General features: G+C 43.9%; 1 protein-coding gene, 2 long non-coding RNA genes and 1 other non-coding gene across 25 annotated transcripts; 1 reads left to right on the top strand and 3 right to left on the bottom strand.

Annotated features, from left to right (window-relative positions):
- Positions 1-49,901: 49,901 nt before the first annotated feature.
- LOC112664790 (uncharacterized) lies at positions 49,902-95,399 on the bottom strand. Of its 15 annotated transcripts, XR_007403223.1 has the most exons (10): positions 94,977-95,393; positions 91,202-91,260; positions 90,964-91,068; positions 87,196-87,351; positions 85,685-85,773; positions 83,216-83,368; positions 81,034-81,137; positions 58,573-58,712; positions 56,904-57,097; positions 56,427-56,566 (listed from the first exon to the last, which is right to left on the bottom strand). It is a non-coding gene; the product is annotated as an uncharacterized LOC112664790 (long non-coding RNA). The 15 variants fall into 15 exon arrangements; XR_007403225.1 differs by lacking the exon at positions 81,034-81,137; XR_007403226.1 differs by lacking the exon at positions 87,196-87,351.
- A 621-nt stretch (positions 95,400-96,020) lies between these two features.
- CYRIA (CYFIP related Rac1 interactor A) lies at positions 96,021-199,429 on the top strand. Of its 5 annotated transcripts, none has more exons than XM_025454612.3 (14): positions 96,021-96,120; positions 137,666-137,692; positions 139,380-139,532; positions 150,741-150,836; positions 169,959-170,038; positions 184,164-184,285; positions 185,561-185,666; positions 187,499-187,635; positions 188,107-188,184; positions 188,355-188,471; positions 188,562-188,641; positions 190,124-190,250; positions 193,992-194,062; positions 196,100-199,429. In XM_025454612.3, exons 5-14 carry the CDS (start codon positions 169,969-169,971, stop codon positions 196,161-196,163), a joined length of 972 nt encoding a protein of 323 aa, XP_025310397.1. In that variant the 5' UTR covers positions 96,021-96,120; positions 137,666-137,692; positions 139,380-139,532; positions 150,741-150,836; positions 169,959-169,968; the 3' UTR covers positions 196,164-199,429. The 5 variants fall into 5 exon arrangements, with proteins under 5 accessions (XP_025310397.1, XP_025310398.1, XP_048951621.1 ...); XM_025454613.3 differs by having other exon boundaries at positions 96,035-96,120; positions 139,383-139,532; XM_049095664.1 differs by lacking the exons at positions 137,666-137,692; positions 139,380-139,532 and having other exon boundaries at positions 96,055-96,120.
- On the bottom strand, positions 176,231-176,337 carry LOC112665164 (U6 spliceosomal RNA). The gene has a single exon (XR_003140256.1). It is a non-coding gene; the product is annotated as a U6 spliceosomal RNA (small nuclear RNA).
- A 57,764-nt stretch (positions 199,430-257,193) lies between the features above and the next one.
- LOC112664793 (uncharacterized) lies at positions 257,194-288,066 on the bottom strand. 4 transcript variants are annotated; one of them, XR_003139979.3, is made up of 7 exons: positions 287,784-288,066; positions 284,276-284,381; positions 278,545-278,663; positions 266,425-266,679; positions 262,902-263,995; positions 261,618-262,087; positions 257,196-261,048 (listed from the first exon to the last, which is right to left on the bottom strand). It is a non-coding gene; the product is annotated as an uncharacterized LOC112664793 (long non-coding RNA). The 4 variants fall into 4 exon arrangements; XR_003139978.3 differs by having other exon boundaries at positions 257,194-262,087; XR_003139977.2 differs by lacking the exons at positions 257,196-261,048; positions 261,618-262,087 and having other exon boundaries at positions 262,214-263,995.
- Between the last annotated feature and the right edge of the window lie 292 nt (positions 288,067-288,358).

Genomic DNA, 288,358 nt, shown 5'->3' with positions numbered 1-288,358 from the left:
AAGGAGTACAGTGTTTCAGGAAGCCCATGACCCTTGAGTTCTCAAATTCTGTCCCAGAGCTAGAGAAGGAAAAGGATAGACCAGGGCAAGGTGTGTGGGCGGGTAAGTGCTGCTTCCAGAAAGGAGGAGGTAAAAATCAACAGAAAGGGAATGCTTGCGAGATGCTGGAGGCAGGAAAGTCAAGAGTCACCACTAACTCTGAGATTTCTGAGTCAGCCACAGAATGGCAGTGGTGCCATTGACAAGACTGGCAAGTGAAACGGGAGCCCCATTTGGGATTTGTTAGGTTTGGGGTCTTTGTGCGACACACAGGAGGGACTGCGCATGCGACGCTGGACATTTAGACTAAAACTGTGGGAGCAAATTGGAGGCTGGGAAGGGAAATCATCAACGAGGGGCTGGGTACTAAAACCCTAGGTCCGATGAGATCACCAGGGAAGAATTTACCATAAACACAAGAGGGGGGAAATAGAGGATCTTTTATGTAGCAGAGGCGAAGAAAAGGGAGAGAAAGAACACAAAATCTAGCAGTTAATGGAATGGCATCACCATCCACACATCTGCCTAGAATCAGTCAGAATTTTATATCAAAGCCTGAGGGTTGAGGCCCCATGGGTGGAGGCCTGGAGGGAAGTGGTGACTGCATCATGATAATGATCCCCACCATTTTCAGAATCCCTTCTATTCTAATCGTGCACAGCAGCACGGTGCAATGATTAAGAACACTGACTTTGAAACCAAAACCCTGGGATTCAAATCCTGGCTGCACCTAATTAATGATCGCCTCTCAGACCAGTCACTGAAACCCTCTCAGGTTGCTTGTGTGTAAAGTGAAGATAAAAAAATAAATAAATAAAGTGGAGATAGCTTCTAGCTTGACGAGTTATGGCAGGGATTACTGGTGTGACTAAGTTAAGTCTTGAGAACTGCGCCTGATACAGAGTATTATGAAAGTAGCCATAAACTTAAATATTTATGGATAGATGCCCATAATTTATAGGTGGAAAGAAGAACATTGAAATGTTGTGTCATTTGATGAGTTTGGGTTAAAAAAAAAAAAAAAGAACAAATTATTGAGTACAGGACTGATGTTCTACTCAGGAGGTGTGGACAGGTAGAAGCTCTGGGAGAATCAGGACCCAAGCAGAGTGAGAGACTCAGTAATATGGGAAGGGATTGCACACTGCACACACCCCAACACCCTGCGGTGTGCAGGCTGGAGATGCCACGGCCCTCAGGCTGAAAGCACATGTCAAGGAGAAAGTGGGCTTGTAGCATCAACCAAAGCCTAGAGCCCGGGTCCTGATACCCCCAGAGGGTGGGGAGGAATTAGTCACAGGGCAGTTGGAGGTCCTGTGGCACAAGAGGCAGCAGGACTTGATCATGCTATAAAAGAAAGAAAGAGGATTCTAAAGATAATTCCACGTTCACTTGTGTTCTCTGCTTTCAGCTGCCTGGAGCACTGGGCTGCCCGTACTTTTCTATCCTGGGAAACTCCGAGAACACATTCCAAAATTTAATAATGTGTATGCTGGAGGGAGTGTATGGAAATGTAATGCCGAATGAAGGTAAGAATTGATACGTAATGTCAGTCAAAATTCCTGAGCACTGCTCCCTAGGACCCCATCACCTCTGTGAACACACAGGTGTGTGTGCCAGTGCTCATGGTGTGTGCACGCACATGCACACACACAGTCTTCCCTTCTTTTCCTTTTTCTTTTCTTTTTTCTCCTCATCTTCTTTTTAATTTGTGCACTGGTGCCACATGACCTGTAGGTCAGGCTCGCCTTCCTTAGGATGACATTCAAGACTTTTCATATCTGGCCCCACCTTCCTCTGCTCCCTCATTTCTCATGACTCTCTCGACGCTAACCTACAACTAAATGGACGGCTCCTCATTTTTTGAGCATGCTACAAATGCTTATAATTTTTACCCTTAGTAATTTGTTTTTTCAGTAAGTCTGAAGCAAATCAACTAATTTCTCAATCTCTGTTTCCTTTTTGATAAAAACTATCTTTAGCAGATTTGTAAGAAAAAATACTTTCAATATAGGTAAATTATTTTCTTTCAGTGCCAAGCACATTACAAGCACTTAAAAAACAGAAACAGTTGTTTTATTTTTATTATTTCTTCTGTTAGCAAAATTGTTGTTATTTATAAGAGATTTTGCGTATTATAAAGATTATGGAAATATAAAGAAATTAAAATGCCCCCAATTCCATCTTTGTGAAACACTCCATTTATTTCCTGGATCCGTGTATCTACAAATCTATGAGTTCATGCTATGTATAACTGTGTTTCCTGACTTTTCCACACAGCTTTATATCACAAACGTTTCCTTACATTCCTAAAATTTCCTAAAAATACATTTTGCAGCTACGTATTATTCTACTTCATGGATTTGTTTACTTGATCATCCCCAGTTCTTAGCTATGTGGGTTCTTTTGAAAATATCTCTTTATAAATTAAGCTATGATGCACATATTGCTAGAAAAAACTCTTCTGAACTTGGATTATTCCTTTAGGATGATCTATAGAAATTGAATTAGTGGATTAACACATATGAACATTGGAAAGCTCTTTACACATATTGAAAAAAAATTGCTTTTGGGGAAGTGAGACTGGTTTTACACCCACTGCCTACTCCTGATGGGCTTCAGTTTCCTCCTGACCACCTCTCCTCCAGCCCTGTGGCTCTGGGAACCAGTAACCAACAGCCGTGGGTTTTCCAGGGAGCAGACTGGCCTTTCTGGATGCCTGGACAATAATAGCACTGACTCAAATACTCCTGGGGTCTCCCACAGGAGACAGAGCAGGGACTGGACTCCAGTGCCCCCCAAACTTGACCACAAAATCCAGCATTCTTTGGCTACCTGCATAAGAAGAAAATAAAAGCTCAAGCTCTGTGCCTCTTGAGCAGCAGATCTTGCAGGAATGGGGAGGCGAGGTGCTTACTGAAAGGAGGGTGCTCACCACAAAGCCTGGCGAAGAACAGAGACCAATCCAGTCTGTGCCGAGGTGTGGACCCCACTGCTGTCATTTCACCCACTTTCCCCCTCATTACAATACTAAAAATCAGGCCCAGGGGTGGAGACTTTTTAACTTGTTAATTAGACATGTGATGCGTGATGAAGCATCTCCTTTTAGTGCACAGGCGCTAAGAAGTCCCTGCCTCTGCACCCTCAGACAGCACTCTTTTCCCACCTAAGTTTCTTTAAAAATTTTAAAAAACTTCCCCCTGATGTCTCCTTGGGGAGTCTGCCTGAGGAGGCTTCCTCTTCCTTGTGCTCCAGTACAAGCCCCAGTGAAGCCTTGCTTGTGCTTGTAAAGGTTGGCTCAGCCTTGTTTCTGGCACTCCTGGGTCCAAGGACCTGAGTCTGGGAACACACAGACGTGCCAGGAAACCTTTGTCTCCCACGATGAGACAGTGGAGCGCAGGCTCTCAGCCAGATCTCTTGGATCAAATGTCACATTGTCTCTGCACCACAGCCTCCCCATGTGTACAATGAAGAGAGCCATGGCACCCGTCATGGAGGGTTTGAGGAGAGGATTTTGAGAGCTACTCAACATACAGATGACTAGGACACCTGCATCTTTCCATTGCTCTGCTAATACTCCTGGAAACTGCCACAATGGAAGGACTTTCTAACAGCACGTCCCTGCCATGATAGCTGCAGCAGGAGAACAAGGTCATGAGCAAAGTAAAGGCCACAACCGATGAACACGACTCTGCCTGCAGCTGGGGGTGCAGCCTTGGAAGGGGAGTAAGCAGTGGAAGGTCTGTGGGGGGGGCGGGGGGGGGGGGGGCTTGTTCTCATGCTCTCTGTTCCATGAAGCCAAGCTTGGATTCTAAAATTAAACTCGTCTCCACTACCCCAAACTGCCATGTGCATTTGAGTGTCGCTTGCATTAAGGAACAGTTCTTCATCTGATCTCATTGCCATGGTTACACCTCCAAGAGCAAGAAATGTATGGCTCTGCTGCTTTTGTCAAGTCAGGCCTACTTTTCTGTGATTCAGGCCCAGGGTTGCCAAGTCGCTGCAGGCTAGTCTTGGGAGGGGCTCACTGAGGCAGCCGGGGAAGGACCAGAAAGCCCTTCTGCGGGAAGGTGGCACCTGGGCCCACGATGCAGACCAGTTTTCCAGCACAGTGGCTGACTCTGACTTGTCACGAGCCCTCCGATGTGAGAATTGGTTGGTGGTTTGGACAGACACAGGGTCAGTTAGTGCACACGGGTGGTGCTCCTGGCCATGTGAGTCCATCAGCCAGGTCCAGAAATCCGGGTCTGCCTAGGGCCGCAGCACCTGCCCAGAGTCCAGCAAGGAGACAGACACATAGACGAAATGCAAGAAGAAGACATGAAAGGGTTGGTTTTGGGGGCTCAGAAAGAGCTCTCTACCTGCAATCAGGGGAAGGGTGGATGTAAGCAAGTGTGCATGCTTCTTTCGTCCACACTCCACCCCCCACCCTATGGAGAGAGCTTGCCTTCCAGCACAGCTCAGAGAGGGGGCAGCAGAATGACTTCAGCTCAGGCAGCTGCAGACTTCTGCTGTGAACGGTCAGTGTCCATGTCATAGTCTTTGAAGGCCACGTACAATCTGTCACATAATGTGCTCCTTTTCCTCCCACAACACTTGGAAAATGTAAAAACCATCCTGACCTCACGGGCCACACATAAACAGGCCTTGTGCCAAGCTCCCCTCTAGCCTCTTGTTACTCAGGGGGACCTCTGAACCAGCAGCAGCCGCATCCCCTGATGGGCTCTTACAGATGCAGAAACCCGGACCTCTCGCCAGACCTACTGAAGCAGGATCTGCCTTCTTAACAAGATCCTAAATAACACTCTGGAAAAATCCCACATGAGTTGTTGAGAACAAGTGTTTCTCTATAATAGCAAAAAACACAGAAACCTGTAAGTATGGATGAAGTGCCCCTTTGGCAGGTCTCCTGTACCTTTGTTTGAGCATGCGTTACACTCAGCCTTGTAACAGTGTGTGTATGTGTGTGTGTGTGTGTGCACACGTGTGCCCCTCTAACTACATGGTGAACTACTGGAGGGCAGGGAACCAGAATTTGCTCACGTCTGAGTTCTTTTTCCCTTAGATTTCCATGTGGAGAGAAAGCACAGTGCAGAAGGGTTCTGTTTGCCTTACTGAGCAATTGCTTCCTACCACTTGCTGTGAATCTCCCTAAATCTTAGTTTCCTACTTTGTAAAATGGGGCTCGGAATCCCTTCTTTCCGGGGCCGTTGAAAGTATCCAACCATGTACAGAGAGGGTCCTCCTCTTGCCTAGGACCTAACTGGGCCTTTGTAAGCAGCAGCCCTTTAGGAGTGACAGGTCTCGCCAGCAAGCAGAGTCCTGAGGTCTGTGGCATCATCCTGGGAGGAGGACTCTAACATTAGGGGTTGAGGAGCAGCTGGGACCCTGAGACACCCCCAACACACAAGCACAAGCAAGATGTGGCCCTGCCACATCTCCTACATGATGGGTCAGCACTCCTTGACCTTGGAATAGAGCAACTGAACCTGTAGAGTGATGCTCTCAAGTCCTTCCCCACTGGGTAGGAATTTCAGGAACATAGCTCTCCAAGTACTCAGCGTGGATATGTCACACGATGGAACCAGGACCATTAATAATTACATGACAGTAGCAGGGCTCTAAAAACACCAAGAATCTGAGGTGCTAAGCACGGAGGCTGCTGGTGGTGACTTGTTGGGGATGAGCGCCATCTCCTGGAAACAATTAGAAACGCTTTAATAATTACCCCCAAATCCCGTCCTACACATACATGTAAGCCAGTGTTCCTTAAAGATGTTTCTTCAAAACTCCTATGGGGAGAGGGGGGGAAAGGTGAGTATCTAATCCTAATATATGATTAACTATTATTAAGGTTTATAAAGTATAACATCAGTAGCATATTATGCATTATGTATAAGTTATAGCAGCAATTCAATCAATCCATCCTTCAAACAATACCTATTGAATTTATTTTGGTCCTGCTATGTGCCAGGTAAGGTCCCAGGCATTTGGAAAACTCTCAAAAATAAAAAAAAAGATGAAAATACTTATCCTCGGACGCCTGGGTGTCTCAGCGGTTTAGCGCCTGCCTTCAGCCCAGGGTGTGATCCTGGGGACCCAAGATCAAGTCCCACATCAGGCTCCCTGCATGGAGCCTACTTCTCCCTCTGCCTGTGTCTCTGCCTCTCTCTCTCTCTCTCTCTGTGTGTGTGTGTGTGTCTCTCATGAATAAATAAATAAAATCTTAAAAAATACTTATCCTCAAGTGATCAGATAATAATCAATACACATAATTAGTGAGAAAATCATACAGTATGTTAGAAAATAGTAAGTGCTGAAGAAGTGGAGAAGAAAATGAGCAAATTGTGTGTAGGGGATTGAGTGGGGAGGGTATTTGGGGGAGGTTGAAAAGATGTTACTTAAATAGGATTTGTAAGTGAGAGAGGTGAGCATGTTGGTGTCTGAGTTTCTGGCACTGGGGTCAGAGGGAACAGCCAGAACAAAGGCCCGGGAGCAGGAGTGTCTGGCACATTTATGGAACAGAGGAAGCCTCTGACACTGGAGTGGAGTAAGACACGGGGAGTGGGAAGAGAGGAAATCAGAAGGAAACTCAGGGGTAGATTAGCATTGGGTCTTATGGGAAGATTCTGACTGATGTTTTAAAAGCATCCTTCTAGCCATGGAGAGGAGACTAGGACTGTGGACAGGGATCACGGACAACAGCAGAGCCTAATTAAGGGGCTATTCCATTTTTCCAAGTGAGAAATTAGAGTAGCTCAGCGCAAAGGGATCGTTGTGGCGATGGCCCTACAATAATATATATATATATATATATATATATATATATATATAGAGAGAGAGAGAGAGAGAGAGAGAGAGAACTGAAGCTGCCTCTTGTCTCAATATCTATCTATCATCTATAAATATATATTGAAGATTTTATTTATTTACTCATGAGAGACACACAGAGAGAGAGAGAGAGAGAGAGAGAGGCAGAGACACAGGCAAAGGGAGAAGCAGGCTCCATGCAGGGAACCTGATGTGGGACTCGATCCCAGGACCCCAGGATCATGCCCTGGGCCAAAGGCAGGCACTAAGCCGCTGAGCCACCCAGGGATCCCCTACCAGTATATTTTTTAATGAACAGATGAGATCAAACTATGTAATTAGAAGCTCTAGGATTTTCTTGCCATATGGTGAGACTGTGTCACATTGGAGATCATACACTTAGGAAAGGTAAGTTCTAGAGATCAGAGGCTGCAGAAGGATTTTACAAATCTGTACACTAAGTGTTACACAAGAAAGGGGTTTCGTGAAGAACGAGATTTGAGTGCTGATGACACAGGCTTGTTTCACAAGGACTTAAGCAAACAAACCTATACCACACGAAAGGCATTTAAGGTGTTGAATATATTGTGACCTAACCCTGAATTTCCCCTTGGAAAAATAATAATTCATAATTCAACATTCACTAATTCAGTATCGGCGGTGACTTTATAGAACATAGCTGTCCTGTAAGTAGTAACTGGCTGTATATTTTCTAAATGCAAATATGAATATGTTCATCCATTTATTAATGTTGTGATATGTTGATTGGAGAATGACCCTAATTTTTCTCTTCCTTTGCATTACATCTTTTCTTTCTTTTTTTTTTTTTTTGCATTACATCTTTTCAAACCCCTCCTTCTAGAGAGAGTCTATTTTGTTCCCTCTCTTTTAAAAAGATTTTATCTATTTATTTCTGAGAGACACAGAGAGAAGCAGAGACATAGACAGAGGGGGAAGCAAGTTCCTCATAGGGATCCCGATGTGGGATTCGGTCTCCGGACCCTGGGATCATGCCCCAAGCCAAAGGCAGATGCTTAACCACTGAGCCACCCAGGAGTCCCTATTTTCTTCCCTTTGACTCTGCCCTGGTCTTTGTCTTGCTCTGGTCAATAGAATGTTAGAGAAGAGATACAGCACCACTTCTGAGCTCAACCCTCAAGAGGGCAAACAGCTAGTATTCTCTTTCCCCACACATAACCCTGAGATCACCCTAAGAATGCATCTGTGAGACCGAGACAGTTGTTTAGGCCACCCTAGCCTGCCACCTGCTGTACGTGGGAGAGAGGAACTGCTAGCACATGCTCACCAAGATCCGCAGAACCATACCACTCCACCAATCTGTGGGGTCGTGAGCAATAATAAGTGGGTGTTATTTTAAGACTCTGCTCTTGGGATGGTTTGTTACACAGCACTACTGCGGCAATAGATTACTGGCACAGACGCTGAGAGACACTATTGGCTTTGCCTGATGTTTTGTCTGTGACATAACTTAAGGTGATGCCACAAGGAGACCAGAGGGTCTGAGACAAGAGGCAGCTTCAGTTCTCAAGTACTTTATGGGAACCACGTTTTTGTACTTGTCAGATCCGGCCTTCTGGAATCATTCCTCAAGCTCGGGCCTCTATTGTGGCTAAGCCCCCACCACATAACAGAGGTGGATCATGGTGGTTTCATCCTAATAAATGGACAACTAGCTTGTTTGTTTTGAGCAGCTAATGTTTGTGCATATAGTCCCACAGAAGTCTTATTGTTTAGACAAATAACGAACATGCTTCCTCGACAGTGAACACTTGTTCAATGGTCCATATGTGAGCAACCTCGGGGCACTTGCATTATTGACAGCAGTGAGTTGAAGGAGTCCAATTTTGTTGGATGTCATGATTTTAACTCATGCTTGTTTCCCTTCTGCCCAAAATCCTGCAAATACCCCAGTTTCATGATGTCATTTTAGTGAAATTAGATTTGAATATTTTCAAATTGTGTAATTCATTGTATTCAGCTTTAAGACAGACCACTAAATAGTGGATTCAAGCCACCAACAGGATACCTGGCAGTGCCAGTCGCACATCACACGTGGCCTCCTGGGATCTAAATATGATAGCTAATTAGATTCCCACACTTTTTTAAAAATTAAATTCTCTATTTGGCTAGGGTCAGGCAATTTACCTTTAGTCCACTAGTGAATTATTAATGTCTGGTTCCAAGTTAATATTCATGGAAAGACTTTAAGTACTATACAACTAAATATAATTAAGAGCTAAAATGTATTAAGTATATTTCCAAGCCGTGGTAATAAGGTGAGATGGTGATCGTGTGACCTTTTAATGACATCATAGAGTATTGTATAACAAGCCTGCCAGAGCCACCTTTCTGTATCAGGAACATAACTGTCTTTGACTCATTCACTGATCTTAACTGACCAGGGCTCTGACATCTTACAAAGTCAGATGTTAACCCACAGAAAATTGATAAAAATTGGGGCTTTGTATGTGTGCTTCTGAAGTCTATGACATTTAGAGGAGAAGGATGGGCACCAAGGGGCTGAAACATACAAAATTTGGAAAGCCAGGATGGAGAAGCAAGGGGTTCCCAAAGAGGAGGCATATCTGAGATGAGACAGAATCTGAAGGGTCTTCCTGAGGGTGTGAAATTCATGCACTGACTCCCTGTATTTCTCATTCCTTCATGGTTTCCAGGTCATACGGGGATCTCAAATCAGTATTGGATGAGTGCAATGTGTTGAGGGAAACACACAGAGAAGACAAGATCTAGGTGGGAGGAATCACAGAAATAAAGCTCCATATAAGCAACACTTTGCTCAACTAAGTGGATTCCAGGAGGGGCCATGTAGCAGAAGACCACAGCATGCATCAGCACCGTAGTTTCTCATCTGAGGAAATGGGAAGATTTTATTTCTATATTATTTCAAGCATACAGAAGGATTCATTAGGTTTCTTAAAGAAGCTACCAGGTGAAATAACTCCTAAAATAAGAAGTTGTAAGGTGTATTAGTTATCTACTGCTGCATAACAAATTACCCCCAAACTTAGAGGCTTAAAACAACACACATGCACCCTCTCACAGTCTGTGCGCTGTGAGTCTAGGCGTAGCCTAGCTGAGTCCTATGTTTCAGGGCCTTCCTTGATGCTGTGATCATGTTGTTAACTGTGGCTGCAATCTCATCTGAAAGTTCAACTGTGGAGGATCCGCATCCACGATCCCTTGTGTGCTGGCTGACAGGATTGGGCTTCTTGCGGAAGTTGGGGTAAAGACCTCAGTTCTTTGCTAGTTGCTGGATGGAGATTGCCCTCAGATCTTTGGCAGGTGGGATGCTGCCCTATGGCAGCTTATTTCATCACAGCAAGTAAGATGACAGGTGGGACAAAATGCCAGCAAGAGAACAGTTTAGCAAGACAAAGTCACAGTTGCATGTAGCACAAATCATAGAAATGACATTCCATCACTCACCTTATTCAGTTCTTCAGAAGCAGATCATGAGGTCCAGCCAACACCCAAGAGCAGGAATTACACAAAGGCAGATGCCGGGAGATGGTGAAAATTTGGGGCTTTTTCAAAGTCTGACTACCACAAAGAAAGGCTCTAGTGAGATGGACCCCCTCATATTCTTCTGATAAAATTGTAAATGTGCACAACTTTTTTAGAGACCTCCTTAGCAATATGTGTCCAGATAGCAAATGTGTATGCTATATGGTCCAAATATTCTAATACCAGGACTATTATAAAGAACTGGTTAAAAATGCACAGCAAAAAAATCTGAAGACAAAGATCTTCTTCTGATCCTATTTGGACAAATGAACATAAGAAGCCACATAAAGGAGTCCCATTTAGGTAAAACCATGGCATGTGTAAATCTGGGGATGTTCAGCAATAATTGAAAACAAACTTTATTCACTTAAACTTGTATTTTAGACACAATCACATGACAGAAAATACAGTCTTCCCCCAATCTCACTAATGGCCACATAATATTCCATTATATGGATCTTATAGAATTATTTAGCCCAAACTTGTGGAAGTAGTTCAGTTGTTTCCATCTTGCTTTTACAAATGTCCTTGTAAATAAGCTTGCTCACAGATTATAGTTTATGTGGAGAATAAATCCCTAAAGGTGGAATTGCTTAGGCAAAGAGTTTATATGCCTTTAATATTATTAAATGAAGTATGTGGTAACAATATTCACACACATGGACTTCATGCAGAGTGACAGGAAACATCTACTCATGATGGCAGCTTGAGACACTTGTCTCTTTCCCAACTACCTTCCCCACCCAGATTCCCACCAGGAAGAGACTAAAGGGAGACCATGCCAGAGGGCTCCAAAGACCACTGAGCAAACAAGAATCCCTCATGACATGTGGGTGTCTGCGTAAAGTGTAGGGGGACACCTTGTTGGTGCTTGGATATTCCTTAAGCCACGGAGTCTGCTGATCCACACTGGTGCTACCAGGCTTGGGCAAAGGCCAGACCCACAGAAAGATATAACCCTCCAGCCAGGAAGGGGCCATGACGGAGCATCACGTTCCCCTCAGCTCTCAAGTGAGAGGGGGCTTGGATGCTCTAGGATTCTGCTGCTTGCACAGAGGAAATGGGGAGGAGGTGAGGGCAGAGGTCAGCATCCTGCCTGTCCTGAGGAAGATGGGCCAGATAGGAATCGGATTGAGAATTCACACCAACCACTCCATGGTACCCCAGGTCCCATGCAAACCAGGCCCAAAACAACCGGTCTGCCCACTCCGTTTCCACATCTACCAGCAATGGCATCTGCTCCTGTGACAAACAGAAGACTGGAGATGCCTCCTCAGCCCCCACTAACAGGACAAAGCATATGGTATAAAGAGAGTCGGGGAGAGGGACAGAGTGGGTGGACCTGTCCCTCTTCTATGCTCTCACACACTTGTGTTTGCAATCAGTGCTTCTGGGAGGAAAAAAAAAAAAAAAAAAAAAAAAAGACTGGCATACTCATGATATTAAATAGGCAGGCCTCAGTAGGATAAAGGGTGATTATTTTTTCTCCCCACTGTCCCTTCCCTCTGCCTTCTGGGTTAGGGATTTTCTTGTCCCCTGCATGAAGAATCAGGCAAGTCACAAAGTTCTTCTTAGTCACACTCCTCAAAGGAGGTGTCCTGGGGGCACTTCCACACATAAGAACAGGCTCATCCTGATAATCAAAAAGACTCATCTAGAATATTAATGGAAGCCTCAAATTCTTACCCAAATTTGATATATCCTAGTGTCCTGTGCAGGTCTGACCCAAGTTTAAAAGACTTGATGGGGTGAAGAAGGGCACGACAGGCATATATATGTTTTGTCCTGCTCAGGGGGGTCAGGAGGCACCTACAGTTTGCACCTGTTTGTCACAAGAGCAGATACAGCTGGCGTGCATATACACACGTCTGTCTGCGTATATGTATGTATGTATAGCGTGTATACACACCTGTGTGTCTGTGTATGTATATATAAACTCTTCCAGCAATTCTGCCCACTACAGTTAGAAGTCATGGAAGGAAAAAAGAGGCAGGAAAGGTCCTACCAGGCTGGTACAGTCATGACCTGTGATTAAGCCCTCTCTTTTGGGGGAGTGTTTTTGTGGGTTTTGTAGGGATTCCCCTACTGAGGACATCTACCTGCTGTTCTCTTGAAATGGGAGACACCTCTCTTCCTGGACATGGTGTGGTCCATTTTGCTGGGTCACATGGCCCCCACGTCCACTTCTAGGCATTCCTCCAGACATAGCTCTTCCGAGGGTTCATACGGGTCCACTGGTCCTTGGGGGAAATTCACCCACTGGACCCAGGAGCAGCAGGAGAACAGATGGCTCCCAGGACAGTCTTGGCTTCCTCGATTCCACTGCTCCAGGCATAGCCTGTAATCTTGGCTATTAAATCTTTCAGACACGCTTCACACCCCAGTGCCATTTGCCCCTCAGACTCCAGGGAACACAAATAAAGCTCTCTGAGTAGACCCTGATGCCAAAGCCTCTCCCACTAAGATGTGGAAGGGTGCTCCTTCTTCTTTTCCTGGGACAAACAGGGAGGGGGGCATTGGTGGCATTCAAAACCCCCTCTGAGCATGCCCCACTCCAGTCTTCTTACAGTTGGAGGTTACAGACAGAGGTGGGTACCCTACTTCACAGAATCTGGCTCATGATCTCTGAGTGAGCCCCAAGCAGGTGATCTCACACCTGGCTCTACATGGGGAGGTTTTCTGTACCTCTTCTGCTGCTCTCAGCTTGGGGCTCTGCTAAAACTGACCAAGACCTGATTTTAGCCTCATGCTCACCATTAATACCTTCTTCACGACAGCTTGCAAGGAGGACTAGAGCTCTAGATTGGGAGTAAAATACCCTTGACCCTGTATGTCTTGTTATCCTATTATATTCCTTTAAAAGAATAATCAATGAACTATTTGTCTTTCAATAAAGCAAAGAAAAATAAGCTTTATTTTACAAGAGACAAGACTCTGGGTGTAACTATAATTCTTTAAATGTTTAAGTCAATTAAAACTGTCAAATTTTGTAAAGGTTGCTGTAAAATATTTTTTAAAATACAGGTAAGCTTGTATTTACTAGATAAAAGTAACATAAATTGCTAGAAAGAAAGGATCCAGGATGTTCTATCCCAAGTCATGAGTTGTTTTAACTCAATATTTTTGGATGCTAAGAAAATAATTTCATTTTGTATATTCCATAATGTAAATAGTTTATTTGCTCATTTTTATAATTATTAGAACTTTCTAAATGCTATTCAATACAATTTTCTTTTCTTTTACAACCATACAATCTGAGTTAAAAGATGCCCATGGCCTGAGGTAGGTCTCAGGCTACTACTACCACCCAAGGGACTCATCACAATATTCAGAGCAGAGTCAGTCACCCAAGATTGCTTTCATTTTGAAATGATTATGCTTGACAAGGTGGTGGCCTCTCCCAGTGGGCCTGAAGGCAGATGGCTACTCTCCTCTGCCATGACAGGGCGTTAGTGTACTTCCTGTGGAGCATCTAAGTGAACACCCTTAGGTCCTGTGTAGCTGCCCTGTGAACAAATCATGAACAAATTAACATCTGATTCAGACTCAGTGTTGACTCTTTCAACTGGGGGACATGTGTCACAAGATGCAGATCAGAGTTTTAGCCAGATTTCCTCTGAGCTATTCTCTTCAAAGCAGTGAGCAGGAAAAATTATATTAAATCTCTTCTGGGAAGGGATGTTTTTATACAAAGCTATTTACAGCCTCATTCTGAAAAGAAATGAGAACTTAAGTAATTTTCTGGAATGAGATTCTAATGATCTTTAACCAGGATTTTATTTTTTTTTCTTAAATTTAGTTTAATAATAGCTGACCATTTCAATTTTGCGGAAATTATGCCCACCAAAGTGGAACCATTCAATAGAGCTTTTAGAGACCTCTACCCTTGAAGCCAGTTCTTGAGATAAAAACATAAAGCTCATAATTGATGTGTCTAGAAACTGTTGTTAACAAGCTTTAACCTTTCCCTAAGGCTCTCTGAATCATGTTGATGCCATTTGCTTGGAACTCAGAACACAATGGGTGCCATTTTTTTACACCGAGGGAACCAACCACCATTTTGTTTAAGAAACACTGTCAGTTATTTAGTAATTGGGTAATAAAAGTAACAGAGAGTATGGAGGAGGCAAAGAGAAACGAAAGGTTAAGAAAAGGAAAGGGGAGAAGAAAATCGTTCCTGCTCATGGGAAATCCTGACAACTTTCTCACTGAGGCTCATCACCCTTTGTGTAGGTAGAGAATGGCAGGAATGGAGTGAGCCAGGAATAAAGGAATAAGAAATCAGAGGAGTCCTCACATCAAATCACAATGGGCTGCATGGACCACTGTGAGGACCGTGTGGGCTCTTACTGGGATCCCGTGGAGGAGAGATTGTGAAGATGCAAGATGGGAGGCAGGGAGGCCTATTAGGAGGCTGAGGCGGATGTAAACAATCCAGAGAAGAGATGGTGATGGTCAGACCAGAGGGACAGCCCTGGAGGCACTGAGAAGTGGCTGCCCCTTGTACTGTGATACTAGTGACACCAGCCTAGGTCATTTAAAACCAGTAGCTGCGTGGACATGTGCTGCTTGCTGAGAACAAGGCTAGAGCTATTCCGGAGTTCCAAGTTCACTTTATTGCCAGTGTAACAGTTGATGCTTTTAATCAACTAGCTGGGCGTAGTGGGCATAACGTTACCATAAGGATGTTGTGAAATGCCATGCTTACCCTTTGCTTTGGTTAGGTTTTTTTCATTTTGCTTTCACTTAAAAATTAAACATGGGTCTCTATTTCAGTAACTCCTCTGTCCCTGGTTCCCTGGTATAATGTTCAGCCTTTTCTAAATAAGGTTTCAAATCTGTCTTTGGAGTGACAATAAGAACAATAGCAACCACTACCACCAAACCGTGGACCCAGTGCTCCTCCAAGCAGTGAGGGACACCCCGGAGGTGGATGCCATTATTATTTTATTATACTTATCTCATCTGAGGAAGCTGGGGACATAGAGGTAACTTGTGTGAGGCCATAGATCCTCTCCTGAAGAACTGGAGATCAGAGCACTGGACTGCCATGCCCCGCTACCTCCCAACACAGCCTACCTTGTATTTCTACACTTGTAATGTTGAATGAGGACAAATTATAAATTGGAAAAAAATACAGATATATATATATATATATATATATATATATATATATATAGAACATAATATGGGAGAATTTGATAGACACAATTATAATGCGAATTTCAGTGTCCAATCTGTTTCTGAATGTTATGTCCATGGGAGGAGGGCAGGGCCCGAAGAAAGACAGCAGGTTCAGTTCTGTCTTTATGGTGTTATCACCTAGAGCAGAAAACTCACACCCGTGCACCCAAGAGTCCAGCCCCAGACGAGGAAGCTAAGCCTCATACGAACAGCAGATAGGGTAGGAATTCAGACACCTCCACGATCATTTAGGTCAATACATTTGCTTATGAGCACCACCAGCTGCCACTCACGCATGGTGCCATAGGGTTAAAATAAGAGTGAAATAGAGAAACTCAAAAGAACAACCCTGGATTTTAGAGTCAAGGAGACTTGTATGTGAATCCTGGATTCAACACTTGCTCCCTAGATCGCCTTCAGATTACCCCTTCTGCCCACCCATACCACGAAGATACCAACCCCCTGCCTCCTAGGCTTGTGGAGAAGTGTACAAGAGAGTCTTCTGTCAACTCAACTCCACCACCTGCCTCTTTCCTCTAAGGCTAAGAGCTGTGGATCCAGAATCACCTTCCCCACACAGTTCCACGTCAGAATTTCCATGAGAGGAACTCCCTTGGGATTTGGAGTGTGGAGGTGAAGCAGCAGCCACCTGCTGGAGACGCATGAAGATGAGACACAGTGGCTTCATAAATCTCTCCATGAACTCCCACTTTGGTCCTTAGACATGGTGGCTCCTCGGACTCCCCAGTAAGCACTGGTTTCCCCACCTGTCTTACTACTTCAGGCTGAAGTCATCCGTAACTGTTTCTGCCATCCTCTGCCTGTGGCTTTGTAGACCTCTCTCCCTCAGCTCCTCTGACTTTCGCAGAAGCCCTGATTCCTGTCAAGCTCACAGTGGTTCTCTGGTCCTGACTGAATTCAGGCTGAGGCACAAGGCTCAAATGAATTGATACACAGAATTGATAATACAGAAAGTTGGCTTCAAGAAATGGGTATAACCAAGTCCTTTGGTAGCTCAGAGCGATCGTGAAGAGGACATTTTAGGCAGTGATTTGTACCAATGATTTTCTTCATCCTTGAGTGTCAGAAGATTCAACCTACTTTTCAGAGTCCAAAGATACTAAGGGTCTGGAGAAAATGCAAGTGGGTTTGAGGCCTGGCTCCAGACCTTTCTTGCTATGTGGTTTTCACCGAGTTACTGAACCTCTCTATGCTTTTCTAGTTAGTACAGTTAGAATGATAATATTTGTTTTTGAGATTTTGAGAACATATGCATGGAACACTGTGTACAGACCTGGCATGTAGTTGGGATTCAATGAAGGTTGGTTACCTTCTCTCTACCACTTCCACAGTGAAATGAGGGGTGTGTTCATAGACCTGGGAGCCACTCAGGGGGGCTGGAGCATCAGGTGTGAAAGAGTGTGAAGAATAGCTCTGAGTCCAGGCCAGAGAGAGCTTTGATCACCCATCTCCATCTTTCTTCTGTGAACAATGAGGAGTCTTTGAAAAAGAGTCGCAAGTAGAGTTGACAACACTGTCCCATTTTTGTTCTGGGAAGATCCTTTTGGCAGCAGTATAGAAGATGGCCTATAGAGGACCAGGTCAAATATCTGGAAGGCAGGAGAGGTTTGAGGGGTCCTCAAATTAAGGAGGGGGCAATAGGGATAGACAGGAAGGAAGGAATTTGTTGGATACATAGGTGGTCTATCCACTGGATTTTGTGTCAATTACAAATACACGGAACCAAAAGTCTAAGGCATAGGTGGCATCTTCCAGAACAGAATTCAGGATGCAGGCTACTAGAAAGGGATTTATTTCCTATCTAAAAAGGCTGGAGATAGTGTATAGTGAAGCTATAGTGAGGCTGAAGCCTGGGCTGCAACCTGAGCTCGTTAGGTCATGTCCAACAACCAAGGAAATCACAGGAAGAGGAGAGGGAGCTCCATGGCATTGCACAATGTGGGATCAGAGATGAGCCCCCCCCCCCCCGCTATAATATTAGGCCCCTTGGCAGATCTCTGAGGCTACCATTACCATTTTGCAGATGGGTAGCCTGAGGCCCCGAAAGATGATGGGGCATTTTGTCTTACTCATCCATGTTGGCTAAAGGAATAATCGAATCAACAAATCATCCTTTCTCTTAATCCACACTTCTGCCAGCCTGGCCCTCTAACCTCAGTACCTTCAACCTCTGGCCGGAGTCCCTGCCTCCAGAACCTTCCCACTCAATGAGCAATGCTCACCACTGCCAGAGGCTCCGAAAGACGTTTAGTTCGAGAAAACACATGGGGGCCTTGTGGCCTCCACTATTACAGTTTACGCATATTGTTTATGGCGCCATTTCCAGGCAGTAGGTGCTCTTGTCCCCATTTGGCAGACAAGGAGGCAGAGGCAGAGACATTGACTACGTCACCTGAAGCCACTCTGCCGCTGAGGATGAGGAGTAGAGTCTTTGCACCTCGGCACTTTATTCCAGATCTGGCCTCCTTACCACTGCCTGCCTGCCTATGGGATGGGCTTTCTAGTAAAGGAGAAGGAGGCACAAATCATTCGTCAGCAGCGACATGAAGATGTCAGCACCAGGGCCCAGAAGACAGATGCTTCCTCCAGCCTGGTGGGTGAGGGAAGACGTTCTGCTGGAGAGGAGGAGGTACGAGGCAGGAGTGCTCAGGTAGAAAGCAGTTGGGAATCTTCCAAGACATCAATACGATTGTGACACTCCCTTGCTTAGACCTTCTAGTGACTTCCCAAGGCAAGCAGCATACACACCCAGCTCGCCTTCCAAATCTGGGCTCCTCTTACTTCCCTGATACCATCATCCTGCTCTCTTCCCCTTGTCCACTACTTTACCCCCTCCCTGGCCTTCTCTGCCCACTGGCCTGCCCATCTGATCCCAGACTCAGGGCCTTTGCACTTAACCCTTCTTATTACTCGGAATTCTCTTCCTTACTTCTCCTCCTCCTTTGCAGCTGGGGCCCCTCCAGAACAATCTTTCTCCATCACTCTAGCTAGTTGTTACCAAAGCTGCTCTTTATTTATCATCTTCAAAGTGCTTATTGGTACCTGAAATGATCTATCCATAATCTATCCATCTACCTGTCTCTGTGCCTTTCTCTGTCCATCTGTCCATCCGTCCATCTATCCCCTCCCTCCACTGGAATGGAAGCCCCCTGAGTGCAGGACTTCCTCCCATGTGTTCTGATGCTGGTGTCTAGGTCAAGCTCCTATAAAAGTCAGATGAATGGCCAGCTGCTGGTGGGGTTTCGGAATGGAGACAGCCAACTGCTCCAGGAGAACCTTCTAGAGGAAGGAAGACCAGAGTCAGAGCCAACTCATAGTTTGGAAAAGAGAAGGAGATTCATGCTGGAGGTTGCCCCTCCTTTTCCTCTAAAACAGCAATTCAAATGAAAAGTAGGACACCCCGATGAACTGTTCTAAAGTACAAGGTCGGAGGAATGTCAGACAAAGGGCCCAGAAACCTCGCTTCTTGTCCTGACTCTCCAAGTAGTTTATCCCAGGGCTTCCTTTCTCCGGACCCACCTTAGTTTGACTGTCCCAGGAGGGGGCAGGTGGGAGCCTGGTGGGTCCCAGCACCACCCTTCACTGGCAGACTCCAGATGACACACTGGTGACATCCTTGCCCAGGCACTGCCCACGTGAGAGGCCGGGCTGCTTATTCGAGACGCGGCCGGCCAGCGTAGGACAGGTGTCTCAATGACTGCAGGGTCCATTCTGAGCCTCCGGGAGGACGGCACAGCCTCCTGCCTGGGGGGCGCGGCTGGAGGGGAGCTGCGGCGACGGGGATGCGCGTAGTGGCTCCCTGCGGCCAGCAGGTGGCGCCGCCCCCCAAGGCACCGCGCCTCCCGGCCTCAAGGTCCTTTGAATGCCCTTGGAGCCCCACGACATGCAAAAAATAGCCAAGGCTGATGTTTAGTAAATATGTTCGGGTGCTGGTGGGGCTCCCAGGGGATGAGAAGGGATTGACACACACCCGGATACGGGAAACCGTGCAACTTGGAAAGCGGGCCGAGGAGAACAGCCATTCCCCTCGAGTTCTTGCAGCCAGTGTCAGCGGGGAGCTGGGCCCAGGGGTCCCCACATCTCCACCCTGAGCCCCCCGCCCCCGCCGTCACCCCATGTGGCCTCCTCCCACAGCCCTGAACTCAAGGCCACAGGGATGTTGCAATCTTCATTCTTGGAGAGAACACAAGACAGTTGTTTCTCTGACCCAGGGGCTGTGGCCTGTGGGGCCTGCAGCTGTCTCTCCAGGAGGCGAAGGCAGGCAGGGGCTAGGGAGAGGGCCGGCCGGGCCATCCCGTCTGAGATCTACTCTCATTCTCTGACAAATTCAACAAACATCCGCTGAGCCCTCAATCCGTGCCAGGCTCCCGAGGCAGAGCCGACCCTGCCTTCAGGAGCTCCTGCTAGAGCGGGCAGACCGATGTGCACAGGCACTGCAGGTGGCAGGACAGCCGGTCTGCAGAGGGGAGCGGGCTCCCTCTCATCCTGGTGGGGGCCCTGCTGTTAGGAAGGGCTCGTGGAGGAGGGGACCCATGAGCTGAGAAGTAAAGGAGGAGCCAGGACTGGGGTTCCAAGCAGAGGGAGCTGCAGAGGCAGAGGCATGGGGGTCATGGAAGCGAGCCTGGAGTTGGGGGGCTGTTTTGATATCGCCCGGCTTAGATTTTAGGCCAAGAGGTGGACAGGACAGTGGTGAGGAGGCGTCGGCAGAGGTAGGCAGCAAGGAGGACCTGGAGGGCTGTGTGGCCCGTCATGAGGAGAGCAGGACATGGTCGCCAGAGGGCTTTAGGCAGGAGAGAGGCCTGGCGACAATTCAGAAGAATGACCGTGGCCCTGGCCTGGTGCTGAGCTGAGCGGGAGGCCGCGCTGGGAAGGCCTGAGCCAGGCTGACAGATCAGAGCTTTGTAGCTGAAGCCCAGCGCAGGGCTGAGGCCAAGAGGACAGAAAGGAGGCCGAGGAGGGGGCGCCCCCGCAAGAGGAGCCTCTCTGCCTGCAGCGATGTCAGCCAGAGAAAAGAAGCCCCCTGGGTTGGTCAGATAGCATCCCTTTGATAAAGGCCCAGAGAAATCCTCCAGATGTCATTTATGTGTAAATCAGCCTGCATTTTCCCTGGCTAACAGCAGAGGATATTTGAAGATCTTGTCAGCCTCTCTCTTTGTTCCCGGATCTTCTCTGATGAAATCGTTCGGAAATCCCAAGTTTGATGTGACTCGGGAGGGTCCAAACCCCAGCTGATGTCGCTTTCCATTTCTCGGGTGTCGCTGGTCTCCTTGAAGCGTCAAAAACAAACAGATGAGCGGAAGCCAGAATCAAAAAGGCAGAAACGATGGGATCGTGAAGCAGCCTGGATCACGGATGGGGTGATCTTGTTCCCAGTTGTTTTTACTTACTGTTCACACCGATTCTCTGAGCTGCGCCCATCACCGCCCACGCTCGCCCCAGGGCCAGAGGCTGCTGGGACTCGGGGACACCAGCCAACAGCCCCTGGACACGGAGAAGGGCTCCTTCCGAAGCCCGTTGCTCTGCGTCTGCTGGATGCATCTGCTCCCTGAACTCTTTTCAAAACCACTGCATGGCTCAGGGCTGCTGGGCCGCCTGTGCGTCCCCCAGGGAAGGGAGAGCAAGTGTCCCACCCCCAGGCCGGCAGCTCCGGGGTGCGTGGCCACGTCCACGGCTCTGGAAGGGTCGAGCCCTGAGCCAGGCCCCTAACAAAGGGCTCCGTCCTTGGCAGGATCCCACCCGTGTCCATGGGCAACCCGCCACTGACGGAAGTCCCCAAAACACTGGGTGATGAGAAAAGGAAGATATCATCTCTGAAAGGCCTGATTCGGGAGCTCCTCTGAGATCCAGCAGGTCCCCCTGCCACATGCTACATGTCAGGCCTATTGCCCGATAGGCCCTGATTTACTGCCAACCAGCTATGCAAACTTCAACCAGTTACTTACATTCTTGAGCCTAAGGCATATTTTTTCCCCAGATCAAAGATGCGAGCGTTTGATGGATGGTCCGTAAGCTCCTTCTAGCTGTGGGAGGCTCGGATTCCCTCACAGTACTTGCACTGACTCATTGAGCAGAGAAGATTGGAAGCGGGAATCCATCAGCCCCTGCACAGGGGCTCACGCCCCAGGAGGGACAGAGCGATGAGGCTCTAAGTGGAAGAAGGCTGTAATGCAGAGGGACCAGGGACGGGGGACAGGGACTTACAGAAAAGGCAGTGAGTCCCTCTTCTGCGAAGGCTCAAAAATGCTCCTGGGAAGCGACGGGCTGCAGGCATCATCTGGGAGGATGAGGAGGGTCCTGATGGACCCCAGCGCAGACATGGCCCACGCGCAGGGCCAGGACACAGGCAGGAGCCGTGTCTTGGCAAACTGATGAGTGATTCACTCAAGCTCTGAGGATGGAAGGGCAGATGAGGTGGAAGTCGAGCCTGATGTTTAAGCCCAGAGTCCAGGTCAGGAAGGGCCTTGAATGCCTTGCTAGAAGTTTAGCATCAGCACCAGTTCTGCCAGAAACATGCAGAGGACAAGAAGCCCAGGCCCTACACGTGAGAGAACATCTCTGCATGTTGTAGGAAGCTCAGAGTGAAACTGAACTAAGGCTTTATTTCAGCTCAGAAATTCATTTTTATAAGATCGGCAGCCCTAGATCCAGGTTCAGTACTGACTCAGACCATCAGTGAGCTCCCAGGGTCCCATCCCAACAGTCCATTCCATTCCCTTCCAGGGAAACTGAGGGGCAGAGTAGTCTTGAGTCTGTACCAGGAGAGAGTTGACCAATGGTCATGTGGCTGGGTTTCAGAACTCTGGAGAAAGTTCCAGAAGGATCCAGGACTCCTTGATGCTCACCATGGCCAAAGGTTACCAGGGACTGAGACACTCGGGGTGGTAGCCACAGGTGGTCCAGAGGATGGGGACAGGAGACCAGAGCAGGAGGAAATGCCACGCAACTCTGGTGAACTGTTCCCAGGGAAAGACTAGGCTTGGTGAGTTATGCACCCTCTGCCATGTAACAGGGTGACTTCAAATGAGTCAGCCTTAGTTTCCCCCTCTGTGAAATGGGGCCAATACTATGTCTCTGCCTCTCTCTGTGTGTCTCTCATGAATAAATAAATAAAATCTAAAAAAAAAAAAAAGAAAAAGAAAAAGGGAAAGTGTTCAGTAAATGAATTTCTTTAATAGACAGTTGCCAGGTGTCTAAACATATGCCAGGCAGTGAACTAATTTTTAGGAAGGATCTGTGAGCAAGAAGCGCTCCCGTCTTCAAGGGGCATACAGTTGGGTGGGAAACCCAGGTAAGGTGCTGGCGGTTAGGGCACAGCACGGCAAGGGCTCTGGCAGGGGTGCCCCCAGGATAGCAGGTGCCACGCATGGGACACCTCGCCCCTGGGCTGGAAAGTCAGGGGGCATCGGGTTCCACCTTCCCCCCCTGCTCTCTTTGAAGAGCCCTCCCTGGCCACTCACGTGTAGGTCAGGAGCGACCCACGTGCCCAGGCGGGATGGTGAGGGAGATGGGACTGGGTGAGAGAGCTTGGTCCAGGCAGCTGGGAGCTGGCGATGGGTGGAGCACAAATTATGAGTGGGAAGAAGTAGAGGAAGGAAAAGCAACCTCAGATCGTGAAGAACCCGCACCCCACGTGAAGGAGGGTGGAGAGGCTCCGAAATAATGGTGTGTGATGGAAGGGATGCAGGTGGCACAGAGACGGAGAAATATTTGCTCTTTGTTTTTAATTTTTTTAAAGATTTACTTATTTATTTTGGAGAGAGTGTGAGCGAGCAGGGGGGAAGGGGCAGAGGCAGAGGGAGAAGCCGACTCCCCACTGAGCAGGGAGCTTGATGCGGGCTGGATCCCAGGACTCCGGAAATCATGACCTGAGCCCAAATTATGAGTTGAACACTCAACCAACTGAGCCACCAATATTTGCTCTTTAAATGCATTATTCCAGGCCAAGTGTGGAGCACAGTCAGCTGGAGGCAGGGAGATGAGATGCTGGCTCCTGTCCTAACCCACAGAAGATGGCTGGTAGTGATGACAGCGCAGGCTTTTGACCACTCACTGTGCTGAAAGCATTATTAAGCAGTTCGTATGCATTACTGATTTCAACCTCTCAGCAGCCTGTATCAGCACAATGATCAGCCCCAACTTAAAGGTGTGGGGAGGAACATCCTACAGTGTCAAATAAATTGTCAAAGGTAGCACAGGCCGGATCTCCAACTCCAGAACCCACACCGAGGCCCTCAAGCGCTGATCACTGCTCTACCCTGGGGCCAAGAACCACAGCAGTGGGGGTAGAACAAAGCAGTGAAGCGAGAAAAAGCCAAAAGAACCTGGGAGACTTGGTGGAGCCCTGACTGAGGAAGTCAGAAGCACACACAGCTTCCCGGCCCTTGAAGATTCTAGGCGCTGTGGTACCTACTGTATTAGTTTCCTGGGGCTGCTGTAACAAACCCTCACACAATTGGTGGCTTAAAATAGCAGAATTGTGTGATTGGGTGATGGACATGAAGGAGGGTACATGATGTGATGAACACTGCGTGTTATAGACAACTGATAAATTATTGAACACCACATCTGAGACTAATTATGTACTATATGTTAGCTAATTGAATTTAAACTTAAAAAGATAAAAAAAATAATTAGAAGAATTGTATTCTCTCAGTTCTGAAGGCCAGCAGTCCAAAATCACAGTGAAATCAGGGTTGATCTCTTCTGGAGTCTCTGAAGGAAACTGTCCCATGCTTCTCTCCTAGCCTTTTCTGACTCCCAGCAAGCCCTGGCATTCCTTCACTTGTAATTATATCCTTCCAATCTTTGCCTCCATCTTCATTTGGCCTTCTCCCCTTCTCTTCTCTTCTCTTATAAAGACACTTGTCGTTGGATCTAGAGTCCACCTAATAGAGGATGAGCTCATCTTGAGACCTTAACTATGTCTGCCAAATAAGGTACCATTCATAGGTCCAGATGGAATATCTTTTGGGAGAGTACCACTCAACCCACCAAGGTTAAGAATCATGCCCACCAAAGTTGTGAACAGAGAAGGAGGAAGATGTTGTAGGTAATCTCTCACAAGCTCCATTTTTCATATGCTGAGATTGGAGTGTTTTGAGATTTCTGAATATTGATATCTAAAAGGTGGTTAGATAAAAAAAAATCTAAAGCTCTGTGTCACATCAATGCTGGCACTCAAAAATATTCAGTAAGTGGGCAGAGGAGATGCACCCAGGGAATACATGTTGAGACAGAAGAGACAGGAGTTCATATAAGAGCCCAAGAAGAAGTGGCCCAAGGGCTTGAGACTGGCCTGCGGAGTCACAGAGAGGAAGAGAAGAGTGGAGGTAAGTGGGAGTGGGCTTGGTGATAAATGCTATGGGGCAGTCCAAGGAGGTCCCCAGAAGTGGCTCAAGGACTTAGCTTCACAGGACTGTTTGGGGCCCTTAGTGAGCACAGCTTAGAGGAGGGTAGGGGGTAAACTCCAGATGGCACAGACAACGTTTTCACCAAGTTTGATTGTGAATGGAAGGGAGAGATGAGGCTGTGTTCAGAGGTGGATACAAGACAGAAGACCGTGGAGGGAAAGGGACAGGTCTAGGGAGGGGAAGTATGGAAAGGCCAGTGACGGAGGAGATAATCAATGGGGTAAGGGAAAACTGAAAGAATCAGATCTGAGACATCACAGGAAGAACAGGGCATTTTTTTTTTTTTTTGGCTGTAGAGTGGAGGTTTTTAAAGGATAAGAATGACTGCAAGTAGTCTGTAGGTGTGAAGTCAGGAAGCAGAGGGAGATGGTACCCTGCACCACCTATTTTCTCTGTGAAGTGGAAGATAAGGTTATCTGCGGGGAAGGAGTGGGAAGTGGTGGGTAGGAAGTCTGAGAATCATCAAGAAGATTTTAAATAGCTACTATGGGAAACAAAGTTGACTTGGGAACAGAAGGATTTCTTGGCAGCATCAGGGTTGGAGACCATGAATGTTCTCTGGCAGCATTCTGCACAGTTGTGTGAATTTCCCCAGAGGTCCTAGTGAGGCGCAGAGATGGTTTCATTGGAGCAGAATTAGGGATATCCGGGAATATCCAAAAGAAAGATAGTGGGACAGAGACTAAAGGATGTCTATAGAGAAGGCTGAAGGAATGGGCCCTAAAACCCACCCTGAAGAAAGGAGGAGAGAAGGAAGGAAAGAAGGAAGGAAGGAAGGAAGGAAGGAAGGAAGGAAGGAAGGAAGGGAGGGAGGGAGGGAGGGAGGGAAAGAAGGAAGGAAGGAAGGAAGGAAGGAAGGAAGGAAGGAAGGAAGGAAGGAAGGAAAGGGAGGGAGGGAAGGGAGGAAGGGAGGGAGGGAGGAAGGAAGGAAGAAAATCCAGAATAGATCTGACAAGAGTAGAGGGTCAGCCACTGGTACACAAGGGTTACAGATGGGGCCAGAAATGAGCAGCCAAAACACAAGAGGCCATTAGCAAAGAATTATATGTTTAAACTTAACAATTGGAGGGACAGAAGCTCCAGAAGACGGAGGTATCTAAAAGTGATAAACTGGGGCCTCAAGAAAGATATATAATCTTACGTCAGGTTCCCTAGAAGCAGAGCCTGAGGCAGGGATTCTTGCGAAAGTGATTCATGGAGGGGTTGCTCTCAGGGGAAGAGAAGTGAGGAAAGCGACATAAAGCTGAGGAACAAAGCTAAGCAAGGATGTGATCTTGCCTGGAGGCTAGTTTCAGCTCTGGGGCACAGACTGTACCAACCAATTGGCTCCAACTTGAGGCAAGGGACTGGCCTTTTGTACTCCAGTGCCAGTCAGCTGTTGGTCACTGGCATAAGGTGGCCCCATCTGCTCGAGGGTGATCCTGCAGAGACAGGAGCAGCTGTGAGTGGCTGATGGCCCACATTTACGGCACCCAGGAGTTACTGTCATCTCAGTGTGAATACAAGTCTAGGAAAGGCACCTCCCAACCCTACATGCAGTGGTCTGGGGAGTATCAGCAGCTACCATGAAGTAGTGTCCTCAAGGATGATATTACAGGGTTCAACATTTCAGGTTATGGAATATTTGATGATGAGTCCAAAGGGGCAGGAGAAATTGTTTCCCACAGATCACTGGTTCTGTGAGAAAGGGATGAAGACTTGTAGGACAAGGAAGGTAGAATGTTGAGAAACACAGAGTAGGTGATGTGTCTGAGAAAGGCCAGGTGACCCAAGCAGGGACTCTAAGCTCAGATAAGGAACCGAGAGACAGAAGGGCCTGTGGGTTCAGCTGGTGTAAGGTCATGAGCCAGCCTGGTGGGAGAAGAGAACTGGGCCTCCTAGAACATACCAGCCTCATCTCAGTTTGGTCATACCCTCCTCATGAGCAGGGCAGCAAATCCATGAACTGGCTCCAGGACTACTATCCATGATTTCTCCTTCCCAAGCCCCTCTCTCGAACCTAACCCTCCTACCTGGACCTGCATTCATTTTCCTGCGTGGGAGACAGATCCTTTGGAGGGATGCCTCGATTGTTTGGCCCACAGAAAGAAAAGCAGCACCCCGTCTCCAGCTGACTGACTTTCCAGCTCATCTCGAAGGCTGAGCTCAGACAGGGCCTGTCCTCCGAGGTCAGTGTGGACAGCTGAAAAATGTGCATTCGGGTCTCCACAATCAGAGGAAGCAAGAATTTGGCCCAAGGATCCATCCCTCCGTGTACCAAATGACAAGAGTGTCATGAGGTCTGCCCATCCAGGGTGCTTTACACTCCTGGAATCCAGCCAGGCACGTGGGGAGGGACAGATGCGGGTCCGCTGCAGGTGTCTGAAGCCTGGTTATCATTTTTTTTCTTTTTTTCAATACGTGAACCTGTCTCTAGGATCTGTGAGTGAGCGACTTTCTTGACCATGACAGAGCTCCAGGTTTCCCAACTGGTGAGCTGAAGAACTGGCATTGTTCTTGGCCTTGGAGCACTAGGGTACTCTAGCATGTTTTGTAGAACACTAGGGTACTCTAGAATGTCTTGCAGAGCACTAGGCTACTCTAGCATGTCTTGCAGAGCACTAGGCTACTCTAGCATGTCTTGCAGAGCACTAGGCTACTCTAGCATGTCTTGTAGAGCACTAGGCTACTCGAACAAGTCTTGCAGAGCACTAGGCTACTCTAGCATGTCTTGCAGAGCACTAGGCTACTCTAGCATGTCTTGTAGAGCACTAGGCTACTCGAACAAGTCTTGCAGAGCACTAGGCTACTCTAGCATGTCTTGTGCTATTTGAAGCATACTAGGTGGCTTTGGACAAATCCCTTGCTCTCTATAAATACCATTTGCCTCGTCTACATGGTGGGGGACGCTACCACCAGCCTTCCAAGGCTTTGGCATCAGATCTTCCTAGCAGTGCACGTGTTCAGGTATTGTTCCTGCTCACGACTGGGACCCCAAGGGGATTGTCCCAGCCCCAGACATCTTTGTGTCACTAGCCCTGTGGCCAGAGGCAGGGTAGCCTGTGGTAGAAAAGGAGAACTCTTTCCCTCCACAGGCATGACTGAATTTGGTCTTCACTGGACTTTCCAATTCTGGGTCCAGATTGGCCTAGTCTCCAAGCAAAACGAGCTTGTGGGGACACCGCTACAATTACCCAGAGTACACCTCATGATCAGCCACCTGGGAATGTGCAGGATCTTTCTGGAAACTTCTTTCCCTTTAGAAGCAACCTTTGGACCTTTTGTGCAGAAATTGTTAGAGAGAGCTCATGGAAAGATAGAGATCCTCTTAGTTGCGTATCTTGCCCTCTCCTTTTGGTTTATTTGAGGCCAACAGATGACTGAGTGGACGAACAAATGGGAATTCTGTACTGGACATCATGGTGATAGGAGGCCTCTGTAGCTCCTCCGGCTCTGCACAATGTGGAGAAGCATGAAGAGAACCCCAGGAGAAGTACCTTCAGAATTGGTGAGCGATACCCCTGGTTCCTGGTTTGGGGCTGGCCTGGTGGCCCATCTGCCCTGAACTACCAGTACAGGCAGCTGCCTGACTCTCCCACAGGTGGGCCCACCTCGACACTGACTTCTAGTTCTGAGGCCCCAGAGAAGTGTCATGAATTCCTATGAATCTGAACCTAAGGTGGCAGGAGAGCCACAATCTCAGACCCATGAGTTGGGTGAGTCAGAGGCGACTGAACTAGCACTGTTTCGAGAGGGAGCTGGGAAGGACGTAGAAAACAACAAAACGTCAATTCCATCTCACACTCAGGAAGCGAAACCCTTTGCAGAGACTCCGCAGTGGGAGGGACTTCTCAGTTCTTCAAGACAATGATTGGGCCCTTGAAGTCCCAAAATAATCCCAGCCAGGATCTTAGTTTGCCAGAGCTGCCCTCACAAAGTAGCACAGACTGGGTAGCTTCGAAAAACAGAAGGTTTCACACAATTCTGAAGGCCAGAAGTCAGAGATGAAGCCCTCTGAGGGCTTGGTTTCTCCAGAGGCCTTTCTCCTTGGCTTGTCCACAGTCACCTTCCTGTGTCTTCACAGGGTTCTCTGTGTGTCTCTATCCTAATCTCTCCTTGTAAGGACCCCAGTCCTAGCGGATTAGGGCCTACCTCCCTATGACCTCATTTCACCTTAATTACCACTTTAAAGACCCTGTCTCCAAACACAGTCACATCCTGAAGTCTTGAGGATCAGGACTTCAACATAGACATTTCGGAGGGACACAACTCAGCCCATACCAGGCTTGAGCGAGCTGACACAGTAGGGTGCAAACAGGAAGCTACTTCATTCTTTCCCATCAATCCTCATTAAATGCTATCTATGGACACCCCTCCACCCCCTCCCACACCAGCCCTGGGCGAAGTCTCAGGCTGGTCCCTGCTCTTTCACTTGTCCTCAATAAATAAAATAAATGTGTCTATTTCAGTCTACAATGAAAACTCTTCCTTCTCCTCCCCACATTTCCAGAACCCACTCTCTTTCTCACCCTGCCCCCCACCTCATTCCGAGTCAGGTCCCCATTCCTGTGTTTCTGCAAATTTCAAAGGGTCATGAGCCAAGCTCTCAGAGCAGGTTCATCACGGCTCTCACCGGGGGTGCTAGGTGGTGGGTGGGCAGGGCACCCCACCCCTTTCACCCATGAGTTGCAAGCAATACCCAGAAAATTGAAACTCTCCAAAGAAATCTTCCCTGTACATTCTTCCATCTGCTTTTTGACTAAGGACTGAAAAACTAATTTTGCCATTTATTCCCTTGCCCTGTGTCATTGTTGGGCATGTATTCCACGGGTGTCAGCCTCTGGAGTCTCGGGAGAAAGTCTCAATTTAATACCCTATGAGATTTTTTTCCACATAATTTCAAAGTCAACAGCTGTCTTAGGGAATCTTAGAGATAGAAACCAAGTCCCTGGAAGAAGGGACTGGCCCTAGGGTGCCTGGGAGGGGTGAGTAACAGAACCAGGCTTACAGTCCCGATGGCACACCTCCCAGGTTGTGGTCTTCCCAATGCATCACAGTTACACTGGACCTGAATCAACACAGTTTCAGATCCGTGTTTTCCAAATTGAATAATGCATCGTTAAAAATACGTTGGATATGTTTTAAAAAATGCCTCCAACTCCGCATGTCACAGAAACCTTTTGTCTCCATTTCCCTAGGAATGCTATTGTCTAGAAGGGTCGGATTGCAAAGGGGAAAGAAGGGAATAAATCATTTTTGAGGTCAAGGAGAAGAGCTTGGCCTGACAACAAAAATCCATGCCTTCTGGTTTGTCCCCAGCTTTACAGGCCACTCCTGGGTTGAGAATAATGTGAGCTCTCTCTCCTCCCTCCCTCATTCCCCACACCTCCCCCAACAGGAGGATGTTTAAATTCTGGAAGTGGAGCTCCCATCTGCTCACGTCTTCTCCTATCACCATGGTTACTGGGCCCAGAGTGGTCTCTGTGGAGACAGAGGCAGAACAGTAACCAGGGACAACTCTACAGCAAAAGGCTATAAAAGTGAGCATCATTTTTTAACCCCCAGTTTAAGTTGGCATGCCCATACTCCTGCAATTTTGTTTTTTGAAGTGGCACGTCAGATTTTAAAGGCCTTTGATCCAAAACAAAAAATAAAATTTGATGTTTGGTAATACCCTACAACTCTATTAAAAATTCACTCTTCCAGCGGTGCTACCTCTGAACACAAGGGTGAGCGGTGTGGGTGGCGGGAGGGTGTTGGCCACATCTCAGCCCACCTCAGCTGAGGGGCCACCACCACTTTCCAGGGTGCAGGTGGGGGCAGGAAGCGGAGAGTGGTGGGGGTGAGTTCCTGAATCTAATGCAGAGGACAATGGGAAAAGCTGATGACACTTGTAATTCCTGACCCCTGGTGATTTGATTAGATCTCCCAGGATAGCCTCGATGACATTCAGGTTCTGTGCCCAGCTGTCTATTTTTTTCCAACCAGGTGGGATTTTTATTCACTGAGCTCCAGGCTCACTTGCTGTAGGGAGAGAGAATGCAGATGGCTGAAGTGGTTTGGGAAGACTTTCCATTTAGGGGGAAGGAAAATCAAAGGGGCTTAGCTTCCAGACTGAGCCTTTGCTCTCTGGAGCTTGCATGGCCCTCTCTCTTTCTGAAATGAGTGGGGCAACAAGGTCCTGGGTTAGAGCAGAGCATCTCAGTCTGGGTGCACTTGGCACCTTCCGCGAGTATGTCAACAGTGCCCATGTCCTGGCCTGATCCCCGGACATTTCATCAGGATCCCTGAGAGCAGAGCTCACTGGAGTTTTCAGAACTTCCCAGATGATATTAATCGGTGGCCAGGTTAAAGCCAGTGGCCCCGGGGTGCTTCAACATGCCTTCCATCAATGAGCTGTAACCGCTAGCAAAGGGGCAATGGCCGGGGTGGACACACACAGGTGAGGCCTCCTGGTCGGCCAGCAGCTCCACACCTCCAGCGTGGGCACGGCCAGGGCTCAGTGGGCCCAGAGGCACAGCTCTGTATTCAGCCTGCAGGACCATAAGCCAGCCGTATGGTCTTAAGAAAAGCCTTTTCCATCAATACTACAATTTGTTTGCATCTAAAATAAAGGGTGCGATATTTTGAAAGTGTTAAAATGCAGACTCTAGAGCCTATGTAACTAGATAGCTCTGTGACCTTGATGAAGTTACCTAACCTCTCAGGGCTTCCATGTCCTTACCCGCAAAATGGAAAGAGTAATAGTTTGCAGCTTGAAACACTGAAGACTTCACTGAGCTAATTCAGGTAGAATGATTGCCAGTGTCTCTTTAGGAAATACACGGTAGATGTTGGAACTTACTGCAAATCAGAGAGGTTGGATAGGTGATTTCTGAGGGCCTTTCTCGGTCACTGAGGCAGGGTCCTGAGGAACAGAGTGTGCCTGTGGCAGTGTGTGAGAGGGAGGAGAGAAACCTTCATGTGCAAGATAGTAAATGGGGTGCCCAGACTTTTGGGAGCAGGGGCTGGAGCTAAAGAGATATGGATGCACCATCAGACAGGGGAATAGGGAGAGGCCATGAGGGCAGGCCCTTAAATAACAGGATGCAGAATTTGAGCTCTCCACGCACACAAAGGACCCCAAACATTTCTCACTGGGGATTTCAACCGCAAACAAAATCTTGTAAGGAATCTGATTGTCTACAACCAATAAAAGTAGAGGTCCTTGATTCGCAGCTAGAATTCTAGGATGGGGCTGCTTCCTGGGCCTCCTCGTACCATGGCTGGCTCCGAGCAACCTTCCTGGTGCTCCAGGACTCTGTGGAGCACAGTTCGTAGCCACCACTATAAGGAACAGAGGTCTTGGGAAATGGGGACCAACTTTGTTTATTTTAACCGCCCCCTGCACTGTGCTACGTGCAGTCTGTAGCCACCAAGCCTCGATGTCCCTCTGAAGTCAGACACAGGATCTTGAACTTTGAACCTGAGCAATGAATGTGTTTTCAGGCTGATTTCATCACGTGCCCTATATCCCCTTGGAGCAGTTAAGAAGCTTACCTGAGTTTACTTATGATGGAGGGCAAAGGAGTATTATTTGAATACTGCGGTAATGATACTGGGTAACACCCAATCCCAACCATCTCATGGGCTTATTAAAACAGTTATGTCACATTCACAGTGGGCACATCCGCTGCAGCACTGTTGGCATCTGCCGGGTTTGGCCGAAGTCGGCTGGGATTGGTCGAGCTTCACCCTGACTGTGGGTTGGGTGTAGACCTGCTTCACGTGTCTGCAAATTCTGGGGCCAGCAGCTACCTGGGTGTTTTACTTCCTGTGATGAAATAGAGGGATAGAAGGAGCCTAGGGTAGCCTTGCCATGACTCTAAAGCTTCCAATCAAAACAGGTGCCTGTCACTTCCACCCACATCCATTCACCGGTGCTCGCCATATGGCCAAGGTCAAGGTCAGTGAGGCAGACAAGATTCCGCCCACAGGGAAGCCCTAGCAAGAGAAGGAGGGAAAGGAAAAGCAATCAGCAAACTGTCCCTAGCACAGGTGACGATGGTGGGAAAGCTAAGCAGACACAAACCCAGAAGCCTATCAACTCTTCTCATGCTCCAAGCCCATATTCTCTCTCCTGCAGCCGGCCTCCCTGGGCCACCCAATTGAAAGGCACCCCTGTCTCTCTGACTATCACTAGGCTTGGCTTAGCCGCCCCCCCCTTTAGCTATCTCCTGAGTTGGCTTGTAGGTGGATCCAACACTGGGTTTCCCTTGCTGCCATGCCCAGGTGGGCACATCACTGCTCAGTCAACATCCACTGCTTGCTCTACAGATGAAGGAAGGATCCAGGAAACCTCTGTGGCAGCTGAAGCAGGAGAAGTTCAGGGGTCGTCGCACTCTCTTTCTCAACCACCAAAAGCTGCCTTTAAGTGTGGTGACGTGATGGGAAAAACAAAGCCCTTGGCATCTGGATGCCTGGGTGGCTCAGTGGTTGAGCATCTGCCTTCAGCTTAGGTCCTGGGATCGAGTCCCACTCGGGCTCCCTGCAGAGACCCTGCTTCTCCCTCTGCTTGTGTCTCTGCCCACCCCCCCCATGTATGTGTCTTTCATAAATAAATAAATAAATAGATAAATAAATAAATAAATAAATAAATAAATAAATAAATAAAATCTTTACAAAAAAAGGCCTTGACATCTGGAGCCAATCAGGTTCAAATTATAGCTCTACCATCCACCAGCTCTGTGGCTTTGGACGAGTTGCTCTACCTCGCAATGCCTGTGATTTCTTATCTGTAAAATGGGAATAATAGTAATTACTTCGCAGGATGATTGTTGTTTTTCAAACACAGTACGTGGAATCGTGACTCAAGCCCATCAGACTTGCTGTCCTCTCTCCCTAAGCCACTGTCCCTGTTAACCTGTGTGGTTTGCTTCACCACTTCAGCCAGGTCTCTGCCCAAATGCCACCTGGTCGGAGACCATGCACTGCTATGACACACTACCTCCCTGCCCGGTTTGCTTCCCTGTTGTACTTACTGACACAACACTCCTTTGTTCATTTGCTTGTTTATATGCTTAATTATTGTCTATGCACCTTCCCAAACATGATGTGGACTCTGTGGAAAATTGGGACATTGTTGTTTTAACCATTTCAATAATCCTTGTATCTCCATTGCCCATTATGATGCCTGGAAGCCGTTGATTAGACATTTCTGGAATGAATGAACTCTAAGGATTGAATGAGATCATGTCTGTTAGAATGCTCCCACGGTGCCTGGCACACCATGCACACTCAATAAATGGCGGCAATGCACTCTTCTGGTCTATCCCAGCTCAGAGCCCAGCCTGGGTCTTTCTGCTCTGGGTCCAGGAGACGCAGCTAGCCAGAGGAGGGCACTGAGCCTCTGGGGCAGCCGCCTGCATGCAGACTTGGGCACACACTTAAGGAATTTTCAAGCAGTTAGCTCTCTTCCTCCATCCCTACAAACAGAAGGGCCTTGGTCTTGAGGGGGCCCAGAATATACTCCATCATCTTTATCTCCTTTGAGGGCCCTGGACACATCATCATCCAGATTTACCATGTGAATTACATGCATTCAGCTCATTCCTAAATGCCTTCCTCTGTGTAAAGCAGAAAAATCAAGCCGGAAAATTGAACTCTAATTAAACACATGCATGATTCCATTTGTTCAATTAGAAAAGCCCCTATAGTAGAATGCATTGACACGAACTGTAAGCCTGAAAGTATTTTATACCCCCCCCAAAAAAAAATCCCTTAGTGGTGACTCTGGCCCCTGTCGTATGACACTTAGAACCTCTGAAAAAGTAAGATAATTCTGTAAAAATGAAGGATTAAAGCACGGACAGTTCTGTAAATGGAACTTCAGTAAAATTTAAGTTTTAGAAGCCTGCTTCATGGATATTTTTCATATTTGGGGCACTTTGCCTAAAGTCAAGAAAGCGAGCCTCAAAGTTTCATGATTAAAAGTTCTATTGATTCAAGGTTAGCCGAGCTCCTGCATGCTGGGCGGTGGCCTGGATCCTGAAAAGACACCGAAACAGTGCCTGCCCTCAAGGACCCATCCTGCCGGTAGCCCCCAGCCATGTTCATAAATGAGGTCACCTACTACTGCCTTGCCACAGCCCAGAGGAGGGAAGAAGTGCGGTGGGCTTGAGATAGGGGGGAAGGTGGAGGAGGGGCGAGGAGGAGAATCTTCATGGGAGCCTCTTGAGCTGCACATCTTAGAGACAGCAGGTATTCAGCAAACAAGCCAAAGGGGAGGGGTGTGCTGGCAAAGGGCCCAGCACTCACAAAGGCAAGTGGGGGCCAAGGGGAGCAGGGAAACTTGGGTCAAGGCCTGACCATCCTCCTCAGCATGCTAGGGAAGGACGGGGGCTTCCACATGAGATCGTTCTCTCTCTGTCTCTGTGGAGGGCCACACCGAATATTACCACACGTGATATCACAGGAAAAACATTTTTTTAGCTTTATAATTTTTTTTTTACTAGAGTTTTGAGAGACGGTATGCATTGTGCAGCTTCTGCTCCTAAAAGTTCCTCTGTCAGGGGCTGTGCCTTTCGACCCTGTGGAATGTGAATGAAAGAGAGTCTGCAGACCTTTAAGACAATACCCTTCTAGTTTCTCCTGGGTGACCTTGCAGGTGCATAGACACACAGTCACATACAGATACACACACATATACACATGCACGACACACGCACATGCAGATACACACATACACACATATGAATGCATGTATACAAGCAGACACACACAGGTGCACATCAGACACACACAAATGCACACACAGACACACACACACATACAGGCACACAGACACACATATAAACACATACACACACAGATTCACACACCTCGCTTCCTCCCTAGTTCCATCTACGCACGTATTTCTCGATGTTTGCACTCTGCCATCTGTTCCTGCCGTTCTCATGGTGAAGTCCATCTAGGGTTCTAGACCGTTCATTCAGGACAAAGTTGGTGCTACTGACCTGACCCGGGGGATGTGTCACCCCCCGGACCGCGCTACCTCTCCAGCCCCGTCTCTGACCGCCCCTGTTCAGTACTTTCTGCTACAGCATCAGGCAGGTTCTGCTTCTGGTTCTCTGCACACATGCTCCCCCATTTCTTACCTCCTCACCTCTTTCCCCAAAGCCCTCGCTAGCCCTCTCTGCCTGGCTGGCTCCTGCTCAGCCTCAACACTCGGCTCAGGCTTCCCGTCTACCTGTCCTGCCCCAAGTTAGGAGACCCTGGGCTTCACTCAGCCTCGCTCCACCTGCTTCCCAGGCCCCTCTCGCCTCCCCCACAGCCAACTCTCCCTCTAGGCTTGGTGCCTGGGTGCCTTAACATTATTGTTAAGGACAGAAAAAAAGGTTTTAACTTCTCTGAAAATCAGAAGAAACACGGAACATAATGGTGATGAATGGGAAGTACTGAATCCAGCCCCTATTATATACATATTCATACCAATGCAGTCATAAAATACAATTTAAAAAAAAAAAGGTCTACAGGAGAAGGACCCATAAAAGCAAAAGTGCCAAAAGCCTTAGAAGCCCTAACACAGCCCTACCTCTCCCCCACCCACCCCTGCCCCTACCCCTCCCAAGGCTCTGGGTTCTTGAGACGCTGTTGGGCAACTTTGCTCCCCGCCACCCCGATTCTGTGTCAGCACCTGGATACAAGCTCACTCGGGTGATGAAGAAACTAGGACCCCTGGGTCAGGGGAGAGCAGAAGACTGCTGTCACTGGCCTGTGACAGAACAGGGCCATTGAGTCCTGGGAAATCAGTCTACGGGACCCCAACACTCTACTTTAAGAGCTGAGGGAGGGGAAGGGAGGACAATCTGAAATACTGGGGAGAATCTAAATAACAGCAGACACCCAGGCCTAGTTTGTTGCTGGGGCTGAGAATCAGTGAAACGGTTCTATATTGTCATCGTGCAGAAGAATGTTCTGACATTCCCTCGAAAGTAATCATGTGAGAATGCAGGATTCCTGAGGCAGTCCTCAAGACCAAAGGAGCTAGACAAGCTTCATAAACCCTCAGGAAGAATGAGCAGTGGATAATGTATTTCATTTGGTATGACTTCTGAAAGATTGGGCTCCTGGAATAATCATCACTGGTAATGAAAGTTCTCCTCATGTCTGTAGGCAAACTGCTTAATAACAGACTCAAAAGATGCACCTACATTATTTTTAGTGGGGGGCTGGGGATTCCGAATGCCTTACCGGAAACGATTTTTTTTGTCAGCTTCCAAAGTAGGAGATGAATGGTGGCCTATAATAAAGTCAGGAAATGAAAGTTTTCCATCACAGAATTCTGGCTTGGAAAGCTGGGAAGCCCCCGAGAGAGCACTGTGTGCCCTCCCCCAGGCAGGGAGTGGCTGGCCCCAGGTCTCCCAGAGAGGCACCCAGCAGCCATTGCAGGAGGATAAGAGAAGAAATCATGAAAATATTCAGTGATAGAGCTGAGAAGGAACCTCCCCATTTAAGCAGCAAAGTTGCATGTAGATGTCTCAGAGAGTGGGATGTCTTTTTTTTTTTTTGAAGGATGAATGCAAGATCTCCAGCTGAAGTGGACATCAGTGTATGCAAGCCCAGAGGCCCTCTGGAACAGGGACAATGGAAAAATACAAATCACCAGGTGTCGGAACCATGGGGACCATGTTAGTGTAGTTGAGAGAGAGAGGTAAGGCTGGAAAATGAGGAGGGGCTCCAGAGCCCGTTTGGAGCCTCGCTCACGCTCCTATGTCATGAGCAGGAAGGCATTTAGCAGACTTGGAATTTCCTCTCAGTGATGGCCCGAGATGTCATATTTTATGTGCATGACAGAGATGAGATTCATTCTAAGCGAGGCGCAAATATATCTTTATTCTGAAGAGCCTTGCAGTACTCTCTTGCTGGAAGATAGGAAGCAAACCTCAACTCAGAGGGAAGGGACAGGCCTCTTGAGGAGGAAGGGACTAACAATGTCTCAATAGACACAGTTTGTCAACATTTCAGCGAAAAGAAACATGAAACCTTTTCCCCCCACGGTGGAAAAATCATTATGATACTAAATTCTTTCGCTTGAGCTTTGCTTTCTGCCTTCCACTACAGCATCAAAAATTACCTGAAATTTCAGAGGGAGAAATCACAGCGAAAAGAGAAGGAAATTGCCAAGAACCACTCACAGTGAATGAGTGCCAGGGCAGTGATTAGAACTCAGGACTCCTAGAAGGCCCATGAACCTAGAAAACTAACGTCCAGAGATGCAGAGTGTGAACATGAGGGCCAATCCCCTCTCCACTGGGGTCTCGAACTGAGCTTCGATTCCATGCTCACTGGGGTCTGTCAGATGTGAAGTCTACCTTATAGGATAACTTCAGAGGAAGGCAGGGAACAGAGTCCACAGGGAATGGAGAATTGGGAGAGGGGTGGCATGGTTCAGAGTCTGAATGTCAAGCTCTTCAGGGGTTGGCAAGCAACAGACCTGAGATCACTGCACGGAATATGGTTGCCTGTGCCTCTGAAAGCCAACCTCCAGTTTGCCAGCTTTGCCAACCGAGGTTGGCTGTCACCTGACAGCTCAGTAATGGGTGAGTGCATTTCCCTGTCGAGTGCCCCCTCACTCTATCGGCAAGTGAAAATGCAACGCCCGTCTAGTTTTCTTTTAGACATTTTGTCCAGGAGCTATACTCACTTTGGTTCAAATGAAGGATGTCCTGAGCTAAATTTCCTTCCCCTATTTGGGCCATAGTTGGTCTCAGAACTATTCTGGCTTTGCTATTTATGGTTTATTTGTGTTACGAGAAAGGTGGCTACGTGTGTAAAGCAGATGCTCTTGTGATGTTTTAGAACAATGTTGTTGGATCATTCCGCCGTGGGTCCTCAGATTAAAAACCCTTCAGATAGAGTCTCCATGAACAGTAAAATCCTGGGAGGACAAGAAGGATGGAAGCAACCCCAAACAACTAGCAGAGCTGTGCATGCAGAAACAGCGGCCCCACAAGAAGCAAGCACACAGGAAACAGGCCCCTCTATTACCTCTACCACTGCAAGATCGTGATAGGAAAGAACCTGCTTCTGAAATTTAAGGAAAATGAACAAATCCTGGGTTTTTATGGAAAAATTACCCTGATGCTCAAAGACAACATTTGCAGCTTTCGTACTTACAGGGTGTGAAGCTCGCAGGAATCATGTGGTTTCTGTTTTTGTTGTTTTAGTTTCCCTGTTCCATATGGGAAAATGATCAAAACAGGATGGTGCATCCTGGAGTCTTACACTGGCCATTGTAATGGGAAGAGCATTTGAGATTGGGTAAATAGACAGGCTGCTTCATCCTGGGAATACCGTTACTGGGGCAGCCTCAAAATACATAAGATTTTCAGAGATGGCTGTGAATCTGGGCCTTTTCACACTCTTTCGTTTTATTAATTTAATTATTTGTATCATCTTGAAAATCAATTTAGTATTGAAACTATTCCCAAGAAGAATATGATATGCAAAGCATTTTTACTCCTAAAAAGTACAATCCACTCTCCTCTCCCTATTGGTAAAAATATTTTCCTATCTTCCCAGAACCCTGCCAATCTCCTGAGTTGAGCGCTCTCTTAAGATTCCTTTGTTATATCTCTTGTGCTTTTAAATTATTGAGCAGTATCGCCTTCTCCATAATATCCTTGTCCCAATTTTACTAATCACATGTGGTTACTCTGTTCCGCTCCCTGACTTCATACACATCCCTCAGTCTTTTTCTTGGACAAAATCTCTACCCTCTGGGTGTTCCTTGTCTCCAGTCCAGCAATCCTTTGTACGAATATTTTGGTTTTCTCGTAATTTATAGCCTTTCCTTGGCAATGTTGATATGAAACAACTCCACAACAAGCAAATCCTAGTATGCTTCTATTTCCCCAGAAAATAGCATGGCACATTCGATAACCTGTGTGAAGTTTTGCATTTCCCAAAGTCCAGCTAATGATTTTCATTGCCTTCTGACCTCTTGGAAATTTGGAGTTCACCCTAAATTATAGATAACTTTCCTTATGCCATTCGATGAGTTTGAAGAACTCTTGACTCCCAGCTATTGCCACACAGTGGTGCTAAGATCATGGGTATTTGATGAAGTATCTGTTGGGTATTTGACTAGAGCATTTAGACTCCATGTCCTCTGGTCGTGTCACACACACCCTGATATTAAACAATCCACTCTCTGGTCTGGGTTTTTGTTACTCATGGCTCCCTCCCCTCTCTTGCTGCCAACAACTCTATGTCTTCCAATCAGAACAAACGCCATCTGGGCATTTAAGTGTGCAAACACACACACACACACACACACACACACACACAAATACAGACATACACACCACCACCACCACCTTTGACCGTGCTGTTTGCCTTCTCAAGAATCAAGAAAAGCATTAGACAAATGACCAAGGCTCCTTGGTGCTCTTTCCTGCAATTAATTATTTTCCACCTTTTCTCTGCAATCAGGTGCTCTATTGAATTCAACCAATATTTTCTGGAGGCTGTACTGAGTATGGAGAATACAGATTTGAACAAGATACTGCCCCTGCCTTCTGGTTATCCACTGTCTGATAAAGGAGGCAATTGGGTTTTTTTTTATTTTTTTTTATTGGAGTTCAATTTGCCAACATTTAGCATAACACCCAGTGCTCATCCCACCATGTGCCCACTCAGTGCCCATCACCCAGTCACCCCAACCCCCCCACCCACTTCCCTTTCCACTACCACTTGTTGGCTTCCCAGAGTTAGGTGTCTCAAAGGAGGCAATTGTGTAAATAATTGAGAAAGCAACATGATCAACAAGAGAACTGAAATATTATATGACTTCTCTGAAGTCACAAAGCCAATGACTAAGGGAAGATGACTAGAATTCAGGTTTCTTGTGTTCTAGCCAGAGACTTTACCAGAAAGAAAAATATGCCTCGGTTCTCATTACGATAAAGCGAAGGATGACTTAGTGAATACATTTAATTACCCACATTTGTGAGGAGCTTTAAAATGTCTCAAGGAATAGACATGCAAGAAAGAATTGGCGGGTGGGAGGAAGAGGAAGAAAAAAACTATAAAAAAATACAACGATGTATTCTATTCTATTCTAGCATTCTATTTTAAGAAGACGGAAACCAAATAGTGTTTGCCAATCCATCTTGCTCCAAGCCTCTAAAGGTGGCTCGAAAGTCCTCTGGGTCAACATGACTTCTGGAAGCGAACTGGGAAATGTGAGCAGGGAGAGGGTAGACACTGAGCATCCCAGAAATAACAGCTCCTGTTGGAATTTCCAGTCTGGGAAAGTGGTGTCTTTCCATAAGAATCAGAAGAAGCAGGGATCAGACATTCAGCGTGGTGTCCCCCACTTGACCCTGGCAGAGAAATATCAGACAAATCCTAAAAGGCACAAGGGAATGAGAATTGATTGAAAACGATCGAATGTGATGAAGTGGAAAAAAAACAGAATTTCTAGTCAGAGTCTTAACTCCTCCACCTGCTAATGTGCAACCTCAGTCATGTCCCTTGTCTCTCAAGTACCTCAGCTTTCTTGTGCATGGCAGCAGAATAGCAATGCTTTCCCTGTTAACCTCCCAGGATGGCAGGGGAGTGAGGAGGATAAGAGAGTACGTGCTGACCACGGAATTTTGAAATGCTCCACACCACTGAGAAGTTCTTAAAAAACTATCACACCAAGCAAGAACTCATGTGTCGTAGAATCTGAACCTACAGAGCTGGGAAGACTGTTTTGTCTCACCATGGCTTTCACTCATTTGCTCGCTCAGCTGCTCTGTCATTCGATCTTAAGCCTTCACGGTGGATGGACCCCAAGCACCCTGCCAGCTATGGACTCCAGAGATGAGGGAACCATGGCACCTGCTCTCAAGGAGCTCCCAGTCGGGTGGGGGAGACCATCCCTCAGATAATCAAATACTGAATGAAAGGCAAGGAAAGAACGTTGAAGCAATTCCCTCAACTGTGTGAGGCGGGGTGATTGCTCCGATGAAGCAGAACTATAGCTGGGTCTTTTTCTTTTTAAAGATGTTATTTATTTATTCATGAGAGACACAGAGAGAGAGAGAGGCAGAGACACGGGCAGAGGGAGAAGCAGGCTCCATGCGGGGAGCCCGATGTGAGACTCGATCCCAGGACCCTGGGATCATGAACTGAACCAAAGGCAGTTGCTCAACCGCTGAGCCACCCAGGCGTCCCTATAGTTGGGTCTTGAAGGGTGTATAGAGTTGAGGTCAGGCTTAGGATTTGAGGGAGGGGCAGGGGACAATTAAGTTTTGGCAGAAGAATGAGCACATGGTGTGCTTGAACTGGGAGACTGTGAGGCCCCTTCTCTCCACTGTGGGGGAACAGCCTCTGGGGGAATCTACCAGAACCTCCTGGAAGGCTTTCTGCTCTCTCCACCTCCAATTCTGCCTCAAGCACTGAAAGATGTATGGTCTTCCATTCCCCCACTGGAATGGGAAGCATAGGAATTGACCTTCTATTATTGATTCAAAGGTACCATGCCTCTCAGGACATTAGGATGGCAAAATTATTGGGGGAGAAGAAATATCAAGTCTCCTAGCATAAGTGACCCTGGAGCTAAACACCTGTGAATGTGTTTCTGTACATTTGGCTGTATTTTTATCTACATACGAAGCTAAGTAGCACCAACAGCCCAAAAGAAAGAGGATGGAAACTCTCTGGTGATATGTCAAAAAGCCAAGCATCAGATTTCATACCTGGTTCTGAACACAGGCTTCTCAGGTGGCTTAGTTCCCTAACTTCAACGTCTTTATTCAGGGATAGACCTACAATTTCCATGTTGCATTATTGATGCTCTGAGAAGTCCGGGCAAAGGGTGGCTCAAGTAGTAAGTGTGTCTGAAACCAAGCTGTGTTCAAAGATCGGGGCTTCCAATCCTGTCTCTGACTGCTCCCACCTCCCTCCCTGCTTCAGACCTGTTCTCACACCACAACTCTGTGCCCCCTACACACGCACACACACCCCTATTCCTGTGGCTTTAACACGTCTTTACCTCTTTAGGTCAATCTCTCCTAACCCCGGCCGCCACCGCCACCCTTTTGCCAAGAGCCAAACCTTGAAGTCCTCATTACTGCATCCCTCTTTCTTGCTATCCCGTTCAATGTCCCATCGAACATGCATCTCATTTTCCTGTCCCCATCTCAAGCCTTGTTTTCCCAAAGGTCACAGTGGGACAGCATCCGCCCACCCTCTCCCAATCCACCTTCCACACAACTGCCACATTTCCCCTCCTCAGACACAAACAACTCCACGCCTCCCTGTTTCTTAAGAAGTGACTGGCTTCGTGTTGTCTGATGTCCAACCTCATTGGCTGGCATCCGGGTTCTCCTTGGCTTCACCCTGCCAACCCTCCATCTCACTCTACTCCAGCACATCCAGGAACACTCATCACAGTCTTCATCTCCTTCTATCTCATGCCTTGGTTATTTCCACTGTGGCTCTGTGCAATTGATACTGTACTCATTGAGGATGTCCTTCTCCCACTAGAAATACCATATCTTACTCTTCCTTCAAGACTCAGCGAGAGCTTCATGTCCTTGACACATGGCCCCAAATCATGGTGAACTCCCCCATGGTACAAGCTCCTGCTGCTTTGCCAAGTCACTGGAATAATTTCTTAGTTATTTCCTGTGCTTATATGTCAACTTATTAACAGGATAATAAATTTCTCAAGGACAGGAATCATAAATTCTAGGTGTGTCCCACTAGGCCTGGCACATAAAAGACATTTAGCAAATGCTTTTGAATCAAGGAATTTTTATGACAACCAATCTGAAATAGATTCAAAAGAACAAAACAAAAGAAAGAAAGCATAATTTATCCTATGATTAGATAATCCCACAATTAAAATAAGTTAGAAATGATGATTATTATTAATAGAATTATAGCAGATTAAAAAAATAGTAGGCTTTAAAGCTCATTATTGTGAATGCTGGAATCAAATCCTGGTCTCAGTGTCTGCTCTGGGGACAATCCAAGCTAAGACAACTCCAAAACCCATACTAATGAGTTTAGATTTTACCTGTAGATTGAGAAAACCAATGAAGTATTTTAAGTAAGGAAGTGGCGTGGTTCTCTCTCTCTCTCTCTCTCTCTCTCTCTCTCACACACACACACACAGACACACACACACAAACGCATATACAAATTATATAGATATATATGTTCATTAAAAAATAATAACTATCATGGAGATGGCTGGGAGGAAGAAGGATTGTAGAAGCAAATAAGAAGAAGAAGAAATCCCGATTAAGAATTTTTGGCCAAAGTCAGGGTAGGTTCAAGGTGGTCATGAAATAAAACACTAAGTTCCTGACCTCCTCTGGCGCCAGACTCTGTAGCTACAGCTGGTCAACTTTGCCTATTGGAAGTGATTTATATTTCCAAGGAGGTGCCCACCCACTTTACTGGAAGCTGTAATTGCAGATTACACCCATGTTTTCCAAGGAGAAAATGCCACCTCCCCACTGACTCATGTCCATTTATTGAATAACTTCTAATCCCAGGCAGAGCAAGACCTATTTGAGCATTTTTTCCCACTGTGCTCATCCCAAAACTGATCTTGGGCCTTTCATTGAGTGCGCCATTTGAAAAATCTTCATTTATTAGGAAGATCTGTTACCTGGTGGTAAAATAGTTTCTCCCCAGTCCTGGCTCTGCCTCTAACTACCCTTGTCTAAGCCTCAGTCTCCCCATCAGAAAGATGGGTATGAAATCCTCACAGAGCTACTGTGTAGATGAAAGGAGGTAGCTAGTTGTTCCAGATGCTCACTGTTGGCATGGTTTCAATTGACATGTGGCTCTCCACACCCTTAAATCTGCAATGAGTTAGTCAGACCTGGTAGGGATTTGTCTGCTAGAAAACACACTGGAGAGCTGAGGCCAAGCCTGCTTATCTCTGAATTCCCCACCACATCCACCTGGGGTCTAAAATGTGCCCATCCTCCTCCCCCTTGGATAAACAGGGAACAGAGGGCCTGAATAGAGGTTGAAGAAGCCTGATGCTGAGGCTGTGGCTGCATGGTGGGGTCCTGGGGACAAAAGAACAGAAGGGTGAGGTGTCCATATGCCAGAACCTGGTTCAGCTGGGCATCTCAGGAGAGCAGTGCATGTGTCCCTCCAGGGATGGGGGGCTGTGAGAGGCTGGGGACATTTCTGAAAGGTGTGCTAGCCCCTGCAATGAGCCTGACCAGTGCTAAGCTGGACAATTCTAAGGACAGAGCATGGAAAGAAGCATCACTGGCCTCTCCAGGACTTGTCAAGAGGCTGGGTTATATATATGAGAAAGCCAATAATCCCTTGGACTATGGGATGTCCAACAGGAAGTTCTGGGAGGGAAATGGACTGCCGGGGTAAAGGGCTTCTTCATAAAATGCTTACAGATGTCTCTGCCTCTCCTGCTCTCTCATGTTCCCAATGTCCTCTGCTCCAGGTTCTAGCTTCCATCCTGGTAGTTGTCATCTGGCACTATTCTTATCCCTCCTTGCTAGCTGTGAGCATCTGGTGCCATGACCGGAGCATCCACAGGCCTTTGCTCAGCCCAGGGTATGCTTATAATAGTTTGACACCCAGTGTTCTCTGTGTTGTTTACAATAACCCACAAGATTTGTTAGACAAATGTTCTCACGAGCTCCAACCTACAGCTGACACAGATGCACAAGGAAGTCTAAAAACCCCACCCAAGGTTACATGGGGGAGTTTGGCCTTGAACTCCTGATTCTACTTCCCACCAAGGAAGTTCAAGTTGTCTATAATTTCAGGACAAGATCAGATTAGGGCACAAGCAAGCACACTGGCTGCTATGCAAGCTCCAGGTGGTAAGCGAGGCAGCTGGATGCCCCTTGTCAGGAAAGCTGAGGAGGGCAACTCTCTCCAAGTGGGCGGAGGGAACTGTGACCTCGGAGCATCATGGTCTCTGACCTATGGGTTGCATGAGCTCAGAGCTGCCAGCTTAGTTTAGCTCATGGGAATCCTGAGTCTGAGATGCTCAGAAGGCAGCTCTGCATCCCTACAACTTGGTGACACTTCCCACTGCAGAGGGGTTTTATACCCAAAAAGTTTACGAGGCCCCTGTCTGTAGCCCCAGGACATCCCTGCAGGATGTGTACTAGGCACTCTTGGCACTGTCTGAAGTTGGGGACACCAGGGGGGCTGGGCTAAGTGACTTGTCTAGCAGGGAGTCAACGGCTTCTCAGGGCCCCCACCCTCCGCTCCAGAGAATTATCTTTTTAAAAAATTAAATAAAAATACACACACACACACACACACACACACACACCCATCCTCCCAGGAGTACACTTGGTGTGTGACAGACGGATTCTATTTCTGTTCCTAAGAGCACGTGGCATAGTCAGCAAGAACACGCAGAGAGGCAGCAGCCCCAGGAAGGCGGCCTGCTTAGCCTCTCCTGTGTTCAACTCATGGAGCAGGTTTTGGGGATGGGTTTGGAACCCCCCAGTTGCCAGTCATTTCTGATGAGCTGACACTTTACAAATGCTATTTCTTTCAGATTCTGGGAAGTTTGTGTCGCTACAGATATCATTAAGGCAAGCTCTGAGTGTGGGAATAAATGTGATTGGTGCTACAAACAGATCCACAGAGGGCAGAACTGAAAGGCACCTTTCAGTTAGAAGAGGACCAGGCGCCTGCCCAGGGACACACGGCGAGCGCAGCACGCAGCTGAGAAGCCCAGCCAGGCGCTGGCCGTGGCCGAGGCTCTTTCCCCAGGCCACAGCCACCTCTAAGTTTTCTTTGTGAAAGACAAGCAAGAGCCTCTGTCCAGGAATCAAAACCACGGTAGGCCACGTCCTCCCTTGATCCCTTCCTATGAGGTTTCTGACTGCAGACAAAAAAATTAAAGAACTCTCTAAAACAAAATCGTCTTTTATTTTCAAAGAACATGACACCTTCACGTTTGTCTTTTATAAATTATCATTGCTGTGGTCTTCCGCTTTTTCCTTATAACTTTCAAAGCATCTTTGTTTCTCTGTTCTTGTTTCTGGAAGCTCCGGCTTATTGATCTGTTCAGTGACGGAGACTATGGCTATGGCTCAGTCCTGGGGGTAGGGGGGTGACCCCAACGACTTTGGGTGCTGCCCCCTGTCACTGAGAACTCCCAGCACAGAGCATGGCTGAGACAAAGTTCTGTTTGTGGAAGTCCTAACCTGTTTCGGAAGCCCCATCTCAGACATCACCTGCTCTGGGAAGCAAGAGAGGTGATCCGTTGTACACACGAGCATCCGGATTGCATTTCTGAGCCAGGCCCTCCTACGGGTCCTGAGGACACACAGCATTGCCGTGAGCATAGGTGACACACAGCCTGTGGGCCCCCAGGGCCACGCTGCAGGCTGCCTGTGAAATCCTGTTCATACATTCTCGGCTTGACCTTCCCAAGGTCACAGGCCAGCCAGATGAGACAGTATTGAGGGGGGCAAAGTCCTAGCGCTGGTTTTGTTGGCGTTCCCAGCTTCCATAGCCTTCTCCGTGCGAGGCTCCCATGCCTCTCTCACTCCCTTCTGCCCCCTTCCAGCACATCCAGTTTCCAAAAAGGGCCTCGCCTCTGATCTGGGCCCCCAGATCGAAGGCCAGACACTGCACCCGCCTCCCATCTACCCCCCTACCGTGTTCTCTACATCTGAGCACTTTGAAAAATGTTGTCCTCTACTGAAGGGAAATTCTTGTATCATCCAGCAGGGTCCTCGTGGCAAAGCCAGGGTCTCTTCCTGGAGACCCTGAAACTGCCCAGGATGAAGCAATCTCCCTTCTCCTGTGGCCCATCAGCCTGGAAGGCGGCCTCAGAACGGCCAGATTCCAGACTTGCAGTCTAGACGGATCATTGGGCCTGACCCCCAACTGAAAAATGTGAAGTGTGAGCCGTGGGTAAGGAGGAACTCCTGGGGGAGGAGGGGCATTTCACACCAGGCCCTTTGCATGACCTCTGGAACACGGGAGAAATCTGAGCAGTGCTACAACTGTCTGGGGAGGGGTCATGCCCCATGGCCTAGTTAATCACGTTTCACAGAGTCTGAATTCAGGGGCTCAGAAACAGCCCCAGTGAACTCGCCGCTGCGTGACCGCTGACCCTCTGTGGAGAATGGAGCCACTGTTCCGGAACAGGCCTCGGCCTCTCGGCATCCGTCCTCTGAGTCCCTCACTGCCAAAGCAGTGGTCCACCCTCCCAGCTGGGGTCCTCCCCTGTGAGAGCTCCCAGCAGGGCTCAGGAGGCCCCAGAACCACCCAACCTGGAGACATCCTCCCATTGGGTGGAGTCTCTGCTCTTGCAAGTGTCATGACAGGTTCCCAAGGTCACAAGTTTGGGGCTCAGAGATGCCCTGAGCACAGAAAGACAGCAAAGCCAGGGCTCAGATGCCATCATTACAAGTCCAATTTTACATGACAGCCAAGGCAGCCAGGAAATACTGAGTCCCCTGCCTAAGAAACCAGCACAGACATGAGCCTTAGTAGATATTGGTGAGAAGCACACACGTGTGCACACACACACGCACACCAAGGCAACATCCTGAACGTGAGCCCAGGAGGAGGAGCAGCAGAGAAGCCGCAGTGTTTAAAGATCTGGGGTGCCCAAACATGTGCCAGGAGAGCTCACTGATAAGAGACCAGGGAAGTGTGCTGCAGAGAAAAGCCCATTTCACAATCCCTTCCTGACTATTCCGTGGTGTGTCACCCAGATTGCCCTAAAGGGCTGAGTCACTCATCACCCCAGCTGCTGGGAGCATTGGGAGCAGATGGCTCTCAGTTGAGTTCCTTTCTCTGAATCCCTGAATTTCACTTCCTTAAAATGAAACACTTTGCCCAAGGTCACACCCTTCCTAGAGGCAGCCAATGATGTCCAATGACTGGTCATTAACAGGGTACAAAGGGCCAGGTTCCCTTCTTCTATTTAAAACAACTCAGGGGACATCCCCACTCAGAGCTGAGGCTGCAACTATACTGCAGGGTGACTTCTCCCTCTGCCTAATCCGAATGCCTCCATCCCCTGCAGGTATCAACACTGAGAAGGCTCCTCCATGAGCTAGCTTTCTTTCTTTCTTTCTTTCTTTCTTTCTTTCTTTCTTTCTTTCTTAGATTTATTTATTTATTTATTTATTTATTTATTTATTTGAGAGATGAGGGTATATACTCCCTTACAATGGCACCGGCTAGTTCATGCCGCCCCGTCTGAGGAGCTGGCTGGGCCGGTGCACGCACTGGCCATACAGGCATGGACCCCCACCCAGTGGAAGAAAAATCCTCAACTAGACATGAGCCCCCCTTGCCTGGGTGGGAACAAGAAAACTTGGGGAACCCCCTGAGCCCCAAAGGAGGGAAGGCCAGGATTCTAATGGTTTGTCTGGGAATAAACTATGGGCTTTCTACCAAAGGAAAAAAAAATGACGGATATACCCCCTCATCTCGCAAATACATAAAGGAGAAGAAGGAGAGAGAGAGTCCCAAGCAGACTCCAGGCTGGGCACGGAGCCCAACGCAGGGCTGGATCCCAGGACCCTGAGATCATGAGCTGAGCCAAAACTGAGAGTTGGATGCTCAACCGGCTGAGCCACCCAGGCATCCTTCCCCAGAGAGCTTCCTGCACACTAATCTCAATTTCTCAGGCTGGTTCCTGGAGCATCCACCCCAGACACCAGGTGAAGCCCCGAGCTCACTGATGAGGCTACACCCAGAGAAGATGGAACCCTTTGCCCAGAGTAATTCCTAGTCTCTGGGGCAGGCTAGCATTCCAAACAGTAAGCATGCTCACGTCAGTAGACCTGGATTCAAGCCTTCCACTCTGGTTTTTCTTGCATCCTGCTTCTGGTGCCTCACTTTCTCCATCTTTAGAATAATTATCTTTTTAAAAAGATTTTATTTATTTCTGTAGTCGAGAGAGAAAGCACGAGCAAGGCAGGGGCAGAGGGAGAGGGAGAAGCAGACTCCCCACTGAGGGGAAAGCCCCACATTGACCTAGATGCCAGGCTTCTGGAACATGACCCCAGCCGAAGGCAGACACGTAACTGACTGAGCCACTCAGGCGCTCCTAGAATAGTTCAAATGACCCATCTCATGTGGGGCACGTGATGACCACACGAGAGTAACCACTGGTCCGAGTGCCTCGTGAGCTCTAAGGGGCTGTATGATGTGAGTGCTCCACAAGTGCACAAGGTAGACCAGGAGCCATTCCATCAGCCCGGAGACTTCTGGGAAAAGAAAGATCAGGGAACGCATTAGTCAGGATTCTCCAGAGAAACAGAATCAATAAAATATATACAGGCGTGGGTATTTATTATGAGAAATTGTTCCACAGGATCATGGAGCCTAAGAAGCCCCACAATCTGTCATCTGCAATTTGGAGACGCTGGGATGCTTTGGTATAATTGCAGTCCAAGTGCTGAGGCCTGAGAACCAGGGAACCAGGGCACCAGGGAACCAAGGGTATAATTCACAGTCCAAAGCAGGGGACTGATATTCCAGCTCCATCTGGCAGGTAGAAAGCAAGAGGGGTGAATTCTTCCTTCTTCTACCTTTTGTTCTGTTTTGTCCCTTGAGGGATTGGATGATTCCCACCCATACTGAGGAGGGCAATCTACTGAATCCGCCCATTGAAATGTTAATCTCATCCAAAAAACGTCTTCAAACACTGCCCCCTCCCAGAAATAATGTTTAATCTGGGCACCCCATGGTCCAGACAAGATGACACATAAAATTAACCATCACAGGGAGCCAGATTTTGGAAGATCTTGAAATGGGAGACCTGGGTGCCCATAACAATTTACCCCTGAGGGCCTTGGCCAGGGCATGTCTTCCTTCTGGAATGTTCTGCTCTCTTTTCTCCTGTCCAGAAAGAAATATGAATGCATCATCTCTTCCCAATGTACTAACTAAGGCAAGCGGAGATAAGGAACTTTCTTGCTGTCCCCCTAGAACACTCAAATATACTATTCTAACAATTGGGAGATACCAATCTTCCTAACCAAGGCCTTTAATTATCAACACTCAGTGTGAAGTGAGTTAGACTCCCCCTTAAGCCCCTGTAGACATCCCAGGGCCTACATTGTGGGGAATGAAAACTGAACCAGTTGGCCAGGGACATACCATCTCACACTGCCCTAGAAGAAGCATATCAGGTTGGTGGCACCGCTAAATGCAAAAGAGTAGGACCTGCAGAAAGGGTTATGGACATTTAAGGAATGGGAATAGGGAAGAAGACAGGAAGAGAAAGCCAGAACCCTCTACAATGTGATGTGTATGACCTTGGAGTCATTAAGGGCTTTTCACTGTAACCCAGAGGGGCCACCTCAGCAACCACGGGCAGATGATTCTGCAACAGCACTGGTCAAAGCACAGAATCGAAGCCAGCATTTCTCATCTCTTCCATGATTCTTCCATCAACTGAACCAGTGACCTCACAGAGTCAAAGTCTGGCTTGCTCATCTCCGAAGTGAATATTTTTCACTTGCATACTTGCCCACAAACCCTAGTCTATAAAGCCACATGCACAGATTGATGAACCTTGACATAAATGTATGCACACAGACTCATGTTCATTCTCTCTCTCTCTCTCTCTCTCTCACACACACACACACACACACACGGATACTTAACACTCAAATTTTTTCATCCTTATCCATGGTTTGTCTATGGTTTTATGATCGTATCTGTGACCCTAGGACCTGGTGAGTCATGATGACAATTTGACAACGTAACCATTGTCTATTTGACACTGTAATTACTCCTGTAATACCTCATTCCAGCACACAAAGGTTAAACAAGGTGGAAACCCATTGTTTTGCGTGTGACTACCGAAGACCATTGAAGACCATAGTAGTAGCCGTGAAAAATGAAGAAACTAGTGCTAAGCTAGCTCCAGTTCTTCGGACAGGACTGGGAAAGCCCGCAATTACTCAGGTTTTTTATTGCTCTACTTTTGGTGAAAAATGAGAATTTCTTGTTCTTCCACATAGATAAACTATTTCCACCTATGTTCATCTTTAAATTGACCAAGCAAACCAAGTATTAGCTACAGAAGGTGGAGGGGGCCAGTCTTCTGAGAGACCAGTCTCCTCTAACTCATTCCTACTATATGAAAGAAATGATGGCTCAATTTAGCACCAGCAATTTCATGTGCCAGGCAGCATGGCAGCCATGAGGGGAGGGTAGCAAACTGCAAAAGCATGCCCTCAAACTTATGTCCATCTTATCTCTCTAAAAATAACTTCCGAATATTAAATGTTATTTAATACTTACACCTTTAGAAGGGAGGAAAATTGTCAAATTAATGATTGCCTCCATTTCAGAGAAGACACACTGGCTCAGAGGTGGCAGGTAATGGCTTCCAGGTCGGAGGTCAGAAGAAGCATAAACACATTTTTAATTATCTGTTGAAATGTGAAACCTGAGCTCTTTACACAATAGACAGCTTCTTCTATATTTTAGACCATTTAGAACAGGAGTGACAGTTAAACATGACTTTAAAAAAAAAGTGAGCAAGAGAAATTAGTGCTCTAAAATAATTCCAGTTTGGGTCATACTGATTCATGCTGGTGATAGGAAATCAGAATCCTGCCGGGCGGGCAAAGGACTTGGAGGCCTCAGACACATGAATTGGTCACGTTGAATTCTATCATCCGATTCCGGGTATATCACTGGAGCTTCATTTGCATTAAATGAAAAGGAGTCCAAAAATACACACTGTTGCTAAGGTTACATCTTGTTGGATGCAAATGAAGATGTGTTTGTGCAGACCAGTTAAAAATATCTTGGCACTAGCTTATTTTCCCATTGGCATAAAGGGATTTATCGGGAGCCTATTGCGCTGAGAGGTTAAGTTTACCCTAGTCAGCATTAGGGGTCTGGAAAGCACATTATTTCTGAGTAATATTTCTGGAACTTGCAGGAACTACTCTTCTTTTATTAATTCAAGTCATACGTCTGGTTTCAGTAGGCTTTTTTTTTTTTTAATATAAGTATCACCTAATAACAGGACCTACTACTGCAAATCTAGGCATACTTCCCCATGCTCTGAAAGAGCTAACCACATTGATATTTTTTGAATCTGGGAGAAAATTGGGAACAAACAGTCCTAGGGATTGCAGTCCAGTGAGATAGGCCGAGAAGAAAAGCATCCTTCTCATCCTGCTGAGTCTTTTATGTACATTGTTTTACTTAATTCTCACAGTAACCTTGCCAATCAAAGGCTGTTATTTCTTTTTAAATTGGGGAAACTGAGGCCCAGGGACATTCTTCCACTCTGTAGTAGGTGGAGGGGCTGAGAGTTGAATTTAGAATTAACTGAATTCATGGTCTTCTCTCTATATTGTTCTGTCTTTATAACCAAAGCTAAATTATCAAAGAGGACTTTAAAATAGGACATACATATGAGCCCAGAAAAGCAGCTGAAGCTTTGACATTTTAAAAATAAAAGGCATTATTGAAAATCGAAGTGGCTTTGACTTTTTAACCCAAATTCATAGCTTTGCCTGAATGTGTCTCGGCTTTCTGTGTGTAGGGACAAATGCTTCTGCTTCCCCTCCACCTCTGGACATAGCGCACCCCCAAATCATTGTCTCACTCGTCATCAGCTCCAAAAATGTTAGAACCAGAAAGGGCCTCAGAAACCATCTCATGGTTTCTTGAAGCATGAAGTTCTGGTAAGGAGAGATTCCTAGGGAAGGCCATTCACCCACCTGCTTGAAATCCCAAATACAGATGGTAGCTCACATTTATTGAACACTTACTCAGTACTGTGTGGCTCTCTTCTAAATACTTTACATATTTTAATTCCGTACAGCAACCTTATGAGCCAGGTCTATTACCTCCATTTTACAAATGAGAAAAGTGACACATAGAAAGTTTAAGTAACTTGTCCAAATTCATGTCTCCTCTAAGCAGTGGAAATGGAATGAAATCCCATGTAATATGACTCAAAATACTGGGTTCTTCACCATTGACCTTTACTTCCTCAAAGTACCTCCTACTTCACAAAACAGCGCATGCCAGTGTGTTCTTAGGAGGGTATTGCCTGCATGGGGTGAGCTCTTGTTTGCTTTAGAATTCTGTGAGGTCTGGAATATTGGCCAGGCATGGGAAGAAGAAGCCAAAGGAGGGAAAAAAGAGAAGGATGAAAGAGGGTGACAGCTTAGAAAATCTTGGGTTCAAAAAGAATATGGGGCTGATGGTCAACTCTTTCTAGAGCTATGCTATGGGAAAGGGGACCAACCTAATCATCGCTTTAGTATATTGATCATATGTTAGAGGTCAGATGTGTGATGTGCACTATTCCTAAGCTTCACCACAATGCCGCAAAGTAAATGCCACTTGAAATATAAAAGTTAATGAAAAGTCATTTGAGTCTCATCTTCCCTCAAAACCGCCCGCCTTCCATTCTATTCCTCCCCAAACACCATTCTTTCTGGCTGCATCAATGGCATCCATCCATCCAGTCATCCAAAGCCAAAACCTATGCATGCCCCCTGGATTTCACTCTTTCCCTTCATCCCTATATATGAATTACTAGAAAGTCCTAAGGGTTTCATTCTTGAAATATATCTTGACTCCCCTCCTCTCCGTTTACCTTACTACCATCCTGGCCCAGACAATGACGAGAGGTTATCCGGATAAGTCCTAATCCCGTCATTGCTCTTCCACTCCTTACTTTTGTTTTTCAGAGAAAGTGGAATGATCCTTCTAAATGTAAATCGAGTAACATCTTTCCCTTAAAAAAAAGTTACAGTTGCTTCCAACTGACTTTCAAATAAAATCTACACTGAGTTTAGGATTTGTCTCTTGCCTTTCTCTGTAACATAATTTTGTACCACTTTCTGAGTCACCTGTCATTCTTCAGCCACACTTCTGTTTCTTCTTGGAGCACTCCAAAAGTGATTTTTAGTAGCTGTTCGTTCAGTCAGCAAAGCCTTCCCCTCTTCTTTTCACGTAGATGGTTTTTTCTTATCTCTTATGTCTCAAATGCTGAATGTCCCCTCCTCAGATAGGTCTGTCTGTGTCACCCAACCTAAAGGAATATTTTCTAAAACATTCTCTCATATTACTCTATTTCACTTATTTCATAATACTTATCAATATCTAAAACTATATTTTTATTTGTTTACTCTTTGTTATTGCGATGGACTGAATGTTTGTGTCTCCCCCTAAAGATCATATGTTGAAGTCCTCATCCCTAAGGTGATGTAATCTGCAGATGGGGCCTTTGGGAAGTGGTTAGATCTAATTGAGGTCATGAGGGTGGGGCCCTTGTGGTGGGATTAGTGCCATTATAAGAAAAAAAGAAAGACTCCAGAGTTGTTTCTCTCTCCAAGAGCAGGCACAGAGGACAGACCAGAAGAGTACACAGTATGAAGGTGGCCGTCTATGAGCTGGGCAGCAGACTCTCAGCAGACACCAACTATTGGCATCTTGATTTTGGTCTTCTGGCCTTCAAACTTTGAGAATATTAATTTCTTTTTTTTTTAAGATTTTTGTTTAAAGATTTATTTATTTATTTGAGAGGGAGAGAGAGATAGCCAGAGAGAGAGAGCACTTGCAGGAGAGAGGGAAAAGCAGACTCTCTGCTGAGCAGGGAGCCTGATGTGGGGCTCAATCCCAGGACCCTGGGATCATGACCTGAGCTGAGGGCAGATAAATAACCAACTGAGCCACCCAGGGATCCCCAAGAACATAAATTTCTATTGTTTAAGCCACCCAGTCTGTGTATTTTGTTCTAGCAGCCATAGCAAATGAAGCAAATAATATTAAAACATAAAATGAAAAAAACATAATTGCACAAAGCAATGTAAATGTCCTGTGAAGCATTGTTTTTGTAGTAGTGGACATTTGGAAATAGATTTAATTTTTATTGAAAAGAGAATTTTTAAAAAATAAATGGATACATCTATTCTAAAAATATATAGAATACCTATTTGTGCTAAGACAAAAAAAATCAACTTGTTAAATCAAAAAAAGCAAGTTACAGAACATTAAATATAAAACAACCACATTTATATTTTTTTTTAACATGAACACATCTGTATATGTATTTGTATGCAAATGCATAGCAGAAGTTCTGGAAGGATACCACAAACAGTTAACTGTGGTCACCTCTGGGGAATAGCAGGGATTGTGTACACTTATGGGTGTGTCCTGTCCTTTTCCTTTGAACTCTGTATATTTCTATGTTGTGGCAATGTTTGCATTGGCTATGCATCCCTGTACTTATAATACAGAAAAATGATTCCTCAATTAACTCGCCATATCTTAATTAACCCATAATGATAATGTCCTGCCTGTCCTGGCCCAGCCTACTCTCCCCAGCCCCACAGTACACTGTGATGCAGCCTCTAATACCCCTCAGCTATGTGGGAAGTGCAGCTGAGGCCTTGTAAGTCTTAGTATGAGTAAAAACGCTGAGACAGCAGAAACATGATGGAAATTTCATTAGTGAACTGCATTACCAGGACCAAGACTGTTAGGTTTGGAAACATCCACACTTCTGCCTGGGAACGTGGGGTGTAAGCTTCCTGCGGTGGCTTGGACAGTTGTTTCCATTCTGGATGCCTCTAAAGCCAAAGGAAAAAAAAAAAGAAAGAAAGAAAGAAAGAAAGAAAGATAGTCATGAAAATTAAATTATGCAAATATGAAAACAAATATTTACCAAGCACCTACTATGTGCCAGAACATACACTGGAAAATATGAAGTTGCAAGACCATTTAAGCTGATACAACCATGCACGAACAGTATTATTGTTCCCATCTTACAAAAGAAGAACTGGCTGGGAGAGTTTGCTTAAGTGGAATGATTCTGAGATTCCTTAATAAAGCACTGTTTTCTCTTAGGAGATGGAAGAAAAGAAAATGTACCCTCCCCTCCCCATCTTCCTGGATATTAATTGGTACCTTCTATGGTATGCGTTTTGTCTCTGGCCTGGGTGGTGAGGGGGGGCTTTAAGGCAGGATCAGTTCTTCCTTCCAGGGGAGGCTTCCTGAGGCATCTCTCCCTCTCACCACTCTCTGGCCCCATTCTCTTGGTGCTGATGCATAGGGGCAGTCAAGACGGAAATCCAGGATCCCCACCTGCCGGAGAATATCAGCTGGAGCAGGTGTCAGAAGCAGAAGTTTGCTTCAGATCAAGAAAGGAAGATGCTGGAATGAGGTATGAGGTCTGGGACAGTGGGGAACTATGAGGGAGCAGTCAGAAGGAGAAACTTGGGGCGGGGGCAGTTGGATGGCTCAGTTGGCTGAGCTTCCCACTCTTGATTTCAGCTTGGGTTGTGATTGAGCCCTGCGTCGGGCTCTGTGCTCAGCAGAATCTGCTTGAAATTTCTTTCTGTCTCTGCCTCTGCCCCTTCCCCTACTCATGCCCTCTCTCTCTTTCTCTCTCTCTAAAAAAAAAAAAAAAAGAAAAAAAGAAAGAAAAGAAAAAGAAAAAGAAAAAAGAAGTGGGAATGTTGGTATGTTAACTATATTCCTTATTTTCTGTATTTTTGATGCATCTGGAGACTCACTGACCAGGGAGAAGATAATCCTCGCAGGGCTAGCTAATTCCCTGAGACAGCAAAGGACTTGCCGGGGGTACACCTTTCCTGTACATGGCTCACAGATCCAGAGCCCACACTGCCAACCACCTCCTCTATCTGGCTCTTACACTCCTGGAGGTAATATTCCTCTGTCCTGCTCATCCCAAAGCCAGGTCTCAGAAAACAAGCGGCAGCCCCAGTGCTCAAGAGCCTAAAAATTACTCAGACAAGTCAAGGCTACATCTGTTTAGCCTACCCTATCTTGCTTTTCCTTCAGAAGCCACAATAAAGCCTATGTTTTCCCTCTTGTTCCTTCTGCTTCCTGACAATGATGCTTCCCCTGTGTGGCCCCGGTGGCCTGCCATGCCTCGTATTTCCAGGGAACTGTAAGTAAAAACTTCTTCCTTTGTGACAATCACTTCTGTGTCTATATGTCTTATCATATCGAGTTAAAAACCAATCCAGGGTCTGATCCAACAATGGCACTCATTATATGTAAGTGATGAATCACTGAATTCTACTCTAAAAACAAATATCGCACTGTACGTTAACTAAAATTTAAATAAAAATTAAAAACATAATAAAAACACAAATAAAAATAAACAGAAAAACCCAACTTTAAGGTAGGTTTTTAAATAGCTTATTAGGAGAGAAAATCAGTATCAAGATGCTGAAGACACTGGCTAGTATCTGCCACCCAGGACTGTGAAGACTAACCTGTGATGACCTCACCTTGCCAGAAAGCCATGCCATCTATCAGTCGGAGCTCTAGGACCCTCCTTCCCCTTTATCAAAACTGTCTTTCTGAGAAGTGTCTCTATGGGTCACTCATTGGTCTCTGATCTGCTGAACTGTTGTAGGCATGTTGAAAATTCTTGTCTTCTGGGAAAGAATATGGAACCTTTTGTGTGGAAACCCAGACAACCCACACCTCAAGGGCACAACCAATATCAACTCAAGACAGCAGTTGATTTCTTGCTGTCTCTTTGCACAGGGAGCGGGGGGCAAGGTTGGGCGGGGTGAGGTTGGGGTTCTTTCTCACCACTCACCATGTGATCCTTATTATGCATCCAAAGGAGGATCTATGTACTCAGAAGCACTCTTCTCTTGTTTCTTCCAGAGCAACCAAACTGGATGCTGATCTCTGCGATATGAAGTTCCTTCTCCTCTTCTCCTTCAGTTTCCCCATCTGTACCATGAGATTAATAAACAGGTTGGTCTCTAAGTCACGTCCAGTTTGAAGAGCACTTGATGCCCAGCTAACGCCTTTTGAGACAGGCTGAGGCTTGACTGTACCAGAGACCCAAGTTAGACCAGGAAGCTCTAATTTTATTGGACATGCCTGACTTTCTTAATGGTGCGTGACTGCTGGGCATTGTGCACACACATACATACATATATACATGAAGAAGAAAAAACCAGGTTTACTTATTGATGCCAATTCCTCCACACTAAAAGCCAATACTTCAGACTCTTGATAGCTTTTCCTGGATTGTAGGCCATCTGGATGGCTCCTCAAATCCTGATCCTTACCCATTAATTATAATAAGGCATTCATCTAACCCTAAGTAATGCAGGAAGCACACAAATACTCCACTGAGAACAAAGACCTAGGCCCAGGATATTCTAACAAATACAGGTGCAAAATGCATTTCAGAAGGAGGAGCTAAGTGAAGAAAAACTCTTTATTCCTTCACTTAAAGGAACTTTCTTAGAGCATTTGATTTTAAGTATCCAGAACCAAACAAAGTCACCATTAAATTCACTTCAAAGGCCTTTTCTATGAGCTCTAATGGGACTTAGGAAGGCACTGGTGGTCATGAATTTGCTTTTATTCCTTTTAATGCTGTGCATCTAATGTGCTAAATGCACTAAGTACCTAATAAGCTATAAATTGAATTGAGAACAACTTCATTATTTTGTTTGGGGAGTGAGAGCTATCCATCCATTAGTTAATTTGCCCATTTCAAAATAAATAATAAACATATTTTATAAATGGGAGAAATATATGTTTTTTAATAACATTTGTTAATTCCTGCTCCTGACATACAGGCAAGACAATGGGTTAATAATGAGCTCCATCACACTCCTCTGCTTCTCCCACCTTAAGAAAGTAAAAGGAGAGAATTCAAATGTTCACCAATGAATAAGAGTAATAATAAATCAAAGAAAATTCCTATGAGTGTTTGTAATATATCAAGAGCCAAGAGTTAATATATGTGGCAAAAATGAGGAGATATGGCCATGTATTTGGAGGGATCTAAAGCTGTTCACTGCCTGAAGCCCAGAGCTGTAGACTGAACCTAAGAATATCCCACCAAATGGATAGAAAGCAGGATGACCTAACCAAGGAGGAGATAGAGGCAGAGTTACCACAGAGAAATTAAAACTCTGAGGCTATAAAGGCACCATCATGTGGTCCTAATGGACACTTTTTAGCAGTTGTAAAACTCCTGAATTGAGAAAGAAAAATATGGCCTAGTTTCAGTTAATCCCATAGGTCTCCATATGACTGCCCCTACGAGTCAATTTACAATGGAACTCCCACAAAAAAGAATTCTACTGAGTATGAGAAACCATATGAAGAATTGCCATGTGATATTAGCAGCTGCAATGAAGAAGGGAATTTATCAAAGAAGATGGAATTTAAACCATCCAAAGAGACAAATTAAGGAAGGGAAAATATAAACAAATAGTATGGGGTGAAAACATAATGAGTGAATATCAAAAAGATAACACGCATTCTTAAAAAGAACAAGGAGGGGACTAAAATCAGAATGGGAGGGAAACTCAATAACTTTTAATTGATTAAACAGATCCAAGAAAGAGACTCCTCTAGAATGCAGAAACAACAGAACCTAAGAGAAACGGAAGCTAGAATATGAAATTATAGGATGCATCAAACAGGTGTTCAAAAGTATTGCCCATATTTGCTATCTTGAACAAACTGTGACCAGATTCTAATTTCAAGATTCTAATCACTTCATGTATTGGTCAGTATTACTTCTCTCTATTCTTCCCATCTTATTTTCTATAAATTATGAATTATCTGTTCCTTCCTTGATAGTTGGTAAAATATCTATCTTTAGCCAAATGAGTATGGGGAACATACAGAGTGGTTGGTGGTTGGGCATCTCAACTATAAATGAAAGTTATTTGATGGTAATCTTTTAAGGTTTTATTTTTCTTGTGAGGTTTTTTCTTTGAGATATAATAGACATGTAACATTGTATGTTTCAATACACAATGCTTCGGTATTTATATATACTATTGCAAAATGATCAGTACAGTAGTCTAATCAATTTTTTTGTGTGTGTGATAAAATTTTGAAGGTTTACTCTCAGCAACTTTCAAACATAGTGCAGTATTATTAACTATAGCCACCATATTGTATATTATATCCCCATGACTTATTTATTTTGTAACTGGAAGTTTTTACCATTTGACCCCATTTATTTCTTCTTGCATCAATTTTCATATTTATATTTTGCCTTTAAAATTTTATGTTTCAGTTATTGGAAAAAATTAAATCATTTTTAAATGTGCATTAGATAAAATCCAATACTCATTGATGGTATTTGTTAAATGTGAGAGAATACTTTAATCTGATAAAGGTATGCTACTAAAATACAATAACAAGCTTCACATTTGATACGTTTAAAATTGTGAGTTCCTGACCAATGCCTTTAGACAAGAAAAATAAATAAATGATAAAAGCTCTGAAATACATAAAAATTTTATTATTATTATTTTATTTATTATATTATTATTTTATTATTACTGAAGCTTATGCGATTTCGCAGATTAAAAAATCATCAAAAGAATCCAAATACAAACTAATAGAATTAGTAAACAATTTTAGCGAGGTAGGTCTCTAGCTAGATCAATAAACAAACATAGTTTCATTTACTAACAACAAAAGATTTGCAAATGAATTTAAAACTGAATTCCGTTATAAGAAGATAAAGAAAATATCAAACACCTAAGGATATCTCTAACAAAGGATATATAAACACTCCATATAAAAGTGTGCAAAACATTAGTGAAGAAAATAATAGGAGACATAAATGCAGGAATATAAGATACCATAGAATAGAAGACTCCATATTATGAAGATATCAATTATTTCTAGTTTTGTTTCAGAATTCATTGCAAATAAAATCATAATACCAGCCGATTAGTTTTTTTTTCATTTGCATTGATTGTTTCTTTCTGGGAAAATTAATAAACTGATAGTAAAATTAAAATGAAAAGCAAGGTTTTGATATGATAGTCATGAAGAACAAAATGAAATTGGAGTAATTGTACTCTCAGCTACCAAGATTTATTAGAAAACCATACTAATTAAGAGTGTATGGCATTAGTGTAAGGATAAAGAAATTAGTGAAGCATTTAGCAGATTCAGAAACAGATTCACATATATATATGGAGAATTTATTTATGACAAAATGGCTCTGCGCACAGCCATGGGGAAAGGATCTTTTCAATAATTTCTTTTTCTAGTTTAAGTAGACTTTCACATTGGAAATCATAAATCTTGACCCTTACTTTTTTCATATACATCATACAAAACCATCGGATTGTTTGCCTAAATGTTAAAGGTAAAACAACAGTTTCTAAATTATAGCATTTACTCAATAATATATATACTAAAGTTTATGATTCAGCAGAAAGAAAAAGCCAGAAGAAAAACAGTGAGTTAAGAAGCTGATGAAATAGTTCAGTAAGTATGAATTTTATTGATTGTAAATATTAAAACTTAAACTAAAAGTAAAATGTATATGAAGTTGGATACTACTAACTCATTTTTAAATAATTCATGATGAAACAAAAAGAAAAGAAATCACTCAGTATTTAAAAATGAACAGAATATACTATACTCTAAAATTAGGACATGTAGATAAAAAGGACATAGAAATAAGGAGCCAAATGTCTCATTTAGAAAACAGGAAAAATTGAAAACAAATGAGCTAGCAGTTGGAAAAGTAAAATAACATAAAAAAAAGTAAAAAGAATTTTAATAAACAAAACAATAATTGAAAATAAGTCAACAAAATATTTGGGATGGTTGTTTTCTCCAAAGGTTTTTTTTTTCCAAAAGCCTAATAAGATATGAAAAACAAACCAAAAAAAGGAAGGCTAAAAATAATATTACAAAAGATAAAGACCTATTGTAGATTTTGTAGAGATTTTTAACTAAAGGAGATAGGAATAATTATGTGCCAATAAATTTGAACTCAGATAAAATGGAAAACTTTTTAGAAAGTAATAAAAATAGATTCAGTAAGAATATTATTAAGATCATTGTATACGTTTAAATGCACTTTGGCTTGCTGGTGTTGTATCTGAGAATTTTACACCTATGACTTAAAAGTGAAAAAGATCTATGGTTTCTTTCTTTGTGTGTTTGTTTTCTTCTTTTTCTAATAGAATATTAAATCCTCATTTAATTTATTTCTTTTAGTAGTTAATCCCAGGAATTTATATCATTGTACATCATAGGAAAGATTATTCTGAAATGTACTTGTCATAAAATAATGGCCTTCCATAGTTAAAATTTATGATTTACTCATAAAAAAATTGCATGATGTTCTTCCATCCTTCTCTCACTGGTTGGTTTATTTTAATTGCCCAAGATAAGTTGATGTAAGGCAGGTTGGAGAAGCACAACCAGCTGCAAGCTACAGAATGATCTTTCCCAGTCCTTTCTATAGCCTCCCCGAGCCTTTCCCCCACACAATTAGAAACCTCACAAGTGAAATCTCCCCTAGCCTAACACTTTGCCTGGCACATAATCGGAATTCTCTTCCTTTCTCGTCTTTTCCTTTTTTTTTTTTTTTTTTTTTTTGAAGATTTTATTTATTTATTTGAGAGAGAGAAAGATTGTGAGTACATGAGCAGGGGGAAGGTGCAGAGGGAGAAGTAGACTCCCTGCTGAGCAGGGAGCCCTACACAGGGCTTGATCCCAGGACCCTGGGATCATGACCTGAGCTGAAGGCAGACGCTTAACTGACTGAACCACCCAGGCACCCCCATAATAGGAATTCTATGATGGTCTGTGGCATTGAGTAAAATTGAATTATTATCATTTTTTTATTAATCACATTATACAGTCTATTTCATGTTCTAGATATTTTGCTTTTTTCTAAGAGAAGAAACAGGAAGATGCTGATCAAATCAGCTTCCAGGCCTGGGGTTACTCATAGGCAAATCTGATTAGCAGGTTGTGTGGATTTTGAATTCCACTAAGTCCCAAGCATTTTCTTGCTCCTTTCAAAAGCTTTTTTATTATAGAAACTTTCAAGTAGTTACAGAAGTAGACACGATAGTATATTTAACTCTTATGAACTCACTATCCGGCAGCAACAATAATCAGGTCATAGCCAATCTCTTTTCATCCATTTTCTCTCCTATTCTTCCCCATAATATTTGCTATGTGAATTTTAATTTATTTTTATTTTATTCAGCTTTATTGAGATATAATTGAGATATGCCACTGGGAAAGTTTAAGGTGCATAATGTGATGACTTGTGTTTTTTTTAATTTTTTTAATTTTATTTTTACTTATTTCTTCATAAGAGACACACAGAGAGAGGCAGAGACATAGGCAGAGGGAGAAGCAGGCTCCTCCCAGGGAGCCCAATGTGGGACTCAATCCTGGGACTCTGGGATCATGCCCTGACCAAAGGCAGACACTCAACTGGTGAGCCATCCAGGTAGCCCCCCACATAAGATTAATTAACATGATTAACCAATTAATAATATGATTCACAACTTACTAATCAGTACTTTTGTGTGTGTGGTGAGAACATTTATAGTCTACTCTCTTAGCAACTTTCAAGGATATAATACAATATAGTTAACTATAGTCACCACACTGTACATTAGATCCTCAAAACTTACTCAGTTTATAACTGGACATCTGTACTCTTTGACCAATATATCTCCTCCTTTTCCCCACCCCAGCCCTGGCAGCTACCATTCTACTCTGTTTTTTTTTTTTTTTTTTTAAGAGAAAGTTTTTTTTTTAAATTTTTATTTATTTATGATAGTCACACACAGAGAGAGAGAGAGAAAGAGAGAGGCAGAGACATAGGCAGAGGGAGAAGCAGGCTCCATGCACCAGGAGCCCAATGTGGGATTCGATCCCGGGTCTCCAGGATCGGGCCCTGGGCCAAAGGCAGGCGCTAAACCGCTGCACCACCCAGGGATCCCTCTACTCTGTTTCTATATGAGTTTGCTCTTTCAGATTCCTCCTCCATGTGAGATCACGCAGTATTTTTCTTTGCCTGATTTATTTCACTTGCATAATTCCCTAAAGGTCCAGCCATATTGTTGCAAATGGCGAGATTCCTCTTTTTTGTAGCTGAATAATATTCCATTGTAAATATTTCTTTCTTTCTTTCTTTCCTTTCTTTCTTTCTTTCTTTCTTTCTTTCTTTCTTTCTTTCTTTCTTTCTTTCTTTCCTTCCTTTTTTTTTTTTTTTTTTGAGAGAGAGAGAGGTTTAGAGAGTGAGTGCCAGTAAGGGGAGAGGCAGAGAGAGAAGGAGAGAGAACTCTTAAGCAGACTCCATACTCAGTGCAGAGCTGACATGGGGCTCAATCTCATGACTCTGAGATCATGACCCGAGCTGGAATCAAAGGTCAGACGCTTAATTGACTGAGCCACCCTGGCACCCCTACACTATTTTCTCTATCCATTCATACATCAGTGGGCCTGGAGGTTATTTCCATGTCTTGACTATTGTGAATAATCTGTGATGAACATAGGAATGCAGGTATCTTTTCAAGATAGTTATTTCATTTCCTTTAGGTAAATACTCATAAGTGGGATTGCTGAATCCTAAAATTTATATGGAATCATAAAAGACCCCAAGTAGCCAAAACAGTCCTGAGGGGAGAAAAGAAAAGATGGAGGCATCACACTTCCTGATTTCAAACTATATTACAAAGCTGTAATGATCAAAACTCTATGGTACTGGGATAAAAACAGACACATAGACCAAGAGAACAGGATTGAGAGCCCAGAAATAAACCCGTGCATATCCAGTCAACTAATATTTGACAATGGAGACAAGAATACTCAATGCAGAAGAGATATTCTCCTCAATAAATGGTGTCAGCAAAACTTGATATTCATCTGCAAAGAATGAAATTAGACCCCGATCTTACACCCCTCACAAAAATTGACTCCAAATGGATTAAAGACTCAAATGTAATATCTGAAACCACAAAACTCCTAGAAGAAGACATAGAGAGAATGTCTCGCCTTGACATTAGTCTTGGCAAGAATTTCTTTGGATACGGCATCAGAAGCACAAGCCACAGAACGGCTATTAAAAAGGTAAGAGAGAAGCATTGGTGAGGGTATGAAGAAAAGGGAATCTTTGTGCACTGCACCATTAGTGGGAATGTAAATTAGCACAGCCACTATGAAAAATAGTATGGAGGTTCCTCAAATATTAAAAAATTTAAAAATTTCTAATTAAAAAAATGCCAGCCATCTTTACAATTGTGTTTGTCAAATCCACGCAAAGTCTAGACCAAAATGTCTGTGCAGTGAATGCTTTCTCAGGAAAGCTTTCACTTTTTGCAACAAGGGGAAGTCTCTGTGAAAGTGACAGTAGCAGGTGGCCATCAGTAGTCCCCAAAGAATCTTGTAGAAGGAAAGGCTCAATATGAGCATTTTCTGTGCTTGACCATATCTGCTTACAGCAAAGGGAGATGCCTCAAAGTGGCCAAGTATATACATTGAGAGAAAGAACAACACTCTGGGAAGCAATGGCTTAAGAAAATAAAACCAAAACAAGGTTTCTGTGGCAGATGCTACTGGGGCTCCACCCAGATCCCCTTGGGTCTTTTCCAGAACCCATTTCTCCCTCTGTCTCTGATTCGTAAGGCCTCAACTGAGAGACTCTTCCTTTGGCTTCTGGAGATGCTTTGCCTGAAAGCGCAAAGAGTCAGAGGGGCTGGGGGCTTGCATTCTTCCTCACCCACCACACTACTCCTAATCCCCTAAGGCTCTTAGCCAAGTTTAGAATATGAGACTCCATGAAGCTCCAGGGGAGACCAACTCTGAAGCACAATTCACACTCCAGAGCTCCTCTTGGAAGCAGGTTGAGGCTGGAGCTTTGCTCGTAATTTCCTCCTTGCTTGCTTGTTTGCTTGCTTCCTCTTTCTCCTTTTTTGTTTTGCCTCCATCCCTCCCTTACTGGTTTATCCTGGCAACACATTCTACATAAATCATTTGCACATGAATTTCACCTCCCAGTCTGCCCCTGGGAAACTCAGCCTAAGAAACTTTCTAACCCCCAAGGAAGCTTACAACTATATAAAAATGGATTTGAATCCGGTGGTATTAACTCACTATTCAGTCATCCAGGAGTAATGGCAAAAGGCCTGTGGTGCTTTGTGTTACAGAAATGTAATGCTGCCTCATTCCTTCAAGGAACTTTTAGGTTAATCAGGATCATCAGATAAGAACACGAATAATTATGCCATAGAGCACCAATAGGATTTCCAGGGTTTGGATGGCCCTTATATTTGTCTCCTTCCACATCCCATTGCCCTTTCCAACTTCCCACTGAAGTGCATCAGCCAGGGGACAAGGTGACAGCTGTACAATAACACTGCAAAATAGTGAAGCCTCACACTACATGCCTGACTACAGAGGAGGGCAAAGAGAACAGCTGGTTATTATATGCAAGGTGACACCCTCCCAGGCAGTAAGTAAATGAAGCCAATCCCACTTCTATCCCTCCCAGCTCTCTGCCAATATTGCAACATCTCCTGGATAACTGTCCAGCAAAGACAGAAGAAAAATAAAGTCATGTGTCAGAACTCATCAGAACTAGAGTCCTCTCACATCATTTTCAACACACATGAACAGACAGCCAGGGACATGGGGATGGCTTTGGATTGTCAGGATGGACATGAGGAAGAGTGTCTTCATAGAAGGAATTGCAAAATTCTACAATCTCTGTGGTGGTGGACTCAGTTACCAGCTTGGCCTCCTTCTATGGAGATGACTAGATGGACCACTAGCACTGGATATATGAAAATTTTCAGGAAAAAGCAAGCTGAGCTCAGCAACTCAGAGCAAAGGGGACACAGGGAGACAGAGTCTCCGGGGGGTGGGGGGGGGGGAGGAGAACACACTTAAACACAAAACAGAACAAGCCAAAGCCTCCTGTACTCTGAAAGCTTAAGCTGTCATCTTGCTTGAGTTGAAGGTGGTAAATATGTACATTCTGCTTCATTCTTGACATTGATAAACAGGTGCATTTTTTAAAGATTTTATTCATTTATTTGAGAGAGAGAGAGAGAGAGAGAGAACAGGAGATAGAAGCAGAGGGAGAGGGAGAAGCAGACTCCCTGCTCAGCAGGGAGCCAGACATGGGGCTTGATCCCAGGAGCTGGACATCATGACCTGAGCCGAAGGCAGATGCTTAACCAACTGAACCACCCAGGAGCCCCACAGGTGCATTTTTTAATATAAAGTAATCATGAGAAGACATGAATTAGGATTAATGACTTCCAAAGCAATACAGTAAACAGCAGAGGGGAAATAATGAGAAAGCAAAACTAACAAAGCATAAAATAATATAGCAGGAATGAAGTCAGTCTACCCATGATCAATATTAAATGTGAATGAGTTATGAAGATAAAATATATTGAAAGTTTAAAATAAAATAATAAACTATGCCAGAAAAATACAAACAGAATACAACTTGTGGTGACTGCATTATAATAACAAAGCAGAATTCAAGAAAAAGCAGCAAATGCGCCATTATAGATTACTGAAGCAGATACTTCATAATGGACATAGAATACTTATTTGTAAAGGAAAGCTTTTTTGTAAAGTTTCCTCAGAATCTGCTGTAACAAATAGACAATAAGCAACAACATGGTAGGCTAACATGTACATCAAACAAGCTCAAAAACAAAATAGTTTTTCCAAATGTACACAGAATAGTGATCACATAAAACTCAAAAAAGAAAAATGTCCCAAAATAAAGATCGAGGCTATATTCAACAAGTATTTTGCAATAAAAGAGGAAATTACTAGTTAAAAATCTTGAAAAAAAAACCACTTTCAGTCTTGTTCCAAAAAAATCAAAATTGATGTCACAAATTATTACTAAATTAATAATTACCGACAATAAAAACACAGTATAGCAAAACTTACCCATTTATATAGCTAAAGGAAATTCATGAGTTTAGTGTATTTCTGATTACTAAATAAAAAAGATGAAGAATGAATGAAATAAGCATCAAGCTCAAAAGTTAAATGAAGGCAAACGAAATAACTGAGAATTCCTAAAGATAAAACCATAATTCATTGTGAATCAGAACACAACAAAAATTAAATTTAAAAAATTAAAAGCTAACTGAGGGAAGAAACCAATACTTACTAGAGAAACCAATTCTCTAGTAAATGATATCATAGAAGAGATAAAGCAGAATTTAAAAGTAACAAGAAGTGGGCCCTTAAAGGAAAAATTTTAATTATAAGACAATTCTAAGTATAATGGAATGCAAATGAATTTGAAAACCCTGTATGAAAATATAAATTTCCAAAATTGACTTGTGAACAAAACCATAAATTGAATGGATGAATAACTTTGAAGGACAATTAAAACTCAGTTACTTAAAACCAGCAGTGGTGCAAAATATTTTTAAAAGTAGACATTTAGGAATTCAATAATTCTCATGTTATGTTTTTAGAGCACAGAAAGAGATGGAATGTTTCCCAATTATTTTTATAGCTGAATTCTAATATCAAAATGTTATAAAGACATTCAAAATAAAACCACAAGGGATCCCTGGATGGCTCAGCAGTTTGGCGCCTGCTTTCCACTCAGGGCGTGATCCTGGAGACCCAGGATCAAGTCTCAGGTCAGGCTCCCTGCATGGAGCCTGCTTCTCCTGTCTGTGTCTCTGCCTCTCTCTGTGTCTCTCATGAATAAATAAACAAAATCTTAAAATAAATAATAAAATAAAATAAAATAAAACCACAGACATAATACACTTGAAAAGAAAATGTATGTGTATAAATAAATTACATTTTAGCAAATCCAAGAGTACATTTCAAGATATAAAAACAAGACTGTTCCATAAGGTTACTCAGGGCACAGTGGATGCCATTGTAGTGATTTTAGCAAATGGAATGAGTAGGATTCGTTTTCTTTATGTCAAAGTAAGTCAGCTTTAGGAAATCTATTAAAAGAATTTAGAACATTAACAAGATAAAAAAGGAAAAACCCTATGATCATTTCTGTAGAGAGCAAGCTGACATTTGAGAAAATTAATATCCTTTCTTGATTAAAGCAATTTTTTTTTTTTCGAATTGGAGTCAGAAGGATGCTTCTAAATACCATCTACTTGAGAAGCACAGGTAAGAAGTCTTCCCGGAGAAAGGGGTCCCCAGTGCAGGCACTACTGAATCTTTTTTTTTTTTTTAAGATTTTATTCATTCATGAGAGATGGAGAGAGAGGCAGAGACACAGACAGAGGGAAAAGCAGGCTCCATGCAGGGAGCCCGACGTGGGACTCGATCCCAGGACTCCAGGATCATGCTCTGGGTCGAAGGCAGACACTCAACCTCTCAGCCACTCAGGTGTCCCTCTACTGAATCTAAGAGAGCACACACTGAGCATCTCCCAGACCCACGGAGCAGGAAGGCTGGCTGCAGAGGCACCAAGCCTGTGTCTGCAGGGGTAGGTTGAGGGGTGCAGGGTGCAGGTAAGGTAAGGTGGAGAAATGAAGAAATAGTGTAAGGCTTCTTGCAAAAACACATTCATCCTGGGGGGAGGGGAGAAGATTTCACTCTAAATTTAAAGTTTGGACTTAAAATCTTGTGGTGGGGGAGCAGGGTTAAGCATCAGACTCTTGGTTTTGCTGATCTCAGGGTGCTGAGATTGGGCCCCTGGTGTGGCTCCAAGCTCAGGGCAAAGTCTGCTTCAGATTCTCTTTCTCCCTCTCTCTCAGCCCCTCCCACTCATGCTCTCTCTCTCTCTCTAAAATAAATAAATAAATAAATGTCTTTTAAAGAATCTCTTGGGGATCCAGATAGAGCTGTATTGAATTTATAAATTGACTCATGGAGAAGTGATATTTTTATAACATTAGGCTGTTTCTATTCAGGTATTCTTTTTATATCCTTCAGTGGTTCTCTAATGTACCTTCCAAAGGCTGGGCATATTTTTGTTAGCATTTTCTCTAGGTATTTTTAATCATTTTGAAGCCATAGGAAGTACTTGTTTTTTTTTTTTCCCTCTCCTTATAATTTCCAAGTAATTCAGATTTCATGTTGGTCTTGAGTCTAGCCTCGTAACACAATTTGTTATTCTTATATGTTCATGTTATCACTGAAATAATGATAAATGGTCTACAAATATCGTTTTTGTTTTCCAGTATTTATGCCTCTTACTCTTTGATTTCATTGAGGGAATTGTATAACTATGTAGACTCATTTTATGGGAGGAAGAGGTTTCCTCTGTTGTTCACTTTCTGAGGAATGTGTGTGCATGTTATCAAGAATGTTTCTGATATCTGTTTAGATGATCCAATAGCTCTTGTCCTTCTATGCGCTAAATAGTGAATTTCATTGTTTTCTTGATGGAGAACCACTATTACATGGCAAGTGTTGGAGAAACCTTAGAATAATACACTATTCTTTTAATTCCACTGCAAAACTCAATAGTGTAAGTATGCTACTTCTGAGTTTTGCATATATGCTTGGGAGATTGACAAAGATTTGTGAGCATGTATACACACGCACACATGTGTGTATGTTAGTCATATTCAGGTCTTATTCTCAGGATATTAAATTGGCTGTTTTTCTGTGCCTTTAGAACAGTTAATGCAACACAGGAATTATCTCACTTACAAAAGTTACCTGGAGAAGAATCCTTTATAGGGCTGGATCTTGGCTATCTCCCCCCCATTTCTCTCACATTAATAGATAGGTCTGTTTACTTTTATTGGTTCAATTTTCCTAAATTTTGCATCACCAGAAAAATCACCCATGATTTTTAGTTTTACTATTTTCATTAAGAAAAAAAGCATTATTTTTATTATATTTTTTAATTTTTTATTTATTTATGATAGTCACACACACAGAGAGAGAGAGGCAGAGACACAGGCAGAGGGAGAAGCAGGCTCCATGCACCGGGAGCCCGACGTGGGATTCGATCCCGGGTCTCCAGGATCGCGCCCTGGGCCAAAGGCAGGCGCCAAACCGCTGCGCCACCCAGGGATCCCTATTTTTATTATTTTTAATCATTATCATTTACTAATCTTCATATTTGTTCCTTTCCTTTTTTTTTTTTTTTTTTTTTTTTTTTTTACTATTTTTTGGGTTTTGGATTGAGAGAGATCTCCCACTTTATCGATGTTTTCAAAGAATCATCAAGGGATTCCTGGGTGGCTCAGAGGTTTGGCGCCAGCCTTTGACCCAGGACATCGATGTGGAGTTCCCAGGATCAAGTCCCGCATCATGCTCCCTGCACGGAGCCTGCTTCTCCCTCTGCCTGTGTCTCTGCCTCTCTCTCTCTCTCTCTCTCTCTCTCTGTTTCTCATGAATAAATAAAATCTTTTAAAAAAATCATCACTTCATTTAACTGTTCAAGTCACTTTTATTTCCATAATTTTGCTTTTCTCTTTGTCAAAAATTATCATTTTATTTTCAGGTTTTTTTTTTCTACCTCTTTAAATTGTATGCTCACTTCTTTTATTCTCCATTTGTTTTTCTGTTATGTGAAAATAAGACTATATATTTTCCTATGAAGACTACCAAACTGACATGCTATAGCTTTTAAAATGTAGTACACTTGTACCTTTTTCCTAAATAGATATTTTCTGCCTTTAATTCAAAGCTTATGTAAGATTTTTTTATTCTAGCCTTCTAACTGAAGCATAACATACATATGGAAAAGTGCACAAAAAGTATCAGGATGATGTGTGAAAATTTTTTTTATTTGAAATTAGTAGCTTTTTAGTGTAACCCATCCTTGTGATGTATTTTCTAACTTTATTACAATATTGCCAGAGAATAAAATCTATACAAATGCTTTCTTTTTTTATATATTTCATTAAGATTTTCTTTGAGATGTAACACGTCAGTTTTTTGTATTATTTACGCTTTTAGAAAAAGATGTGTTCTTCCTCTTTATTGGTATGAAGTGTCATAGAAATTATATGCAAATACATATGATACAAATACATGTGATATATCACGCATGTTCCAACACATCATGCTTCAGATTTCATTTAATTTTCCTCAGTCATTTCCAAATTTGCTCAAGTCAGAGTACAGCTCACGAACAAATTTATTTGGATGGCACCTTCAGAAAATAACAGAGGTGCTTGAAGCCTGAGGTAATTGATTCAAGGTTGTGGCTGCCACAGGTCCCACCAGACCACTCCATGGCCACGTGGATCAATATCTCAGCACTTGAGTGACCCATCTATGGCCCACCGTTGTGGGGAGGAATCAGAAAGCTCAGTTCTCAATCCTTTTTTATTATTTACGTAATCTGCCAATTTCAGAAAAATGTGTATTAGCATGTCACACATGAATGTGGATTTGTCCAGTTCCCTTAGAATGTGTCAGTTTTTCTTGTCTTTTGAAATGAGATTGTTAGAGATCTAAAAAAAAAAAATCCGTGATTCATATCTTCTTAAGATTATAAATCGTATAAAATATTTCATGTGTCTGTTGTCCTGCTTAGAAATCTTCGCTTTCAGTTTTCTCTTACCTAAACTTAATATTGCTATTTGGGCATTTGTTCTACAGCCATGTGCCTGGCGTAGATAAAACAGTTGCTTTAAATTGTGCCTTCTGTGTGTCCTTCTGTTTTAATTTTTTTTTTTTTTTTTTTGTCCTTCTGTTTTAGGTGTGTTACTTGTACATGGCTCAGAGCTGGCACCGTATCTGAGGTTTTCTTTCATTTGTATTCATTGCAATTATGTCTGTTGGGCTTATTTTCGCATTCGTATTTTCTCTTTAGTCCACTTTCTTGGTGTTTCTTTTTATTTCTCTATCTTGGGTTTGTTTTAATCCGTTGAGTTTTCCTTTTTCATTTTGCTCCTCTAGCATTTTAATGTCTGTGCATCCTACTTCACTTCTGCTGGCGAAAGCCCTGAAATCGTTACATGACTTACCAACTGCTGACCCAGCTCGTATTCACATCCTTTACATCAGCAAGGCAAGACCTTAGTTTCACCTTCTTCCTCTAACTTAGGCCTCCTTCTGTATTCAGATTGGCGCTAAAATATTTTTAAAGTGTGCTAAAATAGTCACTTTGACCATTAGCTTTATTTTTTTTTAAAGATTTTATTTATTTATTTATGATAGACATAGAGAGAGAGAGAGAGAGAGAGAGAGGCAGAGACACAGGCAGAGGGAGAAGCAGGCTCCATGCACCGGGAGCCCGACGTGGGATTCGATCCCGGGTCTCCAGGATCGCGCCCCGGGCCAAAGGCAGGCGCTAAACCCCTGCACCACCCAGGGATCCCTGACCATTAGCTTTATTGGCTGCTGGTATTTGTGTGGTGTGGTTTTGTTTGTTTATTTACTTACTTATTTGGTAAGAGCATTCTTTAATGCTCTGTATCATTACATATACCTGTATCAGGTACCTGTATCATTCTTTTTTTCTGGAATTTAGTATCTATCTGCCAAAATCCATGCTTCAACAAGCTTATTCGAAGACTCCCTGAGTGATAAATTTTATGAGTCCTCACACTGCTCAAAAATCTTCACTTTGTTCTCTCTGAAATTTAGCTGGAGTTTGTTCTAGGATTCTAGTTTCAAAATGATTTTACCTCATAACCTTGAAAAAGCATGTCCTGTTGTTTTGAGCTTCCAGCACTGCCACAGAGAAGTGATCATCTAATCCTCAAGCCTTTGCTTATTTTAATTCATCTCAAGCAGCACTTTCTGGGTCTTTAGATTTGAAGATTCTCTTCTTTACTTAGCTTCTGGAGTGTTAAGATGTGACCTATCTCGCAGAAAGGAGGGATGTTCTTGCTGTCAATCACCTGACGAAGGGCAGTTTCTTGGGTAGGACAAAGTGTGATTCTGCAGATGAGAATAATGCCTATGGTCTCTGCTCTCCCAGGGTCACAGGCCATATTATCTTCCTCTCACATACCCAGACTCTGTCCAGTCACTGGAGCATGAAGGGGTGGGATCCCAAAGTGATGGGGAAGTTTTTATCCAAAGAGAGAGTGAATAATGTCTCAAGAGACGGTTTAAATTTCAAGATCAGAATAAGCTTTCTACTAGATTGAAATTTGGGTCTGGATAGTGTTTGTTTTGTTCCACGTGTATTTGGCATGTGTGGGAGCATGTTTGGTTTTCTTCTGGCTAACCAGTCTGTAGAGATTTGAGGGCAAGTCCATTTAATTACATACAAATGAAAAACTAACCATTGTCATTTCCTCTGAAAATCCAAGTTATTGTGAGTGTTAACCCATGACTTCTTCCAATAGCAACCTTTTGATAAATTGTGTTACAGAGAAAGGTGAATAAGAAGAAGAGCAAATGAGTAAAATCCTAGGAAATCACTTGATCTGACATTTAACTGACTCTATGATCTGTACCAACCCACCTTCAAATATTTCTTTGTCATTTATTTCTTTCATCTACCCAACCCTTTTCCAAGGATCATTTCCTCCAAAATTAGAGTCTCTCAGAAAACGTACTATAGCTTCATAATGAGAAAATTGCTCTTTTATTTGAAGCAGAGGCCTCCTCCTTCCATCTGTCCCAATGCCTCTCCCAAGCCCGTTTGCTTCCCTTCTGTTCGGAGTTCTTAGTCTGAGTATCAAATGTTGAGCCTCAGTGGACACAGAGAATGGGAATTGAAAGTGGAGATGAGTAGAAACTGAAGCACCAGCCTGGTGGAGACATGGGGTCAGATAAGAACCAGCGAGCAGAAACAAAAAGAAGGCCCTCTATACAAAGTGGCACAGAAATGGCCTTTGTGTAGACCCGTCACTGCTGGGAATAGAGGGAAGAACCTGGTCAGGCTGTTGTCAGGGATTCCAGAACACCCTATCAGTGGCCTCTGGCCTGGTTTTCTTTTATAGGCTTCTACATCCGGAGGTGTCAGGCTCACGGCTAGTGTGGGCCGGGGTATCAGGGATGGTGCCTACCCAGAGGGGAAGAAATCTGCTTAGAAGACAAGTTTTATTGTGAAAACAGCTCGAGAAATCTCCAGCGAGTGACTGGCACTGTGCTAGTAGAGTCAGGTTCAAGGAGGTATCATCCAAGGGCACCCAGGCCAATGGGACCAAGTGCATTTATATGTACAGGTCAGAATCAACTGCTAGTGGAATGGGTGCCACTGTGAGCACGGAAATTCCTGCCCTGGTGTTGAGTTCCCACAACCCCTCTAGTGAATGCTTAGTGAAATAAGCCTACCTGGGCTAATGCTGTGCTCCATCCCCCCTCTTCTGCTCTCAGCCCCGTCTCTCCTCTTTCCCCTACAGAACCGTGTTCCTCCCTCTACTGGCTCCATGGTATTTTGTCTAGAGGATTGCGAGATGGTTCTTGAGATTCTGGAGAATAGTAACATGCTTCCTCTAACACAGCTATCTTGAAAACCATCAAAATTTAAGTTGTTTTCCTTAGCGCATAATAGCAGAGCGAACATTTTGACCTCATCCTTCAGATTCATCTGTTTTTGCTGAGCACCCACCCCTGAACCCCAGGGGAAGTCTGAAGGTTGGCATTGGGATCAACATGCACATTTTCAGGCCTCCAGCTCCCAGGAGCAAACCAAATGGGTTGCATCCACCTTCTCTGGGTTCACTCTTCAGTTTGGGCCTAGCTTGTGACTGCCTGGGTTCAGGCTCTTTCTCCCTAGGGAGGGGACTGAGCTCTATGTGCCCTGACCGGATGGCTCCATCTGTGCCCTCGCGGTGACACCCTGAACTCCTTCGACAGCCTCTGCAAGGACACATAAACCGGAGCTTCCATCCCACCGCCCAGCCCAAACTTGGCAGGGACAGACTCATTCGTTCATCTTGCTCGGCTTGTGTTCGCCCACAGTCTTTCCTCCCATTCCCGGAACAACCATGTCACCTCCTCCCCTTCCCTCTCTGAGTGAGTTCTCGGCCAGTTGGCTCTGCCCTTCTGTCACAGCCTCCCTCCAATCTGCCCTCCTCCTCCCCTCATCCTTGCTAGCCCAGGCCCCTGCAGCCTTCCTTCAGGTGCCTTTGGCCTCTGGGGGTCCACCTGCTGCTGCCAACAGTGTGTTTCCAGATCTGCGATCCAGGTGACCCAAGTCCTCTCCCTGCCAGCTCTCCTTGACCGGCCCCCCTCTCACTTAGTAAAACCCAGAGAACCTCAGCAACCATGGGGGCTGACCCAGGGTCCAAGTAACCCCCTCTGGCAGCCTTGCCGATGGCCATCCAGCTCTGCCTGAATGTAGCCAATGACCGGGGAGTCCCTTCCACACTATAGTCCTCTCCGATTTTTGCAACACTGTCTGAAAGTTATTCCTCAAAATCACAGAGACAGGGAAAGGCCTTGAAGGTTCCCAGAACACAGATCTATTGTGGTACATGTGTGAAAACGGGCCAGAAAGCTACTAGAACCGCCCAGTCATCGCACGGAAGTCTGTGCGATGTCTGGGCTAGAACAGTTGCACTGCCTCCCTACCCTGAGTGTGCCCCACTGCACCATCTGTCAGGTGAGCTGAGCTCTGCCTCTCTGTAATGTCACCTCTAGCCATAACCGCTGTCCTCTGGGGTCACTGGGGACCCCATTTCCTTCTCTCCCCCATGCCAGCAGACCTTGCACCACTGTTCTTTATGGAAATTATTTTCATGTGTTCCTGGAGGCTTCTCTTTCTTAGGCTCAGTGCCCAGTGTCGGATCCATAAGCTGACAACAGCTCCACTAAGGCTTTTACTCATGCCTTTACCCAACCTGGATTTCTTACTGAGTCATGTAGAGTTCTTCTTTCCAGACACACATTTGCCAGTACCTTCCTCTGAAATCCATACTTGATAACCCCCCTCTTCCAGTGCTGGCTTCTTCCTGCAGCACTTCAGTACCATTGGCCAGAAATCATTGCACTGCTGCCATGGTCTTGGCCATGTTACTAGGGGCTCTTTGTTTTTCTCGACTGAGCTTCTTGGAGGCAGGGAATCATGTTTTATTGATCACAGGTAAGGAAATAGTGTGTGACTTTTTCATCACTGTTATCTAACTTTCCAATTTTGCCCCCATTCACACGAGGAAAGTGGGGTTCAGGGAAGTTGGGGGATCCCTCAGCTGAGTACTATCATAGCCTGGACTAACTGACAGCCAGGCCTCTCATCTTCCCTTCCAGCACTTTTTCCAACACATTCCCCTCAGCCTATAGAGAGTTTCAATACATCAGTTCTTTTTCTTTTTCTTTTTTTAAAGATTTTATTTATTTATTCATGAGAGACACAGAGCAAGAGAGGCAGAGACACAGGCAGAGGGAGAAGCAGGCTCACTGAGGAAAGCCTGATGTGGGACTCAATCCCAGGATCCCGGGATCACGACCTGAGCCAACGGCAGATGCTCAACCACTGAGCCACCCAGGTGCCCCACACCAGTTCTTTATGTAATTGATTTACCTGTTCAGGTAAATTTGTATGTCCTCTGAGTAAGATAATCACCCTTGTAATAACATCAACAACCTCATACACCATCTCTAACTAAAACTTTGTAGATTTTCAGCCTTCATAAGAAACTAGGCACAGAGGGTCACTTAAGAAATGCTGTTTTGCTGACAACAGTGATTTTTACCATAAGTCTTCATTTAGGATAAGTGTGCAATTCTAGGGCACAAGGCCAGAGTTCTTATTCACCTTCTCCATAAGCAACTGCAAAGAAGTTCTGCAGATGGAGCCCTGCCACTATACTGCAATTGAAGCTCTCACTCGTCATTTCTCTGCAACCACACTCGAATTTTCAATTCCCCAAATAGAAAATGAACTGAATAGACATTAACAAAGTAATCTCTCCACTTCTTTGAAAATTGCAAACTAGCTGAATTTTTCTCTTATGGTTGATAATAGCCATGCAGAAACCAATCATAATTCTTTCTCTTCAGCCTCTGAAATACATCATTTGGAAAAGCTTTCCTTATTGGGAAATAAAATGAGGAGAAAAATCGTATTAGAGACTAATGAACTCACATAGCGTTATTTTCATTACTTAGTAACCTTGGGGTATGGATAATTTTCTTTAAATAAATGTTTAAATGTGGACTAAGGGAGACATTGCCTTAGAAGTTTGAAGTCATCAAACAATATTGATAACTTTTTTCAAGTTTATGAATTTTGAAACAGAATAAAGGTCTTTTATGTCTTCAGGTATCTTTAGCTGCAATCACATATTCTAGCTAAAGTCTTTTTAGCCTAGGGATTGACCCAGATTGAGACAAAGGGAACATCCATTCTAAAGGCATGAGTGTCTATGCAACAACTACAGCCACAGCTCAATGTTCAGGTGTCCTGTTTTCCTATAGGGACAGACAGAGGACTTCCCATGGGGGCTAAGCACACACTCCAGGATGAGGTGTCTCTTAGAAATCTAGCTGGGCATCACTCAGAGCAAGCACTGACGGGACAGGTCCTGGAGAGTCAGGCACAGCCTCTGGGGCCTTAAGAAGCCAAAGAAAGGTACAATGCAAGGGTGAGTTGTGCAACTGGGCAGGGTTGCCTCTTTGCTAAATAAGTGACATGATTTGAAGTAAAAAATAAGCCAGCTTGGGATACCTGGGTGGCTCAGTGGTTTAGTGTCTGCCTTTGGCCCAAGTTGTGATCCCGGGGTCCTGGGCTTGAGTCCCACATCTGGCTCCCTGCAAGGAGACTACATCTCCCTCTGCCTATGTTTCTGCCTCTCTCTGTGTCTCTCATGAATAAATAAGTAAAATATTAAAAAAAAAAAAAAAAAAAAAGAATAAGCCAGCTTCAGCCCAGTGTTGCCTGTGCACCTACCGAGTGTCTGGCTGCCCACAGGAGAGACTTCCTTTCCACTAAAGTTTTGTCTATCCCTTTCAGAATATGTGTGTCCCCCGTGCTCTGAAAAGGAAGGCAAAGTGAGCTAAAAGATGCTCCTTTTACTCAAAACAAGATAAAATTGCTGGCTTAAAAATAGAAAAAAACAAATCAGCTAACAATTGTAAATCCATAGCTCTAACTTGAGACCAAGAAGGGAAAATCCCAAATTGAAAAAAAGAGAGGGAATCTCAAAAATGGTAAGTGAGAGTTAAAACTGCAAAGTGTTACAGGAGATTTGGAACCTGTTATGAGCCTTAACAGCTGGGACTAGGGATTAATGCCCACACAGAGAGAGAAATTTAGCCAGCAGCCTCATGTGGGTGGGCAGCTGGAACTGAGTGGCCTGAATTGATTCTGCAGCCACTAGCATTGCAATTGGTAAGAAAATCATGCCCAACTAATCCAAGAAAGCTGTAATGAAGTTGCCTACTCACCTAGGCCTATGCACAAAAATACACACACCTGCAGGTCATCAGAACACAATGAAGGATCCAGATTTAAGCCACCTGAATAGTTTAGGACCCTGAGTAAATAAATAAATAAATAAATGTAAACATCAATCCAGTACATCTAAATCCAGAAAGTCCCAGCAGATACAAATGAGAAACCATCAGCTAAAGCAAGTCACATGTGTTTCTCATGGAAACTATCCTCACTGACAACTAGATCATAGCCAATATTATAAACCATATGAGAAAATGAATGACCAGGAAGAAGAGGCAAGAGGAAGAACAATCTTAGAGATAATAGAATAATGTTTTTAAAAATTGTAAAATAAGTATTTTTAAATGTTTGCAGAAATAGAGGAGTAAATAGAAATCACAATGTAGAAAAAGAACAATATAAGGAAAAGAAATTCTAGAACTGTAAGTCAATTAAAAACCAACAAAAAAAAAAACCCTATGAAACCCAAACATGGAGACTATGCATTATTTTCAAGTACATGAGAATCAGTTCTAAAAACTAAATATATATTAGGATATAAATAAAAATGTGTTCTTTGATCAAAATGCAAGTAAGACTAAACAAAAACTTCTTTAATTCAAAAGTGGAGACTTTCGGTTTCCACTTTAACATGTAAAGAACTTGGAAACTTTCATTCCTTTGCTTATAACAAGAAAAATCGAAAAAACTGAACTGAAAATCAACAACCTTTTATGTATCAGAGACCTGAAGTCACAGAAGCAGAAGCTGAAGTCTTGGGTGGAGTCTGGTAGGAATGGTTAAGGTTTAATTGCTAATATCTGGAGATGAAGTGAAGACTAGTTTGAGAGATTAAAAACTCCTAGGGGCCTAGCCTTAGGAGGGCCCCCTCACTTTCAGGAGTAAGACTTAATTACAAGATCATATTCCCCCTTTCCTAGCATCACAATGTCAACAAAAGCTCTTCTTTAATAAGATGTGATCTAAACTAAAAGATAGGGCACCTGGGTGGCTCAGTGGTTGAACACCTACCTGCCTTTGGCTCAGGTCATGATCCTGGGGTCCTGGGATCAAGTCCTGCATCAGGCTCCCTGTGGGGGTACTGCTTCTCCCTCTGCCTGTGTCTCTACTTCTCTCTGTGTCTCTCATGAATTAAAAAAAAAAGACATGATCAAAACCAAAAGAAAATTCAAGACTCAGCCCCCACTTTGGAAGAAGTCTCTAGGGAAACCCAAAGATAACAGGAGAAATAAAACAAAGACACAACAGGAAATTTCAGCCTCTAGCATCAAAGCTAAAGGAAACAATAACACAGCTTAACTCCCAGCCAGATAAATACAAAACCTCATAGCTCAGTTTCTTTTATCTGATAGATACATCATGTAGGCTTTCAATAATAAATCACAAAGGATGTTAAAAGGCAAAAATAATGAGTGGAAGAGGAAGGAAGAGGAAGAGGAAGAGGAAGAGGAAGAGGAAGAGGAAGAAGAAGAAGAAGAAGAAGAAGAAGAAGAAGAAGAAGAAGAAGAAGGAGGAGGAGGAGGAGGAGGAGGAGGAGGGGGAGGAGGAGGAGGAGAAAAAGGGAGGGAAGGAAGGATGGAAGAAAGAAGGAAAGAAGAAGGGATGGAAGAAAAGGAAAGAAGAAGGAAGAGAGGGAGGGGGGATCTGAGGAGAGAGGGAAGAAGGGAGGAAAAAAACACTGTTTGAGGAGACAAGGCAAGCATCACAGCCAAACTCATATATGGTAGATTTTGGAATTATCAGACCAGGAATTTAAAATAACTATCATTGATATGCTAAAGGTTCTAATGGAAAAAATGGACAATATGCAAGAACAGATTGGAAACTCTAAAAGATAATGAAAAGCAAATGCTAGAAATCAAAAATATTGTAACAGAAACAAAGAATTATTTTGATGCACAAGGCTAAGGAAACCATCAGTAAGCTTGAAGATATGTTGATAGAAACTTCCCAAACTGAAACGTTTTAACAAAATTTTATGAAAAAAAGTCCAGCTGACTGTAAAAGAAGGCCAAATGGAAATTTTAAATATTTAGTGCCTAAAAATAAAGGAAGGCTTACACAGTAAAACATTTAGGTTATTCATGTTCACAATTTCTGGATAAAGGGAGGCCTAGGTGGCTCAGCGGTTGAAGCATCTGCCTTTGGTTCAAGGTGTGATCCTGGAGACCCAGGATTAAGTCCCACATGGGGCTCCCTGCATGGAGCCTGCTTCTCTCTCTCTGCTTCTTTCTCTGCCTCTCTCTCTGTGTCTCTCATGAATAAGTAAATAAAATCTTAACAAAACAAAACAATTTCTGGGATATAGCTAAAGCAACAGATGAAAATTGTTAAATCCATTTACTCACAAATAAAAAGATATAGGATAAAAGTGAATTCAGTTCTCTATTTAAGAAACTAAAAAAAAAAAAACAGAATACACCTCAAAAAATCAAAAATGAGAAGTAACAAAGAGTTAAATAAATTGAAAATGGGATACAGGAATTATAGAATATGATTTGATTAACTCAATATATGAGGTAAAAATAAAGAAAACAAACACAGAAATTCATCACAATGATCACTAAAATCAAAAGCTTACATGCTAAAAGTCTAACGATATATAAACCCCAGCACGATTTTGAAAATGAGAGAAAATGAATATGAATAATATCAAATATATTAAAAATAAAAAGATCACATGTCAAGTTATATAATTACTAAGAGTAAAAAATTTTAAAAATGCGTAATAGTGCATTGCAAAATTTTATGTTAATAAATTTGAAATTTAGATTTAACCATTCTCTTGAGAAATATAAATTTCCAAAATTGACTTAAGGAAAATTAAAATCCTAGGCAAGTCAATCTCATTCAGGATAGATAATTAAAAAGTGTCCCTTCTTCAGGGAGCATCACAGTGAGTTATAGTTTCAAGAAACAGATAATTATTGTTTATTTTAAAGCACACACACACACACACACACACACACACAACTATTTCTGAGAACAAAGAGAGCTACCTGCATAATTTTCGAAGGCTATTATAATTTTGATACCCAAACAAGGGTAGTAAAAACAAAACAAACAAGCAAACAAACCAATTTTGTTTGTAAACACAAATGCAAAAATGTAAATAAAATTCAGTTCTTTCAACTCAGAAGTTTATATTAGAGTTTCCCATAGAATTTCAAAAATAATCTAACAACAGGATCACCTGGGTTGCTCAGTCATTGGAGACATCAGTTCATGACTTTTGGCTCAGGCAATGATGTCAGGGTCATAGGATCAAACTCCGTGTCAGGCTTTGTGCTCAGTGCAGAGACTGCTTGTCCCTCACCCTCTCTGCTCTCTCTGTTTCTGTTTCTCTCTCAAATAAATAAATAAATAAAATATTTTTTACAGAAGTAGTTCATAAACAGAAGACCCACCAATAATAGTTTATCACATTAAAGAAATTAGAAAAGAAAACCTATATGATATGTAGAAAATTAATTAGGTAGAATTTAGCATCGATTACGATAGAGATCTTTTTTTTTTTTTAAGATTTTATGTATTTATTCATGAGAGACACAGAGAGAGAGAGGCAGAGACACAGGCAGCAGGCTCCATGCAGGGAACCCAACGTGGGACTCGATCCCCGGACTCGAGGATCACATCCTGGGCCAAAGGCAGGCGCTAAACCACTGAGCCACCCAGGGATCCCTATGATAGAGATATTTAGTGAATTATGAACAGAAGAAAATTTTCTTATTTCATAAAAGCAGCTACCAAGAACTTCCTGAATTATATTAATTGTGAAATTCTGAAGGTATTCCCAGTAAACTCAGAAATGAGACAAGGATGACCCATATATGCATCAATATTTAACATTGTACTAAAAGTCTTAATCCATGCAATAAGATAAGAAAAAGAAATGGATAGATAAATATTTTAAAGACCTAGTCTTTTTTTTTAATTTTTATTTATTTATGATAGTCACACAGAGAGAGAGAGAGGCAGAGACACAGGCAGAGAGAGAAGCAGACTCCATGCACCGGGAGCCCGACGTGGGATTCGATCCTGGGCTTCCAGGATCGCGCCCCAGGCCAAAGGCAGGCGCCAAACCGCTGCGCCACCCAGGGATCCCCTAAAGACCTAGTCTTAACCACCCTTGGTGATAACTGGTGTGATTGTCTGTTTCAAGGGTTGACAACATTTGTCTATCAAGGATGAAATAGTAAATATTTTGGACATTTCAGGCCATACGGTCTCTATTGCAACTACTCAGCTCTGCCATTGAAGCATAAAAACACCTATAGATAATACATAAAAAAATGAATGCGATGGTACCACTAATACTTTTTCTATAAAAACTGGAGGTAGACCAGATTTGATCCATATGTTATAGTTTGCCAATCCCTAGTCTATGAAAAAGAAAAAAAATAGAAGAAAAATACTTAAAATTAATTAAAAATTTTATCAGGATATATATTCTAAAGTCCATATCAAAGAGAAAAATCCAAAAATTTCTTTAAAAATCAGTGGGCAGCCTGGGTGGCTCAGCGGTTTAGTGCCGCCTTCAACCCAGGGCATGATCCTGGAGACCCGGGATGGAGTCCCATGTCAGGTCCCTGCATGGAGCTTGCTTCTCCTTCTGCCTGTGTCTCTGCCTCTCTCTCTGTGTCTCTCATGAATAAATAAATAAAATTTTTTAAATAAATAAATAAATAAATAAATAAATAAATAAATAAATAAATAAAAAAATCAGGGAAAAATAGGTACATTATCTACCAGATATCAAGATGCACCATATAAATAAATTAATCACAACAGTGTAGTATGTGAAGAGGGATAGACATAAACTTGATTTGTGTTAAGAGAAGTATTAGAAAACAAAGAAGAAAGTATCATGCTTGGACAAATGGCTATTCCAACAAAAAAGAAAAAAATGATGCCTTTCTTATACCATTTTCTCAAGTCTAATCCATGTGTATCAAAGATGTAAACAAAATTGAAAAATATACTTTATAGATTTAGATCAAAATATTAGAAAATATCTTTTTGTCTTTGATCAGAAAAAGCTTTCTTAAAGAAGGAACAGAAACTATAAGTTGACTTCATCAAAATTAAACTCTTGTATATATAAAAGACATCACAAAGTTAAGGCAAACAACCCATTAAATGAAGGAATCAGTAACACATAATAGGCAATGGAGTGGTATGCAGAATATAATTTTTAACTCTTACAAATCAATAATGAAATCATAGACAAATTATAAATCTATAAATTATAAATGTCATAATAGATAATAGATAAAATTGCAAAAGATCTGAACAGATATTTTATAGAAGTGAAAAACTGAAAATTCAACAACCATGGGAAAAAAATGTTCAATCTCCTTAGTAAACAAGATGTAAATAAAAAAAATAAAATTACACTTTACAAAAAAGATAAAATCTGACAAGAGAAATGTTGGGAAATATACTATGAGTATTAAAATAGTAGAACCATTTTGAAGAGGAATTTGTCATTATCTGGTAAAACTGAACATGTACATAATCTACATAATTATATAGTTATCATGCTAGATAGTTTTAAAAATCCATACTGTTGAACAAATAAAGGTGAGAACCAGAATACCATATGATGGCCTTCATGAAAACTTTAAAAGTATAATACCAAATATTAAGTGCACACACTTACTTTGGAAATTTTTAGGAAATATGAATGGAAATATTCCCAATGACTTCATAATCGTGGTTGTCTCTGGACAGGGAAGATTGGGTTTGAGGCTGGAAGATGTATCAGTTGGTTAGGTAAACTTATGCTGTCAAAACAAACTCCAAATTCTCAATCTCAGTGGCTTAAATGATAGGATGTATCTATGTCTCAGGCTATATGTCCATCAGGCATTGGTGGCAGAGGTGGGGTGACTTCTCAATGTCATCCTTTCTCTGGGATCTAGGAAGATGAACATTGCATTTTGCAACAGGAGAGATAAAAGTTTCAGAGATAAAAGTCTCACCTCAGCAGTTGAGTGTTCTAACCCAGAAGGGACTTATGTCTACCCACAAAGCATTGGCCAGAACTGGTAACAAGATCCCGAAACAAGACAGGGAAGTACGGTACCCCCAGCAGCCAGAAGGAAAGAACCCGAATTTTCTAAGCATTAGAAGTTTCTACTACCCGTGGAAACATTTACTCATTAATCATTAATATCCTATTATTAATCATTAATGGCCTGTTATGAATCATTAATATCCTATTATTTAATAGAAAAAAAAAGAAGCACAAATAACAAGATGTTATTCTAGGTGATGAGAACATGGGTATTTGTTATATCATCCTTTGCATACATACTCCCCAGAAAGGAGTAAGCACTTCCCAATCACCACTCCTTAGTGTGAATTTAAGTGTCTCTGCTTGCGTCAGGACAAAGCATACGAGAAAGGAAATGGGTGCACGCTGACATCAAATTTTCCCAATCACTCTCAACAACGAGTATCAGCTTCCGAGAATATAAGAAAATCTCTCTGTGAGGACCGCTGTCTAAATCCCTGATCCCCCATCACGTCTGTCCAACTAAAGTATTCACGATGTCCCAGGCAAATCAGCATCGCAGTGCATTTGTTGTTATTTCTACCTTTTCCTTTTTCTTCTCCTGGATCAGCCCTTCTCAGGACTTCAACAACTTTCCCTGGAAGCCTTTCTCATAGCCTGGCTAAATGCTTGTCCCTAAAGTCCGTAAATGCTTCTCATATATTTTCATATTTGTTTCGCACCTGGGCAGTGAATTCATGAGAGCATCTTTCCTTGTATCCCTAGCACCTATCAGGGTTTCTGGCATATAGTAAGTGCTAAGTAAATTCTTAAGTATGTGAAAATATAAAATATGTTCCAAACTCCAGTGATGCTTGGGAGGAGACAAATAAGGGCCAATAAAAATCTGACCACCTGCAGGAAATTAGCATGAAATTACCATGCATGACACTTTGGCAATAAACAAAAGCAAAATAGTCTTGCTATGTTTCTGCTACTGAATGAAATAATGATTCTGTGGTGGTGGTGGTGGTGGTGGTGGTTTAGCTTTTCACAGTCTTTTAACATCTGTCATTTTACTTGATTCTCTCATCATTTCTCTAGGGAAGTCAGGGCAGGCATTTATAATCCATGGTGAACAAATGGAAACACTGAAACAAGAGGAGTTTACTGACCTGCCCCAAATCATAGAACATATCAAGCAGAATTGTTCCTAGAACCCAGGATGAAGGACAGCAAGCTTTTGCCACCAGATCACGATGCCTGTTCGATTGGCAGTTTCCAGTTCTTGCCTCCAGAACTTGCCTGGTTCTCTCACTTCATAGGCTCATCTGTCTTGGGGACAATACTCAGTGCAGTCCAATAAAATAGTTTTAGGACTTCTAAGAAATTATGGAGGTAACTGGATAATTAATGTGCAGAAGATTAGTATCCTAAATATGTAACAAGCTGAAAACTTTAGGGCTCAAATCAGAAGAGGAGGAAGATTTGTTCAGATCAGAGAGAGAAAGAAAACACTAGCTGGAACCAGCACACCATGTTTCAATTCCCCCCTCCCCCAAAACTCCCAGATTCTGCCTTATTCTTACCATATGACCTTGGGAAATCCCCTTCCCTTCCTGGGCCTCAGTTTTTCTATCTGTTAAATGAACAAACTGAATTAAATTATTAAATTAATTAAATTATTTCCAGGGCCCTTTCTGCTCTGAGATTCGTTTAACACCTTGAAGTGCCTAAATGTGTGTAATAAAAGATAACATTGTTTTTATTTCTTAACAAAACGCACACACAAACCCATATTAAATAGATTCATGGAAGCCTTGGGTATAAAGGAAATGTAGAAACCAGAAAACCAATTGCACTTATGTTCAGCAACATAAAAATCATTATATTTTCTAAAATCTCCCATTTCCTCCCCATTAACAGATGGGAAGCAGTTTGATGGAGTTTATTGGATGAAGCAGCTGCCGTCTGAGCAGTCACGCCACATGAGTGACGCTAATGAGACAGGTGAAATATTCAAGAGCCCAAGACTCTCCCCAAGAAATCACTGCAGCTCTATCAGGGCCGTGTTGGGCGTGCTCATGAATTAGTCTTCGGCTCCAAGAATAGGCTCTGTAAATACTATTTCTTATAATGACGATGATTATTATTTATAGCTTGCCCTAGCCTCCCAGGCAAATGTCCCAGGAAGAACAAAAAGACGCTTAGTATAATTAAAACAAAGAAAATGTAGAGGTGTTGGCATGTAAGGAAAGGGAGCATTTCAACATCAGAAGCAGAGAACTATTTGTTGGATTTGCCTAATAATCACTAATGTGGATTTTATTTTAAGATCACACAGCCAGAAAAGCACATTGGAGAAGTTTTCTAATTCATCAAAAAAAAAAAAAAAAAAAAAAAAAAGCACTCTAAAAAAGCACTCTTCTATTAAAAAGATCCTATGTTGCTCTTTCAAGCTTGATTATACTTTACTTTTCCAGAACTAACTTCAAAGGACAGTTTTTCTAATCTCCGGATCTTGAGGGATTCAGTTTAATTCAGATCAACTCTGTGGATATTTATCAAGTGGACATTAGATGTCAAGGACTGAGAACACAGATGTTAAATATATATCTATATGTGTATGTGTATCAAATAGGTATTTATGTGTACCTATGGGGCATATTCATATGTGTTTGTATCTATATGTATCTATATATAAAATATGTATATGTATGCATACTTATGAGATATATATACACATATACATATGTACATGTATATATATATAATTTCTAAATTTCAGGAGCTCAAGAAGTGATGCACAGAATTAAATCACTGTGAGATAGAGTGTGTGTGAGTCAGTGGGCCTAGGCAGGCTGAGGATCAGGATTCAGAAGAGATTTGGTTACAAAATGATGTTCTCCTACCTGGAAGGTACATTTGGACTTTGTCCATGTGATAACAGAAAGCGGGCATTCCAGAGAGAGGAAAGAGCAGGCACAGAGAGAGGAGTGATATAATATTTTGAGTTAAGGAGTAGAAAGAAATGCAGCAGGAAGAACAAGCAAGGGCAGGCTATAAACAGCCAGGTGAGTTCTACAAAGATGTTAAGTCTATGTTGCTGGGGCTGCCCCCATCACATACGTCTCTTACAAGTGTTTCTGGGCCTCAAGTGTATAGTAGTGGGCTGGATTGAATATGAAGGCAGAGGACCAGTCAGAATGCTGTCCAGGGGGCTGCCTGGGTGGCTCAGCGGTTTAGCGCCTCCTTCAGCCCAGGGTGTGATCCTGGAGACCCGGGATCAAGTCCCACGTTGGGCTCCCTGCATGGAGCCTGCTTCTCCCTCTGCCTTGTGTCTCTGCCCCTTTCTCTCTCTCTCTCTCTCTCTCTCTCTCTGTCTTTCATGAATAAATAAAATCTTAAAAAAAAAAAAAAAAAGAATGCTGTCCAGGTAACTCAAGGGAGAGCTGGTAAGGAGTTGACCTTGGCAGTGGCTAAAGGGAGAATGAAAACGTTTTTTTTGAAAACCCAAAATAGTATGAGTTCTAAATATATCAAGCATCACTATTATAAGGTATTTTCCAAGTGATTGAAGAGTCAGAAGGCAAACACAATAGGTTGAAAATCATTAACATGGCCATTTATGTGAATGTCGCATATAGTACTTATGTGCATGTAGATACAAGAACCATTGGTGCATTATTAGCAGGGATTGTAAAGAAGTTCAATACTCAGTCATTCTGTTTGGTGAGAATTTTAACATCACCTCAGTACCCCATTGTGTTTTCAGCTCTCCACATTGGAGGCAAAGTCTGATAGCAAGAGAGAGAATCATGGCTTGTGTCTAAATTAACCTGTGGGCTTGCTCATTGATCAACTTCCTGAAAAGCAAAGAAATCATTTGTCAAGAAAAGGAGGAGGATCTGGTTGCCCAAGGAATTCAACCCTTGGTTCTCAGTTGTGAGTCATGACACGACACCTGTGTTTTATTTTCTTGGCTGTGGCTAGGACTCAACCGATGACTTGAATGAGTCCCATCAAGCCTTAATTTCCCTGGCTATAAAATGGGTATAGTCAGAAGTGAGCCCCACTTACCTGTTTGTGATACTGCATAAATGACTAGACAATGCCTATAAAATGCTCTCAGTCTTTGCTCAAAGGTCCATATAGATGTGTCATTACTTTGTTGATGCTGATTTTGGAGTTGGCGTGGGCTTTGTGGGTCGTGAGGTAGTCCCCTACAGGGACTGACTCACTTTGTCAAAGCTGCTAAAACTTGATGCAACCAGCAATTTCTGGATATACCTGGCTAAGCCTAATACTGAGATCAACTGACCATGAAAAAATGTCAGAGAGTTTGGCCTTGGGAGAGACTAGAAGTCTTACCTTGAAGCTTTGAAATTTAGAGACAGAAGGAGAGAGAAGAGAGAAAGAATGAAAACAGAAATAACTTAAGGGTGGAAATAGTGAAGATCACTTTTTAAATTTGGTAGCTCTGTTGCATCAAGCACTGTTTTAGGTGCTAATTAATTATCTGCATTTTGTTATCTTATTCGTGTTTCTATCTGGCACATAGTGGCATCAATAAATATCAGTTGCAGGAACAACCTTGAATGGTTCATCCTATTGTCCCTGTTTTATATATGTGATTACCAAGGAAGCAGGAAGTCGAGAAACCTGCCCAAAGTCATACTGCTCTAAGTGGAGGAGAGGAGCCCAGATTTAAATCTTGACCTCACTGCAAAGTTCCTGCACAGTTCTTGTGACTCTATTGCCTCCGGCCATCCACTTCTCTTCCTCTCACCACCAGTGTCTCCCTTTCAGTTCCTGGGCTATGTCATCTTTCTCCATTGTTGGCCGTCATTTGACACTATTTTTCCAGATCCTAGAAATGTATTGCTCCCTCTTCCCCTTGGGGGGAGATGAGTGGATGCTGTCGTTTATCATTTTTTACCCACCTTGGAAGCCAGTATCTGTATTATCCAGATTTGCCACATGTGAGGGATCTATTCCATATATCCTGCTCCTTACTTTCAAAGGCCGGGAGGGCTCTTCTCAAATAACTGCAAAGAATCAAATTAGGCTGATGACATTCACATGGGAGAAGAACCAGAGACATTTTGCTGCTTTAATAATATGTTTATAAATTGTTGGGGAAATTGCTAAAGAAACAGGAGACCGGATTGAATGGCTCACCCATTCGGTTGGCATTGACTGAGTGCCAGGTTTTTATGTATCAGGTGTTTTTCAAGGTCCTGGAAAGATACAAAGAGCAATAAAACACAGATGCTGGCTTCAAAGAGTTCATAAGTCTAGGCGGGAGGCACATATAGTTTATGTTCATTATTTGCAGATATTGCTTTTATGAATTTGCCCACTCATCAAAATGTACGTGTAACCTCGAAATCAATACTCTGGGTGCTTTCTTAATGTATTATTTCCCAAAGTGCACCAAGCAGTGAGAAACTCAAGTTGCCAATGCACCTTCTTAGCCTAGGTCAACCGAGGCGACACTGTCTTCTTTTTTCAGCTCTCATACTGTGAACAAGTACCTTTTCTATAGTCTACTTCGTGCAAGGTTTTTCCTATTTTTGTACTTTATGTTGGTGATTATGGGTTTAAAATGGCCCCAAGCATAGTGCTGTCCAGTGCTCCGACGTGTACAAAAGGGTGATGGGTCTTATGGAGAAAACACATGTTAGACAAGCTTTGTTCAAGCATGAGTTAAAATGCTGTTGGCTGTGAGTTCAATGTTAATGAATCAAACCATATATGGTGCACATTGAATAAGGCATTTTAAACAGAGACACAGGTAAGACACAGCCTGGGGAATGCGTTGACAAAGGGGTGAACGCAATACTATGGTAGCACACAAGCAAGAACCACGGAGTCCACCCAGGAGAGCTGAAGGAGGCATTATAGAGGGGTTGCTTATGAGCTGGGATTTAAAAAAAAAATACTGAATAGAAATTCAATGAATGTACCAGGATGGAAGGTCATTCGATGCAGATTGGAACCATATGCAAAGCAAGGGAGGCCTGAAAGAGCCTGAGATGCTCAGTGATTGAAAAAAAGTGATTAAAGTCAGATATTTTAAGTCACAGGCTCCAATTCAGCCACATGCACAACTTGCAGGCATTACCAAGTTTCTCTACATAGTTTGGACTGTGATTTTTTTGCAATAAGGAAGTGTGCGGTATGTCAGCTGTGAAAATTGGCTCAATATTCATAATCAAATCTATTATGCTCCCTCTGAAGCCTGGGCCATGTTTCCGTAGAAACCCCTAGTTACATAAAGGAACCCTGGCCCGTAATTGGCAAGAACATCCCCCACCTTTGGAAGCCATTATAGTAACGCCGGAGGGAAAGCAAGTGCTGTGTAATTCCTGCTGGAGGAAAGTAAACTGGGAGGATAAAAATAAAGATTCCTGGGGTGCCTGGGTGGCTCAGTCAGTTGAGCATCTGATTCTTGATTTTGGCTCAGGTAATGATCTCAGGTCATGGGATGGACCCCCGAGAGGGGCTCTGTGCTCAGCAGGGAGTCTGCTTGGGATTCTTTCTCTCTGTCTCCCTCTGCCCCTCCCCCCACTCACATTCTCTAAATAGGCAGGTAGATAAGTAGATAGATAGATAGTTAGATTAAAATAAAATAAAATAAAATAAAATAAAATAAAATAAAATAAAATAAATAAAATGTGTCCTTCCTATAGAGTAGCAAGCAGAGGGCACCATAGGGTTTGGGGACATGGAATCATTCAGCCTCCACTTCAAGCCCTCTTCTATGAATCAATCCACTAACCAGCTCATCTGTGATGAACACTTACTATACGGCCAGCATGACTCAAGGCACTTGGAGACAACACACACATACACACACACACACAGACACGCATGCGCACGCACACAGTTACTCTTTCCTTGATAACTGCAAAGCTGTTTGTTAGCCTTCACATCAACCTTTGGAGGTAGGTTTTATTACTTCCGTTTTATAGAAGAGAAAACCAAAACTCCAAAGGCTTGAGTAACTTAAGTTCACACAGCCAGTGAGTGGCGGGATCAGGATTTATGCCCAGCTTTGATTTCACATCAAGTGGAAGTTTTATGCGTGTCCCAGAAAAAGTCCTTGTCTTCAAGAAACTTGGGTATGTGACGAATCAGAGGTGTAAGTGGCTCAGATTGTTAGTTTCATAGGAATTCAGAGTAAAGAAGCATGAGCACATGGTGTCACAACTGCCCCCAGAAGTCATGAGCATCAGACCAAGTGGTCTTTAATGGGAGAGGAAGTCCTCCTAGGTATACAGAGAAGCAAAAGCTCAGCAGCAGAAATGATCTTTTGGGGGAACAAGGGAAAATCTAATTTGTCCAGGAATTTAGAGGGAATGCTCTAACAGCCCTAGAATGGGTCTCCGTGGGTAGTTAAAGGAGCCTCAAGTGGGATCAGCCCCTGTGGCTTTGTCTCCAGAGAGGATGCTCGTCTTTCATGACCCTGCCATTCATTCCGTAAATATCAGCCGGCACCAAATTTGTGCCAAGTATTGTTCTCAGCACTGCGGATGCTTTAGAGAATGTGTTTTCAAATGTGAAAGAGTAGAACCTGGTCCATGGGGAGCAGCCCACAACCTCCCCCGCCCCCTCCAGTGATGATGGCATTTTTCACCTGACCATTGTCCCTGGTGCCTTTTCTTTTTTTCAATCCCAATCTCCAAGCACACTTCAACAGACACTCCAGTCAAGGTCACCCAGTTCCCTGAAACTCCCAAGGTCAAGAGCAGCCTTCTCCGGCTGCTGCTCTGGTTCTTCACTCTCAGTCCCCTTTGTGCTGTCCCTCGGGCACCGCAGCCACACCGAACCCCCTTCCACCAGGGCCTTTCTCTTGTCACTCTACCTGGAGCGTCCTTGACCCCATTTCCTGCTTACTGAAGACTAAGTCATCCCTCTGGGTTTGGCTTAAAAGAATCTGCTTCCAATTTCCCCCAAATCATGATGAATTCCTTCTTGCCCTGGGCCCACACAGCAAATACCTCTGGTTTAGCCGGCTTTCTTTTCTGCCTTGTCATAAAACCCGGGCTGGCAACCTGTCTGAGTCCCTCAGGGCCAGGGACTTGTGTCTTTATGCCATCATTTAACACAGTGCCTGGCCCTGTGTCAAAGCTCGAGAAACATCTTTTAAAAAATAAATAAGTGAAGAGGATGCCCTTGAAACTGGAACAGTTCCGTTTAAAGTTAATTTAATTAAGACACTAGGTTCGTTTTAGCAAACTTATATTGTGAATGAAAACCGTCTGAAATTTAATCTCAACCTACCTGCCCCTTCAATGACAGTTTAATTTCACTATAATCTTTATTATAGTAACCTCTAAACCTGTTATTAGTATTACTAATGAAGTTGAAAGACTATTTCATCTGATTATTGTGTCTTAGGAAACACTTAATTATTAAATTCCACACTGATAATTAGAAACCCTATTATTTCACAATGGGCTAGGCAATGCTACACAGGTATCCCTCAATTTTACTGAAACAGAAGCCATCTTTTAAGTATGTGGAAGTGAAATCTCATACATCAAATAGTCTCTTCTCCAACCTAAGCTATATTATTATTAGAGACAGACAGGTGTAAAGTCAGGAGCATTCCCATGGTATGAAATGATAGTGCTTTATGGGGTGAATGGCATCTGTGGCTGGTTCACCTTTGTCCTCTCCAGAGCCTGGCCAGGTCCAAGGTGGAGAGAATATGCCAGAATTTTTGGTGTGTGTGTGTATGGGGGTAGGGGGGTACAGTCAGAAGCCTCTTCTAATAGAGCCACCCAATGATAAAACGTATTATCTTTACAGGGATTGACAACACAAGCTGGGCCGGGCATGAAGGGCCTTGACCCCCAAAAGAGGAAGGGGAAAGTGTTCATTCTAAAGACACTTCCAACTGCGAGACTATTTCATTCTAACTAAACTGTGCCCTCCTGAGCCTTACCTGAATTCTTACCAAAACCCAGAGCAGGAGCCGTGCTAGGCAGCTCCCAGAAGCAATCCAGAGTCGGAAGGAGGCTAGGATGGCATCAGGACCTTAGGCATGGGGGACACTGGAACTCGGAAAGGAGACGGAGTTGATCAAAGTCTCCGGAAGCTCGCCACACTCCGGGACCAGGGACCAGGACACTTGTGCTCCCAGCCCACGCACCCGCTGAAACCGACCTGGCCCCCACTACAGGGCTAGGCCCACGGTAGGGGTTTAATCAATGTTTCATGATGCTCCGCGGAATGACTGGGAAAGGAAGCAGGAGAAGGCGCCCTCCCCCCTGGCCCCCCAAGAGGAGCTCTGACTCACAACCTGTTTGGCACCGCGCACCTCTCGGGTTTCCTGAATCTCTCTCTAATGCCGAAAGCCTCCACGGCAGATGTTTTAAAACAATGATCGCGACAATGACACTGTAATCCCCTACGTACCCCCTTGCATCACAAGAATTTTTTGAAAGTGTTTTTGCAGGCTTACTCCTTAGGGAGGGAGCATTTGCAAGACTTCTTCTGGTGGGCCCACGGGAGACCTGCAGCCCCCGGGGCTGGGGCTCTGAACGCGAAGGGCTGGGAGGCAGGGAGGCCGGCGGGAGGCAGGGAGGGAGGCCGGCGGGAGGCAGGGAGGCAGGGAGGATTCCGCGGCTTCCGAACCCAAAGTGAGGTGAGAGCGCGGCCGCGTGGGCTGCGGGTGGGCTGCGCCCCCGGGACTGGCCACGGGCCTGTCTCGGGGTTTCTGGGAGAGAAGAGTGGGAATGAGGGAATTCGGCGTGTAGAGGCGGCCAGCGCTGGTCCCGGCTCCCCCCCGGAGGCCGAGGCGGAAAGAAGGGCCGCGGCCCGGGAGCGTGGGGGCGGCGGGCACGGGCTCGGGGGCGCAGAGGGGGCGCAGAGGGGGCGCAGAGGGGGCGCGGCGCGCGCGTGCGGCCGGGCGGGGCGGGGCGGGGCGGGGCGGGGCCGGGCTGGGGCGGGGCCGGGCTGGGGGCGGGCCGGGGCGGGGCTCGGGGCCGTCTCGCAGGCTGCGGCGGCCGCGGGAGAGGCGTCCACGGCGGCGGCGGCTGGGGCAGCGGCGGCGGACGCGCGGCCGAGCAGGGCGGCGGCGACCCCGGGTGAGCGCGGCGGGGCGCGGGGTGGGGGCGCGGGGAGGGGGCGCGGGGCCAGCGCTGGAGGGAGGCTGGGAGGAGCGCGGAGGACCCAGTGCCTCAGCCCGCGTCCTGCGGTCGCCGTCCCGATGTCCGCCTGTGCGCCCGGTGCCCGGCTCCCCGGGGCTGCCTCCTGACTGCGTTCCAGATCGCCCCCCTCACCCCTCGGCCGCTCGGCGCCGCCACCCCCGCCGGGCACCTCCGGCTCCAGAGCGTTCTTCCAGGACGCCCCAACCCTCCGCTTCCCCTTCCCACCGCCAGGGGCCCAGAGGCGAGGGTGACCCCCGCCCCTCCCCTGTGCCTGCGCACCTGGACCCTCTGCTGCCACCTGCCCCAGATGTTCTTGGCCAGCCAGCGCACCGCTGTGCCTAGGACCCAGGCCTCCTGGCCTCAGCACCTTCCTCCTCCTCAAAATCCCAGTCTGGCAAAAGGGACTTTACAGACAGATCCTGCGCTTTGGGAACAATTTGACCCACTTCCCAAAAGGCTGGTCCCAGGCCAGCCATGCTCTTTGGTGGACACCTGTCTTGCCTGCCAGCTGAAGGACCAAGAAGCCTCTATCAGCATGAGCCTGTGGGCCCCTGGATCCTTCTCCAACCGGTCCTGAGTTGGTGGCCAGGGTCCCCAGGGGCCAGAACCAAGAGATCTTTGTCCTTTAAGACCCCCAGAGGAATTTGCTGACCCCACTCCCAGATCCTCAGAACAACTCCCAGCCACTGTGTTGGGCCTGCAGGGTCCGGCACTGACGGGGCCACCATTCTGGGCCTGGTGTCCTCATCCATGTCCTTGTTTCCCTGCCTGCTCCCCAGGGACTCCGGGGCAGAGTACTGGGGCAGGTGTTTTGGGCCTTGGTCGCCCCCACAGTTCTGTGGCCCTCCTGTCTTACTCTGTTGGAAACTTTTCCCGGCTTTCACCATCACCATCATCATCCCTCTGGATAGGGCCTGGGCCATCTGCATAGCGCAGAGTCCCCAGGGCACAGCAAGCTGGGCTGGGTTCATGAAAGGCTGGGACCTATGCTACATGCGGGCCAGCAGAGGGGCGGCTGGGGGGCAGGGGGGCACTGCTAGCCAGGTCAGCCTGGGGCCTAGGGCTTTAGGGGGGGTCCGTGGCTTTCAGGGAGCTCCGAATGGGGTCCCAGGCTTGCTTTGCTGAGAGGAGAGAGGCAGAGCAGGGGCTGTTTTCCCTGCGTGCTTCTGACTGTCTTGTGTTGCTATGGTGACAGTTTTGCCTCTCTTCCTCCTTCTGACTCTTCTGGGAGCTGGTTTTTATTGGTCTGTTGTCCTGTCTTTTATGGCTCTAATTTCTCCTTTCTACTTGCCCTGAAATAAACAGTCATAAACATGGGCACTGGGCCCAGGCTGGGGGCTGGCAGAGGTTCACCTCCCTCGGGCCCCGGGCTCCGGTGAGGGGAGAGGGGTGGGGACAGTCCTGCCCACGCTGCCTCCTGCCTGCAGCCCTGGGAAGCGGGCAGCAGCGCCCCCATCTCAGGCACCCGGTGGGTAGCGTGTGGCCTCGGTGCTGAGAATAGACTCTGTGTGTAGAGGAGGAGCTCTCACTGACGTGCATGACACCCTGTGCAGCAGGGGCTGTCCCCACTTGGCAGATGACAAAACTCAGCTCCGAGTGAGCTATTACCCTCGGGTCACACGGGTTTGAACACATAGTCAGCGCTCAGTGTTTGCTCAGTGAACAGAACAGTGATGGAGCTGGCCCCCAAAGGCCTGTCTCCCTGACTTCCCACCCTGTGGGGTGCCTGGTCTGGCTCCTCCCGGGACCAGTGTTCAGAGCCCCCTGAACCCCGTGTTTTGAGGATGCCACAGACTCCCACGGGGGCGAGCTGCCAGGGAGTTGCCTGCCCCAACTTCTGGAGACCCAAGTTGAGAGGAGAGTCAAGCTACTTGTGACTTCCTGTTTTTTTACTCAGCATCAAGAAGCATTCAGTTTGCTTTTGCTCATGGGGCCTAGATGCAACTGGTTGAGTCAGGGAACTGAGAGCCAAATGAACCCCCACCCCAGGCAGCTCTGAGTGAGGAGTTCAGAGTTTGCCAGGGCCATAGGGTCACCGACTGTCAGCTGTCAGCCACAGTCTCCAGAGAAGCTGCTCACCTCTCTTGCCTTTTATTTTCCCTTTCTTGCACACTCTCCTCTTTTCCAGCCACCCACCTTCTCCCTTCACTTTGCCAATCTATGCTCCAGGCTTGTTAATCATGAGCTGAAGGGGCATTATGGTCCCATGAAAAGACTAGGGAATCAGCAGCCTCACTGTCGACTATTGGCCCTGGGGCAATCAGTTCACACCTGTGGGCCTCATCTTAGTCTTTAAAATGGGATTAACAGTGTCTGTTCCAATGGCCATGTTTGCTTGTTCCTGAAAGGATGGCACACAGGAGCCTGTAGAGAGGGCTTTGAATGATTGACTGCCTTAAACACCCCTAATGTCCTCATCTGGTTGGGAAATCTTGATGTTGAGGAGACCCTAAACTGCCCAGAGATGGAAAACTGATCTAGGAATCATTAAGGCATGAAATCTCAGGGTTGGAGCCATGGTCTAAAGTCCTCTTGTCCAGCTTTGATGTTGAATTCTCTTCATTTCACGCACTTGACATTCATTGAGCATCTACTCTATACCAAATGCCATTTCGGGGACTGAGGACTTAAAACACTGTCTGTTATTCCTGTTTTCAGAGAACATAGATGTAGAAAGAGATCCTTATGATACAGTCAGAGAGGTGGTGCGATGAGGGGAAAGTCAAGGAGATATGGGGCCCCCGACAACTTGACTAGGTCACCCATGAAGGTTGAATTGGGCAGCCTGTGCTTGGTGGCTACGGTATAGCTGTCTTACCCCTGCCCATTTGGGGAGCCCTTCAGCCCTCACAGTGAAGGGGGGTATTGCCATGGAGCCCCTCACTCAGTGGATGAGCAGGAACAGCGAGGCCTGTGGCAGGGAGCCAGGTCTTCCTTGCTGAGTTTTGACTCGTCGACCCAAGTATCCTCTGGTTCCTCTTTCATCCTGGTTAAACTCCTTTCTCAGAGGCTGCAAGAATCACCTGACAGGGCAGCAGAGTGATGGGAAAGAAGTGGATTGTGGAGTTGGCTAGGAATCCAGACTTTGCTGCTGCTCTGTCCCAGCTGTAGGATCCTGAAGGACCCTCTAACTGCTCCGAGCCTCAGTTTTTGTACCTGTAAAATGGCAATGCTGATACCTTCTAGAAAGTAAATGATCATATGTCTTTCTGGGGTCTGGCATGGTGCCCACCTCACAGTAGACTTGCTGTTACTTAGTTTCATTGATGAGGAAAGAGTCCTCAGTAGCTGGGTCTCTGGGTCCTCTTAGAATGGTGGCAGTTGCTCTTTGGACTACTTCAGGCCTTCGGAGATCCCTTCATTATGTGGGAAGTTTAAAAATTGCCCATGCTCAGCTTCCTCATCTGCTGGTTAGTCTTCAAGTTATCTCTCACCAGGTAGGCTATCCTCCATCTCACGGCAACTCTAGGCAAATCACCAACATTTTTGATTTCTCAAAGGGGAACAAACTTGAAATGGCCCCCAAATACCCTGAGTTTCAAGAATATGTTACTATCTGCGAGAATCCTTTAATATGACTGAGCCCTGCATGCTTATTTTTGCTTTGTTGCCTTTGATTTTGGTGTCAGATCCAAAAAATTCCCTGCCGAGACCTGTGTCAGGGAGCTTATCGCCTGTATGTTCTAGGTTTATGGTTTGGGGCCTTACTTTCAAGGTTTTAATCCATTTGGAGTTCATTTTCCTGTAGGGTGGTCCAGTTACATTCTTTTAGTGGTGGAGGCATCCAGTTTAACCCAACACCATTTGTGGAAGAGGCTGTCCTTTCACCATTGTATATTCTCAGCTCCTTCGTCACAGAATACTTGAAAAAATGAATGCTTCAAACTCTTCATTCTGGGCATGTTTAGCTTCCTTTTTTTAAAGTTACTATATATAGGTATATACATTTTGCTCAAGTCATCACCAGAACTCTGTGACATTAGTCTTATCATTCCCTTTTCCCAGCTAAGGAAACCAGGAAAAGCAAGGTAACTTGCAGAGAGCCCATTAGCTAGGAAGTGACAGGGCCAGAATTTAAAACTGGGCCCTGCTTGCTCTTTCTGCCACGGTATACAATCTTGTCATTTCCTTGGCTGGTGGGTCAGTGACCTAAAATAATCATGTTTGGAGAAGGAGAACGGATTTTAATGGGGGTGGAACTGGTCAGTAACTTAGACTCATAGTAAATATTTAGAGACTTTATTAGGGTTTTGCTCTCAGCGCAGCATTAACGAAGCTTTGTGCAGTTGGCCAAGGCTTCATTCCTAGAAGTGATGAATGGAAGAGGAGTCTGATATGTCTGAGTTAAGAGAAAATGTTTGATGATGCTGGAAGTAGCTTCCTTTTCACAGGAACAGATTGCTGGGTTATCACTGAAATAAATTGAACTGATTTTGTGACCAAATGTATGAATGGAGAGCATGACAGGTGCATCCCAGGGATATATGGACAGAAGCAGCAAGGTCAGAAAATGTGAGTGGGTGGCTTTTAAATGTGAGGGTGATTTCGATTCAAGCTGTCATTATAACCCATGTCAAGGAAGATGGAGATTTTGAAAAGCGATTGTAGAATTGCCCACTACTAACCTTTCTCGGGTAATTTAGATGCCTGATTTCCCCGGTTTGAGAACCCGTTGTCCCAGTGAATCTGAGTGCTAAAAATGGGTGCCCTGTTCACCAGCAGTGTGCTTACGAGGCCCAGCTTAGCGCTGCAGACACATGTGCCTCTATTTGCAAATTATCTCAGGGCCTGAGTCTGGTGTCTGCTTATTTAATGACTTCACTTTCTAATAAAAATTCTGTATGGTGTAGATAATTAGATCTTTAAAATGAAACTGGGGAAATGCTATGCCCCCAAAGACTTTAATTGCAGTTTTATGATGTATCAAGCGTAAAAACGAGATCATTCATTCATTCATTTAACAAATACGTATGGGGTAGATTCTTTGCCTTGTGCTGCCCCAGGAAGGATATAGTGATCAATCAACATGGCATCATCCCTGCCTGCAGCTGGCTGTCATTCCAGGGGAGGCAGAGGAGGAGACACATACCTTCGTGAAGCTTGGCATTTGTCATACGGAGTGCCGTGTGCCAGAGAAAGAGGGAAATGTGATCGTTTCGACTCCTCCTGCAACGCAATACGCGTTATTACGGTGTCATTTGCAGAGCACCTGAATTACATGTTGCAGGGAGAGGAGGGAAAGCGTGTGGCCTGGACAGCCGATGACCCAGGCGTGGCTCTCAGCTCTGCCCCTCACTGCCTGGGTCGGTTTCTGTGTTGTTGAAATGGGCGGGTTGGATTTGATCATTTAAAAGGGCCCTTTGCCATCTAACCTGATGATTCTAATACACCCGTGGGCTCCTTTTCCTGAGTGACAGGGGAAGAAGCAAACCTGGCAACCTCAGCCAGCAGCACTGCCGAGGCAGAGCTAGAGATGGGGAGAGCCAAGGGTGTTTTCAAATGATCCTCTCTAGGAGCAGAGAAACATCTTTCTCCTTTCCAGAAAGGGAACCACGTTCTTTTTTTTTTTTTTTTTTTTCCACGTTCTGATTGAGCATCAGATAAATGAGTGCAAGTCAAGGCCAATGACAACAGGGAGAGACAAAAGGGAGGCTGGAGCTCAGCAGAGGCCAGGAGCAGGGTCACCAGCTTCCTCCCACTTTCCAGGGTCTCTGCTGACATGGCTGTGGAGGGCTTGGCTTCACAGATGCCTTGGTTACTGCAGTTGTTTTAAGTTAATGTCCTTTAAAAAAGAAAAAAAAAAAAAAAGCAGTGTGGTTTGATGATTCCCAGGCTTTAGAACCAATGAAAATGTACAATCGTTTTAGGATCGTGAGGAACAATGACAAACACACAGCTTCCTCAACACCCCATCTGGTTCTGTCTTTCCCATTGACAACGGAACACAGGCCCTCCCAGTGGCAACCACGGGACCGGGCCCCAGCCTCCTAGAGTAGGGTGGCAGCGTGCTGTGGCTGGGAGATGAGCAAATTCCCATCTGTCTGAGTCTCTGGTCCTCTCGGTAAAACATGGGCCACGGCACCCCCTGAGCCATGTAAGTTATTATTGGCAGGAATCATGAGCATCTAGGATCACTTTTAGCCATCTTCTGACAAACTTTTGAGAGAGATATCCCCCTTCTGGATGGGGAACCTGAAATGCTGAGGTATTCAAGAACTCTCATAATGTCACCTCCTTTTGGAAGGTTGCGGGCTGGTGCCTGAAGCCACATCTGTGTGTCTGCAAAGCCTGGTCTCTCTCTACCACCCACATGAGAAATGAGAGCCGTGAGTATGAGAGGAGCATGGAATTAATAAGCATGCATCTTGGGTAAAATCCTCATCTCAGAGGGCTAGATGTGCCTCCATACCTTGAAACTGAAAAAAAAAATAAAAAATAAAAAACCAAGAAGAAGAAGAAAACAAAGTCTAACTGTATATTCAGTGCTTCCCTGTGAGCAGTATCTCTGCATTGGACTGACGTCCTTGGAGGGTGTCCTTTGCTTAGCCCACTTCATCCGAGAATTCCATCCAGCAGTCACGAGCTGAGCCTCTGGTGTGTGCGGCATATGGCCTTGCTGAGCCGTGGAGCCCACCCAATTGAGGCAGGCTGTGTAGAACTTTATTTTTCAGGCCTCTGCCTGAGACAGCTGGAGGTCATGAGAATGCAAGAGAGCTGTGGTCTCAGCTTACAGAACGACAGACTTGCCATGTCCTCGAAACTAGAACAACACCTTTGGTCCACTTCCTCTATTTTGCAAAAACCGAAGTCAAGAGAAAGAGACAGATAGATAGATCGGGAACCAACAAACATCAGAGGCTTTTCCAAGGCTGGGACGAGAATTCAGCTTCGCCAAAGCTACAACTGGGCCGTAACTCTTCGAGATGTCTAGAGGTGAAATATGCATCTAGACATTTTGGGAGAATATCCCAGGGCTCCAGGGCGAGCGTTCACCTGGAAGCAAACAAACCTGGGTTGAAATCCTGGCTCTTCCCCAGGACTGGCAAATTCCTTAGGCTTGCTAAGTAAGGTTTGTAATTTATGAGCTGAAGTTAATATTTGTGTCTCAGGGATATTGTAAAGGATAAATTAACATATGTCAGTCTCCATTTTTTTTTTTTTTTTTTTTGCCTGCTCTTTGAAGAAAATTTAAAAAGTTTTTGCTGCTTCCAGTAGGCTTCTCTTTATTTTGTTGTTTGGGGTAGAAAGTGACGTGGGGCTCTTCCTTACCCTGACGACACATTCCTGAATTGCCCCTGACAAAGCCCCCAAATAAATCTACCCCTCTGGATTTATATTTCTAGCTGTGAGCCTTTGTTTTATACTTGAATTGAGTCTGGCTGTATTGTTTGCTGGAGTGTAAAATGAGAGTCGCGCTTACTCTATAAGTAATCCATCTCCCTACCCTTAGTCTCTATCTTATTTGTGTGCATGTGTGTGAATGTGTGTGTGTGTGTGTATTTTCTTTCTGGAGTGTTGAGGAGGTTTCAAATCTGGGCCCTTGAGTGACTTTCAGAACAATAAATGATGTTGTAAGCTGTTTTCTGACATTCCCTTATTTGTAAGTCCAAAATTGAAAAATCCTCTGAAAAGGTAAAGTTTTGTCTTTCTTAGCTCATTTGGAGGCAAAAGCTGGCCTGATCATACATGATAGTATTCATATTTTTTTTATTTATACCATTCTAGGTGAATAAGTTTTTCATCAAAGGAGGAGCGCCCCTAACCCTGCTGGGGGGTATACATAACAAAGTATATGCACTATATTGTTTTAAAATCTGGACAACTCTTTTTTTTTAAGATTTTATTTATTTATTCATGAGAGACAGAGAAAGAGAGAGGCAGAGACACAGGTAGAGGGAGAAGCAGGCTCCATGCAGGGAGCCCGACGTGGGACTTGATCCCAGGTCTCCAGGATCACACCCTGGACTGAAGGCAGCACCAAACCACCAAGCCACCTGGGGCTGCCCTAAAATCTGGACAATTCTGAGTTGAGGGAGGACGTGGGGAAGGAATTTCAAGAAGAGTTTGTGGACCTCTTCCTCAAAAGCCCAAAAAAACACACAGCCTCCCTGGGATTGGGGGTTTGGGAAGGCATAGGTGGGGTCCTCAGGCATCCTACCTTTGGTACCAGATGGCATGGTGACGTGATTCATCTGGTGCTCATCCAAAGCCTTAATGCGTGTTTTGTATATGATATGTTTTATGTACTATATTCCTATGATAAAGTAAACCAGAGAAAAGAAAATGTTAAGAAAATCATAAGGAAAAGAAAATATATTTACACTACTGTACTGCATTTATCAAAAAAAATCTGCATATAAGTGGACCCACATGGTTCAACTCTGTATTATTCAAGGGTCAACTGTAGTAGGAAAAAAAAATTAAATGGCCATCCTTGACACAGACACAAAACAACAGCAGCAATGACAACAACACAACATTTTAAAGCAGAGCTTCCAGAGTTTCACTGGGACAAAATAATTTTTTAAAAACTTCCATAGAACTAAAAATAAGCTGGGAATTTTTGGTCTAATGTGGCTTATAGTCAAGTTTCATCGTTGGCCGTTGGAGGAAGGTAGAAGGGAATTTTTAAATCTTACTCATCATTTTAGTCCTAGGAGGAGGAACCAGGGCCTAATAGTGAGCAAGGGGAAGTGAAAGCGGCAGGCAGAGCGTGAGAAGGTCTTGCTTCTTATCTCTGGTCTGCTCTTGACCTGTTGAGTCAGCTTGGGCATCTTGCTTCGCTTCTCTGGACCCTAGGAACTCTGTTTCTAAGTCAACCAAGTCTTTCTTGCTCCTTCCCTGAGAGGCTAGGGGTTGAGGTGGGGGCCCCCAACAGAGTGAAAAGCGTGGAGTGGCTGGTTGTGTTCTCGTAGCTTCTATCTGGCCTCCACGCAGCCTGGAGGGAGGCCAGGAGGTTCCCGCACTCTGTGTTGGTTTCTTCTCGCTGTTCCTTTGCTTCTCACAACACTGATCCTCTGATGCTGCTGGGGCTGGTTTGTGTGGGATCCGCAGAACCTGCACTGGTGCCCAGCAAGGGTTCGCTGAAGGCTCCGGCAAGCGTGGCAGGTGACGAGGGGCCATCCTGGCAGCTGCTCTCATGACTAGGATGTAGTTGAGGCCATGGCTCGACACTGCCGAGGAGGTGTCAGGAAGGAGAGGGAAAGTTCCATGTTGTGGATTGTGCAACTGGGGAAGGCCTACCCCCAGGAAGTGAGTGGAATAGTCTGCACTTTTGTGAACCAAGCATTAATTCTAGAACATGTGGGTAAAGGGCTCTAGGGACCAACCTCATTCTCTCTCTCTTCTTTATCTCTTTGCCTTCCAAGTTTACACTTACTCTATCATAATTCTGGCTTTTGCCACGTTGAGAGTTTATCACACGCTCCTGGATCTAGCACCATTAAGGGAATCAGTAGCTCTCGCTCTGAGCGCCCACCCTGATCCTCTCACTTAGCAGTGACTCCTGACTCGGGACAGAGGGTCTCCACAGTGGAGAAGTGACCTTGCATTTTAGGATCCTGGGGCCCTTTGTGCAGACCGTGGGAGCCACTGGGGAGCGGTGGAGGTGCCGGACACCAGGGCACACCGATTTGGGGGTGCCTCTGGGGAAGGATGGTGTTATAGATTAGAGTCGCCTGGACTCTTCTGTGTGTGTGAGTGTGATTGTGTCCAAGGTAGGTAGACCTGTTGCGGTGCGGTGTGTGAATGTGTGTCCGTGTGTGCATGTGTGTGTGCAGGTGCATGCATGTGTTAGGGAGTCCTTTCAGATTCTGGGAGGTGCCGCCGAGACCTGAGCCCCCTGCCAGGTGCTCCCTGAACAAGGCTCTGCCTCAACCTGAGCCCTGGTTTCTGTGTAGCTCCCTGGGGAACTGACCCACTGGGGTGCTCCCGCAGGGCTAAGGGACCTTTTGTGTTTCCAGGCCCAGAGACCACTGAGATCTGGCAACTCTGAGCTTCCCTAGCAGGGAAGTGACTAAATTATGTTTCTTGGGGAGAAATATCTAATCCTTTTGCTTGGGAAATGCAGAATTCTGTCAAATCTTATTCTAGACATACTTGAAACCACTCAAACCGTTTGAACATATTACTTTAAATCATAAAAATAAATGAAAGTAAAACCTAATAGCAGTTTTTAAAAAGTAAAGGACTAGGGAAATATTCAGTCTTATTTAATAGCCAGTTGGGGGACCTAGGAAAAGGTTGAGAATGAGAGGGAAAGGGCAGCCTGGGTGGCTCAGCGGTTTAGCGCCACCTTCAGCCCAGGGCGTGATCCTGGAGACAGAGGATCGAGTCCCACGTCGTCGGGCTCCCTGCATGGAGCCTGCTTCTCCCTCTGCCTGTGTCTCTGCCTCTCTCTGTGTGTCTCTCATGAATAAATAAATGAAATCTTTAAAACAGGAAAAAAAAAAAAGAATGAGAGGGAAAGAGAGAAACTCTGCTGACTTCCTTCTCCCTGGGGAATGTGGATAGTCGGGTCCTCTCATGCCAGGTTGGGAGCCTGGAGGGGAGTGGGGAAGAAGGAACAGAAGTAGAGAGCTAGGGATCCTGGTTCTGTTTTGCTTCCTAAGCTTCCAAGGAGCAGAAAAACCTAGTGGGATGTGGAGGAAGCACTGCCTTGGGAGTCCCTGGGGAACTGAGGTCTGCCACTGACCCCCTAACCTTTTGTAATCATCCTGCCTCTCTGGATTCCAGTCCATGTCTAATGAGCAGGTTTCCCTAGATGACGTGGAAAGCAATTCCTGGGGTCCATGAGGGAAGGCTGGGCCCAGACTCTGGACCCAAGGCCTTCCAGAAGAGAGGGTTGCCTGACTCTGGCCTGCAGTGGTAGCCTTCTTCCCCATGGGTCCCCATGCAGGCTTTCCTCCCTTGTGCCTGGGGGCAAGTGTGTAAGCCCGTGCCTGCATCCATGAAGTGCTACATGCATAGCTCCTATTTTTTCCTTCTTTTCAACCACTGTGTCAGGGCACCTGAGTGGCTCAGTGGTTGGGCATCTGCATTTGGCTCAAGTCCTGACCCTGGGGTCCTGGGATTGAGGGCCACATTGGGCTCCCCACAGGGAGCCTGCTTCTCCTTCTGCCTATGTCTCTGCCTCTCTTTCTGTGTATCTCTCTTGAATAAATAAAAAATAAAATCTTGTAAAAAATAATAAAATAAAATAATAAAATAAAATAAACCACTGTGTCAAGACCCCATCCTTCTTCCTCCCTTTTGTACTGTGCACTTGGTAACTGCTAGTGAGGTTGTGGGTTGTATAAATTTATCTGTTCAACCTCAACTTGAGGAAATACTCTGAGTAGCTCGTATAAACAAAAATAGCTACGGTGTTTCTGATATTTCATGGTATAGGCACATGAATTATTTTTATTACCCAGGACTTAGAGGGCCCCTCATTTTGCAAAATACACTCAAATATTCAAGTATGTTAGTAGCAACGAATAACACTCTTCAGCATGCATTGAGCACCTAGTAATTCCATTTTGCTAGTGTGTTTGTATACATTTCTCACCCCACGGACAACCTTGCAAGGTAAATCTATTTCTTTCTCTTTGGAAGATAAAGACAATGAAGTCAAGAAAATTTTTAAAAAATATTTTGTTTAAAAAAATAAAAATAAATATTTTGTTTATTTGACAAAGAGAGAGAGAGAGAGCACAAGCAGGAGGAGTGGCAGAGGGAGAAGGAAAAGGAGACTCCCCACTGAGCAGGGAGCCTGACATAGGGCTTGATCCCAGGACCCTGGGGGCATGACCCAAGCCAAAGGTAGACACTTAACTGACTGAGCCACCTAGGTGCCCCAAGTCAAGAGAATTTTAAAAACTTGCTTGGAGACATAGGATTGAAAATGGGGCACCAGGATTTTGGCTCAACTCTGCTTGGCCCTCAAAGTCCTACACTTTCCCACACCACAGAGTTCACACTGCTTCCAGACCACAAGCTTATTTTTTTAGGAAAATACGATCTACTTAAGCCTCAGAAAATACAATCTTAGCTGGAGTTCTTTGCTTTTTTCCAGAATGGAGTCCCATGGCTCTCCCGACTTTAATGTAAACTTCATGAAATCACTGTATTTCCATATAGCAGACTTTTACTCTGCACTTCCAAAGTGACAGACACTGTTCTAGAAGCTTTTATGTGTCATTTAGTAGGAGATGCTGTGGACTTTTATTTTACAAGGGGCAAAACTAAGACTCAGGGAGATGCAGTTATTTACACAAAGGCAAATAGAAGATGAAAAGTGGTGGTTTGCTTTGTGAATTAGCAATTTAGAATGCAGTTATATAGTGTGCTTGGGATTTTGCTCTTGGCCTAGGACCGAAGCACTACTTGTTAAACCGCAAGATCAAGTTCAGCCGACCCACCCAACTAACACCCTCATTGTGCCTGGCTTCCTCAGTCTCTGCTGTGGTTGGAACTTGATTTGGTGGTTGTGGAGAAAGGCATGGTTCCTCTTATCTTTTCCCATCTTGCATTAGCCTGTACCACTCTTAGCTCATTTTAGTCTGAAAGTTCTGTTTCACTTTCCTTGCTCATCACACACTTGCTAATATTATGCATTAGCTTCATATTACAGAGAAGAAAGTGGTGATATGATTTACCCAAGATCATGCATAGGCTAGCTATTCTCTCTCTGAAATGGTTTCTGTTTACCCAAAAGATCCTTTGAGATTCAGTTCTGGTATTACCCTCTCCTGGATACATCCCCCAACTCCTTGCCAAATCCATCCATCCATCCGTCCATCCATCTATCCATCACCTATCCATCCATGCATCCATTCATCATCTATCCATCCACTCATAATCCATCCATCCATCCATCCATCCATCTACTTATTCAACAAATATTTATTGAGCACTCACAATAAATGGGAACTTCTCTGTCAATTTCTGGAGATTCTTCAGGGGAAGCAAACAGACAAAACCCCTTGCTGCCACGGAACTTTATTCCTTTGGGGAATGATGGGCCATAAGCATGTAAACAAGTAAGATTTATATATGTCAGATATCATATGTTCCACGAAGAAAAATGAAGCAAAGATGGTGTCTAGAGTGAGGGGTGAATAGGGGGAAGAGTTGAAGTTGGGTGGTCAGGGAAGTCCTCATGAAGAGTGGGGATGAGGGAAAGTCTGTAGGAAGTGAGAGGATGAACCACGTAACTTACAAAGAAAGGCACACTCCAGGGAGAGAGCAAGAAGAGTAGGTGTACCTAGCTCACTGGAGGAGCAACAAGGAGGCCAAGGGTTATAGCAGAGTAGGCGGGTGGGTGGTGGCAGGTAGAGATGTCAGGGCGACAGTCCAGGGCTGGCCTCTGTGACTTCAGTGTTTTCCTGCTGTTCCCTCTGACTGAGAGCCTGCACTGTATTTGTGTGGTCACCTCTTCCCCTGATCTATCCCCACACTGGTCTGTGCACCCTGGGGGGAAAGGGCACTCCTCTTTGATTTTCACATCCCCAGATGCCAGCCCAGGCCTAGGGGAGAGGAAGAGTACAGCATTTATAACCTCACTCCTTTTCTTCTTCTTTTTTGAAGGCCAAGTGTTCTCATTAAAGACTATTTGTGATTCTTTTTGATTAAAAAAAAAAAAGTGGTTATTTTGAAGGAATGCCACTTCTAAACTCCAATTAGCTAGTTCCTTTTTGGCCAGCCATCAAACGGATGGACTCGCTAGGGAGAGAATAAGGTGCCAGGAAAAAGCTGGAAGTGAAAGTTGCAGAGAGGAGGGTGTTAACTGAGTCAGGAGGAAGAAGACCTCACCAGAAATCCCCAGGGATTAGCAGGACAGCCCAGTTCCCTGCCGGGGACTGGTGTTTACAAAAACTGACCACAGGCTGGAACAAGGAGGCTCTCGAGAAACCCTCAAAGCGAGAAACCCTCAAAGCGTGTCAGGAGACCAGCCAGGACTTTCCACTTACTGCTTCTCAGTGGAGAGCTGGGGAGGGGGGATCCCCAGGGACCTGGAAGGCCTTGTCTCTGGAGACCTTTCTGGAAAAAAAAAGTGCATTTTCCCTGGTAGGGCGTTTTCCCTCACAGAGTGGAACACTGGTCTCTGAGAGGCTTGTGCTGCTTCTGAGGTGGGGAAGGAACATGTGAAAAGCAGATGGGTTAGGAGAAAAGGCCAAAGCATGTGGCCTCCGGTGAGGTGCTAACATCAGAGGCCTTTATGTCTGCTCCCAATTGGAATCCTGCATTCTCAAGGCAAAGGAGACTTAGAGCAACTTGGCCCAATTCATAGCACTTGGTCCTAGTAGCTCAGTAGGGTCAAAGCAAGGGAGCCTGGGGGAGTGGGAATTGAACCTGGGCATCCTGAAGTCTGTGGGAAACCATTGGGAAATCTCTACAAGGCAGTTATGAAATTGGATTTTCAATGAGAGGTATGAATGCATCAAACTGTGTATGATATATGTATAACACTGCGGAGTGTTCATTAATGAGAGTTGGAGAGGACAGTAATTCCTTTAGGGCTGGTATGTCAGGTGGTGGGTTTGTTTAAAAGTGATAAAGTAGGGGAAAAAAGTTTGTCTTGTAATTATTCAACAACTCTTTTTTTTTTTTTTTTTTTTTTTTGAGAATGGACTGTGTGCAGGCACTGTGCCAGGTGCTAATGTAACTAGATCAACGTGCCCTCATGGAGCTTCCATTCTACGGGGACTTCTAGAACTATACATCGGGGCACTTGAGATAAGACCACTTGAACGTCCAGGCCTCAGATGCATGTTGCAAATGTCTAAAAGTGGGGGAATACAAATTCACAGTACCTGCCATTAGAATGGGGAGTTAGTTCTGTACCAACCAATGACCTATTTAAAGCAAGTCACAGCCTTGCCAGACTGTCATCTCCTCCCCGCCGGTGGAGTGGACCCTCTTTCCTTGCAGCTCTCCTTCTCGGGGATATTAGGAACATCACCAAACTCTGAAAACAAGAGCTCTCTGCAAATGGCAAGTGTTGCTCACCTGCCTGGGAGGCAGCAATGTGGTACCTGTGAGAGGTTTGGATGAAGTCCAATGTGGGTCCGCAACTCAATCGTTACAAACTTTGCTTCTCTTGGTATGTCTCTGGCTGCCTTGTATGGGTTTTCTTCCAGCTTTCAGATGACTTTTCCTGACATTATGTTAGTGTCTGGTTTCTGCAATCTGGTGCAACAAAACGTACATGTGTATACGTGTACCTGAGTGCTACAGGGCCGATTGTGTTTTTGGTGGCTATGATATTAAAGAAAGAAAAAGGCCAGGATGGTCACTCAGGATCTCAGAAGCCCTGGGTGCTGTATGAAAATAGCATCTGTGGGTAGAGAGCGCAGAGGGAGGTGTCAGAAGTCAGCCTCGCTTGGGTCAGGGTAGGAAACCAATAGTGTGAATGAAAAGCAGCATGCAGGGTGCCAACTCTCTCAGACCCCCAAATATAGCTGCTGAAAACTGCGCCTTCTGGTGAAAAGATCAGCTGTGGCAGGATGCCTTCCATATATGTCAGTAAGCTGGGACCGAGAGCATAAAACCGGCCTGAAATGTGTCTAAATCAATAATGAAGGTGACTCACCCGCTCCTGTTGAAAGGAGTGTTTCTGAAAAGTGAAAATAAGAGAGAAAGAAGAGAATCAAGCAAAGACGGAGAACAATGGGCTTGGATTTAAAACAATAGGAGTAAGAAAATTGAATTAGTCACTCCACACAGATCCTGTGAGCCTCTGTCCTGAATTATGACCTCCCTGCCAAGGTTTTAAGGTCGGGGTTTCTTTATGGTCTTATTTCCTGGTAAAATGACACACTGTTCCCAGTGCTGGCTTCAGGCATGTGATGGGCATCCTGGGGATATGTGACATAGAGCTGCTGCAGGGCTACTCTGGGAGCTCAGGAAGCCTTGCTAGGGCCAGAGAACAACCACTGTCCGTGCAAAGTTTCAGTATGACCACGTGGAGCCCCTGAGTCACGGGGCAGAAGAGCTGAGAAGAGCCCCCCACCCCCCTCCCCTGGCTCAGTTCAATGCAGATGGAAGCTCAGTCCTTTGGTTCTGCATTTCTTTCATGATAGATCTCTTGTGTTTGGACTGTATCATCCCTGATCTCAGCAAATGGTCCAGAAACCAGGGAAACAAACCTGTGTGGTTTGCTAGTGTTTTAATCAATCTGCAGTTTGCAAAAGAGATTTTTACACTAAAGATGTGTCAGTCCTGTTTTTTTTTTAAAGGTTTTATTATTCATGAGAGACAGAGAGAGAGAGAGAAAGAAAGAGAGAGAGAGAGAGAGGCAGAGACACAGGCAGAAGGAGAAGCAGGCTCCATTCAGGGAGCCTGACGTGGGACTCGATCCCAGGATCAGACCCCGGGCTGAAGGCGGCACTAAACCGCTAGGCCACCGGGGCTGCCCCCAGTCCTGTTTTTAATCACACTTGGCGACGATAACAGCAATGATTGTCTTTCTAGTGTCTTCATCTCTTTGCTGTTTGGTGACAATAACACCTATGATTGCTTTCTAATATCTTCATCTTATTGCTGTTTGTCTTGGGGACTTCATCCATCCAACGGACATAATTCCTTTTTGATGGACTTCATCCATCCAATGGACATAATTCCTTTTTTATATCCATAGGTAGTATGTGCTCAGCATACTACATATGGATATGAAATGATTTTGTGTGTGATAATGTGGTGTATTAGTCAGCTTTGCTGCGATAAGAAATAGTCCTCAAATTTCAGTTGCTATAGCAACAAGCGTCTCTTTTATGTCACATGTCAGGGACTGCAGATTAGCTTCTGTGGTCTTGTTCTGCATTTCTTATCCTGGCATCCGGGCTGAGGGGACAAGTGCTTCTGGGAGCATGTTATGCTCGTGACAGAGGGAAGAGAGTTAGCAAGGACGCAGAAACTTGAGATGTTTCTTGAAGCTTCTCCTTTATTCTACTTCTATTCTATTTGCTAAACGGGGCAAATGGCCAAGTCCTCTATCATGTCCCCCTCCGTAGGAGGGGAGGTCAGACGTGCAAGTCACATGGCAACCAGAAAGGCAGTAATAATCTTTTTACAGTTGAGAAGACGATGCAGCCTAACCTATACCTTATAAAACTGCAAAAAGATGGGAATGTTAGGTGCTTAGTAAAATAATATGATGCTGCTATTTTGTGGTGATATTTTAGTTAACTGTCATATGCCGACCTAGCCAACATTTGATTACGTGAGAAGAAAGTGTTCCAGGATACAGGAAATTTTATATCGTTTACCGCTATCTGCTGGGGGTAAAACCTAGCACCATGTCTGGGAAATAGTAGGTAACAATACATACTAGGTGTCCTGAATAACCGCATGAGGTCACAGCTGCTCTAATTCTCTGGGAGCCCAAAAGCCAAATATAATTAAAGTTTCCACAGTCTATTTAAGATTAGAAGATTTGGCAAAGCATGAATTTTAACTGTGCACTAGATAAACAGGTTTACCGGTATAGTTCTTAAATTCGAACCTAATCACATCTCTTGAAGCCTTGTCTTCCTTTATGTTGGAACTCATGTCATTACATCAGAGAACTCTCGTGCAAACATAACTCAAGGTCCCCAGCAGTGTTGATGATCTCTGCCCTTGTCAGGAGCAATAATAGCAGTGCTATTGACCATTGTTGCGTCTTTCTCTGGGGCTTTCCAGAGCACGTATTATCCTTCCTATCTTTTGTTGTTGTTCCTAACCTGCCTTGCTGGGAGCCTCTCAAATTTAGAGAAAAGAAAACCAAGATGCCAAGATGTGAGGGCAGGGCCAAAGGCTGGGCTGTGGGCATGGGCCCCTGCTCCGCTCACCAGCTGTGTGATCTTGGGCTAATTACTCGGCTTCTCTGTGTCTCATTGTTCACATCTGCAGAGTGTGGCTGATAGTAGCATCTTCCTCCTGGGGTGCTGTGAGGAGTTAATGAGGTGATACGTGTGGAGGGTTTGGAGGCATGCTTAGCAATAGTGAGTGCTCGCATTCATGATCCATTTCAATGAGGAGCTCTGTCCAGCCTTGGCACCGAAGAGAGAGCAAAAGCAGAAATGAGGTCTCGGGTTGCGGCTGGGATGTGGGATCATATGGACTAAGGGACAGAGATGGGCACCCAGGAACAGAGGTCCCTACAGTAGATGTGGCTGTGCTCCTGTCTTGAACAACCTCATGACATGATGCAAAGACTGGAAAAGTCCTCAGGTTCAAGGCCCTCATCACTCCTGTACCTGAGCCTCGGCAGACAGGGAAGGCCCTCTAGGCTTCCTGTTTGGACAAGACTTCTAGTCAGTTCCGGCTCTGGGCCTCAGATTGCTGTGTTGGTGACTCGAGCAAGGCTTTCCAAAGCAATGCTCATTTGAGACAGGAGGGACATCCACAGGGATGTTCATCTTTGTCTCGGGCTCATGGCCTGGGTAGGCAGTGCCCACTCGTCTGTCAAAGGTATGGGGCCTCTGCATGTGAAGTGCAGCTCCAGAAACGTGCTCAGAACTGGTTTCAGGTGAGAGGGTTCCATATGAAATGCAGGCAGGTACCCCTCCACCCAGATCCCCCACACAGTAGGAGGCACCTATGCACATAAGATCCTCTGAAGGTCCTTGCAAACCATCACCATCTCTTTCCTTCCAAGACCCTGAGTGGACAGTGTTCTAAGAGGCCAGTGTGTACTCTATTATGAACTTGAAAAAAAAAATGAAATGTCTTTCTGCTTTTTAGTCTGTAATTGAGATTTACCTCTCCTCCAAGGCATTAAATTTAAATAATCTCATCCTGAGCATCCAGAAATTTCAAAATCCATTTCAACACCTAACCCGCCTGTCACCAGGATTAACAGGTATTAATAGCAAACAAAAACAGCTCATTTAGAATGCTGTGTTTTAGGAATAATGGAAATATAAGCCTTATTTACATTTTAATCATTTTTCCCTTCTGATAGCATTAGTGGGGTAGGCTGCTCTGTGTACAGCTCTGATGTGTGTCATTCAGCGGTGCATGGACACTGGTTTCCAGATTGATTCCCACCTCCATTGTCTCCCTTACTCTTCATAACAGCTCTAAAAATTATGCCTTATTATTTATGCCCATTTTATGGACAAGGGAACTAAAGCTCAGAGGCTCATGTGAGCACTTGGCTCAGGGTATGATAGCTGATGAATGGAGGGGCCACGACTTAAACCCGAAAGCAGATGTGGATGACCTGGAGTATGTGGTCTTGGCATTGCACAGAGTAGTGGTCAGGTGCATGAGGATCACGTCAAACTTTTTTTTTAAAGATTTTATTTATTTATGAGACACAGAGAGAGAGGCAGAGATATAGGCAGAGGAAGAAGCAGGCTCCCTGCTTGGAGCCTGATGTGGGACTCGATCCTGGGATCATGACTTGAGCCAAAGGCAGATGCTCAAACCCTGAGCCACCCAGGTGCCCCCCCCCCCGCATCAAACTTTTTGAGGGTACTTTGGCCCTAGCTGCTTGGCCAAAGGGAGGAAGGATTTGTGTTTATGAAAACCTTTCTACTTTGGTTCAAAGTGTGTATGTGAGGGTGGTTTTAATGTTTAGGAGAGATGGTCGCCTATACAGAGGGCCCGCCTTGGAACCATGCAGTGTTTTCTTCCTGAAAGAAGTGGGAGATGAGCCTTGTCAGCATCTGCAGAGACAGGTGGACTGTACGAGGCATAAGGAAAAGAAAGTGAGGGTGTTTTACTGATTCAAAGACAGGAGAAGAGGTTGGTGGGATGCCTGGGGTAGTAAATGAAGCCAGAGTGGTAAGAGGAGAGGTGGAAGCTGGGCAGGACCTGAAGGGCCTTGCCGAATGGGTTTTTAACATTTACTGAACACTCAGTGTACACTAAGCTCTGAGCTGGGTCTCAGATTAAAAAGATTACTTTAGTAATTCTGGAAGAGTAGTTGGAGCAGCTGAGAAAACTGAGGTGCTTGTCTGTAATCAGGTCGATCACAAATGACCAAACCAGCACTGAGACAAGGTCTTTTGCATTTCAGAACATATCCCAGACCAGCTTCAAATTTAGATATTTGCTAATTAAAATTGACCCTCGAACAACGTGGGGGTTAGAAGGTCCCCTGAGCAGTTACAAATCCAAAGTAGAACTTTTGACTCCCCAGAACCTTAACTAAAATAGCTTACCGGTTAGGAGCCTTACCAGTAACATAAATAGCACATATTTTGTATATTATGTTTTATATACTGTAGTCTTCCAATAAAGCAAGCTAGAGAAAAGAAAATGTTATTGAGAAAATCATAAGGAAGAGAAAATACATGTACAGTACTGTCCTGTATTTGCACAGTTCAAACCCCTCTTGTTCAAGGGTCAGCTGTATTTAGGATCTGAATATAGTTGTTCATTTCTCTGCATCGTATCAACTGTGATGATGGAGGAAAGCTCAATTTCTACTCTCTAATTTGCATTAACGCAGTTAATGGCCAGAACACATCTTTTTGGAAGGGAGATTATGTCAGCGGTGGTTTCATAGCTTCAGCAAATTAACACATCCTCTATTACCTGGTATGGGTTAGTGTGTTTCCAGAGAAACAGAACTGATAGGAGATACACATGCATGTCCAAGAGGTCCAGGATCTGCAGTTGGCCAGCTGGAGACCCAGAAGTGCTGCTGGTATAGTTCTAGTTCAAATCCAAAGGCCTGAAAACCAGGAGAGCTGATGGCTCTTCCCGAAGGCAGGAGACTCATGTGCTAGCTCAAAGACAGATGGACAAAGAATGCAAGTGCTCCTTTACTCTGCCCTGTGTTCTGTTTAGGCCTTTAAGGGATTGGATGGGGCCCACCCACATTTGGGAGGGCATCTGCTTCATTCAACATACTGATTCAAATACACTCTATGGTAATTAGTTGAATTTAAGTAAAATAAAATAGTTTTTTTAAAGTTGATCTTGTGTAGAGACACCCTCAGAGACACAGTCAGAATGCCCAGGCATTCTGTCCCATGTCGGCACGCCATGTCCCAACTGATTGACACAGGACACTCACTATCGCAGAGACCTTTTTTATCAATATGAATACAATGAAAGAAAATTGAAAGTTGGAATGAGGAAGCTTCAACAGTAGATGTGCCTTGCAGGGAGGCCTGAGCTCCTTTGCCAGGACCATGCTCAGAGCTCTCTCCCCTTACGTGGACCAGCTTCTCTAGATTCCTCAGACTGCTTTTAACCAATTCAAATGCCCTTCATTTTCAGGCCAACATTCAAGCTCCACTTGACAGGCTGATGGAACAGGCAGGGTTCTCTGAGATCATCTGGGCTAGGGATTTTCTAACATGCTCTATGTCACCGTCACATGGAAAATGGTACTATTTGTACAGCACACGGAGGAAATGCTGAAGCTGATTGTGGCCACAGAGCAGTGGCCAGTGGGGGTTTTGGCCACACTGAGCCCACTTGCTGTCTCCCATGACTGTGGGCATGCATTAGCTCATTTTTGCCACATGGTTGAAAAATGTCTTGATTTAGCCCAAGCCATCTATTTTACAGATGGGAATACTGATGCCCAGAGTGGGAAAAGCTGGAGCTAACTGGTTACAGCTTGAGATCATCTGCACACTGTTGGTTCACTGCATGGCTCCAGATTTCTGAATTATTCATTAATCATTTGTCACAAATTGTCAAAGATGGATGACGTCTGTGTGTGCACATGTATACACACATGATCTCTTCCCCACTAGGTTATCTATCGTCTAGGGACAGAGTCTTTGTCACGTTTCCTTCTTTTCTTATACCCTCCAAGTTAGCAAGCATAATAGCTTGGACTTTTCTATGTATTAAAAGATAAATGAATAATCCATCCATCCATAACCTGAAATGTAAACTACGGCATGCTCCTACATCAAATGTCCCTTCTGCCAGAGGTGTCCACTGATGTCCTTGGCTGTAAATCATCTCTGCTTTGTCTGACCCTCTAGAGTGTTCTTTTTGTGACATCGGAGAGCTTTTACTACTTTCTCCTTTATATTGGAGTCATAGGTGAATGTATACCATCTTCCTTTTCAATAATACAGCCGCTTTGAGAGGAGGGCATGTGGCTCATGAGACAGGCATTTGATTCGGATTCAGCATATTTTGAGAAGGACCTCTTGAATATCAGATACTGCACGCAATCTGTTGTCACAGGAGCTCGTTTCACCCTCAGCAGCCCTGTGAGGTGGGCGGGGCACATTAGCTTCATTTTATGAGACAAGGAAGAGGTTCGAAGAGCAAAGTTACCTATTCAAGATGGTTTTAGTTGAGGCCAAAATCTCTGGCTTCAAGTCCCACACCCTTTGCACCAGCCCAGGATGTGTCCCTCTGACCTTAGCTGTTTGTTGAATAAATATACAAGCCAAGAAGAAATTAGCTAATTAACCTGGAGGCAAATAAATGCTGGACGTAAGTCATGTGTGATTTTTGTTACTGGTCAAAAAGTACCCTCCTACTGGAGAAAAATGAAAAGAATGTTTGCTCTCATGGATGTGTTCTCCCCTTGTCCCCTGGAAGGTCTGCAAGTTCTATTGAAATGTGCCTTTCAGATGCAAGAATGTCTTGCTCCCCTGGTTTCTACCACAATGAAAATGGGAATTTGTGCCTTTTCATTTTGATGTTTGTCTGTTTCCTTGATAAGCCTTGCATTTAGAAGGTAAATCCAATCAGCTGTTGGGTCTCGGGGAAGCCTGGTGGCTACAGCTTCCTGTGTGTGTGTTATGTGCGTGTGTGTTGTGTGTGTGTGCAGGTGGCAGGGCAGTGAATACCCTGCTTTAGTTTTCGGCTCTGCTTTCTTATTTCCCATAGCAATAATTGACCCCTTCCATGGTAAAGACCCTCGAAAAGTAGAAGAAAGCATGCCCAGCGATGCGGGATTCATCTTGTATGTGATTATCTAAGTGTGGCCTCCAAGGAAGTTGATTCTCTGGCCCAGTTAATTCCTGACCCTAATCAGAGCCCAAAGCCCCTAATCATGCTTCTGAGTTTGGTAATGGCACGTCTCTTCACAAACATCTGCGAAGAAATCATGCTTAGAGGAGTCTTTTGATAGAGAACAGTAGTTAAGCCCCAGCACCCGCTTGACAGATGCCTCTTGAATAGCATGATAAGCTCCAGCTCACTGGGGTACATAGCAGGGAGTGCCCACAGAAGAAATGGTCACCCGAGGCTAAAATCAATGAGATCAGCCTTCAAAGGGTTTTGCAAATCCTCATCACAGCCTATGGAGATGTCCTTTTTCTGGATGCAAACACTGAGGTGTCTGTGACTCAGCTGGTTCACTGGACTAGTTCCCATCATAGCCTCTCTTTGGGACAGGTGGACATGGAAGCTGTGTGGAGCATTCTGCTCACCCTAGGCCTGCTCTCTACATTGGGTCAGATCACAGCAACAGAGCAGAGAGCGATGAGATGCTGCCACAGAGAGTCAACAAGAGGGATGTTGTCAGCACTCTTTACCACTTCAGTCCTTCATGTAGACGAACTTGATTTTAGCCATCAAATCCATCAAATGTCTGCTGCAAGCCGGCCCCGCTGCTAGGTGCTGGGGGCAAGTGAGGGCTAATGCATTTTCTGCCTCAAGGACGAGTCTGGTGGAGAGTCGTTTCTCAGAATATTTTCTTATATCGTGGCACTGGTCCAGCCAGGAGACATTCATAAGGCATTTACTCTTGCCTTCATTGATCAAATAAATACTTTGAAAACACTATGTCTAGGAGGGTGGAGACTGAGGGAATGACAGGGAGTAAGATTGACATGGGCCTGGTCCAGAAAATGCACACAGGATGTTGAATTGTAGGTGAATATAGACAGAAACGGAAGTTACTCTCTTTGTAGTATCTGAGGGGGAAAAATATGTAGAAAATGTGTGAGGTAAATAAAATTGCAGAGGGGATGTTTATACACAATTATTTGCCAACTTGGGTGTGTTTTGTTTCATTTTTACCATATATATTTTTTATGTAAAAGCATAATTACTCATTGAAATTCCTTGAACCTTTCCTTCGCTGGTCTGGACAAATTGGGAACTGTTCACAACTGCTCCTTCAGTGGTTTTATATAATTTGGGCAGGCTTTTGGGGTACTGCTGTGTCTTAAGACATTGAAGAAGGTTGTATCTCTAGGCCCTTGCTTCTTACATTTCCCCTGCCTTGCTCAGTGGTTAAATGCTATTTATTTATTTTTTTAAACTACAGTTCAGAGATCATCAGCTAAAGTCATCCATTCCAGCATTGGACAACTATTTACTGAATATCTACTTTGTGCCATGCATAGTTCTAGGCTCTAGGGATTAGCTACACCAGTAAGGGGAAAATGTGATAATAATGGAATAATAATAATAATAATAAATCAGAGAAAGGTAATAAAGTGCTATTTATTACCTTCTAGTATATTAGCAGGTCAAAAAAAGCAATGGAAAAAATAGAGCAAAGTGTAAAGGGAATACATTTTGATCTATGCTGGATATATTTTAAAGGTAAGGCTAGAAGGATTTGCAGAAGGATTACATGTGGGGCATGAAATAAGAGAGGAGGCTAGGATGACTCAATATTTTGTCCTAAGAGACTGGATGGATGGAATTGTCATTAGCTGAGATGAGAAAGACTTGGGGGTGGGTGAGCAGCATGGGGAGAGGGGACGAGGAGTTCACTTTGGGGCTGTGATAAATTTGAGGTAGGCGTCCAAGTGGAGATTTTGAGTAGGCTGTGGTTATGGCAAGTAAGGGAGAAGTCAAAGCTGGAAATATGGATTTGAGACTCATCAAATAGAGATGATACTTAAAACCATGAAACTGGATGAGGTCACTAAAGGCATGACTCCCGATAGAGAAGAAAGAGCTGAAGGCCTGAGTTCCAGGAAATGCCAAGGTGAAGAGTTTGGGAAGAAAGTCAGGGAACCAGATAAAGAGAATAAGAAGGAGCAGATGTTAACTAGGAGACTGTGATCTAGGGGTCCAGGAAATAAGACTTTTTGGAACAGACAATGACTCAATTGTGTCACAATTGATGATGGTCTAGTAAAGATGAAGGTTGAGAACTGACCATTGGATTTTGCCTCTTGGAAGCCATGGGTGTGGTCCACTATGGCCCCACCCACCCAGCATGCCTCCTGGGCATGCTTTGTGCCCCCTTTATGACATACTTCTACACGGGGCAGGGACACAATCTATTCAAATAGCCAGGCCCTCACAAAATAGCTTACCTCTGCAATCCTGTAGTCATCCTCATTAATTTAGTTAGGCAACGCTAGTGAGCACTGCTTGCATACCAGGACCTATCTAGATGAAAATAAGTGTGTTAAAGTCAACCACACAGTCTTCTTCCCCTAGATATCTTACCGTCTAGGGAGGAAAACATGGTGTCTGGGCTCTATTATAGCCCTAGGAAGTGATTGAGGTAGGATAAAATTATGGAAGTTCAGAGGACGAGAAATTTCCCCTGGGTGTCAAGATTGAGTCCATGGCTGACTTGAATGTGGTCTTGAAGGATGAACAGCATTTGGAAAGGAGAAGGCGGAGTGAAGAAAGAGCTATTTCAGACAGAGGGAACTACCCGAGCAAGGGTGTGCAGTGAGACAGCTGGAAAGGAGACAGTGGGCTGACGGGTAGGAAATGGGAAGGAGAGACCGAAGTGGGAGACCGGGCCTGGAATTAGTGGCTGGGCTTTATGTCTTGGTCAATGGGGAAATCATTAAAGGCTTTTCAGCCACGGAGTGGCGCGGGGATCTCTCCGCTGCTTCAGGAAGAGCCATCTGGCTGCGTGTGCAGAACCGTCCAGAAGAAAGGAAGAGAAGAAGGACCTAAATTAGGGCAGCGGCAGTGGGAGGCAGCAGGAGGGGTGACGTGAGACACAGAAGAGGCAGGATCCGCAGGACATAGCACTCCAGAATGCAGGGTGCAGGGCGTGGAGCAGGGGCTCTGGGCCCTCCCTGAAAACCACAGGAGCCTTTTGAAGTGCAGTGGCCTAGGCAGTCACTGGTCACTCATACTTGTCACTTCCACCCCCATCCTCATTGGGACTGTGTGTGCTTGAGCTTCACCTCATTAATGACATAAAGCTTGCTTATTTTTGGAACTCTGTGATTAACACAGTTTCTGCATTTAAGAAACAAAGGAGCTTTGCATTCCAGGACTCTATGCCTGCACTTTAAAGAGGTAATTTTGGAGATGTGAGAGATGAGTGCTGGCAAGGGCCCATCCAGGCCACCTCCAGCCTTCAGTCTCTGATTTTCTGTCGCGTCTGGTCTGATCAGCTGCACACGGCATTTCCCAAATTGTTGGGCAAAGCAGTTCTCCGAGCCTGGGAAGGGCAATGCATGGGGCCACCCCGGCTGCAGTGCCATAGGAAATGCCAAGTGACCCAGATGGGGCCCAGGCAGCCTGCCTGCTGGTTTTCCCCATAAACCCAGCCCCAGGAGCATGGCCTTTGTACAAAGGACAGAAGCCCTCCCGCTGCTCTGCGATTCTCCCAGCATCAGCTCGAGGGGGCTCAGATGAGCAGGTAATGGCACCCAGGGGGAGCATCACTGATTTCGGTGAGGTTAGAACCCCAGGCTGTGGGGGAAGGGGCTGGCCTGCAGCCAGCGCCAGCATCCCAATTCATGTGGCAGCGTAGGGGGAAGAGCCTTTGTGGCAAGGCTGGCTTCCTCCTGAATCTGCCCATAAAAGGATAAAAGTGCTGCTATCTGGTCGGCATTGGGTAGGATTGCTGATGATAAATTTTTTAAAAGTGTGGATTTTTCCCCCCTTTATGCAAGGCGGTGGGGGGGGGTAGAGAAAGAGAGAGAGAAAGAGAGGGAGAGAGATTGCTTTCACACAATTTCCAGCCTGTATGTGCTAACAGATGGATTCAGACTCATCTTTTATCTAGTGTTACAGAAGATAAAACTGAAACTGGATGATACGCTGCCTCTTCAATTTACAAGAGGAAAAAAAAAATAAAAAGCTTTTTAAGGGAAGCCCTTATGGTCGAAAAGAATGGTCCAAAATATTGTCTGGCTTTACTCAAAAGGCAAAGTACAGCAGGACCATTTAAAAGTGACTTTTTTTCTCCCTCCCCCTCCCTGACTTCTCCAAAATCTATGATCTCTGTGTCAGAAGTAGGCCAAGCTTTAAGGCTATCATGAATTATATATCAAGAGACATCATTACCCAAGAGTCTTGAACAAATGCCCCATGGTTTAAATTTTACAGACATTTTTCCCCCCTCGGTGGCAGCAATTTCTGTCTCTGCCTTCTTCCTGAGATGGAAAAGGAAAGTGTTTTTACAAAATGCACGAGGAGATGTTATGCTAATAAAGGTGATTGTGCAGTGATTGGAAACTGCTCTGTTCTCTTCGGAAGGCAGCTTTTGTCCCGCACACGTTGACCCTGCATCCAGGTACTCAGGCGGGCAGCCTGCTCTGGCTTTGTCTTGTCTGATTCCAGCAAGAGACAGACACCCACAGAGCCAGGGCTGACAGAGGGGAAACCCAGGAACTGGGCATTTCAGCACCCACCCTTTATCATCTGACTATCAGATATGCTTCCCCCACCTGTGTATTCTCTAAGATTCAAGAAGGGCTTTATGAAAATAATCCTTCTATCTGAAATGGAAGGTATCACCTGGGTAAATAGGAAAGGCAAGTGTTTGGTGTTTGCTTTTTTGCCCCCGTATAGCTCCCGAAGGGATTAAATTTTAGCCCAGAACACAGGCGCTGAGGACGTGATGCAAGCCCTGGGCACAGGACTGATAGGGCATCCAGACAAGAATGCCTGTGGCTGTAGGAAATGGTCTTCTCTGCTCCACACCCCATAATCTCCCTCCCAATTCATTTTTTGGGGGTAGGGGGGCCAGCGGGTAGTGTGTCTTTTACATTGCTGAGCTCTCCTTTATACAGCCCAAGAGAAGCTATTCCTTATATAGGCTTCTCATCTTTTTTTAATCTTTAATAATCCTTTTTTTAAAGATTTTATTTATTTATACATGAGAGACCCAGAGAGAGAGGCAGAGAGGCAGAGACACAGGCAGAGGGAGAAGCAGGCTCCCTTTAGGGAGCCGGATGCGGGACTCGATCCCAGGACCCAGGATCATGACCTGAGCTGAAGGCAGATGCTCAATTGCTGAGCCACCCAGGTGTCCCCTTAATAATCCTTTTATTAAATATCTCCCTTTATTATGCTTTGGGATATGGTGGGCACACCGTGTTTTTAGCATTTTAGAGATGAAAGCTGGCGTGGAGATGTGACTACGGTCACTGTTAACTAGAGCAGTGAAGTATACGCATATCTCCACACACACACGCATGCGGGGTATAGAATACAAACCTGATGGTATCACCCAGCCACTGCCAAATAACGAAAGGTGAACCCTGTGATCCAGGTCCCATTTGGAGAGTAGATTCCTTCATGAGGCTTTGCCAGTGCTCTGTCTTCTGGCTCAACCCCTGCCTCAAATTTTGCCCAGGCTTCCCACCCATTGCACTTTCATCATTTTCAGCCATGCCCAACCTTGTGGAGTTCCTTACTTCCTGAGCCTCATCACTTCTGTCTGTACATATTGTCTCACAGTGACCTGAGCCTGAGCACCCTCCCTTCCCACGTTCCTCATGTCCATGGCTAAGTCCTGTGTGGATTCCAGACTCAGGGCAGGCCCTCCTGTGAAGCCTTAATCCCCCAGATTCCCACTGTGTGGGCTAGGCCTCCATTCCTGGTCCTTCCACATCAGCAGCCCACGCTTCCCATCGCAGCAACTGCCACACTGTATTTTTTTTTCTTTTCTTTTCTTGTTTTAAAGATTTTATTTATTTATTGAGACTCAGAGAGAGAGAGAGACAGAGACACAGGCAGAGGGAGAAGCAGGCTCCATGTAGGGAACCCGACGTGGGACTTGATCCCGGGTGTCCAGGATCACACCCCAGGCTGCAGGCAGCGCTAAACCTCTGCGCCACTGGGGCTGCCCCACACTGTATTTTCATTGTCACTTCACGTATGTATCTTTTCCGGGAGCTGAGGAGCTACTAGCACACGAGTGAGGCACCACACTTGGCCCTCAGAATCTTCATCTCCAGAGTGGAAGAAGTTCTGGAAGGTAGCCATAGGCTGCATGGGGGTGCTTGGTGGGATTCTTTGTCCCTATCACTGTTCCTCTACATGCACCCCAAACAAGGAGTCGGCCCACCAGGCCGGGCTTGGTGACTATCCTGTGTCCCATTCCTGTGTGTGATTGCTTTCAGACCCCAAGATGAGGGTCACCACTACTGTCCCATTTATCACCTCCACTGACCCAGTCCTTTGGTACGTGCCCAGCTGACACAGTTTAGAAGGTTGGTCTCCAGAATCTGTGATGTCTGGCCTGGCACTGAGTCAACAAAGTCACTGGGGGAGAAGCAGGCCGTTAGGATAGAAGGAATACAGGGTTCAGACAGACAGTCCTGCATGAGAATCCCACTTCAAGGGCAGCCCAGATGGCTCAGTGGTTTAGCGCCACCTCTAGCCCAGGGCCTGATCCTGGAGACCTGGGATCGAGTCCCATGTCAGGCTCCTTGCATGGAGCCTGCTTCTCGCTCTACCTGTGTCTCTGCCTCTCTCTCTTTCTCTCTCTCTCTCTCTCTCTCTCTCTCTGTGTCTCTCATGAATAAATAAATAAAATCTTAAAAAAAAAAAAAAGATCTGCTAAAAAGAATCCCACTTCTTTCATTAATGGGTGATCCGTGTGATCACTAAAGGCTCTGAGCCTTCGTATCTGTCTCAGTAAAATGAGGGAGAGTGTTGTATGAAGCTATGTTTTAATAACGAGATTATTTTATAAAGTATTTGGTACATAAAGGATATTCAAAAATATTGAGCATTAGTAGTATGGAAAAGTCCAGTTTCCAATCCAGTGAATCAGATGATTAAAAATATACCTAAATGGGGATCCCTGGGTGGCGCAGCGGTTTGGCTCCTGCCTTTGGCCCAGGGCACGATCCTGGAGACCCGGGATCGAATCCCATGTCGGGCTCCCGGTGCATGGAGCCTGCTTCTCCCTCTGCCTGTGTCTCTGCCTCTCTCTCACATTCTCTCTCTCTCTCTCTCTGTGACTATCATAAATAAATAAAAAATTAAAAAAAATATATACCAAAATGATTCTTATCATTGCTGAAGAAGTAAGGCCTCATATTGTTGCTTTAGGGATTACAACTTTAAAGTAAAAAAAAAAAAAAAAGGAAAGAATCTGTGGAAGGCATAAGCATCAGAATAATAATAATAATAATAATAATAATAATAATAAACCACTAGCTTGTCTGGGCTCTTATTTCTCTTAGGCGGGGTTGCCTTATGTCCATTGTGGGCCTAATGAGACCCGTGTTGCCAGGGTGTGGATGTGAGAAATGAACGAGAGATGAGGGGTGGAAAGGGCCGTGCTCAGCCAAGGGCAGAGCTGGTTCTCAGTAAGTGGTTTTGAAATTTCTTCCCTGAAGCTGTTCTCCCATCTGTGAATTGTGTCTGGATTGTAACCAGCGTGTTCCTCAGCTCCAAGCAGCCTCAGAGTTCAGTGCAGAGATCCGAACAAGAGCAGTTTCTGGGCACTTGGGGAAAAAAATAAAATAAAATAAGGCATCTGAATGAAAGTCAGGACAAAACGGCAGCGGGCCTGGGGTGGCCCACCTCGTCCCTGGGCCCCGGGCTCCTGGGCCACAAGGCCCAGGGGGACGCCAGACAGTTTCCCAGGTGGCCTCCAGCTCTGGCATCCTGTGAGTCTAATTTATAGTTGAGTGAGTTGTCATTCACAGACCAGGAAGGGCCAAATTACCCTCATTATTCTGCTCGCAGCTCTGGTGCCTGGGAAGCCGCTGGGTCCTGCCACCACTAGAATTAGCTCGAAACCCTTGGGCTTTTAATTAAAGGGCTCTGTGAGTCCGATGGTTTGTGGTCAGATGCAGATCATCGGGGAGGCACGGAGGGAGGTCCTCTGTCCTGCCACCGAGGCCCTGAGAGATCGGCCGCCTGTCTCAGGCCTGGGACAGGGAGTCGGGGGACTTCCAGGAGGGGCTCGTGGCTAAGCGTTGGTCCCCGAGGCCTGGGGACAGCTGACGTCCCGCCCGGGCTGCTTGGGTTGTGGCCGCCGTAGGCCTGGAGTAGTTCTTCCCCAGCGCTCTTTCCGCCTCGGGTGGCCTGTGCTAAATGCATTTGCCATCCCACGTGGTACAAAGAATAAAAGGATTGTCTTTAAAAAGTGGTTTCTGAAGGTGGAGAAGGCAAGGCTGCCTGCTGTGTGTTTTTAACAATTGCCTCCCCAGAGGAGGCCTGAAAACCTCACCTTTCAAGATGTTTCAACTCCTATTAGGAAGCGACTTTAATCAAGTTGCTCTTTTGACCGCTGCTGCTGCTGCTGCTCCTGCGATTGCCAGACTGGTGATTATTTGTCTAACCGGAGCCTCCAGGGCTGGAACTGGACACCATTTCCCTCCCAGAGGAGGTGAAATTGTATAAGTTACATTCTCCCACCTGGCATCACCTTGCGGAGGGGGGCGGTTGTGCACACTGGAGTGTGAGCTTTCTGGAAAGAGCACATCCTGCTTTCAGAGCCATGTGCTTTTCCCACAAACCATGAGTGAGCATGTACTGTGTGCCTGGCACCATGTCTTGTTCCTGTCTTCTCTCGCTGTGGCCTGCATCGCAATGTTCCGCACCCATCGGCTGTCTAGGGTTCCTGCAGACTGACCCAGGTCCCCTTAATTTTTCTCCTGGATGCCACTGTGTGTAGGGAACTTGAATGGGCCACTGTGTTTGGATATCTTACGTTGGGGCTTTTCAACTTCAGCACTACTGACATTTTGGGCAAATTAAGTCATTATTGTGGGAGACTCTCCGATGCTTTGTGGGATGTTTAGCGGCATCCCAGGCTTCTACACTGATGCCAGTAGCACCACACACACTCCAGTTGTGACAGCCAAATACATCCGCAGACTTTACATTTACCAAGATACCCTTATGTCCCTTGTCTTTGTGTACATAGTTATACGTAAGGATTTTGTTGCTCTCCTTTTATAGCTAATGTAATTGAGGGCCAGGAAGGGAAGACTTGCCTATCAGTGAGTCTGGGAAAGAGCTAAAGTTATAATTTAAGCCTCCTGTCATCCCAACCCAGCGTCCTTCTTATGGATCCATTTAATGGTGTGCTGGTAAATGTTTAATAACTGATTCTCCAGGAAAAACAAACCTGATTAGGAGTGGTTGCCAATTTCATGGTTCAAGTATTCATTCCCATCACGGCTGGTTTCTTCTCAAAAGACATCCCTGAACCAGAAGTTGGGAGAAGACAGATATAATTGGCTCTGGTTCGCTGGTGCCTTCTAGCTTCAGGATGCCACTGGGCCCTTGCTCTCTTTTGGACCATGTGCTTCCACCCCATTCCCACTTCCCCATCAATAGATATTCTGGGAGATGCCATGGGGAAGCAGTAGCCTGGTGAAGGCTTCGATCACCTCTTTGGATAAGTACAGAACAGTTAGAGTAAAATTTTCTCCCTCTCCTGGTAAATCACCATTTGGTTTCATAATCTTTTCACCTAAGGGGCTGCAGGAGCAGGACAGCTGTGGTCTTAGAGCAGAAACCTCAGGGAGCTCATCAATAGGAGCTCCTGGATAGAATCAAGTCCTGAGCAGGGTCTAAGGGCTGTTGGTCAGCATCAGTCATATTGAGTGTGAGGTACCCAGAGGCACAAGGTAGTGATGACCACAGGGTTATTGGACTTAACCATTCTGGAGGGTGGAAGTAGGATCTTAGCTGGAGTTTTAGGCCAGATATGAACTTTGACTTCCGTAAGCCTCAGTTTCCACACCTGTGAAAGGAGAACTAGCTTATGCCTGGAGCCTCAGGGGTGTGCTCACCCACTCAGTTGCTTGAAGGATTGGCTGGTTGTCATAGTAGTATAAGCTCATCAGGCCTAAGGACTTGGCTTTTTCACCTTGGCCATGGGTCAGTGCTGTATCTCCTTCTCTTTGGTCCAGCCTTAGACCGGGGGGGAGCTGGACTGTGGGAAGAACCCTCAGCTGGTTATCAAAAGACCTGGGTTCTTGTCCCAACTCTGGTACCACCTCATTACATAACCTTGGGAAGTAGTTCAGTGTGACTAGAATGTGGGTAGCCCCACGGGAAGGGTGGGAGCATGATGTGGCATTTGGATTTTATCCTGAAGGCGGTGGGAAGTGCTTGAAGAGAAGACACGTCATCGGAAGTGTGCTTTAGAAAGTTCTCTCTGCAGAGCACAGGGCCAGAGTCCAGGCAGGATGAAACCAGTTAGGGGGTGGTTCAACAGTCCAGTCAAAAAGTGATGAAGCAACCCACAAGCATGAAGGCTGAGTGGCATAGACGGAAAATGTTACAAGAGTTCAGGGAAAGGAGAGATCAGAAGAGTATCCAAGAAGACTTCCTGGAGGAGGTGAGGCCGCTGCTTATTTAGAAGGATGGAGATGTATGGAGGTATAAGTCTAAGGCTACAGAACAGGGCAAGAAAACATGAAACTGCAGTAAATCACATTGGGCTTAAACTGAGAATTTATGCAAAGGACTTGTTGACGGAGCAACTTGAATGCTAGTGTTCGGAAAGTGGATTCTGTTCGAAGGGGGTGGGCCTCACAGGGAAAGTGCATTTTCTTGTGGTCAGCTTCCAAGGAGCTTGGATTGCAGGCATTCTCCTGTCTGTTGGTCTCACTTGCTTTTTTGCCTCGGTGAGATATGGGGTGCCTGGGACCCTGATGAGGGGTGCACCCACTGCGGGGGAAGGCACAGTCCCTCTGAGTCCTAAGGATGAACGCCACGCTGAATGCTGACATATGACTCCTGATTCGCCTTGCAGCAGGGGCCCAGGAAGGGAGCAGCTGTGCTGTTGTGTGAGTGCAGTCCCCAGTATTTGTCTGCCTAGGCCAGGGTGACCACTGTCCCCCGAGATAAGCCGCCTCCCAGCTGTCACAGGTATGTCCTCAATCATTCCTCCTGGTGTTGACTCTGAGTCTCTACCCCTGCTAAGGAGGATGGAAATGCCCCGTTTTCTCACGTGCCAGTTTCAAGAAAATGTATCTGTCCCTGTCCACAAGGCGAAGGAAGGCCAGCCAGCCTTGCAGCACCCAAGGTAAATGAGATTTGGGCTTCTGGTGAAATGTCAGGAAGCTGAGTTTGCTGGGAAGTGGCACGAGCTAGGGAACATAAGCTCTGAGGCTCATGTGAGTAAACAGGCTCAGAAGGGAAATGATACCCACGTCACACTGGTAGGACCAGGACAGAAAACAGACACCTTCTAGACCTCGGCGTATCCCTGTTGGGTTTGGATCGGGCCATTCTACAGGAGGGGATCCATTTGCATGGCATTCTAGCAGAGGCCTGCCTAGTGAGAAGCTCACTTTCACGAATGGCAGTGCATATCCTAGGTTAGGCTCTTAGTCCATTGATGGGATCCATTGATGGGCTTTCCCAAGTTCCAAGGACCTCTTCATTATGCAGGTGGCAGTGAATGACTTGCCCAGTGCCTTTGAGATTTGGGGTCAAAGCAGAGACTGTAGCCCAGTCCACCAGCTTCTCAACTCTCTGGTCCCATGGCATAGGTGCCGTCTCTATTAAAACACCCAACATAAGCTGCCTAAAAAGTGCCCCCTGTTGTTGTAGGCCAGGGGCTGGTGGGAAGCTCACAGGTGGTTTGTGACACTCGGATGGCATTGGCCGTGAGGATTCGTGTGGCTTTGGGAGCATGAGTGCTGCAGATGTTGGCACAGAACGCTAGAGCACGCCACAGTCTTGGACAGCAAATGACTCCAGCCAGATTGGCTTTCACATTGGGCTCAGTGCAATCTGGCCATGGCACCATTTCTTAGTTTCCTCCTCCTGGGCAGCCCTGGCCTTGAACTTCATAGCAGTCATTTGAGATGAGAGTCACTACTCTCATCGTGTAGGTCAGCTTTGCCCACTGATTTAGGAGCAGTTATATTTGCTAAAGTTCACATAGGGGCCAAGTGCAGCATTGGTCACTTTTAATGTTGGGTAACCCTAACAACCCTGAAATGGATGGGGTGGGGGTGCGGTAAGGTGCAAAGAAAGTTGTTCTAGTTCACAACTGATGGACTCAAGACCCTGGGCTCTTGCCACAGCTCCATCCTCCCACTAACACTTACAAAAGTGTTTGATGTACTAGCTCACTGTCAGAATCACGGGAAGCGCCAGTGCGGGTAAAGTCCTTCACAGCTTGACACCTGTCTCTTTTCCTACCATCTCCGCTCCCTCTTCCATTCTTCCCCAGCCACACTGAGCCTTCAAGGAAGCCAAATTTTACGAATCCAGCCATCAGTACTCGCCACTTGTGCGGGACCTTGGGCTAGTTAACAATAGCTATAACTACCCTATAAAGATAAGTAAGACATGCCCCTCCTCTTAACCAACTCCCTGTCCAGTGGCAGAAAGAAAACATGAACATAAAGTCCCTTTGATACTTTCTTTAGAAGAGGAAGCTCATTTGATCTTCAAAGTGGCCCAGAGAGGCTGCTGGTGTATATTGCTGCAAGATCTGCGTTTAATAGACTTTCCATCTGAAGATCAGAGATAAGAAGTGACTAAGCAAAGGCCACACAGCCCAGCCACGGCCAAGTTGGGAGCGGACCTAGGTTTCCTTGACCTCTGTAAAGCGTTCCTGCTACATCAAGGCATCCTCCCGGCCTGTGTTCCTGGTGACGGCCGGGCACGGTCTCTACAGGCTGGAATGTTTGTCTCCGTCTTACTGCTCCCTGCCTGTGGAGACAAGGCAGCTGTCAGCTGCTGATGCCTCAGACCTGCTATGTTGTGCCTCTTTCCCTCCGGAAAGGCAACAATCCTATGGGTGCAGCCCAGGAAAGGAGGAGGGGAGATGAACGTTCCCCTGTTGTCTGGGATTTATTTTTTATTTTTATTTTTTAAGGATTTTATTTATTGATTCACGAGAGACACAAAGACAGAGGCAGAGACACAGGCAGAGGGAGAAGCAGGCTGCATGCGGGGACCCTGATGCGGAACTCGATCTCACGACCCTGGGATCACGACCTGAGCCAAAGGCAGACGCCCATCCACTGAGCCACCCAGGTGCCCCTGTTGTGTGGGATTTAATTATACTGACGCTCAGGGTTGTCAGGGAGAGGACACTGGCTCCTTTCAGTTTCAAAACTGTCTCCCCCCCACGCACCGCCCACCCCAGAGGAGGACTTCTGGTTGACCAACACTGTAAAATACCTTCTCAAAGAGGAGGGAGTCACTGAGGGGGTGGAGTTCAGAGAGTGAGATGGGAACTTCTTGAAAAACTGGGCAGAGTTTTCATTTTTTAATATTTTATTTCAATTCAATTTGCCAACCCATAGTGTAACACCCAGGGCTCATCCCACCCAGTGCCCTCCTTCTGGGGAGTCCAGCCAATTAAGCTGGTGTCCTCCCGCCATCCACATGGGGGCACTTACCTTATGGCATTTTGGCTGTGGCAGAGATGTCACGCAGGTGTTAAGCCACGACCCCAGGACATGGAACCGATGTGAACTCGGGAGTAGAGGCCTGGGCCCCTGTCCTGTTCTGCAACTGCCTGCCCCTGGCATTGGCCTTCGCACCTTATGTCAGGAACATCAGCTGTGAGCTGTAGCGCGCAGTGTTAGACGTTGAACCTGGGCTCTGAGGTGTGGCCTGACCCTGCTCACTGTCACCAGCCTCGGCTGCTCCCTCAGCCTCTTGGCATTGCTCTTCCGGTCATTATCTGCATGATGAGGCTGGGGGGAGCCCGGCCATGTCCAGGAGGGCCATGCAATGTGCCACACGGCCCCTGGCACATAGTGGGTGCACGGCGCAGAGCAGTGCCATGCGTTTGTCCCCCTACCAACATCCACTCGTTGACCCCTGACCGTCTGGGATTGCCTGAGCCCAGGCACTCCGGGACATCACCATCTGGACTCTGGGCTGTTCCCAGGTTGGGTTCCCAGCACAAGAGGCTACATGCCAAGATGCAGGAAACCAGAATCAGTCTGGAGAACTGTGTCCAGTCCTGGCTTTTCCCACCTACCTACCTGCTTGGCAGCATTAGATGAGTCCCTCCCCTTCTCTAGAACTCAGGGATCCCCTAAATGGCATTAACAATCATATTGATCCTAGTAATGATAATACTGATGGCAGGAGTGGGTTTACTGGTGCTCCCCCCCAAAAGCCCATGCCCTAACCCCCACAACCTGTGAATGTGACCTGATTCAGAAAGAAGGGTCTCACTTATTCATCAAACAGCACCACATGCAGAAGCTCCTACAAGAAGCAGGTAACAGGTGTTGCTGTGCGAGCTACTGTAGGATGAGGCCTGCGGCTGGTGCCTCTGAGAGCCCCTTCAGGTATGGGTAGACTTCCTGAGCCCAGTGAGCTTCTCTAGAACTGTCAGAAATCACTGGCCTACGAGCGCTGTGATGTTCCTTGATTAAACGAATGCCCGAAACAGCCTCTTCAGAGAACCCACTAAGGCCTGTTGTCTTTCATTAATGTTTCCCTTTACCTGCATTGATGTAGGAGTCTGATTCAAGACTCAGTGCCTCATTTCGAAAGAGCAGCAGGTTCTTTTTCCTCTTGGCCTGATTCCTAAGCAGGCAGATTCTTCGGGAAAGAGTGAAATTTAAAAGCAGGCCGCAAGCGCTGCCTCCTTCCTCCTCGGGCCAGATCCCTGGCCAAAGGCTCCCGCTCGGCACCTCCTGGGGCAGGGTCAGTGCCTGCTGGCCATGGAGAAAGGCAGGCTGTTGTGGTAATGCTGCCCCCGAGAAAGAGGCTCTTGCGCCCTGTCCCTGGACCTCAGTTCTCCAGTGAGTCTGGGTGGCTGCTCCCACACTGGTTGTCCGTCCAGCTGCCTTAGGCTGCCCTGGAGAGGAGAACCACTGAGCCCTCCCATTTGGGGGACTGGCTGGTTATCAGAACAGCTGCACATTCAGGTTCTGGGTGGGAGGGCACAAGGAACCCAATGGTCCTTTTAAAATAGATTGCTAAAACTCGTCACGCCTTGCTTCTTGAATCGTAGCATGACTGCTTTATAATTGGGTTACATCAGCCTGTTTTATATGTAAGGCCTACGAGCCCAGCAGATTGAGAAGGCATTCTGCTGAGCAAAGGAGAGTGAATGGTTGCAAAGGGGCATTTGCGTGGGTTAGAAAGCAGGGGTTCACCCAGGAGAGTCCAGCACAACTAGCCGTAAAAATAACCAGCCCCACGGGGCTCGGGAGTGTATTCGGGTGGACCATATGTCTTGTGTGCCTGGGACAGTCCTGCTTTATGTCTGTTGTCCCAGAGGCATCATTAATATCCCCCCTTTTCACTCTCAGAAGGATCTGGGTTTGGCTGATAAATCACGTGGTCACCCTAATTGTACATCACCTTGTATGTGCCCTTGGTATGGATAATATGTTTAAATAAAAACCTGTACCCGCATGCTTCGACGGCTCTAAAGCTGGCTGTGGGTTAGCGCCGCTGCACCACAGTGGCTGAGGCACGTCACCGTCTCATGGCACATGTGGCTTCGAGGTGAAATCATGAGTCATGTCAAATAGGTAGCGGTTTAGATTCTTTCTCATAGCTCGCTGGCTTTTTGACCTTGAGGAAATTACATAGCTTATCTCGACTGTAAATTGAGAATAATCATACAGACCTCAACGGGTGGTGTCATTATGAAATAATGTACGTCAAGCATCTGGCTTATATCTTGACACATAATGAGCTGCCAACATATGGCATTGCTATTATTATTATTATTATTATTATTATTATTATTATTATTATCTCATGACCATTATTATTTTGGCTTTAGTCTCTCCATCTGTGACATGGTGAGGGATGATCCCTGTCCTGCCCTGCTCCCCAGGTCCTTGTGAGGCCAAAAACAAGTAGCATCCCCAGAACCTAGTGCCCCTGGGAGTGTGTGCACTGTTCGAGGGGAGGACTTGTGGCAGAGTCTCACTTGCCTCCCTGCCCGGTGGGTCCATCCCTCTGTGACATGGGAAACGGGTTCCCAAGATACCGTCATCCCTTCCACCCTCCCTCATGACTCTCCCATTCCTGGCCCTCCTCGGCCCTGCCTACTTCCTCCTCTCGTGAACAGAGCTGTATAAACACCAATAAACACCAAAGTCAGAATGCCATTTACTGGTGCTGGGTGACTGGGGGAATGGGGGGGCGGGGTGGAAGGGAATGCCACACAAGAGGGGGCAGGAGCCAGATTCCTGGTTGGGCTGTGAGTTCAATGTTCTCTGCCTGGGGAGTTTCCTCCCTTCCTCTGCGTCTTTTTTTTTTTTTTTTTTTTTTTAAGATTTTATTTATTTATTCATGAGACAGAGAGAGGCAGAGACACAGGCAGAGGGAGAAGCAGGCTCCTTGTGGGGAACCCGAAGTGGAACTTGGTGCCTGGACCCAGAGATCACACCCTGAGCCAAAGGCAGATGCTCAACCACTGAGCCACCCAGGTGCCCCCTTCCTCTGCCTCTTGAATGAAGATGTTTTCTGTTCCCAGCATCCTTACCTTATTCCTTGCCTCTTTCCACTAATTTGCCTTTCTGCATGCCTCACCCTTTCTTTCTTTTCTTTCTTTCTTTTTTTTTTTTTTTCTTGTTCTTTTATGCTCTGAAAAGGGTGGTTACCTAGTGGTTGAGAGTGGGAACTCCACCCAGATTGCCTGAGCTGAAATCTCTTGGCTCTCCCTCCCACTCCAAAGCTGAGAACCTCTGAGGAGCACGTCAGGCTCCTTATCTGAAAAAGGGGGCAAGAACCATGCCTCCCTCGTGTGGCTGCTGGGAGGTCTCAGGAGTCACTGAGCTTGACAAGGCCTGGTGCCCAGTAGGTACCTGCTGAATGGGAGCTATTTTTATTATGGAAAATCCTGCCTGTTTGGATTTCTTCCTGTCGGCAACTGCTCTTGCTGATGCAGGAAGGAGGCTGCAGGGAGGTCTCCTGACTCAGAGTCCAGGCTCTGCTGCTGGTTAGCTGGGACTCTAGGCAGCACACTCCCACCGAGGGCTTTAGTGTCCCCACTTGCTCAGCCTGGGGCTGGGAATGGGTCTCACCCGTGCTTCTCACCGTCTCTCTGCCTTCTCTTTGGTTTGTCACTGCCCTACCCTTCCACTTCTGGAGCCTTTCAAAAGTGGAAGACACACAGCTGTTCTGAGCTCTCCGTGCCTCCATTGAATGGGGCAGAGACACATGACATAGAGAAAATGTCACAGGTCGCTAGACCAGAGGTCAGGAGATGCCTGTTGGAGTCCCAGTTTTATGGTGTAACCCTGGATAAGTCATTTCATGTCTCTTGATTTCAGCTTTCCCATTTTATTTCTTTTTTTTTTTTTAAGATTTTATTTATTTATTCATGAGAGACACAGAGAGAGAAGCAGGGACATAGGCAGAGGAAGGAGCAGGCTCCCTTTGGGGAGTCCTATGTGGGATTCGATCCCAGGACCCCGGGATCACAATCTGAGCCAAAGGCCAACACTAAACCACTGAGCCAGCCAGGTGCCCATTTTCAAAATGGGGGTAATCACCCCTCTAAAAAGTGACCCAAAATGAGATATTGGAAAGTGTTCTGTTGGCTGCCAGGTGTACAGAAGTAAAGACTCCTGATGGTCTCAGATGGAGCAGGGGGACTGTGGCCACAGCTCCGGCCACGGTCCGTACTGCCTGTGGGGACCCGAGATGGGAGTTGTAAGTGTCCTTCCTTGCCTGACCTCTGTTCTCTCTGAGGGACATCTGGCCCGTGGGTGACTCAGACAGGAAACTACCAGCCATCACTTCAAAAAGCTTGGACTCCTCTCAAAGATATGCTTACTTTGTGTTGTTCTGTGTTTGTTTGGATGGTGGGGGAGTAATTTACAGAATCAAGGACAGATCCTCAGTGCGAGCCGCTCCCTGGGAGGACCTCTGTGACCCTGGAGGGACTCTAAAAGGAGGTGGAGTGTGCTTAGGGCCAGAAACGATAAGTTTCTTAAATGCTGGTCTGTGGACCAGAGCCAGGATGGTGTCATCAAAACTCTCCAGAAGCTTTGACCACTGCTCTGGGGAGGGAATTGTGTGTTTTGTTAGAGACTGGGCTGGCCTGTCAGAGGGCTTCACCTTACCTGCCCTGGTCCCCATCAGGAGGCTGGAACATGTTAACGATACTAGCACTGAGGCATGATGATTAGGGTTAGCTATCTGTGTAGTTGTGGGTGTTCAACTTAACCAGGTGACTGAGTCCTTCATCCTGACTTTTTTTAGAGCATCTCTAAATAAGCAGAGGGGACAACATGAGTAGGAGAACATTCTGGAAGTACCAGAGAGTCATAGTCTTGCAAAGACTCAGCATTCTACTGGCCTACCCCTCTTAGCCTGGTGGTGGAAGAAGGTAGGGGTCTTGCCGGGCCTCAGTGGGAGAATCATGGCCCTATCATATACACTGACCATGGATTATAATTTTGAGGATGTTTGGGAGAAAAAGCAGTGGGTTTGGGATAGTGCCCCCAATACCTGATTATTTCAACATCTTCTCTCTCGTTTCCAGGTCCTTCTGTGGCACATCTGGCAAGAGGTAAGAGATTTGATCTTACCCCAGGATCCTTCATTGGAAATTCACCTTCTTGACTGTCTAGACCCAAACTTATAGGAAACAGCCCCTGTGTCAGGGCACCCTTTCTTCAGGCTGTGCCCTGGGATGGGAATTTACAAATACAACCCTAAATCCATCGGAAACAAACCTCTTTCCCCCCTCTGCCTCCGCGACCTGGTTTCCCAAAACGCAGGGCCAGCTCCATAAACGTGGGCTCAGAATTCACTTTCTCATGGGGCCAAGGACTTTTGAGAGTTGCTGTGTTTTCCATATCATTTCCTTCCTTCCTCCTCCCCCCCCCCTTCACTTCCTGTTTTTTCTTCCTCTTTCTCCACCCGCCAGCCGGGCTCTCCAGCCATGTCCCTTGTTGTCTGAGAACAGGAACAAAGCCCAGAGCGTAGATAATCATGATTTCCTGATGGGCCCTCTCTCTCTCTCCACTGGGAGCCAGGGCCAGGCTCAGCTTCTCTGGGGCACTGGAACCTCTGCTGGGAGCACAGCAGGAAGCATGGCCTTTGGAGCACGCTGTCTGAAAGAGAATCTATCAAGAATAATCCTTCATGTCCTTAAGAGAATTCATAGTTTCCAAAGAACTTTCTCCTGCATTCAAGCAAAAACACTGGAAAAATAAGACAACCGCTAGTGTTTTGGCCAAATAACTAAAGTCTGGTTTAGATGGACAAAACACCAGTGTGGCAGTTAGATGGGAGTTTATTTCTGGTTCTGCACTTTATTCTCTTTATGACTCTGCAGATCATGCTAGTTCTTTGAAACTCGGTTCCCTAAACATTTGGAAAAATGGAGTTAAGGGTACCTCATGGGGAGTTTTTGAGGACAGATCAGGAAAATGTATCTGTAAGACTCAGATGGTATGCCTGGCGGATCTGATTTGCTTAATATATGTGAGATCCCCTTTTGGGTTTTGGTTTTCTGTGCAGAGGAGTGACTGTTCAAATATATAGTACCCAGAAAAATCACATAATAAATGATACCCCTGGGAGGAGGATCCATATCTGTTACTGTGCTTTCCGGAGACAGAGAGAGAGAAAGAGACAGAGACAGAGAGAAAAGACAGAGACAGAGAGACCTACTGGCTGGGCACAAATCACTGAAAAACAAAGCCCACCCACTACTGTGCTCATGGGGCCCCCTATTCTATAATGATAATTTTTCTTATGAGAAATAGAACAGTCCCAACCACATGCCTGAGATAGACTGTTTCGCTAATTTAGCTCCCAGGGGCAAAACTACAAGAACAGCAATCTGGAAAAAAATCTCTCCTCCTTTTTTGAAAAATCGTATTTAAAAAAAAAAACAAAAAAACAAAACAGACTTCCCATTCAGGGTCAGTGACCACTTGTTTGAGAAGTCAGCCTGACCATGAAACTGCTTTTTTAAAAATTCCAAAGGCCAGAGAGTCAGAGACATATTCCAATGTTATTTCTCCAAGTTGCTGAATCCTTGAGTGAGGCTGTTTGCTGCTGAGGCTCAGTTTCCCCAACTACAAAATGAAAGCATTACACAAGGTTATCAGGTTATTGCATCAATTTCTTAGAGCCCTGGTAATGTGTAATTCTGGTATTCTCTGTGTTTTCCTTAAAAATGTGTTATTTCTAGAAGAGAACAGGAAATGGCCGCTCAAAGTAACATGACTTGCATTCCCTTTTAGCAGATTATCACTCACATAAGGACAGCGAAAGGACAGGACTCTAGCGGGGGCACAGCCCTGATTTGGGAGCCAGACACACCTCGGCCAGCTTGCTCAGCTGTTTTGTCCCATAAGCCTAGATTGGTGAACCCGAATCACCAGAGAGAGCTCCAGGTAAGAAACAACTGACTTGGGTTATAGCAGACGGCACAGTGATAATCATCCATTTTGGTGGCGAGAATGTGTGATCTGCACCCTTATAGGATACATGAAAGTATTGAGGGTGATCATTTTGCCAGATTTGTCATCTTTGATTAGAAGTCATGCCTCTTAACATCACATACACATAAAAGGAGAGACAAAAACCCCAAAGAAACCAAGGATATAGTTTTGAAGTGGTTAAAGGTCCCTGGGTTTCTACAACTGTATTCTGAGTGGGAGCTGTTGTTACCCTGGGTCTGGTGAGTATTTAGGCAGGAAATAGAGTAGCTTAGAACTACAGGCAGGGACGCCTGGGTGGCTCAGTGGTTGAGGGAAGGTTCCCCTGCCTTCAGCTCAGGGCCTGATCCCAGGGTCCTGGGATCGAATCCCACATCGGGCTCCCCTCAGGGAACCTCCTTCTCCTTCTGCCTATGTCTCTGCCTCTCTCTGTGTCTCTCATGAATAAATAAATAAGATCTTTTTTTAAAAAAAAAAAAAAGAAAGAAAGGAACTACAGGCAGGGGAAACAGATTAGGGCTGGAGTTCTAGGTTACTGTCCCTTGCAGAATTCATTTGAGATGAAGCGCAATCCGACTTCCTTTCTACCCATCCTGGTCATGCAAACTTAGGCCGAGCACACATCCTTCAGTAGCAAACTCGGGATGGAATTTTGGTCTCCTGCCACAGGTCTGGCTTGTGTCCCACTTGCTATAACATTTTTTGAGGCATTTTCAATTTGTGCACCGCGCTGCTCCAGCTGCAGGTGGCCAGGCCTTACTGTCAACACATGGATTCTTTGTTGTTATTACCTCCCTCCTCTGGCACCTCCTCCCAATCCTTTATGGACACTTTTCTTCTCATCTGCAAAGACTGGGACACACCTACCTGACTCCTTCATTGAACTCAGACCTGACAGGAGCTGACACCCCCACCAGATGACTAAAGATCTACCGAGGGGCTCAGCGCATTGGGTGCTGGCATTCTAGTGCATCCCCTTAAGTTGGCCCAGGGCACCCACTTAGGATCAGGAGTCACAAAGGAGATGCTGGTACCCTGAGATGGTCATGTACTTGTTCATCTTTCTCCAGTTGCTGGGGTTCCCTTCTGCTGTCTTTTGTCCTAAAGCTCTTCTTCTACATCTAGATATCTTGAGTTTCCTTGAAGACTATAAGGAGAAGCATTTCATACAGCTGAGCATAGCACAGAAGGTAAGACCAGGAGAATTCTAAGATGGTTCCAGTCTAAGTACCTAGGATCATTTTATCCTAGACTTGTTCCTCATACCACATTCTCATTCTTTGGGGGAACAGGATTATCTTGTGGTCTGTTCCTTTCTTTTCTCTTGTGGTTTCTTTTCCTAGGGTGGCCACGAGGCCACAGCATAATTCAGAGGAAGGAGAGGAGCTTTTGGCATTAGACTTGATTTCAAATCTCACTTCTACTTATTAGTTCAGTGATTTTGCTGAGATCATTTTAAATTCCTGAGGTTCTGTTTCCCCATCTGTAAGATGGGGATAATATGCCCTTATGTTGTATACTTGTGATCAGGATGAAAGGAGATAATTTAAATGTATTAACATAGTTTCTTCCTCAAAAAAATGTTAGCTCCTTTCCTCCCCAATCTTATTTAGAGCTACTTAAATATAGCTTTGACTCCCCCATCAGGTTCTCTTAGAACCTTGTGCCTTGCGTGTCTGTTGGCTTTGAGGCACTCATTCAGCCAGCCAGCCATTTAGTCAATGGCTGATGTTTATGAAGCATGTACTACGTGGCAGGTGCCATTCTTGATGTTAGGGATACAGCACAGAATAAAATGAAGTTTCTGTCCTCGTGGGGCTTGCGTTCTCATGGGACTGTAGGATCATCAACAAGGAAACATGCGTACATTGTATCAGGCAGTGTTAAACACTATGGAAAAAAAAGTAAAGCAGGAAAACATAAATAAATGAAGTCAAGCCAGAGAGAGGGGAAGTGGAGAAAGTAGCCACTGCTGTTTTACACAGGGTCCAAGGGAAGACCTCTCAGATTAGGTGTTACTGGAGTACAACCTAAACAAAGTGAGGGAGTGAGGCCCAAAGGAACAAAGCCCTGAGGTGGGAATGTGCTTAGGCATTAAGCAGCAGAGAGCAGCCAGTAGGATTGGAGCAGAAGGAGCAAGGGGACAGCAGAAGGATGTGAAGGCAGAGAGAAGCCGTCAGATCCTGTAGGGCTTCGTAAACCACTGTAAGGACTTGGGCTTTTATGTCCTGACTGCCCTTCCAGAGATTCTTCTACCTTTCCTCCCTCTTCCCCAGAACATCTAAAAGGCCCCATCCCTAAATCATCACTACGTAGGAAAAGGGATGGATGCTTTTGCCCAATAGAGTATGAGCCACCCATTCAAAAACTTGTGTCGGGCATTAGGTACCAAGTCTCTGGAGATGAATGAGACATGGCCCTGTCCTGAGAGCCCATGGTCAGCGCTAGTTCAAACTGCTTGAGCAAGTTGCATTGATAAATTAGGTTGAAGCGAGGAGTAGTTCTAATTTGGTCATTGTCGAACCAGTTTGCCAGAGTGGTCATTTTCCCTTGGACCCTCTCACAGGTCGCTCCCCCCAGTTCTCTTGGAATGCATTCACATATTCATGTATTACCAAGTCTTGCCTCCAGGGTAGAGGGCGGGATCGATTCATTCCACAAATACTTGTGTGCCTATTCTACGTCAGTGTCACTGTAGACACTGGATACAGATGATGACTAGATTCGCTCCCTGCCCTTGAGGGGTCTATGGTTTTCCAGGGATACCTGCTAGTGACCTGGCAACACACACTGATCTGTGTTGGAGTGAGAGTGAGTGTGAGGGAGCCCGAGGAGAGGCTCCTGACCCAGACAGAGTGGGCAGGATGGGGCAGCTCCTGGGGCATGTCATGTCCACTCAGTCCTCCAGGTGAGGCGCAGTCAGGCAGGTGAATAGCAGGGAGGGTGGGCAACATCAGAGAAGGGGATAGAATTAGAAGGTCACAGTTTCCTCAGATGTAAAGTAGGTTCATACAGACAAATGGAATGAGATAGTCCTCTGGCGTGGGTAAATATGTGGCCCCTTCTGTCTCCCAGTGCTCTAGTGAGTGTTAAATGTTGACTGTTCTGTGCACGGCCTTGGTACACAAATTGCTGGGAAACGGTTAGAACATGAGCCTTGTTTCTGTTTGGAGAGAGTGGCTGGCAAAAGCCTGAACTATTCTGGTAGGAATGATGGAATTTAGGTCTTGATACTTTTTCTTCTGGTCAGAAAGCAAATGGGTAATATCCATCTCTTAACCCTCTCCTAGTTGAATAGGACAATAAGAATGTTCTCTATGGAAAGTACACGTTCACTAGCCAGACAAGACCCAAGTCCCTACACATGCCAGACTCTGTGCTGGGTCTGGAAACCATCAAGATGGATCAAGTCTGTGCATTCCTCCAAGGAGGGCATGTTTGTGACAATGACAAAAGGGGCCAGCAGTCACAGACACAGATAGTAGTCAGGAGCCTCTTGCATGAACAAAGTGCAGAAACAGAGGGATGCCTAGGGGGCTCAGTCTGTGAAGCATCTAACTCGATTCAGCTCAGGTCATGATCCCAGGGTCGTGGGATTGAGTCCCATTTCAGACCCCATGCTTAGCAGGGAGTCTGCTTTAGATTCTCTCTCTCTCTCTCTCTCTCTCTCACACACACACACAAATAAATAAATAAATAAATAAATAAATAAATAAATAAATAAATCTCTCTTTTTTTTTTTTTTTAATTGCAAAAAGGGAACATGTTCTCTGCCCAGGGAAGTCAGGGAAGGCTTCCAGGAGGAGCCAGATGAGCTGGGCATTGAATAGTGAGTAGGAATTGGGATCCAGGCAAGAGACACCGCTAGAACAGAATAGCACTCTATAAATACTAAATACGGGCCGACATTCAAACAACTGTGGTAGTGGTGGAAAGGAAATAGCCAGAGTGATCATCACGCACAGATAATGCCTCAGCTCTGCTTTTTAGAAACCATTAGTAGCCGCCTCCTCAGCCTCCCACCTTGTTCCCAACAGTGATTAAAAATAATCAGATTGACTAATTTTGAGTTGCTCTCTCCTCTGACCCCATGGAGGTGTCAGTAAGCAGAGTAGGAGGAGAGGGACCACAGGAAGGAGTGGAAAGAGGTGGAGGAGGAATCCAGCCACATCTCCCGGAAACACGAATGTAAAGGCACAGCAAACTTGCACCAGGGCTCTCCGGAAGCAAAATTCACCTTTACAGACAACTAGGGCTGCTGCTTCCCAGTGAAAACTGCAGAAAAGGTTTAGAAGTGTGTCTGTCCCTCTACCTTCCTCTTAGGAAAGAGAAAGTATATACACACACATATATATATTTATTTTATTATACGTAAAATAGATATTCAGATTTATATGTGTGTATGTGCATGTGTGTAAAATATATATGTAAAAATGTCTATATTAATATATATAAATATATATACCGAGACCTGTATCTGTGTGGGCTCTGTGTATGCATCTATAGGTACGTATACACACAGACACACACGTATGTATTATTTGGAACCTATTGTAGCCTAACAGAGCCTGGCACCAACACCCTCTGGCCTCATGGGCCAGCCGCAGGGTGAATGGGTGGGTTGGGAGTGGCCTTGCACACCTCCCTGGGTGCTGCGGTCTGCGTGCTTCCTGGCACTCGGGGTTCACAAGCGCACCAGGATGCCAGTTACAGAAGAGGAAACCGAAACTTTGAGCCACGAAGCAGCTTGTCCAAGGCCCACAGCTGTTATGTTAGGTGGTCAGGAGTCAGGCTGTCTTGTGATTGTCTCCTCTTCTCTCTGCCTGCTGTGCCACCCTTCTGATAACCCAATGAGATGGGGTTAAGAATCATCTTGGACATGGCCCTCGCCTAAAGCTCAGAAATGTGGAGCCGGGCAGAGCAGTAGCATCCCATCAGAGAGGCCTCTCCAGATCCCTCTGGTGCCATCAAACTCTCTACATTTTGCCCTGCAGGTGTCTGTTTACATGCTTCTGGGGACAGAGAGCTCACTACTTGATAAAACAATTGGTTCTAGTTGGGGAAACTGGGGAGCCTTCCCTCCTTACAGAGCCATCTTTGAACCTGACTTTGTCCCCTTTCTGGTAGGTGCCCAGTGTGGGGCTCAAACTCATGACCCTGAGATCAAGGGTAGCATACTCTGCTGACTGAGCAAGCCAGATGCCCCCTCATTCCTGGTAGGTTTAAGTATCTCAACATCAAGCAGCTTAAGGAGTGAGTGCTTTGCTCACTTTGGAATCTCTGGGAGACCCAGACAGCTCCATGACATACCCCGCTCTCCAGTTCTCCTCTTAAAGAATCAGGAGAATCAGCCAGGGCTTCCTCATCTCTTGCTTTTAGGGGATCTATGAGTTCTTCCTGGGGGGCTAGGCTGATTGGAAGACAAAGCAGTTGGGTATCTTCTCTTGTCCCTCTAAGGAGAGACCTCACCATGAGCTTTCTCCTGCCTTCTTCACTCCGCTACCCTGGCTGTACTGGAGGGTAAGCATTTCCTCTGGATGCCATTAACAGACAGAAGGTGAAGTTTGAAAAGGAAGGAGGGAAAAAGCATGGCTGTGGCATCAGGGTTGTGGCACTGAGTCACCATTTGACCTTGGACCTCCCTTCCCTTCTCCATCCACTACGAGGCAGTTGGGCTTGATGGTCTAGGGCTTTCCCTTTACGAACTTGACCCCAGAGAGAGTCATTGAATGCTGTTGAATCCGCATGTGGTCCAGCAGGACCCTGGTGTGGGGTTCCTCATCTGCATCACATCACATCATCACTGCCAAGTGCCCTTGGAAGGTGAGAAACCGGACCCCTTACCTTTGTGTGGCACCCAGGGCCTCCATCAGCCTGGGAGCTCAGAATGGCTGATGCGGTTCTCAGAGTAAAAGGTCTCGGCCTGCACCCCCAACCCCATCCCGATGCTGGGAGCCTTGGTGCAGCTGCCACCCTCACTCTGTCCCTCTGCTCCAGTCTTCCCGCTTCCTGCAGCTCTGTTTGTGCTCCTTCTCTGCGCTGGAAGATAGGAGAATCAGCTTGGGGTGCTTGGCTTAGCCCTAATGGTGAGCCTGCCTTTCTCTGGGACTTGGAAGCTGCCGGCCCAGTGGCCCAGGATGGGGACCTCATCTGACCTGCAAAACAGAGTCAGGCCCAGGCTGCACATGGGCAGAGATGCTCTGGGGAGAGAACTGTTACTGTGGAAAGTAGGCTTGGAACGTGTCTCCTGCAGAGACCTGCCTTCCCAGCTCGTCGCCACCTTGCTCTGCTCCTGACCATGCTGCTGGTCCGGGAGGAAGGGGAGCAGGGAAATCTAACTCATTTTCTTTGGTTTCCAAAACATGGGATACATGAAGCCTAGAAATGTGACGACATTTGCAAAGGCATGTGTCCCTAGTTTTAGGGAACGACACACGGTCATGTGCATCGGAGTGGACTTTAGGTGAGGTCATCACGAAATGCTTGTATGGCATTAAGGTTAGGAGCCCAGACTGGAGCCGCACCGCCTGGGTCAGAATCCTCCTGTACCGCCCGCTAGCTGGTGAGCTCGGACAGTTACCACACCTCTCATCCAACAGTTTCCTTGTCTGTAAAGTGAGAAAGCCCATTGCACCTGCCACTTAAGGCTGCTCTGCTCATTAAGCCAGCTAGTCTATGTAAGTGCTCCAAGTGGTGCCCGGCACGCAGGAAGGACCCAAATCACATTAGTTGTTTTTATTTCGATCTGAAGCCTTAGTCAGATATTTTATTAAAGGTAGGTTTGGGGGATGTGCTGTGGGTTCAAGCATTGAAAAGGTATTTATTAAGCATCTTCTGAGTGCAGAACTATTCCTAGAGAAGGAGTTTCGAAGCTGAAGTCAGCAGCAGTGATAAACACTCCAGCCTCGGACAGGTGGCACTGTCTGGCTGTTAGAACAACCAGAGCATCTTAGGGGAGCAGAGACAGCCGGAGAGATGCCTGAACCAGGAGGCTTCTGGGGGGGAACAGGGGGTGGCCAGGAGGGGATGGAGGCAGGAGACTGGAGGCAGATGGTGGGGTGTGAGAAGAAGGGGGAGCTCCACAAAGATGATGGAGGGATGGGGGAGCCCTTCTGACCGGGAGGAGGGGGAAGAGCCAAGGAGAGAGGGATCTCCTGAGAGGGCTGGTGTTGATCCGGGCACCCCAAGGGCAGCAGGGGATCCCTGCACTTAGTCCTGCTCGGGGAGCTCAGGATGAGCTAGTGGAGGCCCCAGGGCCCAGGCAGGACGGGAGTGGGCCCCGCTGCCCCACACTGAGAGAGCACAGGCCCCTCTGTGTGCAGAAGAGCCCTGGCCGGGCCTCCTCTCCTTGAAGGGCCCGACAAAGACTCGCTTGTTCTCCCCTGACATCAGACCTCGCCCTCAGGACTTCTCTGTTCTTCTGGGGCAAGATCTCACACAGTGATAATAGCGTGAAAGGGAAGGGAGGGAGCAAGTGAAGGCTGGCTCAGGCGTCGCCATGCCAACCCGCTCCCCAGCAGAGGCCAGGAAGGCGCCCCGCGTGCGCCTGTGCCCCTCGTGGGTCCTGCAGGGGACAGTGCCCGGGGGCCGAGCGCCTGGTCCCAGCCGAATGGGAGCCGCCGGTCCCGGTTCTGAGAGGGGCCAGCTGCTTGGTCAGCGATGGACAGACTCTTAGAGGGTCAAGTGAATGATCGCTGCATAGAATGGTTTGGTTGTTTTCTGGTTCTTTTTCCTTCTTCCCTTAAGTAAAGCAAGTGTTGCATTTAAACACCTGGGTTGTCGATTTGAACAGAGATTTATAGAGAGAGTTTTGCCTTCGGAAATTTCAGAAAGGCTTACTGTTCAGGTGGCTCAGTGCGTTAAGCGTCCGACTCTTGGTTTCGGCTCAGGTCATGATCTCAGGGTCGGGAGATCAAGCCCTGCATGGGGCTCCGCGCTCGGCAAGGAGTCTGCTTGAGATTGTCTCTCTCCCTCTTCCCTTCTACCTACTTCTGCTCTCTCTCGCTCTCTCTCTCTCAAATAAATAAATAAATAAATCTTTTTAAAATATTTTTTTAAAGGCTCACTCTGTAGAGCAATCTGTGAGAACATCCGGTCTAGCTTCTGTCTGATTTTTTTTTTTTTTCAGTGAGTAAACCAAGGCTGGGACAGTAGGAGGCAGTGTGAACGATGGGAAGAGTCAAGCCTTCCCAGCCATCTAGTTTGGGCTCCAGGACTGGGATCCTGTGCACTTACTGAGGACAAGACCTGGTCCACAGCAGGGCTCAGATAATCCTATCTCTGATTATTTTCTGAACTTTCCCTAGTTTTCCCTGGTGTGCCCAGTGGGATCCATAAATGAAACACTCATAACACAAAATACATGTTAAACAGTGCAGGAGCAACTCCTCATTTCCTTTGCCCTAAAACAAGCGCTTACTTTTGAGCTATGGGATGAAAAGGGGATTTGACACTGGAGCTTCCAGTCCTTAGTCTAGTGGAGAGCTTCTCAGACGTATGGCCAAGGCCACAGGTTAGTCTCCTAGTCTCCTTCTAGTCTCCACGGTCTCTCCACGGTGCTTCCCACACTCCACTAGGCACCTTAGGACCTGAAGTCATTTAGTGGGTTCTGAGCTGGTGCAAACCACAGAGCAGCCTCAGACTTTGTATTTGAATAAAAATTTACCATCTTCAGGTAGGATTAAAGAGCAGCCTAGACTGTGCTTGAACCGTCTCTGAGACTTCGAGCCCCAGAGCAGATGGAGAGCAAAGCTTTTACATTTAGTCATTTGTGGCCACAGACACCAGCCTGGAAACCCCAGCTGCAGGGTAAAGTTTAAATCAGGATAGTGCACGGTTGAGTCATCGAAAGCAGGGCTGGCCTTTAACATAAATTTGGAGATAAACTCGGTGAGTTTGTTTGTTTGGTTTCATTGTGGTCTCGGTGGATCAATCCAAACAGGGAAATCCCACGGTGACTTTGCTGCATTCTCTGTGTACTGTGGATTTCCTGCAAGAGCATCCTCTCTGTGAAAGCAACATTGTGCTTCTTATAGAAATAAGCTGTCTGTAAGCACAGGGGGAGGGGGCACAGTCACCAGTGGAGGATCTCCCACTAGCATAATTTACACTTCCTTGGGGCATCTGGGTGGCTCAGTGGTTGAGCATCTGCCTTTGGCTCAGGTCATGATCCCGGGGATCCTGGGATGGACTCCTGCATCAGGTTCCCTCCAGGAAGCCTGCTTCTCCCTCTGTCTATGTCTGTGTGTGTGTGTGTGTGTGTGTGTGTGTGTGTCTCATGCATAAATAAATAAAATATTTTTTTAAAAATTTACACTTCCAGAGTATTTTCCAGTTGTGCCGAAGTAAACTATAGAAACTCATTTTGATAGGCTTGGGATAGAATTTCAGCCTTTCCTCCCCCCAGCCAACCCCCCCTGTTTTTTCTTTCTCTTCCACTCCAGCTGGAGTCAAGGTGATTCAGCCACAGGCCATGTTTCCCTTGGTGGAAAACGTGACTTAAGAAATTAGCAAAAGCAGCTGGGGAGGATGATTACTTACCCAAATGGTTGAATCTATTAATCCACACCCCCATCCCCCTCCACCACCACCCCGCATGCCACCCCCTGCCAATGGCCATGGCTCCATTGCTGGCAGACTGGTTAAGAGCAGTCCTTTTGAAATGACCTTGAACAGGAATTAAGTGAATTCTGGTGTTAAGTAAGCACTGGGTACTACGACTGTGGGTGTGAACACTTCTTACTACTAAGGGGGGAAGCAGGGGGTGGCCAGGAGGAATAACATTTAGAAAATATCCAGGACTTTGAAATCCATCCCCCTGCTTTGTCCTTTTTACAAACTTCTGCTTTTGCCCTGCTTTTGCACTGCTTTTACCCTGACCCGGTCTGGCAATTTTAATGTGGGATGATAATGCCCCTTAGTGGAGAGCATGCTTAACTGCAAGCTCTTGGGTTTGCCCAAAGAAAACCTCTGTTTTAGCAGGAACACATCATTTTCCCAGTTCTGAAAACTAAACAGGGTACCTGCTTTTGAAGGTCATCGTGAGAATCAAATGAGATAATGTGCAGTCAGCGCTTAAAATAGCATGGAGCGCAGGACTGCCAGTGGCTGTGACAGTGACGATGTGGGGAAGCAGGGGATGAATGAGGTCATCTCTGGAGTCCCCAGGATTTTAGATTCAGGGCCCTCTGTGTCAGCAGTGACATGTCGTAGGAAAGGTGACTGAAGTACATCCTCAGCTGAGACAGGACTCTCTCCCAGCTGGCCCACCTGCCCGGAGGCGGGAGGCAGCAAGACCCACTTCAGAAAGTGCACCCACGGTTCAGCCTTACATATTCCCACTGTGCAGGAGTTTTGATTCAAAGAGGCATCCACAGGGGCGCCTGGGTGGCTCAGTCGAATGAGCATCCCACTTGATTTCTGCTCAAGTCACATCTCAGGGTCCTGAGATGCAGCCCCATGTCTGGCTCTGCACTGAGCGGGGAGTCTGCTTAAGATTCTCTCTCCCTCTCCCTCGGTCCCTCCCCCAGTTCTCTCTTTCTCTCTCTTCTCCCCCCCCCAACAAAAAAATAAACAAAATGTTTTAAAAGCAAACAAACAAAGAGGTATCCCCAAATGGGAATCCACAGTCCTGAGACATGTTATTTTGTCCTGCCTATCCCTGACCTTGGGCCTCTCCCAGCGCGGCCTCCGAAGCTGATTGGCGGGGCCAAAGGTGGAGACAGTCACAGGCTTCTCTTTGTGAGAACTAGTCGCTGGCCATCTCCACCACGTGGGTGAGGCAGGCTGCTCCCAAAGCCTCTGCCTGTCTTTAGTTCACTTGCACATTACTGAGGCTGGAACTTGCCTTTTAGATGACTCAAGTTTTCTTTCTTTCAATTTTCAAGCATAGCGTGAGATCCCTGTCTGTTACTTCCTATGCCAGAAACTAGTTATATCTTAATTAAACTAGGTGAAAGGAGGAAAAACATTTCCTCCTCTCTCCTTCCATCCTACCATCCCTCCTTCATCCCTCCCTCACTCTTTCACCCTCTCCTGCCTGCCCGTCCTCCTTCCTTTCCTCTTTCTCTTTCTAAGTAAATGGCTGGGACTCAGATCTTGGATACACCTTTTGGCATTCATGCTCTCACTTCTGCACTCACTATTTTTTTTTTCATTTATTAGCAAACACGTATTCCCTGAGTGGCCTGCTGTGGATTCAAGCATAAGTCCTAGCTCCTGTCCTGGAGGTAATCACCTTCTAGGAAAAGAGGCAGACAGGTAAGTGGGAGTGACTGGAATGTGGAAGGCTGGTGTGTGAGGACTCCCTGGGCTCTGGTGAGAGGCAGAGGGCAGAGGACACCACCTCCCACCCTGAGAATGGGACAGACATCAGTTCAGGCCCCAGACCAGCGGAGGATGGAAGTCTACTTGGCAGAGAACTATACTGAGAGCAGGTGTAAACGCACATAGGAAAACCAGTCCCACCGCTTCATCATAACCAGAAGACTGGGATCTTCCAAGGGATCTCAAAGCTGAGCCTGTGACACCTGCTACTCCCAGGACCCCTCATCTCCACCCCCACCAAGGGGGTGTGATCTCAGCGGTGAGGGACCTGGGGTTGGTTTCCCTCCAGCTCCCGAGTCTCACCAGTAGCCGGACGTCCACTGACAGTTTCTCCCTCCTGACTCCACACACAGCCTCCTTTTACATGAAGCCTTCCAGTTTATTCCAGCCCAGATGAGTCACCTCTTCTCTTGCACCCCTTTTCCAGAACACTTTCCTTTCACCCAAATCACAGTCTTCCCTGGAAGGTTCCGTCCTTTACTGTGGGCTTTGACCATGGTTTCTTGCCCTCACTGGATTGTGCTCTCAGACCACTGCAGGGACTGAGTCTTATTGAGCAGTTGCCTCCAAAATGAGCAAATGTTTGTATGTTTATTCCTTAACCATGCATCAACTTTCAATACTCTATTAAGGACTGTGCTAGGTATTGAAGATATTAGGGTCATTGGAAGGAAGAGGTCACTTAAATTTGGGAGCAAGTGGCACGGGTGAGGAGAGGTATTGGAATTCATTGGTGGTGGGAGATCAGCTAAATTATATTGAATATAAATTGGCAGATAACCTGGCAAAGCCAGTGGAGTTTTGGCAACTATACAAAATCTTTGGTTATGTGGTACTTTCTAGAAATTTTGAAAAAAAACAAAACTTATTATTAATTCCAAGGAAATGCTGCCATTTCCTGGGCAATGTAACTCGACATGGGATCTGTATTAACATCATGGCTTTGTCATCTCATGGATTTTTTTTTTATTTGAAATTTGAAAGCCAAAGGACAGAGCTCTGGTATTTGCAAATTATCCCCAGTCTAGTGCCTTCATGTTGCAGTTGTGCTATTATTATAATTGTAAGGAGACCTGATTTGGGCTTCTAGGGTTGGGACATGGCAGGCCCTCAATTGCTTCTCAAATTCCAAAGGAAAAGGGGCCGAATTAGAGAATGTCATATTAGACCTTTAAATACACAGGAGAGATTAAACCAGACTGTCCAAGCATCGCTTCCTAGAGCTACTTTGGGGCCACTTTGTTGAATGGATGAGATTCATTTGTAAGTTTGTATGCCTATGCGTTTCATGACATTTGCTGCGTCAAACACACACAAGGGCTTGAGAACAGTTTCTCTGACATAGTATAAGCATTCCACCAGATTCCAGAATTACTCCCTTTTCACAGACTAACTCTGTAGCACCCCCTGATTGCAGCAGTGGACAATTTTGATACAGCACGGGACATTTGAAAGTGCCGGGGCTCTAGCCTCACTGTCCTTGCCTTATAACTTGAAATCCAAATGGCTTTAAGAAGCAAGAGCAGGACGGCTCACAGAAGTGCTGTTAGTATGTAATGCTGTTGCATAAATGGAAGGTGCATCCCTATTCTAATTAACTTAGCTCATGATTTGGCACTAGGTTGCCTGGGTATATATTTGGAAATTGTCACCCATTTTCACTGTATAAAACCCTAGGATGTTGGGACAAGGGGGAGTTCCCAGATCATTGAGCCAGTCCTGGTGGGCAACAGATGATAAGGATGAGGCTCAGAGCAAGGAAATGACCTTCCCCAAGGTCCTGTAGCAAATAAGTGACTAAAATGAGATTAGGACGCAGAGCCCATGACTCTCTGCACACTCGGTGGCATTACAGAGGCATTATAGTCCATGGTATGTCCTGTGTCCTTCGAGCCTTGAGTTACACAATAACCATCTGACCCACCCAAGGCACCAAGCTGTATTTCTGTCCAGGAATGTCCCTCCCTGCTTCTGCTCTATGGTTGCAAAGTTCCTCTATAATCAGTCCTCAGCTGCTTCTTCCGACCTTCTCTCCCCCGACCTTGCTCCCCCCTGCCCCCCCCATACACAATGCATTTTCTATCTTACAATTTCATACTGTTCCTCATTAGGACCATGCTCATTGGTTATGCATTTCCCCATCCCTTGTAGTAACCCTTCTCCCTCATTCTTATGCAAATGACCGTGTCTGACCAAAATATTAGATGACCTGAGAGCCTCTCCTCCCATGGGATATGGAGGAAAAAATTTGTTGACAGAGAAGCTCCATGGGGTCATGGGAACTTTGTTCATGAACGAATGACTACATTCATCCAAAATTATATGTAAGTGTAGTGTTCCTATTATGTGTCGGGCCCTATCCTAGGAGTTGAAGGTACATATGTCAATGGTAATAGAGATTTAAATGAAAAAGACAGTGGGGGTCACGTAAGGTGAGGTGGGGTGAAATCCTATTTTGGACTAGGTGGTTAGGTTAGGCTCCACTGACAAGTGGACAGAGGCCTAAAGAAAACCATACAGATATACTGGGGGAGAGCATTCTAGGCAGAAGGATTAGCAAGTGCAAAGGTCCTATGGCACAAAGATATGTGATAAGTTCAAGAAAAATGGTGGGGAGGCAGAGGTGGCTGAAGCAGAGTGAAGGACAGGAAGTTGCAGGAGATGACTCACTGTGGGGTACCATCACATAGGGCCTTGTTGACTGTGATAAGGACCTTTTTTTTTTTTTTTTTGCACCTTACTCTAAGTAAAAAAAGATACCACTGAAAGGACTTAAGCAGAAGAATGCATGATGCAACTTTTAAGGTATCATTATAGCTGCCAGATAGGCAATTAACCAAGAGGTTGGGAACTGACAAGACCAGAGTTGGGGAATCTATTTAAGGGACGAGTATGATATTCTGGTCAAGAGGTGATGGCTTGTGGTTTGGTCTAGGGGCATTGGTGATGAAGGGTGTGAGAAGCAATGAGATTCAAGATATATCTTTAAAATGTTGCTGATGGTATTTGTTAGGTTGGTTATGGGCTATTTTAAAAGAAAGAGAGAAGTCTAAGAGAACACCACCTTTTTTAGACTGAACATCTGGAAATATAGAATTGCCATTGGCTGAGTTGGGGAAGACTGGAGCAGGGAAATTTTTGAGGAGAGATACCAAAACTTTAGTTTTGGGCATGTTGAGTTTCACTTGTTTATTGGAGTCAAGTGGTCAATTGGATATACAAGTCAGGAATTCAAGCGAGATGAACGCAACAGGTATGAATTGGGAAGTCATCGGCATCCATGTCTAAGATGGTATTTAAAGCCCTCAAAAATATTAATAGTTGTGTAGGAAAGAGGAGCTCTTCGTCATGGCCAGGAGGACAGAACTAGGACCAGTGGTTGGAACAAGAAAAATAACAAGAGTAGCAGTGAGTTATGACAACTCACTTACGCATCTGGCTGCTTACCCGTGCTGTCTCATTATTTCTAAAAATCACCCTTGAAGAGGTTAAAATAATCTCTGTTTTACTTATATTGAAACTCCACCTCGGGGGGGGGGGGGTGCGGTGAAGTAAATGTTGTTAAATACATTGATTAAGACCATTAATTACCCAGCGCATAAGCTGGCTGAGCTGGGATGCATCCCCAGTCCTTGTTGCCGTTGCTAACCCTGAGCATCAGTCAGGAAGCAGATCACAGCTCAGCTTAAGGAGTTCAAGGGCATGGCCTTTCTCTCATTTTTGAGAAACACCTTTCAGCTGAGAATTTCTGCCAGCAAAAGCCCCCTCACCTTCAAATTAAGCATGGCCTGAACATCGGACACTTCAGGGGCCACGGAAATAAAGCCTGAGGGGACACACAGTGCTGCCCATGCCAACACGGCACATGGTGTAAAGCAAGGGGGGACAATTTGAAAAGAGAGTCACGCTTCCGCTCTAAGCACCAGCTACAGTTTTAAGCAAAGACATTGCCAGGAGGTGCTTGTTGATGTCCTTTCCTAGTTCCAGAGGTCAGAGGACAGCGCCCACCCTCCCAGAAGCAGGTGTTCATTCCACACTGGCCATCTGCAGGCACTCTGCCCTGCTGTCGTCTCGGCTAGGCCCTGCCGCAGGCACAGGAGCGCTAGGAGAGGAAGATCGGAGGGGCAACGTGACTTGTCCAAGGTCTGCAGCTGATACATGGTACTGTTGAGATCTGAACTACTTTGCAGACTCCCAAGCTCCTGCCTATTGCACTGCACTGCTTAGGAAGGGACGGGAGAGAAGAATCTGGACTGCTGAGAGCACCTTGCACCGGATCAGCCCCGTGTCCCCAGCATGTGGTTCCGGGGACCGCCAGCAGAGGGGACCACGCACCCGGTTTCTCCAGCCCGAAGCCATGTTGAATGAGCAAATGTCTGCAGCAGACTCTGAGATCTAAATGTCTCCTTGGCAGGAAATCCTCGAGGAGCACTGCGGGGTTGTGCAAACAGCCTTACAATGTCCGCTTGTGTGTGTGCACTCGGCTTCGCCTGCGTCGCCCACAATGCTCTGTTTTTTTTTGGATAATGGGGCTCTGTGGACCCATACGCCTTGTCATGCAAAGGGAGGGACCTGTATTTGTCATAAATGGGCTCTTGTATGATGAATGGCCATGCGAATGAGCGCAGCAGCCGTTCAGCACCCAGCTTCACGTCTTCACCGAGGCGGTGGTCTGAGTCGGCTTTCTCCCCTTGCTCCAAAGCAGCAGTGCAGTGTTTCTTGCTAAAAGGGAAATGACTTGTTTGCATGGTGGCTGCAATTTTTGCTACACGAGACAAGAGGGGCAGAAAACGAGTTTTGTGGTCAGGAGCTGACTGCATGCCCTGTACTACTCTAGCTACTTAACCTTCATTATCTTTATTTACTCAATAGCAACATTGCAAAGGAAGTGTTATGATTTGCATTTTACACGTGAAGAGAACTCAGATTCAGATCAGGAGAGCGACTTGTCCAAGGTGTCCAGAGCCCATGCTATTCCCACTGAAGGACTCCCTTTCCTTTGCAGTGCGGTCCATGGTTCACACACTTGAAGATGCCTTCCTCGTCCTGTCTGATGCCCATACACTGAAATCGGTGGTTTTAAAACAGATGAGGAATTTCCATTCTGGGCTTTGGTGTGTCTACAGTACCGCCTGGAATTACATACAAAAATAATATGTGGGTCTGTGGGTGTGTGCATTTTTCTGAGAAGGCTGATTTTTGACAGATTCTCAAAGTCATCTGTGATCATAAAACTACAGAGTCAAGCACCCAAAAACATGTCTATTTTGGGAAATGCTCATTTTCCCTGACCTCTTCCTCTTCCCAATGACTATTTTCTCTGTGGAGTTTACTCAGAGCTGACATCTCACTGTTGTTGCTATGCCGTGACTACTCATCTCACACTTCCGATCCGTTTCAGCAGACATAAGTGAAGAGGGCTGTGTGCTGGACCTGTGTTTGGTGCTCAGTGGGGAGGAGTAGGGAGGATGAACTGAAATGGGTAACATTCTGAAAATGAAGAAGACATAGGCCTTGAAAGAACTCACAGCAAGGAGGGTGGTTCATTCAGCCTGGGAGTCAGGTAGGAGGTTTTGGGGAGGAAATGCTATTTGATTTGGGTCTTGAAACATAGACAGATCATCGGCAGGCAGAGGAGAGGGGAAGGGCATTCCAGGCAAAGGGAATAACATAAGCAAAAGGGGAAAAAAAAAAGCAAGAAGGAGGCCAGAGCTGTTGGCACTGTCCATATTCTTGTGTGACCAAAGTACATAGTGTTCAAAACAGCTGAAACTTGAAAGGGAGATTTGGGTCAGATTTTATGGCCCTGAATAGCATCTTAAAAAAAAAAAATTGTACTCATCTTATTTTGACAGCCAGCTTGGAAGATATTTATGCTAAAACATGCCTTCCTTCTACCCAACTAACCTCACGTCCCACTCAGCCATGGAGTCTGCCTAGGGAAGCAGCTTCTTGCACAAGAGCCACGTCTCCCATTGCTCAGCAAACCCACCCCACCCACCTCTCCCGTTCCAGCCTATGTTGATGGTCTTCATCATTTGCTTGGGGTTGAAGCCAGGGATTTTATTTGAAATGTCAGTTTGGTTTGCCATGAACAATGCTTTGAAATCAAGCTGATCACTGCCTTCAGAAGCTGAAAACAAAAGCAGAACCACCTCTGCCTCTGAGATTTCAAGGGAGGTTTTCAGGCCCTTAGATGTCCTTAATGCTTGAGGTGTAATGGAGCATGCCTACCTCCCTTGGCTTCAGATTCTTCTGGTTTTTAGTATATGTGAAAGGGCTTTTGTTGGTCTTTTTGGAACTTTTATAATTTTTGACATCCCACGCCCCCCAAAATAAATTTGACCTGCGAAGTAGTAATACCCCTAATGCTTTGACATGTCAATTCCAAGTCTCCTTTGGTATACAGGTAGGCCCCAGTTTAAGAAATCTCAGCATCTGAAAATCTAGACTTACAAATCAAGTCAACCCACGGCACTGGGATGGGTGGGATATTCCAGGGGGCTTTCACTTCCCAGAAGAATTCCTTTCAATAGCACCTCCCTGTGCGTCAACCTGCTAGGTCGTATTTCACCACCTGACAGTAAACTATGGAGGCCAAGAAACTTCAAGGACAAATGTGTGACACAGCTGCCTATGGAATGAAAACCAGACAGAGACAAGGAGAAATCTGGGTGTTTTTTTTTTTTTAATGTTATGTTGTAAGATAGCAGAAATGGAAGAGATTTAATCCACCAACATTCGTCTTGCACGTGGCATTTCCTGTAACGTGCTCGGAGACTGGTACGTGATCTGATGTGCTTAGAGTATCCGGTGATGCATTAGTGGGGATGAGGGAGGTGGAGATAGTGACTGGAGGTGATAAGGAGATACTGTGGCAAAGGGAAGGCATGGAGAGGGGTGGATCTCCAGTTGATGTGAAAGTTAAGTGGATAGGCTTTGGTCAGAGAATGGATCTGTGGTGTGTAGTAGGTGCAGAAATCTCAGATGACACTGGTTTCTGGCTCATTCAATTAGTTGAAGGATGGTGCCTTTCACTGAACAAGGGTTGGGAGGGGATCTTTGCAGAGGATCTTAAAACCCTCCCCCAAATCACTGTGCTTTCAGGAAATTCGCTTAGATTTACACTCCTGGAGCTGAGGAGGGTCCAGGTGGGGTTGAGAAGTCTTCAGCATATATATGGGTAAAAAAACTGGGAGTCTGGACCGTCTCATCTGGGAGGGCAGGAAAGGCGTGAAGAGAGACAACTGGAGACTAACATTTAAAGGTTAGATGGAAGAAGTGGAAATTTGAGGAGGAAGAGGAGAGGAGGAAGGAGCAGAGGTCTTCCAGCATCTCGGAGAGGAAGGGTTTGATCCAGAGCGCATGTACCAGGACTCCTGGGCAGCTCCTCCGCCAGAGGGAGGGACCCCCTGGCACTTGTTGAGCTACTTCCCTGAGAAGGGATTCTGGATAAGGGGGATTTATCATCCCAGAGAATAGACAGTGCTTAACTACATCACTGATGGTCAGAACAAGCCAAATTTTTAAGTGACTTCTCGCTGTTTCCTTTTGGTTTCTAGACTGAACTGAGGCCATCCCAGAGAAGTCCAATAAATACCCAACACAAGTGGCATTTCCAAGACTAGCACTTAGGTCCCCAGGCTGCTGGCTCTGCAAAGGGTCACTTTCCCTTTGAAATTAGGCAAAACTGGCCTGGGTGGGCTGAGACTGTCAGCCCTCTTTCTGGATAGCCCGTTTTCTCATAACCATTTTCTTGATTTCACAAGTGAAAGGGAACAAATTCACTAATGACTTCCCAGCGGTGGGCTGGTCCAGAGCAAAGCCCCAGTTTGATCATTTCCACCTTCACTAACATTTGAAATTGGGGGGCATGTTGACATTCATTCCCTGAAAAAGAATCTGATTTTTGCCCTCGTTTCTTGGAGGCTTTTTGCTGCTCTAATATTGATGTTTATGGGGTAAATTAGCTATGATGAGGTAATAGTCTATTTTAGAAAACTGAACTTAGATATTGAGAGGGCTATTTTAAACCTGCACTTAATCGTTCAGTTCCATAATGGTCTCTTGGTATTTTTTTTTTTTTTTGAGAATTCCCACGGATTGCCTTACAACTGGACTCAAACAGTTTGTATTCCACGGGGAATGCCAAACCCTTTTGAGGGACACCATGGTATTAATGATCGATGAGAATATTCAAGGCATTTTCCCATTTGAGTGCCATTACTTGTAGTGTTAAAACGTTTTGAAAACACATTTTAGCCATTAACTCATTTTTATTGTCAGATGAAAGTGCTTTAATAGACTCGCTCTACTTCAGTTTTCCTCCTTCATCTCAGAATGAAATCATCTGTTGGATTCTTGGCAACCCATCCGGCAACACAACAGAGAGCCTTACGACTTCATTACAGGAGTGGCAGATGGGGAAGGGCATTCCAGCCCAGCCCAGCTATCTAAAATCGCTAACCTGGCTTAGCAAATTCCAGCTCCTGGAATTTATAAACTGAGCTACTTTATTCCTTCGGCGCATTTTTCTCCCCAGCAAAGCAGGTGCTTATTTTGCTTAGGCAATGTACCTTTATTTTAGTTGAGAAGTGTTTTTTTTTTTTTTAATGCCCCGCATTTTGTATCTGATATAGGCTGAGGGTTAACTGGTTTTGCTTATAATTCAAAGCAGTCATGTCATGTAAATGTTGTACCAGGGGGTTCTGTGGTTACCAGAGAAAGTGTCTATGAGCTGTATGAATAGCAGACTCTGGGGGCTGAGCTTTCCTCCTGGGACAGCTCCCTGGATGCTGTTGATGGTTCATGGGAGGTGAGCCATAGGGGTTGCTTGCTTTCCAGGACAATGTGGGGAGTCTGCAAGCCTCTGGTGTCACTGGCAACAGCTGCCATCCTGGTCCTTGTGATGATTTCTCCAGCTCTGAACCTTGTTGATCAGATTGAAAGGTAGCTTGTCTTAATAGCCCTCCTAAATTCACAGACAGGCCCCAGAAACATTCTTAAAGCTGGAGCTGGCCTGCTTTTCTCTATTCTGCTGGGGGAAATCTCGGGATGCTGTTGTTGTAGTTAGGAGGTCAGACTTGGGATAAAACTACGTAACACTGGCCTGAGAGCAGAGATCAGGTTCCCATTGGAGCTCTGCTCCCAAGGCCAGGCAAGTAACTGACCAGGTTAGCAGTTCCTAGCTTTTTGAAATTTCAAAAACCAGTAAAATTTCAAAATAAACTTTGGGGATCTGGGATGCAACTATCACCTTCACTTTGTAAAATAAATAAAAACACCACAGCATAAAAATGTTTGAACAGCTTTAGCTTTTTGCAAGGCTCATGACATAGCTTTTGTTTTTCTTATTTTGCCTTAGACCAGTTGATGCTGTGGAACCACTGGGCAGAGCAATCTTAAGGATTACTTGTTTTTTTTTTTTAGTGTTAACTATGTGCAAGCTCTTGTGCTGAATGATGGGGATAGAGTAAGGTGTAAAAACAGCCCTGCCCAAGAAGACTTCACCTTGAGAGACGTAAGGGAGAAAGCGTGTAATCATGGTCCAGGCTGATAGGCATTGTGACAAAGTCAACACAGCATGTTAGGTGAGCAGAGGGAGGCAGAGCTCACTCGAGGGAGTGGATTTGTTTTACCTGAGGTCGTGCCAAAGAGTAGGGAAGAGTCAGGGGGCTCCTTCTGAAGGTCCTGGTTTCCAAACTCATACTTCAAAGGAAAATTCCAGAGAGACACTTTCCAAGAACCAGAGTGCTTAGAGGGCAGGTGGAATTGGATTCCAGACCCTACTCTGCCACTTGTGGGCTTGAGCAAGTCTCTAAATCTCTAAGATTATTTCTTCATCTCTAAAATTGAGATAACAACTGTTCCTACCTCATATGGTGGTTGTAAAAATTTAAATACGGTAATACATGAGAAGCTCTCATCACCATGGCCTGTAAAGCATTAAAAAATGCTCGTTGTCATTGTAATTGTAGACAGAAAGAAAAACATGTGCAAGGGCCCTGAGGCAATAAAGAACAGGCCCTTTGAGAGAAGGGCAGGGTGTGGGTGGAGTGCAGGGTCCCTGGACAGGGAGGAAGAGAGGGGCCAGAGGAGATGAGCAGAGGCCAAGGGGCCAGGTTTTTCTGTGCCCAGTGCATGTATCTGGAATCTGGCTGCATTATATCCTGCAAGCACTGGGGAGCAGTGGAGGCATATTAAGCCGGGAAGTAACATAATCGGATTCATGCTTAGGGAGAGGGCACTGCCAGTCATATGGAGATGAATGGCAGGGTAACAAGCCTAGAATCAGGAAGACCGGCATGGGGGCTATTTGCTGGATGCAGGTGAGCTGGGCTGAGGATTGGAATTAGGATAAGCAAAGTAGGGGCAGAAAGAAGTGAGCACAATTGTATGAACCATCCTTGGAGGTATCCTTGTTAGGTGGCCCATGAGCCCACCCTGGCGAGACCTTATGAACTTGGTGCAGAAACCCTCCACTGGCATTGCAAGGCACTGCACTCTGCTTTCTGTGTCTTAAAGAATGGATTGGATGTCTCATTTACTTTTTGTGGTGGTGGACAGAGCATGAGACTGAGAGGCCAGACATCTCCATTCTGGTCACTTCTTCGACCCTAATGTATTTTAGGTCCTTGAGCCAGTGCTTTTAAGTAAAATAGGAGCTTTAGAAAGATGATCCCAGTTCTAATGTAGAATGTATTGTGTTGACCTTTGGGACTCTGGATCAGGAAGTCGAGAGTCCATCTGGAAGACTTTGGGAAGGACAAAGTCTTCCTATACCTGACCTGTGAGTTCTGGTCTGTAAAATGGGTCCAATGACACCTTTTCTACATTTGACACATGCTCGTGTTGAATGAAGATGAATTTTTATTATATAAATATATGTCGTTGTTGTTTTCATGATTGGTCTGTGGCTTATGTGCTATCTTGCAGAAAATATGCAATATTTTGCATATTTTGCAATATATCTTGCAGAAAATGTTAGGGTTGACCAGGACTTCTTATTCCCCAAAATACTGAGTTATAGATAAAAAATCAAAGTCTTTGATTTCTTAAAATCTTTGTACCAGGGGCAGGGGTGCTAAGTATTGTACATGCTAGAAGGTATCAGCTCATTCCAAGTGCTAACAAAACCCATCCCTTCTGATAGAGGCACTGGGTATTTGTCATCTTAGACCTTAAGGAATAATATTAGAAGATAAACCCCTGCAGGGTGGGGTGCCTGGGTGGCTCAATCGGTAAAGCTGTGCCTTCAGCTCAGGTCATGATCCCAGGGGCAGGGTATTGAGCCCTGGCATCTGGGTCCCTGGTCAGCGGGGAGCCTGCTTCTCCCTCTGCTCCTCACTGTGCTCATGCTCTCTTGCTATCTTTCTCTCTGTCTCTCTCTTTCAAATAAATCAATAAAATCTAAAAACAACAAGAAAACCCACCCTGCAGAGCTACTGTTTTATCTGTTTTTGTTCTTACCTTCTGTTCTTTATTGACAAAGGTAGTTTTGGCTTTGGAAATCTCTTTCCAAATAGTCATAACTAGTAAACAAATCTTCTGAGTGCCTATTCTCTAATCAAGAAAATTGGTGTTGAAATTCTGGTGCATGTAGGAAAAGGTCAGCACTCACAATGATGCCTGCACCCTGGGCCTAAATCCTTTGTTATGTCTTACTGATCGTAAACAGATTAATTTCCTCTCAGACTATGACCACATTTTTTAAAAACAAGCTCAAATTGGTTTTTATTTGGTTTTACACTTTGGGAATACAACTAATACTATTATTCAATTTTTTGCTTCCAAACAAAACCAGAGTTCCAACTTAAAATGTGTGTGTGTGTATGTGTGTGTGTCCTTTAATTTTCTCCTCTCTTTTGGAACTGGAAATGTTACAGAGAACTACTTTTTAAGAGAATCTTTGTTTCCTACTGAGCAGGCTTAGAGCTAACTCCCGTGGAAGTGGTTTTGCTCTCAGAGCCAAGAAAGTAGTCATAGAAAATACCATGTGCACATCCCAAATTGTTGCCCCTGGGAGATGAGAGCCTCCCTTGGCAGGGACATGCGGGCTATCTCTGTAGGCACTGTGAACACTCCCTTAGTGACTAGAGAAACGCCCTCCTTCTAGACTATTTGGGGGAAAAAAAAGTGAAAGAAACCATTTCAAAGTTATATAGCAGTAAAAGAAACTTGAGAAGTAAGACTTCTGTATTTAAGTCTTGACCAGTCACCCAACTTATGCCTTTGGCTGGCCTCTCGTCCCTAAATACCACCGCTTCCCCAGGTGGAGTGCTTCTCCTGGCCAGTCCAGATCCATAGGATTCTTCATGCCCTGGGGACAGTTCACATCATTAAGCCAGCTTTTCTGGGAGACTCCACCTCCCATGGTTTTCACATCCCTCGCTATCTATCGAGGGATTGAGCAGTGCTAGTGTGGAGCAGGCTACTTTGGAATGGAACAGAAACTGTGGATCCTTTTCCAAGAAAAGAGAGTGCATGCATATAATAATAGGCTAGCCTGCCTGCAATTTCCACAGCTCATGGACTCCCAAAGTCCCCAGACAAATATCTCGTAGGGGTCTGAAGCTTCAGGTTTCCTCCTTGAGGGAAAAGAGCATAGATTTTGGGGTCCCAGACTCTCAATGTCAAATGTGACTCTATCCTTTTTTCTCCTGTAGTGCTCAGAAAGATGCTTTATCCACCTGAACCTCTTTTTCTTCCAATAACCATGAAGATAATTATAGCAAGCTCAAGGGTTGCTGTGAGGTTTGCGTGAACCAAAATGTGTGAAAGCTCAAGCATGGTGCCAGGCACACAGTAGACACTCAATAAAATTTGGATGTTCTTGTCTCTCTCCTGTATAGTAATAGAACAGTAAGCTATAATCACCCTGATTGGTTCTTAATATATACCAAATACATGCTATTACCTTCACATTCAGTTAACATTTTTGAGCACATACTGTTGATCAGAAATTTGTCATATGCTTCCTTGATAGATCACATTCTTAAGCAGGTTGCTATCTCCCTAAATAGAGTATCACCTGTGTGCTGAGACCCTGCCTTCTGTCATTGAGTACCCCACCCCCAGTGCCCTGTGCCATCAGGGTGTTCAACAAGTAACTGAGTAATTCCCTTGGGTAATTGTTACAGGTGTCTTTTTTTATTTTTAAAAAAACAAAGAGGGAAGGAGGAAGAAACTTCCCACCAAACTGCTATCAGATCTCTGTTGTCAGGATAGGAGTTTGCTTTTTCTTTTAATTTAGATAGGTCACTGTCATCAAGAGAATCAGTGTTGAGGAAGGCCAACACTGGAAGGAACCAAGCCTCCCAGGACCAAGTGGGCAGTAATCCTTGCCTCCTCTTCTTTAATTGCTGGCAAATCTATATGTTACCTCTCTGTCCTTTGGCATTTCATTCCTTTTCAATGGAGATGTTTCATGAGGCACTTTGGTGGAAGAAAGGGTTCTCTTCATTAGGTATTTGTGTTTTCCTTGGACTTTATTCTGTATTTGTGAAATGGTACACAATCGCAGACACAACCATTTGGTTAAAACTTGAAGTTTTCAATGATTTTTCTAGAATTTACTAAAAGAGTGGCCTAGTTCTTTCGGTTTTCAAAAGCAGTTGTGTATGCTTGGAATTTTTGTGTTGGAGACAGCTAATAATGTATACAGAGTTATCTGAAGACCTCAGCCTCTAATTATTACAAACTTGCATAAATATTGTTCTTTTGAAAATTTGTGGTTTTTAAATAATGATTTGTATCTTTTTCAATCAGCTTCTATATTTAATTTTAGTAATCCTAAATTTTCTAATCCCTAGAAAAGAGACCTTCTCCTAGGTATATTTGGAAGATAAAATAAGAAAAATACATCTAAAATACAGTGTTTGGCACATAGAAAAGTATCTTGCAGTGCTAACTATTAATGCCTTTAAGTATTGACCTGATGATAGTGAACGTGATTGGCATAAAGAAACATGGATCTTACGAGGCCAAACATGAAAGATGAAGAGAAATGGAATTTATATGAGTCAGGAGATACTATATTTCCTCGATTTTCTGAATGTCTTAAACCATAAAATGAGTGGTAATGCTGAATAATTGTAGCTAATATTTGCATGGCATTTTGCAGTATACACAATCTTTCACACTCATTTTATTTAGTTTTTACAACAACATCATACAGAAGATATTATGTAAGACGAGGAACCCAAGGCTCACAGCTGAAATGAATTGCACCAGAATAAAGGGAGAATTGGATGGCACTTTATATTTGAGCAGTTCTTTCAAATTTTTCTGTGTGAAAAATCTACTACTTACTCTATACATCTTTTGAGAACATCAGTTGGCCATATTGTTATTTGACCTACGCTGTGCTTCCAATTCTCAAGACATGTCTTAGTCTTTATCAGTGAATCCTAGCTTACAATGCCATGGGAAAACAGGTCCAGCCAAAAGTTAAAGCCAACATGGCCAAGTACCCAGTGGACCTTTGCTTTGGTAGAGAAGAGGTAGTCCTGGGAAAATCCAGCCACGGAAGAAGACTGGTACCCCTAAGACCAAAAGGCCATCCAGAGTGGTAACCGATGGAAAGAGAACCACCTTCCAATGAATGCTAGGTGTCCAAAAGCAAGAGACCTCTCAAGTAAAAGAGTCAGAGAGTGTATTTTCAGGGTTCACCCCTTAATAAGCACTTATCCAACTGATATTCCTTTCCTTTCTTTGTATCTGATAGCTAAGACCTTGTCCTCTTCCCTTGCTGCACCCCTGCCAGACTCTTCTCGAAGAAATGAATTCAGATCTCACAACACTCAGGTGCACGCTGTAGCTATAGCAAGTCCCAGGAAGGCTTCATTTTAGGATGATATCTGAAGATGCCAAAGGAGTTGTGTGTGTGTGTGTTTAAAGTAAGCCTACACCTCACACTATAGACAACATACTCTTTTCAATAATAAATATGCTCTATACATTATTATTTGATCCCTTTTATGCCTGGAATCCCTCTTACTGTCCTCCTTTGTGACTTCTGTTTCTAGTATTTTAGTACTTGAACATCTACATTTTTAGCTATACTTCGCTCCATCAAATTGGTTCTCCTCTCCCTCTTACAAGGGAGAACTTTCCTATCCCTTGAACTTATGTAAACAGTTTCTTCTTATGAATACTGCCAAGAATCATCTTCAGAATGCTCATCATCCATTTAAGTGGATGGATAAGGTTAAGGTCCTCCAAGGAGATGCGGAGCACCTGCTGGCTTTCTGTATTCTTTCTAAGTTCCCGCACCATAAGGGAGAATGGCAAGTAGCTGGCATCCCTTGGGACAGACCCAGCAGCAGTCTGTAGCTGTGGCGTTACCAAATACAACGTGGAAACGAGAGTCCCCACTTTCTCAAGCACAGCCCTGGACTGCCTCCAAGCTGCTCCGCCACCCATTCAGCTGCGAAACCATTTCTGTACCCACGGGAGCTCTAACGCTTGGCTCCTCCTCAGATATGAATGACTTCCCCTGTCTGCCCTTAGCCAGAGATTTCTCTTTTCTCAACTGTTTCTTAGCTATGATCAATTTTTCCTTTTTTCTTTCTATCAAAACAAAAACAAAACAAAGCAAACACCAAAAAATAACAAAACACAAAACTCTGCTTCTTCAGCATAACCCATTTGTTTTTGTTTCGGGGACACTAAATCTTGGAAGGGATGGTTTCTTCTCCTTTGCTCTGGCTAGCAGAAGCTCAGGTCCAAATCAAACACTCCTCTGAACTCAACGGAAGTCCTTATGGCCAGGATGACCTATAATTCACATACTGCTTGCCTGTCTACCTTCGTCTTCCTAGTCTACTTTAATTTTTCTCCTCTCCCCACTTTTGCCATATAAGTATTTGCATTCTCTAATTATGTATAATAATGTATTGTAGGTTCTTTTATTGCACAAGATAAAATATTAAAAATAACCTTCTCATTAATGAATTAAACCAGCTCACTAGTAACATGCTACATAGAAATGTATTTTATATGCACTGAGGAGCTATTTGCAAAGACTGCAGAGTCACCGCCATGAGGATTATGACTGAGGCTATAGTGGAACCCCATGGATGAGGATCCCCTCCAAGTGGACCCCCGGGATCTCTTCTCAGTGACCGTCTATGTCATGTTAACTCATTCTGCAGACCTTAAACCAGAATACACTTCCATGAATTCTTGTTGATCTTGAAGAGAAGTGGGAAGCATCAAATCTTTCTGTACTTATCGGAAGAGTATGTATTGAAATGCAGATTCCACGGGACTGGACTTGCCTCTAATACTACATAGTGTCCTGTAGTCATCATTCCGGACAGTTCCTATTGAGGATATGAAACATATAGAGTACTGAGAGTTCTTTAATTGACCGCAGTTGATATTAGGATCAAGTTGGAAAATGTTTGACCATATCAACCAGCCAGCTTAAATGACCTTTTGAACAGAAAGAATTCTGTAGCCAGCTGATATTTGAATGTACTTCTACATTTGTTCCTTCCAGTCTGTTACTAATTTTAAAGGCTTGACATATTTCCCACCCAGGTAGTCTGACAGTAAAATCACGCACAAGACAGAGTTTTAGGAGGAAGCTAAATCCATTCAGGTCTCTTGCGACACATTAATAGTGCAAAACCAGGAAAATCAAGAATAGTTAACTTCCATTAAGGCATTTTATGTGAAAGTTGGGACTGCTACTAAACAGTAGAATCATCTTCCTACCAGAAGCGTCTCCGGGTCTGAATTGGAATTGGTCATTAAGCTGGAAACAGATTCCTTCCAAGAGACCAGGAGGGTTTGTGAATGATGCCCAGTGGCAGGGGTGGACTACACCAGTTCTGAGCTTTAATTTGGCAGGATCTAGCTCATCCAGAGCTTTGCTCAAAAATATCTTTAAAAGAAATGTGCGTAAAGGCACGAGAGGAAGAGAAAAATGACAGAACAGGGAAGATTCTCTTGGGAGAAGCATGGTGTTTGCTTCCTAGCGTGTGTGCTGTGCGTGTGTGCATAGGCGTGTGTATGTGTGTGCACACATGTGTATGTGCATGCCCAGACAGTCATATACCTCAAGAGGGCAGAAGTCTAAGAAGTATCTTGTCTGACCTTCTGCCCAACACGTAATTCATTTTTATATTATTTTTACAAGTTGATAGAGCACATTTCTCCTTAGACACCACCGGTTACAGGAAACTCACTATTTCACAAGGCAAATCCCTCAATATTCAGACAACTGGACTGGTTACATTTTTTTTTTCATGACGTTGAATGAAGATCTTGAGTTAGTCCTTCAGTGACCCCACCTCTCTTCCCTAGAGCTGCAGACAACCTATTAATCCATCTTCCATAGGATAATCCTAAATAAGAATTTGAAGGGTGTTATAATCATGATAATGATGATGGTGGTAATTATCATCATCATTATCCATACTCGTAGTACATATGTTTCTTGAGCACTTCCTATAAGTGATGTGCTAAGCATTTTATATTTTGATCTCATTAATCTTCAAGATTCGATTAAATACATTTCAAAAATTCATTTTACGGATAGGAATACTGAGGTTTGGAGAGATAAAGCAGCTTGCTCTGGGTAGCAGAGGTAGCAGGACACAGAAGTAGGGTCAAAATCAGGCTTCTGCAGCCTCTTTTCTGGCTTCACACGATCGACCTATGCAATGGATGATGTGTGGGAGTGTTTTCTCAGGGGGGGATTGAGAACTAGAATATCACCTTTTGCATCCAAGGGAGCTAACTGCTGGCTACAGACTGTCTCACACAAAGCTCTCTCCTCTTCTCACATCTTTCTTATAGTGGTGTAATTTTAGGAATTCCTGTATCAGCATAACACTGTCTGAAGCCCTGTGCACAGGAAACTGCAGTTTTCTTTTACTGGCCCAATGATTTTTCGAGTTGATCCTTTACAAACTGAGGTGTCTGAGTCATGTGTTAGGGAAATGCCTTCCAATGAGCACAGGACCCAGCATCAAAGTGTGGCTCCGTGAATATGTGCTGAATGAGTGAATGGACCAGTGGCCTCCTGAAGAAGATAGTTTAATCTCTAGAGCAGAAAGCAGTAGAAATTTTGCTGATTACCTAAATATAATTATGTTTTCCCTATTCTTTTTTTTTAAGTTGGGATTGCAAATATGTATCAGATCTGTATTTCTCTGTTGGTTTGATTCCCCCATGCAATTACACTGTAATTTCATTGAAAATAACTTTTTGGATTAAATAAATACCTTTTCATGTTTGCACTTCATGAAGCAGCCATTCTTGTTTCCCCTGAAATGTCAAATTATGAGACCTCTACCTTGCCAAGAAGTTGCATTTCTGGAAAATCTGGCCTCCTGTACAGATCACACAGGGTGCCTGGAGAGCTAAATCTGTGTTTTCTAAATTCTTTTCCTCAGGAATTTTAAGAAACTTTCCTTTCTGGACAGATATTTCAATAATGTCCTCATCATCTTGCTTGTCCATTAACATGGTATGTTCCCACGGGAGTGGGAAAGGAAACAAAGCAATGCTGAACGATTCAATGTAAAGAATCAGGGAATTGGTGAAGGGGGAAAGGAAACAATATAGAATGTACCTAAGCTCTGCCTCGTTTAACTAAAAATACTTGATTCTTAGAATAGAGTGTTCTTTGATTAATTGTCATTATAGTTAATGATATACAAGACACAAGTGTATTCTCCAGAGGTAGTTTGCGACATTCTTCTCACCATCATACTTTATATGGTTTATACCAGATACCCCTAACATTGAGAGAGCCAGCACCTCAGAGATATTTATCTGTACCTGATTCAGGAAGAAGTTACTAAGTTATTAGTCATCACCTGGTATGGAGATGCTTTATATCTAGTCTTCAGATGTAACTATTGGGGGCCTGATGTGATTTATGCAAGTTAGCAATATAGATCCAACCCTTTAAGAAGCCTGTTTTCCTAAAAAAAAAAAAAAAAAGTTTCTTTTCTTTAAAAAGAAGTTGTTTTCTTAAAAAAAAAAAAAAAGTCTTTTTCATCCTGCTAATGGTATTTGGTTTTGTGTTGCCTCTCCTAGGTTTGCTGGGATGGGAAACCTGCTCAAAGTCCTTACCAGGGAAATTGAAAACTATCCACATTTTTTCCTGGATTTTGAAAGTAAGTTCCAAAAATTAAAAGATATTGATGGGGACTTTTTCCTTTCTTTATACCTTGTTGATGGAAAAGTTATAAAGATTTTATATGATACTTAAATCCACATGTCATTACGAATTTCTGAGTCTTCAAAGATTATTTCATCTCTCTTTTCCCATTATTTAAAAAAAATCTAATAGAAAATATTTTTAATGCGTCCATGGCTTTCTTTGGTTTTAGAACCAATCAGCTTTCATCAGTTAGCATCAATCATCATCATGTATTTTTCTTAATTTTTATGAAACACTATATTATATTCTAGGGAAAATAGCACATGTAATGTAGTATTTTACCTATATTAATATAAAACAAATATCACTAGACATGAAAAAATTATCAAAACTAGAAAATAGGCTTATAGATTATTTTTGAGTCCTCTCTATCTGTTGTTTGTTATTTGATTATGTAAAACTACCCCAGACTTTTGAGACATACCCCTTTTATCTGACAGTTGTTTCTTTTATCAAAAATTTAATTTTTTCTAAAGTAAAATGGCTTGTGAATTATGACTGAATAAATATAGAGGGTTTTCTTCTTATCTTGTTTATTTTCTGATTGAATATATTTCCAGATGAGTGACACATTCATGTTTTATCAACTAAGCTCATGTTTCCTTGTGTTCCCCTTTTTCTAAATTACAGTTCCACAGTAGCAAGCCCATTAAATGTCCTTTTCCCCAGTATTCACCCTTTGTTGCAAACTTTAATCTACATTAAACTTTATTTTTCAAGTAGTTATGTATATTAAAAAATGTTAGAATTTCCTTATAGATTAAACTTGCTAACAGAGATTTTCTAGGTAAATGCTAGAAAACCCTTTCAAGATACTGTAAAGCAAAAGGTGACTGTTCCCTAGATATGTCTTTTTAAAATCTTTGGTAAGTCTAAGATTAGCTGCATGAAAAGGAAAAGTGACCCCAAAGCTCATGTGTTCTAAAAAAATATCGAATCTAGATTATATTCAATGAAGAATATTTCACTTCTGATTTAACTCATTTTGCTGCTGCTGCTGCTGCTGTTTGGATAGATTTGGTTACATGGGGTTGGGTTGGTTTGGCTGAGCTTGGTTAAGTGGCATAGGTAGGATCAATACCAGAGTAATTTGAGACATCAAAAGGAATGGGGTTTTTTGCTGGTGTAACTTTCGCAACTCCAATATACGTATCTTTGTTTTGTTGTTGTTAAAATGGAGATTTAAGAATAACTTTAAAGAATTTTAAAATTATCTATTTTAAATTATTATCTCATTCCCAGTTACCTTCCTACTTGCATGTTTAGTTGATTCCTTCCACTTCTTGTCACATGCATTTTATACGGTTGCATCCAGCATGTACAAAGTCTAAAACAGTAGTGAAAGTAAATTACCCCATTCACTCAAAACTTGAGGAGGCATATAAACACCTAGGGGAGTTAAATGCCTGCACTTTTTGTGAAACTCTAAATTCCACATGCACCTGCATATCCTGCTCATAAATGCCTACCGTGTTCAGTGGCCCCATTTGTCTGTGTAGCTATTCCTGGATTCTTGGCTTTCCATGCTTTTACAAAGAGTAGTATTGAGTTCTTTGTGAAGTCTATTTTTTTTAAAGATTTTATTTATTTATTCATGAGAGACAGAGAGAGAGAGAGAGAGAGAGAGAAGCAGGCTCCTTGCAGGGAGCCTGACGTGGGACTCTATCCCAGGTCTCCAGGATCAGGCCCTGGATTGAAGGTGGCGTTAAACCTCTGAACACCCCCCACCCCCAGGCTGCCCAAGTGAAGTCTAATTTTAAAAGCCTTCCAAGTGAGAAAATTATAATCTGCAGGGATTTAAAGCAGTGGTTTTCAACGGGTGTTCCTGGAGTACCAGAGTTCTGAGGTTTTGAGGGTCCCTGGCCCATTGCTGTGGCAGACAGATCGCTCTTCCTCTCTCCTCTGACCCAGCACTGTAATCTGCTCAGTCTTGTTCTTTGGATAGTTCTTAATTTTTTTTTTTTAAAGATCACAGGGGCTAAAAAGAACATCTAAATATCTTAAAATTTGATGATAGTTTATGGTACCAAAAACCCCATTTGTAGATCTACTATAATATCTTCAACAATGTTCCTTGTGGTCTGGATTCTCCTGCCTTGTAGCACATTAATTAAGCCTAGAGCAATCATACATAGGAAAGTATAAAACTATAAATTTACAAAAATATATATACTGTTCATTTCCCCATCAATTCTATAGAAGGTTAACATTATTTCACTGAGATTCTGAAATGATAACTAGCTGAGCTGACGTCACATAGGGAATGAGTAAAGGACCTGAGATGGAACCCAGTTATCTGGCTTTCCTCCTCCAGAGCTCATCACAAGCAGCCTCTTAGAAGTGCGACAACCATCATCCTATTCCCAGCTAGAGAGGGACATCTTAGTTATCTACAAACTAAGACATCTCATGGAAAAAATACTTTTTTTTTTTTTTTGATGCTGAAAATCCTATTTCCTAAAGGTGGTTCTCAAAAGCATAGTGATGGACCAGAAGGGTTGCAAAGGTAGCTGTGGTCATGATTTTTCTGAATCTGTGGATTTTAGCTCAGCACAGTAGTATGTAGAATATGGTTATGAACATCCATGTAAGCCAGGAAACATTGGGGAGACAGCTCAAAAGGACAGTCATTGGAGTCTCAGGCTGGGGTGCAGGGTAATATAGACACTTTTTTTTTTAAAGATGGATTAATTGATTTGAGAGAGAGAAAGTGAGTGAGCACACAATCTGGGGAAGAGGCAGAGGGAGAGGGAGAAGCAGACTCCCTGCTGAGCAGGAAGCCTGATGCAGGGCTCCATCCCAGGATTCCGGGATCCTGACCTGAGCTGAAGGCAGACACTTAACCGACTGAGCCACTCAGGTGCCCCTAGGCACATTTTCACGACAAAACGTGAGAGGCTTATGACCACACCATGGCCCTGGCATAAAGAGGAAGAAAGAGCATACATCTAGTTTCAGGAAATGAAAGAAGGAATTGGAGAGTCATCTAGCAAAAGAGGGCCTTTGGAATGGGCTTAAAGAATGGGTGATTGTCCTATCGGCATTTAGGGAGAGGAGTTTTCCAACAGTGGAAATAGGGCTAGGAATAGGAAGGGCGTGTTTGAAGACCAGCAAGAGGCCCAATTTAGACCAAGCAGCGCGTGTTTGCTGAAACGGAAGTCTGGCTTGGCTTAGACCACAGCAGTCGCAGAAGCTCAGGGCTAGTGGTTCTTAAATGGGGCTCCACTTCAAAAATAGCTGAACTCCCTGAGGGAAAACCCAAGAGCAGACAAGAGCTTGGCCTGTGGGAACTTCAGGTATGCTCATGCTTAACAGGAGGCTGATGAGTCAGGGAATTGGGAACAGAGACTAACTACATTGAACAATAAGGAAGGAGAATGTCACACTAAACCCAGCCTCCTGATGGCAGGGTCTGGGCGCCATTCGGGTTTGCAGCCCAGCACTTAGGCCTGTGTTGAGCATGCAGCACTGATCACCAAACTACCCTTAGTAACAGATGCTGGCCACGTGAAGGGATGGAATAGAACAGTCTAGATCGAGGTAGTCAGGACACACAGATAGTAAAGAAAGAGGGACTATAAATGGATTTGGGGGCTGCAGAACGCTCAGGAAGAGTAAAGCTTCGGAAGGGACCTACAGGTTGGGCCACGAGCTGCCCAATGACTGTAGCCCCCGGAAGGACAGATTCAAGATGTATCGCTTTGTGTAATAAAGGGTGGACTGCAAAGAGTTAAGAAGAAAGCAGCGGAGGGAGGAAGGAAGGCCAAACAGCATGTAGCCACAGCTTAAATGAATTTGGCACCTCTGCTTTGAGTGTTGAATATTCTTTTTGAAGTCAGCAATGGAATATAATTGAACTGGGTCAAATAGATATAATTAAGCTGGGTCAAAATATAAGGCAAAATTAGACACATCTGTCCTAAGGTTTTCCAGTTGTGTAGATTTAATTTAAATTCTTGTCTGACCTTTGCAGTGAGTTCTACACTCTCTGCTCACATTTCTCCACAACCACTTAACATCTTTTTTATTGTTGTTGCTTTTTTTTTTTTTTATCCCACTACTTTTTTTTTTTTTCTTTTTCTGTCTCTACCTCCTTGTTGTATTTCCATTTCCTCTTTGAAGGCTAGGAAGCAGAGGGGAAATAAAATGCAACCTAATCTTGCCTAAGTGATGGTTCTGGGGACAGTGTATAAGAAGATGCATGCCTGAAGGTCTGCTGATAATTGTTCAATTGAATCCACTCGTTATGGCACCCAAAGTGGGCAGCAGGCATTAGCCCTCCAGCGAAATAGTTCCAGTGATTCCCACACCGAAATGATCATTAGAAACATCTGGTGGATATAATCTTTACATAGTTGTCCGAGTCTCTCCCAAAATTCTGATTCAGTGGCCTGGTTCCAGGAATCTCCTTTTGCCCACATTTCTCAGGTGGTTCTGAAGATCAGCCAGTTTGGGAACCACATTTAGCTAATGTGTCCAAGTGAAGCATTAACCCACCCGAAGGTTTGCGACAGGGGAGCTGACCGAGCAACCTTTCAAGTTCCCAGATCCAGAGCTGAGGTCCCAAGAATAGGTCACTGAAGACTCCTTTTGGTTCTTGTTTCCCTATCTTTCCCTTGCCACGCAGGCAATATAGAGTTAGCTGTAAACCAGAACTTTGTAGAGTGACCCACTTTCTCAGTCCTTTGCACATCTACTTTGGAGTAGTCTCCAAGACAGTTTTTGGCCACTATGAGTAAACATGCTGTGAACTTTTTTTTTTTTTAAGATTTTATTTATTTATTCATGAGAGACACACACAGAGAGAGGCAGAGACACTGGCAGAGGAAGAAGCAGGCTCCATGCAGGGAGCCTGATGTGGGACTCGATCCCGGGTCTCCAGGATCACGCTCTGAGCTGAAGGCAGGTGCTAAACCGCTGAGCCACCCAGGGATCCCTCTGCTGTGAATGTTCTTAAACAATCTTTGTGTGCATCATTTCTCTTGGAAAAATAATGACGAGTAAACTTGTTAGGTCAGTTATATGCAGCTTTTCAAGAAACTGCCAAGTAGTTTACCAAATGGAATACACTATTTTCCTTTTCTACCATCAATCTAGAGTCCTCAGGTATTCCATGTCTTCTCCAAAATTTAATATAGTCCATCCTTTTTTCCTTTTAGCTACTCTAGTGACTGTGAGATGTTTTCTCATTGTGGCTTCCATTTGCGTTTCCATGATAACTGATAATGTTGGGCACTTTTTCCTGTGCTTATTGAATATTTGCCTAGCATTTTTAGAATATATTGTTCACTCAAGTCTCTTACCCATTTTTAATGAGGTTGTTTTTCTTTATATCACTACGTTTTAGGAGTTCCTTACTATGTTCTGGATACCCGTCATTTGTGAGATAATAGCTTGCAAATGTCTTCACTCATTCAGTGCCTTGTCTGTTTTCTGGTTTTTGCATGAACAGAAGTTTTACATTTTGATGAAGTGCAATTTATCATTGTTTTTCTTTTGTGCCAAGTGCATCCTATCTCCTCTTTAAGAAATCATGGCCCACCCCAAGGTCCTAAAGACATTCTGCTGTTTCCTTCTGGAAGTTATAGAAATTTAAGCTTTACATTAAACCAGTGACCAACCATGAACTAATTTTTGTTTATTTTATGAGCAAGGTGTTGAGCTCATTGTTTTCATGTGTTATCGACTTGTTCCACAACAGGTAGATTGCTTGAATGCCATTATCAGAAATCAGTTAACTGTCCTATGTTTGGATTTTCTCTTCTCCCCCATTGATTTATTGATCCTTTTCACCAGTTAATACCAAACTATAACAAATAATAAGTCATAAAGTCAAGACAAGCAAGTCCTTCAAATTTGTTGTTTGTTTGGTTTTTGTTTTTTTTTTTTTAAGATTTTATTTATTTATTCATAGAGACATAGAGAAAGAGAGAGAGAGAGGGAGAGGGAGAGAGGCAGAGACACAGGCAGAGGGAGAAGCAGGCTCCATGCAGGGAGCCTGACATGGGACTCAATCTCCAGGATCACACCCCACGCTGCAGGAGGAGCTAAACCGCTGCGCCATGCCACAGGGGCTGCCCTTGTTTGTTTTTAAGATTGTTTTGACTCCTCCAACTCCTTTGGTTTTCTTTTCTTTTTTTTTTTTTTAAATATGGAACGCTTCACGAATTTGCGTGTTATCCTTGCGCAGGGGCCATGCTAATCTTCTCTGTATCGTTCCAATTTTAGTATATGTGCTGCCGAAGCGAGCACTCCTTTGGTTTTCTTAATAAATTTTTATAATCAGCTTTCAATTGCTATATAATAGCCTTACAGGGATATTGATTATAATATAAAATCCAAAGATCAATTTGTGGAGAATTGACAGTATTGATTGACTAAACAGTATTGATTTTTCTTACCTATGTGTATGGTATATCTTTCCATTTGTTTAGATATTCTTTGATTTCACTCAGCAACGTCATATAGTTTTTAGAGGTCTTGCAGAGCTTTTAAGTATCTCATTGAGCATTTTATATTTTGAGCATAACAGCTTTTTTCTGCTTATTGGTTGTATGCCATAGGTTTCCCCACCCTGTCTGTGCCTTTATCTTTGCAGTGTATTTCTTGTCAACAACATGTAGTTGGCCCTAGCTTTTCCATCCAAGCTGATAATATCTACCTTCTAATTGGAGTCGTTAGCCCATTTACATTTAATTAATATTTGTATCTGAGCCTATCTTGATGTTGAATTCTATTTGTTGTATTTGCTCTTTGTTTCTCTCTTAATGTCTCCATGCCTTTTGATAAGTAGAATAATTTTGGTATTCTCTTTGATCTTTTCTGTTGGCTTTTTAGTGCTGCCTCTTTATGCTTATTGTAGAGATTACAGTGTGCATCTTCAACTTATTATAATCGATCTTCAACATGTATTCTTCATTTCATGAAGAATCTTGTCCCAGTACACTTCCCATCACTATCCTTTCACTCTTGTGCTCTTTTATGTTATGCTTCTACATCTGCTAGAAACTCCCCCATTGCAATGTGTGCTAGTCTTTTCCTTTAAACTCTCAATGTATGTATGTGTAATTTAAATAGATCTTTTATATTTACTGACATATTTGCTGGTTCTGGTGTCCTCATTCCTTCTTATATAACTAAGTGTCTTTGGTACCATTTCACTTCCACATGAAGAACTTCCCTGCAGAGAGGACTTGGATGGCATCTTATGCTTTGATCATTACATATGCACGGTCCAGCATGGAGCGGGGCATGAAGTATAAGCTTAGAAACTTTGATTTTTTTTTTGTACTGATGCTAATTCAGTAATCATATGCAGTGCATCTCCTGCATTGTAGCATCAGGCAGGAACAACAGGAATGAGGATGGGATCTTAGGGGGCAGAGAGCATGGAGGGATGACATAGAGCACATAAATACAGGGTCATCAAGAGAACATGTCCTCTTCTTCAAGAAGTATATAATTGTACTGGGGAGAGATGTAAGCACGTTGAACAGACAATAGTACAGGTAGTACAGACACCTACAAGAGAATGGAGAGCAAGTGTTGGGCTAGCCAGAAAAGAAAGTACAGGTTCTAAGTCTGGGTCGAAGAAATGTTTCTTGGCAGATAGTCACTGAGAAATGATTTTCTTATAAGACAAACCCACCTTTATGTGCGTGATAGAAATACCAAGAACAGTGATTATGGGGCAGGGGTGGCAGCTACCCAGGAAGGAAATTCTAAAGCCTTCCAAACCATTCATTATATTCTGAGAAAGGCACTGGATATTTTGACTTGTTAGGACTATAGTCTCCAACTTTTTGAAACAAGGCCAAGAGTCAGATTAGCCACTCACCTGGGATGATGTGGATGACACAGGCTACCTCCTGCCACTGCTGAGCTTGTCTTTCATCCCTCCCTTCTTTGGTACCCTCACCTCTGCTAAGGTTGTTCAGAGGAGCCTAGATGATCTTGGGAGAGGAAGTGGGGGAAATAAAAGATGTGTTCTGGTCACTTTACAAATGAGACAAACAAACAAAAAACATCAGAACAGACCTGGAAAACAATTAATTTATGCCAACACAGAGGTTCAGTCACAGTGATACTTTAAATTTCCAGTACTTTTGCTTTTTAAATACTTTTTATCTATGTCAGCATCCCATTGTGACCCTACAGATCATAGTCCCTCTAAGACCATACAGGGAGGGGGCAGGGCTCTTGTCAGTGTCCCTTCCTTTACCAAGAAGTAATCTGAGAGCCAGAGAGATGAACTGATTGGCATTGAAGTCTCATATTCTGTGAGTGGCAAAAGTGGCATTTGGACCTGAGTCTCAAAAAATCTCCATCCTTGGTATTCCTTCCTTCTCCCATGAAGTCACAGGGATCCCACTGCATGCAGTTGAAATAGATTAGCCTCCCAGCGCCTCGCCACTCCCTGCTGTTCACAGTCCCTCATTTGCTTTTCCATAGGAAAGGGCTCTGGTGTAGGATGACTAACGTTCCTGTGCAAATAAATATGTCAACCCAGTCACACTTACATTTTCCAATGGACCTTTGTAATTTTATGTGGTTTGTGGAAGCAGCTAGTATTCTGTTATAAATCATTATCACTTTATATCCCCAAATGTTAATCACAGATAATTAGTTACATTTCTTAGTTCCTCCTGAAGGGGAAAGGGGTAGAGAAGTAAGGAAGTGGTGGGAAAGAAGAGCTAGGGGTATAATTTATGGCTTTGGCAAATCTTTTTGCTGTACTTTTCTTCAGTGTTTATACAACAGCTGCTGGGGTGCAGAGAGAGCTGTATATCCTATTGATGAAATGCCAGGGCTCCCTTCAAAGCCAAAGACATCTCCAAATAAATTGTGTCTTCTGCTCACATTATCTTCAGTTAATTTGTTTGATTCTCTGTCAGATTTTCCATACAGTTCTGAATAGGTTGCGAGGAGAAGGTATGCATGCCCCCACCCTGCTTGGGAAGACAGAGTGTGTCCTTGGCTGATTTACAAAGATAAGAACACTTTGATTTGACAGCCCTACCTAGGCATGAGCCCTGCTGCTGTGCCCTGGGGTATGTTCATCAAAGATGTTCCTTCCTGACAAACAAAGCACTCAGCCACCTCCCTATCCATCCACACAGTGGAATGCCAGGCATTCTGCTCTCAGTAAACATCACAGTCCTCCATGCAAAGCCTTCACCTGACCCCGGTGACACCAGAATCCTGACACTTAATATCTGTAGTCACTAGCCAATTGAGCCAAAGGAGGATAAATAGATCCCCTGTAAACAAAATGAATACTGCTTCACATATCTTCATTGATAAGAAGGTTATTTTTCCATTAAAAATTCTAGGCACTTGGAATTCAGCGAATTCTCGACAAATATATTCAAGGTCACAGGATACATAATACAGTTTCATACTTCCCACAATAGCGAGTCCAGAAAAGGGCTTTAAATCATCGCCTGGGGAATGGCCTGGATAGGCTTGTTCCAGGGCTCTTGGGAGTATTGGTTGCTGGAATTGCCTGTGTAAATCACACTTTTTTTTTTTTTTAACAACTTCATTGTTAGACAAGAGCATCCCAGCATGATGTAACCATTCTTCTCAATGGAGATGAAATAAGTGACAATGATTAGAATCTTAGTATGTGATTCTTAGAAGAAACATCACAGAGGGATTCATCGTCTACAACTAAAAACAAGCACTCGGATCCATCAATAATATTATTGGTGGAAATATGTATGTGTGTGCACCTTTGACTAAAGGTCAACCTTTGTGTTAAAAATAGAAAGACAAAACCCATACTTTGGAGTTCCTGTTCACTTGGCAAGTGCTTTAGGGGGTTGCCAATAGGTTAAATATCAACCTACCTTTTCAATCACTAATTTTTCAAGGAGTTTCTCTTTGACATCTGAAGACACAGTGCATTTTTAAAACATGGCTACCAACTGAATCTGAATACGGAGAATAACAAAAGCAAAGACCCCAAAGCCTCTCAAAGGGATAGTCCGGAAAGCAAGTGATAGATAACAGCCTTAGCATTGGAATAGTCAACAGAAGTGCAGTTTTTCACTCAACACATCTCCTAATAATGTGCTAACCACACTGAAGAGACATTGAAGCTGTATATTAATGATGGATGATCTAAAAACACCAGTGTTAATGAATGTGTGAGTAGCCAATTTGATTATAGATAAATATATGTATATAAAAGCAGTAACAGTGAGAGAGTTAACAGTAGAGAAACCATTGGGAAGAAGAGACAAAGGAGAGGATCCAGAAGTAACAGGATCTTCATTTCTTTCACTGCTTCCCAACAGCTGCATCCTCTACCACCTGGTCAATGTCGTCTTTTATTTATTGAGTCATGACATATCTATTGAGTGTCTCCAATGGTAGGACATATGGAGGTATTGAGGAAAAGAATATAGACTGTCTCCAAAGATCTCCAAATTCAAAGACAAGCAGAAAGATCATCCATCATAAAACATAGTGTGAGAAGTAAATCATTCATTCAGGGATTTTATTCAGCAGATCTTTCTTGAGCATATACTATGTGCCAGGCATCACACTAGGCCTGGAGATTTCAAGTCACATGAAACAAAATAAAGCCAGAGTCCTGCAGCCTAACAGATCAGATTCTCATTAATTAGTCTTGGCTGCCTGATCACATTGCTGGAGGATCAAAGTAGAATGAATCATGAACTTCCATAGGGATATGAGCCAATGCCAAATGTCAGTTAGGGTTACACAGTCCTTTTTATACTTGGAAAACAAAACAAAACAAAACAAACAAAACAAAACAGACAGACAGATTAGAGCTTCTCCCAGTCAGTACTCTCCATCTTGGAAGTTGACCCTACTTGTGACTTGAGCTCCCAGAAGGCAGGGACCACATGCTCCCAGCATCAAAGGCCTAGTCATTAGCTGGATGAGGAAGTGACTTCAGTTCCATGACAGGGGAGGGAGAAAAAAAAGGGGGGGGGCACCCAATAAGACTAACAAATTCTGGAAGAAAATGAGCCAGCACATTTCTAAGTTGGGATGAAAAAGGAATGATGGATTAGATTTATCCGATCCCACCCCACCCCTGCTAAATGGGGCCATATGAAAAACATTTTTAATAAGACACCAGGACATCTGCCAAAAGAAACATTTTCCCAGAGAGGAAGGCTGGGAGTGGGGATCCTGTTTCACAGATCACTGCCATGCTGGGAGGGGGTTCCTGTCTGATGAAAGGGCTTCCCCACAGCCCCAGCTCTGAGGGAGAAGGAACACCACTCATGCCACTTGTCCAGCTCTTTGTGGTCACATCAATGTCAGGGTTGAGTCATATCATAAAGTGTCACTTCACCTGGAATAGAGAGCAATGCTTGCCCATCTACAGCCAGTACCACCTTTTGGCCGTTCTATTGGTAACAGTCTTCCTTTTGAAGCACTTAAGAAAGGCTTCTATTTTTAAAAACTGACTGAAATTCTTCTCCTTTTGTGTTAATCACCAGAAGAATGGGTTTTTGTGTTTGTCTAGCCCTCTTCTTCCAGCCACTTCACTGTAATTCTGTTTTGTCTAAAACTTACCAGTGGTGACTCGCTCAGATGGGAGCCATTGTGACAGCCAAGATCAGAAGACTTCCTTTTCTGGTCTCCAAGTGTCTTCTTCTTTGCATACTACTTTATAATTAAATTCAAAGAGGCTAACCTCCCGGAAGCTTGGTCATAGCCTCTTTTTTCTTTCCTCCTCTTCAAGTATCTCTCGCTCTCTAGGAAATGGCCGTTTTAGCTTACGATTTTTCAGTGCATTCATCAAAGGAGGATTTGAGGGAATGAGCTTTTGCTATTTCTTTGTTTTCTAGGACCTTCGTGTTGCATTTCTGCCACATATTCTCTTCCCAGACTTTGTTCTTACTCAGAAATTGCCCTGGAAGACTACTGTTCACTGAAATGCTCTCCTCTCAGTTACAGTCTTCCTAATTTACAAGGTTTTAAAGGTTTCTGTTTAAAACACCCATATCACCTTGAGAAAAGTTTGGGAAAGCAGGAAAGGTTAGGGCTATAAAGTGATTAATAGCATACATAACAATGTACCTGAGAATTTTCCAGAAACAGTGGAAAGGTTGAAAAGGATAAAAGAGTAACCTAGCCTCCCAAGCTAGATGCTGTACTGTAACCTGGTGGGTCTCTGTCATGGTCCTCATGCTGCGCTCACTCCCTTGGGCCTTCCAGCCAGCTCAAGCTCATCCCTTATCTTGAGTGATTTCTACTCCTCCCAGAACACATTCATCTTTTCCTTCTGAGTTCTGGTACATGGGCACTTCTGTCCCTTCTCCTTCCCACCCTGATATCCATCTCACTTCTAGAAGGCAGAGTTTGCAAAACACCTGGATAGTCTATGAGGGCCTATGATTTTTCTTTCTAAAGAGAATTACCGTATGCCGATGAGCTTCATCCTTCATTTCCCAGGCAACTCTACCAATTTCTTAGGTCCTAGGAGGACATATAATAAAATGGTCTAAAAATGGGCATCACTTCTCAGGGGTCTGGCCTCAGATTAAGCATAAGTCCAACAGAGGTAACTGAAGCAAAGCAGCCACATCTGGCTCCTCCCTCACTCTGACACTCAGCCCTTTTGAAAGCCCACTCAGCACGGTCAGCGCCTCACTTCAATGTCACCTGTCTCCTGAATTCTGTCTTTCATACTCTCAGTAAATCATTACCTTCTTCAGGTAGGTAGCAACCCTTTGTGCTCCCTCCAAGACTAGTCAAACTGGGTTTTGATCTGGGGACATAAGTGGGGTCTGCTGAGAGAATTCACTACCTTAGGACTTGGACTTTTGAACATGAATTTTTAGGAGATGACCTCTATAGCCCTTCTCCATTAGCAGTGTTTTTGTTTTGGATGGAGATTGATTTCCTTATTAGCTCGGGCAAATAACCTATTTTATATGTATTGGGAGATAAAACCCAACCTTTACCACCATTCGACTTCCACCCACTAACCTTCACAAAATACTCATGGGGACAAGAACAGATACTGGCCACAGGAATGCAGCATAAAAGTGGGAATTCAGAGCTAAGGGGATGCTTCCGTGGCTGTTAGAATATGTTCTTCATTTGTGTAAACCTGAATGTGTCACTTATTTTTGTGGGTAGAATTTACAGTCAAGATCCAAAATGAGCAGTACAAGTGTCTTTAAAAGGAACCTCCTGTTGGGGGCGCCTGGCTGGCTGAGTCAGTAGAGCATGCAACTCTTGATCTTGAGGTCATCAGTTCAAGCCGCCACATTGGGTATAGAGCTTATTAAAGAAATTAATTAGTTAATTAACTAATTGAACCTCCTGCAATTCTTGAGTTCACAGTGGATGATAAATCTCAGTGCTTTCTCTGTATCAATTGTATTCCAGAAGGATACATCTCTGTCCCAGCTCTGAAGGATTACCTAATATTTTAAGCTTCTTTGTTTCTATGGAAATTCTAGAAGAAGGGCTGTTTTTCCCATCTAAACACAGATTCACAAATTTTTAGTCCTAACAGAACTATTCAGTAGCTCTTCCTCTTAAATGTGGCCCCCAAAGACAATATTTATTCCTTATATTACCCAGTTAACCACTTAGCACGTAAGTGTGCAAAAAGTATGTTCTACACAAATAAGGTGCCCGCAGTGATCCCAACATGCCTTGGTGTAACGTGTGCAGAGAGATGGACAATTGTCTTGAACAGAGTCACGGGCAGAAGTTGTGTTAGTTTCCTTTTCTAGCAGCTCATTACATTAAAGAGTAAAGACAAGGGATCCCTGGGTGGCTCAGCGGTTTAGCACCTGCCTTTGGCCCAGGGCGTGATCTTGGAGTCCTGGGATCGAGTCTCACGTCGGGCTCCCGGCATGGAGCCTGCTTCTCCCTCTGCCTGTGTCTCTGCCTCTCTCTTTCTCTATGTCTATCATGAATAAATAAAAATAAAATCTTAAAAAAAAAAAAGAGTAAAGACTAAACCTACAGGAATCAAACAGGACTGCCTAGCTGGTGGAACTGAACGCCGATCTTCTTCCCAAGCCGTTTGTAAACACAAGCCCTCTGTGTCTTTTGGTTTCCCTTCTGCTCAGATGCGCAGCCCACAGAAGGAGAGAGGGAAATCTGGAACCAGATCAGCGCCGTCCTCCAGGATTCTGAGAGCATCCTCGCAGACCTGCAGGCTTACAAGGGCGCGGGGCCAGAGATCCGAGATGTATGCCAATGATAACACTGAGCTGACAAGACCCTCGGACGAGAAGGGAAACCCACACATGCACACACACCCAGCAAGATTAAGTAATAGCCCTAGTATTTCCTAGTGTACGAGGAAGAACAAGGAGGGTAATGTGGTTTTTACAAAAGTATGAATGGCCCCCTTTATTCTAGTACGTTAATCTGAGTACACGGCACTGTAGACCATGTAAGATATTAGCCATTCTTCTCTCAGTCATACCTTTGCTAGCAGAGGACTGACGTTTAAGCAATCAATTCATCAGCATGTTACTTCATGTAAGGGAAACATACATATAAAGTCTCTGGACAACAGTTGAAATATAAGTCACAAGGAAAAAAAAAGAAATATAAATCATGAGATCTGGGTTTGCACAGATTCCCCAGCATCTTGTAATAATTGTGTCAGGTCCCACAGTATCACAAACGACAGCTGTAAGCTAGCTTGCTTTAAGTAGCCTGCAGGTCTCCATCTTGAAATGGCTTGAGTTTAAAAAAATAAATCCCTGAAAAAAAAAAAAAAAAAAAACACCAAAACAAAAAAAAAAAAAAAAAAAAGAAGAAGAAGAAGATTGTCAGCGTGGCTTTTAAGACTTCATAATGCCTTAAAGGCAAGAAACTTCACACTCCTTTTATTTGACATGATTAGTTTTGTGGAAGTATCAACACATACACACATACCTTACTGCCAGTGCCACCATCTTTCCGGGGAAAAAATCCCACTAACGTAATCCTTCAGCTGCTGAAACCTAGACAAAACATCATTTCAAAGAAAGTGACAGCCTCTTGAGAGGTAGTCTTTCTACTTAGGGGTCACCATTAATTTAGGTGAGGTAGGTAACATCACAGAACAGAAGGCGTGTGACACACATTATAGACAAAGGAAGACATCTGTAGGATCTGCACTTTCTAATGAGCACTGGCTCTACTTCAGTAGAATCAAAATGTGATGGAGGAAGGCTAAATGGCTTCCAATTAGATTTGCAATTTTTTTTTTTTTGCATTTAAAATAAGAGAAACAAGATGCCGCAGGATCTAATTGTAGGGGCACTTGGACTATGTTCAAGGGCTCAAATCTCCATTCTAAGCGAGCATCTTGGAGGACAGTCCAGTGAACACATGTCACTTTAACAGCACATTAGCAAAGTATACTAGGAATTGTATTTTCTTAAAACAAAATCCTTTCTCAATCTTAAGGCATTTTGATGGGGTACTTTTTGCCTCTTTTTAAACAGACGATTGTTTCATGTTTTGGTAGGCGATTCAAAATCCCAACGACATTCAGCTTCAAGAAAAAGCTTGGAACGCGGTGTGTCCTCTGGTCGTGAGGCTAAAGAGATTTTATGAATTTTCCATAAGGCTAGGTGAGTATGTGTTTATAGTTTTCATCCTGTGTGTGAGGTTCTGTTACGGGGTTTGTGACAGGATTAGGAAGAACTAGCTCAGTGCGCTGGGGAATGGTCTACATCCATCGGGAGTGTCTTTGGAGAGGCCAATCATGGACAGAAACACCTGTCATTTTCACTTCCTTAAATTCATCTCAGCGTTGCTTCCCCTGCAGTTATCCACACATCAAGAGTGTCTTTACTGGTGGGTCCCTCCAGTCTTGTTCTCAGCCAAGTCTCACTGGTAACGGTTTTGTGGGCTGATCACATTTCTGAATGACAGAGAAGTTGAAACAAACAGGTTACTTGCTAACTGAAAAAGGACTTGATTTGCTGGAGACATGTGATAAATTTAATATAGTAAAATACAGGAAAAACAAACGTTCTAAAGACAGACCTGCTTTTAAGCTTTAAAAACACCTGTACAGATACAGGATGGCTTTGCAGAAATGAAAGTAAAGTCTGGCTAACAATAGCACCTATATGACATAACCACTCCTCCAAGTGTAAAGCTATATGGGATTTCATTAATTACTATATTTGGGATGAGGAAAGGGATAGTCATGTTCTACTTTACTTTTGCTGTAAACAAATGCCACATTTTAAGAGTTCAACAGAGAAAGTGAAACAGTTTGGGAGGATAATAGTCATGGTGTTGAGACAGCTTGAAGCTAAGACCCAAAGGGAATGGTTGAATGAACTGAAACAGCTTTTCAAGGAAAGAGAGCTTCTGAAGACTCTCAGATAGCTTCTTCTCTGTTTCCTTCTTTTCTCTTTCGTCAAAGTGTATATCTTGACCCAATGAACTGAAATCCTCATGAGCCAGATATTTAACAGAACGACAAAGATCCACCTGTCACAGCAGACCAAGGTAGAACTGGCTACCTTAGAAGGCAGTACATTCCCGTAAATGGAAAAGATAAGAGATATCCTTGTAAGGATGCTGTAAAAGACAATTAAGGGACTGTAGATCAAGTGCCAGCAAACTTGTCTGCAAAGACCAGATAATAAACACTTTAGGCTTCTGAGCCAAAAATATTTGTTGCATTGACTCCACTCTGCCACTGTAGCTCATTAGTAGCCATTGTTAATACATTAAGGAATGGAAATAAAGTGGGGCTATGTTTTAATAAAACTTTATTTGCAAAAATTGACCATCTGCCAGGTTTGATCTGTGTTCCATAGTTTGCCATGGAGCATTGCTTAAATGAGTCAATATTGTTAGCAATATGTTGAAGGGAAAACTGGAGGGAATGTATAGAGATAGACAAGAGGGAGTGATGAGACCATTTCAAGGGCAGTAACAGAGGTCGATATGGCAGTGGGTTGCAGAAAAGTACTGCTGGGTTAGATTAGAGAGTAGGTGCCGTGAGGAGCTGGAAAGGGACCCGAAGTCTCTCTGGGCAGTGCAAATTATCTAACCCGTGTATTCCAGGTCACCTCCTCTCCTCTCTGTCATCAGTGACTGTCTCATGCACAGAACCCAAAAACATGTATCTGTGGTTTCCAAACAGTGGTAGGAGTTGGCACTATAGAACACTGAGAGTTGAATTGAGCTTTGAGAGACACAGAAAAGACTGTGTGGCCCTGGGGGCCTCCCACAATGGGGTGCCAGGGGCAGCCCTTTGGGCCTGGGCTCCTTTCTCTTATCCACACACATCACCCTATACACAGTTATGGGAAAAGACATGGAAAAGCTAGATCCAAGCAGGTTTATCTCTGAGAATGTCAACTGGGCCTAAGAACTGTGCTTTCTTCTGAAAGATCTCCATGGGCCACCTCAAATATATATTTATCACTTTGACTTTCAGAAAAAGCTCTTCAGAGTTTATTAGAATCTCTGACCTGTCCACCCTACACGCCAACCCAACACCTGGAGCGGGAGCAAGCCTTGGCAAAGGAGTTTGCGGAAATTCTTCATTTTACCCTTCGATTTGATGAACTGAAGGTTAGACCACATATGCTACAACAGTGTAACAGACTTGTCCTGAGCACCTACTGTGTGCCAGCACTCTGCTCATGCTGTGGGGTGGGGATTAGATGGGTAAGATGTAGCTCTTTCCCTACGGAGACAGATAATGTAGTGAGATTTTGCATCCCTAATAGTAAAACTGATTTAGGATGGTGGCTTGGGCATGGAAATTCAAAATCTGCCAAATGCAGTAAGAGGAAACCTTTTCAAGTATCTGTCCTGATTAAGAACAAGTATCCTTTCCCTGAAAGCTATCTTATAGTAAAAGCAGGGCATATATTAAAATAATGAGGCTCTCAGTATTTATTTTTAACTAGAAATTGCTTTGATTGTTGGATAACGAAGGGACATCCTGGTGTATTTACCAAGGCTAGTGTCTGGGTTCCTGATGCATGTCCTCCATGTGATGCGGAGTCGTGACCTTCTTTCCTCTCCTCTGAATTGCAGATGAGGAACCCAGCTATTCAGAATGACTTCAGCTACTACAGAAGGACGATAAGTCGCAACCGCATCAACAACATGCATGTGAGCCCCTGATCCGTACACCCATTCTCCGCATCTTCCTTTGATTGTCCCATCAGGCAGGGCACAAGGAAAAGACAGTCCTCATCTGTAATTCAGTTTCCAGCAGACGCTGTTTGGCAATTTTTGACCATGTCTTTATCAATTGCATCTTCTCTTCTTATTTTCATCAGCTAGACATTGAGAATGAAGTCAATAATGAGATGGCCAATCGAATGTCCCTCTTCTATGCAGAAGCCACGCCAATGCTGAAAACCCTTAGCAATGCCACCATGCACTTTGTCTCCGAAGTAAGTGGGGCTGAGCACCCAGGTGCTTTTCTCTTAATTGCACGTAAAAGCTGCTAGCAAGGCTAACATACTTTTGTGTCTCCCGTTTAGAACAAAACCCTGCCAATAGAGAACACCACAGACTGCCTCAGTACGATGACGAGTGTTTGTAAAGTCATGCTGGAAACGCCGTAAGTGAAATCAGAGGTGGATTCATGGTCTAGAGTTCACCTAGAGAGAGCTTGTCAACATGATTGATGGGGTCAATGATGAGGATGATGATGACAATGGTGGTGGTGGTGGTGGTGGTGGTAACATTTGGGTCAGCACGTTAACATTTACATGTATATTACCTGAATTAATTTCATAAGGAACTCTGGGTGATAAACGTAATCCAGCCCCATTGTGTAGTTGAAGACACTGAGGTCCATACTGGTTCACTGACTTCCCAAAGGTTGCTTAGCTTGTTAGGTGGCAGAACCAGAACTCAAACCCAAGATGCTGTAGAAGATGGGGAAGGGCCAGAAGGAGGCTTACATGACTGGGTATTATAAATATATTGGGAGAACGGGTTTGATAGAAGATTTAGAACGAAGAGCGGAAGTGGTAAGACTGTTGCAAGAATGATAATGGACACCTCTCTCCCTCTTTCCTTCTCTTTTCTTTTTCTCTCTTCTCTTCCCTCACTGCCTCTCCCTCTGTCTCCCTCTCTCAGCAGTTTCTTTGTACTCAAACTAGTTGCTGGATTTGAGAAGTGGCAGAGGTTGTAAATGGCGAGGCAGCGTGGTGATGAGGAAGTCCACACCACAAGCCAGGGTTCCGGTTATCTCATTAGCTACATCTGTGCCCTTAGACGGGTGGTATGGCCTGCCCAGACCTTGGTTTCCTTATCTGATGAAGTACTTGTAAAGTCATCTATGTGGCGAGGGCTTGGGAGGGCCAGAGACCTCAAAAGTGCCCTATGAAATGTGCTCCTCTGTTCAAATGTAAGATGGTGTTAACTGCAAATATTTCACTTATACCAAAGTTAAGATTTATTCCAAGACAGAAATAGTAATCATCTTCATTGAGTGCCCAATTCATAATGAAATAGATGTTAAGAAAGCCTCTAGAATTATCTTGAGTTATCTGGAGCATCAGGGACCCTGTTAAAGTAAGGGAACAAAATCCAAACTCCACAAATACTCCCAGCCCAGGAAATGGTACATAATTTTTTTTATGTATCTTTGCCAATCCAATTCAATCCACAGCCTGTGTCCTAACAAAGGAAGTTACTCTGACTGGAGACATGATAGCTGCTCTGTAGAAATGAGCCTGATTCTTTTTCTCCATAATGAAGCCATTATTCTCTATAATCTTGGACAGCCAGAGGGACCTGCTATAAAATATTCAAGATTGATGGGTGGGGGGAGTGATGTACGTGATGAGCTGGCCTGCTGAAGGGCAGAAGAGAAGAGAATTTACTGCCCTCTAATTTACCTTATTTTCACACTGAATTGCTGGTTGGATAGATTCAAGGAGAATTATCATCATGGGCTTCTTTAAGAGCATATTAACCTGGTTGTTGCAGGTCTGAGATTGTTCTCAAGAGATGATTGGAGGAGTCTAAAGTAGCCAGAAATGAACGGGCTCCGGCAAGGAGGTAACACAGCTGCATTTCTTCTCTCTTCCAGGGAGTACCGGAGTAGGTTTACAAGCGAAGAAACGCTGATGTTCTGCATGAGGGTGATGGTGGGAGTCATCATCCTCTATGACCACGTCCATCCCGTGGGAGCTTTCTGCAAGACATCCAAGATCGATGTAAGAATAGTTATGAACTCTGCTTTCCAAATAAGAGCTCGTGCATGTTGCCAAACAGATCTTGCTTCTCTCTCTCTCTCTCTCTCTCTCTCCTCCATCCACCGCTGAGAGGGATCTCTCCAAGATGCAAGCCCCCTCCTGGCAGCTATCCTCATAGCAAGGAGTCTAATCTTTTCCATGTGCCTACAGCAAAGCATCCAATCAAAAATCATAGCAAGACAAAAAAAAAAAAATCATAGCAAGAGCTCAGAGATACTAATCCCCTCAGCCTGCAGAGTTGCTGAGCACATGTGAATGGTCACTTAGTTACAAACTGCCCCTTCAGGGGACCCAATGTGCCGTATGGAGAAAAAAAATTATATATATTTATATATATATTTATATTTATATATTAAATATTATATATATATATGTTATATGTGTCTTAAAGTGAGCAGCATTGGGAGATCTTGGATTATAAGACACCATGGTCAAATTTCAAACAACATTCCAACTTCCTCTCCTACCACCCCCCACCAGTGGCTCTACCCAATTGCCATGCCCTTTTTTGTCGTTGGAATATGCTTGAACCCTCTTCCTTGCCCAGAGGGCCTTCCCTTCTTTCTGATGGGTGGATTCCTTTAAAACATTCAACAAATGTCACCTCATTCAGGAACACATCTCCTGGACCCTGCATGGTTAGGACCTCTTTTTCTCCTCTGGCCCCCAGAGCACTTGCCATTTTGGATTTTCTGATATTCCCTCATAGACTCCAAGTTTGATTGTAAGGGCAGAGACCATGATCTGTATACCCCACGTCTGCTCTACTGCCTAACGTTATACCTGACATGGAGCATGACACTCAATAGATACTCCATACCGTTTTTACTGAATGAATGAATATAACTGGAAAAACACGTGATTTTGGTGTACAAATGATTTCTGTCAATTGTAGCATAAAACACATCTCTTAGCTCTCATCTGCAGCATCAACCCAATAGTATATCCCATGTGTTAATATAAAGCCCTTTTAGGGCAGAGTAGGCCCTTTTGGGATTAACTTATTCTGACCGTGCTAAGTTTAGGGAGCATGCTCAGTTTTCGCTCATCTGCACGGAACAACATCTCTGATACTTTAGTACCATGCAGACAGAAAGTCTTCAATGCAGACAGAAAGAGGGGACCACAAGTCCAAAGACTGTAAGGAAATGTATCAATTAAAGTGCAACTTAGATTACTTATTTTGAAGGTCTGGGTTTCTAGCACAGCTAGTCATGGTTCTTCATTGAGTCTTTGTTTTTTAATTATTATTTTGTTATTTTCTGTTTACCAAGAGAAAAAAGGATTTGGTACAAAAGAATTAGGAACATGTAAGAAATCAAACTACGGAAAATTAAATGTATCTATAGTAACCTTACCATAGGTGGATGACCATCGTCAAAATGGCAGCATATCTACCTCCCTTCCCTTTATATGGATGTTTGCGTATATGCATGTGTGTATGTACTTAACAAATCAGCACCCTACTATAATTGCTCTTTTAAAATAGCAATTATATCTTATTTTTTTCATACCAATAAACATTTTTACTGTATTCTTTGTGAGGCTTTAACATTTGTTTTACTATGGGTTGAATATAAATAACTCTATTAATATGAGGTTGAATATAAATAACTCTATTAATAACTCCATGAATATCTTTGAATGTGGATTAAGTTTATTACTTAGTACTCATAGGACATTCTCATTTACCAGAGCCACTTGTTAACTTGTCACAGAGTCAACAATTAAAAATACACAGGGTACAAGTATGGCTTGTTAGCGCTAACCCTTAAAAATCTTGTCCTTGCTGGTCATTTACTGAGTCTTTCTGTTGAGGTCATAATCATTATATCATGTTAAATCTAACCACATTTAGTCTTCATGAAGTCTGTTTTTCAGTCTCACTAAGAAAAGCTTGTTCATACTGAAGTTTGTACGTTTCTCTAAGAAAGTTTAAGTTTACCAAATACACATATATTCAAGATGGGCCATTTTCTTTAATGACATCAAGGGGCTCCTTCAGATACCAGTCTGCTACTAAGACAGCAGTTACGGGCACCTAGTTCATAAACCTTTGAGTATCATCAGCTGTGAAAAAACAAATATTGATCGGTGAAGCCTTGAGTTGAGTGTCATTCATTATAGACACTTACAAAGAACATACCCTGGAAACCCAGATTAGGGAGAAGCTTATTTTGCTTAGAGAAGAGACAGAGAGTGATATTTGAGGTAGACCTTGGAGAAGGGTAGGATTTTCCCAAGAGGACTCCTGGAGCAGTGAGTCATCAGAGCACAGTCACTGAGACCCAGAAGAGTTGGGTCATTGAAAGAAGAGACACCATTCTTGGGTACCAGAAAGCCAGGCTGGAGTGAAGCAACCACTACCTCTTTGATTTCCTGATAGTATGCAGGTACTTATCAGAGAACCTCGGGGTTCTCTTCTACCACTAGATCAGGAGCTGAACTTCAAAAGGAACCAAATCTCTACATCCCTGGACTGGATCCCATTCTTGGAAGTGAGCAGGCTCAAGATGGCACATACCTGGCTTGTTTATAACCTCTGCCTATCCTGCAGAACATCATGACAGACATCTCTGATTGACCATGACATTCTTTCTCGATGAGCCCCTATGTGACCCCTAAATGATTCTCAACCCTGTGCTTCTGGCTACCCCCATCAATCTGCCAGGATCTCTCAGGCCATAAGATAAAACCTCCTACATACCACGAGTATACCCACACAAAATATTTGAAAGAGACCCTTACAAAGAGGTCTTTGGTCCACCCAAATTCAATACCGAACGTGAACATCTGAGTTTAAAATGAGCGATTGAGTTTTTTGTGGGAAGATGCTTGCTTGCTTTGTCAAAAAAAAAAAAAAAAATTCTAGGATATGCATAATATAATGCGATCTATATAAACTTAGTTTTCATACACTTCCCAAATTATGAATAAGTTATATTCCAATGGCACAAAAAACTAAGGAACTTGCCCAGGTTCACTCAGGTACTTAATAAGCAAGGATAGAGGAAACCCAAGCAATCCACCTCCAAGTAGTTCATGTTCTTAACCTCTGCCTATCACCAGTCCCTTCCTAGTGAGGAAGACAGAATATTCTGGGCACTAAAATCTCCAAGACTGTCTGATAAACACCACCATACTATGAGGGGCACAGAGAGGTGCTGGTTACTTCCACCTGATGAAGGTAATGAGGTACACAGAGGCCTCCTGGTTTTGGTGATCTTTAATTGTGCCCTAAAAAAATAATAAATTAAATTAAATTAAATTAAATTAAATTAAATTTTTAAAAAGGTAAGGTTTTGCCAGTCAAACAGTTAAAGGAGGAATAGCATCCTGGAAAGACAGATGGCATAAAATCATCAGGTTTGTAGTTCATGCAGTCTCCACTGAGCAGCTATTGGGGGGAGAGGCCTGCATGTGGCTCTAGTGCACAAGACAAGATCACTGTCCCAAGTCTTTGTGCCCCAATGCCAGACACATGAAATGTTCAACGGCAGTACAGTGTAAAAAGTGATCCACAACTTCTAGTAGCGCCTTAGGAGCAAGTTACTAACAGGGAGCAGGGAGGTCTATTGGTCATTCTGATTCCCCTGGGCAGACATAATGTGATCTGAACATGGATAGATGATAGTGTGAGTGGATATTGTCATGGACACAATTGCTGAGGTGCTAACAAAATGTTGTGCTTTCTCCTCCCAGATGAAAGGCTGCATAAAGGTGTTGAAGGAACAGGCCCCGGACAGCGTGGAGGGGCTGCTGAATGCCCTCAGGTAAGCTTCAGCCCCTTGTGACCCTTCAGAGAGAATTCAGATCTAGATGCTGTTAGGGACCAAGCACTAGAGCACCAGGCTTAAGCCCATGTGTACCTTCACATTCTTAATCTTGGCAACACCCAAGATTGAAGTTGAAGTCAGCACCATTTTTATCATGGCCTCTTTACAGATGGAAGAAACTGAGATGTAGGGAAATGAAATAACTTGCCCAAAGTCACACAGCAGACGACAGAGCTAGAACCTAACCCTGGGTCGATGTGACCTTATAGGCCACGGGCCTAACTCCAGGCTGCACTGCCTTGTAGTTAGTGGAGACTCCTCAGAAGCAGCAGCTTCCCCTTCACTTGGCTGTACGTGAGAATTGCGGGTGGCTTTTGAAAACTCTAATGCTCGGGCTTCAACCTGACCCAATGAATTAGAGTCTTCAGGCTGGGGACTCAGGTGTCCATTCTGTGTTTGCTCTAAAGCTCTCTGGATGACCTGCATACACAGCCACCAGAACTGAGAACCCTGATCTACCCTGTCTCGATGCCCACGCATTTGGCAGCTATGGCTCATGTCAGCTTCTCACTGATGACAGTTGATGTCCAAGCAGCCTCTCTTCCAAGGATACATGTGCTTCATATACTCCAGAGAAGGGATTATTTTTTAGCTATAACACATCTACAGGAAATTGTTGAATCATACTATGACGTAAATCATTCCAATGCTGGATTGCAATCTGGAAGGTTTATGGTCCTCGCTGTCTTATTCATCTTTGATTTTTCTGAGTTCCACTCAATGCTGTGCATGCAGTAAGTGATCAATAAGTGTAAGTGGAACGGATCGATAATCTTCTCCCTGTTTACAACACTCATGTCTTCTACTCCACTCCTGAGCACGTTGTCTCATTTAATTATCACAACTCAGAGAGGGAAGGTGATCTCTATCCCCATTTAATAAATGAAGAAACAGCCACACATTTAATGAACAAAACTGAGGTTGATGCCGTTTTGTGGAGTTGCTAGGTCATCATTCTTCAGAAAAGGTAGCATTTACAGAGGAGCCTTCCAGATTCCATGCATGAACGAAGCTTTTCTCCATTGGTGCCCACTTCATGGCAGCCTGGATTCCCGTACACAGTCAGATTTTGGTGCCTGATTTTTTTTTTTTTTAACTTTCCGGCTTCACTCAGTCAAGCCAGGCTTGGTGAAGAGCAGGACACTGTGCTGAGCAGTGAGTCCCATGGTTTCTTGTAGGTACTATGATGAACAGAGAGCGTGCTGGCTTTTGAGGTAGACAGACTTGAGTCCAAATCAGAAGCCACAGTCTCGCTCACAAGTCATTGTCAGATCTGTGGTCTGAAAAGGGCCATTTCACCTCCCTGAATCTCAGTTTTCTCACCTGCAAAATGGAGGCAGGAACTGTGTGGGTGAAATGAGAGCTTACACGAAGTGCCTAGGACTTGGCAAGGTTTGATGACATGTTAATTCCTCTTTCCTTCCTTTTCATAAACCACTCCTGTGGCAGGTGAATGTGAGGATGTTGACTGCACAGCTTTTTTTTTTGGTTTGTTTATCTGCACGTGTGCCCCCTTGTGGTGGCAATGAGCATAGCACCCCAAGGAAAGTAGAAAACCATCAACATTACCTTTAGGGGTAATGTTGTGATCGATCGATAGAGATCCATGTTCTGAGATTTGTAAGTCAGCAGGAGGAGCCTAGAAGGGTGAGATGCTGCACTCCTTCAAGTGAAGTCTACCTCCCTGGAAAATGCGATTGCTTGTATCTCCTCCATTCACTTCTCTGATTAGATAAAATGCCTGCTTGTTGAATAACCACAATTCAAAATTCCTCTGGGAAAAAGAATCAAATATTAAATGCATTTGAGAATACACTGGGCATCAGAGTGTGGCTATTTGTCTAAGGAACGAGCTCAAGTTTGATTTATAAATATCCATTGTGTTTCTCAAGGTAAAGACGGGCTGAGAGTCATCATGCAGCTTTGGCAGAGCACTGTTTACACACTGACCCCCATCACTTTCTCTCCACGCAGGTTCACTACAAAGCACTTGAATGATGAATCAACTTCCAAACAGATTCGAGCAATGCTTCAGTAGAGCTCTGCTCAAAGAAGAGGATCTATGTACTGACCTCAGAAGATGTATATGTTTACATAATTTAATACAGATTGATGTTAATACTTGTGTATTTACATAACCGTTTCCTTCTTGTCACTGAAATATACGGACTTTAATTTGTATCTTGACTGACTCGACCCAGCAGAGCATAAATTGACTTGAGAGCCTTACCTCTGATGTCTAAAACAAAACCCTCTTCTCCAAGGCCAAAATTTGGAGATAATTGATCTTTACTACTGGAGTCCTTTAACTACACCTGTAACAATCCAAAATTCCTAATAGTTTGTGGTAGTGTTTTAATTCTAGATGTGTAATCTCTCTGGGAAGTATACTTATAGAAATACAAAGTATTTGATTTCCTGTGTCGGCTTGGCTACAAGAAACACAACTGTTATCCTGACAGAGGGAGAGAGAAATCCAAGAAAAGAAAAATGCATGTGAAGACACAAACTCAAGTGTTTTGAATTCAGCACGCCCCCCTCTCTTTCCTCAGACTGCAAACCACATGTGCAGCTTTTTTGTTTGCACGTATTTTATTTATCAACATAATCCCCTTCTGTCTGGATTTATATTCCTCTAACATCCCATTTTGATTCTGCAAGAGGTAAATCACCTGTGCTTGAAGCCGTTTGTAAGAAAGAAGTGAGAATACATAGATGTGCTGTCATAGCTGAGCTGTGAAGCTGGTTGTCTTGGAAGTGGGGGACAGGTTGAGAGGAAGGACATACAGGCAACGGGACAGTCATCTCTCTGCTTCAGTCCTCTGGCTTTGGGTAATTTTGCTGACACTCCAGTTGTCTGTGAGGTGCTAGTTGCACAGCCCCTCCTAAAAGGAGCCCTGTCCTTTGTGGGCTGATATGTGGCAACCAAAGTCTAGGGTACTTCACTGATTACCAGAAAACTGGGGAATTCAGAGGGGGAAAACCCTACATTTTCCAGTTCCCTACTATTTAAAAGGTAGCTCCTCCCTGACCATATTGCTAGCTTGTTGCAATGTGTAAAATTTTGGTCTGAGTACCTGGACTTAGTCCTAGCCTTATTGATCCACCAGGTGATCTTTGGAAGTTCACTTAAGTTCTCTGTGTCTCACTTTCTTCATCTATAAAATGAGCAATTAGAACATGATCGCCAAGAGCCCTACAAAGCAATGAGCCAATACAATGACTGACTCTGTTATGCTTCCTTCGTAAGTACAGTCTAGGAAGCATCACCCCACCTTTTCTTAATGATTGAAGATATGACAAGGCCTATGATCTGCAGATCAGAGCTTATAATGGAATCTTGTAAATCTCCTATTCCAACCTTCCATGGAAAAATGAGAGGAGGGTGTAGCAAACGTGATGAACTCCCTGTAGGACTAGAGCCCAGGATCCCTCACTCCTGACTCTTTCCCTCTTCACCAAGTGGCCTATGCATATGTACTATGGGATGAGATTGGACACTTTTAAGTCAATCTTCAGTCTGGTTTATATTATTACTTGCCTATTTCTAATAGAAGGAAAGAGCTGCCCAGTGATTGACAATCCCAGAAGTTGGGCATGGGTACATCAGGGTTTCATTCGCCATATCCCAAAGAATGAGCTGTCACAATTGATTTCCAGACTTTAGTGTCCAGCTGGCATTCTCTTGAGTCCTCCAAAAAAAAAAAAAAAAGGGGGGAAACATACTTTTGTTTTGCTTTATTTTTAACAACAACAAAAAAACCCAGTCAAGTGGCAGAACAGATTCTCTGGTTTATATCTAAATGTCAGTCAACAGAGAAAGAAAAAAAGACCCTTTTCCTTAGAACTTTTCAAGCTGAACAAGTACAGCTGCTTGGGTGGGAGAAAGTGGTTCTCTCATCAGAACAGAAATGCACTTAGATGGCCTTCATGATTTTTTCAAACCTAGGGATTTTAACACCTTTGAAGAAGCCAGGAAATGGGGTAACAATGGGTAAACAAATTCATTGACTGTTCAACTTAAGAAATGTTCAATTTGGCAGCCACATATTATCTTTAAGCAGCAACTGTCAAGACAAGAATTATAGAGGCACTCAATATTTATCATCATTGAGTCCATTTGTTTCCTTTATCGGGTGAGGAGCTTAAGTCTTGGAGACAGGAAAGGACTTGCAGAGTAAATAGTTGAGCACATTTATAATTTTTAATTAGACTTTTATCAAATGGGACCAAACATATGGGAGGGGCTGCTGGCCTGCCCCAAATTAGCCCGGCCACCTTGTTTCAAAGCTAAGATTCACTTAAACATGGATTTTCAAAAGCCTAGGGCCTGAACTATTGCCTCTGATTATCAGGAGGACAAGTTAATTGAATGTCTGTGATCACTAACGGGTAATGGATCTTGGGTCCATCCCTAAGCTACCGTGGGAGACAAATTCTTTTAACAAACTGTCCTCCAGGCATCAGGAGGCCACGAACAATCATGGTTTTTCTGTGTGTGCTGCATGCACATGTGTTCAAGACTCATGGATGGTTTAGGGGAACGTGCTAGCCACAGTATCCATGTCGATGTTAACTATATTTCATATTTGATGTTTCATAGTATTCAAATAAACAGTGTTTTCCATTACTCAGATATTTATTTTGGGGCAGGCAACAGGTGAAACTTACATTTCTCAGATGCACTGCTACTTTGGCATCATAACTTTGTTCTCAGAAGTTTTTCATGCATCATTAAGAACTACTAATCAAAAGTAAGTGGCAATGAATGTTTTTGAATTGTGGTAGCCCATTTGGGCTGGAGTATTTATTAACAACCAGAAAGAAAGTCTTGATGGTAATATCTTAATTGTTAGTTAATCTCATGCTTTATTATTTGCTTCTAGTCATCATCATTATATCAAGACATTAATGGTAAACTGAGGTTTTTGACACATCATCACATTTAAGTAAAACAAATAATAATCATGCTTCCTCAAAAGAAAAATGAAGCCTACCCAATCTTGGAATCCAATTGTGCAGTAGAATTCAGAGACTTCTCATTCAATCTTGTATCCAAACAGCTACAAATTTTTCTAGATATTAAGAATAAACAATGGAATTTTATCTTAAAGAACAAACATTTTGGAACTTAACTTCCCCATTACATCTGTAAAGGCTGTTGCATACACAAAGCTGTTTTAAAGTTGTCATATGTTGTTTTCTAAAGTCATTGTCATTTTTTTTTGCCTGCTTTGCCTCTTTTTGTACAGAAGTTTTGAGTGTGAAATGAAAATTAAAGTTTGGTACATATATTTAAAAATATACCTCTATTTTATATGATGTTCAACGTTGAGTGGGTGCTGAGCACACAATCACAGATATTTGCTAAAAACCGATATTTGCTAAACACCTGCTCTGGGGACCAGCAAATCACGCCATCTGCCTTTCACCTCTCTTTATATACAACATAAAATACACAATATATTCTGCTCTTGGTACCAGCTATATTTTATTCATTTCAGCAAAGCTCTTTCATTATTAAAAAAAGGCATAGAATAAACAGAGACATGATTGCTATCTAGAGATACATGAGACCTACTTGTCCAAAGATGCTAAGAAGCCCTGATAAATACCCATGCAGTCTATCTTTTGAGTGCAGTACCCCTTTATGGATTCGGCAAAGTCAGCCATTAACTTATTCTATATAAGTACATTTTTCAGACAACTTTAGCTCTAAAATAATTCTTTCAAAAATTGAGTATTAAAACTGTTTTAGAGCATCCCTATGCCTTTTAAGCTTTTTACCTGAGACCTAATTGTGTATGCTACCAAAGTGTCAGAGTCCCCAAAAGAGATCTACCATTATGCCCTATACAAAAGACAAAGGTACAATCATTAGAACTATTTGGGAAAAGTAGGAATGGGAAATTTTCTGTAAATTTTTTTAAAGATTTTATTTATTTATTCATGAAAGACACACAGAGAGAGGCAGAGACACAGGCAGAGAGAGAAGCAGGCTCCACGCAGGGAGCCTGACGTGGGACTCGATCCCAGGTCTCCAGGATCATGCCCTGGGCTGACATTGGCGCTAAACCGCTGAGCCACCTGGGCTGCCCAATTTTCTGAAAATTGACACACTGACAGATTACAAATGGACACGGGCTGGAAAGAGAGAGAAGAAAAGGGCCCAAGAGAGAAAGAGAAAGACTAACTAAATGAGTGTTGAGAGTCAAGAGACATGAAAAAAGGAGTGTATGTGTGACTGTCAAGAGGAATATAGCTACTGGCATGAGGAATACCCTTCATGCCAGCCAAAAAAGTTAGTTGTTAATCAGGGTTCTCTTGGAAGGATGGAGAGGAGTTCAACCAGCCACATTCATGAAACCTGGTGAATAGTGAATATATGCATTCTGTATTCACACTGACTTCATATTCTGGGGTATCATTAAGTAGATAGAATTTCTAGGCAGACATTTGCTGCCGGAAAGGTCTGTACTACTTTTAGCCATCACAACCTAAGTGATTAAATAATACTAAATAATATGTACTTACACTGTTTATAAAATTTACTGATACTATTCGTGTTCATTAAGTACATTATTCCATCCAGTGCCAGAATCCTGGTCTCTAATAGTAATAACAAAACAACAAACAAACAAAAACTTGCTGATCACACCCCCACACATCGTTTATACAGTGATAAAGAAGAGTCTTGACTGTTCCATCTCTTCAGCTCAAAGTCAGACTACAAAGAATGGAGATTTTCTGCCCTGGTCACATCAAGTTCCAAGTTCTATAAAAATACCTTTTGAAATTATGGTAAGTAGGATTTGAGATAAATCCCAGAATTTTATGTAGAGCCATTTAGGCTGAGACATCGTATAAACTCATTTAAGAAAATCTTTTCCCTATAAAATCTTCCAGTTTCCCCCCACAAATTGTATATTTCTAGATTCTTCTTTCTCTCTGCCTTCACTTACTGTTCATTTTTAAGTTGTCCTTGTTTGCCCCGGGACAGGCTTTGTTCCGAGTAAGGAGCTATATTTTATTGGCCATTCCTACTATACCTAAGAGGTAGAGTCTTCAGTGCTCTGACTTGAGGACCAGTGGTTTTAAAAGGCTCCTTCCACATTGAAGAAGGCTGTCTCTAGAAAATATCAAAAGTACTTGGAGGAAATTATAGAATTGTTTTCTCCAAAATGTCAATATGTCTGATTTTTTCCTTTTGTATAAGAGAAATAATGCAAACCCTGTGGGGAGGTGTAAAAAGATGGTACTGTTATAGGTGAATGTAAGTGGAGAGGATAAAAGGATAGAGAGCGGTAGGCTGAACCAGGTGAGCACTTACTACCTTCATGTGCCATGGGTGTTTCCACTCCCATGATATTACCATTAACATAGCCCCTCTTCTTCCTTGCCTATCTGAGGTTTACCTAGACATCAAGGCCTGGGTCATACTCTACCTCTTCTAGAAGTTTTCCCTAACCACCCTAATCCATGCTTATCCTCTCTGTTCTTGGTCTCTAATTCATTTAATATATTTGATGCCAACGCTAGGCTGAACAGCACTTTCCATGATTGCTTTTTACACTAGATGTTAAGTTCCTAAGGGAAGAGAATGTGTCCCTTACAGGGTCAAGGTCAACATAAGCCGGCAGCTAATAGAAACTACCCATAAAGGGGGAAATTCAGGGTTCACAACTATACACAGTAACAAAATATCTTCTCCCTTGGCTGGTCAACTTTATTCCTGGAGGAAATATTTACCTACCTGCCAGGATATGTTTAACCTCTGTGGACACAGCTTGCAGCTTGCAGCTGATATGCCTGGAGTCTAGCTGAGAAATTGGGCTGTTGTCTTGATCAAAAGTCAGAGTCAGTTAGTCCTGACAAGGGAAGCATGCTATCAGCTTAAGTCTAGCTTGGTCTGGGACAAGGCTGCTACTTCATCAGAGAACTGAGCTTGAGGCAAAGGCAAAAGGGCAGCAGAAGCAGAGGGTTTCCAATAACGGGACAAATCAATTCAGCACCTTGGATAGCAATCTAGGCCTGTTGCCCTAATAGTCCATAGCCATTTATCCTGGCATCTGCAAGTCCTGTTAGGTTTGTCCCTAAAACTCTGATTATCAAAGATAATATGTTCACTGGAAAAATTAAGTTGCTAGATAGCTGGAAAAGCATTTTTCTTTGTCCTGGGACTTCTGAATATCACATAAGACGGACAGAAAATAGTTTGGGAAAGGCCCACATATCATCTTAGGTTTTCATATTCATAGTTTTAGATTCAAGCCAAACTCATAGGAATGACTCTTTCTTCTTCTTTACCTTAACTCTTTCAGCTGACCATTGAGTCCTAACAAATATCCTTTCTAAAGAGGTCTCAAAATCAGCTTCTTCCCAGTTCATTTTGCTTTATTTCCTCTAAGCTTCACCATCTTTTCCTTAGATCATCCAGCCCTTACTCTCCCTCCTGCCCATTCTCTATACAGCCAACACTCATCTTCCTGTGACATGTATCTGACCATGTCTGTCTCATATGATTGCTTTTAGCAAGTTTCCTGAAATATGTTCCCAGATATGTTAATTGATGTTCTATCACCAAAAAAATGTCTTTTCAGTTTTCAAGTCCTTATAAAACAATGTTAAACACATTATTTTTTTACTTATTTTATTATTTGCTAACAGATTTTTTTTTATTTATTGTAAATCTCCACAAGAAGGTAGAGCATATTCTGCATGGGACTCAGCTTGATTCTACAGTTGATTTCTACACACACACATACACACACACACACACAATAGCTTGTTGGAATTTTATTAAGAATTTTTTAATTACATATCAATTTGAGAAGAATGTACATATTAACAATATTGAGTTTTCTAATCTGTAAATATAGTAAATCTCCCCCATTTGTTTAGAACTTCTTTGATTTCATAAGGTGTTTTTCATAAACTATCTGTAAGTAAAGATAGATTTGCTTTTTCTTTCTCAATACAGACCCCTTTCATTTCTCTCCTTGCCCTATAACACTAACTAACCTCTAGTATAATGCTGAACAAAAGTGGTAAGAGTGGACATTCCTGGGACACCTGGGTGGCCCAGCAGTTAAGCATCTGCCTTCGGCTCAGGGCTATTTCCACGGTCTGAGGATTGAGTCCCACATTGGGCTCCCTGCAGGAAGCCTGGTTCTCCCTCTGCCAAAGTCTCTGCCTCTTTCTCTGTGTCTCTCACGAACAAATAAATAAAATCTTAAAAAAAAAAAAAAAAAGAATGGACATTCCTATCTAGTTCCTGATCTTAAGGGAAAGCATCTAGTCTTACATCACTAAGAATGTTGTTAGTTGTAGGCTATATGTAGATGCCCTTTATCAGACTGAGAATCTCTTTTATTTCACTAAGAAGTTTTATCAGGAATACGTGTTGGATAAAAACACTAATTTTTAAAAGATTATTTATTTATTTATTCATGAAAGACACAGAAAGAGAGAGAGAGGGAGGCAGATATATATATATATATATATATATATATATATATAGAAGAGGAAACATAAAGAGGTTATGTTTGGTGTGTGTGTGTGTATATATATATATATATATATATATATATATATACACCAAGGGTATACTATTCAACCATAAAAAATAATTAGAACTTGCCATTTTCTTTTTTTTTTAAGGCTTAGAACTTGCCATTTTCAATGACATGGATGGCACTAGAGAATATAATGCTGAGCAAAATAAGTCAGTCAGAGATAGACAAATACCATATGATTTCAGTCTTATTTGTAATTTAAGGAACAAAACAAACAAGCAAAGGAAAAAAGAAAGGTAGAGAAAAAGAAAGAAACCAAGAAACAGACTCTTCACTACAGAACAAACTGGTGGTTATCAGAGAGGAGGTGGGTAAGGGGATGGGTGAAATAGATAAGGGCTAAGGAATGTACCTGTCACGATGAGCCTTAGATGATGTGTGGAATTGTTGAATCACTCTATTGTATACCAGAAACTAATATAACACTGTATGTTAGCTATACTGGAATTTAAATCAATCAATCATACACTAAAAAGCACTAGACTCTCAAAAATATAGCCTCTACAATGTACAACATATAGTCAATTTAGTTGACATGCAGAGAATCAGGGAACATTTATCAGTACAAAGAAACATATCCACAAATGTCAGAGATGATAAAATTAGCAGACAAAAACTTTTAAGAAGCTACTGCTAATACGTTTAAGGAACTTAAAAAAACGAACTAGGGGTGGTGGAAGGGGAGGAGGGCGGGGGGTGGGGGTGAATGGGTGACGGGCACTGAGGGAGGCACTTGACGGGATGAGCTGGGTGTTATTCTGTATGTTGGTAAATTGGACACCAATAAAAAATAAATTTATTAAAAAAAGAATACATGTTAGATTTTGGCAAATGCTTTCTCTGAATCTATTAAGATAATCATACTTTTTTTTCTTTTTAGTCCATTAATATGGTGAATTATATTGATTTTTGACTGTTAAACTAACTTGGCATTCCTGAGGTAAAGTCTACTTACTCATGTTTTTTGTACCTTTTACACATCTTTGCATTTGACTTTTTAAAAGTTTGTTAAGAATTTTTGCACCTACGTTCATGAAGGATATTAGCTTTTAGTCTACTTTTTTTATAACAGTTTTGCCTGACTTTAGAATAATTCTGGCCTCACATAATGTGTTAGGAAGTCTTTGCTCCCCATCAATTTTTGGAAGAATTTGGACAGAATTCACCCTTCACCATACTCCTTAACCTACCTAATTCCTCCTCAGTTTTCTTGTGTTAGCCTAATGATCACATTCTTTTGAAGCCTCATTTCCAATCCTTAGATTTTTACATCTTCTCTAGATATATGTTGCCATAACCTCTTTATGTTTCTTCTTTCATAACACATATTACACTTATAATTGCTTTATTACCATTAACTTTTTGGTCAGCTATAAGCTTCATCAAGTCAAAGTCCTTCTCCATCTTGCTCACCATTCTATCACAATTGCCTAATAATATATAGTCCATAGTAGACCTAGACAACTTTCTTGTTAAGTAAATTAATTTTTAACTAAATGTCCATTTAAGTATCTAATAAGAAGATTATTTTTCTTCCTGTGAGGCAAAATGTTGTCAAAAATAATATTGACAAATTTATTCATATTGTACTATCCTTAAATCCTGGGATAAATTCTATGTAGTTGGGGCACCTGGGTAGCTCACTGGTTGAGCATCTGCCTCTGGCTCACATTGTGATGCTGGGGTCCTGGGATTGAGTCCCACATCAGGCTCCCACAGGGATCATGCTTCTCCCTCTCCCTATGCCTCTGCTTGTCTCTCATAAATAAATAAAATCTTTTTAAAAAAAATTCTACATAGTCATACTGTGTACTTTTTTATAGTGTAGTATCATATATAACTGGCCTCTCTTTGGTTTAGTTTCATTTAGTATTTTTCTCAATATTAATAGTGATATTATCTGTTGTGTGTGTGCATGAAGAAGTATACGGGTTCACAATTCCTTATTATAGAATTAATTTCTTTAAAAGAATCAGATTTATTTTTTTCTATCAACTCTAGAATTAAAAAATGTGTAAAGACTTATGGGTTGGTTGAAGACCTGAAACAAATTAATTAAGAGATATTCCAACTGACATCTTTAGGGAGGCATTCTTAGTCAGTATTACTGATTTCTTCCATATTTGTGAGCCTTGTTCGTGTACTATTTACATTTCTCTTGATTTTAGTATTTCACATTCTCACAAAAAAATGGTATATTTTATCCATATTTAAAAATATTTAGCAAAAACTTTTATAAATTATTCATGGTTTCACTATTTTCTCTTTATCTGCAGTTACATACACTTCATTGAACTAATATTTTTGACTTTTTTGTTTCTTCCTTCTTTACCTTGACTAGGCAAATTCATGCTTTATCTGTTTGTGTGTGTGTACATGCATGCATGTATGTGTGTGCTATAAGAGTGAGCTGTTGAGTAGCTTAAAAGAGGGAGAGGGCTTAAAAGAGGGAAGTGGCTTAAAAGAGAAAAATGAGCTCAAATTCAGACAGCAGCCTGGATTTCCATTCAGATCCATGAGTTACTAAATGTGTAACTTTAGGCAACTTTGTGCCTCAGTTTTACCATCTGTGAAATGATGCCAATGATTAAAAAATAACAAAGGGCCTTGCATATGGTAACTGATCACTAATTGTTATTTTCAACTATCAACATCTATTGTAGTCATTTTTATCTTCATTATTTCCTACTTTCTTGGTGAAACTTTTTTATTTTCATTTATTAACTTTAAAAATCATTTTTAATAATGTCTCATGTGGGAATACTTAGTGCTTTTATCTTTGTGCATGGAAAAACTCAGGAAATGCATTTTTTCTGGGGCAGCACTTTTAGCTGCACGTCATTACCATTTTTTCTAACCTGTTTTATACTCTGGTTATGATTTATAATCCATCTAAGTCTTATTTAGGATAGATCACAAATATCCAGGTAGTTGAGGATTTTGTTGGATTTCATACTCTAATTTTGTCCTTAGTATTAGTATTATTGTATCATGGTTGGAATGTGTCACTTATACTACTGCTACCATTTTGGAATTTATCAGTGTTTTCTTTGTAGCCTAATCTTGGTTTGAATTTCCCCCCGAACAGAGTCTGATACCAGCACTTAGGAATAGGTAGTTTATTGAGGTGATAAACCAGGCAGGAGGAGCAAGAGAACAGACAGAAAGAGATGGGGAAAGAGGAACACCTAACAACTGATGCCTTGTTGAACAAGTTACATATTGTGGGCAACTGGAGTCTAGTCCTCTCAAATCCCTCTAAGAAACTGAGTGGGAAACTCCTAAGGGTCCTACTTGAAGGGCTGGATGCTGGAGCATTCATCCTTAGTTTCCCTGCCTATATTAGTTGAGCTTTATCCTTGGGCTGCATCTGTGAATGGATTGAGCAAGCTTCCTTGACTTGAGAAAAAGTGGGAAACAAAAACATGGGAAGAGAGAGAGTTCAGACCCTGAGCAGACCACTGGCAACGTGCATGGGAACTGCCCACCTATCACCGTCAGCTGCCTCTGACATCATGGGTAGGCCTATAAGGTCAGGTGTGGGGATCCATATTATGCATTATTTACAAAATCATCTCTATTTGTAAAGTGTGCTAACAATAAGGTTACATTTTGAGGTATGATTTCCAGCCTTAGCTTCTAATTTTGCATTAAGAAGAAGCTCAATACTTCATAAGGCAGACAATATTATATAGGGATATGTGAGAGTATTACCATTCCAAAAGAAATAGAGATACAGCGCTATATCATCTTCCGACTTAACAAGTGGTAAATAATGTCTCATATATATTTTATGAAGATTTTCTCAATGTCAAACTGGACCTTGTAGATTAAATAGCTTTCTATCATTTAGAACAGAATAGATGCATTCTAAAATCATTAGCAATAGTAATTTCCTGAAAATGTATTTTATCTTATTACTACAAATAGTAGCACAGACCTTATAGAGTGACTTCTCATTAGGTAAAAATAACAACCCTGTAAGAAATTTTATTTGTAATATTATATGAAAGGAATGGAAAACTTGATAGCCTCTGCTTAATTAAAAGACTTGTAATTTTTTTCTTTGGTTTCAATATAAATTATTATCACACCCTATAATACATCTGAAAAATCATTCCCAAAGGATTTTGGATAGCCTTATAATATGATAAAGTCAGCATAAAATTAATTGTGGCAAGTAAAGAACATATACTTACAAAAACAGAAAGAAGAGCTAAGTGGGGTATATAAAGAACAGCTAAAAATATTTAGGACAGATGATGGATTAACACTGCTACTGGTAATTGGGGATCTTATGTAACATAAGATGTTACAGATGGTAGGAATTACGGATATGAAAGGTCTCACTCTGACAGACTTTGCCAGTGTTTTTAATAAATGTCCCATTCTAGCCTTAGACTAAGTTGGGTTGTTTGAGGAGCAGCCATGCGTGGCATGTTGACTTAAACTACCTGTTATTAACTCATTTTGTAGCCTCCAGATAGCTAGACTGTACCTATGGAATTATAGTTTCCCTTAACCAATTTTTTCAGAGGGTTGTCAAATTAGCATCTCTGCATTCCTGAGGTGATAAGGAAAGATCACTAACCCAGGGATAAAGGGAGGAAATTCTAAGTGAAGCATTTTTCATCTTTTCTCTGAACTCATGCAGGGTTTTTTTTTTTTCATTTTTCAGTTACCAAATTACTTATACTGAGTATAAGACCATGTCTAATTGCCAAAAATATAATTATGAAAGTCGGAGAATTCATGTTCTAATGAAGGGAGGCATAAAAATGGTGATTCCATTCAGTAATTACTACAGTAAAAATAAACACAAAATCAAATCATAAGGAGAACATGGGAGATCTAACCTACCCTGGCCAAGGAAGTCATCCTGGTGATGGAAGCTGAGCTGAGCTTTGAGGACTGGAGGGAGACATCCAAAGGAGCAAGGACAAGAGGGTGACTACATCAGACAGAAGTAACAGCATGTGGCAGGAGAGCATGACACCGCAGGGACTTCATCTGGTTGGAGCACATAGGTTTTTTTCCTGGGGGTGTAAAAGATGGGAGACCAGTGGGAGATGAGGCTAGACAAGTAGGCAAAAATCTATGAGGGTGATAGGAAGATACGGTTATGGATAGGAAGGTATGGAAAGGTTTTATTTATTTTGTTTTTATAAAGATTTTATTTATTTATTCATGAGAGAGAGGCAGAGACACAGGCAGAAGGAGAAGCAGGCTCCCTGGAGGGGAGCCCTGTGTAGGACTCAATCCCTGGACCCTGGGATCACACCCTCAGCCAAAGGCAGATGCTCAGCCACTGAGCCACCCAGGCATCCCCGGAAAGGTTTTTAACTGAGAAGTGACATGGCCGAATTTGTACCTTCCAGAGATTATTTTGGTGGCTCTATGGGAGGATGACTTGGAAAACACGGACTGAAGAGGGAACTCAAGAGGGGCCAGCAATTAATAATGTGGATACAAATAAGTATGAATGCTTATATGTAACACTTACCAGGGGGTAGGCCCAAAAGGAGAACTATGCATATTATCTTTATGAGTTCCCTATATTTTTAAAATCCCCATTTTTACAAAGAAGAAAACTGAGGCACAAAGATAGTAAGTAAATGCTCCAAGCATTCAGAGCTGTAAGTGGCAGGCCCAGACTTCTAAACCAGGCAGCTGAGCTCGGGAGCTCATGCTCTCAATCACTGTGCCTTAGAAACATGAACTTTCGGGGGCGCTCAATATATGTAGGCCACATATTGAACACTTTGTGTAATGTATTCCAATTACTCTTCACAACAGTGGCTGCAGGTAGGTGATAGTTTTAACCATTTTTGCTTAAAAACCCCTTTACTTGATCAAAAGCTTACCTAGAACACTAGTAGGTGAAACATGGACAAGCAGAGCTGGTTGAAATGGTAGGGATGATAGGTCTGGATACCTACTTGCTCACTGCCCAGTATCCTTGGAACACTGAAGACCAAAGCTATTGAACTTCACATTTTGGAAACTACTCATCCAGAAGTTATGGGAGTTTTCCAGGAGCTCTGAGGTTCTAATTCCCTAAAAAATTAGAAGACAGATGGTGTGAAGATGGAATTATGAGAGCCATTTCCCTAGGGCCCGTGATATATCAACTGAGGCTGGAAACCGAGGTAATATTTTGAATATGAGTGTCTGCACAGCTAGTATGTACGAAGGCTTCAAGTTCACACTGTGCCCCAGTAAGCCAGGCTCAGTGACAAATAACCCGGTGTCAATGGAAAGTCAGGGATTGGGTCATACCAATGTTCTCTCCAAGCCGCTAGTTCTGCATGGTTCCCATCACACATCTCATGGAGTTCTCTTCAACATGCTAGCTTTGGGCGTCTTTTATGGTCTGAAGAAACCTCAAAGTTGAATCTTAGGGCTTGGGGACTCCATAGCCTCGAGACTGATATGTCACAGAGTAAGGGAGATGACAGCTTCAGGAGGTGGTAATGAGACATGAATGGAGGCTCCAGGAATGGAGACTTCCATAAGTCTCTGATCACTCAAAGACTGTATCTAGGATAGCTCAGGAGTTACGTACAACTATTACCTCAGTATACAGATTTGTGTATAAGGGAATCCTTTACCAAGTGGGTCTGGCTACACTGGCTGGTTAACATGGCACACATCCCACAGCCAGAGTCTTGCCTCCCGTTGGGGTCCTAAGGCTGGCCCACTTTCCTACAGAAGCCAGCGTTATTACATTCCTCTTAGTAAGCCCTAGGCTAGGACTTGGAATGGTTAATGAAGTTCTAAGCTCACTTTGCGATCTGGGAAGGATGGTTGTCATGCCGTAGTGGGAAAGACAGACATCCAACCATCCTCATTCTCTCACCCCTGGCTCAACCTAACCCAGTCTTTGGCATCTACACTGAGCAATTCAGCCAGAGATGTCAGATAATATCTAACAAGCCACCATTACGGCAATACCCTTGTAGAAGATCTATATTATCCTTAGTAAAATGCAAGTGCTACTGGCACCTGGTGTTTCTCCCTCTGAGTGTCCCATGTGTCCTAGAGTAGATGATCATCTGTGCATGCAGAAGTGTTTCCTGAATTCCATGCATTGTCCTGGATCCTTCCAGCTCTGACATTTGATACTGTGCATGTCATATCAGACTATAGTGAGGGCACTGAATAAACAGATGAATGAAACAAAGACAGAATGCTATTTTTTTTTACCATTTTTATTTTCAGGGTTTCATTTGTAAACTACAGGGCATACCATATTTATTTAACTTAATCTATCAGAACGGCACTTACTTCATTACATTAAGAAATTTTAATTAACTAATGAAGATTTCATTGTCTACTCTTTTATGTTCATATTAGGGTAGGTCATTTTGATGACAACTTTTATAGCTATAATTAAATATTTCTAATAGATTTAGTTAAATTTGCAAATAATAAGGCATATTTCATCTTTATTTTATTATTCATGACATATCCAATTTAGCTGTGTGGCAGTCACCCAGCTGCTGGTGTCTACTCTGATTTCTTTTCACAAGTGTCTGCTTTACTTAAGAAAAAAGTGTCAGGTACTGGTAATATCAGGGTTGCAAGGTCCATGCAATTCAGAGATGGACTCATGAACAAAGGAAGCGTTTCTTTCGCTGCTGTGATATGTGAGTAAGGCAAATCCCATGTGACCAGCACACATATTTATCTCATAGCTTAATCAGCATAAATCCAGAAAGTGACAGTTTGGCATGTGTTCTCTGGGTTCTAGGCCATTTGGAAATGCCCTTTTGTGACATTCCTAGAAGAGAGTCATTCTGCCAATGTCTGCACACCCCAGGACTGGAGAGCTTATACCTCTAAAGGGACACTGGTCAATTAACTATTTAAGGTGGATTTTTAATATGTTCTTTCTATTCAGCTAAAATAGAGGGCTGTAGTTCTTTTAGTGGCACCTTTGACTCACCAACTCCTAAAAATGCTCAGAAGCTGAAAGTGAAACAGTGCTATGATCCAGAGTCTGGGAGGCAGAACAAGCACATTGATTTTTCTTTCCATGTTGATCTATATGTGGATGGTCTCTTCTGCGACGAACTGGCACCCCTATACCTAGCTTACTGATTCCCAGACCTTCAAATAGGACACTTTGTGTGGACTGAATTAAAGGACATAAGGACCAGAATCTTAAATTTTCCAAGCTTGAAGGGCTTCCCACTGCAAGTGCTTCATCTTTTAGGCAGGAAGGCAAGTTCACCAAGGGGAAGTGATTTGTCCAAGGGCTGAGCCTTTTTTTTTTTTTTTTAATCAGAATCCCTGGTCAAGACACTATTGTGTCCTATCATAGTGCTATTACTGTGATTATAAGCCATTTGGATCTGGAAAGGAGGAACTGCAGCTCTGGGTACAGGTTGACAATGCTGAGGTCATAGGTCATACTTTACACATGGGAGTCAGTACCGTGTTGGGACCTTGAGATTTCTTAAACCTCGCTGGGACATTTGTCAGTCTCCACAGATCTCATGACCCTGATCTGTGGCCATGCTTTCACTCTTGATCGAATAAGCCTACCTCTCTCTTTTACCTACTCCCCTCCGCTAACATGGCCTTCCTCATACCTAGGCATCTGTCCAGCTCCAACAAAAGCCCTGCCCTTCCACAGAAGAGTTTCTGACTCCTTCAGCCCCTCTGAAGACTGCAGTTCTGGCCATTTATGCTGCTCGCTTTCCTACTGTTCCAAGGTGGCTGCTTTCCCAAGAGATTGCTTTTGGTTCAGGTTTTGCATGGATCTATGTGGCTTTCTCCCCAGCAGAGTTACAATCTTTTGGAGGGTGAGGCTTGAAATTCTTTGTATTTCCTCACTCTACAACCTCCATTGCTCCTGTCGGCTCACAGTTCCCAAGTAAGCTCTGAGAGCCACTGCTAGATGAAGGAGTTAGCACATGATCTGCAATATTTAGTAATAGCAATGAATTTGGCCCAGTCCATTGTTATATTCCACTCTCTGTGGTCTAACATCCATAAAATCCACTCCCATTCATATTCCTGGGTTTCTGCTTATATAGAAGCACAATTTAAGTCCATTTTGGTTTAGAGACACATGGGTGGCTCAGTGGTTGAACATCTGCCTTCTGCTCAGGGTGTGATCCCGAGGTCCCGGGATTGAGTCCTGCTAGGGGTCCCTGAAGGGAGCCTGCTTCTCACTCTGCCTATGTCTCTGCCTCTCTCTGTGTGTCTTTCATGAAGAAAAAAAAATTAAAATCTTTTTAAAAATCCATTTTGGTTTAAATGATTTCTACCTGGGCCTTAGTATATATCTATTGCTGGAGCATATAGGGATGTGACCCAGGCTATGGGTCCAGTGGCAACAGGGGTGGTTGTGGTAGATTTTGAGGAAAATGATCATCCACTATTAAGGCATGGGACGGGAATAACTTACCCCAGGTAGAGTTATGACAAGGTTTTCAGATAAAGGGAGGATAGTCTAGAAGACACTAATGTCATTGGCAAAAGGATTCCAGAGTGACTTGGAAGCTCACAATTGCTAATTTCATCTGGGTCCAACCATATGTTCTCACTCCAAATTTTAGTGGCCAAATATTTTCCCAAAAATGTCCTAACTATCACATCAGAAACTTGGCAAGAGTCTGAATTCAACTGTCATTAAAATTCAGCAACTTGCACAATTTTTTGTTGATTTTTCATAATATCAGCCCCGTGGCTATAAGAAATAACAGCATATTTTAGGGCTCTCTTGATTCAATTTGAGCAGATCACGAAAGGACTAGAGTCTATCATTTTCTTTATGTAATTGCTCAGTTGTGTTCAGAAGAATCCTCCCACATCACAGTTCCTAGAGTCAACATCACTACCATAATGATCATGTGCAGGAGCCACGTGGGCCCCAAGACATGTCTTCAGTTGGCTCGTCACCACGTTCAACCACAAGTGATAGCTTGACTAACCAGGAATGCCACTGCATGCTATGGACTGCTAGCATCTCATTTCCCTTTAGCAAAAACAACAAGCAAACAAACAAAAACCAAAACCCCAGCACTACATTCAAGTTTGAAGACAGAGCCAAGTCAATCCTTAAATCCCATCTTTGTGGTCTGCCTCCTGAGACAACCTCCCACAATAATTCTGTATCAGTCAGGGTACAATCAGGAGACAGAATGTCTGCATATACTTACTTGAACAGAGAAAAGTTCAACATAAGGAATTACTAACTATAACAACAGTTATAATTACTCTGTAAAGGAGTAATGAATGAATGAAAGGAGTAATTTCTCAATGGGGGAAATAAACCAGGAAGTCAGATGCTCCCTGTGGACAGGAGGGAGGTTTGATGGGTTGTCACGGGTTAGAGCTGATGCCCAGGCACCAGGCTGAGAGGGTGGTGGGCAGGAAGTTGCAGCTGAAAGTGGCAAAAAAGAAATACCCATCCTGGGTACAGGGAGGCCGAGACAGATGGGCAGGACTTCACAGCCAGAACTGGCAAGAAGGAAATACCCCTCCAGGGTGCTCCCGGGCCCAGGATGGAAAGCAAGGAGACACGCGTATGACTGGCAGGCTGGAAGCCTCCCATGATGCAGGCAAGGCTGTGAGGCTGGCCTACGAAGAGTCTGTGAGAACCAGAAGAAAACTGCCCTAAGAAGTGGTATTCAAAGTCAAAGGGAAATTGGCCACAGGGTGCCACCACAACCTAATTAGGGTGAGCACCAGTAGATGTCCCTAAATGTGACACCAGCAGCAGAAGGCCAGGAGGAGGAAGCTGCTCACTGGAATGGAGAAAGGCCCCCTCCTTCTTGACCTGTCCCTTCAGCGCCCTCTACTGGAAAAGCTAAACATTGCGTAAATTGACAAAGGGAAAATATTTGCTGGGACTTTCATTATCACAGAGCAAGCAACGAAAGGTGACTTTGGAACTAGGAGGCAATATTTGACACAATACCATCAATTATTATGATAATAATTGACATCTTACATAGTCTTTACATTTTGCCAAATCACCTTTATATTTATTACTTTATTTCACCCCCTCCCATTATTGACTTCATTTGAAGGAGGAAGAAATGGAAGGTTCAAAGATGTTGACCCATCCAGAGTCCCACAGCTAGTAAACAGCAAAATTTCTGGAGGAGATTTCTGAAAATCTCTGAATTTCTGTATCAAATGAGATTTATGGGTGGCCATGTGAATTCTTTCTACCAAATCCACTGCCTTCTCCTCCCTGGGGGAACTAGAAAGAAGAGATCAGCAAACCATTATTTATTGAACACCCACCCCACGCTAGACACTGAGTCAGGTGCTGAGTACGTAGAAGAGATAAAAGAGACGTGGCCTATGTGCTCATGTAGCTTACAGCCTAGAGCAAGGTGAGCAAACTTTATCTTAGATGATGAATATAAATAATGATATTTTAGGTTTTGCAGGGCAAAGAAGCAAAATCAAGGATATTATATAGGTGCTTATCTCGCCATTTACAATGTAAAAATCACTTTTACTCACGCTGTTGATGACAGCGATAGATAGTTCATTGATCTCTGGTCTTGGTAAAGAGATAAATAAAAAGAATAAATATGGTGTGGGTGCAAAGCGTAAGAAGAGCACAAAGGAAAAGAAGTAGCTCCACGAGAGAAGAAGGGAGATGTAGGGACAGACTAATTAAGATAGAGGATCAGGGAGGTCATATCTGAGGAAGGACACTGGGACCAAGGCCCAAAGGGTGAGTTGTTAACTGGGTGGAGTAGAGGGAAGAACATTCTGGGCAGAGGCAACAGCCCCTAGGGGAGGAGGAGAGTCTGATGCACTCAAGAAGTAGTCAAAACACAACACACACACACACACACACACACACACACACAGCAGTGGAGCTGGAACTCTGGGAGCAAAAGGACAGGAAGATGAAGATGAAAGAGAAGTTGGGGCCAGGTCATCGGATCGCCAGGGGCTTGTGAAGAGGGAAGCCAGAGAAGGCAGTCGTGCCTGGGAACAATCAGAAGTCAAAGGGAAAGAGGAAGAAGGAAGAAGAGAGCAGATGCATGGGCAGAGCCCGAGTCAGCGACCACGGGGACCTCACAACCTCACAGCCTTGCCCATGAAATGCAGTTATGCGTGTCGGCCTTCGGGGAAGGCCCGCCTCTCGAACCCCCAACCCTCACCAGCACACATTCTTTCAGGTCTGTACTTTGATGCATTCGCAGAGAATTCAAACCATCTTTCCATTTCATAATTCAATCTGTTGCTCCAGGCCTGACCTAAAGGGCAGGAAAGCAGCCCGGCCATCCGCCCCCCTGCAGAAGCTGGGCAGCTCAGGACACAGGAGCGGGGGTCAGGAGTCAAGAGACCCGGGGTCTCCCTGCGGGCTCAGCCTGGATCTCACATTTCACGCTGGCATCAGGGTTCTGATTTAAGTGGTCACAGAGACCCGATCACGTCACGGTCAAGAGCACAGACTCTGGTATCAGACCCTCCAGGTTCAAATCAAGCCTCCACCATCCTCCAATGACTTAACTGTGGCCATGTTACTGAACTTCCCTGAGCCTCCTTCAGCTCCCTCATCTTCAGGATGGAGATCATTCTGGTCATCTACGTGGTAGGATTGCTGCGAGCGGTAGGTGGGCGCGTGAAGGCTCATAACAGTGCAGAGCACAGCAACGGCACTCAGGGAATAATTGACCTATTAGCTGTTTCTTCACTGGATCCTTCCATCACTGTATGACATACACAGGACAGAAATCACCATTATCCCATTTCATAGACAATGAACCTGAGACACAAGAAAGTTGAGGCTCTCGCCTAAGGTCACAGAGTAGAGCTGGTTCTCAAGCTCTTGCGTTCTGAGCTCCATAGCTCCGTGTAGTTACCTTGGACAAGTCATCGCAGCCCTGGGGGCCTCAGTTTACCCAACAGTGAGATAATAGGAGTAGAGGGGAATCAATCATCTCTAAGTTTTTGCCCCGATCTGACCATCCACATACCTACAATCCAATCTGGGGATTGAGCCAATTTGGAACTATCAGGTTCCGCTCGTGTGCTGTTGGTGGTTTGCCACTGGGGGTGCCCGGCAGGATTGTGGCTGGCCTTCTAAGCACCGCGGCTTCCCCAGGCCTGCGTCAGCTGCCAGCCCCCACTCCATGCTCTCAAAGTTCCCTTGTCACATAAAATTCTCCTCCTGACACTGTTTCCCTTTAGAAAGAAAGTAAATCATAACTTTTCACTTAAGCATTTCTGCTTCTAGTCAGACCTGCTTTAGCCCGAAGTTGAAAAAGAGTATATTTGGTTGGATCACATTTCAAGTCAGTCTAATAGATATTTGCTTAAGGGGGAAAAAGGTTGAAGAAAAAAGGGAAATGTCAAAACGGAATAATAAAATGGTCTATAAACAGAAGCAGGTTTTCTGCGATACGTTACCCCGATAAACCCGATAATAGTTCCCAAATGCACTGTCCTGGTTTGATGCCAGGATGGGCGGCGGGGGGGCTCCGGGTTATTTTTAATTTTACTGTAGCCAAACCATGACCTCATCCCGAAGGAATTCTCTCCCACCAAAGAGCTGTATCGAGTTATTTGTCGGCTGAAATTCATTTGAATGTGGACTCATCGGAAACATGTGTGGCCACAGGAGCGGCCAAGAGGGAAATCTGGGGAAAAAATAGGATTTTCAAGGAAACCCTTCCCTTTGTTTTAATGAAATAGGCTGGTCCTCGCGGGGCCTCGGGGCTTTGATAGCGTCGGCCCCAAGCCTGCTGCTCCCCGTGACCGCTCTGTGCCCTCAGCAGCTCAAGCAAGCTCCCCGCTGCCTCCCACCACAGTAAACCAACCCTCCTCACCCACCACCCATGGGGGTAGACCCTGGGCAGCCACCGTGTGAGCGGGGCTAGGGCCTCTGAGTGTAGATGCCTTGGCCAATGGCTACACCTCATGATGGCCATGAGTGTTGACAAGGATGTTCACCCTTTACCAAACACCTACTATGGGCATTGCACTAAGCACTTGGCATGTACTGTTTCTCATCCCCCCAACAAATGGATGAGGTATGATTAGTCCCCATTTCATGGATCAAAAAAAATGAGGCTTGGAGAGCTTAACTCCCTCATGGCACCTGGTTATTTAGTGACTTAATCAGATTTCAAGTGCAAGCCTGTTTTCTCTTAAGCTTTGGGTCTAGCCACCATGCTTCTACAAGAGAGTTGAAGATGAAAGGTGCCTTCAGACAGGAAGATCAGGCAAGGCTTCATGGAGGAGGTGGCATTTGAGTAAGTGGCAAGCATAGGGGACACTTAAACCAGGGAAGGTACACACCAGACAAAATTAAAGCCCAGAAGAAGAGGAAGCATCAGGGAAACAGAACTGAATCCCAGAAGGGGGAAAGCAACTGACAGGACAATTCCCACGGGAAAACAGTGGGAAATCCGGTGGGAAAGGTCTTATGAGCCTGCACCAGGGGGAGCACCTGGTTTTCAGATGACTGGGCAGGCTTGACCTGGATGGAGATGGAGAGCCATTGACATGAGCTGTCATCTGGGAAGGGGTAGCTCGGGAAACCCAGGAGGGAGGTCACGCCAGACAGTCAATACAGCAGAGCTCATGAGATGGGAAAGGAGAAATACAAGAATAATCTAGAGGATTTAGGATGTTATATGGGATCCAGGATGAATCCCACGTCTCTGGTAAGAGTGATAGGAGTGGGGGTGGAGGGTGAATGGGATCACTCACAGAAATAGGTGTGAGTTTATGGGTAAAATGAGAGAATCTCACTTTGGAATACATTCAGCTTAAATTATGTTGTTTGGCTCCCCAGCTCCCACATGAAAGGACCCAATCACATTTCCCTTTATTTCTCCCAGGCTCTTAGCACAGGCCTCAGCATGTAGAATGTACTCAGTGAAAAACACTGAACTGACAGATGGGTACAATCACCCCATGTTCCCCTCATTCCCTACTCCATGTTCCCCACCCCACATTCCCACAGCCCAACAGATTTCACCCACCAACAGAGCTGGGATTGGCCACACTCAGGATCCAAATTATGCATGCAGTAGAAGCACCATGTCAGCAGCTAAAACCAGTTTCTAAATCCAGAAAGAACTAGAGGAGCAGCTTTCTGAGATCGTTACGTGGCCGCCTTTCGGGTGGGAAGAGATCTGACAGTAGCACAGGACCCCGCCTTTTGCCATGCTCGGTATAGAGATGGATCCATCTACCAACAAGCCATTATGGCCAAGATTTCAAAGAGCCAGGAAGAAAAGCCTCCTCAGAGCAGATGGGAGACAGAATCAGTGGCTTTGGTTTTCAATCAGGCTCTTTCCTGTGCAAAGCAACCTCGTAGGAAATCGATTATTCTATTGCCTTCTCAGAAATGGAGACTCTGATGTTGAAGAGAATGGTTTCCTGTAAGACAAAAGAACAATGGTCTATGTGTCTGGGAGTATCATCATCTTTTTTCTAGTGACTTCTAAACAGTTATCATAAATAGTGCATGTATCACAGAGGCTTGTGAAACAGAAGATAATATGCTACGCAATGTCCCAGTTGGGCAGAGGCTTCTCATCCCAGGTGATTCCCTTGCCTGTGTCCTGTATGTATGGTTCATGTACTTCGGTTCCTCCTTTCTCTGGGGAAATTTTTACCCCTCCTTTCTCTGGGGAATTTTTACCCCTCCAACCCTACACGAGAACAAGGGCTTGTAGGGACAAACCTGCTTTGGCAGAGTCTCTGTCTTCAGGAGTCTTAATTTCTGAGAAGGGATGCTCCAGGTGGGGTCTCTGTTATTGAGAAGACATAATTATAAGCCACCTGCCATGGCATTTTCAAACATCAGCCAGGTATAAGGAAGCAGTGCAAAAAACCCTCAAGGTACACATCACTCAAGTTCAACAACTACCAACATTTTCCCATTCTTGCTTCATCTGTGACTCCCATCCACTTTTACTTTGGATATTTCTGTCCAAATTGTGATTGGATTGTGCCAAGCGGCATGCTACAGTGAAATCTCAGCAGGATCACAGGGGCTCAGCTGCTGCTAGATTACGAGAGCCTGACAGCAAATGGCGTATTTATCTTTGCTCTCCAGGGCTTGCACAGGACCTAGTGTGTCATTGGCACTCGAAGAGTGGCCTGGTGACCTCTTACTGGATGTGCGATTTTGAAAACATCCTTTGATTCCTCCGGCCCCATATTTCTCATCTGCAAAGCAGGCACAAGGAAAATCTGCCAACAGAGTGATGATGAGCATGATAACAGGTGATGTCTGCTTAGCCCAGGGGCAGCTCAGCAGGGCTGCCCCTCTGTCCCCTCAGGCCCTCCTGCCACAGAGCCACGACCTTCCCAAGTCACGGGAGTCAAAATGGGCAGGTAGAAAGGAAAAGGAAAAGAAAGGCAAGGCAAAGGTAAATGAGGAATAAGGTAGCAAGAGAAAGGAGAAACAAAAGGCAATGTGGAGTTAATAGAAGGTGCAAGAAGGGAGAGAGAGCCCTCCCAAGCACCCGGCGCCCAGCTTTAGGACATAGTTACTCATGGTGGAACGGTGCATGTCAGAGAACACCCTCTGTGTTTCCAGCTGAAAGAAAGCCAAAGGGCTTGGCACTATCTGCCCCTGGGCAATGTCCTTTTTCTCCACCATCCTCCATCCCAGCCATCTGGGGTCCTTATGTCCCCTCCTCATGGTCCCTGCAGGGCCTTCTCCCGAGAGAATGTCTGGAGAAGGCACCACAACTAGTGTGTGAAAGACACTGAGCTCTGAAGAGTCCAGGGAGGATGGCATGCATTCCCTTCCATCTGGTCTGTATGAGGTCCTGGACACAGACAATGAGACCATGGTGGCATGGGAACTATGGCAGAGCTTAGGCAGGCGAGAGGTGGCCACAGACAGTTAGAAGTGGTTAATGCACTCTCAGGGAAGTCTTGGTGGGGGGGCATTATTCTGTATCTTAAGTGGTGAGTAAATGTTTACCCAGGAAAGCGAACAGGAGGGGGATCTACTTTCAAAAGAGGTAAAACTCCTATATTTGATTAGCCCATAGGTTAGCCTACACTTTCAAACATGGAGATGCTTGTTTTTAAGATTTTATTTATTTACTTGACAGAGAGAGAGCACAGGCAGGGGGAGCGGTGGGCAGAGAGAGAGGGAGAAGCAAGCTCCCCACCGAGCAAGAAGCCCAATGCAATGCAGGGCTCCGTCCCAGAACTCTGAGATCATGACCTGAGCCAAAGGCAGATGTTTAACTGACTGAGCCACCCAGGTGCACCAGAAGGTTGTTGTTATGTTTTTTGTTTTGTTTTGTTTTGTTTTTAATTACATGCTCACACTCCCATTTGCAGGTAAAGAGGGCAGTTCTCCTACACCACGGACCTCATAGTCTTTGCCTCACTGTCCACTCTAGCCTTGGACAACCCAAGGACGTCTCCCCATTCTACAGATTAAACAACTGAGCTTTCGGAGGCTGTCTCATTGCTTTGACAGACTACAGCTTCCAACATTCCGGTTCACTGATGGCCTATGAGCCCTCCACCCCCAACCCCATGACGCAACCTCTGGAACCTTCACATGGTGGCACTGTGGCCTTGGGTAGAATCAACTGTGACCTTGTCACCTGCCTCTGGCCTGCCAGTTCCTCCACGGTGGGAATCATTCACCTCTAGATCCCCTGCCACCGGCACAGGGTCTAGCAAAGAGCTGGTGTAAACAAATGTTTGTTGAATTTAAAGTAACTGAACCTTAACTTAAGGACACAGAATGAAACTGCAGCCGTCACCAGATGGTCTGCATTCTGCTGGCAAACTCTCACATGCGAAGAACACCCAACTATGTGGTCTGGCTTGTGCATATTCCATCCAGATGTTTGGCTTCAGGTAGAAGCAGACTAGGAAATCCTTAATGAACAGACTAGTGTTTCTTACCATGTCGAACCTCCAGACCGCCCTGTTGTCTCCTATGCTGGGGCAGCTGGGAATTCAGCATTCTTCAGGGGGCTACACAATCAAGTGCCCTGGATTAGGGATTCAAGAAATGAGTGAAGGGGAGGGAGTGCAGAGATGGTGCACAGCCCCTATGCAGGAGTGCCTGCTGTGTTGGAGGAGGAGCAAGGGGCTGTGTGGCCAGAGTAGGTGAGTGTGCAGACAGCAGCCAGAAAGCTAAGTTGGAGCGGGTAGGGCAGAGGAAGATCTGGAATCTTTATAGATCACAGTAAGGATTTGGGTTTCTACTTGGAGTGAAATGGTGAGTCTTTGTTGAGTTTTGAGCAAGGAGCAACTTACTAGAAATTGCATTGAAAAAAGAAAATTCTGACTTCTTTGTTGAGACTAGCCTGTGAGGTATGCAGGAGAAAAGAAGGAATTTAAGAGGATTTAAGGAAGCCACTGCAGTTTTCCAGAGAAGAGGTGGTGATGGGGACCAGGGTGGGTGTGGTGGGAGTGCTGAAAAGTGGTTGGATCCCAGAATGTATTTTGCCTTCTGCTTCCCAATTGTCTGTCCTTTGACTCCAATCAAGTGCCATTCAAGAATGAGGCTATATGCCTGAAACGGCATGTTCATTCAATGAATGAATGAATGAATGAATGAACAGATGAATGATCTGGAGGATCTAGATGCTGGTTCTGAAAGACATACTGCCAGACATCTCACTTTGACATTAACTTGCCATTTTGAGGGACATAGAAGCTAAAAGAACAGAAACTGTGAGTTATGCTCCTACCTGTGGTGTGGGACAAGAAGACCTGTTTTTGAAGAAGAAAGGAGGAGGAGAAAAAGAAGAAGGAGAAGAAGAAAAGAAAGAGCTAATAGATTTCATATTTTGATGCTTTTTTCAATTCATATAAAAGGAATCAGCAGAAGGAATCAAAGTGGGAATTCTGACCCCCTGGGTAGAATGAAGAGAGAGAGGCCAGTACCTATAAGGAACAAGGATGGTAGGGTGGGATTGGGAAGTCTGGCTGATGGGCACAGAAACCACCAGAGGGAGGCTCTGACTGGAGGCTCCAACTGGAGGAAGTGGGCAAGCATGGGGTTCTCACAGGTCGGGGGAATAGGGGCGAATCTCTAGGAAAGCCCACCCAGAGTAGCTGAGCATCTCCTGGGCTTCTTGGCCTGCCCCCTCTTCCTCCCTCTGGTGCAGTGTAAAGCAGTCTCTCTCCTCCCTTACTCAGCAGACTTCATGGGTATGGGCACTTCATGCAGCTCTGAGCACAGAGGGGCCCTGTCCACACAACTTTGAACCTCTCAGCACCCCAGTGAGGCAGGAGATGATATCTTCATTTCACAAAAGACACGAAGTCCCAAGTTCGGAAGTGACACAGACAGGACCCTTCAGCAAGTTAAAGAGACACAACCTGCCTGTCACACCAGAGCTTCCTGTCTTCCCAAAGTAGACCTCCCACCAGGGCCAGCTGACTCATCTGTTAGAGGGACTAATCAGGGGATTTGGGTTGTTGGGTATGAGTATGATATAACAGAAAGATCCAAGTGCTGAGCCCCTCAGCCACTGGGGTATCACTGCCAATGAGTTATTCCCTGCTACAACAGCCCTGGAGAGAGCAGGTGGTGGGCTCTTTCTCCCGCTTCCCTTTCTGAAGGGTATGAGCTGGAAGCCATTTTGATGACTATAAGATCTCTAGAACAATCGCTCTTAACCTTGGCTATACAATGCGAATCACTTGGACAAGCTGAAAAAAAAAAAAAAAAAAAAAGATGCCAGACTTCTCTGAGCCTCAGAAAAATGATGATTACAATGCCTTTCCCTCCAGGTTCTTGAGATAGCTAAAATGCTAATTAGTATGCAAAGCACCTAGTATGAGACTTGGCATATAGTTTACAATCAATAAGAGGTATCCATTATTATATTATTAATTCAAACATACTTCTATCCTTCACTTTGCACAGGGGTAATTAAATGGTAGAAAGATGGTGATCGTGATAATTATAATAATGATGATAAGAGCAACCACCAGTGTGCTGGACATTGTATCAATACAACCCCTCGTTTTCACCTGGCCCTTCATAATTATCTAAGCAGCTTTACCTTCACCCAAAAAAAAAAAAAACCCAAAACAAACAAAACAAAGTTCCTAGAGTATGTATTATAAATACAAAGTAGATGAAGTATGTATTATAAAGGAAGAATCAAGAGGGTTTAATGATTTCTCCAAGAACATAGAGAAAGTTAATGTTGATTTTTAGTAAGATTAAGTAAATTGAATCCCACTCTAGTAGGCTCTATAATTCAAAGAAGTCTTGTAGAAAATGCTTTGTGTCATATTTCCATCCCTTTCATATCAACATTTTAAACATTTAAGATCCTTTGACTTTTTTAAAATAGGGGTCACCTATTCCTGCTTTAATCCCATCTTTTCCATTTTTAGCATAAGACCTGGTATTGAAGACACTGTTGGAGCTCTCAGCATGCCTGGTTTTTGGGTCTTCCCCCTATGCTCCAGGAAGTTCCATTATTGACTCCAGACTCAGGTAAATCTCCAGAGCTCAGGCCTTTCGCATATCTGTGGTAGGGAGAGACAAAGAGCCTGCTTCCCAGGCCGATTCTGTTTACACTTCCTTGATCAGGGATAATGACTTGTTTATAGGAGACATTCTGTCTTCATTAAACTCATTTCTGGACAATCAATAGAGGGACTAAGATGACAGGGCACATGTGTATTTGAAGTTCACACATCCTGCCGTGCTCAAGAGGGACTGAGGCTCAGCCAAGACTTTCTGATACTGACATCCAGGATCAAGACATCAAAAGTTCTACTTGAATTAAGAAAGATGACCCTTCCGCAAAGGAGCATGAATGCTCAATAAATGATTTTGCTAGTTATTCTTTGATTCCTGGTACCTCTAGGCCCTGCCTATTATATCACATATATAGTGCAGTCTGATTTTCCATCCCCATTAAAAAATCCTATTTGAAGATGTTTAATAAACAAACTAGCAACATTTACGCAATTAACTTAGGTGCGTATCTTTGCCAGTGCAACATAGAGAAGGGTCCACCAACCTTAATTGGCCTAAATGCTTTATAAACTTCAAGGCTCATGCTTTAATCTGAGATTCAGATCAGAACAAAAGAATTTATACTTGTCCTTCCTTTTTAAAAAAAGTGGAGTATTTTTAATTAGCTAAATATAACATTTTTAAAAGCCTCTTATTTATGCACATACTTTTCAGTGCAAAGTTACAAAAAAAAAGTAAATGTATTTCGTTTATGAATAATCACTAGTTCTCACTCACTTCTTTCCTTCACTCTGCCTTCCTTCTTCAAGGTCAAGTACAGTCCGGCTTTCTCATTTGCCTTAGATCTCTTTATTGTCTGCCTTATGCATAGGTTCAACCCTTGTTCTGATGCAAGTCAACAAAATCATGTTAAAAAAAAAAGGATTTTTGTGAGTGATAGATGACCCAGCACTGAATGACCATCCTGAAGCTGCCCTCAGTCCCAGCTGGGCATAATCTCAGGTAACTCACAGTCTAGAAGACCCCAAAGATTGGTAGCAGTGAAAGCGGTGGGTAGTCATTTTTGGCTGAGCAATCATCTTAACTTTGGAACAAAGGGGTTATCCCACAGGGAACCTCTAATATGCCTCTTTAGATCTGGAAATTAATGAAGACCTGGTCCATGTATTGGCATCCAGGACTAAGGGAACCCTGTGCCCAGTGAAAATCAGATAGGAACAATGCCAACTTGGGTTTCACACCTAAAGGAAGGCACCCTGAGTGTTCGATCCAAACCCCAAGCCTAAATACAGATCCTGACATTGCATTGGACCATGCAGTTGGTATCCAGTTACAGGGGCCAAGGAACAAAGACATTTACTAGCTTCTAGAAACTAGAAATAATACTCTGGTTTGGGGAATGGTGGCTAAGATCATATGAGTGGTGAGATATAGGGTCAGGATTTAATTTCAGTCTCTGACACCAAAGCTGAGTCGTTTTCCCCTTGCCATAATCTATGCTCAAAAAACAAGGGGGTGTCGGACGTGAGGCGAGTTGGGTTCTTGCTGAGCTAGAGTCCAGAGGTCTCAGCTTCTTCAAAATCAGACTAAAATGCCACTGTTGCCTCCATAGAAAGAGTCAGAAAGCAGCTTCAATCTGGAAGGTTGACAACCTTCACACTTCAGTACTGGGCAACAAAGGCAATAGGAATAAACACCTCCTTGTTACAAGACCTGGATCCTCGTTCTGGTTCCACTTCTAACCGAGTGACCCTGAGCACGACACCTCAGCCATCTGGGCCCCACATCTTGCTTACAAATTAGCTGTAGTGATTGGTACACTAATATTTTTCAGCGCTAATAATATATTTAAAGGATATCTGGAGAGGTCAGTGCTGAATCACAGAGGCTTCATGATACACATACATGTGATTTATGTTCTAATTCCTCATCCATCAAGACTTCTTCGGGGGCAAAGGAGTATCATCTTCCCTCCTGGGCTCCTAGTCCTTTCAACGATATGACAAAAGGGGTGTTCCAAGTTTCTTTTGGGGACTCACTTGGCTTTGATAGCTTATGACCCTTAGTCTCTTCAAAGACCCAGCACATTTTGCCCACTCACCCCATGGAGATCTGAACAACCCACCAAAGAAGAGATTGGACAAGTTCCCCCATAGACCTGTCAGTGCACAGAGAAGGAAAGTCCAGGGTCAGGTCAGGTTCTTTGGGATACCCTACTGTACTGACTCGGGTGTGACTAAGGCCACCATCTTGGTCTATCTGATCAGCCAGTGTCATCCAAGCCATCAGAGACGACAGACTTTGCTTGGGGACCAGAAAGCAGAAACAGGCTGGTTGACTCCAGAACACTATCACCAAAGTTTGGGAGAGGATGGGTGTCCTTTAAATAGTATTTATTGGCAGTAAAAATACGAGCTATCCAATTGGCTGCAAGCATGGGTCACTCTTGAGACAACCAAATATCCCCACCAGAAAGAATAATACAGGGAAGAAAACGCGCAACAGTTTTAGGGATCAGTGGACCTGGATGTGAACGTCAGCTCTTCCACACGCTAGCTCTATGACCTTCTGTGAAACTCTCAGCCTGGCTGCCTTGCAACTTCCCCATCAGCTGTGACAAGGTGTCTGGGGAGTGGAGCTCATTACTTGTTTATTTGTTTATGCTAGTGAAGGGAGCAGGAGGAAAGCTCTGGATGGCCCAGGACATATTCTCTGCTCAGTCAGCCAAGCAGCTGCCTTTGGTTAGAGAAAAATTAGGTAAATTGTTTGCCCACTGGTCTTGGAGGAGAAAGGAGTTATGAGACTTTTTCTGGTCGTGTGCAACAAAGCCGGTGACTCCTGGTACCCTTGGTTAGTAGAGCTGACCCACAAGAACGAAGGGGGCCAGGAGGCTTCTGGAAAGAGGCTGGGATCTTAACTCCTCTTTTGAGATTTTTGTTATTAATCTTCTCTGGAAGAATGAGAAAGCACCTACGCAGTCCACTTGCAGGAAGGTAGAGGGATCTGGACAAGCCAGGCTCCAACCTAGGTGCCTTGTGAGAGAAAGGTGAGATCTCGGCTGAAGATGGAGAGAAGTCTCTACAGATCCAACCTGGGTGGCCCAGAAGACGGCATTTATTTGCAATGACTGAGTGTGTGAGTAGAAAGGAGCAGTAACCTTGGGATCATGGGGGCCAGGGCAGGAGAGGCCTATAAAGGCACCAGAGGAACAGCGGCCAGGGACTCATCAGTGTGTCCAGGACCAGTACCCACCGCAGTCCGCTCTGATACCTACTGTCCTGCAGCTCTCTCTGCATCTCGCATTGGTTAGCAGGACCAATCCCTTCGGTCTAAGACCTAAAGATCCCTCAGACCCTGGGGAACAAGTGGAAGAGGGGTGGAGGTTGGTCTTAAAAGGAGATGCAACACTCTCTGCTAAGCTAGACATGTGGGGCTTGGAAGATTAACTAGGAAAATTGACTGTTTCCACTCATGTATGATGGGGTTAGTACCACACGCCTATACAAGAGTGGGGGGAGAATTTGCCAGTGCATCACCTAGGTCTGGCAATTGCCTGGCACATTGTCGATCCTCAACCAGCGTCTGTGGCAGTGAGCCCCTGGAGGTGACGACAGATGCCAGGAAGGGGTTAAAGAGCCATCCATTCAACAGTGCTTCCACAAAACTCTCTCTTAGCAGCACTGTACTGGGGTAGGAGTGGGGCATATGGGGCAGAGAATGAAAGGAAGAAGTCTGGGAGGTCTGGGTCCTAGGGAACAAGGCTCCCATCCAGCCCTGGCTCCTGCCCTCTCAGCAGAAGGGACAAAGGCGCTTTCTCGTGCACCTGCTCTTGGCAACCACAGGCTTCCTGTCAGGATTCCTTTGAGAATAAGGTGGGGATGCCGGAGTCGCTCAAGAACCGTGAGATGGGGCCTCAGAGAGAAGGCGCAGGCCGCGGCAGCTCTGGGAGGGTCACCCCACATGCCACTCGGCCCCCGGGGTTCGTCGGCCTCTGGCTGCCTCTGCTTCTGCTCCTCCTTTAGCTAAAAGCTGGTCACTCCCCCCACTGCCCTGTGAATCCCTTCTCTGCCTCCTTCCTCTGCTTGCTCAACCATGTGTCTGTCCATCCTGCTATTCAGAGACAGCCCTCGTGCCCTGGGTCTTCCCTCCTCCAGGCCAAAGCCTCCACGTCCTTCTTCCTGATGTAAAGTGTCCTCGGGGTGCCACCCTCCATCGGGGCCTCAGCGGGCCTTGTGCTTTCAGGCCATCCGGGAACCCTCGGAGGGGAGCCCCCCGCTCCTGGAAGAGGGGACTTGGGCCCAGCAGGCAGTGACCTCAGTCTCGGCTCGCCTAGGACCGCAGCTCTGAGAAAACATCTCTGGCTCTTTGTGCCTCGATTTTCTCAGCTGTAAAATGGAGATAATGACAGGCTGCGGGCCTCAAAGCCAGGGTCTAAACGAGGTTTGCCTGCGGCTGGAAGGCCCTGGAGCTCGGCGTGTGTGGGAATGGTAATTTCTTCTATTTATGGAGCTAGCGCGTTTTTCAGAGGGCCCTTCTTCTTGATCCTCACATGACTCACGTCTGATTTGCCTGCTTGGAGTGAATTTTGACTTCAAAACCTTCCCATGGTGGACAGATGCATCCCTGTGGGCAAGGCCAAAGCAAAGTCTGGGGGGGGGGGGTCACCCCTAAGGGTGAGTCTCAGAGGGGTGACTTGGCTTGGCCACATCACACAAGGAAGGAGCAAGATGAGCTTTCCCAGGGACATAGAAATGCAGAGAAACTGTCCTCCCCCCCTCCCCACCCAGGCAGCGCAGCAGGGGGGCTCCAAAGCACCAGGCTGTCCCCCACCCTGCTGTGCCCCGTGGGGCTAGTTACTGAATCTCTCTGAGCCTGCGTTTCCCTCCTCGCCGGCCGGTGCCCGAGGATGGGTCCCAAGGGCTCGGGCAGCAGGATGGCCTCGCGTCCGGGGAGCCGGGAGGGTGGGTGTCGGCGTCACCCCGACCCCGAGCGGAGGGGGGCCCAGGCCAGGCCCGGCGGGCTGCCGCGCCCTGCGCTCCCCGGGGCCGCCCCTAGGTGGTGCTGCTGCACCGGGCAGCGCGGGCGCCCGCGGGACAAAGGAAGGGCGGCGGGGGCGCGGCGGCGCGGCCCGCGGGAGGGCGGCCCGGGCGGGGGCGGGGTGGGGGCGGGGCGGGGCGGGAGGGGCCGCGCCTGCCCACCTGCCCGCCGCGCGGCCCCGCGAGGGAGCAGGTGGGCCGAGCTGGGGGGCGCTCCGCGGAGCTGGGGCGCCAGCCCCTCCCCCGCTCCAGGCCCCGATGGTCCTCGGGCTCGTCCGTCACCCAGAGGCCGCCGATCCCGGGCTTGGGGCTGCCCCGGGCCTGAGCAGGAGCCCGACGGGAGGCCCTGGGCCACCCTCACTCTGCCCACCTGCCTGCCCCCCCCCCCCCCCCGCCCGCCCCGGCTCCCTTCCACAGCCTGCAAACCTGTCCTGTGCACCCCCCTCCTGCCTCCTGCCGTGGGACAGAGCTGGGCTGGGGGTGGGGATGGGGGCTCCCTGCTGCCCGGGACCCAGCCCTGCCCGGAAAGGCCAAACCCACAGACCTCCAAAGGCAGGAGTCCAGGGAGAAGTCGGTGAGAGGAGGGGCTGCAGGGCCGATAATGCTTGTGGAAACGCCTGGAAACTCAGGGCAGAGGTGTGGGGGGGCGGGGGAAGGGGGGTGTGAACTGTGAACATTGTTATTACCAGCACATGAGGGCGAGTGTGCTTTTATTTATTTATTTATTTAAGATGTATTTGTTTATTTATTCATGATAGACAGAGAGAGAGAGAGAGAGAGAGAGAGGCAGAGACACAGGCAGAGGGAGAAGCAGGCTCCATGCAGGGAGCCCGACACAGGACTCCATCCCAAGACCCCAGGATCTCGCCCCCCCAAAGGCAGGCGCCAAAGGGCTGAGCCACCCAGGGATCCCTGCGCTTACTTTTAAAGGCCCTTTCATGACTCCCTTTATGTTACTTAGAGTGATAGGTTGGGATTCTCAGCTCCTTACTCCCTCCCACCTGCTGCAGGTGGGGCCCATCGGGTGCTCCTTAAAAGAACAGCTGAACACCAGCCCTGCCCATTCCCTTTAATACTTGCTTCGTTCAACTCCCCAAGACTCCATTCCCCATCTGTAAACGTGGAGGTTTTAAAAAGCTCTGTTGCTAGAATATGGGCAGCTTTGCGGTGACGCATAGTGACACACTGGGTTTCCTAGGCAGGCTGGGTGATGGCAGCAGACAAGACAGCCTTGGAGATCTGCAGACAGGAACCCTAATCCTATCTATGTGACCACCTTGTCGAGGGGTCTTGGGGAAGCCTCTTCTCCTAACAATTCAACTTTCCCATCCAGGCAAGCTCGACAGAAGGGGCATGAGCCTATTCTGGTGGCCAGTGTCCCCTCTACCCTGTTCCTGAGTCTATTTCTCAGACCACTTTCTCCCAGTTTATAAGGAGGCGTAGTAGTGTGATGATCAAGGGCGTGAGCTCTGGAGCCAGACTGCCTAGGTATAAACTCCAGCGGTAACAGTCTAGATGGGTGACCTTGGGCAAGTTACCTGTACCTCAGTTTCCTCATCTGTAAAGTAGGAATGATGATGATAGTATAAAGCCTGGTTAGAGTAGACCAGGCGATGGTAACCAACTTGAACATGCATTTGCTCAACAGAAATTCCTCATTCAAGGGTACCTGGGTGGCTCAGCTCTTTAAGTGTCTGCCTTGGGTTCAGGTCAGGATCTTAGGGTCCTGGGATCGAGCCCCGCATCAGGCTCCCCGCTCAATGGGGAGGCTGCCTCTCCTTCTGCCCCAGCCCCCTTTCGTGTGCTTGCTCTCTATCTCTCTCTCTCAAATAAATAAATAAAATCTTTTCAAAAGAAGAAAGAAAAATTTCTCATTCACAAAATAGGGCAGTTTCAGATGAGTGGGGGAATTCTGACCCTAAAAGCCTCAGGCTGGCTGCTCTGCCATTTATAACCTTTGGTTTCCAAAGACCGTGGGAGGGAGAGGAACATGGGAGTTCCATGGCCTGGCCTGGAAGAGGCACATGTCCTGTCCACTCACGTTCCATCATCCAGTGCTGAGTGGTGTGACACACCTAGCCCTGGGGAGACTAGAAACTCAGTCTTTGCTGTGTGCCCAGGAAGAAGAGACCGGATCATGGAAACCAGCCAGCCGTCTTGTCACAATGACCCGTGTTGTAGGGTGTCTTGAGGATGAATTTGTTAAATGTACGTGACCACTTAGTGCCAGGCGCCTGGTTGATACGACATAAATATTTACTTATCTTATTTTTACTGTTATTCCTGTCCCTCCAAGAATTCATTAAAGATACAAAGTTGGGAAGCCCACCTAGACTCTCCAGCCCACACTGCGTGGTCTATTTAGGAGGCCCCTGAACACTCTCCCATTTCCCAGCCCAGCAAATTCAGGCACATCGTGGCCACATATGCCTCCCTAATAGCTTCTGTTTCTGTACTGACAGGGAAGCTGCCGGACAGCAGTCCTTCTAGAGCCTCTTTAAGTCATCCTGGTGCATTGAGAACAGCCTCTAGGAATGCCAACTCCATACTTCACTTTTATGCGCAAGTACAGACCACAGGGTACCCCAACGCACACACCTCTTTCCCTCCCTTGCACCAGCTCTCGCATACTACCTCCCTACCTTCCTCACCATGGTACAGGGGCGAGAGATACCTGTTAGGATTGGAGAGGCCCTTAGAGGAAGGCAATCAGATTTGCCAAATGTTAGTGTTAAAAATGACTTCACATCTTGGCTCCTCAGTTTACTTACCTGTGCGGTGGAGTCACTAATGGCTACAGAGAGCTAGTAAAGGTGAAAGGTAATGGAAATGAAACACCAAGCACCAAAGAAAACAAACAGCATGCTCTTAAATAAATAGTAGCTATTTTTGGTTAATCGACTTTGTCTTGACTTCTTGTGAACTCTACATGTATGGAGCGCTTAGTGTATACCCAGCTAGAGGTAACCAGGTGGATGCGAGTGAACTTTTAGGGGGTCTAGTCTTATAAACGGTCCACCATCACCTCCCCCCCCCCCGCCCCCGGCTTGTTCTGGCACGGAGCCTCACTCCCTGGACACCCAAGTTTTCAAGGGAGAAAGCTCTCAGCCCGCTCTCCCCTTCGTGAGCTGTACTTCCTGGCTCCTCCTGCCTACCGTGTTTCTCTCCTCCTAGAAGTCTTCTGTGTCTAAGACTACCACCAGAAATTTTTATTTGGAGATAAGGAATATGAGGCTATGCTAGGAAGTCAATAGAAAGCAGTGGAGATGAAAATGGTGGAGTACTTTAATAAAACCTAGTAACATTATGGAATCTTGATATAGTCTCCAAGTCACTTAACAAGAGTATTTACTCTGGGCCCAGTGCCGTCTGGGTCCAGTGTTATAAACAATGACACTGTGGATGAATGTCCATTATCCTATCAGTCAAACAATGATCCCAAAAGTCAATGGTATGCTGGCAAATGTTTGCCAATCAGCTCTCTAGGAAGAAAGACAATGTGTGTATGTACATATATACACACACACACACACACACACACAAGTGGCATATATGTATGCATTCACACGTAAGTTGGTTACAAATTTTGCTAGTGTAAAATATTGTACACAATTTACAAAGAACAAGAAAACACGTAACGTTCCTTTTGTAATTTTCATATAGCCAATTCATTCATTCTCACAGAAAGCCTGCCTCGATTTTTGCCAAACTCATGTATCTGTTGCTAATCTCTGGTCGCTATTGAGGAACAATGCATGCAGACTAGATATGAATGTTAGTTGATATTTTCATTTTAATGAGCAAATAAGATGGAAGTGAAATAAATGAAGATGTGTATTGGCATCTCACTTGTTTACCGATGACATGAACGGCTTCTTTGCTGATGCAGATCATTGTTTTTGAAAACTAAAATAATATTCCTCGGTGTTTTTGCGGGTTATTCACAACGTAGCAGCCACAGACATGGCACATTGTTAAGTTTAATTTGCATTACTGACGTTTTATCTATCACTCTCTTATGTCTAGACAATCAACAGATTCATAAATCAAGGCTTCACTTGTGATGTTTAAGGATTTCCATGGTATCAATGCTCCCAACCATGACCAATTTAGAGCGACCAAGATAATTTTGCTGAACTCAGAGTTACAAAGATATGTGTACACCACCGAACAGTATTTTCATCATATAGATGTGATGGATATAAGTAACCTCAGAGCAGAGAAGCTGGTAAGATACAGTGCAATTATTAGCAAGTGAAGACTATGAATTATTATTATTATTATTATTGCTGTTTTCACTGTAATTTATTTAATTAAGCTTTATCATCTAACTTTTAAATAATGGTCTGTTAAACCATCGGCTCGCAAAATTTCTGACAGGTTAACAACTGGCTCATGAGCTGGTTTAACAACACCACTGTCATGGGTCTAATCTATTTTCTCTGGAAATCAGGTAAAAAAATGTACTACTTCTTAATATGGTTCAATAAAAGGTAAGGAAAGAGGCAGGGAAAGTGGGTAGGAGGAAACAGTTTATGGAGAAGTTCAGTTTCAACAGAACAGACACTGTTTGTGCCAACAGAAACCATCAGTGTGGGCACCAAACCCTTTGAAAGTCCTGCCTGAACAGAAGTCCATTCTCTGCCCCAATTTTGCTTTTGCCTAGACGTGTCTAATAGCTCCGCCTCCGGCGATAGCCGGGTGTTCATTTCCCATTCGCCCACATGAAGTGCTAGCTGAAGGACCCAGAGTGTGAGCTGAGAGAGGTGTATGGTTTCCCTGCATCCATTTCCACCACATCCCCATCTCCTGGCTCCTCAGTGTTGAGAGCAGAGGGCTGGGCTTCGTCCTCCGGCATCCTGTGGTCTACCGCTGTGCCTTTCTCTATTCAGATAAAGTGAACAAGTCACTCTGTTCCCCAAACTCCCTGGGACTGAGTGATGTCATGGGCCCCAGGGAAGGAGGCCTGCCTGGTCCGGGTTCCCCATCTGTTTTCCCTTTGAGATTCCTCAAAGTCATTCTTCCAGGACTCCAAATTCTGTGTGTCACACATTGGGGATGAGCTGGAAGCCAATAGAAGAGGAATCCTATGAGGAAAAAAATAAGTACCCAAAAAGGCCAGCTGAGTCTCCCTCCTTCTCTCTGTTGGTCAGTCCACTGGAATCCAGTTTGGTTGTGTGCCACCACCAGCATGGAGATGGAAGGGACTTTGGGGCACTCTGGGCCCAATGCTCCCGGCAGATGAGAAAACCCATTAAGGGAAAGTCAACTGCCCACGGTCATGCGGGAGGTAGGGAGCAGCCAGGGTTCACCCCCATCCCTCGGAGGCACAGCCCAGAGCACTTCCTAAATGGTATCAACGCCTTCTTGCAGCGTTGGAGATGAGCAAGATTCTTCAGAGTCAACAGTTTAACCATCTTGGGAGTGTCCTCCTTTGACTCTGTTCCATTTGGAGAGGCTCTGGGTGTGTCTCTGTTGTAATCTTCTACGATATCTGTCTCTCCCCTCCAGCTTAGTAGACTCTGAGCCCTTCGGTCACATGAGCCATGCCCTAGTCATCTCTGCTACAGTAGAGAGAGCCAGGCTTAGACTCCACGCAGATGGATTTTAACCCCAGCTCAGCCGAGCTGTGTGGCTTGAGCAAGTCCTTACCTTCTGTCTCTTAGCTCCAATTCCCATAACTGTGGAGTGGGAACGACAGTACCTTTTACAGGAACCTCCTAAACAATAAATGCCATAAGATGTGTGGGCTTCCTAATACTAAGTTTGGTTCCTGGGGGACAAAACAAACAGCGTATTGTGATGCTTGTGTCCTTGTATTTCCAGTGCATGCTGCAGAGCCTGGCAGAAAGTGCAGTAAAAGGAACTGAATGAAGTGATTAAGTCATGAAAGTGCCACAAACCTCTATCACATTTTCCTTCCAGATATGCCTTGTGTTTTTTCCTTCTTTGCCATCCCTACTGTGACGATCTTCTTTCAGTTCCCTACGATGTCTCACCTGAGCTACTACAGCCAACTCCTCCTTTGGGTCCCTGCCTTCAGCCTATATTCCTATTTAGATCCATCTTTTTACAGCGTAGATCAAGGTCAGGGTCTGTGTCTTACACAGCATCCCTGTGGTTTTTAAACATGTTCAGTGAACAGCTGACCATTTAAATATGCAAAGTGCATACAGCTTTGCAGATGCAACAAACCATATATATATATGTATATGTATGTTTTGTCTTATATATACATATTTCCCTCTCTTTTTCCTTCTATCCCTCCAAATTTTTCTTTCTATTACCACTTATGTACCATCTTTAGCATAAGCAGAAATGTAGCAGGTTTATGCTAACAAAAATAATTGCATTTCTGGTACTGTACTAAGCCTTGTATAAATATTATCTTATTTAGTTATAACAATCTGATAAGGAAGGATAAAAGGACAAGTTGTCACATGTGTTCTAGGTACATAGGCACTCTGTTACAAAGGTTCAGCTAAATGCCGTGTAACAGAGGCAAAAGCATGCTTAGTCTTATTTGAAGCCCTGGATACATCCACTAAAATACAGAGGGGTAGGGCAGGGATCATCCGGATCCCTGCTCGGAGACCCTGTTTGTTGTTGAGTGGCCTTGAGCAAGACTGTCCACCCTAGATCTCATTGGCAACTCACAGTTGGTAAAATTTCCCACCTCTCCCTCATCCATTGTTTTACTGAACTACAAGTTCCCTGAGCCTGGAGAGATGGTTATCTTGGTCTTTATTTGACCCCAGCAATGTGCACATAGAGGTCTCAACAATGTTGGCTTTTGCAAATGTAACAGAACTGAAATAGGTATGATTATTCCCATTTTATAGATGAAATAAACAGCCTCAGGTAGGTGAAAGTCTATAGCTAGGATGAGATCATAGGTTTTCTGATATCTACTTGTTCTCTAGCATTCTTTAAAATTATTTGTCATGGGTCCTTTGGACAATTGGCTGATGATTTTAGAAATCATTTGGAAAACTATGACACACTATAGATATAATCCCATGGGCATCCTAACGCCTCTTATAGGTTGGCCATTCATTCATTCATTCATTCATTCAGGAAATGCTGATTGAGCACTTTCATGTGCCAGGCACTGTTCTTAGCACCAGGAATACTATGATAAAAAGCAGAATCTCAGCACTCTGAAGGTTAGGGAGTAGAGAAAGACAGTAAACGGATAAACAAATACATATATAAAGTATTAGCTGATGATAACTGAAGAAAACAAATGAATCAGCATAAGAAAGAGCATTCCCTAGAGGTGCTATTTTGCATAGTGTGGTCAGAAGAGTGCTCTGATGAGGCAACACTGGAGCAATATTAGAAAGAAAATAACCAAATTATGTAGGTATCTTGGAAAAAAAGAATCTCAGGCAAAAGAAAATGCAAGTACAAAGGCCCTGAGGTGGCAGGCGTGGAGACCAGAATGGTTGGAGTCTAAGTGTGGGAGAGGTTCGTAGGAGACAGGTCAGATAATACAGGGCCATGCAGGCCTTTATAGAGGCAGTGCTTTTTACTGTGAGTAGCATGGAAGGCCACTGAAGGGATCCCAGACATTGAGGGCCTTTCTCCATACCAATGCCACCAAGCTACTTGTACCCTATGTAATAGCAACTAGGCTAGATAATTGCCTCCTTCGTGAAACGGTGTATTTGTTTCTTTGTGTTGGCCACAGCATCTAGATGCAAGTACTTCTGCACCCTGTCAAGAGTCCCTATTGTCTGATAACCCATGTAATACATTATCCTACCTGCTACTCTACCAAAGTCTATGATCTCGCTTCCTTGGGCCACTCCCACCCAGGGCCTTTCCTAGAGTGGTCTCCATCAGCTATCTTCTTCTTCACTGATCTCAGTCCTCTACAGTATGTAAGGGTTGGTCCCACCTTTCTTCCCTATACCTTCCAGGCTACCAACCCCTGGCATCACCTCCATCTGCTAAGGACTATGATCCTCCTGATCTGGATCGGTCAACTGGATGTGGACTTGCATGTCATGCATTTTAGCTGTTTCAGCTTTGTCTCCTAACTTCCTTGAGAGCACAGTCTTTGGTTCTTTATGGTACACACCTACAATGCTGGGACACAATAGCATTTCATCAATTCAAGTCAGTTTATGACTTGAGGTAATGTCCGATTCCTCTGGTATCTTGGCCTTTTCCAGATAACTGAAGTCAAGCCTGTTGAACACCAAACAGATATATTTAGCTCTTTTTTAATAGACATCTTTCTGAAATGTATTTGACATTTCCAGAAATTCTGAATTCCCATCTGCCATACAGAACTATGTAATTTCAAAATCACTCAGAGATGTCATTCTAAAGACCCATTAGCATCCTGAACAGTATTACGGTTCCGTATCTGGTTTTAAGTCTTTCTGTCTCCTCCCTCAGTGTCATGCGATGTCACCTGGATTTAGCTTAGAGCTCATGTAGTCTGTTTCTCCTGAATGCCTTTGCTAACTTTCCCTTCTGGGCTACTATGTTTCTTTTACTAAGGTCCAGGAAACCAGGTGATTAGAGGTCTCCAGAAAACACTGCCTTTACACCTACTCAATGCCAGGCCCCATCCTAGGGAACAGGGTAAATAAAACATAACACCAAACCTCAACAAGCTTAAACTCTCAACCCGCGTGACAGTAACACAGAGTGGCAAACGCTACAATGAAGGCAGGCATGTGATAGAGTGACAGCAAACTCTGTGGGCAGCAGGAGGAGGTTATAGCAGCTGCTTAGAGCAGTAAACACTTGAGATAAGCTTGAAAACTATCTAGGGGTGCAGTTGCAAGAATAGGCAAGGAAGACAATTTCTAGCAGAGGAAACAGCACCCCTGAGTAATTGATGGAAAATGAGAACCTAGACTCTATAAGGCTTTGAAAGAGGGTATGAGAAGCTATGCACATAATCTTTAATACTGGGGCTTTCTGACCGCTCATGTGGGTACCCAGGGGACTCTTTTGATGAGTTCAGGATCAAAAGGTCCTGAGTGAGTCAGATTGCTGGGAAATGGACCTGTGGATAAATGGGGTCTAATTGTGGCCTGGCATGTTGGCTAGTTGAAAGGACCTTGGCCATGGCTGTGGTAAGGAACAAATTTCCTACAGGTCTGCAAATGCAATGGCATTTCTAAAATCAATTAACATGAGCCGGTTACAAGAAAAACATAAGCTAAGAGAATATTTTATGATATCCTAGGATGTCAGAGTTGGAAGGTCTTTCAGAATTAATCTGTTTTACCCTTTGATTGATTATTTGGTGATTGTTTGAAGACAGAGCTCATGTAAGACATTCGCCCACACTGCTGCAGCTGGTGGTGGAGCAAGGACTAGCATTCCAGGTCTCCTGGTGCCCAGTCTGCTGTGCTGTTCTGCTACAAAATCTACCTTTTGAACCAGTGATTGTATCCGCTACTTCATTTAACAAACATCTGTTGTGTGCATGGGGTCAGCAACTATTTGAGCGGAGCGAGGCATTGGAAACGGAGAGCAGAGCAAGGAAACCATTTCATCTTTGGTATGATGAGGTTCTGAGCTCCCAGGAGTAGAGGAATGTGTTGTGCCATCGGAACTCTCAACTGATTCACCTCTTAAAGAACATTGAACACTTTCAAAAGTGTCATTTAATTAGGCCTTCAGAAATATCTATATTTCATCCCATTAGATGCTGGGGATACAGTAGTGGACAAATTCATAAAGTCCTCAGCTTCATAGAACTTGCATTTATCAGGGACAGGTATATATACATACACAATATAACATACATATTTTGAGACCTAATATGTCAGCACACTGGTAAATGTTAAGAAGAAAAATACATCAGGAGAAGGAGATAGATAGTTGCAGAGAGTGCTGTTGTATACAAAATGATCAAGGAAGGCCTCCCTGAGGAGGTGACATATGAATAGCCACCTAAATGAAGTGAAAGAGTGGACCATGCAGCTATGAGGAAGAAGAGCATGCTTGGGGGACTCAGGGAAAGTGCAAAGATCCTAAGAAGAGAGTGTTATTGATGTGTTTCAAGAATAGTAAGATGTCCTGTGGCTGGAGCAGAGCAAGCAATGGGGAGAAGTCCCGAAAACTGCATCAGCCAGGGCTGGGCCTAGGGAATAAACACAGTCCATACCAGAAGAGTCAAGGATAGAGAGAGAAAAAAAAAAATCTCTGGATCAGGGAACCAAAGCATCTGCTTCTAGTATTTTCTCTGCACCTGACTTCGTGAATGACTCTGAGTGTCCAATTTCCCCTACCTGGCCTCAGGTTTCTTATTTACATGATCAGGGGACTGAAGATGGTGTCTCAGGACCTCCCAGGTCTGTAGTCTGCGGACCTTGCTTATGCATCTCTGATTTACTCATGGGGGGGAGAGTAGAATGTGTGTGTGGCAGGAGCTGCAGCATGGCCTGTCCACGTTCCTGAACTTTCTGGTTGTCTCTTTACAGGCAACCAAAGGAGGCTGAAGTTTCAGGCATTTCAAGAAAACCAAATTTTAACCTTTAACAGTTTGAGGGGGACTTGCGACAAAGCTCATCTGTAAACTGAAGCCACAGAAATGATCTAGGCCACAAGCAAGCACGACTCCTCTTGGTGGGAAGTTATTGTACTTCTCCTTTTATAATGGGTGAAATCACATCTTTTGCAAGTTGTGCATCATCCGTGAAGACTTTCTTCTTCTAATGATCGGCTGTCACTCTGTCTTTGTAAAGTGGGTAATGGAATTATTTTTAAAGCTTTCACTTAACAGCCTTGCTCTTTGTAAAGACCCGCTTGAGGAATGCAAGCATCTTTAGCTAGGGAAGTGACAACTGTCTCTGACATTAAATAGATCTCTTTCTTACCTGTCCTGTTAAACATGCGAGATATCAAACTCCTCTTCTGTGTGACAGTGGTTTAGATTCATGCTACACGTTGTACAGAACGTAGGGCGCACAGCTGGTGAACACACTGGGAGGTACATAGAGCCACATCAGGGTTACATTTAAAGGCCTTTTAACAGCACGTCTAAAGATGAAAATGCTGCCTCTGGAGGTTACAAGTTTCTCGTTACTGGAGATGATCAAGAAAAGACCATTAGGCAGGATATTACAGACAGAGGGATGTGTCAGTAGGAGAACTGAACAAGCTGCCTTCAAAGAGCCCTTCCCACTCTGAGATCTCTCGCATTAGCATAATCTTCCCTTAACCTGAATTCCTATTATTACAAGAGCAGGTTGGGGGATCGTCAAATGCCATTTTAATCGCCATGCGCCTTTGCCAATAAGACAAAACCAGCAAGGTCTGACTACAAACATGTGCAGCCAAAGAAATGGGTTTGAAGTCATGTGCAGTGGTCTCAACGGTCCTAACAGCCATGGGGAGAGAAGAGAGTGTGTACGTGTGTGTGTGTGTGTGTGTGTCCGCATGCGTGTGTGATTCCATCTGTACTCCTTAGCTATGCTGGGCTCTTTGTCTTCTGCATTTTTATTTTCTATTTTTGAAAATCACACGCTTAAATTAGTCTTAGTAATCCATATTCAGAAAAGGTTTCGGTATTACATTTTAGGATAGTATTACTTCAAGGTTAACTAATTTAACTCATATTTAAATTTTTCTCATGATACAGCATTTAGAGACCTATGAGAAAATGCCAGGAACTTCATATAATCCTTTGCAAACGTTTAGAGGACTTTTTCAATGTTACAGCGTTTCTGGTTCATGACAAAAACCTAAACATACATGTCTGCCTCCTTTTCCTTCCAACTGAAAGGAATAACAGAAAAATAAACAGCAGACCCTAAAGCTATGGAGAGGCAGAGAAAAGGACTACGGATACCAGCATCCCAAGAAACTTAACAGATTTCTGAAAGATGACAAATAGATGGCTGTTCAGGAACAGGTAGCTCAGAGACGAGAAGGTGGACAACCAGAACTGAAGAGGAGGTTGGAGCAGAGGTGGAGCTGTTTTAATAAAAGTCTAAGCAGATTCCAGATTTGCAGTCTGTGGGTATGGAAAGCCAAGAACTAAGGAGTAGTATCTATGCTATTTAATAAAAATAAAACTTTTCATGGTATATATCTGAACTATTCAATCTTCTTTCCCTCTACAGAGCAACCTGCAGTGACATGGTAGGCAGAGAATGCTCTGTATTCTCTGTAGAAATTGTCAGCTGCTGAGGGAAGTCTTGGTTGCCAAGTGGTAAGCCTGGCCTTGGAATAACCTTCTTATCGGGCAGGCTGGTGGAAAGTGGAAAGGTATAGGCAAAGCAGTCTGCTCACAAAATCCAACGCAAACCCTGCCAGTCAGCACAAACACACACTCACAGACAGTTTATCATCAGGTCTTCCATTCAGAAGACAGGCAGGTGGACAAACAAGCCAACGTAGTAGTAGAAGAAACTCATGACAGCCATCTACACTAATCAAGAAATTCCCCATTCATAAATATGGATGGACACCTAGATTTGCCCCACATTCAAGAAGGGAGATACATGAGAATAACTCATCTCTTAAAAAAGAAATAGAGTTAATAATCCAGGAAACAAACAAGCATGTAAAAATATAGTGATTATAGTTAGAGTTAGGTAATATTAAAATTATTTTTAAATGGGAATAGCTAAAAGAAAAACATTTGGAAAATAAGGGTAAAAATCATTTGAAATTCATGATAAAGTCACTATCGGCTAAAAAAAAAAATCCATGGAAACTATGAAAAATCCACAGAAAGATAAAATCATAGATATCTCCCAGAAAGGAGAACAAAATTTTAAAAAAAGATGAAAGGGAAAAATTAAACCTTAAGGAGGAAGAATTCAGGATATTCATAATCTACTACATGTTCTAGGAAAAAAGAACAGAGAAAACAAAAAGGGAAATTATCAAACAAACAATAGAATTAAAATTTCCAGAATGGAACACCACCAATCCTCAAGTTGCAAAGACCACTAAAAGCCAAGAAGCAGGATGAATGAAACATGATGCACACTTCAATGCATACATCCTTGTGAAAGTTTAGCATGCTGAGAATAAGACGAAAGCTTAGATGTTTAGAGAAAGAGAGAGAAAACAAAACAAAGTTGTTTTAATTAAACCAAAAAAAAGTTAATCAGATTATTAATAGACCTCTCATCAACAGCATCAGATACAAATGGAGAAATCCTTAAACGTTATGGAACGAAGGCATTTTCATTTCTACAAGAACTCAGAAAGTTACTTTTCATCCACTATTTCTGGAGGTAAAATAATTAAGGGCACATTGCAGCGAAATAATAAACACAAAGACACTAAAAAGGAAAGCACTAGCTTCAAGAAACAGAGACACTAATCCAAAAGTAAATGAAAAAAAAAAAATCTTATTCACACTGCGTAGCAGCAGGTTGGGAAAGCAATAGGTCTGAATGAAATCATTGGACAATTGAAAATACGGATGTTATTACATATTGTAAAGAAGGCATATGCTAGTTTGATAATAGGGAAAAAAAGCAGTTGGGAACACCAAGAGAAGTATAAAACTATACTACAAATTTAAGAATCAAACTAAATTTAGAGCAAATTAAAATATGAGACAACTCGGAGTATTTAGTGAAGCAAAAGAAAGAAGAATAACTTTGATTGTATTGTCTGAATCTCTTAGTCACGCACTATTAGTGACAAAGAATTCTATTTTCTTTCTTTATTGGTCCAGGTACAGTAGTTGGTCTAACAGTGAGTAATAGGAATATGATCAGATATGTAGAATTCTGCTTTTTGGCTTCCATGTATACAGTTCGCCTGTAAATTTAAAATGAAAGAATTAATTCTAGGACAGATAGAATGTAACTATTTTGTAAACCTCAACAATGTAAGTTACTATGGAGCTGCCATATTGGACCTTGGAAAGTGTTAAATGGATGAGGGACAGAGGGTGATAATGTTCTCATCCTATCATACAAGAGAAGATAATTGATGAAATAAGAAATAGAAGTTTAATATGTAATTTAAAATAGGCAGGTGGATAAATAAATGAGTAGAACTATAACTAGGATATTTAGAACTCACAGAAGTCAAAGAAAGCTAAAATTGGGCAGCTGGGTGCCTCAGCATCTGCCTTCAGTTCAGGTCATGATCCCAGGATCCTGGGATCAAGCCCTGCATTGGGCTCCCCACTCAGTAGGGAGCCTGCTTCTCCCTCTCCCTCTGCCGCTTCCCCCATTTGTGCTCTCTCTTTCTCTCTCTCTCTCAAATAAATAAATAAAATAATAAAGAGAGAAAGAAAAAGAGAGAGAGAAGGCTAAAAATAATTACCACTGGAAAATGGGCTTGTGGAGACAATTACCGTTTCCTTCCATAAATTTTCTGCACCTTTTATGAATTTTTAATATGTGCATGTATTGGGTTTGTAAATGATGATAATAATATTAAAAATTAAATGGCCCTGTTCCAAGAGGGTAACACTTACTGAGACCCTCATATAAAGGCATCGCATACATCATGTTGGTTTACTTGCCATAAAACAAGTACGATGTGGTCGTTATCTTCTCCAAACTTGATTTTCTTCATTGGCACTGTATCAATGGTAAGTTGGCCAAAGAGCTGACCAGTTGTGTGATGCCAACTTTGCCAGGTGCTCTGCTCCGCCAGCCTTCCCCAGGAAGGCGCTCTACACAGACTAGCGTGTTGAGGCTAAAGAGACAGGTTCTGATCCTGTCTCTAGGCCCAGCTTGGTTCATGGCTTTGAGCACCTGTTTCATCTCAGTTGTCTTTTTCTTTGAAACTTGAACAGAGAAATATCTAGGCCTTTATATCCTCATTCATACCCTCCACCCCCAACCCCACACATTCACAGAGAAGTACAGACTTCAGAATTAGCTAACTCTATCAGCTTTGTAACTTTAGGCTGGCTGCGTAAACCCTCTGAGACCATTTATTCAGCTATGAAAGAAAGTCAATCAGTACCCTCCCATTTCTGAATCGTTATTTTCATCTTGCTTCTTCTATCTGGCCAGATGGGGGCGTTGCCTCCCTTGGCATTGGTCAGCCAATAATTTGAAATTGTGTAATGCCTGGCATCTGGAAGGGAGAGAAGAGGCTAACTATTACCACAGGCTCTAATTCAAGAGTGGAGAATTCCCTCCTGGATCATGGGATTGTAATGTGAACTGTACACTTAACTTCTTGATGAAGCACAAAGAGGGACTGTGCTTCCCAGGAATAGATGATTTCATAGTTCAATGAGGTTAAAATAAAAATAATGCGATACAGGTCTCAAATAGAGGAAGGAACCAAAATGGTGATCTTCTCTCATAGATAGGAAATCTTCAGGAGTGTTGTTCCAGTTGTGCCCAAGATCCCAGGACTTGTAGTGTGGTCTAGGCTGCTCTAGGCATGATGACATAGAGAAGTCTCCCTGGGAATACAGCATCCCTTCCAATTGTATATCCTCGTGCAATTGTAATTCAACCTTATGTGCAAATATCTCAAACCTACAGCCCTTAGGAGGGACATTTCTTCTCTGTTCTCCTAAACTCAAGATCTGACAAAGAGAAAGAAAGGGAGGAGGCTTGAATTGGATTTTATAGATTAAAACTTCCTACACCAACTACTTCAATAGAGGCAATATGAGAAGCAACTGGTGTCTCCAAGCTTCCCAGTGAAAGTGGTAAAGAAGGTATGTTGTAGCTGTTTACAAAAGTATCAAATGAGCCTATTTCATCCCTAGTCTTGGATTGACAGCTTGGTATCAGAACTGTGTTGGTATCATGAGCTGTGGCTCATGAGGTTGACACCCCCAAAAGATGCTTAGTTAATGTGACTTCTGTTTCACTCTGCAGTGAACATTTGAGCCCATGGGTGTTCTGAAGTAAATATAAACAGAATGCCTCTACCTGAGATCTTTGGAGTTGAGGTTGTTTAAAACAACCTGTTTGGAATAATAATAATAATAATAATAATAATAATAATAAGCTTTGGATTTATAGAAGTTTCTTAGCCAACCTCAGGGCAACATATGAAAATGGTTACTGAATTTCATACCCATAAGATGCCAAAATTTGAAGGGAACTTTGACATCACCTAAACACATTGATTCATTTTAAAGATGATTAAACTAAAGATAAAGGAGGTGATATGATTTATCCAAGTCCACAAATCCTGTATGAATTGAAGCAGGCCCTAAGCCACTCACTTATCCTTGCATTTATTTAAGAAGAGAATGTCTACTGAGCACTCACTCAGTCCTAGTGATTACACCAGGCTATGAGAAAACAAATATGGATATGTGAGAGCCTCGGCCTTCCAACAGCCTCCTATCTGGAGGGGAGACAGGCACGTGTTAGTCCCAGAGTAACAGAAGAGGACCTAATAAAAGGATGGTAGCCATGAAGTCTAGGACCTCTAATTCTTGAGAGGGGCTGGGAAAGGCTTTACAAAGGTCATCCTCTTTGAGTAGTGTCTTGTAAGAGGAAAAGAAACACTTCAGGTAGAAGAAACAATATGTGCAAGATTTTATAGTTCAAGGCAATTCAAGTATTATTAGCCCAGGTTCGGTCTCAAAGGCCATTAATATCCAAGGAGTCTAGAAGATGCATTCAGATTCCAAATTTTGCAGAATAACAGCACATCATGTAGAAGTGGAAAACTTGGATGTGGGTCAGTGTGGGTTTCCATCTACTTCACCGTAGGGCAAGGAAATCAGAGCAGTTTTTGAATGTAATGAGAGGTCATTGTAGGGGATCCAGAAAGAACTTTTGCTGCAAAGAAGAGCTCTGCCTGCTGTACTCTGAATCTCAAAAATGGGAACCAAATATTCAAAACCTCAACTCCTTAAGGATGGGAATAAAAAAGTAAATGCTCTGAAGGGGAGAAGCCCAGGACATACAATTTCTTATAAGAAATGTACCAAATAATAAATGTAGGGTTTTGATATGCAATATTTTGAACAGTAGAGTTTAAACCCTTCTTTTCCTTACCCTTAATGGAAGGCATCTCGATTTACAAAGAAAAAGTTCCCTTCTTTAATGTGTTTTAAAAAGACACTCCTCTTTTGTTCCTCTAGAGAACTGAAAGGAAAGATCTCTACTGTTGTGGTGTATAATCACAGCTATAAGCATAGTGGGGAGGTAGCAGTGTGTAGTGATCAAGGGCAGGGCCTCTGGAGCCAGACAGCTTTGGTGTAAATCCTGGCTTGGCCACTTATTAGTTGTGTGAATTTAAATAAGTTGCATAACCTCTCTGTGCTTCAGACATAATAATAATATTTATCTTATAAAGATTTTGAGGGTCTTTGCTCATGAGCTCCCTTGTAGAAAGCCTGGTACCTAGTATTACATCAGTATTTTTTTCTAACATTATTTTTTAATTACAAATATTACTTTTTTTTTTTTTCTTTTTTTCAAAGCACTGCAATGAGGACTGTTTTTTCTTCCTAGGTCTCAATTATGGTTAAGTGGATTGACCAGTCAATGTCCAAAGATTTTGTTCTTTCATCAAGCATTACAATATTATCAGCAATATGGAAGAATCAGACATAATCTTGGCCTCGAAAACTTTATAATCAAATTGAGTGTATTTATTTCATTCTTATAAAGTAATATAAAGTATGGACCTTAATTCCTTCAGTCTGCTTTGAGTATTCATCTTTTTCCCTCTAAGCTTACCTAAATTCTACCCATTTCTCAGGACCCCATGCCTTTGCTGGGTGTATCAGTCAGGGTCCAACCAGTAAAGCAAAACTACATGATAATTTTAACAGGGAAAATCTAGTATAAAAAATTATTAACTACAACAGAGAGTTGTAGTAATGAGAGATTGGTTAGTAAGAAATAAAGAGAACACCAAAGGCTATAGGAATAGCAGGTATAAGAAACAGCCATTAGATTACAGAGCTAAGGAAAAAGTTCCCTTGGGCTGAGGTCCAGACTTTACTGGAGAGTCCAGGACTCCCAGGAAGGGAGAGGCATGGCTGCAATGCCAACCAATGAAACTGGAAATCTGTCCTCTAGGGTGCCAGGGACGTCTGTTCATGGACAGGTATTTCACTAGAGGGGCTTTGCTATAAAACCACCTGTGGCTGGGGGTACCATGAGAGGCTAGCCACTAGGTGCTCCTGGTTTCTATGCACTACAGTACCTGCTCACGTTGAAAGAGGATGATGCTATGGAAGCCATGTCACTGCAGGAGTTTAGTGCTTGGGAAAGCCACATGCATTGCAGGAGATTGGTACTGGAGAAGTCATGCACACTATAGGAGACTGCTGAGCAAGCATACTGCAACCAGGAAGAAAGGGCTTCCCTCCTGCAATTCTCTCCACTGTTCTCTAACAACAACACTTAGCATTTATTTCCTTTTTTGGTGAGCAAAGGAAAAATACTTAAAGAACACAGCTCCACTTTCAAGGAACAGGCCAAAGGAGAGAATTTGGAAGTTAAAGGCAACTTGGTAACTAGCACAGTCCACCCCTTTGGCCCTTGAGCTTCCATATGCAATTCTTTACATGAGGCTAATGTCTATTTGACTGTAACTTCCACCAACATGGTCTTAGGGTTTACCTCTTGGACCGCTTAAAGTATGTCTTTTATGATGTACTAAACATGATACTTAAATTTCGTGAACACTTTTTTTTTTCAGCATGGATAGCCCTCTGGTACTGAAACATAGCATCAGGGTATGAATTTTGGCTGCCTGGCCACATTAGTGGCTTTTATTTATTATTTATTTATTTATTTATTTATTTATTTATTTATTTATGATAGTCACACAGAGAGCGAGAGAGAGAGAGGCAGAGACACAGGCAGAGGGAGAAGCAGGCTCCATGCACTGGGACCCCGATGTGGGATTCGATTCCGGGTCTCCAGGATCGTGCCCTGGGCCAAAGGCAGGCGCTAAACTGCTGCGCCACCCAGGGATCCCATTAGTGGCTTTTATTAAGCTTACTTCCAATTAAGACTGAGTATTATTTTTTAATCCATGTCACCTCTTTTGTGTCATTTATCTAGTTTGGATATTCATTTGTTCTATCAATTAATATTCATTGAATGCCTCTTCTGTGATAGGTGAGAAGGGCTACTTCCTTGTAGTATATAGAGCTGAGGCACTGACTGGGTCCTCGGGTCTTGGTCAGCCCCCCATGGTCCTTTCTAATGTTTGCAAACCTACCTTCTATCCTTTGTAAGAAGTATATCTTTGTCATTATGGGAAGTGAAGATTTTTCCCTCTTTACCACCTGCTTAAGCCTTAAAACTCCTCTGAGTAATTATAAGATACTGTTGTTTCCAATTTCATTAGGTCTAAATCCAATGAGATTTACCCTCACATGGGAAAAAGTATAAGAAAGGTTGGCATAAATTATAAATGTCTGTGCCAACGCATGCTTTTTCCATTACTACAAAGTATTGTAGAGGTTTCTGGGCATGAGCCAGAGATTCCTCATCCCAAATTCAAAATCAACAAAAGACCCAAGAATAGGATCTCTAGTGCTAGAACAAATAACATATTCATACCATTCTCGGTTGAAGTGGGATTTCAAGAGACCCTAGAGGTGGCCAGAAGTCAGGAAAGAAAAAAGATGGTTCCAGGTAATGGGGCAGAGTGGGAAAGGTCAGAAGGAAAGCAGGTAAGGAAATGGGAATGGAAAGACAGCCAGTCCTCTGAGAGAAAGGCCTCCATACTCAGTGGAGGGAGACAGAAAGTCTAGCATTTAGAGACTACCTTAACCTTATTCCTGTTTCTTCTCTATCACTGCCTAAATTGTGAGCTGTGAACATTGTGTAGGTGTTTGCCTAAATAAAATTCCCACACTCTGTGCTTTTATTTTGTTTTTTGTTTATCGTGTTTTTTTTTTTTAATTCAAACTATTTTAGGGAGACAGGTGCCTCTCTTTTTTTGCAAAGCAAAATAGCAAAGCAAATTTCCAAATTTCATCTGATTGATTCCCAGAGAGTCCACATTCACCTCCCAGACTCTGAATTCCCAGAGGATGTCACACGGACATGGCCACACTGGTGTGAGGCCGCATCCCAGGCTTGTCATTTCTGCCGCAACTACAAATGTTGTTATTCCCAGTTTCCTGCCCAGCTCTCTGAGATAGGAGTGAACGTTTGTGGTAATTAAAACAGTGTGAAATTTGCACTGTCAGGAAACACAGCTATTTTTTTTTCCTCTGCCAGCCATCATGCTATTTTTAGCAGTATACTTCACCATTTATTTGCTGGGCAATGACATCAAGAAACAGATATTAAGCAAGGAAGCCAATTTACTCCACAAAAGCATCCATTATCTTTATCATCAACAGAGACTGAAAAATAATCAATTAGAATGCTTCACTTGGGAATGACTAATTGAATTGTTAAATCTATGGTATTGGGGAAGTCACCCTGGGAGCCTAAATATTATTTTGTATAATGGGCAAGACCCTATGCTAAAGAAGCTTCAAATCAGCAAGACTGTTCATCAGGATCATATTCCTCAGTCGAGTCAAGTTACAAACCAAAATTCTTCATTCTGAATCTAGTATTTTGCAATTTGATCTTATTCCAGGGGAAGTGTCACACTTCCATTGAAAATGCCCTTGTCATGGAACATTCACTTCTAGTTCTTGAATACTAAGAATATCCTAAGAATATCTCCCAAAAGGTAATGCCTGTAATCAACCCAGACTAGGACATATAGTTACACAGGTGTCTGTGTGTGTGTGCATGTGCATGCACACATACTCATACACACATTCACACATATACCTACTCATACAGAGACTTATACCAACCTACATACACACTGTTCTTAGCTTTTGAATATCTATAAAACAGGCAACTCTCCTATTCTCACACAGACAACTTGAGCCCAAATAGTATGATTTAGCTGAAGAGCCAACCCAGACCACTGAATGATTTTTCATTGTTTCTCTCTCATTCAATTACCTAGAAGGTAAGTATTACATGCCTAGGACCCTTGAATGCTCTTAGGATATGTGGATGAGGGAGCAATGATACCTGCCCTCAAGGAGTTCAGACTTAGTGAGGAAGACAGACTGAGGCTGGTCATTGCGATGCAAGTTGACAGAGGCTGTGAGAAGGCCCTACACAGGCAGCTCTGGAATCAGAGAGAGCCCATCGCTGACATTTTAGAGGAGTCTGGCAACAAACTTAGCTAAGTGAAGAAGTATGGAAGAAGGGCATTCCAGGGAGAAGCTGTAACTATTGCAGAGGGTCACGGTCTGAAAGAGCCTGGAATATGGAGAGAATATTGTGTGTATGAAGTACAGAATTTGAGGCAGCATGTGGAAGGCTTGAGAAACTGAGGAAGGCTAACAGGGTGATCTTCTGAGGAGCCTCTTATATGTTTCAGCAGAGAAGTAACTTGATGTGATTGTTTTAAGGAGATCATTCTGGGACTAAGGAGGGTAATGGATGGGACAGCGAGGGCTGGTGAGGTGGGAAAGAGCACAGAAAGGAAACCAACTAAGGGACTTTGGCAAAAGTTTGAATAAGAAACCACCCAGACCGGAGCTGAGTGGCTGGAAGGAAAAGAGGAGATAAAGGTGTTGGGGAGAAAAAAACTGACAAACAGCATGGTACAAGGGAGGAGTGGGCACCCAGCTTTCTGGATTGAGTAAAGAGGCCCTTTATAAAGGCATTTACTGAGATAAAGAACAAGGGGAGAAGCTGTCCTAGGAGGAGAGTCTAGCTCTGGACATGTTGGATTTGCCATATGTGTGGGGCCATGGGCAAGAGATGTGTGGTAGATAAAGACATGTCAATCTGACAATAGGTCAGAGCGAGGGGTTTCCTGCATGGCCTTCCTTGAGCTTTCTGATGGGATGAAAGGATTATCACTGCCTTGGGACCCTCATGTCCCAGAAAATCCCCTGCTCAGTGGTGAGTGGGAGATGGAGTTTTTCTTCCTCTGACTCCTCTTTAGTCGGTTAGATGAAGGATGCTTGGCTCAAAAGAAGCTACCATTGTCCCCAGCTCCTTCCACAAATCTAGAGCAGAGCTGACTCTCCCCTCCAAACAACCCACTTTTAAGATAAAGTGATTCTTGTAAAGAGGATTGTATAGATAGATTGCGATATGCTACTTTGAGGGTCCAGTTGCTTTTTATAATTTTTTAAAAATTTACTTAGGAAGATTCTAATTTTAGAATTCAGAGGATTCAGAGAATAACCTTCTCTCTTTCATTTTATTCCAACTCTTCTTCTCCTCTTTCTTCCTCCCTCAGTAAACCAGGCCATGACCTGTTCCGGGGTAAGGTGGAAGCTCTCCCAGGGCGCCCATATCAAAGGTCCTTGGTAGAGAGGCACAGCCTCAACAGCCTCCCTGCCAAGTGTCAGGCTTTTTCTTTTCCTCTTAAGCAAAATGACCTTCAACAGAAGCCACTGTTTTATAACTCAAGGCAAGGACAACCTGTCTGTGTTTTTCATCTGCACATGTATACCTTGGTAATAGAGAAATAAGGTTCTTTGCTAGGAAACTGAATTATGTGGGAGTGGTCTTGATTTTATTTTGTTAGGGTTTTCAATCCTCCCAAAGCACTGGAAAAACACATCCATTTAAAGATGACTCTGAGTCTGGGGTCCCACCATCTCCAATTTCATTGCATGTTTTCCCAGAGAGAGATTTAAAGTTCTCACCCTCTTACATCAAGAAAGCACACTTTGTAAGGGAGAGGGAGAGGTTAGTTCTGAATCCGATTTCAGGGTTTTGTGTTTTTTCTTGAAATTGAGAAGGAGGCAAAGGCAAACTTTAACATAGTCATGAAATAAATTAGGCCAGGATGGTGGAATTTGGAGACCCCTGCTCCCTGCTCAGATCTCTGCTAAGCAGCCATCCTTGCTCATGGCAGGCTTTTCAAGTGTATGTCTAAAAATAAAGCCAAGGTTGGAATTTAGAATCTTAAAGTGCTTAGATCCTTTTGCCCCAACAATTTCAATCCTGAAATTATATCTTCAGGAACCTACTACAAATGTAAGCAAGGCTTTGTATATAAAGATGTTCATCACATTGTTTATCACAGCAAAAAAGACAATGGGCAGAATATTCCTGGCAAATATTTCTAGAAGCAAAATTATAGTGTAATGTCAAGCAAAGAAAGCAAGATTTTAAAAAGTTGATTCTCTGTGCAATTTCTGAGTTATAAGCATCATTTAGGATGAAAGACTTGAAAGACACGTACCAAAATATTAACAGTTGTTGTTTCAGGCCAGTGGTATTATGAGTTTCAAATCTGCAGTGGGGAAAAATAGTATATTTTTGTTTTTCCCAGATTGTTCAACATTGGAGAATCGACCTCAAGGTTGAAAGGTAATTCGTTAAAAACTAAATATGTGTATTGTACAGGATTGTCAGTTTCTTCTGCTTTCAATGGAGTGGAGACCAGAGGAGTAGAACATTTTGTGATAATCCCAGAACTAAAAGAACTATTCAGTGAATATGTATCTCTCACCACAAACTGAGGCACCTACTAGGATCATCAGAAAGAATTGAAGGAACTCAGTGATGACTGATTCATGGTCAGATTGTTCAGGCATAAGTCAGGAACACACACGACCTTAATGCAGGTGCCATGGGAGGAAACATAACTGAAGTCCTTCAAGAAGAGTCCATGGTCCGCAAGTCCGAATGGGTAGAAAATATAGGCTTGATGTATAGATTAGAAGAAGGAGAGTAATAAAAAATCATGCTCAGTAGTTCTCACACGCTGTCCAATGCCTGGTGCAGGGCAACACAAGTCTGCCCAAATGCTGACCAGTACTCCGAGCTATTTTGGATTTGGCCAGATGTGGACAGTCAGGATGAGAATTTGTAATTCATTCTGTAGATCATGAGCACCCCCCACACAAAGTATTTAAGCAGAGGGAGTAAAAAGTAAGCTGGGCTTTAAGAAAATCCGGATGGTTGTGACAAGCAGAAGGAACTGCAGGGATAAGGCTGAAGGCAGGTGTTGGGCATAGGGGGTGGGGAATGATGCTAAGGCAGTGGCTGAGGTCATTGTTAGAAGAGCTGAGAGAGACTATGTGGATGGAATGGCAGGACTGGAGAGGTGCCTGAGAGCAGGGTGAAGGAGAAGAAGGAGTCCGATGTGGGTCTAAACAGTATACATAACCTCTAATTTTGAACTTGAGTTACCTGCATCTGCCAAAAGTTGCTTTTCAATTTCACAACCATCATGCCTTCCTGTGAATTTGGAGTTGAGGAGGACATGTGGATGCAAGAGGGAAACTTGCAGAGCAAAGTCATTGCCAAACAGGTGAGTTTCCTGAGGAAATCATCAAGGGGTCTCTTACAGTTTCCACTCACACCCATCTTTCACCTGGGTTCCTGTCACACACTGCAAGAGCTTTGGCAGAGGGATCTCACAGAACTTTGATCCTTTTATGAGGCAGCTCGTTCAGACTTGTAGCACCCGCCTCCTCCTTTCCCGGGCTCCCACTCCCTTTCTCAGGTACTCTGACTATCCCTTTGGTATTCATCACATTTCACATGTATGTAACCTCTGGGCCAGGTAGTCTTTTAAGGCCCAAACAAACCTGGAAACTCCTTGAATAAAATCAATCCTCAATCCTACAAATATGGTAGGGACATTTTTGGCTGCCTACCCAGAATCCATTTCCCCCCACCCCTGACTTTTACTCAGACATCCACACATTCTCCGTCTGCTTCTGTACTTCAAAGAAAGCCAACTGAACTCCCAGTTCCAGGAGTGGGACAGATTAGCTAGAGTAATTCTGCTGATTGGTTCAGGAATCGTAAGGCTACAACGTGGTCCAATGAGACCTACAAAACACGTCCTGGTGCTTCTGCAAAAGTAGTTCACTATAAAGGGCCACCGGAACATATGGTGTTTCTCTCCCTCTGGATGAGTTTCATACAGATGATTTCCCAGAACTACCACAGCCATCTTGCTGCTACAATGAGGTTGAAACTGCTGCAGAGAAAACTGAAAGAAAATCATAGCAATCCCTTTCATGTTTTAAGTCACTTTGAGTTGACCTAGAGCTGCTGCCATTCTCAATGGCTGTCATTTTGGTAAATTTTAAGGATGTTTGTATTGTCACAGTAATTGGGAGGTGAGCCTGGCATTTAATGCATGAATACCATGGAAGCTGGATGGAATTTATGAGATAAGCTCTCATGACAAATATTCCCTCATTCTGCACAATTTTCTAATGACCTATTGGGCTTCTAGGTAGGTGACAAGCCTATTTATTATTATCTGAACCTGGCTCCTAATTTCATTTTATATATACACCAAGTATCTTACTTTGTGTATGGTTTCAATACACACTGAATTTTCCATTGTTTAAATCAAGGGAAGGTTGTTCTTTTGTTTGAAACTCTTCCAAGATTTGTTCACCTTTTCAGAAAATCATGCCTTGTCACCAGTGAAAATGGCCACTTATGGGGCTTAAGTTGTCAACACAATATTCCTTTATTACTCAGCATTTATAGCTCTCACATTCATGGTGACTGTATCTCATGGTCCAAACTTCTGACAACTTCTTTATCTGTACTGGTGTGATTATAAACCAGCATTTACATATTCATGTACACATGTATTTCTATTATAAATTACTTTATTTTTCCACCATCCTACTATTAAGGCATGATATATTTTCTTAATTATATAAAGTGGATTTACACACACTGTGACACAATATGACAAACTAATTCAATTATGGTAGTGATCCTACTGGTCATCTGAAAGAACCTAGATCTCTGGTCAAAGAACTGTTTCCCTTCGTCAGGCCCAAAGATGTATAAATCCCACCTATCAGCAATTTCTTCATTAGGCATATACATTAAAGAAATGCAAATACACAGGCACCAAAACACGTGCACAAAATGTTCATAGCCATATTGCTTATGAGTCAAAATGTGAAGTTCTCCTTAGCTGAGACTGAGAGGATTCTGGAAATAGTGAGAAAAAGAAATCTATAATGGGACTACCAGCCATATCATGCAGCTATTCCAGGTGCAAAACCCCTTCATAGAGCCTGAATTGCCAGGAAATAAGATTTTTCCTGATGGTAACATGATCGTGATTCTTCAAATTGATAGAACACCAGTCTCTCATCTGAGCCTCACTACAGTTCTTGGAGAGGAAGTGGGTTGGTGTGTTTTTAGGGAGAAAAATTGCAGCATAGATAGGTAAAGTCCAAGAATTTATGGCTTCCAAGGGGGGAAAGCTGGACTCTATCCAACCCATTTCTTCTGAATCCCAGGAGACTGGTGTTTCTACTCAACCTGTTGCCTCTGACCTAAGCTTAAAACCTCAGAGATATTATATTTATGTCCATAGCTCTCTACATGTAACCACATATTCCCATTTTGGATGAAAGTATTATCACCATACAAGAACAATTATTAATCTTCTTAAACGTATGTTTCTTAACATACAATCTTTTTCTGACGCCCTTTGTGTTTATTATTTGAATATACGTCATCATGATGTGAGATAGCTTAATTCAACATTGAATTTAGATTGTTTTTTTGTTTGGAGTTCTTTGTCTTCAAAGTTAGATCATCTGTTCTACAGTAATAATGGTGTCATCTCCTCTTGCTTTATTCTATATTGCTGTGAGTAAGATTTCTAAATAGCTGAATTTCTCAGAATTCCATGCCGAATAAAATGATTAATGCTATTACCTCACATTTTGTACATTCACGCTTTGACACTTAAGAGTATATAAAACATGTTCTTATAGCAGTAACTACTTCAGTTAAGCCTTTGGCTTTAACTTTTTTAAAAATTTCAATTTGCCAAAATAATACATCATTAGTTTCAGATGTAGTTTTCAATAATTCATCGGTTGTGTGTAACACCCAATGCTCATCATATCACGTGGCCTCCTTAATGCCCGTTACCAGTTACCTACCTCCCTTCCCACCTCCCTCCAGCGACTGTCATTTTGTTTCCCAGAGTTAAGAGTCTTTCATGGTTTGTCTTCCTCTCTGATTTTTCCCTATTCAGTTCCCCCTCCTTCCCTTATGGTCCCTTGCACTATTCCTTATATTCTGCATATGAGTGAAACCATATGATAATTGTCTTTCTCCAGTTTAGTTATTTCACTTAGCATAATACCCTCCAGTCCCATCCACATCGAGGTAAATGGTAGGTATTCACTTTTAACTGTTACAGGGCATTTGGGCCCTTCTCAGTTCAGACGCTCCATGAATGGAAGCAATTCATGCTCTTTCATCTCTCCAGTTCCCAGACTTACTCCAACTCCACCAGCACAGGGGTAGCTTTCGGTAGATACCTGATGGAGCTGTAGGGGAATGTAGGCAAACTGAAGATTCAGCTGGATTTCTCTGTGGCCTGGGTTTCTTCACTTTGCTTTCAGTTTCAGATTTCTTCTCTACCAAATGATGATACTGTCATATACCTTTCAACTTTGTCAGCACGATGTGTGATTTGGGTAAAGCATCCAACTCAAAGCCTGGCAAAGAGTTGGTGCTAAATAATGGCTCTCTCACTCATTTTCTATCTTTTGCTCTCCTTCCCCCAACTGACACACACCCTTCTTTCTCTCTCTCCCTCTGTGTCTCTCTCTGTCTCTTTCTCTCTCCTTACATCACACACCATTCCCTCCATTCCTCTTGGATGCATGTTCTATACACACTGTTCCATGGATTTCATATCTTAATGATATTGTCCTCCATAGTAGGGCCACACAAAGCCCTATATTATCCCAGAAAACTGACTAAGGTCAGATGTGGTGGTGCCCCACTGCTGGTTCAGAGCAGAGGTGTCTCTGCTGCCAGGTGAAGATGCTCTCTCTGGGGCAGACCAACACTACACAGCGGAAGCAAAGGCAACCAATCACTCACTGAGCATGTGGGGTTTATGCTTTCTTTTACAAAAAGCAAATGGAATTAATAACGAGTATGTCACTTAGTAATTAAAATTAGATCCTTAAATAAACAAGTCAATAAGAATGATGAAAGCTTTAGAATGGAAATTAAAACAAGAAATATTTCTGTCAATTTATTTTGACCACATAGTTCAATAGGTTATTTTGAGCACAGGAAAACAGCTGGAAATAAGACATACGAAGAAATTCCAGAGTCTTCTGTCTCCAATTTACTTTTTTGGATAAGGATCCTATTTGTGGGATGCTTTGCAGCCATGTCTTTTTATGAATGAACTGAAGAAGCCAGGTGAGTATATTGAGATTCAAGAGGTGGACCCGTGGAAGGACTTGCTTTCACTTTATTTAATGAAAGAGTTTGGACTAAGGTTCCATTGTTGATTTGAGATGCTGTAGTGCAAAAGAAAGTACCAACAGGCAGATCTGGGACATATCCCCTGCCCTACCTCATATGAGCTATGTGACGTTGGTCAGAATCTTAACGTGATCTTTGGAGTCCTCATCTATAAAATATAGCCAACAACTTCTACCTTATGTATTGTGGAGTTTAACACAAAATAATCCAAAATAAAGCAGGTAGTACAATCCAAACACATAATAGGCACTCATAATGATAGTTCATTATCATTGTAATAATTATTTTATCATTATCATCATCACATGGAACTTTCTCCTGGTGTCTGGGTCCTGTCTCCAAATAGGAGCTCTTCCAGCCTCCTTCTGCTTCAGTCCTTTGGATTTCCCCAGCACATATGGGCCAGACCACACTCAAGTCACCTTGTGAGTTTTGTATCATTTTTTGGTTGTTGTCTCATTGCCCTGGGAGTTCATGCCATCTCCTTTATTAAATTGTATTCTACTTAAAGAAAGGGATTTTCCATATTCTGTTTCCTTTAGGGTGCCTAAGAGTGTCAGCACTTGTACCTAGTCAAGATTTCAAGGATGGTGCTACGGGTAGAACTTTGGATTTGAGAACAGAAGACCTGGGCTTGAAGTCCAGTGTTCTTTCTTTCACATCCCACCATGTCTCTGGAAGAGTGTCATCAACATTGATGTTTAGGGACATAGGAGTCCACATCCCATACCCGCCCATACCCCTCAAGCACATGATGCACTGATACTGAGCCCTTGCACAGTGAGACCATCAGATTTGTGCTACTAAAAAACCTAAATAAGACCATGTTCTAGTGGGAGAGGATATGTTGTGGGAATGGAAGTTTCAGGAGAAGTAAGGATGTAAATGTGAGGGGCCTAGAGGTGCTAAGGGAGGAGCATAGTGGGTTGGCTTCATCCCACACCTTTCAAGTGGTTCCAACCTACCCCATCACCCAGCACAGGGAGCTTGGAAGATCCAGCCATGCTCCATTGTGCCCTGGCTCTGATAGTGACCCAGAGAACCTCCTCCACATGTTCCTTCTTACTGCTGCTTTTGCTCAATCTTACTGTCTCTCCCACATTTTGACTATGTTATCTGATTCCTCAAATAAGCCTGGGGCCCTCCTTGTTTGGACAACCTATTTAGACCTTTTCTCCATTTTAATTATCCACAGATCTCAACTTGCACAGCCCCAAATACCTCCCTTCTGCAACATGGTAAGAGGTGATCCTGCTACCTGCCTCACCCCATAAGACCGTGGCATTTGCTCAGCTCCCCCATGAAAATGCTGGGGAGTTGTCAGGGGCAAGTGGAGAGGAAGGGCTGGGAGGAAGGAGCAGTCTGCTTAAGTCATGTGTCAATCCAGTCAGAAACTCTCATAATGTCTTGCCAATTTCAGGATTAGCGCTGATACTGGTTTATAATTGCATGTCAAATTGTTCAAACTCATGAGCCTCTTTTTTATAATCCTTCAGATTTTATGTAGTCTTGTGAAGCAAGAGAACATGATAGAATTTAGACCTCACCACTCTTACTCTTTGCCCAGGTCATGTGCGGAGAGAAAATATCCCATGTTAAAGGCAGGTGGCTGGATCGCCACCAAAAAATGTTTGTAAATTCCACAGTAATTTGTGAAAAGTCCAGGTGATTACCAATGCATTTTTGCCAAGACATGCAAAAATTTAAAAGGGGAAACTAAAAGCACAATTTGAATTGGTAATGGCGGGTTCAAACAGTACAGAATGAGTCTGTCACAAAACTAAAAATCCACGGAGTTGCAGCAGCCCTCCCTGAACAGCCAGCGGAAGACTGCCTCTAAGATTAAATGTTTACCTTGAATAGGACTAGTTTGTTTTGAAAGGGGAGATTTTTCCTAGAAGTTTTATTTGCTGCATTTAAAAATCTATTTTTAGCATTATTTCAAGTATTTTCCCCAACACCTTATTTGTAGTAAGACCTTTATTCTTCTTGCCAACTCAGGATTTTCAACCTTGGTGTTTTTCAGACAACAGTTCCCATAGTTGCTGAGGGATTAGGGATTACTGTATGTATTTCCTTTTTAGCACCAGGCTTGCATTTTAGCTGAACGCATATTAGGCCAAATGAGCTAAATGATTAGGTTGGCCATATCTGAGCCATAGAGTATGTACTGTATAAGCAAGCCAGATTTTTATTCCAGAAAATAATACCTGCTAAATCAAAACACAATTGATACATATCTGCCAATGCTTCTCTTTTATTTTTTTTCCCATCTATTCTACAAAAGGATTTGAAATGATGGTTATTATTTCACATGCATCATCAATTTAAAGCAAGATTTCAGATTTCCATCTGGTGATAGAATTTTAATCATTCATTCTCTGAGTCAACAAAAAACTAAGGAGTGTGTTCTTATGCCAGGCATTGGGGGTACTACGGTGAAAGTAACACGATTCCTCAATGGACTCAAAGAATACAAGGATGAAAGATCCAGAATTTCAAGCCTCACTACAATAAACAGAATAACTCAGTTATTCGTTATTTATCTTGACAGATTCCCCATCACAACTGCATTGAATAGTGTTTTCTCTCTCTCTGCTTCAAATAAATAAATAAAATCTTTAGGGGAAAAAAAAAAAAAAAAAGGAATGACTTTCCATTGTTGACTCCAAAATAGGAGGCGCTCTGTTTTCACCGGTTTATTGTTGTTGTTTTGGGGTGTTTTTTTTTTTTTTTTTTTGGTTGGTGTTTTGTTTTGTCTTTTAGTTTTTATTGTGATTCCTTTGTTATGGTTGTTGCTCTTTGTTTCTCTATCCAATATCAACATTTTCTTTAAAGAAGTAGAACTGTTATGAAAGGGTTAGAACTCAAAACCCAGAAATAAAAATAGATAAAGGTCCATAGGAAAAGTTTCTGAACTTACCACCCTGCATTCCTATCCGGGCTGTTTGATCTGACCTATGGAATATTGCAGAAAATTGCAGAAACATCTCAGTTAAGGGAGATAACTCAGTAACCACCACAAAACAGGTCTCTGAATTCCAGAATCTTTTGTGAAAAGGTCAGGTGATTGCAGATGCATCTTGGTAAAACTTGCAAAGACAAAGAAAGGGAGGCTGTATTTCTTTCCAATCGGGCCCCAAATCTACCAGTAAACAAGATGCCTAATCTATTTACCAAACCAGGCCAGCTTGCCTGCCCACCCTTGGCTCTCCAGACAGAGTTTCTAATTCTAAATGTGGCTTTTATAGAAATTTAGAATCTCCTTTGCAGAGAAGAAATACAGAGCATGTAAGGCAACCAAATAATTTATTGCCCAAACCAGTACACTTATGAATGTGGAAGAGGCACTGTTAGTAATTATTTCTAGGGGGCACCTAAGTGGCTCAGTCAGTTAAGCCTCTGCTTTGGCTCTGGGCATTGGGCTCCCTGCTCAGCGGGGAGCCTGCTTCTCTCTCTGCCCCCACCCCAATGCTCATACTCTCTCTTTCTCTTTTTCCTTTCAACTAAATAAATAAATAAATAAATCTTTAAAAAAACAATTATTTATAGACAATAGATATTAATTACAACTTCCTAGGGAAACTGGGATATGTCCTCACCCTAGGTATAGGAAAAGAGCTTTGTATTTGAGGTCAGACCAACCTGAGATGGAGTCAGCACCCTACTTCGTACAGGCTGAGCTGATACCTTTCTGTGAAAGACAGATAATAGGGCATGTTTTGCAGCGTGTTGTTGTTTAGGACTCGCTGGTAAAGCTCATGGCACCTGGTAGGTTTTCAACTAAAGGTAGCCACAACTAGCAGAGCAACCCTATGAGATGGGTATGACTGTTATCTGATTACAATGTTCAGGAAACTGAGGCACCGCATGGCTGAGTACGTTGTCCAAGGCCACAGAGCTTGAGTAGTAGAGCTGAGACACACACCCCACCCTGGCCAGTCTAGTTTCATCACCTGCCCTTCTATATTGGCTTATCTGTCAGTGAATGTGAACTGTGTAAGGCAAGTCTACCTGCATGTGAGGTAAGTGCCTTATGGAAGAGGCAGTGAGATGGGTGGTGGTTTGGGAAGGGGTGGAGGTGGAGCGAGGGAGGGGAGGGCTGCCAACACGTGACAGGGTGACTCCGGAAGATTGGGCATGGTGGATTCGCAAGTCTTAGCACACTTCCTCATTTCCCTTGGCACTGCAAAATTAAATACCCTGAAGCTCACTTGCTAAGTGACCATAAAAGGCCCCCCTCTCTAAAATCCGTTTTCTAACCTGTCAGGGAGGATGTTGGAGGAAAGAGGCCCCCAGCTCGCCTGCCTGTTCTTCAAGATGAAGGTATTTCCACTTCTCTTCAGAACTTGACTCAACTTTTGGCTGTGCCTCTGAGGTCCTGGAAAACCTCGAAAGGCCCCGAAACAGCCGGGGCCCCCAGGAGGAGTGGGCTTGCCTTCTCCTTAGAGTGCCTCTGGGCAAGACACAGCATCCTGGGCTATGTGGGCGAGGAGCGGATTCCCGCACACCCACACCTCGGCCAACCAGAGAAACTGACCACCCAGGCTCGAGCCTGCCCTGGCCACATCAGACAGCAGCCTGGGTGGCCTCTCTGTCACTGCAGGCAGAGCTGTCCACCAGGATTAGCTGGACCAGCCGCAATGGCTCTTGCCCAGCTCCTTGTTCCTGGGGTTTCTGATGCAAGGCATTCATCTCTGAGGTCTTCCGGCTGCTTGTTGGTATGGAGCTCCCTATGAAAAGCAATAAAATCTCCATCAGGGGGGAAGAAAATCTGTTCTGGCAAGATGTCCTGAGCCTGCATGTGGATCAGACTTCTGAAAATTTATGAGTAGAAAGCCCCAGGGAGATGCTCTAGCCCATTTTCATTCATTTATTCAGTCATGTATTCAACGGACATTTCTTTAACATCTATTGCCGGATATAATACTAGATGTTAGGGATTGAAAGATGACTCAAACATAATCTTCATTTAAAAAGCAAAACGAAACAAATTGAAACGTCCTAGTAAATTGAAGAGCAATCACGAAAATAAGTTATTTCTCTCTAATAGAAGTCAGATCCAGCAATGATATTCACAAAGGACTACAGGACCCCAGAGGGGAAAAGCCAACTGGTATCTCTGCTCAGGAAGGGGAGGAGGGCAGGGGTCATAAGGCTGTTTCTTAGGGGCAGGGATTCACAGCACAGGTCTTAGAATAGGAGCTAGAGGGATGAAAGGGATGAGAAAAAGCCATACAGGCGGAGAAGTGTCCAGGCATCATTCATATTGACGGATCTGCAGCATAGAGTGTGGAGGAAGGACAAACAAGAAAGGAGGCTGGGGAGAGAAGGGCTAGCTCAATGAGGACCTTACAACCAGGCTAAATAAGCATGGCCTTTATCTTTTGGGGGATGGGGAGCCATTGCAGTGTTTTAAGTGAGCCGGTGTAATGCAGAGATCCCTTATGGAAGGACCATTCCAGCAACTGTGCACACTCAGTAGCTCTAGAGGCAGAGACTACTAGTGAAGAATCAGTGAGCCACCGGGAGGATGTGAGCCCTTACCTGAGTTCAGAGACCAATATGGAGAAATGGCTTCTCTGAAGTCACATGGTGGGTTTGTGACAGAGCAGAGTAGAGAATTCAAACCCTCATGCTAGACAGACCAATGTGCCTCCGGCTTAGTAATGACATAGGCCTCGGAGAAAAAGGAAGGCTCTCAGAGAAGGGGCACAAGACTAGCTCAAGGTAGACTCTGTCCACCGGTTCTGTGACACTTTCCCAGTCAGCTAGGCATTCTGAGGCCCAACATTCATGTCTGTAAAATGAGATCATTCTCCTTGGTCAGCTTATCCCCTCAATCTGCTGTAAGGCCCAAGTGTGAAGAAAAGGAAATGGTTTTGTAGAGTAGGAGACATGCCTAAGGAAAAACAGAAAAAAATGCCTTGGAAGCCTGTGTTTTGGGGGCTCCCCTCCCCCAGGGATTTGAATGCCTAGATTAGAGACATTCCTTTCCATTGAATTTTTTCTTTACTTCACGTTGGCCGTGACAATCGGGCTGTGGTTGAGCAGTTTCCCATTCCTGGAAAGAGGAGAAAGAGAAGCCATTGCCTCCAGTGCTATTAGCGACAGGCCTCATTTGAACATATGATACCCGTGATATATTCAATCATATCTTAATTGACAGTCACTGGCATTGTAAAATTTAAGGTTCTCTATATAGCAAATCCTTTGATATGATGAAGGAAATTGCAGTCCAAGTTACAGAAATAGAACTGGTACATATATACAATGACAGATCAATACATTCTGAAGCTCCCTCTCAACTTTAAGGTGTAGACTTGCCCCTAGGAAAAGTCAATAGGAAGCTAATATCATGCTTTCTGTCTCAGCCTTTAGCGAGAACCAGCTATCCAAACCCTAAATAGCAGTTGAAACTGGGCCAGTGTCCCTCCATCTGTTCCCCACATAGCCACTCGCTCCATCTTCTGTGACCAGGGGGGAGGTGGTCTCCGTCTATTGTTTCTTTCATTTGGGTGGCCTTTGGGTTCTTTCTCATCACGGACTTGGATTTCCCTGGAGGTTTGTTTGTGATCCTCATTTCAGACTATCCTTCTGCCTCTGAAGTGAGAAATAAGCTGCTTCTCCCTTTTGCTATCCTGGAGGGAAAAAAAAAAAAAAAGTGACTTCCCTGGATGAGTAGGTGATCTGGCTCCATGTCTGTGTAACGGCTATGCGACTCCAGGCTTGCATTTTAGATGAGCTTAGATTAGGCCAAATGAGCCAACCGGGCAGGTTACTTTGGTTCTTTGGCAATTCTCTTTATTGGGGCGCTGGGCAGAGAGGTCCTTGCCCGCACCTGCAACTGGATGACAAGTCGGGGGACAGGTTTCCACAATAATTCCCCCAACACAGGACTACAAACAGACTTCACTAGGTGAACTGTGTGTGCGCGCATGTCTGCGTGCTCCTTATACTGAATAAAGCTCTTTATCTATCAACCATCAATATCCCCAAATCATACTGTTCATCACCATCTAATTACTAATTTGGGGGTTATCTTATGTGTGATTATTGGTTGGCCTGTTCGATAATTACTATGATCTGAATTACTATTAACTATTCTCACAATAACTTTGGGTTATGTTTATATAATGTTTACAAACAAGTCTTCTTAGAGGAAGAATGTACGCACGGTGGCAAAGTGAAGTGTGGTGTTTTCCAAATCTCCAGCTAGACTAGCGATCTGCATGGTGGAAATGCAGATTGTCCCAGCCTGGACCCTGCCCCCGCAGACTTCACCTTCCACACAAGCTCTCCCCTGAGGCAGGCTGCTCTCCTCATTTCCCCACGGACCTGTCTTTGCTCACACAGTCTTTTACACCAAGAATGCCCTCTGCATTTTCAGAGCACAATCTAAATCCTGCATTTCACACAGATCTACTAAGACAACAGCTGTGATATGGGAAAAGGGACACAGGCCATCTGGCCTGCCCCTGCCCATGGACCTGTCCTTCTTGTCTGTCTCTATCTGGTCTTGTGAAGGTTTGAAGGAGGCACAGATGAAATCGGCTTTGAATTGGGGAGGTGGGGAAGAGAAGCTCTTGGGATTTTTTTTTTCAATATTTTATTTTTTTTAATTTTTATTTATTTATGATAGTCACAGAGAGAGAGAGAGAGAGAGAGGCAGAGACACAGGCAGAGGGAGAAGCAGGCTCCATGCACCGGGAGCCCGACGTGGGATTCGATCCCAAGTCTCCAGGATCGCGCCCTGGGCCAAAGGCAGGCGCTAAACCACTGCGCCACCCAGGGATCCCAGCTCTTGGGATTTTAAATAAAGGGAGTACCTACCTCTACTGGTCATTGAGGACCACCTGTCTTCCCCAACCAAATCCCAGTACTTCCACAAATCCCACTACTGTGACCATAGTAGTGGGATTTGCTGAGCCACACATTTCTAAAAGACAGGGAATGCAGTTTATTGTTTCTGTGGTCCATTGCCAAGCACAGTGTAAGCACAGAATAGTTGCTCAGTGAATGTTATGCAATTATTAACTCATTCTTTGTTGAATAAATGCTTACAGGGGTTGCCAGCCTGGCCTCATGTACACTCAGTAGCTGGGAGCGCTCTTTCTCATAAGATAACCCTTTGCACGTGTGAACGGTTTTTACCATCAGAAATTTAGTCCTTCAGTTGGTTCTAGATCTATATCAATGTAACTTCCATGCCATTGGCTTCAGCTGTGACCTGCAGAGGCACTCAGAACAAATAACCTCCTTCAGTGGAGGTGTGCAGGCAGTGACATGTTCTCCTAAACATCTCTACTCTGTGTCCATCAACCCCAGGTCCTTCAGCTACTCCTCAGAGCATGTGATTTTGAGTCTTCACTGTGACTTTTCCTGATGGACTACACTCCCCACGACTCCCCTCAAAGTCCCAGTGTTTCAGCCTAACAGAAGCTCGTTCGAGGGACCAAAGAGTCTGGCAAGAGGCTCTTTTGGAGGAGAAAGGAGGGCAGATTGTAGCCCTCTCCTGAGTGGGACAAACTGATTCTCTCCTGGAGTTACCTGCTCATGGCTCTGTGTTTCTGAAGAGCCTCCTGATACATCAATTGCCTTTAAGGTCAGCGTATGACTGTCCAGGACGACAGAAGTGTGGCCACCTCCCCACCATGGCTCACTCACTTGGACTGAGGGATTATGAATCTAGGGATAAATTCTCCCTTGTTCTCTAGCCAAAGCAGAATGAGTCGGGGTGCAAAGGGGAAAAGACATGGCTTTGGTTACCTGCATGTCTGGATTCCCTGTGCACAACAGCAAAAGGTGTGCACATGCCTGGGAATTTTCTAAAATGTGTTGTTTGGATGCTGAGGCTGGGCAAACATGAGTCCAGCTCAGGAACCATTTTGGTCACCCCCTTACCCCCCTCTCTGTCAGCCTCCTATCCTTGTGATCATCAGGAGCCAAGAACTGGATCTATAAGCTCAGAACCTCCCAGAAGTTCAAGGTCAGGAGATCTTTAAAGGTCATTGTTTCTACCACCATCCATCCCTCACCGACTCCCAAATAGAAGACTGACATTACTTACACCGTATCACTCTTTGATGGCCATCAAGCCTCTGAATATGGGGAATTCGTTATCTTCAGAAGCAGTACCATCTTGTCTTGCTACAGATTTTAAAGGCTGTACTTGGACAAGCAGAGATATGAGAACGGAGACTGGGAATCAGGAGGCGGAGGTCTGGCGCCCTCTCCTTCACCACGTGACACTGGAACTCTGCCAGTCATAGATCTGAGGCTCTAAAAAGACTTTAGGCTCAGTAATGTTTCACCAATAAGCATGCTGCAAGTAATAAATAGCATTATTTATTACTATAAATAAATAGTATATAGGTCATCATATCACATGAGCATTCCACTTACATGCTGTCAACCTTGAACATTGTCTCTCTGTCCTTGTCTCTCTTTAGGCATTTACTTTCAGGCTCTGCAATTATGTAATACATATGGGGACAAGGGCACCTGGGTGGTTCAGTGGCTGAGCATCTGCCTTTGGCTCAGGTCATGATCCCGAGGTCCTGGGATCTAGTCCCGCATAGGGCTCCCCACAGGGAGTCGGCTTCTCCCTCTGCCTGTGTCTCTGCCTCTCTCTTTCTCTGTCTCTCATGAACAAATAAATAAAATCTTAAAAAATACAATTGGGGACAAAGTGCCATCAGATAAAATCCTCTATATTGTGCAGAAATAAAGAAATCGTTTACCCCTATGTACTGCATTAAAGTTTATATAGGGGGTTCACATGTTTCCTTGTTTCCTCTCTTGATTCTCACAATGAGCCTTGACTACACCTCCATTTGCCAAATGAGAAAACTCAGGTACAGAAAGAGAAGCGATTCACTCAAATACTTGCAAAGAGATGGTAGTGGATGTGGGACTCGAACCCAGGTCTGGCTGACCCAAGTCTGGGCTGCCTTCCCATGTGGCCAGCAGTTCAACAATGCCAAACTAATAGTCTATGTAAAGGAAGGTCCTTTACAGGATGGGAAGACCTTGGTAGGTGAGAGCGCCCATGTAATGAGTGACAAAGAATTTTTGAGGCAATCAACACTGAGTCTCCTAGAAATTGCATATTCCAAAGCAGTTCTAAAAATGATTATAATAAGCATTTGCAAATTATTTTGCAAAAGACTCTGAGTGTCTTCTATACTCATTGGAGTTGAGAAGACACACATTGCCTTCTGAACAAAGGACAGCCTCTGGTCTGTGCTGCCTAGAACCGGTGAGCATAGCAAGCCAACTTTACTTTAAAGGTGGAGTACTTGAGGAATACCTGGGTGGCTCAGCGGTTCAGCACCTGCCTTCGACCCAGGGCCTTATCCTGGAGTCTCAGGATTGAGTCCCACATCGGGCTCCCTGCAGGGAGCCCACTTCTCCCTCTACCTATGTTTCTGCCTCTCTGTCTCTCACAAGTAAATAAATAATCCTTTTAAAAATTTTTAAAAAAAGGTGGAGTACTTGAGAAATAAAAAATGTTATTTTGACTATTGTTAGGAATATGTTTGCATAGAGAGCTGATTATTATTGAGAACGTGGAAAATGGTGGTCAAAGCCTATTTGAAGTACAAATCTGATGAGGTGCCTGGTTGGCTCAGTTGATAGAGCATGTAATTCTGGATCTCAGGGCTGTGAGTTCAAGCCCTGTGTTGGATGTAGAAATTATTTATTCTTAAATAATTTTTAAGATTAAAAATTATTTTTGAAAAATAATTTTTAAATTATTTTAAAAAAGGAAATACAGATCTGACATAACAGTTAATTTTTAAAGATTTTTATCTAATACTTGCTATATATTAAGCCCTGTGCTTGGTGAGAGGAGCCCAAAGAGGAAGGGACTTCTTATCCTCTTGACCTTCTTGTCTAACCCTCAGACCTTCAAATCTTTATCCATTTACTACAGACATTTTTACATTCATTTTTTAAAAAAAATATCAATTCAGAGCAGTCAAATGAAAAGAATGATGGTTTGTTTTTTTAAGATTTTATTTATTTGTTTGACAGAGAGACAGCACAAGCAGGAGGAGCAGCAGGCAGAGGGAGAGGGAGAAGCAGGCTGCCCCCTGAGCAGGGAGCCCGATGTAGGGCTCCATCCTGGGAACCCGGGATCATGAGCCGAGTAGAAGGCAGATGCCCAACCAATTGAGCCACCCAGGCACCCTGAAAAGAATAAGGTTTACCTTAAAGTGTGATTGATAGTTTTATCCCTTAATTTTAAAAAGTAGAATTTCCTGAGGTCTGTGTAATAACTGAAATGCTTGTCTCTAGGGGTTTTGGATGAATTTGATTCCTCAGTGACCCCGGGGGCTCATCAGTTCAATGGCAGTGGTCCCCTCCTGAAGGCAGCAAGCTGGTTCAGACCATGGTTGGCAGGTCCTTGCTATTCTGAGGGCTATGACAGTAGGACACTTGGCATGGGTACCCAGCTGGCCTAGCGTTATCCCAGCCTGTGCTCTATAAACTCTCTTTACTCCGCTGAGTTCATTTCTGCGCAGACTTCCCAGATGCAAAACAATTGCATAAGTCTCTGCTAGTTAGCTTAATTGGCATATTTCAGGTTAGTCATATAAACCCAGTTCTTTTTATATTTTGCCAGTCTTTCATAGTGTAACAGGACTGTTCCCGTGTTAAGAATTTCAAATAAGTGTTTCCTGGTGTGATTAGAATCTGACTAGACCACGCTCAGCAATTACCTGCAAGCACGTTGACGCTTGTGTCTGATGGTGGATAACAAGAGTTCTAAAGGCACCTCCATGCCATCCTTCATCTCCTCCTTGGAGCAGGAAGGGAACCAGCTGTACTGGGGTGGAGGCTATACCTCGGGGAGGAGTTTTGGGGGCTTTGGAGCTGTTACATGCTGGGCCTCCCCGCATTTTGTGCCTTTTTCTGCCACCACACAGGATCAGTCACCAAATATACCGCTCCTTCAGTTTTCTTGGGTCCTAAAACTCTTTCCAATCTCCAGGGCTACCACCCTTCACTCTCTGTCTCTGGCCTTAATGACAATAATAGCTTTCAGCTCATCCCCCTCAAACCTTTTGCTTGGAGGAACCTCTGGGAAATACAAATCTGAAAACCTCTTCCACTCTTTCAACCTTTTCTTAAGGGGTTCCCCACTGCCAGTAGAATGGGCACTGAGGAGAGTCCACAGGCTTTTTTTCTGGCCTGGGCCCTGCCCACTTGTCAAATCTCATTTCTTTCTACTGCCACCTTTCTCCTTAAACTCCAGAAAAAAACTAATCCCTGCCAGAGGTCAAGAACCATGAAGTTCAATCTCTTAGGCAGGACGATTGCTGGTTTTGTCAGCTGCTGGTGCTTAAGAAACTCAGGCAAGGTTGCACTGTAGGACAGAGATGGAGTTTATCTCTGGGACCCTTCTAGTTTCTCATCATGGAAAGCCCAGAAAGATTCCATCTAACTCTGGCAACGGGAGAGGAAAAGGGACCATTTAAAAATAGTCCAGAGTGTTCTCCATGCCAAAGGACTACTCTAGAGGCAAGGCTTTACCAGAGCCTTATCCCATCTGGAGGAGGCATTTCTCCCACTCCAGCCCCTCTGGTCTTCCTGTGTCACCTGAAGGGAGTAAAGAAGGTAAAATAATAATAATAATAATAATAATAATAATAATAATAATGTCTGCTAGGAAACTTGTGTGAATTCCAAGCATCCTGGGAATCTTAAGTCTTCAGAGGAGGACCTTGTAGGGAGTTGAGCTCATCTGCAGAACCAAACCTTAGCTGCCCTGCAGGAGTCAGAATCCTACTGACCTCCAGGTTCCCTAGCCCTTTGTTGATTCCTAACTCAGACCTTCTTCCAGTCTACTGTGCACTTCAGTAAAGGATGAAGCAGCAGTACCTGGGCATGGGGGCAGTCAGGGAATCCTGTGAGGAGAAATGCCCCAGCAGTAGCCCCCTCCCACAACAATAGCCTTCCCAGGTGACCACTGGAAGTCCACTCTTCCTTCCTGGCTTTCACAGTCAGGCCTCAGGGATGGAGTCTTCTCTTCCAGTCAGCCTATGCTCAGGGCCACTAACTAGGAGCCCAAAGTCCATGACTACATGCCAGTTTGGAGCATACGTGTACATGTATAGCTTTTTGAGGTCAAGCGATCCATTATGTTCTATCTAACACATTCTTGAATCTGTTCACCAAAAAAAGGCAAAGTCTACCAAAATGAAGTCCCTTTTTTGGAGTGTGCCTTGCAGGGGGGTGGGTATGTATTTCTAAAGAAAGGTGTTTAAAATAAATCTGACCAGAGATCAGCGTCTTTCGCAAGCTGAGACCATAAAGGAAACAGCCAATATTTAGGGCTACATAAGGAGTTAGAAGCACACGGTGCAACCAGGACCTTTCCTTCACTTCCCTCCACATCACAGCCGCCATAAACAAGACATAAATGATCAATGGGAAAACCGTTTGCAATTTAAGAGACAAAAATAATATCAGTAACATATAAAGGGCTCTTGATAAAGCAAATCTCTGAATTTACAAGAAAAAGGGGGGGATGGTTAAGAAAAGCATAAACAGGTTTGTCTAGCAGGAAAAAAATGTAAATGGCCAGGAAATATGAAAAGTCATTCAACCTCACAAAAAACTGAATTACAAAATATGAATGTATCATTTTTAATCTCAAGAATTGACAAGGACTTAAAAAACAAACAAAACTGATATTGATGAGTGTCTAAAGAACTGGTTCTCAATCCTGGCTGCTCAGTGGAATAACCCAATGGACCTTATAAAATATTGATGCCAACATCTGCTTCTGACCACAAAGGATTAGCTGCTATGGGAATTCTTCTCCCACCACAAACAGCTAGAAAATGAGGTAAATAGATGAAACAACTCTTTTTAGATACTGAGCAAGAGGCAGAACAGGACTGCTATCCCTGAGGGAAGAGAAACAAATGAGATGAGCCTGATGACTGCCCACATTGCTGCCTGGAGGCAGCCCTCAGGACATAGAGCAGAACAGAGAACCCAAACAAAACTCAATTCACTGAGTTGAAGACAGAGAGCAGAGTTCCAGGAAGCCAATTTGCAGGATCAGAGTTTGCAGAGTGAATGCTAAAAAAGAGAAAATGCAGAGAGATGTCCAGAGATCTGCAGGGAGGTTCCCTCCAATCATTGACTAGTGTGGACGACATACTTGGGAAAAACTTTATGAAATGAGTGGGGAAGAGAGGGAGGAAGAGCAGGAGGCTGAGCAATTCCAGGGGCTCAAGAAGGACTGTTCACAGCGGGTACAGTCATCTATTAAGGTATCCACTCGGTAATACATCTAAATCAGTCCTAGACTAAAAGTTGCTCTAGGTTGTTTCTAACAAAGCTTAAAAGCTGTCCTAAGGAGGCTCAGGCTGATGATGCTAAGTAACTTAACTGCATGAAAAAAAAATCACACTAATTAAAAGATTGCAACAAACTCCAAACCCCAACATTGTAAAGCGCACAATGTAGATCATCCAATAAAAATTAATGGGAATACAAAGATCTTTGACCAGCAGAAAAATCAATCAGTAGAAACAGACACTAAAATGACAGATATGATGATATCAGCAGATAGAACATTAAAACAGCTATAATAAATACACTCTGGCAACGCAAGAATGTAAAGGAAAACATGAATGTGATGAGAAGTTAAGTGGAAGATATAAAAAGACTCAAATGGAACTTTTAAGAGATGAAAAATGCATTATCTGACAAGAAAAACACATGAAAAGGAATTTGCAGCGCATTAGACATGCAGAAGAAACCATCAGTGAATGAAAAAAATATAGCAATGAAAATAAACTAAAAGGAAACACAGAAAGAAAACTAATGAGAATAAACAAATACATAGAGCATCAGTGACCTGTAAGACTGTATCAAGGACGTAAGCCAAGATCCAGAAGGAGAAGAAAAATATAGGGGAGGGATGGAGGGAGAAGCGATGGCTGGAAGTTTTTCCAAATTTGATGAAAACTATAAACACACAGATCCCAAAAGCTCAATGGATCTAAACAGAAGAAACAAAGTAAGCCACAGCAAAGCACATCATAATGAAATTTCTAAAAACCAGTAATAAGGAAAACTTTTTAAAGCAGACAGAAAAAAAATCCACAGTAGGAACAGAGGAACACCAACACAAAATCACAACAGACTTCTAACAGAAGCTATGCAAAATAGAAGATAACGAGCAATATTTTTAAAAGTGAAAGAAAAAAATGCAAATCTCGAATTTATTACCAACTGAACTTGAAAAATAAAAATGGAATAAAGACTTTGCTTAGAAAACCTGAAAGAATTCACCTATGTGAGGTATGTACCATTTAAAAATGTGAAAGGAAATTCTTGAAGCTGAAGGAGAAATCTGGATCTATACGAAGGAATGAGAAGCACCAAAAATAGTAAATACATAGGTAAATCTTAAAGGTATTTCTCTTTCTTTCTTTCTTTCTTCCTTCCTTCCTTCCTTCCTTCCTTCCTTCCTTCCTTCCTTCCTTCCTTTCTTTCTTTCTTTCTTTCTTTCTTTCTTTCTTTCTTTCTTTCTTTCTTTCTTTCTCTTTCTTTCTTTCTTTCTTTCTTTCTTCTTTCTTCTTTCTTCTTTTTTTTCTCTTTTTCTTTCTTTTTTCTTTCTTTTCCTCTTACTTTCTTTTTAACTTTCTTAAATTATAGAATAGTTTAAGGTAAAAAAAATAGTAACTATCCTGTGGGTTTATAACACACAAACTGTATGACAAGAGTATAGAGGACTAACGGGGAAAATGGAATTAAAAACAAAACAAATTAGAGTTAAAAAGGGATCCTAAAATATGCAAAATTAAAAATACACAAAAACTCATATAGAGGGGAAAAGGCCAAAAATAGGCAAGAAGAAAACTGATACCAAGCTAGTTGCTTTAAACTCAACCATATTGACAACTACATTAAATGTAATGATTTAACAGTTCCAATAAGATGCAGAGATTAATAGATTGGTTAGAAGAAGAAGAAGAAGAAGAAGAAGAAGAAGAAGAAGAAGAAGCAGCAGCAAAACCCAACTGATCCATAGATGCGCTTTCTACAACGAACCCACTGGAAATATAAGGATAAAGGTACATCAAAGAATGGAAAAAGATATACCATGCAAATACTAACCCTTAGGAAGATAGTGTCTACACTGATGTCAAAGTAGTTTCAAGGGGTGCCTGGGTGGCTCAGTTGGTTAAGCATCTGCCTTTGGGTCAGGTCATGATCCTGGAGTTCTGGAAACGAACCCCGCCTCTGGTTCCCTGCTCAGTGGGGAGACTGCTTGCCCCACTCCCCCTCTTGTGCTTTCTCGCGCACGCCCTCACTCTCTAGATCAAATAAATAAATAAAATCTTAAAAAAGAAAAGTAGTTTCAAAATGAAAAATAGTACCAGGGATAAAGAGAGACTTTCATAAACATTATATGGCAAATTAATCAGGAGGTTATATCAATCCTAAATTGGTATAAGCCAAATAACAGAGCTCAAAGAAATCTTTAGCTGTAACGGTTATAATTGCAACAAGAGATAAACAAATCCACAATTATACTTGGACATTTTAATACTTTTTTCTCTGTAATTGATAAAACAGAAAAATCATGAAGGGCAGAGCAGAATAGAGCCATACCATAAACCAGTTTGATCAATTTGACATTTACGGAATATGTAATGCAAAAGTAACAATGCAAATTAAATTCAAGAGTACATAAAACATCTACCAAGGTAAATCATGTTCTGGGACATAAAATAACCTCGAAACAGTTTTTTTTTTTAAGACTATTTATTCATGAGAGACAGAGAGAGAGGCAAAGACATAGACAGAGAAGCAGGCTCCAAGCAAAGAGCCTGATGTGGGACTCGATCCTGGGACTCCAGGATCACACCCTGAGCCAAAGTCAGACGCTCAACCGCTGAGCCACCCAGGCTTCCCATTTTCTTTCTTTCTTTTTTTTTTTTTTTGTAAATCTTGAAATAGTTAAGTAAATTGAGATCATATGACATAGGCTTTCTGATTATGGCAGAATTAGACTAAAAATGAGTAGCAAAAATATATTTGAAAAATAACTCAAGTATTTATAAATTTAAAGCCAAAAAACTTAATTATTTCTGTTAAAAAAAGAAATTATAATGGTAGTTATAAAATATTTTGAACTAAATAAAAATAAAACAACATATTGACATTTGTAGGATGTAAAGAAATGGTTAAAAAGAAAAAAAAATGGTTAAACCATGGTAGATCCAAATGGCTCAATAATCTGAATTTTTTAATATTATAATATATAGATCTATATTTTTTGGTTACAAAAAATGGCTATGAGGTATTATTGAATGAAAAATACATTATGGAAAACATGTATAATATCTAACGTATAGGACACTTTTGTAAAGGGACCATATATTTGCCATTAATGTATGACATGATGATCATCACACTGTTAGCAAGGTTCCTTCTTAAGGGAAAGACTTCAGATGACTTTTTATTTCTTTACATTTTAACATGTGTGAATTTTGTATGACATACAAGTATGTTTATTGTCAGAAAAAAATAAAGTATATTTTTATGATTAAAAAATGAAAAATCATTTATTTACTTACTCAAGGCATTTGTCAAATATTATCTACGTGCCTGATTTTGCTAGATGCTGGGGATAGAAAGATGAACAAATAAGAGTGGGGTTCCCTCCTCCTGGGCATGGCACTGTGAGTACAAAGCTGACTGTCCCTCATTTCCTAATCTGCACAAGTGGGTATAATCGCAGTATATACCTAACTTGATTATCATGAGATAATGGGTGGAGGGGCTCTTGCCCTGCTTACCCCTTTGCCTCTGTAGACATAGGGTGGCCCTAGCCCAATCCTGGAGATAAATAGGCACAGTGAGGAAAGAAAGGTCTCAGTGTTCTTTAGGCTGCCTTAGCTCCTGTGCAACATGGGAGCTGAGATGAGAGCCAGGGGGCCTGCATGGGTGACTTTGCAGTGATTAGCGGTGGACAACCCAGGGCCATGAGTCTCATGGAGGACATGGGAGAGATCTGCATGGTCAGTGAGAAGGGACCAGGGCCTCAGGCAGCAAGAAGCATCACAGAGCTCTGGCCAACCTCAACTTTTAAATTTGCCATTTTTAAAAACCACCCATAACCATTATTTCATAAAATAAGGGGTTTCCAAAAGTCAGACCGATATTACCTCAGAATAAAGAACAGAACTTTTTTAAAAAGTTAAATAAATTCTAATCAACGTAGCTTTATGAACAACCTGCCACATTGCCCTTCCTTTGTCTCATGTAGCCGTGGACCAATGAAAACTTAGCAGGATGGGCCAGGCCTTGTCCCTGGGTCCACACTTGGAGTGCACCGCTATAGATCATTTTATGATATCTGAAAGTAATGGAGAGTTTTAAGACTTTAAGTAGAGAAGAGAAGTGATGCGATAGTGTCAAATATATAATGCAGACAGCTCATTCAGGCCTCAGTATTCAGGAGGGATTATGTAGGAGAGGGGGAGGCAGGGAGGCCAGTTAAGAGGCTCTTTTAATTGTCTAAGTGAAAAGCCTTAAGGCCCTGAGTTAGAGAAGACCATTGAGTATTTCTCTAATGAGACAGTTATTTTGACTTTTATCCCCCTTCCAACTAAAGTAAACCCTGCATTTTCTTTTTAAATCACCAATAAAAAAACTACGTTAGGTCATTGGTTTTCATATTTGGAGTAAGTACTGGAGGCACCACGCTTAACTGAGACTAGTATTAGGCAAGTGTTTGTATTTGATGAATTCGTCAGGACATTTCTTTGAGCCTCTGAATGATATGTTAAGGGTTTTCTTTAAGATCAGCTCCTCAACTTTCTTTTTATTGGTTGGGAGCACTGTAGCTTTGGCCTGTATGTGTCACTCTACACTAGACTTGTGTTTAATTAACACTGACAAAATTAATGTTATTATAGTTGGTATTTTATTAGAACATGGGGATGCATTTTTCTAAACTAATTTTATCTACTTCTAAACAAAATGAGTTGAGATGAAAGTATTGTCTCGAGACATGGATTTTTTTGTCTTTTATGCAAAGTGGATTTTGGTACTGAAAATTGAGATAGCCTTGAAAAATTAGTTCAGAATAACTTTTACACATGTACCTTCGTTGCTACCTTATAAATGAAGTGTAAAAACCACTCACGTAGTTACTGCCTCATAAATGAAGTTGAAAAACCACTTGAATTTTACCAGTTACAAAAGTGTTTCTGGAAAACATTGAGAAGAAATGAATTATCACCATCTTGTCCCATTAGCAAGGAAAAGTGAGGAAGAGCATCAAAGCAGATATGGTTGTTTTGTGTTTTAAAATTATTCCCTGGGTAATAACTAGTTCAATGGTGGTTAATGGTGATTGAGAAACTAAAAATGACTCTACATGTGCCTTTGGTTTTGTAGAATGGAGATGACTAATTTTGAAGAGATGTCTTTTGCTGCATGGATTTAATTTCAACAAACATTTGCAGAATATTTACTATACATTAGGCCAGAAATATTTTCTGTGGAGAGGGAGAGGACGAGAGATGAAGTCAGCACAGTTTCCACTAGCAAAGAACTCTTCTAGTGGTAGGTCCAAGCATACAACACAACTCTATAATTACAAGGCAGAACTAAGTGAGGATTGTGTCTAATAATAGCTGTAAATGGTGGGCTTCCTGAAGACAAAGGCTTTCTTTCTATTGACAAACACTTCATGACACTGTTGTGTGACAACAGTGTCATGAAGTGGAAGCCCAGTTATTGACAATGAGTATTAATAGATTCTAGACTGCATACTCCGTGAAAATAAGGGCCAATTATTATGCATATCTGTAGTCTCAGTATCTGACACAGACAAGGCACATGGTAAATGCTCAATGAACTCTGTTAAATTACTGAGCTCTGAATTAATAAATGAGCAATCAAATGTTGAAGAGCATAGGGAAAACTCACAATTCAAATTTACTGGGATAATTCAGGACAATGAGGACAGTTTTTAGAATCAGTGCCAATTCTTTTATTATTTTTTATTTTTTTAAAGATTTTATTTATTTATTCATGAGACACAGAGAGAGAGAGAGAGAGAGAGAGAGGCAGAGACACAGGCAGAAGGAGAAGCAGGCTCCATGCAGGGAGCCCGATGCGGGACTCGATCCCGGGACTCCAAGATCACACCTTGGGCTGAAGGCAGGCACCAAACTGCTGAGCCACCCAGGGACCCGAATCAGTGCCGATTCAATGTATGTTTGCATATTCTAAAGGGCTCTCTAAAAGATGAAGGCCTAGAGACAGATATCAAACTCAGTCATCTGGAATCCAGCCAGGCAAGATAGAAGTCCCAAAAACGACTTCCTAAGCCTAACAGTATGAAGTTGGCTCTGTAATCATATGGGCACCTCATAAGTGGTCTCAGCCCACCTCTCCAGAATTATCTCCCTTTATTCAAGAGCCCCTAGCCACGCTGCCTCTAGGTTGGTCTCCTCTCAGCCCCAGAGTTGCCCATTCCTAATCCTGCCACCAGTGATGCCTATAATGCCCTAAATGCAATTCACTGATGAACAATAGGGAGCTATAGCAGTTTCTGGATCAGAATACTGACGTGACATAATTTATATTTTAAAACACAGTACAGATAGGCTCCTGTAGTAGTTAGGGTATATGTTTAGGTGCTTTAACGAGCAGAACAGGAGTGCCTGGGTGGCTCAGCAGTTAAATGGTTGACTCTTGATTTTGGTTCAGGTCATGAACTCAGGGTCATGAGACTGAACCTTCCATCAGGCTCCATGCTCAGAGGGGAGTCTGCTTAAGGTTCTCTCTCTCTCCCTTTTCTCCTCCTCTCTTGCTCTCTGTCTCCCTCCCTCCCTCTCTCTCTGTCTCAAATAAATAAATAAATAAATAAATAAATAAATAAATATGAATGAATAAATAAATAAATAAAATCTTTTTTAAAATGAACAAAATAAGTAAGACTAAAGCAAAATAGTTTTATTGTTTCCTCTAACATAAGAGTCTGAAGTGTCAGATGATCCCAGAGGCCTAAGAAGCTCTGCTCCACAAAGTCATCCAGGCACCCAGGCTCCTATTTTTGTATCTTTTCCACCTATTGAGATATTGCCTTCATCTATAGGCTAAAGCTGATTTACTGTCATTGTGTACATGTTCTTACCTGTGGGAAGAGAAAGAAGAGGTAGAAGGCAAGTGGCGCAGTACAGAAGTTGTACACATCCTCACTTCCACTGGTAGAATCTGGTCACATTGGGAAATGTAGTTTTTAGATGAGAAATCCTGTGCGGGACCAGAATGTGTGTTCTATCACTAACAAGAAGATAGGATATTAAGGAACATTTAGCTGACTCTAATATAGTTTCTTTTCCTTCATCTCTGTACTGCTATAAGCTGTATTGTCCCAGCAATGACATTGACCTACTGATATATGAATAGAGGACCAGAGCCTGACAAGTAAGGCGGCGTGTACCTTATGTACCTACAACGTGGCCTACGCCACAATTGCTTTACATATGCTATTACAATCAATACTCAAAGCAATAGTGAAAGGTAGATATCATGACCCCTAATATAGTTGATGAATCAAGCTTCAAAAACTTCATGGTCACAAAACTATGTAATAGAAACTGGCTTTGCACTCGGGTGCATGTACCTCCAACCCCCCTTCACTACAGCATTTTCTGCTTAAGATCTGATTCTGGACTGATAGATAAGCTTAGAACTTTTCCCCTTCCTGGTATATGCAAGTCAAACTTTTTCCCCACATACTTAATAATTATCCATGCCTGCAGGGAAACTCAATCCACATATTGTCTAATTTCTTGTCCTTGACCATCCTGAAATTGAGTATAATATGGTGTTTCTTGACCAAGCAATATCTGAGAAACTGTGGTGATTTTAGCAAATGCTAGATTTCCCATTCCAGGGACCACACAAGGAAAGCCAAGTTGTCTTTTCTGTTTGGCTTTTTGGGTTTTTTTTCATCTTCCCTTTCTTTTTTCTTTTCTTTCTTTCTTTTTTTTTTTTTTTTTTAAATCAACTGAGAAAACATTCTGTTTAAATTCTGGATGCTACATGAGAATTCATATTTACTTTTCATCAACATCAATGAATACCCTCCTCTTCATCGGACACTGAGGATCCTGATCTATTAAACAGGTCCCCTGATCACTCCTTCCATGGGGCCAGGATGCAATTTGCTAGCAAATTGGAATCAGAATTGGGTTTTTAAAGAGAACCTTCCCACAGTTATAAACATCCTTAATTTTTACAGCAACACATTGACTTCAAACCGGACTCCTAATTATTGCAATATTTCCTTTAAAAGCCTGCAGTGTAGATTCAGCAAGGTCCAGACATCTGCTTCAAATCCAGAAATTTCTTTCCTTTCTCAAAAAAGGTTGCTCTCCTCCAATTAGCCTCACCAGAGCAGCGGGAGCAAGTGGAGCTCTGTGGATGGGGTTTCATGTTTACTGGGCACATTCCAACCTCACCCGCCTTTTCCCACATGGGACCATAATAACCACTTTGCCTGTTGGACCCAGGACCAAATGGCTTTTGAAGTACGAAAGAGATATGTCTTGAGTCTTTTTTTAAATATCCTCTTGCAAACCTTGGTTTATCATAAACAGATACAGTTTACCTAAGGCAATGCATTCTTTACCATTTCTATTTTAAGTATTGGACATAAATTTTAAGTATTGGTGAGAGAACACTTTTGTTGTTGTTGCTGAGGCCTATCTTTACACACCTGAAACACAAAATTCTGGAGGCTGTTTGGCAGGAGTTGATGGTTGGAGGCAGTAACTGTTATTATCTAAAACCCTATGGGCATAGTAATGATCATTTCAACTGATACTTAAACCAGATTTCAAAGTTTGGACTTCATAAAAATATACATCGAGATTGCAAGTCTATTATTTAGTATAAATGACCTTATATGAAACTTTTACCCTCCAGGCTCAGTGTATGTCAGCCTCATGTCTCATTTTTTTCCCATCTATAAAATGGAAATTCTGGGGGTTTTAAGAGCCAATGTTAATCATGTCTCTTTCATCAATTCACCTCTAAGTTTAGAACAGATTGGTCACAGAGGGGCAGAGAACAAAATATCAATTCATCTTGATAAAGTGGATTTGGAGAAAGAGGCTCAGTATGGCATGTCCAACTAGAGCTGTCCACTGGATGATTGCAAGTGTGGGTCTGGAGCTCAGAGGAGAATCTGGGCTGGAGATAAGACCGGTTATGAAAATCAGCAGTTTATGTCTTGTAACTGAAGCCATGAGAGGAGATGAGATCACACAGAGGTGGCCCAGATCAAAGAAAGAAGATGCAGATTTTCAGATTGGCAGAGCAGAAGGACACGGGCAGTGGCCTGAGTCACAGGTGGGCCAAAGGGACACACTCCCTTATGGACAAGTTTGGGTTGGGAGATGCTAGTCAAAAGCAAACCTATTTCCCCTGTTCAGCCTGTTGAGATTTTCTTTAGACCCAGGGGCAAGATCAGCAACTGCCCAGTGTAGTAGAGTGGAAGTGTGGTTTGGGATATCCCTATGCCTGTGTATCTCGTGCTTTGGTGGAGACTTGCTATCTGTTGGCCCCAACACTACCAAAATGCTGAATAAGAACTATTCCTACCCTAAGCATCCGCCTAAAATTCCAGTGCAACAACAAATCTCTTTACATTGCCTTATTTGTTTGGATTTTGTTATGCAAACAAATGACATCAGTTCTGACACCAGAGTCTCTCAAGAAAATCTTTTGTCAGCCACGGGTCCTGATTTTCGTTTTAGAGAAGTTCCCCCAGAGTTTGGGTGCATCCTTCAACCAGAAATCAAGCTCATCCAACTGAACCATGGGAGTTATGTTACAGGAGGTCCAGGATTACTCTGGCATCTCAGAGCCTCTCCCTTTAGGTAGCCTGTACACAGCTCAATTTTAGGGGGGGTTATTTACATTAGAGGGTATGTGATTATCACCTTATAGAGATTAAGCAAATGGCATCTCCTGAAGTTGAACAGAACACAATCTATGGAACCATATGCAGAAGTTCTAAACCCAACACAAGACCCTTTTCTTGCTTTCACTAAAGCCAACCAGATGCCAGGGCTCAGTCATCATTCCCACTGGTGCAGGTAGCTTTGTAACCTTCAGAAAACATCATTCTCCATTCCATGGATAAGATCTGTCAGAGGGAGGAAATTAGCTGAGGTTCTTCCATCCAGTGAATTTTAGCTAGAGTTAAGGAGATCGGTCTTCTTGCAGCAGCCATGACTGATATTTTTCAGAACATTGGTCAATCCCTTGTCCTTGCTAATAAAGCTTCTTAAAGGGCAGCCTGGGTGGCTCAGCAGTTTAATGCTGCCTTCAGCCCAGGGTGTGATCCTGGAGACCTGGTATCGAGTCCCACGTCGGGCTCCCTGCATGGAGCCTGCTTCTCCCTCTGCCTGAGTCTCTGTGCCTCTCTCTCTCTCTATGTCTCTCATGAATGAATAAATAGAATAAAAAAAAAAAAGCTTCTTAAAGCTTTAAATCTGGGCATGAGAATTAGCCAGCCAAGTGGCTCTCCTTCAGGTCCTTAGTTTTCTCTCCTTTAGCTCCATCTGTCTCCCACTACCCAGAGGTAATGGTAACCACTCCCCTTTCATTGGATCTCTAGAAAAGATATAAATCAGCTGGCATGACTCTGAAGGCAGAGGAAGAAAGAGTACAGAAAAGAATCTAAAGAAGAATAGTGAGAAAAGAATAACTAGTATAACAGAAAAACCTGAATCGCCGTATCCTGGTAAGATGCACCTAAATCCCAGATAGCCCGTCCCTCACTGCCTTCACCCAATGTGGGTTCCCCCCCAGATATCTTCTTTCTTGGGATCCCAGAATATGTCAATCTCTGAAATGCATCTCAGTATTTCTGGCCTTTGTCTCCCTTTTACATATGTACCAGTTGATTCTAACTGTGTTTGCCATTCCCACCTGTGCTCCCTGGACCCTCCAAGAGAGGGTGGAGGTTAAGCACAGAAAAGAGGTGTGTATCTTGTGGTCCAATTATGAATGAGTGATTGTGATTCCCTGGAGTCCCAGCTACTCTGACCAGAATTCACATGCTTCATATGGGATGGTTTGTTTCTAGATTCCAAAACAGTGTGCATTTCTTAACCCGTAATGGAACCATGTTGGTAGTAAGCCAATCTTGTTTGGATCCAGTGATGGCCATTATCTGTCTGAGTGACCTTAAACTCCCTTGTGAGGAAATGCGTGACCCTCAAGGAGTTGAGACAGTCAAGACCTGTAGTGGAGGAAGGAATTCAGCTGAGTTATTGTGGTGTTCAAATCTGCGTAGAGCCTCTGGGGCAGAGAGTGCAATGAGAGGACACGGTCCCTGACCCTCAAGGAGCTCTTCATCTAACAGGGTAGAGAGGTATGTAAATATACAGTGGACAACGGGATGATAAGTGCTACGGTGCAGCAGACACACAGATCAGTTGCTCTTATGGTCTAGGAACTGAGTTAACAAAGCCTGGGAACAAGTTTTTGTAGGACAAGAAAGATAATGCATTAGAGGAGGAGAGGGAAAGGCTCAGGGAACATTTTAAGAAAAAAATCTAGAAACTTGACTAGAAGAGGCGTGTCGGGAAGCAAGGAGGAAGCTTAGGAAGCTGTCATGGAACTCTAGCGATAAATGATAATGGATTGAAGTAGGGTCACACTGGCAGAGGCAGAGAGGAGGTGACAGACAAAATATTAGGACCTTGACCCCAGAGGACATTTTGATGATCTGCAGGTGTGCAGAGATTGGTGATGGAAGAGGATGAACAATGCCTTGGTCCTCTGAATGAGGAAAAAGGGAAGGAGGAGCAACTGGAGATAGACGCATGAGGTTGGACTCCCATTCCTCCCCAGCACTCCCTCCTCAGACCCTAAGGTAGGGGCAGTACGGAGAGGATTTGCTGGGAGAACCAGGAAGATCCCAACAACCGCAGGCCTTCACTGTATAGACCTCTGTCCTTAGAAATAATGTTCTAGATGCAGCTTTTAAGACATTCCAAAATCCTGCAAAAAAGAAGAGGAAGGAACTCTGAAAATTCAAATAAACTTATCTAAACAGTGCTACTAACAACAATATCTAAATAAATGGAAATGAAAAATAAATAAATAAATAAATAAATAAATAAATAAATAAATAAATGGAAATGATACCAAGTGATTGTTTAAATGTCTAAACAGTTGATTTGTCTATCCAGTGCTACTACCACCACTAATAATAATAATATCTAATAATAGTCTTTTCCTTCTGCACCTTTTCTGCCTCTTTCCTAGGATAAGGGGCAAATACAGTGTTGCAATCATCCCAATGGTACTTCACCCTGCTTTCCAGTCACATCAATTTCTCCATTAGGTTACGGTTGTTTTGAAACTTTTATGAAAATACCATTTGTCAACACAAAAAAACCTCTATGATTATGTATTTTCCCAAATATTTGCATATTCATTTCTGTTTGTTTATTTGTTTGTTTAAGCCAGTGTGGAACTGCAGGGCTTGAACTCATGATCCTGCGATCAAGACCTGTACTGAGATCAAGAGCCAGACGCTTAACTGACAGTCATCCAGGTGCCTTGTTGTATATTCATTTTTTAAATAAATAGCATTCATGCCTACATTGTTAACTTGCTGTATACTTACTTGTGTGTATTATAAGTTATATATCAAATAAAAACCTAAAAGGGGGAAAGAAGATGTTCTAATATTTTCCCATATTCCTAAAGACCATTTTGTGCAGTCTCTGTGTATGCCTATCACACCACACCAAAAATAAATCTTCATCTAGTTAATTTGTTTAATAGAATTCAATTCAGAAATTATGCTTTTGTGAGGTAGGGATTCCTTTTTTTACCTTGAAGTGATTAAAATAGGAGAAGATGGAAGCTGTGGCAAGTGCGTGGGTGACATGATGTCTAGGGGCTCTTCTGCTCCTGCTGCTCTAGAGTGAGTGTTTCACTCTGCAAAGACAGAGAAATACTGACCTGTGAAGGAGGCATGGCCTTCTGGGATTCAGAGGCATCCCTGGTACCCACATTAACTGCCTGGGCAGGGAGTGGGGCTAAGAGAACCAGCCCCATGTTACTCTTCCCCTTTGAGATGAAAGGATATGCTTCTTACCCCCACATTATTCCATCTTCATACTTAAAAGATCTCCCTGTGAGGCACCTGGGTGGCTCAGTTGGTTAAGCCTCTGACTCTTGATTTTGGCTTAGGTCATGGTCTCAGAGTTGTGAGACCAAATGCTACATTGGGCTCTGTGCTCAGCATGGAATGTGCTTGAGATTCTCCTTCTCATTCTGCCCCTTCCCCAACACATGTTCTCTCTCTGTCTCTCTTTCTCTCCCTCTCTCTCTCTCTCTCTCAAATACATAAATAAATAAAATCTGATTTAAAAAAAAAAGTCTCCCTGCAAGTGAAGGTGTCAACTAAATGGGCAGTTTCCCACTTGGGGTTAAAAACGTAGGCATCTCTGTTTCTTAATCAGGAAAACTTTATACTTTTGGATTTAGGGGAAATAGGAACATATGTGATTTCCATTCTTTCTTCTCTGAGACCTGTTCAGGTATTAAAATAGAGACATTGGCACGACCACCTTAGCACATCCCTCTGCATCAGACAGCCCTGGTTGAAAACCCGCTTGGTGATTATCCACGTTCCTGAAGAAATTAGCTTAATTCTTTAAATGCATTTCTAAAAATAGACAACTACTACTCTCTTAATAGAATTTGGTGGGGATTAAACATGAGAACAAATACAAGCATTTATCACAGTTCTTTGCCATATAATAGGCATGGGGAAATCAACATCAGGAGCTACTCCAAGCCCTGAGTGGCTTCCATGGTCCCCTACAGGCCACCTTCAGAAAGGTGAGTGTTACATCCTTTAGTAAGTGTGTGAACTGTGAACTTCGGTGAACATAATTACGTGTGGCCTGCAGCAGGGCTGGAGAGGAAGGCCAAATTGCTTGAACTCTGGCACTGTCAGGAGTTTTGGGGGACCACATCTACGCTGAGGGGCAGTTGGGAAACACATAGAGAGGGTTCTCCTGGAGTCACCGCAGGGTAACAGTGCTCCAGCTCTCACGCCTGGCAGTCTGTTGATAACAGTGATGTTTTATCAGTGCGGGCTCAGCTTTTCCTTTGGTTAAACTTCCCCTTTACCACACTGAGCAAAGCCATTGTCCTCAGAAGGAAGAGTTATTGTGGTGGGGAAACCACTTTTTCAGGGGAGTTGATTGTGGCCAACTTATTCCTTGGCCCAAAGCAAAGCCAGAGGGTTCATCCAAAGAAAGAAATAGTTCTCATGAATCATGTTCTCAGCCTGTGAAGGGCAGTTGACTGAGGGAAGATGCCTGTTCCTTTCCCTACAGGATGCCAAAGCTCATAACTCTTTCTGAGGCCACGGGGTCTTTCTGTCCTGTGGGGCCATTCAGAAGCAGGGCGATCAGTGAGGCCTCCACCTGCGGTTTGTGGCCTCTATGTGGAGTGCCTACAGTTTGGATCAGCTCAAAGACTGGACTAATAAACCTCAGGGACCAGTGGGCCCTGTCCCATCAATTCTATTAACCAACTCAGAACTTTGGGCAGTAGGGAGAAAGTCTTCATTTTTCTAATGCCTCCTCGTGCTCTATGCACTTAGACAAAAATCCTTGTTTGTTTTGATGACATTTTGTGAGGCCTGTGGTCTAAAGTATGTTCTGCATGAATGCAGATACCTTCTACCTAACAGGGTTGACCCAGGGCAGAGATTGTGCTGGGTTATTTATTTATTTATTTATTTATTTATTTATTTATTTATTTTTAAGATTTTATTTATTTATTCATGAGAGACAGAGAGAGAGAGAGAGAGGCAGAGACACAGGCAGAGCGAGAAGCAGACTCCATGCAGGGCACCCGATGTGAGACTCAATCCTAGGTCTCCAGGATCAGGCCCTGGGCTGAAGGCAACACTAAACCAGTGAGCCACCCAGGTTGCCCTGTGCTGGTTTTAAACTATGAGTGTTAAGTGTGTTTTCAGGGCATCTAGCATATCACTTTTCCCCTAAAACTGGGACACAATTTATCTTAATGGTTGAGAGTATAATCTCATGATTCAAACAAACCAAGATTCAGTGTCTGGCCCCATCATTTATGGAAGATATTTTGACAAGACATTTCATTTCTCTAACTCCAGATTTCTTTATTTATAAAGTAAATAAATCCTAATAACATTAGGATTTAGCAAGCTTATAAAATTATGAGCACTTCATGTAATAAATTCTTGAGAAACAGCACAATTTTTGGTACAGGAGACTCAAGAAGCATTGGTTTGCATGTTAACCATGAGCCCTACACCTGGGAACAAAGATCAGCCTAACATGGGCTGATGAACTGAATTGTGTCTATAGGACAGAGTCACACTTGGCGGACATCCCAAGCCAGGGGTATTGATGAAGAAATATGAGTTTGTCCAGCCTATGTAAGAGTCTAGGTAACCCAATGGCCACATTTTATCCACCTACCTGAAGAGCTTATTCAAATATCTCCCCCTTTCCTCAGGAAGTTTTCTTTTTTATTTTATTTTATTTTATTTTATTTTATTTTATTTTATTTTATTCTATTTTATTTTTATTTTTCATGAAAGACACAGAGAGAGAGAGGCAGAGACATAGGCAGAGGGAGTAACAGGCTTTTCACAGGGAGCCTGATGCACGGCTCAATCCCTGGGCCTGGGAATGTGCCCTGAGCCTAAAGGCAGATGCTCAACCACTGAGCCACCCAGGCATCCCATCCTCAGGAAGTTTTCTCCAACTTCCTGAGCCAAATTTCTCTGAGCCGAGACTCATAATCCCTAAACTTCTCTCCTTCAGAGAACATTCTTTGTTACAATCACATCTTTTTATTTGTAATGTTTATTTGAGTATCAATCAGCCCACTCTTTCTAGGCTCTGAGATTCATGAGTGCAGAGACCAACAGTTATACCTATTTATTCCCCCAGCACAGGATGGGAAAATAAAAACTCCATTGTCAGAGCAAATGTTGAAACTAAAAGTTCTGATCACCAATTACAATGTGTGGAGGAGTTTTTTGCCACAGCATCACCAGGCAACGTTCAAGACACCAGCTGAGTGTCCTACAATTCAATACAATTTTGACACTATCTACCTGGAGATAGTGTCAGATCCACTGGTTAAGGGCTCAGTCCTATAAGACTACCCCAGCCACCCCCCACTTCAGATGCCAGTCCCAAGCATGGATTATCACCTGTGCTTCTAACCGCCTCCTATAGATTAGAGGTTCCTATGACCCTCTCTTTTGGTTTGATTAAGTTGCTAGAATGGCTCACAGAATTCAGAGAAAAGTTTTGCCTACCAGCTTACCAGTTTATTATAAAAGGATATGACTCAGGAACAGCCAGATGGAAGATGGCTGCATAGGTCCGGGTAGTGGGAAGGGTACAGAGCTTCCATGCCCCCTCTGAGCACTTCACTCTCTCCAAATCTCCACAGGTTCACCAAACCAGAGGCTCTCCGAGCCCCATCCTTTCAAGGTTTTGTGAAAGCTTCATTACATAGACATAATTGATTAAATCCTTGGCCATTAATGATTGAACTCAATCTCCACTCCCTCCCCTTCTCCACAGAGGTCAGGGGGTGGGGCTGAAAGTTCCAACCCTCTATTCAAGGTTGGTTTCCCTGGCAACCAGCTCCCATCCTTCCCGCTTTCCAAAAGTCACCTCATTAACATCAACTCTGTTGTTCTGGAAAGGAACTTGTTATGAATAATAAGACACCCGTTTCACCTTTGTGTCTCTGAAGCTCTCAGGAACTGAGGACGAGAGACCAAATTTGTATGATAACAATATAATAATGTTCCCATTGCTCTTATTGCTCCAGAAATCCCAAGGGTCTTGGGAACTGTGAGCCAGGAATGGTAGAAAAAAGACCAAATATTT

This window comes from Canis lupus, chromosome 17 (genome assembly GCF_003254725.2).
Source record: "Canis lupus dingo isolate Sandy chromosome 17, ASM325472v2, whole genome shotgun sequence".
NCBI lineage: Eukaryota > Metazoa > Chordata > Mammalia > Carnivora > Canidae > Canis > Canis lupus.
This window is presented reverse-complemented; position numbering and strand designations above follow the sequence as displayed.

Excerpts from the sequence above, each read along its gene's own strand:
- CYRIA (XM_025454612.3), top strand. The coding sequence starts at position 169,969 with ATGGGAAACCTGCTCAAAGTCCTTACCAGGGAAATTGAAAACTATCCA. Across the intron at positions 184,286-185,560 it reads CGGGGCCAGAGATCCGAGAT|GCGATTCAAAATCCCAACGA; the intron begins GTATGCCAATGA and ends ATGTTTTGGTAG. Across the intron at positions 194,063-196,099 it reads GGGCTGCTGAATGCCCTCAG|GTTCACTACAAAGCACTTGA; the intron begins GTAAGCTTCAGC and ends CTCTCCACGCAG.